The 288,358-nt window shown below is 34.8% G+C and overlaps 2 protein-coding genes and 1 non-coding gene across 5 annotated transcripts; 2 read left to right on the top strand and 1 right to left on the bottom strand.

Annotated features, from left to right (window-relative positions):
- Window positions 1-5,693: 5,693 nt before the first annotated feature.
- Trnaa-cgc (transfer RNA alanine (anticodon CGC)) lies at window positions 5,694-5,763 on the top strand. The gene has a single exon. It is a non-coding gene; the product is annotated as a tRNA-Ala (tRNA).
- A 116,112-nt stretch (window positions 5,764-121,875) lies between these two features.
- Anxa10 (annexin A10) lies at window positions 121,876-181,528 on the top strand. Its single transcript, XM_071609317.1, has 12 exons — window positions 121,876-121,938; window positions 123,853-123,934; window positions 130,309-130,403; window positions 146,538-146,651; window positions 148,399-148,489; window positions 150,081-150,160; window positions 172,861-172,914; window positions 173,008-173,101; window positions 174,462-174,557; window positions 177,093-177,151; window positions 179,142-179,264; window positions 181,460-181,528. The coding sequence occupies exons 1-12, from the start codon at window positions 121,876-121,878 to the stop codon at window positions 181,526-181,528; spliced, it is 1,020 nt and encodes a 339-aa protein (XP_071465418.1).
- A 5,583-nt stretch (window positions 181,529-187,111) lies between these two features.
- Window positions 187,112-287,853, bottom strand: Ddx60 (DExD/H-box helicase 60). 3 transcript variants are annotated; one of them, XM_027927010.3, is made up of 38 exons: window positions 287,647-287,841; window positions 281,557-281,667; window positions 281,345-281,405; window positions 280,713-280,902; window positions 279,222-279,563; window positions 277,462-277,578; window positions 265,797-265,940; window positions 263,610-263,768; window positions 257,712-257,853; window positions 256,457-256,612; window positions 254,272-254,377; window positions 253,430-253,545; window positions 251,996-252,156; window positions 248,646-248,898; window positions 246,162-246,328; window positions 245,495-245,653; window positions 243,655-243,804; window positions 240,246-240,365; window positions 239,072-239,167; window positions 235,961-236,076; window positions 235,049-235,179; window positions 234,844-234,953; window positions 229,625-229,729; window positions 228,958-229,086; window positions 227,807-227,931; window positions 223,695-223,853; window positions 219,625-219,772; window positions 218,468-218,620; window positions 216,391-216,495; window positions 214,164-214,364; window positions 203,185-203,289; window positions 202,807-202,948; window positions 200,891-201,012; window positions 195,826-195,973; window positions 193,480-193,622; window positions 192,010-192,161; window positions 191,001-191,063; window positions 187,112-187,836 (listed from the first exon to the last, which is right to left on the bottom strand). In XM_027927010.3, the coding sequence occupies exons 2-38, from the start codon at window positions 281,573-281,575 to the stop codon at window positions 187,737-187,739; spliced, it is 5,115 nt and encodes a 1,704-aa protein (XP_027782811.3). In that variant the 5' UTR covers window positions 281,576-281,667; window positions 287,647-287,841; the 3' UTR covers window positions 187,112-187,736. The 3 variants fall into 3 exon arrangements, with proteins under 3 accessions (XP_027782811.3, XP_071466642.1, XP_071466641.1); XM_071610541.1 differs by lacking the exons at window positions 187,112-187,836; window positions 191,001-191,063; window positions 192,010-192,161 and adding an exon at window positions 194,939-195,006 and having other exon boundaries at window positions 193,542-193,622; window positions 287,647-287,853; XM_071610540.1 differs by lacking the exons at window positions 187,112-187,836; window positions 191,001-191,063; window positions 192,010-192,161 and adding an exon at window positions 194,952-195,006 and having other exon boundaries at window positions 193,542-193,622; window positions 287,647-287,853.
- Window positions 287,854-288,358: the final 505 nt, after the last annotated feature.

The following is a 288,358-nucleotide window of genomic DNA, read 5'->3' as shown; positions in this document are numbered from 1 at the left end:
AGTGCACCATGATCAAGTGGGGTTCATTCCAGGGATGCAAGGTTGGTTCAACATAGGGAAATCATTAAATATAATTTATCACATCAATAGACTTAAAGATAAAAATCATATGATTATATCAACTGATGTAGAGAAAGCACTGACAAAATATAGCACTCTTTCATGTTCAAAACACTAGAAAAACTAGGGATATAGGAACATAACTCAACACTGGAAAAGCTATATATGCTAAAAGCAAGGCCAACATTCTAAATGGAAAAAAATGGAAGAATTCTCTCTAAAAACTGGAACAAGACAGGGATGCCCTCTTTCATCACTTCTGTTCAACATAGTTCTTGAAACTCTAGCCAGAGCCATTAGACAGATGAAAGAAATTAAAAGGATACAAACAGGAAAAGAAGAAATTAAACTATCATTATTTGCTTATGACATTATTCTATACTTAAAGGACCCAAATACTCCATCAACAAACTTCTAGAACTAATAATAAATTCAAAACAGTAGCAGGATGCAAAATTAATATCCATAAATCAAGTGCATTTCTATACATCAGTGATGAATCCTCTAAAAGAAAAATTAGGAAAATTAGTCCATTTACAGTAGCCTCAAAAAAAAAATACTTGAGAATCAACTTAACAAAAGAGGTGAAAAACTTCTACAATAAAAACTACAGAACACTAAAGAAAGAAATTAAAGAAGATCTTAGAAGATGGAAAGATCTCCCATGCTCTTGCATAGGCAAAAATTAATGTTGTCAAAATGGCCATACTACCCAAAGCACTATACAGATTCAATGCAATTCCAATTTAAATCCCATCATCATTCCTCATAGAAATAGAAAAAGCAATCAAGAAATTCATTTGGAAAAATAAGAGACACAGAATAGCCAAAGCAATCCTTAGCAAGAAAAGCAAAGCAGGAGGTATCACAATACCAGACCTTAAACTATACTACAAAGCTATAGTAACAAAAATGGCATGGAATTGATACCAAAATAGACACATAGACCAATGATACATAATAGAAGACACAGAGACAAATCCACATAAATAGAGTTATCACATACTAGACAAAGGCGCCCAAAACATACACTGGAGAAAAGATAGCCTCTTCAACAAATGGTGCTGGGAGAACTGGAAATCCATATGAAGCTAAATGAAAATAAATACCTATTTTTCACCATGCACAAAACTTAAAGTTGATTAAGAACCTAGGAGTTAATCCAGAGACCCTGTGTCTAATACAGGAAAAAATGGGCCCAAATCTTCATCATGTCGAATGAAGGCCTCAACTTCCTTAAAAAGACTTCTAAAGTGCAAGAAATAAAATCAAGAATTAATAAATGGGATGGACACAAACTAAAAAGTTTCTTCTCAGCAAAAGAAACAATCACTGAGGTGAATAGAGAGCCTATATTTTGGGAGCAAATTTTTGCCCCACACACATCAGATAGAGCACTAATCTCCAGGATATATAAAGAACTCAAAAAACTTAACACCAAAAAATAAAATAAAATAAATCACCCAATCAATAAATGGGCTAAGGAGCTGGACAGACACTTCTCAAAAGAAGATATATATTCAATCAACAAATATATGCAAAAATGTTCAACATCTCTAGTAATTTTAGAGAAATGCAAATTAAAAATACTCTAAGATTTCATCTCATGCCAGTCAGAATGGCAATTATGAAGAATACAGACAACAATAAATGTTGGCAAGGACCTGGGGGAAAAGGCACACTTATACATTGCTTGTGGGATTGCAAATTGTTGCAGCCAATCTGAAAAGTATTATAGAGATTCATTAGAAAACTTAGAATGGAACCACTGTTTGACCCAGGTTTCCCACTCCTCAGTCTATATCCAAAGGACTTAAAAATAACATACTACAGTGATACAGCCACATCAATGTTTATAGCAGCACAATTCACAATAGTTAAACTGTAGAACCAACCTAAATGCCCTTCAATAGATGAATGGATAAAGAAACTGTGGTATATATACACAATGGAATATTACTCAGCATAAAAGAGAATAAAATTAAAGCATTTGCAGGTAATTGGATGGAGTTGGAGAATACCATGCTAAGTGAAGTAAGCCAATCCCCAAAAAAACCAAAGGCCAAATGTTCTATGATATGTGGCGGCTGATGTATCATGGGGGTGGGATGGGAAAAATGGAGGAACTATGATTGGGCAAAGGGGGAAAGGGGAGGGGAGAGGGCATGTGGGCAGAAAACATGGTGAAATTAGATGGGTATCATTATCCTAGGTACATGTCTGACAGCACATATGATGTGAACCTACATCGTGTACAACCAGAGAAATGAAAAGGTGTGCTGCAATTGTGTACAATGAGTCCAAATGCATTCTGCTTTCATATATGCCCAATTTAAATTAATTAATTTTTTAAAACTCTCAATAACAAAATAACAAATAGCCTAATTTTTCCATGAGTAATAACCTAAAAAAAAAAACAGTATTTGAAAGCAGACATGCAAATAGTTACTAAGGATATGAAAAAAATTAACATCCTTCATCATCAGGAAACACAAATCAAAACCACAACAAGAGCCACTTTAGTAAGATGACTCTCATCACAAAAATTAAAGATGACAAGTGTTGTTCTCTCTACTTCTCCAGCCTCTATCGATTCCTCTATCTAAAGTTTATATTATAACAGCTCCTCATCTCAGAAAACAAATTTTACTTCAGTTATCTTTTGCTGGGTAGCAGACTGTTCAAAAAATAGTGATTGAAAGAACTATTTGTTTCTTGCATGATTATATAATAGCTGAATAGTTGTGTTAATCTAGGTCAGACCCGGGTATTCTCAGCTAGAATCTGTCATGTGGTTATGGTCACCAGGCAGGTTGGCTGGGAACTGGTTCACATGTATTTTGAGTAGCTGACTGGAGCTGGGGCAATGGTGGTGATGGTGCCACATTCATAATGTCATTCAGAGGTTATGCATATGATTGCAGCAGTATTTAAAGAAAAGAGGTCAAAGTACAAAGGTCATTTGTTCTAGCCTCAGAGCAGTCACACTGTAAGTTCTATCAGCAAAGAGAGTCACAATGCCAGATCATATTCAAGAGGTAGAGGATTACATTCCAACCACAATTGGTGAGAAGAACTACAAAGTCACACTGCAAAAGTTGCAGATGAATTCAGACTGATATGAAGAATAGGGCCATTTTTGTAATTAGTCTTTATAGGATACTATACGTACCTGAAAATGACTCAGGGAACAGAGTCACCTATTGACAAAACCACCAACATCTGGAAGATGAATTGTTATACATTAATTTGGCAACTATTTATAAATTCAGTTTTCTATTTTGCTGAACTATTATTTAAAATATTTTGTACTCTAAGCCTGTCATTTAAATTTTGAGAATAAAACCTAACATGTTTTAGTTCATGAAGTTAAAAATCATCAAGAGTAATGTTCAAAGTGTGACCTGAAGGTAAAACTGTTTACTGTAATGATCTGAAAAATAATTTTATTTTTTAAATTTTGGTGATCTTGAGGTCAGTGCAAGTTTCAATACCATTTTTTACTGTTGTTCAAAACATAAATGTAGTATCAATAGAACGATGGGCTGGAATTATGGCTCAGTGGTGGAGTGCTCGCCTGGCTTGGGTGAAGCACTGGGTTCAATCCTTGGCATCACATAAAGATAAATAAAATGGAAGTTTTGTATCATATACAATTTAAAATATATAAAAAGGGGCTGAGGTAGTGTGGCTCAGCGGTAGTGCGTTCACTTAGCATGTGAAGGCACTGGGTTGGATCCTCAACACCATATAAAAATAAATAAATAAATAAAGTTATTATGTCCAACTACAACTAAAAAATTTATATATATATAAATTATATATATATATATATATATATATATATATATATATATATATAATGATAATCAAAATTAACTTCAAGAGAATTTTGCGTGATCATTATTGGAACAAACTGATTATGATCAAGAATGAACAGTTCTGATCTAGGAAATGTATGCTCTACTTCTGATTTCATTCCTGGACCAGAGAGAAAGGTAGAAGCATGGAATCTGTCACTTATCTAACGGCATGGTTGGTCCTGTGGCAGAGTGTAAGCAGCAAGAAATTTGGGAAGCTTCCAGAATCCCCTCAACCTGATACTAGGATTTTTTTTTTTCCCCTGGGTTCTGCTCAAGACGAAGAATGGCACTAGAAAGTAGAGTTTCTTTTTCAACTACAGAGAGAAATAATGCAGATTGCCAGCTCTGGCAACATTTTTGCATTAGACAGATTATCTTCTCTGCTCCTCAGAAGCATTTGTATCAGTATCTTGGAAAAAATAAAATGAGAAATCTTTCTTAACATGATGATTTCCAGATCCATCCATTTTTCTTCAAATGATATATTTTTTCTTCTTTATGCTGAATAATGTATACCACCCTTTCTTTATTGATTTATCTTTTGATGGACACCTAGGCTGTTTCTATAACTTGACTACTATGAACGGTGGCATGATGAACATAGGTATGCACATAACTCTAAAGTATGCTCAATTTTATTCCCTCAGATAAATACTAAGGAATGATATAGGTAGGTTATGTGGTAGTTCTATTTTTCGTTTTATGAAGAACTTCTATACTGATTTCCAAAGTTAGTGGCTATCATCATGTTAACTGATATAAGCAGGCTGAAAAAGACAAGTGTTGTGTTGTATTTTCTTTCATTATGGAAGCCAGATGGGAAAGGGAGGGCAGGGAAATGTCATCATGAGGGTAGCAGATAGACCTTTAGTGTAGAGGAAGGGAATCAGAGGGAGAGGCAGCGGGTAAAGGGAATGTTTTAGTCAGCTACTTTGCTGCTATGACTAAAAGACCCAACCAGAACAACTGTAGAGGAGGAAAAGTTTATTTGAGGGATCCAGTTTCAGAAGTCTTAGTACATAGTAAGGCCGGCTCCATTCCTCAGGGCTTGAAGTAAAGCAGAACATCACGGCAGAAGAGTGTGGCAGAGGGAAGCAGCTCACATGATGATCAGAGAGCAGAGAGAGACTCCACTCTCCAGATACAAAATGTATATAGACCATGCTCCCAATGAACCACTTCCTCCAGCTACACCCCACCTGCCCCCACTTACCACCAATTTAATCCCATCAGAGATTAATTCAGTGATTAAGTTAAGGCTCTTGCCCAATCATTTTTCGTACAAACCTTGCATTGTCTCACTTGTGAGCTTTTGGGGGACACCACATCTAAATCATGACAGGGAGATATTAGGGAGTGCAATTGATTCATGGATGAATATTCTACCATAAAACCCACTGTTCTGTATAATCAATATGCATCCATTTTTAAAAGTTACCTTTCTAAATGGGCAACAAGTCAAAAGTGAAAGTCCCTGGCCACTTGAAGAACCTGGGAAGCTCCCCGTCTCCCAACAGGAGATGGCATATTAAAAAAAAAAAAAAATGGAGTAGCTTACCCCTATGTTTTCATTTCTCCTGTCCCTGGTAATTGGTTGAGTGAAAACCAGGGAAAAGAATAGATTTTCTGGAGACTCAGAATCCTATTGAATATATGTGAAAGATGAAAACAGTAGGAACATTTTTTATAGATCCTCAACAAGTGAAATAAGATGTATTAATAAAATACACCAATGCTAAAGCTATTTCCTTGATACAATACTAGGCTGGGGATATAGCTCAGTTGGTAGAGTGCTTGCCTCGCATGCACAAGGACCTGGGTTCAATCCCCAGCAACAACAACAACAAAAAGATATAGCTTGGTAAAATACCATTATTCCTAAATGGCGACATCAAATGGAGAAAGAATGCAGAGAATTATAGACAATAGTCAGAAGGTAGTGAAAGACAATACACAAATACCTAAGTACCTAAATACTTGAGAATACTTTAAAATATGAAAATCTCACCTCATGAAGTTGTATTTATTTAATAGAATAGTTATCATGCATAATTTTTTTAAAATAAGTATTTTATTATTTGCTACCATCTGGAATATAAACAGCAATTCAAAGCAAACATTCTTTCTACTGTCACAACAAGCTGATTGCTGTAGGGTTGAACATCAGAATACAAGTTGATTTTCTCTGCTCAGAAGCAGGATTTGGTCTGAAAACTTTGTTGTCCAAGATTGCTTATACTGTAAAAAGTCCAGCAAGAAAATAGAGTTAAACTCTGTGTGCAGCAATTATTCTTGCTGTCAGCAGGAGCAAAATTTACTACCAAAGGAAAATCTGAAGAGTCAAACGTACCATCATGTAGAAGTCAAACTGCCCTCCTGAGTTCTTTCTTCGACTCCTAATAAAAGTCTTTGGCAAGAACTACCATGGCTCATCGTTTAATGAATGTGGGTGAAAACAGACACAAGCAGCAACTTTTATCTGAACAGGAAGTGCATTATTCTCCATAAAATTCTAGCTGGGGGCGGGAAGCAGCTGTGAGTTAAGAGTGGCTGTTCGCCCAAGGTGTCTACTTCCCTTTCATACACATTTTAAGAGGGTATTTGGCATCTTACTTAATGCCTACATGCTCTTTGTCTGTCCATTTTCCATAGGTATAACCCATATTTGTATCTTCTGGCCAAAGTACTAATAAGGGGACCACCTTTCTTCTGAGAGAAATTGCTCACAAAGCACATTTATTTGGTATATCTACTTATTAACCTCAATTTATGTATCCTCAGTGGCTATCCCACAGGAAACTAGGAAAATGTAAGCATGAAAAGTTACTGATAGACAAAGGGACCAGCTCTTCTGGGACCACTGCCCAAGAGGATGCCCTGGCAGCTCCTGGGTCTTCTGCTCTTCACCTAACATGGCCACCAGACAAGGTGCTCTTTAGCTTTTTATCTCCTTCATACTATGGTTCTCACAGTCAGAAGTCAGAATTGTCTTTTATTTTATTTAAGCAATAACTACCCCGGATTGCCAAGATATCCCTAAACCTTCCAAAAAGTATGAAGGATGTACTTTCTTTAAAAAAAAAAAAAAAAAGTGTTTCATTGTCAATTTTCTTGTTAAGAAGAGGTATTTGCTTTTTTTTCCCGAATTGGAGACTTCATTGGCAAAGCATTTCTTTCTAGTTTAATTTTGCACTTTGTACTTGCTGATCAGGTGTAGCAAGTGCTTAGAGATCTTTGGACACTGACTGTACTTGAATTAAAACATGTCATTATTCAGGGCACAGCTTATCTGGAGACTTTTCTGGTGATTATCTGGAGACTGCCCCAAAAACATTTTAGGAGGCTTAGTGTTTGAGAAAGAAGGTTGCAGTCAGCAGGGGTGGAAAGCAGACAATAAGGAGAGACCTAGAGGAAGGAGCAGCTGTAACAGAAGGGGAGACAGAGCAATAGGCACAGAGTGAGGGGGCTGGGAAAGGCAGCAGCCTCTGCATCCACACTGCCCTGTGAGAGGCAAGACTCCAAGGGTCTGTCAAAGACAGATAAGCATGCATGCATGGAATTCAATTTGTGCTGGCCCAGAAGTCAGCGATGCAGTGAATGACACCCCCCAAGAGCCTCCTTGAATAGTTGAGAAATTAAACCTCCTTTTCAGACCTGATAAGTAGCAGGCAGGGCAGCCCTGCTACAAAAAAGAGAAGGAAGAACAGCTAGTGTGGGCTCTCCAGGGAAACTTCTATTTTGTGAAAAAAAAGTACATTAGTTACATAAAGTGAAGACACTGGATTCAAAGTACTAGAAAGCCTGTCTGAGCAAAGAGGGTGCCCTCAGTGTTCTAGTTACTGCAGTTTGGGAACCTGTGAAGCAAGATTCCCAGAGGGAGAAGCCAAGTACCTGTCTAGATCCAACACGTCTACAGATTAGAAATGCACCCATGTTGTGAGGAGTCCAGATTCCTGCTAGTGAATATTGCTGCAGGTCCCGCAGGCTCCCTGCATGAGCAGAAGCTGCACACCAAGAGGAGTTGTGTTTGGGCCACAGAAAATGCCTTGGCTGCACTCCCTAACTGATGCACACATTGAATATTCAAGAGGCTAGGACAATTACACAGCCTCTACCCAAAGGAATGCATGTTCTTCACAAGAGGACAATGCACTCACCGTGCAATTGCCTCATCTCTTGATCCCCCTACTGAACCCTCTGATCCCTCCAGGCTGGACTAATTTCTGGTTCCTGGCTAAGCCAGGCTCTCTCTGTGTATACTTGATTTTCCTTTGCCTGAATTTTTCCCTCTTCCCACACTGCCCCTACCTTACCATTAACCCTCCTACATTTCAGATCTTACTTCCTGTAGAATCCTTTACTGATTTGTTGGATAAGATGTTCATTCCCCACCCCAACTCGCCTTCCTCCTCATAGACTTGCAAAAATTATGTGCTTGCATATTGTCATGTCTATTATATTCTCCTTTCATAGGTACTCCTCTCTGTAATGCCCCCTATATTACAATTCTCCCACTAATATTTTTGGGACCCAGGTTTGTACTTGGTAAATGGCAGGAATTTAGTAAACAATTTCTGCCTAAATAAATTAAAACATTAGGAAAGAGCTTTAAATGGTTTTATGTTTTTCTAATTTGAGTAATGCCAGCACTGGACTGTTTTTTCAAAAGTCTACTAACTCCTGAGGAATCTCACCAGTTTTCAGAGGAGAGGAATAACGGGCTTTGGTATCAATAAACTGAAACAAAGTAATTTGTCGAGTTTTTTAATTGTCTTTTTGCAGGATTGTTACACTGCATCTAAATGTTCTTGCTTTCTTCCCTTTCAACTTCATATCCCATATGCCCACATAATCCATACTCCATGCTGTAAATTGAGCAGCCTCCTTAAAACAAAATTCTAGACAAATTACTCTGCCTTCATTGCTCACCCCATTTATATTGATAACCCATATCCATAGGATAAATTTTAATCTCCTCAATCTGGAACATGCTGTCTCCAGTTGTTTGAACAGGTTTTATCTCATCAGCACCAAATCTCCCCAATCCATGCTTCAAAATTTATACTCCAACGAGACTGAACCCCTTATTGCTCCTATTCCTATTAGTATATTGCAAACATTAAAATAAAATAAATGATATCAAATATCTCATATACTTACCTGAACTGTAACCTCTACTTTCAAAGCAAAAATATGGGAAATTGTACCAATCCTTCCACATTCTTTTCAGTTTACAGGCAGTCCTGTGGCTGAACTCTTTCTCTTTTTTAATGCTAATTTTATGTCCATTTTAAATAATCTCATCTGTGTGGAACTTTTGGAAAGGAAGGAGCTCAATGTTTAAGCGTCTCATCTACAGCACCTGAGAGATGAGTCCACATCCTCATTTGAGGGATATTGGATCCACATCAGAGTCTTTGTGTACAATGAACTGAGGTTGAGGGTACATGAACAGAATATGGTAATGTCCCCCATGACCAGGAGTTTATTCTTTTAAATGTATGTGATTTACATCCTATATCCCACAAAATACATGGTTATACTAGAACCCTTTACCACCTTGATATCCACACCTACAATAGAGAACAGAATAAAGAACATTGTTTAAAAACAAAACTGCTAAACAGTTTAATCAAAAATGTATTGAAATACAAATGTATCCAGACTTGCTGCTTCTCAATGCATGCTCAGAGAATTGCATACATTTTGTGGAGTGAAGCACAGTGGAAACAAACTAGCCCTTGGTAATGCAGATGTGAATCAAAGGCATGCATAATGTATAAATGCATAACTTTTAACTACGGAATATTGCTGGGATAACGCAGATGTGCCCCAGCTGTATTGCTGGAGGATTTCATCACCTTTCACATAAAAGCTATTTATTTCTAAGAATGGCTTAGTTTGACTTAGGTTGCAGTCATCATGACAATAACAAATATCTTGTTAACTGAGATCCTTATTTTACTTTGAATTTGACCATCACATTTTAAAACATAATACATTATTAATAATCCTAAGAAATGAACGCTCTTCCCTTGTGACAGTCTACCCTCTCTTTAATATATTCAAATATCCCCTTTAAGATTATGTTAAGTAATATTAGAATATATTGCCAATCCTTTACCAACTAATTTATATGAAAAGGAGATCCCCATGCAAGAAGTCATAGAAAAGGGAAAAAAGATTTCCACAAGTTCAAATTTGAGGCTTATATTTTTCCTCCTTTTTATAAGGCAAGCTCAAATGTCAACACATCAGCATATCATTATCTTTTCATTGAGCTGTTTGCCCGGTATTCACAAATCCAATTACTTTTCAGTAGCATCAAACAAGATTCTTACATGATTTTATTCTGCAACTCTGAATTTACTTCCTGCTGCTTTTTGCTTTGCTTGCTTAAAAAGAAAATCTGCCATTTTTGGGTGATGTATCAGCAGGTTTTATCCTCATCATAGGTGAAGCAAACATTCATCCAAGAAGTGAATAGCAGCCTTGCTTCACACTTTGAATCTAGTTAAGATGAGATTTTCTTGAGTAGCTATTTTCATGCCAAGGATAAGCTTTAGCTTATGACAGATCTGAAACACAAGTACTCACTTTACAGTTTATTTTTACTAAAGACCTGATTATGTATTTTCTTACAAATTAAGTCTTCTTAACCTTCAAGCCTCCCTGCTTTGCAACAATATTTTTGTGTTTGCTGTAACAATCACAGTGTGCTTACATGTTAAAAAATTACCATCCTTTTAAAGAAAGTAGATACAGGTCATTGCTTCAACTTGAAAGTGTTATTTGCACTTGTTGCTTGCCATTGGCCAAAAAGCAAACATGATGAGAGAAGAGAAACAGATTAGCTCTACATTTGGAATTGCATGACATCGGAGCTATCTTTGAGTTGTCTCATAGTTATGTCTACCTGTGTAGGCGTTTCCTAGAGTTAGGATCGTTAGAATTTCAAAAAAGGCAAACATTGAAAAGCTTCAAACAAATGAATGCTGTGAGAAAGGTAGACAGTTCACAACATCAATTTCAAGCTATCTCCCTTAGTGTTCCTGCAATAGGAACCAGGTCAATTAAGCCGCACTTTGGCATTAGCAATGTACTCTGTGGCCAAGGAATAATGACAATGTAGGACTAAAGCTATTCTTACTTCTAGATGAAGTTAAAAAATCCTCAATATAACCTATAAAGAAGTTTGCAATCAGGTTCATTGTGTTTTGTTTTGTTGTTTGTTTGTTTGGTTGGTTTATATTATTCTATGTGAAGTTTATTGTCAGAATTTTGAAGGCTTATCAAAATTGTTAACTTGAAACAAAAACCAATAACATGACTAATAGTTTACACTAGGTAAATTCCTCCCGTGAGTATTTTTAAAGTTATTTTCTTAACAACTTTGTAAGATGTAGCTATATCCATTTTGCAACTGTAGAAGTGGGATCAGAAAAAAATGAAAAGAAAAAAAAAACTTTAACTGTCACATGATTAAGTGACAGAATGTTGGACCATCTGATTCTGCGACCACTATCCTCACTGTAAGGAAAATAATGATAAAAGATACAGTCCTTTCCTTTGAGAGAATAGTCCTGCCCTTTATTTTTTTAGTTCTCATAAGTATACTTTGTTATTGGAATAACAATTTGGAAACTGTAGCTGATTTTGATCTTTTTATGCTGATTTACTTTTAATCACATCCTTGCGTACTTTCATAGCATCAACAATTAATTATTTCTATGCCTAACACCACCCTAGCAGGCCACCTAGAAATTATAGTAGTGATCCTTAGATGGCACATTGAAAGGGATATTAGAATCTTTTCTTCTTGTTGTTAATTTCAAGATGATAGCAGTTGAAAAAGTGTTATGTAACTAAGTGCCTTCCTGCCACAGGAATGAGTTTTTGATTTGTCTGAGATAATGGGCAGATTCTTTCTGTGTCTCCTATGGTTACAGAGGTGGAAACAGACTGCACAAACTCTCTCCTCAATCACTCACCGACCACGTGCCTTATGCAAACCTCAGTGGATAATTTCTTTTTACTATCTTGTGTCTTTTTTTATTAAAATGTTTCTTTTTTTTCATTCTTTGATTGGATTATAAACAGAAGCCAGCAATTCTGGTAGATGGCACTATTTATTCTCTCTTGTGGTTTAAAATCAAGTCATCCATTCCCACCTTGCTCCAGGTATATTTCCCCATTTTTTGACTTGACCACATAACTTGTGCTAAGAAGATGCTAGAAGATATGCTTCAAGTGAAGCCTTGAGACACCGTTACTTAGTATGGCTTCCATTTCCAGCACTACTGATACTGTAGGGAAAACATGCTCACTGGTGACAGGAGGAGACAGGAGACATGGGAATCTTGGCTAAAGTCCCATGCTGAGCCTAGACTAGACTGAAAACCCCAGACAGCCCATGGATCTGTGATTAAAATGATTGCTGTTTTAAGATACTGCATTATGGATTTTTTTTTTTTTTTTTTTTTGGTGGCATTTAACTAACTACCTATTGTCTTTCACTTCTTAGGATTTCCTCAAAGCTGAAAAAATGATTTGCCCTCATGTAAGAAAAAAAAAAATGTTGGCTGCATTGAGTTCTGCCCTGGGATATAATATGAGGTCTTGAATGTTATGTAATATTCACTTTAATTGTGATATCTTTGATGAATAAACATAGAAGAATGCCAGTATTTACAAAGCTAGAAAGATACAGAGATGGAATTCTGATCTCAAAACCAAAGTTCTTTCCAATGTGCTATTGTCTCTGATACTGAAGGTAATTTGCCAAAGTTTAGGATCTGTGCCAGACAAAACCTCTCTCATAAATAACGTCACAAAATGTGTAATTGAAACAAATACATTTGAATACTATTCATGCTTTTAGGAATTATATTCTTACCTGAAATTATGGTTTTATAAGTGTAGTAGTCAGAGTTCCCTAGAGAAACAGAACCAATAGGATATTGAGAGATCTATAATGGGTGCAGTAGAATACGGAAGTCCCATCCCAGGAGAGCTTTCCCTCCTTCCTCCTTGTCTTTTTTTCTTCCAGTCCTCAATGTGTCACCATCCTCATTGGTGAGCAGGAGTCTGTGTTATTCAGTCTTCTAAGTCAAATGCTAATTCCATCCAGAAACTCTCAGACACACCCAGAAATAATGTTCCACCAGTTACCTGGGCATTCTTGGCTCACTAAGTTGAGACACAAAATTAGCCATTATAATAAGTTTTTACCATTGGGTGGGTTACTGTTACGTTTTCCACTTCAACTCCCATAAATCATTACAAACCAAAAAATGATTCAGCACCAATGCATACTATTCATCATACATTTAAAAACCAGCTGTGAGACTATCTCTATGCCAGCACTGTTTTCGCCTAGAGGGTTAGCATCATGGTATTTTCTTGGCAATATTTTTAACTTCCAAGTAGAGCTTTGGGTTCAAATTACAATATGGACCTTTTCATTTTACAGTGGTATCTTAACGTGGTAAAGATAACATTGTTCAATTAACTTCACAGAAAGAATAAGGCAAGAAGGAAACATGATGTGCCAAAAACCTAAATACTATCTGATTACAAAATGTATATATGCCATAGTAAGGATTTCAAATGTAATCTGAGACTCATGGGAATCTAAGTTCATTTCCTAAGGCTTTGCTCATATATTATAAAAAAGTAGGTAGCATAAGGTAAATTTATTCTCTTATATCTAGGCTAGTAGTGCAAAATCAAGTTGTCAGCAGGCCATGCTCCTTCCAAAGTATCCAGAGAAATGTCGTCCCTGTCTCTTCTAGCTCTAGTGGTCTTCAGTAGTCCTGACTTTCATGGCTTGTGACAACTTAACTCTAGTGTCTGCCTCCATTTTCACATGGCCATCTTCTCTCCATCTCATTCTGTCTAAATTCGCCTCTTTTTCTATAAAAACATCTGTCCCTGAACTAGGGCCCACATAATCCAGTATGACATCTTCATTTGATAATACCTACAAGTAAACTATGTCCAGTTCACAGATTCTGGTAGACATAGATTTGAGGGGAACACTATTTAGCCCAGTACAGAACCACATATTTGACCATTGATCTGTTATGTGCATATCTTACCGTCATGTAACTAAAAATATTATTATTTGAAGTGTTATGTTTTAAATGTGGAATCTTATTTAATTATAGACTATATATCAAATATCTTGATTATAGTAAAATGTATACTATATAGAAAATCAAAATACGTTTCACTAAATTAGTCTGTACTTTTTAAAAAAAAGAGAGATAACATAACTAATTAAAACAAATAAAAAATTTTAAAATTTTCAATTATACATGATGGTAGAATGCATTTATGCACTTTGATATATCTTACAGAAATGGGATATAATTTCTCATTTTTCTGATGTACGTGTTGTAGAATCATATTGGTCATGCAGTCACATAATACATACAGTAATAATGTCTGTTTCATTCTACTATCTTTCCTATCCCCACGTTCCCTCCCCTCCCCTTCACTTCCCTCTACCTAATCTAAGGTAATGCTGTTCTTCTCTAGTGCCCGCCGCCTTATTGAGAATTAGCACCCACATATTTAGAAAACATTTGGCCTTTGGTTTTTTGGGATTGACTTATTTAATTATTACATTTCTGATTCATCTTTTAAATTGTCACTATAAATTTGTTTCCCCAAATTTCATCATCCTATAATTTACTTGTGTGCACACACAGACATACTTGAGACAGAGATTCATATGTATATTATATATCAATAGCAAGTGAGAATTCAAAAGCTTCAAGGAAAAATTTTAAAAAAACTAAAATGATGATAAAAACAGTTTGTACAATTTGAATTTTATTTGATATTTTCATTGCTAAGTGCATTGCATATGTAATAAAAAAGAATGTACTTCCATCATATCATAAGGTTTCTGGAATGTAAAGTTTATTATCAAAGAGCGTTTAAAAACTCAAATGAATCCCTAGATTATATAATCTTAAATTTGCAGGAAATTCAATGAAGCATCCCGTGAAAATATATTTTTGTTAGAAATTCTGATGCTTCTTTGATAATCCCTGGAATAATTTAAAACCCAACTTTAATTAATTTATACACTTGAACCAAAAGATATATACAAGAATATTTCAGTGGTGTCATTCATAACCCAGGCATCCACCCATGAAATTCAGTATCATACAATGATAAAAGAACAAATTATCCAACTGCATCACTGCATTGATGAATCTCACAGACATGGTGTTGACTCCAAAAGACCCAAACACACTAGTGTATACTTTAAAATTCCCCTTAAAAAACATTCAACAGACAGGAAAAGTAATCTTTCTGTCAGGACTTGTAATAGGGATCCATCTTATCCTTTAGACTAGGATGTTTTAAATTCTTGGATACGTGAGCCATTGGAGACTCCATGGATGGGTGTCTTGAGTCCGTGAACACCCTGAAGTTATTTGTGGTTTGTGTGGGGAGAAATTATTAAAGTCATCATCACATCTTTGGATGAAGTAACATAGGGAAATGTTGCAGAATTTGCCTAATGAAGACTTACAAATATCAAAAAATAATCTCTCACATCATATAGGTAGAAAATTATCTTCTGTAGTTTCAAGTAATCTGTACTTGTATACAAGATTTGATTTCTAATTCCTATGAATTTAAGAACCTAAAAAAAATCTCACCAATACCAGGATGGACTTTTGTACTCATATCTATTCTACTAAATGTATTCTACCAGCTCTAAGTTTTGAACAGAAGTATCTCCAAAGGAGGTCTGCAATGGAATCTACAATTAGCCTACTTACAAGATCATTAATGTCATGCTATAATGAAATATTTGAGTATAATACAGCTATTTTTAAAAAATTCCTAAAATCGTGCTGTTGGAGCAGAAAGAAAAGTAAATTGAAATTCAATTAGTTCCTACTTTTAGAATTCTTTATAATTATCAGGTTGAAAACCTTCACCAATTGAATCCCCATTCATTAGGGGAATGAAGTTTCAGGGTTCTCCTAAATTTAACATACATATAGAACCTTCTGCTATGTGAATCATTTAGAAGAATTGCTCACAAATAGAAAATAACTGGGGTAATGTAAGTCACATTAAACACAGACATTGCTCTAAAACTCTCCCTCAGGACCCAGGATTTCACTTTAACTCCTCACCTACACATCACACAAGCTTCAGCTCTTGGGAGCTGCTGGAGACAGGATTAACAGGCGAAACAGGTTATCAGTAACTATTGGAAAGGCTGCCTGCACAATTTGGCTTTGGGTCTGTGCTGATATGGACAAGTAAGTCAAAAGTCTTCCCCTTCTGTCTCACAGCTTCTTTCTTTCCCTGTTATATTTTCTTCTCTTCCAAACAGAATTGATAAAGGACCATTTCTAAAATACACATGGGAAACCCTACAAATCCATTTTTAAGAAAATGTGTAACCCAGTTTAAGAAGGTAAGCAAAATATTTGAAAAGGCACTGCACAGAGGATAACCAAGTGTGCAGTAAGAAAATAAAATCATCACTGGTAATTGAAAATGCACATTAAAACCACAAGTGGACTCCACTACCTTCTCATCTAAAACACAAGAAAGTAAATTTAAATAAACCAACATTCTGAAAGGATATGGAACAACTAAATTTCTCATAATATATCTAATTTATGTGTGTGTGTATATATATATGTATATATACACATATATGTATGTATAGTATTTGAACCAAAAAACATATGAGAATATTTCTAGCAGTATCATTCACAGCCCATGCATCCATCCATAAAATGCAATAATACAATGATAACTAAGAAGAATTTGTGGAAGTGTCTCACTACATTAATAAATCTCACAGACAGGTACTGATCCCAAAAGGAATCTTCTCTGATTGGTTTCCCAAACGTATTCCTAATAGTAGCTCATGTTCACATAGGGAAGTTGGACGAGTAGATGACTGTAAGACTTTGCTATTCTTTGACAATCTGCCCATCTTCCAGCTCAAATTCTCATAATAACTATGATGAGCATGTCATATAATTTCTCCTATATATGATTTTGTTAATTCTGACATATGACTCAAGTATATTCAGATCAACAATGAATAAGTGTAAAAATTTTTCTTGAACAGCGTACTAACTACAGAAAACAAAGACATGGGTTTGGAAGCTTTTTGAACGAAGTTTACATAAAGGATTCTGTATCGGCCGTTGCCAGTGCCTAGCAGATAAAGATACAATAGGACACGGTGACTAGAGACAGAGTTTTGCGTGCCCAGCACAGCCTCTGGCTTGATGAACATGTTCAGTGGTATTGAAGAGCAAGGTGGTAACTTTGAAGGATTCTGTATCTCAAGTGAGAGGGAAAAAAAAATGTCTGACCTCTGCATATGCAAAAATGTACACCTTCAGGGTCAGTAGACATCAAAGAAGTTTTTAACCTTGTTGACACAATAGTTCTTTATTCATTGGGTTATGATGAAAGAGGCAAAAACAGTTCAGAATCAAGGTAATCATAACAGGGACAAGGAAGATGACATTGTTAACAATGTAGAAAACCATCCCATAATGACATGGTGAAAACATGTGAAGGGCTTAATGACAGCTAGAGCAGTGCAGCATAATAGAACAAGAAATCGTGCTGCTTAATAAAATCAAAGAGAGATTTCTGAGATGAAACCTACAACAAATAAAGCTGAAGACACTGGAGGAAACATTTTTTTAAGGCCATTCAGCAAAATGCCTCTCTATTCCTAAAGATTGCTTCCTGGACCCTCAACTTATGATGTTTCTCCTTACCCCAAAATAATAAAATATAAGTATAGCAACTTTTCAATCAATACAAAGTGTGGTAGGTGGAGACAAGCTATAGCTTGTCACTGCTGGTGGTACTTAGTAGCTGACCCAGGATGCTGGTGATATCTCTGTGCTGTTCACTTACCCTCAACACATGAACTTTTTACTGTATCCATTGTCCATCATGATTTTTCTGTTAAGTCCTTATGTGTGAATAAGCGTAAGAAAATGATTGTTTATAGTAGCATATAAATTCAGAGTCAGGAGTGCCAGTGATATCAGAAGGCCACAGATTTCCCACCAGCAGCAGAGCTAGGAACACCTGTGCTTTCTCATAGTTTAATGTTCTGTAAGTGCTTTACGCACAAAATTATTTAAAATATTGCATAAAATTATCTTCAGACTCATGGTTTCAGAGGTCTCAGTTCATAGATGGCAGACTCCACTGCTCTGGGATCAAGGTGAGGAGGCACAGCAGGGGGAAGGGCCAAGGGGAGGGAAGCTGCTCCTGGCATGGCAGCAAGGGAGCAGAGAGAGGGTGGAAGGGGTGACAGGGAAAATGAACCCTTCCAGAGCAGATCCCTAGTGACACTCTTCCTCCAGCCACAACCCACTTAGATGGCCCATTACCACTAGGATGGATTGATCAGGTCACAGATCTCACAATCCAATCATCTCACCTCCAAATATTCCTGTGTTACACAGGAGCTTTGAGGGGACACCTCACATCCAAACCATAATGGCACCTCATAATTATTCATGCCTACTGAAGTGTCTATATTATATATTCCAAGTATGCAAAGGGCTTTATCAGACATTTATTTTTTGAATTACTGACTTATTTTTCCTTATCCCTGGAAAGTTTCTTGCAGGAAGACCACTGCATAGCCATTGGTTCAACAAGAGATCTCTCTTTGATCCTCACATGATTAAGCTTTTTGTTGCTCTTTTGTCTGCATTTACTTGGATGATGCAGAAGCACTATTTCTTTTAATTTTGGTCTAAATGAATGTATTTTGTGGCTTTGATCAATGTGGCTGACACCCTGTGTCCACTTAGCCACACCGTGTACCTCAGGTATTGTGCAGTCATTAACATGGCTGAGGATATATGGAAATTACATCATAACTGAACAGGAGACTCGTGAGTAGAAAACACGAACAGCAGTCAAGAATACTCAAAGCTATCCCAAAGGTTCACAGTGTCCCTTCACCTATTCTAGACTTGACAGAAGGTTTGATTAAAAGCTTTCTGCATTGTTGTTTTAATTCTCTAACATTAACATGAGAAGAAAGAAAACCTGATTTGGGTGAAGTACAAACATTTACACATGTGCATAGATTCAATGCCAAATATAATTTCATGCTTTGATTTTTACACAATATAGTGTTTTCTAAAATCCACATGTATCATTTCTATTTCTGTATCACAAATTACCATTAATTTAGTAACTTAAACTGTATAGATTTATTATCTGACAGTTCTTGGCTTAGCAGAATTCTCTGGTTGGGTCTCACAGGCTAACAAGTGTTGGGCCAGGTTGCATTTTCCTCTGAAAGTTCAACTAAGGAGGAACCCAATCTCATTTATGTTGCAGGCAGAAATCATTTTCTTGTACCTGTATGCATAATGGCCTTCATACTGGCAACTGACTCGAGGTCACTTTCAGGCCCTAGAAGCCAACCACAATTTTCTGTGATGTGATTCTCTCTCCATAGGCAGTTCACCACATGTGGGTGGCTTCGTGGCCAGAAGGAGGGTCTATTGCTTAGAGTCTGCTCAAATAGAATTTTATATAACATAGTACTATTCCCAGAGTTAGATCCCATTATCTTGTCATATCAGGTAACATACCTAATAAGACGGACATTCATCATTTCACCTTTACTATATTCCATTGATAAGAAGGAAGCCACAGGTGCTATCTGCACTCAAGGGATCCAGGTATACAAAGGCTTGGGTCCCTGGAGGGCAGGCATTAGTGGGTGTCACTCTAGACTCTATCCATCACTCCACAAATATTTACTAAAATATGGTCTGTTACCAAGAATTTGTAGCATTGCTTCAAAGTATTTTTAAAAATTGCCTATTCTAAGCTATCTAAGTACAAGACAAGGCAATTTTATTGAAAACACAATATGTGAAAGTGTTCTTATGCCTCCTTAAATTGATTATTTCTCCATTTATGTTCTTTGGAAGAATATGACAAAGTTATTTGCTTTACTACCCCCGAAAATGTTGATTATAGTAAATGTATTATTACATAACTTATTTAAAACATAATCTTTAAAGAAATGTAATTGAAGGTATGAGTCAAATTTTGACCATCACATTTTCATAAATTATAGAAACAGACCCTTTCCAATAAATAAAATCTAATAACCAGATATAAACACTCCAGGCACATTGGCCTTCTACTCCTTTCAGCATCCCTTATGGAGTTTACTGTATATCTGATAATATCTCATATGGAAACTCAAAGTTTCAAGCAGAGGTGAATCTGCCACACTTATGTGAAGTTGAACGTACTTTTGAATTTCCCTCATCCATCTTACCGGTCCCAGGTCTCCATGATGCTTCTGTTCTAGATGTGATGATATTGCAGAAACAAAGACCATCAGATACGCCACCAGAACACGCCTGTCTTTTTCATGTAGTGTCTCTAGGGGAGTGCTTTCCTTCACACAGAGAAAGAAATGACACTGTGGAAACCAGTGTCCAATTCATCATGCCTATTAAGTAAAATATCAGTTATGGATTAAATGTTGATTTCAGTGGTTTTTATAAATTAAACAACTTGTTGAAATCTCCCTTCCAAGGCTAGAGTAAAACTGCTCTATTGCAGTAGCTAAGCCCATGCCTTCATTGTGAGATGATTTCTGTTTTTTTTCTCTTTGACCAAAACACATTTCTTTACTTTTTTCAAATCTTGGAAAAGAGGGCTGAGAATTGAAATTTGAATATAATATAACAATATGGGTAATTTTCTTCTGGTTTTACTGCATTTGAAATCATAAAATGGGAATAATAATTATACTTCTCTCTGTGGGGGTAATTGTGAGGGTGAAGTGGATCTTTGCATCTGCGACAGCAAGAACAGAGCCAGGTATATTTAAAATACTAGATCAATTGTAGCTAATATTATTGTAAGTTATGAAATCATGGACCAAGCATTTTAAATATCACAAAATTCTAATTACAGAATCCGAAGAAAGAGAATTGAAATAAAAATAAGTTGACTCGTGTTGAGAACAATGAAAAGATTCAATTTACCCATCATTTTTAAATTTCATTCTATTTATTTCTCCATGTGGTTAATGAGTAACAAAAGAAAAAAGAAAAAGAGCCTCAAGACCATTTCAAAAAACAGAATATGTCCCACGCTGTGATCACAGATTGTTGAAACGGAGAGATTCAGGTTCTAGTCAATATAATGCTTGTAAATCGAAAGTATCTTTCAATGCCTGTGCTTTGTCAGGTGAAAACTCAAACTCATCATGGGTAGATGTACTTCCATCTTTCTGATGGTTGTTAAAGGTGACAAGTAAAATGACTTCTGGCAGTTTCACTCAGATCCCCAGAGAACAAGAGTCAAATTCAAGATACAAGCAGTAAAAGAATGTTGTATGAAAGTGATACAGGGCTTGACAGATTGAAACACAGCCTCAGTGGGATTGAGAGGAGAGAATAAAGCAAGTCAAGTCCTGTTAAATTGTCTGTAGGGCTCAAGGTTTATATAATTCAGGTGGCAAAAGTGACAGAGCATTTTGTATTGGTTCTCTATATCAAAAAGTTAGTTATTTATTTTTTTAATGTTGGGCACTTTAGGATCTCAAATCAAGCCCTCGCTATGGCAACTGCTTTGTGGTTGAATGAATAGTGAGCAATGTCAACAAGCTGAGGATAAAATTCCTTAGTTAATGTACCCATCTCTTGTTAGCATGTATGTTCTCATGTGTGTATGCATTTGTGCAAACTTCACCTCCTGAAATCCAGCTTACAGATAAGATTTTTTTTTTTTAATTTGGTATCAAAGATTGAACCCAGGGCCACTTAACCACTAAGCCACATCCCCAGTCCTTTTTTAAAATATTTTATTTAGAGACAGGGTCTTTTTATGCTGCTTTAGGGCCTCACTAAGTTGCCAAGGCTGGCTTTGAGCTTGCAATCCTCCTGCCTCAGCCTCTCAAGCCACTGGGATTATAGGCATGTACCACTGTATCTGGCACAAATAAAAATTTGCTGAGATTGAGAGATAGAAGTTTTTGAATAAAGGGGAGTCCATTTCTTCTATAGTTTCCTTATTATTGTTATTATTATTTAAGCATTGCAAATTAAATTGAGAAAAATACAGTTATTTTATTCTGGAAAGTACTTTAACTACATAGTTATAGGTCTTTTAGTTTCCTTAATGTCAACCCTCTTCACTGCTGAATTTTGGTTTGGTTTGGGGGTGTGGGATCCAAACCACTCATACACTAAGTAAATATTCAGTAGAATTCACTACAGTGATAAATCTGACTTTTGGGGAAATTCTATGAACAGCTTTAGCAGAGGAGCAACATTTTCTCACTTGGAGATCAGCAAGAATGTGCATCGGTGCATATAATGGCCCATTATTATATCACTTCAGAGGAGAAACTGTAGTGCAAGCTTGATATTAGACTGTGTGGTCTAACCCACCTATACATTATATAGGTCTGTTTTTATAGCTATTTTAAAAGTCTTCAGAGAGCAGTAGAGAAGAGTAAACTGCACAACTTGAAGAGGCATTTACCAAAGGTGAACACTTAATTAGTCCCTTGTTCAATAGGGTTGACCTTCATCATGTATCTACTAAAAATTTCCCTGTAGTGAAAACTGGACTTGATGTTGTTCTAACATTTCTTTCAGAGAAGTGTTACAGAATATTCACAGAATAACTTGCAGATCAGAGGGTAACAGTTTACATTGTTATAAATAATTCCTGATACATTGACATTTTATTTTTTACCAATTATAGTTTCCCTGCCTTCAATTTATATGCGAGGCTTACACATTATACTATAGAAGGAGAATTTTTCTGGTTGTGTTTAGTCACTAAGTAAGTCATAACATTTATTGGAAATGATAACATGACAGGATGAGCCTAAATAAAAATTTTAAAATACCACCATAAAGTATATTAGCACCAAGTACTTGACAGATTCTCTTTGACTTCATTATTTCAAACATATATTTTGTTAATCAAAAATAACAATGTTAAAGTTATCCATGTTTAATTAATTATAATCAGCCACATATTTGACAACGCTGGTATTGGAATATGAGAAAGACATCTGAAATCTGAAAACTCTCTGTCATTATATTAGTTTGAGCCCTCTGAGAAGCTTATCTCATGATGGCATTAAATGTGTGAATATGTTAGGTAAAATGACTATGAGAGAGAAAATAGGGAGAATCAGATACAGCATGGGGAAGCCATCAGATGCAGGATAGATCCTGAGAGAGGGAGACTGCTATGTGGTAGGATGTTGTGCAATCTGAGATTATCATGACAAAGCCACTGGGTCCCCATGCCAAAGTTTGCAGAGGAGTCTGGTAACTCCCAGGGATAGTTATACCTGAGCAACTTTGCCACACTCAAGTATTGGAAGAGAATAGTCAACTTAGATGTTCAGATTCCCAAACATAATGTCAATTAGACTTCATTGTCTTTTTCATGAATATTGCGAGAAATAGATAAAATATAGAAAATATCTAAAAGGTTGTCAAACATCTTGGCTCTTTTTATTTTGGACAGGTTTTACTCCTAAGTAGTTAAATAGTTTTACTTTATCATAAAATTTGTATTGTCTTTATAAAGTTAAACTAAAGAAGGACTTAAAACAACATATATGGAGGCTGAACATCCAAATGTTCATGATACTTAAGTTCCAACATTGATGTTACATTAAGTATTATAGATACTCTAGTGATTATATAAAGTGTGCAAGAGACTGCACATAAGTTGTATGCACATACAACATCATTTTAAGGAACTTGAGCATTTGCAGATTTGGTATCCATAGAGTGCCTTGAACCAGTCCCCCATGGATAGTGAAGGAGAAATGTAGATCTTAATTTGTGTAGAGGTAGGGGAGGAGGTGAAGAAAGGTTTGACTCATAGGTCTCCAACAGAACAAAAAAAAAAAAAAATGGAAAGTGTTTCTTTACATTATATAATTCACTAGTTATGCTATTTTAAATATGTTAAATATAATAACAAAGATTCATATTCCAATTGAAGAGCTAGTAAAAAGTCACTCAATGACATAATATTGATAAAAATTGATCAAAATATTTTCTGCAATTCTTAACAGGAAAAGCATTTCATGCTATTTTAACATTAAGCTGAATACTTCATCTTATCTTGTATCTTCAGGATTTTTGTTAATGTCCTTATTGGACATTCATATTCTTCATTGGTATTCTTCACTCATGGAAGTCAATGACCATCTCAGACATGGGCTATAAAAGTTTTTATTGTTCTCCTAATTAGATTATATTGTTCTGATAGCATTTAAATTTTCAGATAGAATATCAAAATGTGGATATACAGAAATATGTAACTTTAATATATGTTATATATAATATAATGATTTTTAAAATTTTCCATAGGGAAGTCTTACAAAAGGTGATGCATTTATGAGTTTGTTATATTGCCCCTTATTTAAGATGTTCATTCATGCAGAAATAAAATTGTGCAGTTTTCAAAATTAAATTTAAGAAAACTGTCCTTATATGAAGTGAGTTGTGCATAATCCTGAGGATGGGTGGTGACAGAACAGACATATTCTGTATTGTTAGTGTGCATAAGGAGAAGCTCTAGAGTTTTCCCTTAGGATGCAGAGCAAAGGAAATCACATTGTAAATGCCAAAACCTGTCAGGGAATGAGCAGTTTGACAGGGAGAAGGTTCGAGCATCCCAGGGAGAAATGCCAACCATGGTGGGGCATGTTCTCCCTGTCCACACAATTCTCATTTGGGAAGAGAACCTGACCACAGCAGGGGAAGTGCCTGCAGCTTTTGATTTTTTTTGTGTGTGTGTTGTGTGTGTGTGTGTGTGTGTGTGTGTGTTTTGTTTTTGGTTTTGCTTTGTTTTGATCTTCTTGCTTTTTTGTCACAATGAAAGAATTGCTTGATGCAGAAGAAAGAATTAAAGGTCTTGAGCTATATTCCCAGCTCCTCCAACAAACTCTACAGTTTTGAGCAAGTCACTGAACATTTCTACCTCTTGGGCATTTCAACTGCAACGTTTGAATGATGAAAACTCAGGGCAATTAATAAGAGAAGACATAAAATTTTGTAATAGTAAAACTCAGAAATTATAATGGGGCCTTCCAGCATTTCATTTCTGTGGGAAACAATGAATAATATAAATTAATATAAGAACAATCAGAGAACCTTGAATTTTCACAACAGAAAAATTATAATATGCAAGTCAATAGCAATAATAATATTTCATTCTTTTTCTTTCTTATAAATATCATTATTATATTTGCAATTTACTAGTGAACATATAAATTCAAGGTTACCATCTCTCTAGTTAGAAAAATAATCAGAACTCTTATTTGTCAACAATTAAAAACCACCACAATGAACTCATTTTCTATGGTGTTTGAGTGTACTTTTTTTTTAAATTTTAAGCTTCTCTACCATTCCTCTTTCAGTGCCCTCGCTTTGCAATTCCACTTGGCATTCTCAAGGTTTAATATAATGTTTTTCATTTGAAAACTGTCATTGACATAACACTGCTCTGCTGCCATCTGCCTTATGTGACAAATCTGAACTAAACAGCTTTATTGAGGTCTCACCTATCCCTGAACATACCATTTATTCTTTTCATCCAGGTGCATTGTAAAATGCCTAAGGTGGAATATAAATATTTCTACTGGTTCATCAAATTATGTGAGTTACATCTTATGCTGAAAACGTGACATAGAAAAGATAGATAATAAAGTGAATAAAAACATCCATGCCCTTGTTATTTATGAAGATCAACAGATTGTCAGTTTAATAATTTCCTATCTCCTTACACATTCCTTTAGTGTAAGTGTGAGATTGTGTGTGTGTGTGTGTGTAGGTGAGTTGTGTCATCTAACAAAGGGGGCTATTTTCTCTTGTGTGGAATAAGTTTAAGTGTATGAGCTTTGTTTATCCTTTCCTCCTTCTGTAGCTAGAGTAAAGGTCCTTTACTGCCATCAACTGGAATAAACAAAATCAACAAAGGAAAACTAACGCAAGGGTATTTTACTTAAATGCCTAATGTGTTCATTCATGAACATTTACCATGTGACCATAGCATTGTCTTAGCTGGTGGAATATAGAAAGATATCAAAAGAGGAAAAGAGGAGAAAATTTAGTCTCCAGGTATAAGAATTTATAATCTCAAATGCATAATATATGAACTCTGATAGAAATAAGCTACTTCTATGATGTTTCACAGTTCACTACTATTTTCCAATTGTACACAATTATTATAATTCCCAAAAACTCACTTAAGTGGCTCACAAATTTAGGATAAAGTTGCAATTTGTTGGGAAGGCAAAAAAAAAAAGCATTACTACAAAGATAATAAAACTTGAGACATGAGGAAAAGTCTCAATTTTGACCAACAACCATTTGTACAGATACTCTGCCAAATAATTTCTTTTTTTTTTTTTTTTAATTTTGAACCTTGGAAACATTGATTTGGAAAACTTGGTTGTAAACAGTCATAGACATCCAAGATGGTTAATTTTTTAGGAGTGTCAACTTGACTGAATTAATGGATGCCTAGAGAATTGCTAAATCATTGCTTCTAGATATGTCTGTGAGGGTGTTTCCAGAGAAGACTGGTAGTTCCCTCCCAGATTAAGGAAAGTCCACCCTCACTGTGGCTGGGCACCATCTATTGTGGAGGGGGTGAGCAGGAAAAGAAAATATTCTCATCCTCTCCCCACCCCCCTCCCCATCCTTTCTCCCTTTCTTCCTGAGCAGGTTTATTTTCTGCTGTCGTGGCATTTGGACATCAAACCCAAGGTTCTGCTGCAGCCTTTGGATTCTGAGACTTGGCCCCGTGGTCCTCCATGGACTCAGGTTTTTGGCCTCAGACCGGGGGGACTGCATCACTACCACCCTACCAAGTCCTAAAACATCTAGCTTCTTGGACCCATGTTCAGGGTTTTCCTGGACCTCTAGCTTGCAAACAGCAATAGTGGAATTTTTCTGTCATGTTACTATTTGAGCCAATCTAATAAATACACACACACATACACACAGAGAAATCTTTTTAAAAAAATCAGTATATTTAAATTTGTATTCATCGTTCATAAAGCAAAACGTAAAATTCTCACTCCATTTTTAAGAAAACTAGCTTGTCCATTTAATGGGAACCATGCTGGAAAAGGGAAGGTCATGAGTGGATTATTAAAATATCCTGAGAAATCTCCATGCTGCTTTCCATATTGGCTGCACCAATTTGTAGTCTCACTAGCAGTGTAGGGGTGTACCCTTTCCTCCACATCCAGGCAGTATGGAGATTTCTTGTAAAATTGGGAATGGAAACACGATTTGACACAGCTATCACTCTCCTCGGTCTATACCCAAAGGAATTAAAAAAAGCCTACTACCGGGACACAGGCACATCAATGTTTATAATAGTGTTACCACTGTTTACTGGTGACAAGTCCTTGCTTCCCCGAATACTGAAGTATAACACCAGAGAAGCACGCCTAGGCAAGTGGAGAGTGGAAATTGGAAGGCTTTATTAAAGGACAGCAGAAAAGACTTCCTCCCCAGAATCCATGGAAGGGCGAGGTCTTCCCTTTTTTTAACTAAGGTCTTCTTTTAGTCCTCCCACATTCCTGTGCTTTATTTCCCTTTATCCTGCAGTGATAGAATGCAGGTGGGAAGCCAAAAGGTGGGAGATAGGTGAGCTGAAGGAGTAATCTGGGCAGGAAGGGCCTGGGGTGCTTTGATTAGCACTTCCCTTTTTGCTGGGAGCTGTTTCATTAACAGTTCCTTAGGATGGGTTCTGGGCCTTGGGGACATTAACATTTCAATTTCCCCAGGTGCTGTTCTAGTTTCCTGGACTCTGTTTGATAATGGTCTCCATTTTCTTTATCTTACTTAATATTAGACCTGATTTACCTAACTACATTAACTACCTATCTTTAAAATTGACTTTAAAGATGACCTTCAATAGATGAATGGATTAAAAAATGTGGCATATATACACAAGGGAATATTACTCAGCAATAAAAGAGAATAAAATCAAGGCATTTGCAGGTAAATGGATAGAGTTAGAGAAGATAATGCTAAGTGAAGTTGGCCAATCCCAAAAAACCAAATGCTGAATGTTTTCTCCGATATAAGGAGGCTGATTCATAGTGGGATAGGGAGAGGGAGCATGGGAGAAATAGATGAACTCTAGATAGGGCAGAGGGGTGGGAGGGGAAGGGAGGGGGCATGGGGTTAGAAATGATGGTGGAATATGATAGTCATTTTTATCCAAAGTACATGTATGAAGACAGGAATTGGATTGAATATACTTTGTATACAACCAGAGATATGAAAGATTGTGCTCTATATGTGTAATAAGAATTTTAATGAATTCCACTGTCATATATAAATAAAAACATTAATTAAATAAAAAATATTCTGAGAAACAGGGACTTGATTATGGTATTAAAAAATAGGAAGACATAGGGAATATTGTAGGCACATAAATAACAATTTAATATTCAATTGGATGTGGTAATAAGTCCAGAAAAACTTAATAATTATAAAGTAAAGGTTTCTAATAATTTAGGGAGTAGAAGAAAATAGAAGTACTGGTATTTAAAAAAAAATATCCTTTAAAAAGTAGATATAAAGAAAAAATTATGTTTAAGATAATAAAAATAAATATTTTGAATGAAAAGATATTAAAAATTGCATAGATCGAAAGAGTCAGCTGGCCTTTACAGATAAACAATTGGAAACTAGGATTCCCGACTGAACTCATGTAATGAAATGTCTACAGACAGGTGATGGTTCAAATCTTGAGCAAGGGTGAGATTTTCCTTAAGAGCCTGTGGGGAAGTGGGGTGAAAGGCTTTAGAAATAAAGTGCTTTTTGAAGTTATAAAATAGTGAGCAAAAGACACATACTATTTATAATCACCCTTATGCCCTGATATAACTTTAAAACACCTCAGCTAAATCCCCACATTGATATTTTTTACTAAATTTGTAAGAATTGATGTTTGCCCAAAGTTAATTTCCTCCTTTATTACCATAGACTGTAAACTTACTCAGCAAATCATTATTAACAAGAAATTGTCTTGGAGATCAGTCATTATTGTTTGGATATTGAAAATTAGTCTCAAAGTTGATTATCTCTGATAATTTTAAAAGCCTGATAAATTTAAGAGATAAGGTAGTAGAGATTATGGAATACATTTACTTGACAGATAGGCCATATCTGACTGTGACCCACAAGCAAATAAATATACAGTGCATCCACAATTCCTCTAACAGAGCAGCTCACTGATTCTAGCTTTAAATGAGTACAGGAAAGCTGAATGGCAGAGAATGAGGAGACCATTGACTTTCAGGGGCTGATCCCATGGGAAATAATTGCAGCTAGAGAATTCCATGGAGACCAAAAAGGATTTTACATTGGTTGGAGCATGCACTAGGACATTTTTTTTCAATTCAGTTAAAGCTCTTATAAATTAATTTTGTATTTGAGCACCAATAAAGTACATGTAAAAGGGACATATTTCATCATCCTTAAGTACCCTTGGGTACAGAAAATATAAGACTTTCTTTGCTACAGAATAAGAAGAGAATGAAGAAATTTTGTATTCCCTAATATTTTACAATGTCTTTCAGCAATTATCAAGAAAACGTGCAAAGAGTATTTTTGAAATTTTTATTACCAAGTGATTACATATTGCTTTTTAAGGTAATAGTACCATGATGTTTTATAATGTAGATTGCTGATGATTTCACTGCAAAAATCACATCAGTTTCACAAAATCACATCCTTTATTTTTTTCCAGAGACCTGTGAATTCGTGGCAAATAAATTGTTTACTGTTATAGGATCTAAAATATCCTGGAGTATCCCATAAGCACAGAAATTTCTTAATGCCAGGCTGCTAAATCATAGATACAATATTTCTGGAAGTTGCCTTCATGTATAATTAAAGGGAGGAAACCAACTAGAATTTTCTATCTGCTTACCCACAACATATTAAATAATCACCTCAAAGACTAAGATCAAACATCCAATTTACGGTTTGAATTATGTAATAAATTGATGACCAAAAAAAAATCTCTAGTCTAATAAGATACCGTAGATTGCTTTCCATGAACAAATATCACTCCATACCTTATGAAGCATATAGAAATTAGTAAGCCTCACACACTAGACACACATCATGGAAGGCCATAAACATTTTGGTTAATAAAGCGAGCTCTGAAATCAAACTACCTGCATTCATATAGTGGCGCACAGAAGGTTCTAATAAATGTTCCTTAATGAATTGCTTAACTAAATTGTTATGCCAAGAGAGAACGTGTACAACAGCTACTGTCTAAAAGTGACTCTAAAATTCAATACATTATTTTATCTGAAAAAAATGTTTAGTTTGCTTATTTTAACAAATAAAGTCTTCTTTCTGACATGACCAAAGAGCTCAATTTCCTCTTATTTGCTTCTCACTTATCTTTCTTTTATACTTTTGATCCTTGAGTGATGAAGAAAGATAATGAAAGTGAGACCAATAACCTTGTGTTTTAGCATACTGTGCAGAATGGTATGGGAAAGTGAAGAAAATGAAATGAGTTTAACCTTAAAAAGATGAAAATCATCCTAGAATCCAGAGAGGGCACTTTAACGTGGACCCTATCATCAAATCTTGGAAATGATGGAAGGGTACAGTAAGTGGAGTCAGAGTGAAACTGGAAAGCTCTGAGTGAATAAATTGTTACTTATGAACAACGTAAAGAGAGTTATTTGTGGGAGACATTTCCATTTCTGTCTGTAAACTACATTTTAGGAGTGCAAGAGTATATTTTATCTATGTTAGCAAGCCTTTTCCTTTCCATTTATGCCATTATTTTGTTGACAACATTTTAGTTGCTTATATTTGATATTCACCAAAGTAAGTTCAGAAATCGTCAGCTAGAATGTTGTCTTTCTCAATTTACATGAATGGCATGCAAACATTTTTTCTTCATATTACAATTTTTTTACCCAAGAATTTACCTTAGTCCCTGGGGATTACCAATGAATATATTTTATCTCATGTAGACAGGGATCATTTATCAGCTTGAAATGTCAAAGAAGTCTGCTCCAGAGAGGACAGGAGATATGAACTCTTCCATATCAATAAGCAGATCACACACATCGTTGAAGTCAGTCAAAAAGAATATAGTAAACACCCTTCAAGGAAGAGAGAGAAGAAGAGATAACCTGCCTCCTCAGAGCACAGGCCTTGGGTCTGTAACTCCACTGAGTAATTTGCAGGTATTATCCATTTTAAATATTGTAACTGTCTCTGAAGGAGATTTTAATCATAATTTCCATTTCACTTCTGAGAAGCTGAAGCTAAACTAAATGGAGATTGATTGGCTCAAGATCTCACATTCTACAAGTAACAAAATCTAATCATTATAATTAAAAATAAAAGCAAAAGCAATAATAATGGGAATTATGTTAGTTACAGCAGACATGCCTACAATTTACGGGACTCTTACAATAAGGCAGCCAATGAGATACCAATTCATGTGCACTAGTTGACCCTTCTACCTTCTAGGTACTTGGAAATTAATGGTTTAAGTAAAGAAGGCATTAGATGCATAAACAGAGACTTACTTTATTGCCTGGCACTGGCCAACACTTGTTATGTAGTGATCAATCACATTATCCTTTCTCTCAAAAATGGTCCCCAAATAAATATGAGGGAAAAACTGTCGTGGAATCATCCAGGTATAGTGCATTATAATAAGGGAAATAACCCAGATGCAGAAAGACACATACTAAATGATATCGCTTATTTAAAACTCTGAGCTCATAGAAGCAGAGAATAATGGTGACTGCCAGGGGTTATAGAAGACAAAAATGCGGACCTATTGGCTAACAGGTACAAACTTTCCTTTATAAGATGAATAAGTTCTAGAGATCCATGCACAGCATTGCAATCATTGTCGACAATAACGCGTATTTGAAATGGACTAAGTAGATTTCACATGTTGCATCACAAAAAAGAACAAATTTTAAAAATAAATTTCAAATAAATATCTAAATTATGATATTGGGTCAGTCTGAGGATCACATTTTGAGAACATCTGATTAGATAATGGTATAACAGTTTCCCTCATAATTATTTGTGTATGAATATTATTTCTTAAACAGGAATAAAAAATGGAACTACAGCTAGTTGTCATACACATAGAAACTTCTAAGGGAAAGTAAATAGAATTGATTATCACCTTTCATATGTGCATGTACATTGAATGCAGGAAGGTAGGGAAGAAGGAAGGAAAGGAAGAAAGATAGGAAGAGAGGGAGGGAGAGAGGGAGGGAGGGAGGAAGGTTCAGAGCTACACAGTTTGGCTACAATCTCAGGTACACCAATTACTAACTTTTATATTCTCCGTAAATTATTTTAATTTTCAGAATTCATTTTGCATTTCTGTAATTTACAGATAATATACCCTAATTCTCAGGGTCACTGTAAAGATTAAATAAAAGTTTATATAAAGTATCTTGATATATAGCCTGTGATTTGGAACACAATAAACTATAAGCATCACTGCCAACAAGCAGCCGGAAAGAGCTGCCAGTCACCATTCAAAATTCCTATTTCTAAGGAAAAAGAGACTTGAGTATAAAGTAATAAGTATATTTCATTTTAAAGCAGATGAATTAATTAATTGATGACAAGTGCATATGAGTATATAGTAAAAGTAAATAAATTTATATGGACAGTAAAAATGTTTTAAATAATAATTATTTGAAAGTTCCAAAGTTTAAGACATTGAAAACAAGTCACAAACTAGGAGAAAATCTAATCACATATATGATGAAGGACTTGTATCCAAAATATACAAAGAGTTCTTGAAACTCAACAGTAAGAAAACAAACGTCACAATTAAAAGGTGGACCAAAGATCTATGCCGATACTTTACCAAAGAAAATATGCAAATAGAAGTGAACATTTGTAAAGATATTCAACATCATATGTTATTAGGTAATTACAAATTAAAACAATGGTAAAGGCACATCTCTGAGAATAGATAAAATCCAAAGCATTGACCAGGTCAAATGCTATCAATTATGTACAGCAACAGGAGTTCTCATTCATTGTTGATGAAATGCCAAATGACACAGTCATTATTGAAGACAATTCACATTTTCTTACAAAGCTACTTTTACCATATGATCTAGCACTTGAGCTCCTGAACACTAATTCAAATGGACTGAGATCCTATTTCCACACAAAAGCCTGCACATCAATGTCTTTATCAGCACTATTCATCACTGTCCAAAATCAAAACCAAGTAAGATGTCCTTCAATAGGTGACTGAATAAACATGGCGGCACACCCATACAGTGAGATATTATTTCATGACAAAAGAAAATTAGCTTTTATCAACACCCCATGCAAAAGGGGCATGAATAAACTTTTAATGCATATTTGTTGAGAGAAAGAAGAATTCATTCTGTAAAGACTACATAATGCAAGATTTTAATGTATGGCATCCTAGAAATGGCAAAATCATAGCAGTGGTCAAAATAGTAGTAAGAAAAAATCAGTGGCTGCTAGGGATTGGGAGGAATGAGGAAGGGATTGGTAGTTTGGCAAAAGAGATTTTTAACTCAGTAAAACATTCTATATGATTTTGTGATAAGAGATACATGACAGTTTTTATTTCTCAAAATTCAGAGAACTATGCAACACAGAAAGAGTGAATAGTAATATAAACTATGGACTTTCATTGATAATGTTGTATCAATATTATCCATATACCTCAAATATTTTATATTAACAAAAGCTGTTAGTAATAGGGAAATCTAGGGGGTGGGAGGAAGGAGGCTATTTGGAAACTCTGTACTTTTTATTAATTTTATTTTGGCAAATCTAATACCATTTTTAAAAATATTCTATGAATTAAAAAAAAAAAACAGGAAAAATCCACAATGAAGATGGTCTCTAACTAGGTAAACCTAGGTGAAATGTTTTAGGAGACCCTATATACCATTTTTCCCCTCTAAGAGATGAAATTGCGTTAGTATATTAAAAGTTGAAAGGACCTGAGTAAATAAATAATTATTTTTAGCTCTATGTTTTCCAAACACTTTTTGAATACTGACCCCCATTTATTCTTAATATCTATTAATGATCTATAAACACACTCTAGGAAACGTTGCCCTGGACCTCTCAAGGTTCCTTTAAAATACCTTCAAAAGAATGTCTCCTGTATCTTGCATTTAAATATATGCTCAAGTAAAGGAAATCGTAATTACACTAGGGGGTTCATTATACAGTGCACACTAATCAAAACCCTACAGTTGTCTTCCGTCACCATCTCTCTTTGAAAAAACTGACTAAAATCAATGTTGCCCTTCATATTGGTGAATGCAAAGGTCATTCCTCCATTCTAATCTGAATAAACAGCTCAGCACCTTTCAACATTATTGACCAGTTTCTCTTTCAATGCTTTACACCTTTGTTTCCGCTAATCTTCCTCCTACCTCTTTGGCAGCTCTTTCTCGGTAATCTTTACCAATCTTCCTGTATTCAACCTCTGAATGTTGAAAATTCTCCCGGGTTCAGGCTGGGTCCTCTCTTCATCTTCTCTCAGCTCTCCTGTCATCTTTAGCTTTCCCCTTCAGAGCTTGGGTCACCATTTCCAGGTGTGCACAACCAGGCCCCTCCAACTCAATGCAGCATCTGCCTCCCATTAGGCATCCTAATAGACTGCATATCCAAATCTGGTTCTCCTGATGGAGGATCTAATTCCCCGAATGAGTTCACCATCTGTCTAGCTACATTATTTAAAAAAATTAAATCACAAAACTGGGAGACACACTTGAAATTTCCCTCTCCTTGGCCCTCACCTGATACCTTGTACTTCTTAATTCTCTTTCCCTTCTACACTGCAGACACAGAGCTCCTGTCTCATCACCACAATCCAAGTAAACATTTTAAACTGGCTTCACAGTAACCTCCTAACCGGTAATTAACAATCCCAAACTTGAATCATTCATCCATACTCCATAAAACAATCTTTTAAAAGTATATACTTGAGTCTCCAGGTCCTCAAGTTTTCTCTGATACACAGATTATAATTCACAATGTGGGCTAGGGAAGAATAGAGTTACTTTAGATTAGGTAGAGGGGCGTGAAGGGAGGGGAGAGGATATGAGGGTAGAAAGGATAGTAGAATAAATCAGACATTATTACCTTATGTATATATATAACTATAAAACTGGTGGGTTCTACATCACGTATAATCAGAAGAATGAGAAATTAGATGTCATTACATATGATTTATCAAATATAATGAAGTTATAGGTATACTATAGTTAGTTATACTGTCATATATAACTAATTAAAACATTTTTAAAATATATATTGAACAAATAAACTCTTTCTTTAAAACACAGGAGTGGTTTCTCTTCTTTTTTAATAACACATTGTTGCAATTATGGATCTAGAATGTTCTCCAAAGGCTCATGTATTGAGGCTTGGTCCCTAACGTGGCAATGTTCAGAGATGGGCTTTGAGTAGTGATTGGATCATGAGGGTACTAACCTTATTGATGGATAAACCCATTGATAGATTCACAATTTGCATTGACTATTGGGAGGTGATGGGAAATATAGGAGGTGGACCTAACTGAAAGGAGTATGTCCTGAGGGCCGGGACTTTGGGTACTATATCTTGTCCCTTCTCCCCACTTCCTCTGCCTCTCTGCTTTCTGGCAGCCATGAGGTGAGCAGTTTTGCTTCATCGTGTCCACCTATCAGTGTTCAGACCTACCCCATCCAGAAACAATGGAGCCAGCCATCCATGGACCGAAACCTCTGAAACCATGAGACACAATAAATCTTTTCTTCCTTTTAAATTGCTCATATTAGATATTTTGTCACTTTGATAAAAAGCTGACTAACAAAAAGGCCAAAGTTTTTAATAAGTCAAAGAGATACTATCTGGCCCCTGCTACCTCTTTGACCTTTCTGTACTATTTTTCTGTCGATGCTATGATTTTAGCACTCAAGACATCATTTCTCCAAAGCTCTGTGAGTCCTCCTGCCCCAACATGTTTGGAAATTTCACTCCCTCTAAATTGAAACATTTTGTTTATTTCTTTTTTTAAAACTATTGTTTTAAGTTTTTAAAATTATTTCTTACATACATCACAATAGAGGAGTGCATTACATTCATAATTTTTTGCATTGCAATTCTTAATACACCTTTATAACACAATTTATCAAATCTCTGTTTGTAATAAGGTTTGTTGACACCAAATTCACATCTTCACACATGAATTTTGTATAATGATGACTGTCTCCTTCCATCATCCTTGCTATTTCCATTCTCCTTCCCTTTCCCTCCCACCCCTATTCCATATCTAGAGCTAAATTACTCTCATTATTTTTTCATTAATGACAATTTTATCACTATACTATAAGCCATTCAAGAAGAATTCATGTAACATTTTATTATTTGTTTACCTTACAGACTACCTGACTCTGAATAAGTTTTCAATAAATATTTATTGAAGTTATTTCTAAATTCTATAGCTTACATTCAGTACATATGTGTCTGCAGATCATATTAACAGGAGAAAAAAATGCTGATTCCATGAAGATCCTACATAGTGTAGTCAATAAGGAGAAAATAATTAGGAACTATCCACTCAAAAAAAAAATGGAAAAAGCTGGCAAGAGTTAGAAATTGTTATGGTTTAGATATGAGGTGTCCAAAAGCTCATGTGTGAGGCAATGCAAGAAAGTTCAGAGTAAAATGATTGAGTTATGAGAGTATTAATCTAATCAGTTTGTCAACCCACTGACCGAAATTAACTGGGTGGTAATTGTAGCCAGTTAGGGTGTGGCTGGAGGAGGTGAGTCATTAGGGGTATAACTTTGGGGCTTATATTTTGTCGGTGGTGAGGGAGTTTCTCTCTGTCTCCCTCCATGCTTCCTGGCGCCATGTTTCTAGATGCTTCCCTCCATCACATCCTTCCGCCATGATGTTCTGCCTCACCTCAGGCACACAGAAATGGAGTTGGCCATCTATAGACTGAGACCTCTGAAACTGTGAGCTCCAAAATAATTTTTTTCTCTTCTAAATTGTTCTTGTCAGGTCTTTTGGTCACAGCAGTGAAAAAGTCAACTATAAAAATTAGTGGTGAAAACCACGGGTACTTAATATAATATATAAGGCAAAAGGACCTTTTTCCTTCACGTATATTCTCAGCTGAGATAACAACTGAGAGTGTGTTGAGGAGAGCAGTGTTAACACAGGGATGGAAATCATAAGGTAGCCATATGTGGCCATCAGGGACTTAAACTTAACACAAAAGGATTGCAAAGATTAAATAAGTAAAGCCCTTAGAATCCCTGGCAAATAGTAAACTCAGTAACTATTAACTATTATCTCTTTAGAAAGAGTCAACTGATAGTACTCCCACTCACCTGGATTTGTTCTACGCTCAGAAAATTGACCTTTAATCTGTTAAAAAGGAGAAGGAGAAGGAGAAAAGGAAGAGGAAAACAAGGAGGAGGAAGAAGAAAAACCATTCTAAGCATGAATATGTGAGTCCGTTTTAGATGTTTTCCTGCAATTAACTGTTAAATAGTTGTAGCTGACCCTATTTTTCAGGCAAGAGAACTAGAGATAAATCAAGAGATTAATGATTTTTCAACAACTCTGAAATGTAATGATAGGGGAACTGAGATCTAATTTAAATGTAATTGACTAAATTTTTTCCAGCTATTTCCATTATATCACAATATTTCTGCATATTTTACCAGCTTCCCAAAGGCATTGATTCCTTAAAACTTAATAATAGCATAATCCAATAAACATTTTAAAGAATTTTCATTGTTACTCAAAAAATTCATAATTTGATATATAATGTTGCCGCAGTCTGGCTGGGCAAAATAACCGGGGGGTGACAAGCAACTTAACCTTGAAACAGTGGGACCACTTTATTGTGGGACAGCAGAGGTATATATACCTAACTGATTATACACAGCTTGTTTCAATTAACATCATCTAGATACAGCAAATCAGCCAATAAGGAATCTTCATCATCTTAATGGTTGGGTGGCGTTAGCTCACAAACCACTCCTCCTGGCAAACTGCCAGGTGCCATCTTGACTTGGTTGTGGCCCTCAACATCTCCCCCCTTTTATTTTTAAACAACAAGTATGTGGTTTAGGGACCGTGGCTGTTTTAGATTGTCCAATACTACGGTCCTTACCTGTCATTGAATGGTCTGACCTCAAATCGTCAGCCTCCTGTCTTAGGTTGGTACCATTGTAATTGGATCTTACCCATCTTTGACTACCAGCCCAACACACTTAGCCATACTTGTGGATAACAACCATAGTGGTTTTTACACAAACATCATAAATAACCTGCTACAAGCAGAAAGAAGGAGGATAAAAAATGCCACGATACCAAGCCAACTGACGGCTCCAAGTAAGAAGCCCTTGGAAAAATTGTACCACTGATGACACTGTCAGCAAAGATATCCCGGTACTACCACAATTCGTTGCATCAACAGATAGTTCACAATGCATATAAGTGATACATAGTCCAGGCAAGTTCTGCAAGCAGTTTAAAGCAGAGGAATCCATTAATATGTCCATTTCCTCTTAAAGTAAATCGACTCCTTGACTGAGCATCACCTGCTGAGCCACACCATTCATTGATGTATCAGTTTGTACAGTTTGTGTGATAGCCACTTTATTGTGGGACAGCTGATTATACACAGCTTGTTTCAATTAACATCATCTAGATACAGCAATCAGCCTATAAGGAATCTTCATCATCTTAATGGCTGGGTGGCGTTAGCTCACAAGCCACTCCTCCTGGCAAACTGCCAGGCACCATCTTGATTTGGTTGTGGCCCTCAACATAATGTGTTAGTTCTGCCCCAAAGTTCAGGTCAGGTTCTACTTCAGGAAAGGAAAGACCTGCCTATCAGAGTTCATGTTCCCATACATGGTGTATTTTATGAACATGTGTTTGACTATAGCCACTATTTAGGTAAATACAGATTTGAAAACCAGTTATTGACTGTGATTTCTGTTTCCTTATTTAAGCATTATGTTACCAATACTTAATCCTAAGGTTCTCTATCCCCATTATTCTTAAAGCAATAAATTAAATATCCTCAGAGTAAAAAGAGGCTAGAATTGTTATATCTCTTAGAATGCAAGATAAATTTATTTTTGTTCCTAGATTCAAAACAAAGACCCTGCATCCAGTCTCCCTGGATTCATATTCCAACCCTGTGACTGTCTAACTTTACAATTCTGAACATCCAGAGCTGGCACATAGCAAGCTCTCAGTAAGCATTAGCAATTATTGCTATTATTTTTTCTCAAATACCAGATTTTTATTCTCAAAAAGTAACAGAATCTGAAGTTTGACACAAAGGCAATAAGTACCACATGGGGTGCATTGAACAATGTAAAATCTAGTGTTAAAATTGGGAAAGCTGTGGGAAGGGTGTTTTACTTTGCCAACATGGCCCTCTTTATTTTCCCAAGTTCTTCACATACTTCCCCCAACTATCAACTAAGATCACATATGCAACAACTTTATCATTTAGTGTACACACACACACATTAGTGAATGCTTTTAAATTACTTTGTGTAAATATTAATTTTCCTCTAAGATATAATTTAACTCAAATCTGGGAAAAGGAATTATAAATGTTGGGCTGACTTCTGAAAACAATGTTCACCCTTTAATCATCTCACATTATAAATTAAGAATGTGCTGGTTCAATTAATATTCCACTGGAATAAAAAAAATGTCCTACTCTGAAATTTGAACTTACCATAAAAATTGGTTCTACAATAATAAAACATTTATGTTAACCATTTAAAAATTCAACATTAATTTTTAATTGTCTGTTTTACCCTACTAGTGCTAATCCTAATGATATAAATTGGAACATGAGTATATCATATGTTTCTTGATAATTTTTTGTAATTACATAATTATAATTAATGCACCATTAAAAATGTGACTGCTATCAATTTAAGATAAATTATCAGATATTATTAATTAATCTAGTACTCATTACACTTAGATTAATCATGTTATTATGGATGTAAAATATTATTTCAGAAATATACATTAGTAACTGAATTAATTGCAACACTTTAATATCTCCACTCTATAAAAGTTTATAATTAATGGTTATTCTTCTGGAATATATGTGCACTTCAATGAATGAACATAAATTTTTTATTACGTTTGTGTCTCTTTAAGTAGACTTCCAGTAAGACTAATGCCATTAGCATTTATTAACTCAGCTGGCTCTTTATAATGGTCCTGCTGAGAATGAACTTCCCATTATACATATACATAGTTTGTTCATTCATTGGAAGATTATGACTACTCCCTAAATTTGTTACTCCCTATAATATCATTTTGATTATGAGTGCAAATAAACTTGAAGCCATGCATAAAATGTGCTAATCTTATTCAAGTTAAAGATTTTTACCTATGTATTTGTTGTTCTTGATTTTCTTCATAAATTTAGTTGAAGGTGACTTTTTTGTGTATCCATAAATTGGGAGGCTAACAGCCTATCATTTCAACTCTATACATCTGTGATATTTTAATTCAAATAGTTTTATATCAAAAACACAATATAAGCTTACATTAAATACGTAAGTATTCTTAAACCAAACCATGTGTATATATTTTTTAATTTAATATATAATTGCACAGCATATTAGTTTCCTAGGGATGCTATAACAAAATACCACAAAATGGTTTGCTTGAAAAATCAGGTATTTATTGTCTTAGTGTTCTGGAGGCTACAGATTTTCTTTGTTTACACATAATAGTTGTACATATTTATGAAATACAGTGTGATGGTTTGATTCATTCAATCATAGAATAATGACCCTAGCAGGATAATTAGCAAATCTATCTCCTTAAACATTCAGGATTTCTTTATGATGAGTGCATTCAAAACCCTCTCCTCTAACTATTTTGAGATAAGCAATGCATTATAGTTAAGCATATTCACCCTACTGTGCCATAGAACACAGAACTCCTGTCTAACTGTAACTTTGTATCTGCTGACCAATTGTTAGCCATGCTTCACCCCTCTACTCTCTAATCTCTGGTAACACCTTTGCTATTCTCAATCTCATAAACATTTTTAGATTCCACATGTGGGTAAAATCATGCAGTATTTGTCATTGTGTGCCTGAGTTATTTCACTTAATGTCTTCAAGGACTATACACATTGTTGCAAATGAAAAGACTTTTTGTTCATTGTGACTGAAGGATATTTCATTGTGGAGAGATGCATCTACCTTTTCTTTATCCTTTCATTGTGGATGGATATATATACACTTACTCCATAGCTTGCCAATATGTATAATGCTCCAATAAACATGGCAGTGCAGATGTACTTTCAACATGTAGAATTCACCTCATTTGAGTATAAACTCAGTAATAAGATTGCTGGATCACATGCTAGTTCCATTTTTAGCTTTGGGAGAAATGGCCATATAATTTTCTATAATAGCTGTACTAATTTACATTCCCATCAACAGTGTAAAAGAGTTCCCTATTCTCCATATCCTCACCAGCATTTAATATTTTTTGTCTTTTTGATTACAGTCATTTTATCTAGGGTGAAGTGGTATCTTATGTGGTTTGATTTACATTTCCCTGATTATTAGTGAAGTTGAACATTTTTTATATTTGTTGACCAGATCCTTTTCTTTTCAGAAAAGTTATGTCTATCAAAGTATTTAGCCCATTTTTAAATCATATTGAGTTTTTGCTTTTTGTGGCTTATTTTGTTTGTTTTTGTTATTGCATCATTTGAATTCCTTATACATTTTGGATATTAACATTTTGCTTGATGTTTAGTATAAAAATATTTTCTCCTATTCTACAAGATATTATTTAGCTCTCCTGCTTGTTTCCTTTGCTGTACAGATTTTTAATTTAATGTAGTCTCTTTTGTTAATGTTTTTGTTACTAATGTCTTTGGGGTCATATCCAAAAAGTATTTACCCAGACCAATGTTCTAAAGCATTTCCACTATATTTTGTTTTTGTAATTTCATAGATAAAGGTCTTACGTGTAAATTGTTAATCCATTTTGAGCTGATCTGTAACTGATGAGAGATGGAAATCTACTTTCACTCTTCTGTATATGGATATCCACTTTCCCAGCACTATTTATTGAAGAGAATGTCCTTTTCTCGTTGTGCAGTTTGGTCTTCTTTGTCAAAAAATGAGTTAGTTGTAATTGTGTAAGGTTGTTCATGGGATTTTTATTGTGTTTTATTAAACACACAAACACATATTACACACATATATTTAATTTTCACCAAATCACGATGTTTGAGTTACCATAGCTTTATGGGATATTTTGAATCTGGACAGTGTGATGATTTCAGCTTTGTTGTTTTTGCTCAAAGTTACCTTATTATTCAGAATCTTTTGTATGATTTTTTTTATTTTTGTGGATAATGAAACTGGTATTTGACAGAATTGCATTAATCTATAGATTTCTTTGGGTAATATGTACATTTTAACAGTATTATTTCTTCTGACCCACAAATATGCTCACTTGTTTTTATCCTCTTCAATTTCTTTCATCAGTGTTTTACAGACGTCACATCTTTCATCTCCTTGATTAAATTTATTTCTAAGATTAAACAATAATAAAGGTGGTCAAATATAAACCATTTCTAAAAGTTGTACAAATGGTTTATTAAGATTAGTGATAAGTTCTCAATAAAGTCTATTAAAAGACATTGATTTGATAAAGTTTTGATGTTAAGAAAAACTTGTAGTAGTTTTTTCACTAGTATCTTTGCTTTCACAGCAAAAAAAAAAAAACCCTTATTGAAGTTTTATAGTCATTCCCACCAACTAACCTTATATAAAGAAGAAATCACATTAGAAGAAATTGAAAGATTTTGTAATAACTTTGGTGACAAAGTTAGATTTGTATTTTCCAATCTTCAAAATATTAGTATTTCTTCATGTGATATTTGTCCTGCCCTGTTTTCTTATGTGTACCTGCTATGATACCCATGCATTCATCTCAGTGGTCTATTGTGTCTTATTCTCTGTGGACAATAATCATCTGAATGCTAACAGAAGCATTTGACAGTACCAAAATGGTTCCAAAATCAACAATGCCTTTTAAACCAAAAAAAAAAATCATTAAAAAAAAAGAACAAAAAGTATTTTAACAGAGGATGTCTTAGAAATTTCTAACATGGATTACTAATAATAAATGATGCTTACTTCCTTACAAATGCCTTTTGGTTACCTTTCAGTTTCTGTACACTATTTTCCATTGCAGAAACAAAACAACTTTCCAGTCTTCATAGGATATGTTCCTGTCTACCTTTCAATCATTTCACTTGCAAGTATACTACCTTCCACTGAAATATTCCACACAGGTCACCTCTAGTGGATTCTTCACCAATTAGACAATGTTAAAGTACCCCCTCCACAAAGGCTCATGTGTTGAAGGCTTGGTCCCCCATGCAGAGGTGAGGCTTTAGGAATCATGAGATCTCTTGACTTTATCCGTGCAGTAAGCCGCTGATGAACTGATAATTTAATGGCATTATGGGAGGGAGTAGAAACTTAGGAGTGGGGCCTACTTGGAGGAAGTAGTTCACTGGGCTCACGCCCTGGAAAAGTGATTCCTGTGCTCAACCCTTTTTTCTTTCTCTGCTTTCCTGGCTGCCTTAAGCTGAGTAGCTTTCCTCTGCCCTACCTTACTGCCATGATGTTCTTTCTCACCTTAGACCCAAAGCAATAGAGCCAGCTGACCATGGATTAAAATCACTGAAACTGTGAGCCATAATAAATCTATTCCCTTCTGGTTGTTTTTCTCAAGTATTTGTCACCGAAACAAAAAGCTAACTCAGCAGTAAATAGGTGCAAGGGATTTCTTTGTCCCGTACACCACTCGAGATGGAAAATTTTTATTCATTTATTTATTCATTTTGCCTGCATGGCAGTGAATAAGTCAGTTCCCAAACCTCATTGCACTGGCTGCTTTCTGAAATCATTCCTGGCACAACTTGTGTTAGTTCAGTTCTTCTAAGGAGAAGCCCACAGTCTGAGATGTACAAGGGATTTATTGAAGAAAATGCTTGTGAGAGAAAATGGAGAGAAAACCAGGGGAGACCAAAGGACCATTGGATGAGAAATGAAGACCTGTACTCTTTGAAGGAGAGAGGAAAGGAAGAAAGCATTCATATGTAGAGCCTTAGATCACTGTGCATTTGTAATAAAGTTTAGACAAGGCCTCTGGAGAGTCCTTGAGCTAGAGTTACTTGTCAGTGAAGTCTCATTCTCAGGGGAATGGACCTGCCTTAGTACCATGGTGATGTTCAGAGTCTCAGAACAGTTTCTTGGAAGTGTGACTACTTCATAAGCTTGGAAGTGAGTTCAAAGTCAATAAAAAAGTTCTAAAAGACCCATATTAATGGTTACCACAACTTAAAAAGAGCTCTTAGTTAAAGAAAAAAAAAAGTAGCTACAGAATAATTTTGTGTCTCTTTTATTCCAAACAAAGAAGCAGTCTGGAGATGTAGGCTTTTCTGTGAGGAATTTTACTCCCAGGTCCTTCAGAGTTATATCCTGGTCCTGCAGCTGCACGAACTGTATCCCTTCTGCTTATCATGAAGCAATATTCCTTTTGAAAAACAGATGTGTCAGAAAGGAATGAAGATGGTTTCCTCTATTCAAAGTTAAATTTGCAAGAGATACATATTCAATGTTATCTTAAGCACCCATCCCTCTTCTATAAAGTTTTTACTTTTAATTATACCATTCCGAGGATAAGGGAAAAGGATTGGCTCATTGAACTACCATTTTCTTTCCACATGTCATCTTTATTTGCCCTCTATTTCCATTAACTGGGTACAATTTCTTTATGCATGTGCAATCATTCAAAGCAGTGGAAGGGTATCAAATAGGATATCATTATGAAATACGTTGTCACAAAGCAGCAATAAATCCTTCCTCTTCCTTCATCGTTTGCCTGTACTGACTGAACAATACTAGAGATCTGGATTTCTGTGCTTCACTAATTTCTGTAACACTTTATTTCCATATTTTCTACCTTCTCTGGATATTCTCCATACTCTTTCTCCCTTGTCTTAGTTGAACTGTTAATAGTAGAATAGAAATGAAAACTTTTGACATTTTTATTTGCAGAAATAGAGATTGAACCCAAGACCTCATACATGCTATACCGTTGAGCTCATCCCCAGTCCTAGGATAAATTTTACCCATTAACTTAAAATATATTTTCACATTGTTGATTGAAGAGTCATCTGAGTATAATTTAGAACATACCATGATTTCTATTCCTGTCAACTATATGCCCACATCTATAACTGGAATTGAAACTGTGAATCAATATTTATTCACTCCTTTCATTATCCCAAATAATCATCGGCCCTCCCTACATCTTGATGCATAGAACAATAAACTAATTTGTTCTTCACAATTTCTCCATTTTCTTATGTAGTCACACTCCACTTACTTGAAACCTCCACTCGCTGGTCTTCAGTACTTATCCACGGAGACCCAGAATGCACCACTACAGGAAACCACTTCAGTTTGCCTCTCCTCTTCCTCACAAGAGCCTCATTCTTACCACTGATGAGGACAGAGCTCTATGTCAAGGTGATCTTTAAGCAAAGCCTTGACGTTAAAGTACTGTATGATTATCTGCTGTGGCAATTTGGCTAAAGATGTTCTTTTTGTATTGCTATGGCAAAATGTCATAGACTGGATAATTTATAAGGAACAACAATTTATTCCTCATAGTTCTAGAAGTGAAAAGCTCAAAATGATGGCAAAATGATGAAAGTTTCCTTGTCTGGTAAAGGTCTAGTCTCTGCTTCCAAGATGACATGGCATCTGGAAGGGAAGAATATTAAGTCCTAACATGACAAAAGGAGGAAGAGTAAAGGGGACAAACTCTCATTATAAAATCCCTCTTTAAGAGCAATTAATCCCATCAAGTCACAATACATTACATTGGGGATTGTTTATTTCAGTAATATTCTGTTTTCTCATATGGTCGTCTAAATTTCTCTATATACTATCTTAACTCACCCCAGAAGTTATGATATACTGTGTTTTCTTCTGAAAAAAAATTATATATTTTAAAAATACATATATGTCTTTCTTTTGTTTTTCTTTGTTGTTTGTTTTGTATTAGGAATTGAACCCAGGGCCTCTTAACCACCGAGCCCCATTTACAGCTCCCCAGCTCGGTTTTATTGTTTTATGTTGAGAAGGTCTCACTAAGTAGCTCAGGGCCTCACTAAGTTGCTGAGGCTGACATTGAACTTACAATGCTCCTACCTCAGCCTCCCAAGCCACTAGGATTACATTGACTTAATGAATTTACACTTTGGTTATTATAAAATGTTTTTCTTCCTCTCTCATAAAACATCTTGACTTCAAGTTCATAGTAGCTGGTATGGATATATAGTCATTCCAGTTCTCTAAATGTTAGTAAACTCGCTGAGAAAACCCTAAACAGTAGTTCACTTCTAATTTAATCTTAGGTAATTCTTTCAGCTTCAGTTTTCTAAAATGTCTTTATTTCACATTAATTTGTAAACAACATTTACACAGCATACAAAATTCTAGTTTGCCACATTTTAGCTTTTGTTTTGTTTTGTTTTTCTGTTTCAGCTCATGGGAGACATTCTTCTGCTGTCATTCAGACTACTTTTTTTGTTTGTTTGTTTAAATTTTTTTAGTTGTTGATACACCTTTATTTATTTATACGCGGTGCTGAGAATCAAACCCAGTGCCTCACACATGCCAGGCAAGTGCGCTACAGCTGAGCCCCAGCCCCAGCTCTGTTATTTGTTTTGGATGAGAAGTCTGAAGTTAACCTTAACTAATTCTCATTTGTCCTATTTCTTTTCTCTGCATAAATTTATATTTGTCATTATCCTTGGAGTTCAGAAAAATTATTAGCATAGTCTTTGCTACAGTAATATCTGTGATTAGGCATGAGGGTCACTGACTATTTTGATTTATAAATACTGGTATCTATTAAAATGTATTCCTTCAAATGTTTCCTCTTCTCCCATTAGAACTGCAACTGTGTTTATGCCCCATGTATGATATTGTACCACAGGTAACTAGGGCTCTCTTCACTTTCTTTCAGTTTTTTTTTTAATATTTGTTTTTTAGTTTTAGGTGGACACAATATCTTTATTTTATTTTATTTTATTTTATTTATGTGGAGCTGAGGATCGAACCCAGTGCCTCGTACATGCTAGGCAAGCACTCTACCACTGAGCCACAACCCCAGCCCCTCAGTTTTTTATTTTTATTTTTTTAAGCTGTGTACCTTGGCTCAAATCACGTCTAGTTCTAATGCCTTTAAGTTCTCTTGTATTGTTCATTGTTTCTTTAGCATCTTACATTGTCTTCTGCTCACTCAGTGAATTTTTCGTTTTAGACATTGCATTTTTCATTTTTAAAAATCCTCTTTGTTCTTTTCCTACATATTTCTCATAATTACAGTATTCCTTCCCTTTAGATCTCTGAGTATGTTGTATTTATAAGCTGGTTTAAATTCTTATTTAAAAATTCCATTATCTCTGTTATCTATAGGTATGTTTCTATTAATCTATTTCCCTCTTTGGTTATGGGTCCCTGTAATCCCTTCTTCAATAATTTTGTATTGCATGCTTGACATTGTATGTTTAACATCTAGTGTTTAAGGCAATCTCCTACCTGGCTGAAGGGCATGAAAATATTTCCCAGCACAATGTGAACAGTATGAATTATTTAATTTATAGGTTCTTGGGAGTTGTTCTTGCTGGGATTCCTGAAAATGTGCAGGCCTAGATCAGTAAATAACCTGAGTCAATCTGCCCAGCAAATTTCAGCTGCTTCAACCTCCCACAACCTCTCAACAGAAGAGAAATTTTCATAGCTCTGCTTGTGTCCTCTTTTCTTTCACTATGGTCAGGGAAAAAAACAATGCATACAATTAAGAAGCCCTGTGCAATTTTAAGACTCATTTGTGTCTTTTCGCTTCATGTTTGAAACCCTGTGTTGCCTGTTGTACCAATGCCTAAAAACAGACATTTCATATATTTTATCTGTTTTTCTTTGCAGACTGTGAGTTCTGTTCTAGGAATATATGAACAGAAGCAGAATTTTAAACATAATATTTTAATTGCAAATGTTATCTACCCAATACTCTTACTTCATTATCAAGATACAAAAGTTTGTTTTAATTGCCTCATGCTATGAGGCAGAATTCTGACCTAAACTGATAGTTAAATCTGTAACAGACAAATTTAACCTATTTAATTTAGTAAAGACCTATTTAATCATCCTGGTTTCCAAACTTACTAATTCTTTTGTATAAATATCTACTAAGTTTATCTCACTCCCTCAATCTTGCCCTTCCTGAATAAAACTTAGTTAACAGTTCAAGTTCATTACTGAATTCATTATCATACAACCTTTGTTTCTAAGTTCGTCAGCTGGGCATGTATCCCTGATCCATAGATTTGTGAGAGAACCCTAAAATATGTCAAGTCCAAATGCTATTTTAGGTTCACTGTACAAGTTTATTAGGAACAACAGTAGCAATGAGAAAGACAATGTATGAACTCTTAAAAAATTTCTTTAGTAAGTGATATCATAGGGATTAATACATTGTCTATAATAAAATATAATAAATCATTCAGGTTCTAGTGGTTGCCACAAAACAATTTAATATCAAAGAAAAATAGCTAACAATATTTCACAAAGACCTGAAGATGTATTTAAAAACACGTAAATAATTTATATTTATTTATAAAATGCCCTTTAATAAGAAAACAGTAATTACTAAAGGGTATCTTTGGAAGAAATATCTTCATATTAGAATTTATTACACCAGCAGCAGATAGTCCTTTAGCTAACAGACTTTGTATGCTTTGGGGAAATTTTCCGTGTATGAAGCATTGCATGTGTTTAAGCAAGTTTGTAGCAAACAGAAGGCTTTCAGAGCACCTCAGAAGGAGCATGTTCCCAGTGTTGGCAACTTAGCTAGCTTGCCATGCATAATTTATTGGAGAAAAAAAAAAGCCTGTTGGAATATGAAGACTACTGTGTTTTTCTTTAGCTGAATATGTATTTTATAAATGAGAAGGGTTTGAAACCATTTGAATTTTAAAGACTGTCTTCATTAGCAAACATTTATGACAATTGTTGAAATATTTTGTCTTCACTTGTATGTTTCCATAAGGATTCACATTCTGGCAATAATTTCACTAAACATCTAAGATAACTTTGTCAGTCTTGCATTGAATTAAAATAAAAGTTGATTTTTAACAGCTAAAATATATGCTCAAGCATAGTGTCTGTGATAATGTTAAGAAAAGAAACTCAAATATGAGTTGCAGCATTCAAAGTAGAGTAAGAAAAAGAAGATTAATACCATAAGATGAAAATCTTTCCAGCACAAACATTTATGAGCATATCTTATCTCTACATTAGCATTGTATTAGCACTTACACTAGGCAGGGTTGGAGAAATGATTAGCTTTCAGTGAAGTAAATATCCTGAGCCATAAGAATAAGATTTGTGCCAGGCACAGTTGCACACATCTGTAATTCCAGCGACTGGGGATGCTGAGGCAGGAGGATCCTGAATTCAAAGACAGTCTTAGCAACAGCGAGGCACTAAGCAACTCAATGAGACCCTGTCTCTAAATAGAATACAAAATAGGACTGGGGATGTGATTCACTGGTTAAATGCACTTGAGTTCAATCCCTGATACCTCGCCTTCAAAAAGAATAAGATTTGTGATATAAAAAAATAAATAAGGAAATAAAAATTGGCAACTTATATACAAGCCACCTTAAAACTTGGGACTAAGTGTATATTAGTTTACACAATGAATGAGTAAATTCAATTTAATGAAAGTGTAAACAAAGCTAGAGACTGTCGAAACCCATAAGTGATTTGTTTTTAATTAGAATATAACTGATTTTGTTTCATGGTGGCACATGAATCAGCATCCAGAGATCCATCTATGAAAATGCATATATGAATTTAAGGGCATAACTGATATATAAGCCAGATAGTTTAATGAATTTCATTTTGCATAATCAGAGCAGAGTAGTGATCACATAACAGCGTATTCTAAACAGAAATAAAAGCAATTTTGAATTTTTTATTTCAGTATAAATTTTAAAATTTTATGTAGTTACAACAAATCTTTTATATGAACAAAATGTTGAATTTCTTATGGCTTCATTGCAAGTAAATATCCAGTTGCTAAGCTAAGTGCAAAGTGTAATAGGTTAGAATCACAAATAATTTATAATTACCACCATTCCCTTTAATCTATGAAAGTAAATTTATTTCTTATAAGTTGAAATTATTTAATAAGCTCTGTTTTTCATTAAAATAAAAACTTGTGACAAAGTTAGTTTAGTGTCCACATTGTTGCACACATGTTTTTAATAGTCATAATAATAATAAATTATCATTAGGGTTTTTTATCTCAGAAACAAATATATTAAATTTAGCAGAAACAATAAGTGTATTTATACTTTAAGACTGTCTAAACAAACAGATAGTTTAAACATATAAACTACTATGTTATAAAATTAACTTCAATAGAGATTCACTAATTTATATATTTGGGGAAAAGAATTTATTTGAAATTTTTGAGCGTTTCTGAGGTATTTCCATATGTTCCTTATTTAAGCTTTTCCAACATCTGGGAACTTATTTCTTTATAATAAAATAATACAAGTTCAACAGTAAGGAATGGATTCATTCTTCCCTGTGGCCCATATGCTGTCTCCATTCAAAGCAATTCTTCCTTTTATTTCAACCAGTCAATCCAAATCAAATAACAAGTGATTCCATTTTCCTGACATTTCTCTTCTTATTAAGAGTTATCATTTCTCCATTGTGTATATATGCTACATTTTTTTTATCCATTCATCTACTGAAGGGCATCTAGGTTGGTTCCACAGTTTAGCTATTGTGAATCCTGCTGCTATAAACATCGATGTGGCTGTGTCCCTATAGTATGCTGTTTTTAAGTCCTTTGGGTATAGACCAAGGAGAGGGATAGCTGGGTCAAATTCTGCTGTCATGTATTTTAAAAATAAAATCAATTAAATCAAAAGAGTTATCATTTCTCCTCTTTGTACAAATTATTCTAAGACTCTAATTTTCCTTTTATAATTCCTGAAAGAGCATGAAAGTTTCTTTTTATACTAGTGTTTTTGTTCTGAATGCACCCCAGTCTGTCTTCTGTTAAGTTGTATCAAGAATTGTTTCATTCCTAAATATGGTACATTAGAGTTCTTCAGAAAAGCAGAACCAATAGAAAACTCTGTCTAACCCAAGAGAGCTACTGTGTAGCATCAATCTGAGTCTGAAGACCTGAGAACCAGGGAGCTAATGGTTTACGTTCCAATCTGAAAACCAACAAGATGAAGAAGAGTGAATGTACTGTCAGACTTTGAGTCTAAGAAGACCAGTGTTCCAGTTTCAATAATCATTCAGGACTTTAATTGATTGGATGAGGCTCCTCCAATTAGGGAAAGCAATCTGTTTTACTTAGCCTATCAATTCAAATGTTAATCTCATCCAGAAACATCTTTACTCACATAACCAATAATATTTGATCAAGTGCCTGGGTACCCATGATCCAGTCAAGTTGACACATAAAATTAACAGTCGAATTCATATGATCTTGAACTTTTATAATAGAATTCAAACTTTTTAGACAAGTTTTAATATCTCAAGTTATTGAATTAATGCCATTCACACATATATGATATACATATATATTTGCAAAATATATTTATTAAAAAATATATTTGCAGAATATATTAGTAATTTTGTAACTGGAAACTGTTTGAATCAATTTTAACTTATACAGAAGGAATTGAAATTGTGATTTAACATTATACCCAAACAATGGAGTGATAATTAATTGTAAAAATATAATATAAAAAAATAACCCTAGAAAACTATATGTTGGAAATTATACAATGTGATTTTTTAAATAATAAATTTTAAATAAAATCAAGGTAAAAAGTATGTGTATGTATATGTGTTTGTGTCAGTGCTTATATATGTGAATACATATACATATGCACACATTTGTACAATCTATACATATACTAAAATGATGCATATATCTATAAATACACTAAAATGATGGAACTTAGCTAAATCTTGAAAATTTACACAAGATTTTCTTTTGCAGGTTTCAAAGTTAGAGTTTATCATGTGTCAGATTTAGAAGGTCTCACTGAAGTAACAGGAATGTTTATGTTCTGAAGGTCACTTCAGGATTCTAGGTATTGTAGTAGTTTGTCAGCATTACTGTTGACCTGTTGGGTTATTAGGTTGGTATGAGGTAGTGCTCACCCCTATGCTCCTCCAGCTTCTGCTTAATAATATCATTCAATTATTCAGATATGTGCAGCTCTGTAGCAAAGGAACCCATCACCTCTGAAGATCACTCAGCATCAAAGCAAAAAACACAGATCCAGTTTGGGTGCCAGTGGGTCAAGTGGGTTCAGTTTGTCCCCATTGATTTGTTTGTTCTTTCAGTTTCTTCTTGTCATTATTCTTTAACACATCCACTCTTCCTTCTTGAATACTGGTGGAACTTGCCTATGGTCCGAGCCTCACCAGTAGACACAGGAAATGCCCACCAGCTCCCATGATTGCATGAGGTCTAATTACTTTAATAAATTCTTGATGACCAAATCCTACCTGACAGCAGTTTGATACTGGGATGTTAAATACTTCCATAACAAAAACTAAAATAGGTGACTTTGAGACTGAAGAGCAGTGTGGAAAGGAGTGAGCTAGAAAGGAACTTAAAAGGCTCTTTTTCAGGAAAAGCTGAAGGATTCCATGAAACATGTTAGTAGAAACCTTAAACAACTTGACAGAGATTCCAGAAAGTCTTAAAGGAAAGGAATGGAAATGTGATTAGGCACTAGAAGAAAGAAGATGGCTAACAGATGGCTTTAGAGAGTTTTTTAAAAAAGTTTCCCATAGCACTATGAAAAATAGAAAAAATACTAATGGACTTAATTAAGAAAATTTTCAGATCATATGTTAAGGGTGCTGTCTGGTTATGTTGTATTGTTTTGTTGCATTGAGTTGTGTTTCAGCTTTCCACATTGAAATGAGAAAAAGAAAGAATGACTATGTTTTTCTTGCAATCCAGAGAAAACATAAAAGATCAAAGCAGTGTTTTAAGCCAGCAAAAAAGGTTCATAATTACTCAAATTAGCACTATTTGCCGATGATATGATTCTATACCTAGAAGACCCAAAAAATTCCATCAGAAAACTTCTAGAACTAGTAAACGAATTCAGCAAAGTATCAAGACACAAAATCAACACCCATAAATCAAAGGCATTTCTATACATCAGTGACAAATCCTCTGAAAGGGAAATGAGGAAAACTACTCCATTTACAATAGCCTTAAAAATAAAAATTAAAATATTTGGGAATCAACCTAATGAAAGAGGTGAAAGACCTCTACAATGAAAACTACAGAATGCTAAAGAAAGAAATTAAAGAAGACCTTAGAAGATGAAAATATTTCCCTTGTTCTTGGATAGGCAGAATTAATAATATGAAAATGACCATACTACTAAAAGCACTATACAGATTTAATGCAATTCCAACCAAAATCCCAAAATGACATTCTTCCTAGAAATAGAAAAAGCAGTCATGAAATTCATCTGGAAAAATAAGAGACCCAGAATAGCTAAAGCAATCTTTATCAAGAAGAGTAAAGCAGCTGGCATTGCTATACCAGAACTTAAACTATAGTACAGAACAATAGTAACAAAAACAGCATGGTATTGGCACCAAAATAGACTGGTAGACCAATGGTACAAAATAGGGAACACAGAGACTAACTCACATAATTGCATTTATCTTATATTAGGCAAAGGCGCCAAAAACATATTGGTGAAAAGATAGCTTCTCCAACAAATGGTGCTGGGAAAACTGGAAATCCATAAGCAATAAAATGAAATTAAACCCCTATCTCACACCATGCACAAAACTCAACTCAAAGTGAATCAAAGATCTAGGAATTAAACAGAGACACTGCACCTATTAGAAGTAAAACTGGATCCAAATCTCCATCATGATAGATTAGGCCCCAACTTCCTTAATAAGTCTCCTATAGCACAAGAATTAATAAATGGGAACCAATAAATGGGATGGATTCAAACTCAAAAGCTTCTTATCAGCAAAAGAAACAATCAGTGAGGTGAATAGAGAGCCTACAGCTTGGGAGCAAATTTTTACCACTCACACATCAGAGCACTAATTTCTAGGATATATAAAGAACTCAAAAAGCAAAAGAGCAAAAAACAAATAGCCCAATCAATAAATTGGCCAAAGAACTGAACAGACACCTCTCGGAAGATGATATACAATCAATCAACAAATATATGAAAAAATGTTCACCATCTCTAGCAATTAAAGAAATGCAAATCAAAACTATTCTATTTCATCTCACTCCAGTCAGAATGGCAGCTATCAAGAATACAAACAACAATTAATGTTTGCGGGGGTATAGGGAAAAGGGCACACTCTTACATTTCTAGTGGGACTGCAAATTGGTGCAACCAAGCTGAAAAGCACTATGAAGATTCCTTGGAAAACTTGGAATGGAACAATCATTTGACCCAGCTATACCACTCCTCGGTCTATACCCAAAGGACTTAAAAACAGCATACTACAGGGACACAGCCACATCAATGTTTATAGCAGAACAATTCACAAGAGCTAAACTATAGAACCAATCTAGATGCCCTTCAGTAGATGAATGGATAAAGAAAATGTGGTATTTATATACAATGGAATATTACTCAGCATTAAAAGGGCATAAAATTATGGCACTTACAGGTAAATGGATGGATTTGGAGAAGATTATGCTAAGTGAAGTTAGCCAATTCCAAAAAAAACAAATGCTTTCTCTGATATAAGGAGGCTGATTCATAATGGGGTTGGGACGGGGAGCATGGGAGGATGAGATGAACTCTAGATAGGGCAAAGGGGTGGGTGGGGAAGCAGGGTCCATGGGGGTAAAAAAAATGGTGGAATGAGATAGATATCTTTACCCTAAGTACTTGTATGAATACAGGAATGGTGTGAATACACTTTGTATACAACCAGAGATATGAAAAATTGTGTTCTGTATGTGTAATAAGAATTATAATGCATTCTGCTGTCAGATAAAACAAATTAGAATTTAAAAAAATGTTAAATGTTCATGATTTATCATGCCTTTCAAAGATCAGACTCAGGGTGAAGCTGAAAGATTCTCATTATGACCTCAAAAATATAATTTTATCTGCCATTTCACTGAAAAAATTTTTGTTAAAGAGTCTTTAAAAATTCTCCCAGATCCACTCTACTCCATTATATATGCAAGTTTTCAGCAAATTCTTTCACAACATAGGACCCCCACCACCACCACCAAAACAACAAATGCCTTTCTCAAAAATATTTTATGGGTCTTTTTGTCTATATTTATTGATAATAAATTACTATTCATATGTTTTAATCCCATAATGTTTTGAAAAAATTATCAGATTTTACTGAAAGAAACAGGAAGACTGAAGATAAAAACACATCTTTGGATCCCCAATTTTTTTTTTCAACTGGCATATTGTTGGCTGGACAGTAACTCACTTGGAAATACAAGCAATTTATTATAGAAAATAATGGATGATTAGGAAAAAAGAATCAAAAGTCCAGGGAATACAGCCACAATCCAGAGAATAAACATCGTCCTAAGAAAGACCAAATCCTAGTAAGGGAATGGAAGACTTGTCCCTCACTGACTTTCAGAACTGCTATGGCCAAATATCTATTGTTTGCCTCCTGTTTCCTCAATTTTTAAAGAAGTATATCCTTGTTCTCCCATTGTATGTTGGGCATGGGCAGATAAGTCTTTTTAGGTTACCAATCTTTAAAAGAGAGTCTTTAAATAAAAAGAGAGATCAAATGGAGAATTCATCTGAGGATCATTATATAAGCCTTGGCCTAATTGAAATGATGATATCCTGGACCACAAGCCTGAGCCTGATTCAGTTAAAACTCATGTGCATTATTGAGAGGAAGAGAATCTACTTTGAATGTGGTAAGATGTGAACTACTATGGCTAGTGAATAGTTCACAACTCAGTTTACTCTTGGGTCTAGTGGGTAGTATATTTATTTTCCATGGATATGTGTAACACTATTTTGCATCCAGTACCCTCTTTTAGAAGCTTGCTATTCTATCATCCAAGAAGTATAATTGCCCTCATCTTAGAATCTGGGCAGGATTGTGATTCACTTGTGGCCAATAAAATGTGGCAGAAGTAATGTTTTATGGCTTTTGAGGTTAGTTCTTAAAAAGTGGTGCACTTTTGTTGTTTCGTGATGGAACTTTCAACTTCAGATGACTGCCCCACCATGTAGGCAGTTTTGGCCAACAACCCCAGTCAATATCCAGAGTCATCAAAATGCAGATTTAAGGAGCCTACGAATTATAATAGGACCAGTCATTATGTATACCATTATTCAAGACTTCCCAAGCCAGAATCCAGACACCATGGAACCTCTCCATGAGCCCTAAATGGATTCTGAATATACAGGGTCTATAGACATAACTAAATGGATTTTTATGCTATTGAGATTTGGATGTTTACTTCAGTTGGCAAAAATAGAAGCTGAAACAATATTGATAACTTTCCATAAGAAAAAAAAAGGCAATCATCATAAAAGAGAATATCAAATAGTAATAAATGAACCAAACCATACTTCAAATAAATACACAACATCCACACTGAAAAGTGAAGAAAGAACTAGTTCAAATAACATATTTTGTCCAAATACAAAACAAAACTGAAAAAAAAAAATACTGACTTCTGGTTAACAGGCATCTTTACCATAGTGCCAGTGGACTTATCTGTTCTGCATATTTCTGCAGAATTAATCAAATGAGGAACCATGTTACAATTATGGAGGTGAAATTTCTTGAAAAAGAAAGTTACTCTTGGAGAAATGCGTTTCAAGTATAGAAAATTTGGAACTAGAATTAACTGTTAAGTATCGGAATTGAAAGTCTCAGAATACATTCATTTGTTTTCTTTTTGTAGATAACACAGATAGATGACAGTCTCCTACCATTGTTTGCAAAGAAAGCTTAGAAACAATGATACCCTAGGAGATATAGTTATTAATATTGGTTCCTAGATACTTTTTCCTCAAAAAGAACCGAGGGCCTTTGAAAAAACGGTTGATTGCCAATCTAAGCACAATTAGTACAAATGAGTATGAAATACTTTGTGACTTAAGGAAGCTATCAAAAAATGATGGAAAGGCTGGGGATATAGCTTGGTTAATCCTATCACCACAAAAAAATAAGATTAAAGAAAGTAAAATGATGGAGAATTATGTAAAGCATAGAGAGCCATCTTCAAGTGGCTTTTACTGATCAAATCTGAGACCAAGGCATCAACCTAAATTAAGTATTAGTAAAATAATCCATAAGTCTATAATCATATAAAGAAATGGAAAGACTCCTAAAATGTCAAGGAAGAGAGAGCTGTGTAGAATTGTCAGGCAAATAAATGTAGAATGAATGAGGGAATTAGAAAATGACAGTTTACCCACAATGTTAATTGCTTTGAGGAAAAATCACCAATGCAGGCTGAATCTAGGAGATCAATGTTGATGAGAAACAGGCGATTTATACTCATATATCTCCACAAATAGCTTATTGATTACAAAGGGAAAATAATAACTTGACAATGAAGAAATTTGGCAAAACCCACCAAGTTATCAAATTTAACAGCACAAGGAACAGGAGAAACTGAAATCATGCACTTCCTGATATGATGCATTGCAAAAAAAAATGTCTGATGAAATGTTGATCTTCTGAAAAAGTATGAACCCTCAAACACATGTCAAAAATATTCAATAAATAATTGGCCTAATGTCAATGTCATAAAACACAAAAGTCTTAAAAACATTTTTAGGTTGAAGTAGAATTAAAAGGATGTTACAACTGAAAACAATCTAGAATTCCAGATCAGTTTCTAAGCAGAGAACAAAAATAGCCATAGATGACATTAGCAGGACAATGAGCAAAATTTCAAGATGAGCCGTGGGTTACATAATAACCTTGCTAAATATTAAATTTCATGATTTATATCATTGGTTCAGAAAGAAATTTTCCTTTGCTTTTAGGAATAAAAGGAAATATTTACGGTTAGAAGTGCATGCTTTGATGCTGCAACTAATTATTTGTGTACTCTCAAATGATAAGCGTGCATGTGTGTATGTGTGTCCATAGAAAAATAAAGAACAGGAGAGGACGAGAGAAAAGAACAAAGAAAGGAAATAAGAGAGTGAGCAAGAGTGAGCAAATGCTAAAATAAAAAGGACAAATGTTAACAAATGATGAGGACAAGCAAAGATCATGTGGAAATTATTTGTACTCTATTATTCTTGTAATTTTTCTCTAAGTTTAAAGTTATACTGAAATAAAATTTTCCCCCACTAAATATGTTAACAACAACTTAGAATTTTCAAGTCTTTCAGGCTAAACACATTGCAAGCTTAAAAGAATAAATTCTGCCTTTATAACTTAATTATTATAGGAAAATAAGCTTCCTCTGCACATCTAAACTATTATAATCATAAGCTTATGTGTCAGCATACAATATAAGCATGTTACCAAAATAGAATTCGTTTTTACTCATATACTGCAAGAGTATAAAATTCCAATTCACAATATACGAAGTCATTACACAGACTTTTTTTGCTTCCAAAATATTTTTTTCTAAAATTTAAGTGCCCACAGTAAATTTTATGTACTCAATAATTTTGAAATGTAAATATATTTTATGCTAAGCTGACAATGAAGTGTTGAAAATTGTTCATTAGACATCACATCATTTGGAAATGGAAGATTTTGAGAATTATGGAATACAAATGTAATGATATACTTTGAAATACAACAGATATATTAATCACTTTATTGAAAATGAATATTGAAATTATTTATAATAAGATACATTTTAATATATTTCATATATTATATATTTTAATATATAATACGATGTATTATATAATACATCGTATTATATATAATACATATTATAATATATTTTTTGTTATATATTATATATATGATAAAAATAGCAGGAGAAACAAAGTGCAATAGGAAATTAATATTAGTGTATTAGATTCATATTATTCATATGGCATTAGCTAGACAACATACTTAAGGTGTTATTTAATAATAATGACTTTCCTTAGAATTTTTAAATAATTATAAAAATTCCCTGGATATTATCAAAATAACATTTAAAACTTAAAAGCACTCTAATAACAAAGTTTTGTTCTTATTTCTTAATAATGGGTAAACTTCATTTTGAAATTTTTCCTTATTGATACTCAAACCTATCCCACAGGAAGAAACACATTAGCTAAATCTTGAAGAATAAACGGATGCTTGTGAACTGAAAAAGAGAGACACATGTCATTTCAAAAGGTCTAGTTCTGAAGGACTTAGCATATTTATTGAAGAGCTCAATGTTTCACAAGACTTAAAGTGGAAAGAAGGAAAGGAAAACTTTGGATTATGATCAAAGACAAGGCAGGCATGATGGGCTAGTTTAGATTATAAGCGGCCTCATAAAATCAAAATAAGGAACTTAGATTGTATCCTACAGGCAAAAGAATTCATTAGCTGTTTTAAGGAAATTGAATTTTTTGGTAGAAAAATTTGGAAAGAAAACTCTAGCAGGAGGATGAAAATGTAATATATTAGCCAAAAACAGAAACTTAGTCATAAGACCAAATAGGAAATTATTTTCATAGATCAAGTAAATGATATCAAAGGCTATAGACTACATGACACTAACAGAAAAATATAATATTTAGTGTTTTGTAATTCATTGGATGTTGTACATATCATACTGGTTTCGGGGCTTGGAGACTGGGTAAATAGCAGAGCCAACACATCTTAATTTGCAATTTGTAGTGTATGGTGTTTTTAATGGTTCTTAAATGCAGTCAGTAATTGGAAATATAAACCATCTTCATACTTCCTCTGAATAACTCAATGAACTATATAGTCCATGTGGACAAAGCCAATTAAGCTTTTAGTTTCTGACCTAGTTTTGTGTACATGTGATCCTATGGAAAATGCTACACAAAGTCTTACACAGCCAATGGGGCTGCTGTACACAGATCTCTACAGCAAACTGCCTCCAGGATTGGAGAACAACATTATTCTCTGAAAATACACAAAGTCAACCTTCCCTGAATGGAGAGTACCTCAAATAGAATTTATGCACCAATTTCACATACAAGAATGTATTTTTGTGAAGTTCTCAGGCAATTAGAATTCAACTTTACAGAGTAATTTTGGACAAAAATATTTAAAGGGGTTTTATTGACACAGCTTGGTGGAAAAAGAAAAAGCCTAAATAATATCCTGATCTTTTTATTTTTTTAGTTTACAAATAAAAATCATACATGTGCATCATGTACAACATGCAGCATATGTATCATAGACAACATGCATACTTTGTGAAGTGGCTGAATCAGGAGTGTGGTGATTTCTTAACTTTGGTTTTCATTTGTATCTCTCTGATGATTAGTCATGTTGAGCCTCTTTTCATGCACCTGTTGGACATAGATGTGTCTTCTTTTGAAAATTGCTTTCACAAGTCTTTTGTCCATTTTACTCAATTGTGTTGTTTTCTCTCTATTAAGCTGAGTTCTTCATACATTTTAAATATTAATCCCTTATCAGATATATCGTTTGTAAATATTCTCTCCCATTCAGGAGGCTGTCCTGCATGATTTCTTTGACTGTGCAGAGCACTTTAATTTGATGTTGTCTCATTTGTCATATTTGCTTTCATTGCTTGAACTTTTGGATTTGTATCTAAAAAGAAAATCATTGCCCACAAATTATTTTTAAAGTATGGAAATAGTCAAAATTTACCTATGATTATTTTTTCCTTTCAAGAATGTATTGACAGAATAGTCAATAAAATAAAGAAAAATAACGTTAGACTAAAATTATAAGTAAACACATCAATAATTTCCCATTATAACTACTAACTCATTACTTCTAAATATTATATCACTTGTATCAGATCCACAAAATATAAATATTACAATGCTCAATACAAGCTCCCATAGGGGTCATTTCTTTCAGGAAAATCTCTTGAATTGTGCGTGTGTGTCAAGAGTGTGTAGGAATGTTTATGTTTTATTAGCCTCTAAAAACCGATTAGTTGGGACCATGGATTAAACAGCAAGGAGATTTCCCAAGATTTTCTCTTTTACTTATTTAAATATTATCTCAGATGTATTCTATTTATTTTTCATAATCCACAAGTAACGTGAAGTTAGTGTTAAGAGTAGAAAAAAGATAATCACTGAAAATATTTTACCAAAGAAAATTTTCCTTTCATTATCTGTGCTTATGAAATGACTTCAGTCTGTTTTTCTGTTTTTAAACTCATATGTTTTTCTGGATTTATACTTTTCTGACTTTTATAATCATGACAAAATGAATCCTAATGTTATGCATAACAAAAAACAATAAAAAATAAATTATTTTCTGGAATGTACAATTATAATGATTCTTAAAATTCTGCAAAATAAAATCGTAATTCTTGGTAGGCTATTCAATGCTCTAAAGCTTTGTTGAAACAAATTAAATTTTATTTCCTTTGAACACAAATAGACTTTCATTAAAAATAATAAATAAATAATATTCAAGCTGTTAAATAGAACCCCCAGAGATCTGCCTATAACATCTTGCCTATCATTAACAATACTCTATTGTACACTCAAAATTTCATTAAGAGGTTAATAGCTCATGTTCAGTGTTCTCATTTTAATATATGTATATATATATATATATATATATATATATATATATATAATATATATATATATATATAAAATATATATATATATAAAAGTAAATTATATATATATATAAAAGTAAAATTTAAAAACCTTTTCATATTGGTTATCTTTAAAAAAAGCCTAAGTACATAATAAAAAAGATAATACCCCAACTATAGATATAAAATAAACATATAATTATAAAATGTATAAAAATAGTTTTTATATAACTATACCATATATAAAAATGCTCTATCTGAAGTGCAGTTTGTTAAGATTTTCTCCCATTCTATAGGCTCTGTCTTCATGATCTTGATTTTTTCCTTTTGGTAGTGCAGCCATTATGACAATATTACTTCTGCCTATCCAAGAACATGGGAGATCTTTCCATCTTCTAAGGTCTTCAAAATCTTTCTTTAGTGTTCTATAACTTTTATTGTAGAGGTCTTTCACCTCTTTTGTTAGATTGATGCCCAAATATTTTTTGGAGGCTATTATGAAATGGGATAGTTTTCCTAATTTCTCTTTCAGTTGTTTCATCATTTATGTATGGAAATGAAATTGATTTATGTGTGTTAATTTTATATCCTGCTACATTGCTGAATTCATTTGTGAGTTCTAGAAGTTTTCTGGAGTATTTTTCAGTTTTCTAAATACCGTTGGCCAATAGTGAGAGCTTGAGTTCTTCTTTTTGTACTCATATTTCTTAATTTCTTTCTTTTGGCCATTTGCTTTGGCCAGAGTTTCAGGATTACGTTTAGTAGATGTGGTGAAAGAGAGCATTCTTGTCTTGGTCCAGTTTTTAGAGGGAATGCTTTCATTTTTTCTCCGTTTAGAATGATGTTGGCCTTGGGTTTAACATATATAACAATGTTGAGGTATATTTCTACTATCCCTTGTTTTTCTAGTGTTTTGAACATAAATGAATACCATATTTTTTCAAATGCTTTTTCTACATCTATTTAGATAATCATATGATTCTTTAAGTCTAGTGATGTGATGCATTAAGTTCATTGATTTCCACATATTGAACCAAACTTTCATCACTAGAATGAACCCCACTTAATCGTACTGCACCAAACTTTTAACATATTTTTATGTGATTTGTTAGTATTTTATTAAGAATTTTTCATCTGTGTTCATCAGGAATATTGGTCTGTAGTTATCTTTCCTTGATGTTTCTTTGTCTGGTTTTGGTATCAGTGTGATACTATCTTCATAGGATGAGTTTGGAAGGGCTCCAAACTTTTCTATTTCATAAATAATTTGAGGAGGAATAGTGTTAGTTTTCTTTGATGATCTAGTAGAACTTGGCTGAGAATCTGTCTGGTCCTGGAATATCTTTTGTTGGTAGGCTTTTGATAGCATTTTTAATTTTATTGCTTGATATTGATCTGTTTAAATTTTCTATGTTCTTCTGATTCAGTTTAAGTAGGTCATATGTCTCTAGTAATTTGTCAGTGTCTTCAAGGTTTTCTATTTTATTAAAGTATAAAATTTCTAAATAGTTTCTGAATACCATCTGTATGTCAATAGTGTCCATCATGATATTTCCTTTTTCATTATGAATTTTAGTAATTTGAGTTTTCTCACTCTTTGTTTTCATTAGCTTGACTAAGAGTTTAGTAATTTTACTTAATTTTTTCAAAGAACCAACTTTTTGTTTCATCAATCAATTTTTTTTAATTTTTGGGGGTTTAATTTCACTGATTTCAGATCTGATTTTAATTATTTCCTGTTTTCTGCTTTTAGTGTTGATTTATTCTTCTTTTTCAAGAGCTTCATTATGTAAATCTATGTTATTTATTTGGTGAATTTCTATTCTTTTAATGACTGAGCTCATTGCAATGAACTTTACTATTCATACCTCTTCATAGTGCCCCAAAGATTTTGATATGTTTGTTGATATTCTCATTCTCTAATGATTCAATATTCTTTCATATTTTTCTATTTCATCCCTGATTTTCTCAGCTATTCATTGGTCATATAATAGCATATATTTCATTGCCAGGTATTAGAGTAGCTTGTATTTTTTATTTTATCATTGATTTCTAATTTCATTCTGTTATAATATGATAGAATGTAGATTATCTCTATTTTTTGTATTTGCTAAGAGTTGATTTGTGGCATAATGTATGGTATATTTTATAGAAGGATCCATGTGCTGCTGAGAAGAAAGCATATCGAGTCATTGATGGATGAAATATTCTATATATTATCTCTATAGTCTAAATTATTAATTGCATTTTTATTCTATAGCTGCTTTATTTTGCTTTGTTTTGAATATCTATTGATGGGTGAGGGAGGTGTGTTGACATTATCTAGTATTATTGTGTTGTGATATATTTAATTCTTGAAATTGAAAAGATTTGTTCAAGGTATGTAGATGCTTCACATTTTGGGACATAAATATTTAGAATTGTTGTATCTTGTTGATATATAATTTCCGTAAGAAGGAAGAAATTACCTTCTTTATCCTTTCTGATTAACTTTGGGTTCAAGTCCACTTTATCTGATATGAGACTAGAAACCCTTGCTTGTTTATGAGATCCATATGTATGAATGATATGTAATTTCCCATCCATTTACTTCAGCCTGTGGATGTTTTTGCCTATGAGGGGAGTCACGTGGAAACAGCATATCGTTGGGTTTTGTTTTTTAATCCAATCTATCAGTCTATGTCTTTTGATTGATAAGTTTAGGCCATGTATATTCAATGTTATTATTGAGAAATGGTTTTTGTTCCCTGTCATTTTTGTATTATTTCTGGTGTTTAATTTGAATTAGTTGCTCTTTTGATTGACTTTTCTTCTAGTGTAGTTTTTTCCTTGCTGGTTTTCAGTTTTATTTTTGATTCCTTCTTCATGAAATATCTTGTTCAGTATGTTTTATAATGCAGGCTATTTAGTTGTAAATTCTTTTAAATTTTGTTTATCATGGAAGGTTTTTATTACTTTGTGAATTCTTGAGCTTAATTTTTCTGGGTATTATTCTTGGCTGGTATCTATTTTATTTCAGGGCTTGGTGTATATTATTCTAAGACTTTCTACCTTTGAGGGTCTGGGTGGAGACAGCTGAGACCTGGATTAATTTCCCTGTAATTGTGACCTGTCATTTTTCTCTGGAAGTCTTTAAAATTCTATCCTTGTTCTTTATGTTAGGCATTTTCATAATAATGTTCTGTGGTTTGGTCCTATTGTAATTTTGTATATTTGGGGTCCTGTAAGTCTCCCATATTTGATTTTTCATTTCATTTTTTGGGGGATTTGTAACATTTTTCTGATGTTTCATTGAAAAAAAATTTGCATTCCTTTGGTTTGTATCTCTGAGCCTACATCTAGCCCAATAAACCTTAAATTTGGTCTTTTCATGCTATCCCATATATCTTGGAAGTTCTGTTGGTCTCTTAACATCTTTTCTCCATGGTCAACTTGTAATGATTAATTTGAATTGTCAACTTGATTGGATTAAGAGATGCTGAGGACTGAGATGCTATTAGTGTGTCAATGAGGGTGTGTATAGGAATGATTGGCATGTGGGATAGCAAAATGAAATGGAGACACTCCCTAAGCATGGAAAGCACTGTCTAATAGGATTATGGCTTGGATAAAATGAAAGTTGAAACAACAAGGAAGCAGCAGCAGATGTAAGCTCAATTCTTCTTGAATGGGTTCTTGATTGTTACTTTGATTGTCTGAGGATATCTGACTCTTGCTTCTTCAATCTTTCAAAGTGGACTCTACCAGTGATTCTCCAGAAGCCTTCAGTCTTGGACTAGGGTAGCATCATTGATACTTCTTGTTCTGGGGCTTCAGCCTCTTGATCTGCTCAGCTACTGGTTCTTCCAGCTCCCCAGCTTCAGACTACTGTTGTGGACTATCCAACTTCTGGTCATGTAAGCCAACCTGATAAATCTCCTTTTTATAATTATGCTTCCTGTTGATTCTGTTCCTCTAGACAACTCTGATTAATACAGTCAAGCTTAATTTTAATATTACATATTTTGTCTCCATTGCCTGAAACTCTGTGTTCCAACAGTTCTAGCCTATTGGTGATGCTTTTCATTGAATTTTTAATTTTGTTTATTGATTCATTTATTTCAATGGTTTCTTCTTCATTTATTTCAGAATTTCTCTTTATTGAAGAGAAATCCATCTTCCATTTCCTGTATTTTCACTCTGATTTTACTCCTTATATCATCCTTTATCTCACTGATCACTTTTACTATGTGTATTCTAAATTTTTTCTCTGATACTTCTTCCACTATGGCTTGAGGAATTCTATTATTGAAATATCTTGGTTTGTTTAAGGTGATTTGTTCTCTGTTTTTTTCATGTTGTTTATAGGTATACTCATCTAACAGTATAGATCTGAGCCAGGAGAATTTCTACCCTGTGGAATTATAGCATCCCTGAAGGTTTCCCCTACCTCATCATTTAAGGGGAGACAAATATTAACAATCATTAAAACAAACATTTCCTGCTATGATGCCTACAGTGTTAATTATCACAATAAACAGAAATTAAGGGAAACTGGTAAGTGAGAAATATATATATGTGAGAAAATAAAATATATAATAAAAATAATAAAATTTAAAATATAATATAATATAAAAATAAAAGAATACAACACAAAACTGAAGTATATTATTCAAATATCCTAGGGCTCAAAATGACTGATCCATGAAAACTAACTGGCTGAAAAAATGCTAGAAATGAGAAAAAAAAACAAATATGAACATGTATAAATGTTCATGAACCACTAAGGTCACAATTAAACAGAGAAAAGAAAAGAATTGATGAAAACTTAAAGAATGTTTTTTCCTGGTGTTCTCAACTTCCCTACTCATCAGTCTTATGTGGGGTTGTCTGGCGTGTGATGCTTGATCCACCTTCAGGGTGGGATTGCTGGAAAGAGGTAATCCTGTAGGTGAAACTCCAGAAGGTGGGGTTGGGGTTGAGGCTTAAGTAGGCTCCAGACTCTTCACTGAATGCCAGATGGTCTGGAAATTTTAAATCCGTGCACCTCCAGGGCCCAGCAATTGCTGGTCCACCCTGGAATACTACATATCAGGCATATCCTCTGTATTCTACTCATGTAGTGGAGGAGCCAATTCTTAGTCCATTTTGTTACCTGCGGACCCTCATTTTTCCTGGTCTTGGGTTCAATCTCCAAACTAAATCTCTCCCACCATCTCCCTTCAAATTCCTGGCCAGGCATGTCTCTCCCAGCCTGTCCAGCAAGCAGCCTAGGTGGAGGGGAAAGGGGATAGCAGCCAGGTGCATTTCCATAACTAGTAGTATCCTGTGTAAACCTCTCTCCACATATGATTTTCTCCTGGTCACTTAGGCACATTCTATGTCATGCAGTGTGGGTTTGCCAGGCTTGTGTTTCAGGCCAAACTACCAGGAATCTGCTACCCCAGCTGCTGCCCCTGCACCTTGGCTGCAAATTGATTTCTCCTCTGTCTTCTCATGCAACTGGAAGAGATGTGGTCTCTTTCCTGAAAAAGGATATTGTGTAGCATATCCTTTCAATTTACTTGGGCAGTTTCGTTGATCTCTAAACTCTCCATACCCAGACATGCCTGAGGCCTCCTAAAAATTCAGGTTCCTTTAATTCTCTTATCTCTCCACTTGGCTCATTGGAAACTCTGATTGGTGCCTTGACCATGGCAGCAGCTATGGCTCTGGGGAGTTCTTCCTTATTTTCTTATATTCAACCTCCTGAGTCCCTTAAGTTTAGTTTAAATGAATTTATAATCATGTCTTTTGCTCAATTATTCATGTTATTAATGCCAGTGACTTTCTTTAAATCTTTATTTGGATGGGATATAGTATTCACTTTTGGTATCTAAATGATTTATATATGAAAATTCATCAACTATATGTCTAGAAATAATCAAGAGGCCCACATACAACATAAGGAGGCATTGAGTTCAATGAATTTTAAGAGCCAAATATAATTTATATCCTTCTCATTTAAATTTCTACTGTAAACAAATAAACATCCTAATTTTTTTAAGATTCAGTTCACCTTCCCCAGTGTTTTTTAAAATAGATATTATACAATATGTTAAATATATTTACATATTAACTAGCTTTATCTATTTAGCATATATAATGATGAGAAATTTCTCAATCTATTTGCTTTCACATTTTAAATACATTCTGCATTTTAAGTAGGTTTCAATGTGTTATGTATGCCTACAGCTCTGTTTAAGTTACATGCCTTTCCTTCATAATTTTAAATTACTTTTATAGTAGTTACACTCTGCTTTGACAGCTGTTTGCTTATGGAACATATTAAGAAAATACCTTTTTTTCCTTAATTTTTACTGTCTCTTTGGCTTTGAATTACATTTCAGACAACACATAATGCATACAATTGCATGCTTTTTAGTAAATTGACACAGTTGTATAACCATCCACAGAATTCACCCTAAATATTTCCATCACTATGAAGAGATCCTATGTGTCCCTTGCAATTGGTAGCCTTTCCACCTCTGTCCTATCCTGCCTTCTCTGCAATCCTACCTCAACACTAAAATTCATCTTCTCTATATACAGAAAATCATACACTATATAATTATTCGAATCAGACTTCTTTCATCTAATCCTTTTGAAGATCATCTATGTCCTACCTTGTCCCAGTAGTTTATTTCATTTTAGTGCTGAATAGTGTTCAACTGAATGGAGAATCTTGTTGTTTGTTTGTTTTTCTATGTACAAGTTGATGGACATTTTAATGTTTTCCCTTTTTGATTACTTGAATATTCTTTCTACAAAAACCCGAGTGTAAGTCTTCGTGTTGATAGATGTTTCCATTACTTAGGAGGTAGAGACCTACTCATGGAATTATTGGAATGTAAAATAAACATATATTTCACAACTTTTAAAAACTGCTAAACTATTTTCCAAGTGGCAGTACCAGTTGACATTTCCATCAGTAAGGTGCAAGGTCTTTATTTACCCACATCATTGCCAACTTTTGTTATTGTTCTTTTCATTACTATTACTATAGCCACCTCAGGGGTTGTAAAGTGATACTTCAGTGTGTTTTTAATTTTCATTTTCCTCATAAATAATGAATATCTTCTCGTGTTTATTAATGTGTATCTTTTTTGTTGAAATGCTACTTAAATATTTTGCTTTTGAAAAAATGGGTTGTGCTGTTATGATTTATTTCTCAGAGTTCGTTTTATGTTCTGTATGCAAGTCTTTTATCAGAAATCTATTTTTCAAATATTTTCTCTGAAAATCTGTATTTTTCATCTTGTTGAAAGCATACGTTGAAGGTCAAATGCTTTTTAATTTTGATGTTTAATTCATTTTTTTCTTTTTTGTTATGGTTTTTATTAGCTTAACCTAGGTCTTAACAGTTATATTTTTTCTGAATTTTATAAGTGTTTATAATTCTAACATTATGCCAATTATTCAGTGAGATTTGGGGGTTTTGTTTTGTTTTGGTGAATGCAGGTAGTATGAAGTACAATCAAAATTACTCTTTGTAAATGTGGGTGTCTAATTGTTCCTGTACTGTCTGTTAAAGGGACTATCCTTTTCCATTGAATTATTTTTGTTTGTGTTGGAAATAAATTGAACATGAACATAAATTTTTATGGATGATTCTGTTCCATAGATCCAAATATTTATGCTTATGTTAGTATCACATTGTCTTGATTAGCATCACTTCATGATAAAAGAAGAAAGTGTAAATCCTCCTATTCTCATCTTTAACTTTTGTAGCTACCCTGGATCCTTTGCATTTCCATAAATGTTAATATTGGTATGCCCATTTCTGCAAAATGGAGTTTTTAAGAGATAGTCATTCTTAACAATACTAAGTATCTTCAAATACATGAATGTGAAATACCCCTTGATTTATTTATATTTTTCTTAATGTCTTTCAACAATATCTGTAATCTTCAGTGACTAGTCTAGCACTTTTTGTTGAATTTACGCCTATGTATTTTACTCTTGATGCCAAGGTAAACTCCCTGGTGATTTTTAGACATTATTCTTGTGTCCTGGGAGCTTGCTGAATTTGTTTATTAGCTCTATAAGAGGTGGTATGGATTTTTCAAGTCTTTCTGCGTATACAGTCAGGCCACCTGTGAGTAAGGACAAGTTTACTTTTTCCTTTGTAGTCTAGATGCCTTTGTTTTCTTTATCTTCCCTTATTACGGTAGTAAAATCTTCAGTTCATTGTTGAATAGGAACAGTGAAAGCAACTTTTCCTTGTCCTGAATTTTATGGGAATAGCTTTCAGTCTTTCATCATCACCAGTAAGTACAGTGTCAGCTGTAGATTTTCATAGCCACCCATTAAAATGGTAAGAGATTTCCTTTATGCTCTTAGTTTGATAGAAGTTTTTGTTGAGGATATGTGTTGGATACTGTTAAATGATGATAGTATAGTTTTGTCCTTTATGTTGTTAATACTATATGCTAGTTGATGTTCTGATGTTAAACCACTCTTGGATTCAGGTGTAAATTCTTCTTGGATAAGGTACAACATTCTTATCATGTGTTGCTGGATTTGATTTGCCTATATTTTTGCTAGCAGATTTTATAACTATATGCATGACTAATATAGACCCCAATTTTTTCTTGTGATATTTTTGGATTGTATATTATCAGCATCATAAAATCAGTTGTGAAGTGGTTTCTGAATCTGTATTTTGCAGGGCATTTTGTGAAGTACAGCTATTACTTCTTCTTTAAAGATTAGATAGAATGGTTTATCTTCTCATTCCTCTCAAATGTTGATGTTCCAAAGAATAGGCACCAATTCTGTTCTAATATTGTTTTTCATATACTTTCTTCCAATAATCTAGCCTATACCCATACTGCCAACTTCCATTATAACCTGAGGATTTCCAAATCTGGATCTGCCTCTTGAATTTTATATTTCTCCCTCCATCTGCCTATTGATTACTTAGTCCTAATTGTTCATTGGCATTTCAAATACCCAAATTATATGCTCTATGCTGATGGCATTAAAGCCATCTAGCTGCTCTCTGAATCATGGACTTTTCCACATATTGTACCACCACATATTCAATAATTATCAAATGTTGCAGATACAACCTCCAACATATCTCCTGAACTTTTTCAACTTTTATCTTCTGACATTGTCAGAATTTCTTGCTTAAAGTATTCACTCAGCAGCATTTTTTGTCCCTGTTTTTCATCTAATTCCAATTAAGTTTTATAAGCAGGAGGCACCATTTGGACTATTAGAGATAGTTACCAAAAATCCTCTAATTAAGGGTGAAATCTTTGATACAATACCTGTATTAATACTGTCTGTATTCCCCAGAGTAACCAGCTCTTACAGTTAGGTTGTTGTCAAGAATATTAAGAGATACTTTACTGGTATATATTTCTCTGAATCTTGATAATGTAAAAGCTTTGCAGAAAATTAATACTGTCATTTCCCATTCAAAAATGCATCCTGTCCTTAATTATGTCCTAGAAGGGGGTTTTAAATTTATATGCTCTTCATCTAAAGACTTATATCCATAAGGAAAGTTATCATGTATATATTAATGGCAGAAACATACGCAATATATAGCCTTTTGTATAATGATTTCTTTAATTTGTTCATTTGAAAGACAGCCTATACCGTTTCCCTAAAATATAATTTGCAAAAAGGAATAGTTTAAAAAGAAAAAAAAATTAAAGCTAAGTATAAATATAGAGAGATGAAAAAGTCAGGAAAAGAAAAATATGAAGAATAGAAAAAAGAAATCTTTATATCCATAACCCTCAGAAAGTTAAATTCAACATATTTATTTGCTTGATGAATGGATATTGTAGTTAAAAATCACAAAAAGCAATTACAATAACACTTTTTAGTCATCTGCATGTACAACGCCAATTGTGCTGAGATGCTCACAATTATATATTTAAAGTAACTGCTGTTAATAAAAGTGCCTGCTTAAAATGAAAATCAGTTCACTTTACAAATGAAACAACAGTTAATACCAATTACCAGTTGTCAAGGTAACGGCTGAATACTAAAAGGCGGGTATTTTGCTCCTTTGGCTTATTCAATCTGCTTCCTAAATGGGGCACAAGGTATAAAGTTAAACATCTATGAGATTACAGTTCTAGGGTCAGATATTTTTCCTTTGGCATTTACACACTACCATTAAAGTTATACTGCAACACTATTAATTATGTCTGATTACCTCCTTGTCTAGATTTGAAAGCAAATAATTGCAGAGCATTTATATCCTGAAGCCTTCCTTTATTGCTAGTTAGAAAAATATTCTTTCCAATATTTTGAGAGTTCTTCTATTTTTAAAAGAAGTCACTTTATTTTACATTAAAAAGGAGGTTCAATGCAGCCATTTCCCTTTTACATAAATCACATACAAAATTTAAAAATCAAAACAAAGTCTATACATGAGACCTTAAAACAATCACTCTGCGGTAATTTTTTTATATTTTATGATTTTTTTTACTTTAAAGATTTGTTTATAAGAAAATAAATTATACAACATAGTTTTTTTGTTTGATGTAAATCCTTTCATATAGTTTTAAATTTTAATTGTGTAAATAATGCATACTTTGTAGCACTGGTATGACAAAAATTAATATTTCAGTTCTAATTTCCTCAAATTTACTTATATTGAATACATTTTATATGTTGGCTTTTAAAATTCTACTTACTAAAAGTCTTACTAAAATCTAACTAAAAGTCTTTAGTAGGTGGCAAATATATTCATTCATTATTCTCATTGTGTCACTATGATTGCTATGATTAATTACAGAATAATCAACATAGCCACAAAATTTGTATGGTAAGAATATTAGAAACTACCTAGGCTATGGTTCTTAAAGCATGGTCCAAAACAAGTAGCATCAGTATCACCTTAGAACACAGTAGGAAATACCAACTCCCAAACCCCAAGCAGACATATGGAAACAGAAATATCATGGGTGGAGCCTAGCAGTCTGTTTGAAATGGTCCTAGTAGTTATGTAAAAGAGTACAAAGTTTGAGAACCACAAGTCTAGGCCATTTGTAGAATGGTAGGTATTCATAGCTAAATTATACCTTTAGCATTAGAGGGGAAATAAGCTAGTAGCAATTGCTAAGAAAACATTAAAGTTTAAGATTAAATCTCATCAAAATTTTCTGGTATCCAATTTTCCACTCTTATGATGGTAATAGTAAGTCTCTTTAAAGTTCTTTTTTAGCAAAATTGCATGTCTGCAACTTTATGTTCATTCTTAGTATTTCATTTGTATTGCATGTGGACAAGAGGGCCACTGGTTTGGTGGTAAGCAAAATATTAGTCGATATAAAACACCTTTATCCCTAAAGTAGGAAACTTACCCACAAGATTAAGGAAACTTCTCTAAGACAAGTAATTACCTATCTGGTAGAGTCACAAAACCCCAAATCTCTCTACCTTGGAATCCAGTGCTATTTTAATGTAGTATATTGTGTCTCTCAGATAATGGCCAAGTTTAAAATTACATAGTTTGACAGGGACTAGAAAAAAATATGTCAAGGTCTGTGGGAAACAGAAGTAACAATACATAAAAGACAGAAGAGATTTGATCAGAAAAAATAATAAAAAGGGTCCTCGTGGATCAAACAAGTCTATGCATCACCAGAAACAAGAATTGCATCACCAGAAATGATCCAACTTCACCTGCACTTAGTATTTCGCCTCCTTTTAGATTCAAATTTATATATGTGTGTGTGTGCGTATACATACACACACATACATAGAGAGAGAGATGCTATTGGTAAATGATAAAAATAAAACAAAATAGACTTCAATTGCAATCAACTCATTTTTTTGGCAAGACATCACAAAATCTTCATACTTATAAACTTATTACTGATAAGGAGAGATTATATATGGGTATAATTACTTCATGCTTAGCAAGATGATGCTATATTTAAAAAGCTATTATTCAGTAAATAGTGCCAACTAATCTATTATACTAATATGATAGATGTATTCAAAACCAAAGCAGCAGAAAGGCTCAGATTTAATTGAGAGGGGAACAAATACATATTGCAGAAAACCAAGTTTCTTGAACTATTGTCCATATGCTTTATGGCTTTATATAGTTTTATTTTCAAACACACACACACACACATATGTGTGTGTGTGTGTATAATGTTGCCATTCAGTGTCTCTACTAAAGTAAAACCAGTAATGAAATCAAACACCTAAAACACATTTTCCCCTAACATCACCAAGAAACCCTTCTGTAAGAATGAAATAGATGACTGCCTACATGTTCTGAATGGAAGAATTCTGGACATGTTACCTCTGCAGATAGTCTTCTTCCATTGATTGAAGAAATTTTGCAAATCATAGGTCATTTCTATGTGTTAGGCATTGCCTCTTCAATATACTCCCAGAAAAATTTTGGTTTGCCCCTGACCTTAACCTATCACCATAGGAAGATTACTAAATGATTTCTTTTCTTGTCCTCTTCCAACATATCCAAGGACAACTCAAGAGCACGTGTCTCTGAATTTAGAAAAGGTAGATAAGTTCACAGAAGAAATACCAATGCTACCAAGCATAGCCCTGGCCTTGCCTTCTACAGCCTTCTTGAGTGTTATGGAGTTTATTATTGACAAGAAGCCTTATGGGGCTTTAGTCCTACAAATGAGGGCCTGTCTTTTCAGTTCACAAAAAGTGCTGGCATCCACGTCAGCAACTACCTTCACCCAAATCGAATGGCTAGACTTAGATCTTTGTAGATCTACTTACAGCATTTAAGGGGGGGGAAAAACCCTCATCATTTACTTGCATCACTTTGCTTGCTTTTCAAGGAAATGCTTCAAGCAACCTGCTTTTATTTTCGCTCACTGAGGACTCGTTTCTTGTTGCCCAGCCCTCTTAAGGCTGTTCATCTCAAGTCAGTCCTTGGTTGACTCCTCTGTACTTGTGCTTTTTGTGAGCTCCTCAAGTCTTGCAGCTTTTAACAAAGTCTGCCTACGCAGAAGCCTGCCTTGCCCTCACACCAGAATTCCAGTCTAGAAAACACATTGCCTATGCTCATCTCTATGTTAAGCTCTACCAGGATCTAAATTACATGTTAAAAATAAATGCACCTCACCTTCCTCCCCAAATCAGCTCCCTCAACTTTTCTCATATCAACTGTGAGAAGTTCAATCTTTCCAGATCCTCAAGCCAAAATCTAGGCAGGTATCTTGGACCCCCTTGGCTCTACATCCCACCTGTATCTGGTGATCAAGTTGACTCTAGCTTTACCTTCTATGTTACTTCCCTGGCTGATTTCATGCTTGTTTTATACTTTTAGCCTCCTAACTACTCTACCTGCTTATTTTTCCCATACTCCACTTGGTCTCTTATCAACCCAATGGTGAAAGTCATATAATTAAAACATAACACAGATCAAGTCACTCTGGCCAACTCCTCTGATCTCTCCTAGGACAATAGCCAAAGCTTTTGTTCTCACTTGCAAGTCCCAAACTGGATTAGCTCTTGCCTTATCTCTCTGACCTTCCCCCACCACTTTGGTAACAGGGATTTAACCCAGGGTTGCTTAACCACCTAGCCACATACCCAGCCTTTAAAATATTTTATTAGAGACAGGGTCTGGCTCAGTTGCTTAGGGCCTTGCTAAATTGCTGAGGCTGAGTTTGAACTCATGATCCTTCTGCCTCAGCCTCCCAAGTCGCCAGGATTAAAGTGTGTGCCACTATGCCTGATTACCTCTCTGATCTTAGTGGCTGCTACTTTATCCTTTCTCCTTCAAGTACAAATACACTAGTTTCAACTATTTTCTTGAACATGCCAGAAACACTTCATATTTGAGGACTTTGGTCATACTCTTTCCTAACCATAAAGCATATTTCCCCCCAAATCTATGGCATGCTCCCTCACTTCACCTCCTATAAGACTTTGCCTAAAAGTTCTTTTCTCAGTGAAACTTCCTTCCCACCGTGTATTCATTGAACCTTCCAAGGCTCAGGTGAGCTTTCCTGGTTGGACATGCTCCACATGTACTGTCTCACAGAAAGGCTGGGAAAGGAATGCTATCCATGACTCTGGAGACAGGACCATTAGAGGCTCCACTTTGGGGTCCTTCCTGCACTCTGCACTGTGTACTTTTCCCTTGACTGACTTCCATCAGCATCTTCAGCTATAATAAACTGAAACTGTGAGTATAAAACTCTTCAGGGAGTCCTATGAGCCCTTCTAATGAACTCTCACATATGCAGGTCATCTAACTTCAAAATGATAGATAAAAAGGGATTAAAGAAACATAAATGAGAAACCTGACAATCAACTGCTAAGGTTCCCAAATTTAGAAAGTAAAAATAAAGGATGCCTTGTTTATTTTAATTCTAGATAAATAATTTTTTACATAAGCATATCTCAAAAAAATTTCAATTTAGTGCCACAACCTTTTATTTATAATTCTGCCTGCAGCATACTTATCCTTAAAAAATGGATTTGTATCTGAATTTTAAATGTAAATCAGTTTCCTATATTGTATATAGCAATTCTAACTACTTTACATCCTTCCTAACAAAATTTAAGAACAAGCCAGAAACAGGCATTTTTAACTGCTTGACAAGTGGAAGCCCAAAGTTCTAAGGAGATATTCAACAACATCATAAATGCAAAGACAGCATCTAATGAAAAGCAGTCATGTCCAAAAATCAGTGGAAAAAAAAAAAACATCAAATTTCATTTATACATTGGATAAAATTCATTGAATTGAAACAGAATAAGAAGTAGTAGAAATACTACAATCAGCAAACAAATTCCTTAAACAGCTATAACAAAAATACTTTAGGATTTGATAGTAATAATGAATCTAAGGAGAAAAATATAGGGAAAAGGTATACAAACTCACACATACACAAACATAATAATGAGTAGAACTTGAAAATTTCAGTGTGAAATGAAAAATATATGGGTTGAGGTTAAAAGCAAATGAAACACCACAGAAGGAAAAAAATCAGTGACATTGAAAATGCAATGACTTCCAACTATACAAATTTAATACACAAAGTATTAAAGGCAGCTACAGAAAAAGTTTGAGTAGTTTATGGGTCAACATTAAGCTGACTAAAGGACATGCAAGTGAGGTTTCAGAAAGAAGAGAAAGAAGATGAGGACCAGTAAAAAAATATTTGAAGAAAAGTGGCCCAAAACTTTCCAAATTAGATGAACACTATAAGCTCACATATTCAAAACTCAACATACCCCCTAGAAAAAATAAACAAGGAAAACAGGATTCCAAAATGAAATTATTGCAGATCAGTGATAGTATATAATATAAAAACATATTGCTATATATAATATTCACTATATATATATATATATATATATATATATATATATATATATATATATATATATATATATATTTAAATATATCAGTACAATGGTATTGAATAAAGAATGAAAATCTGAAAGTCTATATTTCTCAAGAAAATAAAAGAAAAACTACATATGTCAAACAATATTTTCTAATGAAAGCATATCATGACTCAATATGTTGTTCTTCATTATTTGTCTCTTTTCTACTTACGTTCGAACAGTTAGTGTTCAACACAACAAGACTGTCATTTTCAATTTGTGAATTTAATCTATAAGAATTGCAAATCACTAACTGGTAATAATGAAAATGTTATGCATTTTATAATCACAAACCCAATCTTGGTAAGGTCAGGATTCAGAGAAATTCAGGAACAACATCAACACATTTGCATGAGTAGTGTGCTACATTTATCAAGATTGTTTACTTATTTTATTGATGTGCCCATTTAATTTCAATGAAATTAGTGAATACAGATTGCTTAATGCATTTCCCATATTTTATCCAGAGTTCTGAATGTAACCAGATTAAGAGGGTCATTTTCTAATGTTAAAAGTCTATATTTTAACAGATATGATGATGAGGGGGAAAGATTAAATGGATGTGTAAGTCATGAAAACCCATGTGTCTATGGATTTCCCAGAAGCACAGGCAAAACAAGATGCAAATTAATAAGCAAAAATCAATTTCAGTTAACCAATTAGAGCTCAAAGTGGCAGATAGATTATGTTCACATAGAGACTTTTTAAAAAAATTTGATTTCTTCCTTCAAGCAAAGCTGAATTCAAAATATACAAAAAGCCTCTTTTAGTTCTTAAAGATGGTTTTCCTCTTTTTTAGTAGTTATAATGATTTTTAAACCTTTTTGCTTTCTCTTTACAACTACACAGAATAATCAGGAAAGGTCAAGGTCAGCCTCCTGTATTCAACTGGCCTCATACTTTCATCAGTGTAGTTTTGATAATGATGCCTTGTACCTTAAAATATTATTACATTGTGGGCCCAGTGAAAAAGAATATATGTGAACATTTTTTGTACTTAATAATGCTCTATATAAGTAGATGTCAGCAGAGGTGGTAATAAAAAATAAATTACAATCTAGGAACTTTATATTTTAAATAGGCTCTACAATTTACAGCAGATTAAATAAATTAATTAAGCTATATGATTATTTAAATAAGGCTAAAGAACCTACAATAAATCTGCTGGGTAGGTGCACAGTGCTACATTGTAAAAATTTAGATAACTAAAGATGTTGTATCACTTAGACAAAGATAAGCAACCAATAAGTGGCTGTAGAATGGTATAAGCCTCAGTGACAGAGCTGTGATGAATAACACCCTTGGTATTCAGCACTTCATGGACTGGCTGGGATGCTCAGGGGAAGTTGTAAATGACATGAATAACGTGAAGTTAAGCCTCCAGTTCTTTGTTCTCCATTTCAGTAGGTCTTAGCTTGAGAATTGCAGCAATTTCATGAAAACATAGCCAATTTCAGGTCCTTGCTCTCAGTTCATAACAACACATCCATTCCTCACTCAGCCCAGAACAAAATTGCCATTGGCTCAATCTCCACTTCTCCGTGCCATAAAATAACTTCTGCATTAGCTTGCTATGGCCAAGCTCATGCTAAGAAGAATGTGAAGAGAGATCCAACACTGGGAAAATAGTTGAGAAAAAAAAGCAGATCCTCTTGAATTGAATTACAAATTACTACTTCTTCACAGTTATTTGAGGGAAATAAATTAATCCTTTCAAGCCATGGTTCTCAAACTTTTGGTCTATTGGAATCATTTGAATTGGTGGATAACGATCACTAGGCTCTTTTCCCTAGAAACTCTGATCCAGTAGATCTGAGATGAGTAGGAAAGATGGCGGAATGAGAAGGTCATCATTACCCTAAGTATATGTATTGATTGCACAAATGGTATGACTCTACATTGTGCACAACCAGAGAAATGAAAAGTGTTCTGCTCTGTTTGTGTACAATGAATCTAAGTGCATTCTACTGTCACGTATAACTAATTGTAACAAATAAAAATCAAATTTTAAAAAATATTCAATGGAAGAAGCTTACTATAATGGTTAAGCTAATCGATTACAGTTAAACTACACAACTCATATTCCTGTTGTATTATTAACAAATCTCTCAACCTGGAGCAATTTCTTGGTTCTTGGCTTCTTTGTTCTTGAGCAAAATGGAAGAAATAATAATATCCATCTGGCTGGTTTGCATCAGAATTGGCAGACTTTATTTCTGTATCTGTCATATTATACTCTGTTAATCCTTCACTTACACACACAAACACACACACACACACACACACACACACACGTAAATCATATGTTACATTGTAAATTGTCAGATAGTATGTTCCTCAACCATTCAAAATGAGTAGTGAATCTAATATGATAAAAAAGCCTGATAAATATTTATAAAATTACATGTGTCTTTCAAAGTGAATTTTTTTTAACATTTGCAATGTATTTCCTACCAACTTTGGAAATCAATTTAAAATTACAATCCAAACAAACTAACATATATTTGCATTACATTTTTGTATTTGTTCAAAACACTGGAAAAATAGTTTCTACAACTGAATATTAGAAATATTTCTGGAGTCATGGAGATTGCCTGTGCAACAAAGAGTGCCCTTAGGGTTCTACAATAACTAGCTTCTATTTCTCAGAAGAAGCCAATTGAATTATTTCATGATTCAAATGAATGTGAAGACTGGCCCCAGAGCCTAAACTTTTCATATGCTTCCTTTGGTTACTTAAACCAGACTGGAACTCTCTTGTTCTGGATTTACATGATAAACATAAACTGGGAATACAATGAATTTGGTTTTTAATTATTATAACAAATATTAGTTAGCTCTAGTAGGGTAGTCACTTTACTAGTTGAGCATGTGAAGAAAACTAAGTTGTAGTTTTTGTTCATTAGAAGCTGATGATTTAGTGACTTTTTTCGGGTGAAATTCTAGAGGACTCCAGTGGCAATTCTAGCATAACACAGAAATGCTTGCAAAGACCTGGAGCTTAGCATAGGATCTCAGAGAGAATGCTGGGACTTAAGCCCTGCCCTTTAACTGTATAAACTCTACAGATATTTTACAACTTGAGTAAACCACTTCTGTTATCCCAGGGTCAACTGGAAGTCTGGAGCTGACTCTTGATCAAGGGAAGGGAACTAGTAACTTATAAGATACTATTTAAAGTTCAAAACTTCCCCAGGAGTGCCAAGCCAGTATAGTTATTAATGGCTTATACCTGGTGTTTTGAGTGAAGCAACGTTAACTGAGTAAGTGATCAGGAGGATAAAGGATACCTCTGGAAACTTCTAGGGAGATTTCCCTAAACCAAGGTTTAACACAGATATCATGGTTCATCTTAGAGGTGAAGATTGTCCCAGGCAAGTAGGAGAGATTGAGGCACTGTGTCTGGAAAACCTCTGGGGTCTTTTCTGATCTTGCCTTTACTTAGACCTTCCATGCGTACATTCTGTGGAATCTTGTGAGCCCTGTCCACGATGACACCTGATGGAATCTGTGCAGTTTGCACAGTTTACTCTGTCCCAGTTATGGTGAAGGATTTGTTGTGGAATATTAAAAACAAGGAGGAGGTCAGGAGCGATTGTTGACATCAGGACTCTCTGCCCATCCCTAGCATGAAATAGCACAACACTCGGTTGCAACCATGGTTAGCAGGAAATGCCTATCAGTGGATGCTTGAGAAAACTTCCAGCTTGGAGTGAGAATTAAATAGATTGCAAAAGAAATACAAAAGGAGCAGAAGATAACTAAGTATACTATCCTTTGTCTTGCTCCTTTCTATTCCAGGAAAACATGATAGTAATGGAAAAACAGGTGGTGTCTTCCGGGGGTACAGACTTCCAACATGTGATTCAACATGCAATGCCCAAAGGGAAGTCAGGAGCTATATTTTAACCCAAATATGGTCCATGTGTGTACGAAAATCATTAAATGCTTGCCCATGTCAGCTGGGGAGGGAATACAGAGGTGACAGAAATACAAGGACATGGAGTGAAGTGGTTAAACCATTTTGTAGATTATAAGAAATTCACTTCTGAACTTCTACCAAAATCAGTGTTGTACATGGGAAATCAAAGTGCTCTTTCCCTCGGGTCAAATTCTGTCAAAAGGACAAGCATATTAGTGCTTACTCAGGACCCTCACTGACTTCAGCTTTTGCAAAAAAGTGAACAGAGGAGCAAACTTCAAATCTGTTAAGCCCTGTAAAGGTAAAGGTAAATAACATAAGCCTTGAAAAAGAGAACCGTCAAAATTCACACTTCAATTTTAAATATAATATTCCTGAGACCGCGGAAGTGTTGAAAATATAAGCAACTTTTATTAACTGGAGTAATTCTCAAGATCCTCCTAACTATGTACTTGTGGTCAAGATATAGTAAATGCTGTGATGTGTCAACCTGCCTGGACTATGACTTTATTTACTATTGTAGGGACAAGATGAGGTGAAGGACACTATAGTGGGGGAGATTGTCTTTGCCAAGATACCAAAAATGGGAGCTCATGGTAGCAAGTGATTAGGATTTGAAAAGAAAGGAAAAAATAAATGGGGGGGGGGGACTCAGAAAAAATATAATTAAATGTAAATGTGCAAAAGGTTGATTAAAAGTAGCATTTGGCAGGGCATGGTGGTGTATGCCTGTAATCCCAGCAACTTAGGAGTCTGAGGCAGTAGGATTTCGAGTTCAAAGCCAGCCTCAGCAATTTAGCAAGGCCCTAAGCAACTCAGTGAGACCCTGTCTCTAAATAAAATACAAAAAGGGGGTGGGGGGCTGGGGATGTGGCTCAGTGGTCAAGAGCCCCTGAGTTCAATCTCTGGTACCAAAAAAAAATTTTATATATATAATTTTAAAAGAGGAGACAGAAGATATATACTTAAATTCAATTCTCCAAGTTGTAGATTTTGTCAAGTTACCCTAGCATTTACAAATTCTTTAAAATATAATTATTGTACAGAAAGGAATTTATAATCCCTCAAGGTCAAAGTCAATTATAATTGTGCAGTACAAAGAAGTGTGACTTTGGGATGAAAGAAGGACCATGGTCACTTGGCTCAACCCTCAGCAATGGATCCAAAGCCATTTTACTTAGCTTAGGTAGAATGACCAGAGGGTGGGAAAGGAACTATAGTCAGATTATTTGATTCTGGTGCCCAATATAATGTCATGCAAACCTGATATTGAAAAGTTCACATGTAATATAATTAAATTGGATAAGCAATTGCACAGGATATCAGGTAAAAGTACAGCTAAAAATCTAGAAATTTATTAACAATAGTTGTTTACGGTTGCTTTCTCACTCTGCCAAAATGTATGATTGAAATGAATCTGAGATTCAAATGAAGGACTCTTACCTAAATTGTTGGGAAAAGTTGTCCTGCAAATCTGTTTTTCATTCTCTTTTAATGGAGCATGGCAGATGGGACACTTTAGAATTATGTAAGCTCATTCGACTGGCTAATTTAAAACAATTTAAAAACTAGACAAGAATGGAATAAGGTTGGATACCTGAACTGCATAAAGAAATTTTGGTTTCAATTAAAGATTTTTTAGATACATGTGTATCAATACACTCAAATTCCCTGTTTAATGGCCTGTATGAAAAGCTGATGAATCCTGGAGATTCACTGTATATTATAGAAATATTAATAAATAATAACCTAATGCTACAATAGTGCAGAGTATTGTATTAACAGTTCGAGCTGTGCAGCAAATTAAAGGCGACTGTTTTCTGTGACCAATTTGCTTTCTTTTCCATCTCTTCTGAAGAAATGCAAAGCCAATTTGCATTCATGTGATATGGATTAAAAAATATACACTTACTATGCTGTCTGGCTTATTGATCTACCTGATAAGACAGACTTGATTGAATTTAAAGGTACTGATATGCATTAAATTAATGATATAATGTTTATAAATCAGTCTGAACACTAAACTAAAACTGAATTATAAATGCTTATCAGTCATATTATCCCAGAAGATGTCTGATTAACCCAACTAGAGAACAAAGCTAAAAAAAAAAAAAAAAATTATGAGTTTCCTAGTTCTCCCTTGGACAGAGATCCCTCCAACAACTAAAAATAAATTATTTTTCTGCAGATACCAAAAGTCAAAGCAAGGAGCACAAAAATTGACTAGATTATTTGGTTTCAGGGAAAAACGTACAAAAATCATGTATTAGCCTCAATTCACAAAATTACCCAGAAAAACAACTGAAATTGAGTGGGGCTTTAAGCAACAGCAGTTTTCCCCTATTTCATCACTTCAAAGAACCATGCTGTCACTCAATTTTCAAAGAAACCCTTTGTGATCTACTATCCCTATGCTCACCTTGAGACTCCTCAGGCTGAAGTGATTTTGAAAATATCCCATAAGAACAACCGTACTCAGCCATCCTTACAGTTGGCAAAAGCCCATGCCTGACACCTAGTGGTAACTACTGGTATTTTGCACTGGAAACATTGCAATTTCAAGGGAAGCCCAAATTGAAAATAGTTCTGGGCTTGTTATTGTTATTGGTGTTTTAGTTGAAATTGTTTATATTGAAGAAGTACATTAATTTATTTTGAGACACTGTCCTGGGATTCCACTATAAGTGAGATCACATGGTTTTTCTGTGCCTGGCTTATTTCAATTAACATAATGATCCCCAGTTTTATTTGTGTTTCCACTAATGCCAGAATTTTTTTTATTTCTTATGACTAGATAATATACCATTTTGTTTTTATACCACATTTTCTTTACTCATTCATTCCTCACTGGAGACACCTAGTTTGTTTTTATGTCTTCCCTCTTCTAAATAGTTCTGCAATAAATATGCAATAATCTCTAATGGTTTCATGTCCTTTCTGGACCATATGGTAGGGTGTTTGTTTGGTTGTTGTTTGTTTGTTTTGTGGCAGGGATTGAACCCAGGGCACTTAACCACTAAGCCATATCCCCAGCCTTTTAAAAAAATATTTAATTTAGAGAAAGGGTCTCACTAAGTTGCTGAGGGCCTCATTAAATTGCTGAGACTGGCTTTGAAGTTGTGATCAATACTCCTGCCTCAGCCTCCTAAATTGCGGGGATTACAGACATGCTCTACAGCACCTTGTGGTAGTTCTATTTTTAATGGTTTGAAGAACCTGTATACTGCTTGCCACAAGAGTTGCACCAATTATATTCCTACCAAGAGTGTGTAAGGATTCCCTTTTCTCTACAACACCTATCTTTTATCTTTTGAATACTAGACATTCTAACTGGAGTGAGTTGATATCTCATTTTAATTTTCATTTCCATTTCCCTGACTAATGATGTTTATGTTTTATTTTGAGAAATGTCTATGTATATCTATTGCCCATTTTTTTAAATCAGGGGTTTTTTTACCTATTGAATTTTTATGTATTCTAGATATCAAACCATTGATAGGTATAATTCACTAATATTTTCCCCATTGTGTTCTTTTTAAAAATTTTTTAGTTGTAGATGGATACAATACTTTTGTTTTATTTATTTTATTTTTATGTGGTGCCGAGGATTGAATCCAGGGCTCTAGCAAGAGCTCTACCACTGAGCTACAACTCCCACTGTGTTCTTTCTTCATGCTGTTAATTGTTTCCCTTGTGAAGAACCTTTTTAGTTTGATGCAATCCTTTTGTCTATTTTTATTTCTGTTTCCTGTACTTTCTTGGGGGGGGAGGGGGATACAGAAAAAGTCTTGCCCATTCCAACATCCCAAAGCCTTTCCCCTGTTTTCTTCTGGTAGTTACATAGTTTCAGATTTTACCTTTAAGTCTTCAATTGAGTTGAGTTTTGCATCTGGTAAGAGAGACGAGGTCTAGTTTCATTCTTCTGAATATTGGATATCAATTCATAAGCAACATTTATTGAAGAGACTGTACTTTCTTTAGTGAATGTTTGTAGAAACTTGGTTGAACATCATTTGGCTGTAGGAGCTTGAGTTTATTTCTGTTGACTCTATTCTATCCCATTAGTCTGCATGTATTTTATGCTAACACCAAGCTGGGGTTTTTTTGTTTGCCTTTATTGTGGTGCTGGGGATTGAACCCAAAGCCTTCTGCATGTGAGGCAAGCACTCTACCAACTGAGCTTTATCCCCAGCCCAATAAGCTGTTTTGACTACAATATGTTTGAAATATATTTTATAGTCAGATAGTATAATATAATGCTTCCTGCTATGTTCTTTTTACTCAAGTTTACTGTGGCTATCTGGGAGTGTGTGTGTGTGTGTGTGTGTGTGTGTGTGTTTCCAATTTGGATTCTTTTCTAATTTTTTAAATAATATCATTGTTATTTTGAAAGATATTACATTAAATCTGTAAATATATTTTTGGAGTATGAACATTTAAAAAATTTTGATTATTCTAATCCATGAACATGGGATGACTTTCAATTTTTGTATGTATGCTTTAATTTCCTTTATCAATGTTTAATAGTTTGTGTTTTTGTCCTTCATTCTGTTGTTGTATCACATTTTTTATTTACATATCTTGAACCTTCTTGCATACCTAGGCTGAATCACACTTGATCATAGTGAATAATCTTTTGAATGTGCTATTGACTTCAGTTTCCTAGTATCTGTTAAGTATTTTGCATTTGTGTTCTTTAGGGATATTGGCCTGTAGCTTTCTTTTTATGTTGTGTCTCCATCTTGTTTTGGTACCAAGGTAATACTAGCCGAATAGAATCAATTTGGAAATTTTCCTTTCTCTTGAATTTTTTGAAGTAATTTAAGAAGAATGAGTGTTTTTTCTTATTAAAATGTTGGTAGAACTCAGCAGAGAATCCATAAAGTCCTGGGGTTTTCTTTGATGGGGACTTTTTATTACTAATTTAATCTCATTATTCATTATCAATCTGCTCAAGTTTCTATTTCTTCATGATTCAGTCTTGGCAAGGTGTATGTGTCATAAATCTGTCCATTTCATCTAGGATAAAATATTTGTTGACAGTTTGTTCACAATAGTCTTTAATAACCCTTTGCATTTCTGTGGTCAGTTGTAATGTGTCTTTTTTTGGTTTTTGTCTCCAATTTTCTTTACTTTGAATCATCTCTCCTTTCTTCTTAGTTTGGTTTGATAAGGATTTGTCAATTTTATATATCTTTTTTAAAAACACAAGTTTTCATTTCCTTGATACTTTGAAGGTTTTTAAATAACTATTTCATTTGTTTTTGTTTTGATATTTACCTTTTTTTTTCCCCCATCTGCTAATTTGGGGCTTGGCTTTTTCTTGTTTTTCTGCTTCCTTAACAAGCAAAAATAGGTTATTTGAGATCTTTCTGCTTTCTTGATACAAGCACTAATTGTTATAATCTTCCTTCACAGTACTGCTTTTTCTACATCTATTAGGTTTATCTCCACTTTTATTTGTTCCAAGAACTTTTTAAATTTCCTTCTTAATTTCCTTTTTCTTTCTTATTTAGGAGTGGCTTGATTAACTTCCATGTTTTTGTATAGTTTCCAAACTTTTTCTTGTTAATCATTTCCAGCTTTATTGCATTAAATAAAAAGAATGGTTGGAAAAGAGTCTTGCTATTGTTTTAATTTTTTGAAGTTTGTCAAGAGTTATTTTGTGGCTTCCCATCTGATCTATTCTGGAGAATGTCCAATGCACATTAAGTATAATGAATCAAAAATGCATCCTGCTGTCATGTATAGCTAATTAGAACAAATTGTTTTTTAAAAAAGAATAAATGTGTATTCGTGACTGTTGGATGGAATATTCTATAGATGTTTGTGTGGTCCGTTTGGTCTAGGATGCAATTTAACTCTGTTAAAAAAAATGTTGATTTTGTGTTCAGATGATCTATCTGTGACTAAAGTGGGTAGAAAAGACCCCTATAATCATGATATTGGGGCTTCTGTCTCCCTATAGGTCTACTAATATTTGTCTATTGTAATTAGTGCTACAATATTGGTTGTATGTGTATTTTTAAATATTATTTCCTCCTGTTGAATTTAATTTCTTTACCATTGTATAATGATCTTCCTTGTCTGTTTTTAATGCTTTTGACTTAAAGTCTGTTTAATCTGATAAAAGTGTAGCTCTTCTACTTTCCTTTAGATCTCATTTGCATGAGATATCCTACTCTATTCCTTCACTTTTAGTCTGAATGTCCTGAGAAATGAAGTGAGTTCCTTATAAGCAGAGGATAATTGTGTCTTTTTAAAAAAAATTTATTCACTGACTTTATGTCTTTTATTTGAAGAATTTATTGCATTATTGATTAGAACTGCCGTTGTTCTACTTATTTTATAGTTTTATTATAGTTCCTTTCTTTCTCCTTCTACAGGCTTTTTTAATGGTTAAGTGGTTTATTCAAGGGGTACTTTGATATCTTCCTCATTGTGTGTGTGTGTGTGTGTGTACTATAGAATTTTGTTTTGTGGTTCCCATGAAGCTTACAAAAATCATTGATTATAACAAGTTATTTTAAAATTATTAAAGTTATTATTTATGATTTTAATATTCATAAAAATATAAATGTTATATAAAACAAGTTGCTAACACTAGAGAATTCTTAATTTGTTCTCGTATTTACTCTTACCGGTGTGTTTTATATCTTCTGAGGTTTTCTTCTTATTAGTCTTTTTTTCAGTCTGAAGAAATCTTTTTATCATTTTTTATTGGAAAATCTAGTGTAGATATATTCTGCCAGCCCTTCCTTGTCTGGGAATGGTCTTTATCTCCTTCATTTCTAAAAGATAGCTTTACTAAGTACAGTATTCCTGGTCTGCAGGGTTTTCTTTCAGCTCTATGAAAAATCTCTTCCTCCTTCTACCTGGCCCATAAAGTGTCTGCTGTCAGATGAATTGGAGCACACTTATGTGTTCTTTCTTTTCTCTTGCTGCTTTGAGAATCTTCCTTTTTTCTTTAAATTTTAAAACCTTGACTATAATCTCATGAGGTAGACTTGACTGAATAAAATCTGACTGGCAACCTTGAACCTCTCTGAATCTGGCTATTTGTATCCTCCTCTAGATTTTTGCAAAGGGTTCTGTGGATGACTTTCTAGCCCTTTGGCATCTCAAATCACTCTTGAAACAAAAACTATTATGATTTGAATTAGGTGTCTCCAAAAACTCACGTGTGAGAAAATGCAAAAAGTTTAGAGGTTAAATGATTGGGTTATGAGATCTTTAACCTTAGTGCACTAATCCCCTGGTAGGGATTAACTGGGTCAGGACTATAGGAAGGTAGGGTGTGGCTGGAGGAGGTAGGGGCATGCATTAGGGTTTGTATTTTGTCCTGTTGAGGAGAGCTCTCTTGCTGTTTCCTGGTGCTATGTCCTGCACCACTTTCCTCCACCACACCCTTCTACCATGATGTTCTGCCTCACTTTAGGCACCAAAGAATGGAGCCAGCTGTCTTTCAACTGAGACCTCTGAAACCCTGAGCCCCCAAAATAAACTTTTCCTCCTTTCAATTGATTCTTGACTGGTCTTTTGGTCACATTAGTAGAAAAGCTGACTAAAACAATAACCGAAATATTTGCTCTTTTAATAGTGTCCCCAATTTCCCACAAGCTTTTATCCCTCCTTCTTTCTTTTTTTTTTTCTCTCCTCCAACGTGTTTTCAAATAGCCTATCTTCAAGTTCAGTGATTCTTCCATTTGATCTGGTTGGTGTTAATGTCTTCTATCATGATTTTAATTGTGCTCAGTGTACTTTTAAGCTCAAGAAATCCTATTTGATTTTTTTAAATTACTTCAATCTCTTTTTAAGTTTCCCTGATGGAGTACTAAATTGTTAGTCATTCTGTATTATCTTAAACTTCATTGAATTTTCTAAAAACAGCCATTTTGAATTCCAAGAGTTCTTATTTATTGATTGATGCTATGTTGGGTGTCACTAGTCCAGAACCAAATTTCAAGGCAAAGTCCTAGGCTTATTTTCCTGTCCATTTTACTCTGTGGTTGGAATGTTGCTCCAGGCTGTGCTGCTCCACGTTGTGAGAGGGGCTTTCAAGGCAATCCCTTAGTCTAATGAGTCCAGAGGCTTGGTCTGTGAGCACTGACCAGGGAATAGGATCTGTGGGGTTCTTCCTGATACTGGTTTTCACCATTGGAAGGCCTGCTACTAAATCGTAAGTATCAGGCCTGGTTTTAATACCCTCTTTCCATGTTTCATTGCTTGAAGTTGGGGTAGGAGCTAAATGGACAATTCCTTACTTCCTGGCTTTTTCAATGTCTTTTCTTCTTATCATAATATAACCAGATTCTGTGTTATCTCTCACTTGGTTTTCTTAGTTCTGATGAAGATAGTTTGATGCATGAGTAACAGTCCAAATTGAGATTTTTGGAGGGAAAATGATCTCTGGAGGATCTTACTCTACCACCATCTTGTTCCACCTTTTTGTTTTGTCAATTTGGGGGTATTATAATATGGCCCCCAAAACAAGTCTGATACAATAGAAGATGTAGTAACCCCAACATAGGGTTCTACATTCTGAGATTTACTATGGAATTTGAGGTAGAAAAAGGAAGTCTTCCTCAAACAACTCCCAAAGTAACATTGTCAACAATCATTGCTGGCTAGTCACACTGACTTAGCTACATAAGCAGGGAATATTCCACCAGACACTTCTAAACTCTCTCCCAAAACAAGGTTATTTGCATAAACAGTAGTTCAGTCCGTTCAATATGAAGATGAAACATGTCCTGTGTGAATGAAATGGACTTGGTTAGAGAGGCCCCTAATGTTTGCCTGAAGTCTCTTTATCCTACATCCTTTACTGTTAAAAGCCTTACTGCAACAATGCTCTGTGGATTTTTGTAAGTTCTTTCAATTATATGAATCTAATTTTTATTTTGTGCAATCATCATTTATATTCAGAACAATATTTCATAGGGTTATTCAAAGGAATAAAATAAATCATTTAAAGTGTTTAGAAGAGAGCTGGCACATTCAGTGCTTTAAAATTGTATCCTTTATCTCTGGAACAATGGCATCATTATGTATAAACTTGCAGTGTAAGGAACAATACATACTTGGATATATATATATATATATATATATATATATATATATATATATATATATATCTTTTGTTACAGTCACACTTTATGATGGAAACATATTTTACTAAAGACATTTCTTATTTTTAATGAATAAGAGTAACATATATACGAAAATAATAGTTTCATATTATGATATGAACTTCATTTATTGATTTCAAGAAGAGTTCATTCAAATTCAAGGCTGTGCTAATAGAAGATTTGCTCCATAAAAACATAGTCTTTGAAGATGAATAAGACATTTGTATGTAGTTTGTTTCAAAAACAAAAGAAAAAAAGTATTTATGAACCAAAGGGTAAATTTGATCAAGAAACATTTGATACAGCTTTTAAAGATGCTTTGCTTTTAGTCTTAATATCACCTATTAATAATATTCAAAAGAGACCAGCTTCAGAGAACAAATACTTTTCTTTAATAATAATTCTCTTATTTCCAATCTCTATGAAATACATGAAAATTACTATTCTAGGGATGTGAACTTTGTTTCAAATTAATATACATGACTAATATACTAGAATATTAGTCATGTTATTTTTTTCTTCAACTTTTAATTAAATGTATTCTACAAGGATTTGGAGATATGATTTGGACAATAATTAAAATTGGGTTAATTTTATTCATGACTTCTATCACTTCAGAATGGAAAGGGTCAGTGGAAATTTCCAATTAGATTGAAATTTGAACTTGAGAACATCAAGATATGTACACAGTGTAAATGTAAAGATATTTTTTGAAATCATATTTGTGTTATTTATAAAAACATGGATATCTATTGTATATTGTTTGTGAAATTATCTGACAAATTGCTTTACATTTCAACACCAATTCTTCCTGTCAATCCATAAAAAATAATAGTGGTGTTTTGAGTAGGATAATTGTGGTATACATGATAAAAATCTGTTGCTACAAATAACAAACCATATGATTCAAGAAAAATTACTTTTGCTATTTTTCTTGAAAAAGAATCTTAGAGAAGACAAAGAATGATGTTAAACAGGTTTTGGGTAAAGTAACCAATATTACATTTTTTTAAGTTCTTGAAGTAGAAATTCAAGCAAACAATGCAGAGAATCTGCTGACATATATCATTAGTCCTTAAGTTTACACATGCTTTGATGCATACATCAGAGGTTGAGAGAACTAGCAAAGATCATGGTCACCAGGAAAATTTTAATGATATTATAAAGATGATCAATGGTATTACTCTCAACTCCAAATTCTTAGAAAATTAAATTTATTTATGACAGAAAACATTGTTGAAAATTCTTATGTTTTAAACACTATTTTATGTACTATAATTCTAGTAGCAAAGAACAAAAAAATTGTCTATTTTCATAAAGCTTATTCTAGGGGTAAAGACAAATTAAAAATAAAATAAAAATATAATTTCCACGAGTGAACAGATAAAATAAATCAGAATAAGGTAGAGATAAAAATGCATATGGAATTTATAGTAAAGGTGACTGAGAAGAAACAAGTCAAAACAAAGCCAAGAGAATATGGTGTCTCAGAGAAATGTGTATCAAGAAGAGGGAATAAGACAACTGTGTGAAGAAGAAAAGAGAGAACAAGCCATTTGCAAGATGATCATCATTCTTGACAACAGCAGTGTTAATGTAGTGGAGGAAAGATGATTGACATGGTTTGCAGCAAGACTAGTCAGTACAGAGAGAAAGGTAACAGTTTAAAGAAACTTTTCCTGTGAAAAGAAAAAGAAAAATGGAGTTGTAACTGGTAGAGAGGTCAAGGGAATTTGTTTTCTGTTCACTTGCTTTCTGAAAATAAGAGTTAATATAACATGATGGTGCTGAGTAGAAATGGGATGACTTCAGGATGGAAGTCCTTGGGTCAATGAGTGAGAATGCCAAAGTTCAGTGTATGAACATTGGTAGGAAAAGGGGCGAAGTTAAAAGCAATGAGCATGTTATGTATGACAGGAGGGTGGTGAAGAAGAATGCCCATAGTAAGTGGATGGAGAAAACTACTAGTGTTGATGGACATTTTCTCAATGAAACAATAAAGAAGGTATCAAATGAAAATCAAAAGAACACTGGAAGAATGTGGGGGTTTGCAGTTTGATGAAAACAGAGGTGTGTAATAGAGCTTCAGGAGAGTGGAAGGCTGACACTCTTGATATTTGCTGTCACATATTAAATTGTACCCAATCAATATAATGGATTTATCATGTATGTGTTTTCTATATGCATAATCACTTCATCAGACACATTTCTCCACTCACCTGCATTTCAACCTTAGTAGGTCGACTCACTGAACTATGTGAATTTTATAGCAACCAATTCACTTAGTAAAAATGATTAATATAATGTGTAATCCCTGAACTCTTAGTAGCAGAGCAGTTATTAATTTCATTACTGTCAATATCTACAAAGTCAATGAACTAGCATTCTAAGAACATCAACTTATGTATGGATAAGAGACAAAAAATCTTCTACTGTATTCTATGATGTAATATCTAGAATTTTAGAAAACTAGCTTCATTCAATTAGAATTACTCTCTTTCATCTCTTCTCCTTCTCTTCTTCCTCCTCCTCTTCTTCCTCTTCCTCCTCTCTTTATCTCTCTCTCCCTCTCTCCCCCCTCACTTTGTGATGTTAATATGCTTCTCTGTCAATCAAAATTCTTAATTATTTTCAAACATTATATTAAATTACTACATAATATTTCTCCTACTACATAATGTTGCTATAGTGTCCTTTTGTCTGCTAGCCAAGCCTTTTCAAGAAACTTTAGATAATCAAGAAAATTAAATATAGTTATTATTATTTAGACTTTATTACCAGGTGACAGAAGTAGTTAGACTAGTAGGTTTCCTTTTCATAGGGTTACTCTTCTCCATTATGTCTATTTTTAATTCTGACAAGACGATCCTAAAAAAAAAGATAACCACAAAATTAATAGTTAGAGCAGTCTTGCTTTTTGACGTATTTACTAGAAACTGAAATAATTTGTTTCAGCAACTTAATAACAAATTCTTCTGACTGGTTTTAGTAACTTAGCTGTTGTGAATTGCACTGCTATAAATATTGATATGCTTGTAGGGCGTTGACTTAAGTTCTTTAGGATAAATACCAAAGGTGGGATAGCTGGGTCGTACGGCTGTTCCATCCTAGTGTTTTGAGGAATCTTCATATTGCTTTCCAAATTTGCAGTCCCACCAGCAATGTATGAGTACACCTTTTTCCCCCATAATTTTGTCAGCATTTATTATTGAATGTATTCTTGATGATTGTCATTTTAATTGGAGTGAGATGAAAGGTCAATGTAATTTTGATTGACACTTGCCTGATTGCTAGAAATGCTGAACTTTTTTTACATATTTGTTAGCCATTTGTATTTCTTTTTTTTTTAATTTTAATAATTTTTATTTTTTTTAGACAAATGGAGCACAGCTTTTCATTTCTCTGGTTGTACATGATGTAGAGTTATACCATTCATAGGGTTAATAATGTTCATATCATTCTACCACCCCCCCCACTCTCTAACCCCCCTTCCTCTCCCTCCAGTCCTTCCCCTCTGCTCAATCCAAAGTTCCTCCCTTCTTCCCTTCCCCCTCCCATTATGGATCAGCATCCATTTTTTTTTTTTTTATTGTTGGTTGTATTTCTTCTTTCAAAAAGCGTCTGTTTAATTCTTTGATTGGGTTAATTGGTGTTAAGTTTTTGAGTTCTTTATATATTTTGGATATTAATCCCCTATCAGAGGACCAACTGGCAAAGGTCTTCTCCTTTTTGTGGGTTCTCTCGTCACACTCTCTTTTCCTTTGCTATGCAGAAGCTTTTTAATCTGACACCATCCCATTCATTGATTCTTGGTTTTATTTCTTGATCTTTAGTGGTCTTGTTGAGAAAGTCAGTGCCTGTGCCAATATGTTGGAGTGTTGAGTTGCAAACTATAAAGAAATAGAAATAAGACCAGTAGAGAAAGAAGAAGAGAGAAGGGAAGAGAAAAAGGAAAGAGGAAGTACTGGGAACTGAAGTGCAGCAAATGCTATTCCCTGAATGTATGCCAAAATGAACTCCAATGTAATGCATTAATTATTAATTATAGTGCATTAATAAAAACATTGTAAAGAAAATGTGGCACACAAAAAATATAAAACTACTTGGCCATAAAAATCTGAAATCTTGTCACTTGTGATATTATGGGTGGAATTAGAGAGGATTCTGTTAGGTTAAATAAACCAGGCACAGATAGACAAACACTGTATTATCTCACTTATATGTGGAATCTAAGAAAGCTGATCTCATAGAAGTGGAGAGTAGAGTGGTGGGTACCAGGGGCTGGTGACAGTGGAGTGGAGGGAAGGTTGGCAAGAGGTTGATCAATGGGTACTAAGTTATTATTAGATAAAAATAAGAAGTTCTGGTGTGTTATTTCACATAGGGTGACTCTAGATAACAATTAAGTAATGTATATTTGAAAAAGCTAAAGGAAAGGATTTTAAAAGTTTTCCCCATAATGAAATAATAAACATTTGGGAGACGATATGTGTAACATGATTTAAACATCACACAATGTATTTAAAAATTACATTACCCCCTTCATATGTACATTTTTATGATTTATGTCTTAGTTAAAAATAAATTTAATAGATAAACATAAATAAAAATGTATTGATCACATATCTTGTAAAAGGTTTAACCAAAAACTTCTAGAAGCAGCAATATGACTTTGCTGTAGGCAAAAAATTCTCAAAATAAAAAGTATGAAATTAAATTATTAATTGGATTTTATTGAATTCTAATTAAACAAAAGTATATGACACCATTTTAAAACTTAAGAAACAAAGCCACAGACAGAAAGCAAGCATTTGTCAAATCAAAACTAATAAAGAATACACATACTCCACTGGTCTTCTTTCTATTTTCCTGAGATCCACAACTTTTTTTTTCTTATTTTGTTCTGGCTTCTGTCTGAGAGAAACATTTGACCCTTGATTTTCCGAGTCTGTTTTTTTTTTTTCACTTAGCATGATATTCTCCAACTCCATCTATTTATCAGCAAATACCATAACTTCATTATTTTTTTAAAACTCCAAAACTCTAGAATTTTTAGGACTCTGTTACAACCCAACTAAAGCTATCAACTAGGTTGAAAATGAAGAAAAAATGTGAACAATTTACATAAGAACATGTAAAAATGGCCATTTAACATATTAGAAGATTACATTCTTAGTCAAAAGGAATTTCAAATTAGAAGAAAAAATATAACACAATTATGTAACAGTTTAATTACTAAAATTTAAAAGTGATAATGTCAAATGTTAGCATTAAATATTCTTTATTTATAACACTTAAATGGTCTTCAACAGGTAAGTATAAAAATATGTGGTATATCCATATGATACAATATTACTCAGCAAAAGAATGAAAAGACCTCTTCATACTTAAATGACTTTTGAAAATACTATGCTGTAAAAATCCTCAATGTTTACTTCTATTTACGTGAAGTTCTATGTAAAGCAAAGCAAGGTCACCTGTTGCATGGGGGTAGAGGAAACAGAAGGAAATGGAAAACCTTTGTGGGTGATGAAAATGTGAACTTTAATTGTGCTGCTAATTTCACAGATATAGATAGATAGAGATATAGTATATATGGAGAGATATAGTTATATATAGGTATATATACTATAAAGTAGTATACGAGCGCACACACACACACACACTTTCTACATCAATAGCGCAGTCTAAATTTATGGTTTACTTTAGATAATTTATACTTCATTAAAGTTGTTTATGAAAATAACAAAAATTAATAGAACCCATGACTTCCAGATTTAAATGAAAATGGAAATCTCTACAGGCAAGATTAGAGAAATAAATTATAAAAGTGATTTATGTATGATAAGGTAAGACCCCAATAAAATTCAGACAAAAATTACTGTGTGATGAACGTCCATATAAGACAGAATGGAAATCAGAATTCAAAAAGATAGGAGAAAAATACAGCTCATTCAACTGTTACATAAGAACTCATTTTGTATATTTTTAATGAATTGCTATGATTTTTAGATCCCCCTGGATGCTTTTAGAAGAGTAGAAAAAAACTGCAGCTATCTAAACGTGAATGAAAATATTTTATATGACTACTTTTAAAATAACAGGGAGGTACACAATTTTTCAAAATCCTTTGAGTAATATTGACACTAAACAGTTATCTACTTGGAAGACTTAAGTGTCTAATTGGAAGGAAATCTTTTTCCATTTATAGCCGCCTTCTTATAATTAGCTAGTTTAGGTAATTTCCAGTGCTCAAGGAGGCAGTGTTAATTATACATAAATACATATAAATTTAAATTAACTTATGTTAGGTATACTTTTCTCATCTTGTGTGAAATAAATATTCCAAATCATTAGTTAATAAATGCAAATAATGCAAAGCAGGGGTTTTTCTCTGTCTTGTTCAGTGAAGTATCTCAAACATCTATTATACTGTGTAATAAATATTTGCTAATAAATTGCATGAATGATAGAAAATGAGACTCAAAGGACTAGCAAATGCTTGTTAATGTGGTACACTAGACAGGAATTCAAATTCTACCCAGAAGCTGACCATAGCCACAGGACAGAATGGGAAGCTGCTGTGGGTCTTCACACAGACAAGCTGAGTAGACACTGTACCTGCACCAGTTCTCTCCAAGAGAAAGCCAGAGTCTACTTGAAGGACCTCTCCCCAGTGGATACATGGGAAAATATCCATATCCGCATGGATAGGAAAAGCAGAATACTAGCTGCATCCTGAGTCTGAAAATCAGGAAGGTCTCCCAGCTGCATCCTGATGGATACAGGGTCTGGACCACACATGTGACTCTCAGTTATTACAAACTCATCAGAAAGTTTAAGAAGCAGCAGGGATGGGGTGTAGGAGCACAAAGAACAAGTGGGAATTTTAGACTTTGTGGCTGCTCCCAACGATCATAGCCCAGAATCCCTCCAGCTTCCAACTTCCTCCTCCAAGGATTAGGCTGCCCACTTTTCCAGCAGCTCGCAGATGTTCTGGCCTCGGAAAAGCCTGTGTCTGGGAACCTATGTCACAAATAAAAATGAACTTTCTCAAGCCTATACAGGAGGGGCAGCACTGCCACGTGTTTTCTTCAGCTTGTTCCAGGGATCAACCCCGCAGTCTCTCATTGGAAGCAAGATGAAATTGCTCCCTGTGACTGATTGGGAAAGTGGGTACTTCCCTGCTTTCTTCTCTGGTTGCTCTGGCAATAAATGTAAATGTCCCCGACTTGTAAAGTAAGGGACCGGCTTATAAATTATCTAGCACTAGAGGGTGACAGACTCTGAACTTCTGAATCTCCCAGACCAGAGAACAAAAGATGATTTTGAAACTTGCAAACATTCAGTGACTATCTTCAGAATGAGCAATCTGAACCAGAGTGAAAGCATCTGCTATAAACCCTTTCCTTGGTATAGGGGAAAGAAGAATCTGAAACACACATCTAAGACCCCAACCCTTACAGTTCTATCTCATGGGACTAGCTTCTATCCTCTACATCCCTCCCCCCAAAAAAATCTGTTTTACTGATAAATTCAGTGGAGTTGCAGGTTCCAAAAATCAACTTACAAAAACTAGGCCAGCCTTGGTACATGCTTGTAATCCCAGCAGCTAGGAAGGCTGAGGCAGGAGGATCTCAAATTCAATGCTAGCCTCTGCAATTTAGCGAAGCACTAAGTAACTCAGTGAGACCCTGTCTCTAAATAAAACATAAAAAAGGGCTTGGGATGTGGCTCAGTGGTCTGAGTTCAATACCTAGTATCCAAAAAAAGTAACAGTTCTATGCAATAACAATGAACTATCTAAAAAAGAAGTTAAGGAAAAAAAATTATTTACAATAGCATCAAATTTTTTTTTAAATTTAGTAGTAAACTTAAACAACAAGGTGAAAGACTTGTACACTAAAAAAAAAATTTAAAATTGATAAAAGTAACTGAAAACCCCACAAATGAATGAAACATATCCCATATTCATGGATTCAAATTAATACTGTTAAAGTGCCTATACAGCCCAAAGTGATCTACATACTTAATACAAAATGCTGATGACATTTTTAACAGAAACAGAAAAAAAACAACACTCAACTTCTCATGAAATCACAAAAGACCCCAGATAGTAAAATAAATTTTGAATTAGAAAAAACAAAGCTAGACAAATCATATTTTTTGAGTCCAAAATATACTACAAAGATATTTTAATCAAACAGCATGGTACTTTCATAAAAACAGACACACTAATCAATGGAAAAGAACGGAGAGTCCAGAAATAGACATAATTATGGTCAAATGATACTTGACAAAGGTGTCAAGAAAACTTAGTCTCTTCAATGAATGATGGTAGAAAAAATGGATATCCACATGCAGGAGAATGAAATTGGACCATTATCTCACACCATATACAAAGATCAACACAAAATAGATTGAAGGCTTAACATTTGAACTGACCCTATAAAACAGCTAGAATAAGACAGTGGGAAAAGAGCTTCATAACATGATCTGGGCAATGACTTCTTGGGTCAAGAATCCAAAAAGCGCAGACAACAAACATTGAAACTAGATCCAGGGAATTGCATCAAGTGAAAAACCTTCTGCATGAGGAAGAAAACAATCATCAGAATGAAGAGACAACCCACAAATTAGGAAAAAAAAAATATTCGCCAACCATACATCTCTTAGCTATTAGCTCTTAGCTGGACACTCAGAATGCTTGCCCTATTTTTCTATTACTAACTGACTGACCTTCCTTTTCATTTATCCTCATTTGACTTTTAAATAAACTACTAACTTTGAAAGGTTACAATCATGTCTTCCTAGCCCAGAAATCATTCTATCTTTTTAGATTCACTTAGCATATCTCCTCTCTAGTTCAATTTGTGCTGATTTATGCCTAGGGGACAATATTAATTTAAGATATTAGCTGCTGCTATTATTACTCCTTTGTTGAACTTTAACTCCAGGTTGAATTTTAACTCAAATAAATGAAGCAGAAAAAAAAATCATTTTCTTATAGACACATACAACTAACAAAGCCAAATGCAGAATTAAGACAATTGTAATACATACCTCGTGCCTTCTACCTCCCTGATCATCCCTGTGTTGGTTTTTTTTTTTTTTTTTTTTTTGGTTTCTGGACCTGGAAGGTCTTTGCTTCCATTGGAAAGTCACATTTCAAATGCTAATTCATCTGTCTGTGAAGGCTCCTTCATTTACTTACTGCCTAAAGTAACTTGCCTCAGAATTGTCTGTCATGTTTTATGTGAATTGCTCCTGGCATTTACCTTATCTCATCTTGTATTCTATTAATTTTCTCTCCCTATTACACTTGATTCTTTTTGAATCAAGAAACATGCTTTCATTTTTCTTTTTAACAGTTGTTTTATTTTATTGCCTAACCCAGCGCTGCACAGCAGAAGTTGAGGTCATAGGTTCTGACCTTGATTCACCTATGTTCGCAATGCGTTCTACCAAGTCATAGGGTGTGATTTTAGACAAATCTCCTGAATACATAGAACCTTCATTTCCTCTTCTCTAAAATATGGGTCACAGTGCCTAGCCCACAGAGCTATTGTAAGGATTAAATTTATTGACCCAGGAATATTCACTTGAAACAATGCCTAAGATAGACTAAAAGCTCAGTCACTGATAGTATTTATCATTCTGCAAATAGCAGATACTGAAGCCACATTTCAATATGAGTCAGTCAAGCCCAAATGATTAAAAATTTTAATATGAAAAAAATTCAACATACATAAAAATAGAATAATCTAATAAAATATTTTTTTAAGATTTTGCCTTACTGACTCCATGTCTCACTTAACATTTTTCTATGAAGCATCATCATGCAAAACCCATAGCAGTTTCATTTGGGGATATTCTTTTAAAACTAACTTACAAAGTAATAGTAAATAAAAATGAATACTAAGTAACCAGCCATTATTTGGGAGTATTGTCCAAATCTCTTTCCTCTGACTTGTGTAGTAACATTATGAAAAATATTTTGGCCTTAAATATTTTGACAATTTTCATTTCACATTGATATAGTTAGTCTATAATTAAAGCCATAAATCCCACAACTTTTTAAATTAATCATAAAAAAGAAATAATAGTGATTTTAGTTGAAAACACTCTTTGCTTGATTTCTGAGTCTTATATGCTTAATAAGTGTCTGTGATTTAAGAATCACTATATGCTTCTAAATATTCACAGAGAAAGCATGAAACTGCTTCAAAAACAAATACACTTGCACAAAGCATGATTCAATAGATTATAATCTCTCTGCTAGCAGGTAATATGCTTATTTATATCTTTCATAGTATCAAGGATATTAAGTTAATTCAATTATATTATGAATTGAATGCTGGAGAATGTAGATATTGTGTTGTTCTTTGTATAATATATTACATTAAGACATCATGCATAATGATTTTTGTTCATATTTTAATATCAGATTTATTTTGAGCAAAGAGTTCTAGAATTATGGTTGTTGATTAGTTGATATTCATTTCATAATATTCTCTTCTTGCAACCAAGAATTATTTATCTCTAATTCTTCAAAATCTTTTAAATTTTTTACAGAATAAGTGAATTCTGTATTGCTCATTAATTGGCAAGTAGAGGGAAAATAATATAATACAAATAAATTAATTATTTTTAGAATGACATATGAAACTTATGAGGATAGACAGTTCTTGATACTATATTGGACTTTGACAATTTTTTTACACTTGTTTCCATAAGATATAATAAAATATTAAAACAATATCCTTGAAAATGAAGTGTGAAAAATAATGATATGTTTCTCCAAATATTTTTATTGCTGGGCAATCACATCTATCCTAATATATATGGGGGAGGTGGGTGGGCATGGGACAGATTCCCACAGAATCTAGAAATTTGAAATATAAAACTTGAGTTGAAGTACCTGAAAGAGCTAGGATGTTAACAATCATTTAACAGAAAATAAATCATTAACTTTGGAGCTAATTGACTTACCTTTCTATGAGTCATTAGCTTTGCAAAAGTTTATACTTCTTCCATTGTTCAGCTAATTTATTCCTCTTAAATCAACACCCAACCAAGGGTCAGGCTAATGGTTCTATTTATTTTGTGCAATAATTCTGCCTATTTACCTATGATTGATAACTAAGTATAAATTCTGGATCTTGAGTCCTGCTGTGTCCATTATTGGCCCTACTCTCCTGTCTGAGAGACTGAAGTAAACGACTGGACATCTTTCACTTTGATTCAACAGTGAACCTCAATTCTTTCTGGCTTCACAGTATAACTGCTCTATGTAATTGATCACTTACTAGAATCCTGTGATCTACGCTGAAGTTATTCATTATCATCAAAATGTTTTGTGGGAACTATGTAAGTATAATTGTTATTTCCGCAAACATTTCCAGTCTTTTATAATTTAACCCTTATTTTTTTAAAATTTTATGTGTTACTTGACATTTTCAATAGGAAATATTGATGTTTTAGTTTGTTTTCACTAAAGCTTTAATTAGTAGATGCTTAATATCACTATTAAAAGAAGGTAATATCATTAAATCTTAAATGCGTTATCCCATAGAGGCAATCGAGTTGCTTCTACTTTCATAATTAACCTGACTCAGAATTATGACTGAAGTTATAAGATTTTGTTTCCATAAATAGCTCTCTCTAAAAAATTTAAATAATTATTTATTTATTTTTATTCTTAAAATAAACTATTTTTATTTTACAGCCATTATCTGTTCAGATTATCTAGATTATTTTAATTAATTTTATTTTTTTCTTGTCTGAATCATTCTAATCTAACAACTCTTATATTTTACTAAATTTTGAAGAGCTAACATAGAGTTATATAGATTATTTGAAAAGATATATATGTTATATGGCCTTGGAAATTATATATGTGAGTGGGTTGATGATTTTTTTAAAAAATCTATATTATAAAAAAGATCTTTCCAGGAAGATTTTATATAAAAAAAAAAACATAGCATTATTTATTTCATTAAACTTTGGCACAAAAACCTTTCTTGTTTACTCATTCCCAAAGTATTATTTTCTAGAAAATTTTAATTATGTACCTTATTTTTCAAACAAATATTGAATGAAGGATTCAAATATGACTACTTTCCATCACTGTTGGTTTAACAACCTTACTTTCAACTTGAGAGCCAAGATCTCATTTTTCAGTTGAAAGTTATGAGTATCCTTTTACTAATTGTATGGCAACTTTATTTCAGAAAAATAAAAGGTATCAAGTAATTTAGACCAGCATGGTAAATGATTCAATTTGTACAACCTATAGTTTTCTCTCTTTCTATTTATTTGAGCACAATACTTTGGAAATAATCATATGTTATATACTATATACTCTTAATATTTATGTCAATTTATCATTTAAAATATGTAAATTATATTTCAAAGTTTTAAGCTCCCATGTTAGCAAAATTTTTGAGAAATGTAATGATTTGCTATACTTCTAGAACAAAGAAATATGAAAGTTGAAAAGTTAGATTTAAGCACATCTCAAAATTCATTTTAAGTATTTTATATTAAACATATTAGAGATAAATATTATGATTAGAGATAAATATTATTCTTTATATATAATCTCAGCAAGTGTGGATTGTAAAATTGTTTTACATCATCAATGTTGAATTTTAAAGCAATTCTTTCTCTTCCTCTCTCTCTTCCTCTCCCTCTCTCTCTTCCTCTCTCTCTTTCTCTCCACACACACAAATACATTTTACATATATATATATATATATATATATATATATATATATATATATCATATATTATATATATATATGATATATATATGTATGTATATATCTTTAGACTATATTTCCCTAATTCTGCTAAAGAAATTGTTTGCTGATTTGTCCTGTTTTGCTACCAATTGATGCCTCCCTTTTTATACAGTATCATTTTATTTATTATAGATTCCTTTTGACATCTATGTTAACTTTACTCCTGTTCCCTTTTTGATCCTTTTGTACCTTTTCATATTGCTACTGTATTCATTGACTGGCAGAAACATGTTAATCATAGCAATATTAAAAGTAGTATATCATACATCTATAAGCTTCATACATAGATAACATTATGTGTTAGAGAAATTATATATTATTATTTGATATCTATGCAAGAAAGTTTCTGTATTACAATAGGAGCTTTGTATAACTTTTCTAATTTTGTACTCTGCAAATTCTTTTATAAGAATATAATTTACTGTATAAAATTTGGAAATTCTTCTTGGAGGTATTAGATTTCTACTCGAGGATTTGACATATTATTTTTAATCCTCACAACTTTCAAGGAAAGTAGCACTGTCCTCATTTTCCAGATGAAAATATTAAGGCTCAAAGACATGACTATTCTTCTTGGGGAAAAAAGGCCATAAAGTAGCAGATATGAGATATAAACTACCTCCAAAATCTTCCATTTTGACAGATAGAGGGAGAGAGAAAGAGATAGAGAAATGCCTAAATATCATTATCCTATATAATTTCTATCTTTATGTTCAGACTGCAAAACCATCCATTTTTATAGAGAAAGAGAGAAAGGAGGAGAGAGGGAGTGAGAGAGAGATGCCTAATCTTCCTGCATAAGATCAGTCTTCATGTTAAGAGACAAAGAGTAGATTCTTTGTGAAACCAATTTAGAGATGTAAGATTAGATGCTGTTACCTACGTTTGCACCAGAATGACTCAAGAACACCAACATCAGGCAACAGCAACTTAGGCCATGTCTACTTCAGGCCAGGAAAAATTCGGCATATTAACCCAACTAGAATCGAATAGCACTGTTTTTAGCAATGAACTTTGTGGAGTGAAAGAAAAGCACTCACTATCTGAAACAAATTCAGGGCATATTATCCAGGAGTGATTATAGGCTGGGAAGATATCACACGGGAACAGAGGCTGTTGATAAGGCGATATTATTTTCAAAGCTGACTTTTCATATAGAAAGGTGTTCCTGGGAGAAAAACTTGCACTGAAGAAATCCAACTTTGATTGTTTATCTGCAATATGACTTACTGAACAAATATTATTAAAAGGTTATTCATACTTTAGATTGCTTTTCACTATCACAAGACCATATTGTCTGAACTTTACACACTTTGATTCAACAAAAGTTAGGAGTCATGCTGGTTATGGCTTCAACCTTTACCGAAGCTTCTGTGGAACTAATAAGTATTGGACTTCCTTTAAGTTAAAGGGAATAACTTTTACCTTGAAGTGAAATATGAGCACATCATTAATGAAAAAAGAAAAAGTTACAACCACCTTAGGTAGATTTTAATACAGGGGCTGGGCACACATGTGTACAGAACAGTGGGTTCAATAGTTAAAGCCCACCTTGTTGCCTAGATTACAGGATCATGTGAATGAGGACAATTTGCTTATCTTCCTGCGTCTCAATTTTCCTACTTCTTAAGAGGGTGTGATAGTGCCTATCTAATAAGGGTCTCTTGAGAATTAATTGGCACATAAATTACTAAGAATATCTGTAACTTAGAAAGCACTTCCAGAAGGTAATCAGCTAGTACATGAGCTAATATTCATGGTTTCATGAAGTACCAGTGCCAGAGCTTGAATCCAACTCTCTAACTCCAAAACCCAGAATCTGGGTTTAGAGAGGTGGTGCATATCTTCATTAATCAATATCTCAATATAAATGTATATGTATGTATGACTATTCCAAATTTGGGGGGGGCGGTACTGGGTATTGAACTCAGGGGCACTTGACCAATGAACCACATCTGCAGCCCTATTTTGTATTTTATTTAGAGACAGGATCTCACTGAGTTGCTTAGTGCCTCACTTTTATTGAGGCTGGATTTGAATTCACCATCCTCCTGCTTCAACATCCTGAGCCAGTGGGATTACAGGCCTGTGCCACCACACCCTGCTGACTATTTCAAATTATATGAATAAATTTTAGTAACATCAAAAGTACCATGAATGTAAGTATATATTCTGTTCAAGTCAGTATAATCTTTATTTGTAAACAGAGCCTAAATCACAGAAGCAAGGGCATTTTTAAGAAAGCCTTTGGTCCAAGTTTGCAAGCTCTTAGAATATTTACCATAATAACAATAACAATAATAACAATTAAATTTGCATTTCCCCAAGTACTTTCAGTATACATATCAAAGGTCTTACAGAAGATGGGACACCTCTCTAGATGTACTGTTTTTTCTGCAATGCTAGAGAGCTTTCTAGATGATTATTCAACTGTCTGGAAAATTATTTTGAAACTTTAGTTCTACTATTAATATTAAATCATTGTGCTCATTTAAAATATTACTTTAAACCTAGAACCCTCTTTAAATTTGAACATTAGGAGTTTTAAAACCCCCAAAAAACAAAGAAAAGTTGGTAAATGATATTTTTAGTGTATTTATCCTAATGAATCAACCCACCTACAAAACAGTACAGGAAGGAAGTCATCAGATTATCACAAATCACAACCTTTGAAAAACTATTTCTTTCATTAAATCACAAGATAAAAGTCTTAGAAATCATATTTGAGCAATATGAGTCATAGTTTTTTTAATGAGTCATGAATTTCTGTAATTAGGTGGAGTGGAAATGGCAGAAAGAAGTCGTTTCCACAGTATTACTAATGATGTTTTCATTGTAGTTCAGCCTCCAAAGCCAACACCCAACCCTCTATCTGCTGTGGAATTCTTCTCTCAGCAGAAATTCTTTATCATCAGGAATAGCTCAGCCTTACTCAACAAAAACAAAGGGGTCACAAGAATTTTTTTTAAAACTACCTTAGAGTTCACATTGTCCATCGCTTGGCCTAGCCTCTTTTTCCTTACCTTTAATGATTAATAAAGGGTCCCTTATACCTTGTGAACTTGCTATTCTCCTGTAAGGAGAAAGAAGAATTGCTTCTTAGGGCTCGTTTTCTTTTTCAGCCTCACCCATATCACAACACATAATTATGAATATTTTCTTTCTCAATTATACTTTAGTTGATGTCCTTCAGACATTCTTGTTACTATGCTAAAAGAAATCAGAAAAAAAAATAATCAACAGACCATGACAAAATTAAATCATGTATAAACCATAAAATTAATTTGTGTACAGGATTTTGTGTTTTACATATTCCTAGTCTGGATAAAGTAGGAGCCAACTTCACTTACAGGCTGCTTTGCATTGGTTTTCATCTCTATTTTATGGCAATTTACAGTAAAGCAACTGGATACCTTAATGTATTTATCATTTTCTCTCTTAATTGGAACATTTGTGCTATTGTAATTTTAAATAAGCCAGAATTGAAAGTACAGTAGCAATATTGCACATTAGGGAAAAAAAGAAATCACTTTAACCCCAGTAAACACATCACTCTAAGTACTATGTATTAATAATGGTTTGAAAGGAAATGTAAATCATATTGTATTTTATAGCCGGATCCTTCTTTTGTAATTGCTGTCACTTAATAACTATTGTCCCACTCTTTGAATGTGTGTGCACATTCCTCTAGGCATTCATTTAGCTGCCAGTCTCAAAATGTCCTTGTTTTAAAGGGTAAGAGAACAGACAAGGTGCTGAGAGATAGCACACTGGTGCCTAGGGGCACACACACCTTCTGTGTACCTTACATCACCTACTGTGCTGACTGCTGGATGCCTGATCAAGCGTGGCACTCAAATATAGAAAAGTAAATACACTCAGTGACTACAGTAGTCCCTGCGCAGCAAAAGAAGGTTAGATTCAGGAACATTCAGTGAGAGGGGAATTTCCATTTTGAAATGTGTGTGTGTGTGTGTGTGTGTGTGTGTTAAGAAAGGTCACGAATGACTCTCTCAAAACTTAATAGTCAGTAGAAATTATGGGGTATCCCACACCCCTGGAGTTCTGATTGTCATTTATCCCAGAAATTATGAATACCGGCATAGCTGTGTCTTCTTCCTTTAAGACGTTAATGACTTCTAAATTCACCATGTAGCAGTCTTGGCCTTTTTCTTACATCTGATACTGATGGGGTAATCTGAAGCCTTCAGAGATGGAAATGGTTTCTAGAAACCATAATGTCAGCCATTCAATGTTGCTCCTCAGAACCACAGGTTGACATGTCATTGGCACTGGCCTGCCAATAATTACAAAGCAGGCGTGTTCCCTCTCAGCTCTTAGGCTTCATTCCTCTCTCTCAAAAAAATGCAGGGGTGCAGGTATAAGATCTATTTTGATTTCCTTTGTTTGCTTTCACAATTCTTTTTATATATTAAGAAAATATTCAAAGGAAAACTCACATGACCTAAAATTTGATGGGAACTAATTGTTAGGCTAAATGTAGTCAACTCTGTAGTATCATTGAACGGTGTTTGGGACTTAAAAGCATCTGGTTAATTTTGACTGCATTTAGTCATATTTTTAAATTGACATGTTTTTCTCTCTAGTTTCAAAAGACATGTAGACAGGATAAATTTTTTTTTTTTAAATGGTATTATTCTTCTGTCATGCCATTTCAATATGTAAGAAGTGTCTTGCTCCAGAGTGGGATGTAGAATAGATTCACTTCAGAATTGCTTTCAATCTGATCAGTGGGGCAGGACGTTTCTTACAATTATATGATTATTGTCCTTTATCTATTCATAAGCTCTTCCCTCTGTAAGTGCCCCACATAGGTCTCCTCAGCTTTAGCTCTAAGCACTCCACTCTTCCCCCTGCTATAGTTTGCTCTTTGGATAGGACTTACAAGCACTTGGGCCCCTTTACTTCCTGCTACACCCCATTACCATTCTCAGGTTTGAGCTTCCAGCTGCCATAGGTGGGGAATCCTGTCACATTACTATTTGAACCAAAATTCAAACCAATGTAATAATTTCTCATTTAATGGTTTCTCATCTTTGAATTTGTGAGAATAGAATCATACTTAAAAACTATTTTTTAACATCCTATTTGTAGGAATTTTAAGACCGACCGACAAGTTGTAAAAATAATTTGGAATTCCCAATGACCCTTCCCCCAGCTTTCCCTAATGTTTACATTTTACATGAGCATACTGAAGTCACCAAAACTAGGACATGAACATGAGCATTGTGCTTTTAATTAAACCACAGATTTGATTTAGAATTGACCAGGTTTCCTGCTAGTATTCCCTTGTTTGCCTGTTCCAGGAACTAAGAGTTCACATTTAGTGGCCATGTCTCTTAATCTCCTCTCATCTGTGACCGTTCCTCAGTCTTCACTTGATTTTATGATCTTGAGACTTTTAAAAGAGTATTCATCAGTTATATGCAGAATGTCCTTTAATTTGGGATTGTCTGAAATTTCTCTTCATTCAATGGAGGTTGTACATATTTGGGAGAAACAGAATAGATACAGTATACCAAGAGCATAGTGACAGAGGATGCCTGATAGTCACCTGTGGCTCCCAGCAGTGACAACTTAGGTAACATGGTGTCCTGTGGGTCTTCCACTGTGAAGAGTCCACAGTCTCCTCCCACTTCAACTTTTTGTAATTAACAAATATTTGGGGTTAGGTGCTTTCAGTATATCCCATTACTCTCTTCTTCTAAAAGCTCTTTCTCAAGTGATTTTTGCCTCTTTAGAGGATTTTATTTGCAGAATTATTCTTGTAGTATTACAATGGTGTGTGTGTGTGTGTGTGTGTGTGTGTGTGTGTGTGTGAGAGAGAGAGAGAGAGTAGCTTTTTTTCTTAATTGCTCTTACAAGATGTCCCAGCTTCACCTTGTATTTCTTCCTACAGTGGCCCTGGAATTACTCACTTTTCCATTACTGGTTAAATGATCTGTTTGTGGACAATGCAAAGAACTTTATAAGCAAAGCCGTTTATCTACATATATCTATGTTTATATGTATCTATCTACTTTTCATCTATCTTCATTCTCATACTTCTAATGTAATCCACATCATAATCCCAGTCTTCCTGATTATTTGTAAGTTATTTTTCACATAGCAAAAACCATGACTATCCATGTGAGTCCATTTTTTCTGACTCAAAAAATTCAAGAAGGAAAGGTTTATATTGTCTCACTTTTTTGGAAGTTTCAATCTATGGTTGCTGGCTTTATTTTTCTATGCCTAAGATGAGGCAGACCATCAAAACAAGCTTGCCTTTAGCAAAGTACAGCTGCTCAGCTCATGGCAGTGAGGAAGTGTGTGTGTTTATATGGGAGAGAGAGAGAGAGAGAGAGAGAGAGAGAGAGAGAAGGAACCAGGGACAAGAAGATATAGTCCCCAAGAACATGCCCCCAGTGACCTACTTCCTCCAACCATGTCTACAGTCACCACCCAATAGTCCATTCAGATTATTAATTCATCAAATGGATGAATCCACTGATGAGGTTGGAGCCCTCATGATCCAATCACTTCCTGAAAGTCCCACCTCTGGATTTTACTGCAGTGCCTTTGACACATGAGCTTTGAGGTGATGTTCCAGATCCAAACCATAAAACTATCAATATCTGAAACACATTTGTTCATTTATTGAACCATATCGTTCAAAATTTGCTAGCCATTACCCTGTGAAAAGAATTTTAACAAGGAGAATATGCCAGTTGTGTTTTTCCCCCCAATGGATATCAGGCTACAGATAAATATTCACATTCCTGAGTGAGAACACTTCCTGACTCATTGTGTGGAACTGAATCACACTGACACCAAAACCAAATCAATGTTATAAGAAAGGAAAGTTGAAGAATAGGAATCCTGATGAATATAGATACAAATACACACCCAACCCAAAATGAAACTCCAATACAATAATATAAGACAAGAGCATTGTGGAACAAACAAGTGATTTTTATTCCAATGATACAAGGTTGGCTCAACACTCAAAAAATCAATCACTATAATTCACCATAGGAACATATTGAAAAATAAAAGTCATATGGTTAACAAAATATGATACATAAAAAGCATTTCACAAGTATACCACCTTTTGTGTTAAAAACTCTCAGCAAACTTGGAAGAGAAGTCAACTTCTTTAATCTGATAAGATATTTACAAAACCCTATGCCTAACAGAATAGCTAAATATGGAAGACTGAATGCTTTACCTAGCCTTCCCCATCCACCCAGCCTGCCCTACACCAAGCAAGAATGTCCTCTTTCATCACTTCCTCACAATCTTTATTTTTTAAAATAGGAAAACAATTGTTAGCAAAGTGAATAAAAGAAGACTAAGAGATAAAATATATTAAAAAGCATTGGATTTAAAATCAGAACATTCTTATTCTAGGCTTCCAATTAAGCCAGTGGCTGTGTATAAATATTGAGTCATCATTCTTCATATGTAATATAAAAATAGAAACACGTGCCATGCATTTTACAGTCTACCAATAACATCAAATTAGAGAAAGAATATAAAGATGCTGTTTAAATTGCATAGTAATTTAACAAATAATAAGTGTAGTGTTTGCTTCCCCTCTGGAACATCAGGTTTTGCAAAATACATTTACACACTATTCAGGGCACAGATATGTTCATTAGATTTAAATGATTTTTTTCAATTATTTTAAATTAACAAATGATTAATGAAAATAAAGAATGTTATGACATCTTATTAAGAATTAGACTATTCATAAGGAATTTTAAGTAGCAAGCACCATGATAATTATCTTCTAATATAAGAAAATAATACAATAGATTTTGGAAAATATCCTATAGAATAAAAGAGCAGGGAGATTACAAAATATTATGTCAAGGTGATTCCATTTGGAAATAAATATCTTACGACTATGTGTAAGGATATGAAAGGCACAGGAAGAGCACTTGGAAGCTTATTTCTTCTTAAGACAGTGATTAAAATATTTAACAATAATCTGAAAACAAAATCATAAATGGTTTTCCAACTTTTTGTTCAAGAGTTCCTTATTTGCCAAATTGTTTGTATTAAACATATATGAGATAATTATCCAATGGTAAAAAATGTCTCTATTATATTTCTTCGGATGGGGAGTCAGTTCAGTGGTTAAGAGCATGGGCTTTGGAATCATTTAGACATGGGTTTGAACCTGAGGTCCATTACTTATTGACCACATGCCTAGCAACAGAAACTAAACTCTCTACATCTCAGCTTCTTCTGTATAATCTAGGTGGGTCATAAATGTTAGCTAGTAGCAACTCCATTTGTTTGTATGTTTTATTTTCTAATACCTGGGTATTAGAATGTGTTAGTCTATTTCGTACTGCTGTAAGAAAATATCCTAGACTAGGTAATTTTATACAGAACAGGAATTGATTTTCTCATAGTTCTGGGGGCTGAGAAGTCTAAATCAAGGCACCAGCCATTTCCTTGTCTGGTGAAGGTCTGATCTCTGCTTCCTAGATGGCACCTTCAAGAGTATGTTCTCCACAGTGGAGGAAAACTGTGTCCTCACACACAGAAGGTGGAGGGCCAAAAGGGACAAACTGTCCCCTCCAAGACCTTCTATTAGGGCATCTAATTCTATTCATGCGGTCAGTCACCTCCCACCCAGCTTGATGCCATCACTTGGTGATTAGGTTTTGACACAAATTTTGGAGAGGACATCACATTCAAACCATAGTATATGGCAATGTAAATTATTTAGCATAATTCCTGACACATATTGATATCTCACTGAATGTTGACTACTATATTTTCTTATTTTACTTCTACACACTGTGTTCTCTTTTTTCTTATTTATAATGTGATTGAATCAAGAACTTTTTACCACTGAGCTATGTCCCCAGCCCTTTTAATTTTTTTTTTTTTTTTAGACAAGGTCTTGCTAAATTCCTAAAGCTGGTCTCGAATTTGATATCCTCCTGCCTTAGCCTCCCAATTGCTGGGATTACAGACATGTGCCACTGCCCCCTTTCACTTGCTTGGAATTATTCTGGAGTATTATCTATTAGAAATGATTTACAAATGATATTTTCCTTTTACTTTTCTTCCAAATTATAGTTTTGCTGGTTTAAAACTTTTGAGTTCTAGATCTTTTCCTCTTGATTCTGAAAAGGATCAAATGCCTTCTCCCATTTGATTCTTTGAAAGGGAATTCTAATGCCAAAGTATTTCTTTTATAAATAACCTGAATATATATAAATGTAAGGTCATAAATATTAATCTTAGTTTTTTATTCTATAATAGTAGGTGATTTATTTTCATTTAAAGATGTGATTTTTTTCATTGCCTGTAAGTTTTTCTGTATTTTTTATTACTGATTTTCTTTCATTGCCTTGTTATTCCAGATGTATACACATGATTTGATGAAGGTGTTAAGGGGCTTAAGATTGGGCAACTTTGCAGCATAAGAGTTTAGGATTGCAAAGACAAGGAATCCAAAGTGAATGCATTCATTTCCTGTTGCTACTGTAACAAATTATCACAAATTTAGTCTGGCCTCAACTGATAAAATTTATGTGCTGATGGTTCTGGAGATCAGAAATCTAAAGTCAACCTCTCTAGAGTGAAGTCAAGGTATCAACAAGCCTGGTCCTGCTGGAGAGTCTAGGAAAGGAATGGCTTTCTTCTCTTTTTGGAGGCCACGTTCTCTAAACCAGTCTTCTTATCGTCAGCAACATAAAATCTTGCTTTCATTGCTGTGCCTCTTTCTCCTTTGGCAGTTAAATCTCCTTCTCTCCTAGTTAATGTATTTGGAGTAATATTTGTGGCCCATCCAGATAACCCATGATAACCTCCAAATACTTAAGTTAATCGTATCTGCACAGTCCATATGGGTTTGCCATGGAAGTCAACATTCATAGGTTTTAGTTATTAGAAACTGGATATCTTGAGCCTTGGAGAACGAATAGCACTTGATGTTTTCTATTTTACTTTAATTGGGTTATGTGTAGTGGTCTTCTACAAAGATAAAGATATTTTCAATCCCATCTTCCTAGAAATTGTTTCCTAAGGTAGTAAAATCATGTCAGTGAACATGCTTTTTACATGTTAATTGAAAGAGGCTATGTGGATGAAATGAAGTCTCTCTTTCTAAAATTCCTTGACATCTAACTATGAAGTTGTAAGGATTTTATGACAACTAATTTAGAAATTGCTTCAAATTTATAAATATTTCTGCATCAATTTTAAAACTATTATGACTAAACCTATCTTAATCTCACTAGCTGTGCTAGTATTAATGAGCTAGTCATCTGTTCACTAAATTTTATTTTGATTAGATAATATATAGATATATCTTTGGGGGGACTAACACATATATATGCTAAAGTCATACCATCCTTTGAGATTTAAATTAAGCTCATAAAAATCTCATCCCAGTAACTCTGTCTCCCTAAAGATCTTTTTCTAAGGCTACAGGAACACAGAAAATGAAGGTTAGAGTCTCTCTTGTTCACTTGAAGCTCTGTTTCCATTTGCTTATTAGTTTAGAAGGTATGCAGTCAGGCTTCTTAATGCTGGGTAATCCCACCGTGGCACAAACCCCTGATACCTTCACTCCTCCAACATGCCATCAACAAGAGGCTACTCCAACCAACCTCTACTGGGAGTTCATGACAACAGGGGGGTCTGCCTTGGTATTCTGCAAATAACTTTCAATTAAATGTCAGACATTTTGTTCTAAAATGCATTTTGGTGATCCAGCTATGGATTTTTTTTTTTTACTATCTTTCTCAATCCCTCTTCTAACACACCACACACACACACACACACACACCACAGACACAACTTTCTTCTTTCTGTTGCAGCAACACAAAAATGAGGGCTTACGCTTTTAGAATGTTGCTTTTACCTATGGGGTCCTATGCAAGTGAAAATATTTTTTTTTCTCTTGAAAAGGTGAAGAAATAATTGAATAGTACATGTTATTTTATTTTACATCAATTACAACTATAATGGAAAGGGCACTAACCATGAAGTTAAATTTGGATTTGGATTTGAGAGTTGGCCTCATGTCACACTACCTGTGTGGTTTTCAACAACTTACTCAGCCTTACAAGCTCCTCATGTATGAAATAAGATTAATAGTATCAGTCTCACAAGACTGCTGAGATGATTACTGAGGAAATGCAGGTGAAAATGCTTGAAGCATAGCCTGCCTATATGAATAATGAGTTTTTAAAACTACTGGGTAAACTAAAGATGTCACTGTGGGACATGGAATTTTATACTTAATAAAAACTCTTCAAGCCCACAGTATAGCTAAGGCACTTCATTAGATGCTTTGTAAAGCAAGGAAAAACTTACTGGTGCTCTGGAAGTCTAAAATTTAGAGATAAAAACAAATGCAAAATATGGCAGTTCACACGTAATAGGGATGCAACGTGAAAATAACATTTGATTAAATCTGAAAAGATTTCATGTAAGAAATGGAGTTTGAACTCGGTTTGGAATTTGGGGTGGGATATAATCCATATAGATGGAACAGATGCACAAAGAAATCATTTTCTTCTTCAAATCTATGTCTAAAATATCACTATTAAACAGTCTATTGATAAGCATGAATAAAATCCAAAAATTGATTAGAGTTATGACGATCTTAGAGATTTTTCACAGAATCACTGGATTCTAGCTGTCTTTCCCCAAATCGGTCCATTTTTGTACAAATTATATTTTTAGCATCCCTCTGAGCCAATTATATTACATATGGGCCAGAAGTAGGTCAGTGACCATTTACTTTGACAACAGCTAGAGATGTGAAGTTTATTACAGCCGCCTTTATCATCAGGATAATAGAAAAAAATAGTATCCGAAAAATAGCTGGAACTATCAGTGCCTAATCTACTAAATCAGACATATCTGAGAGTTTTTAACATTAAATTAACAAAAGGCACTATATTAAAATATATTTTGTTTGTAATGATTATGGTAATTCAATTTGTATGCAACTATCAAATGTTCTAATAATTAGGAAACATTTTCATTATTGAATTAAGGTGATATTAGAAACTTATGCCATTCTTCATATATAGTGACTAATGTCAGGGTTCAGCAGGGCAGATGCTTTTTAAGAAGCAGGTATCAGTTTACACCAAATCTATCCACAATTGTTAAACACACACTCTTTGTGGAGTTCAGATTATTTAATCCATAAGACATTGAAACATGATACAATTTACAAGCAATTTTCTTCAGTTTTAGAAATTGCCTCTAGATTTACTAATATCATACAGTATCTTTAACACACATATAAAATGGTGTTAAATAGCTCTATTACTCTACATATAATTAGTCCCAACTTTAGCCTTTGTAAATATCAATTTATCATTAACTTATAAATATTCAAATATCCCAAAGGCAACTCTGAAGTAGTTTTCCCAAAATGAGGTTTGAACATTGGAATAATAGTGTGTCCTCCAAAATAACTTCTTTCAAAAATGCACCTAATGATTAACACATAAATACATAATAAAAATAATAAAAACATAAATACATAATACATAAATACATGTTCTACTGTTCTTATTTTTAGCTGAAATAACTCACATCATTTCATCATTTCTTTAAAACCCTCTATCACCAATTACATACCAAACTTCCTGAAGTAGGGACTGAATCCCCATGTGTACCTCCGCCATTGTACACGGATTAGTGACTGGTGTTAAGCTATGAAGACAGAAGGAAAGGCATGTGCCCTTATTCTTATTAACATGGGATACTCATCTACCAAACTCATCAGCCTTTCCACTCTTTCTGCTAAAGCGATTAGACAATCATCTGATGATGGGCCTCACAGCCAGAGATCCCAGGCTTGTATTTCCTGTACTGGGGAGGAAGCCACATTAACTCTGCAGGTTCTTAGTGGTTTATGTGGAACTCTTAGCCCCTGAAAAAATCTTTTTAAACCAATGGAAGGGAGAAGTGACTGTAATGTGAGTACTTTGTGAGAGAGTAGAGATTCTAAGATCTTAACAGTGTTCTGTCTTTTCTAATAAGTCCTACAAATGAATGGTGAATTATTGCCAGAATTTTTTTTGGAGGGGTGCATATGGGGGATTGAACTCATGGGCGCTGGACCACTGAGCCAGACCCCCAGCCTTATTTCGTATTTTCTATTTAGAGACAGAGTCTCACTGAGTTGCTTAGCACCTCGCTTTTGCTGAGGCTGGCTTTGAACTCACAATCCTCCTGCCTCAGCCTCCCAAGCCGCTGAGATTACAGGAGTGTGCCACCAGGCCCAGCTTTGTTGTTAGAATGATTGAGAACCCAACTTGTATGTCCCTCAATGGAGGTGTTTGAAGCTTTACAGAATGTATTCTGCAGTAAAGAGGATTTCTCCTTTTGAGCCATTTCATGATGTAAAAGGAGATTTTTAGAGATTTACTTAAAAGGAAACATACATATATGTATGTGGTCATTTTTAACGGGAAAAGAAATCATTCTCCAAATAATATTAAAAAGTATAAGGAAACATTTATGGCATATTCTTTATTTAAGAATAAGGACTTTCAAGAAATGAAAATTATTATTTATGATTTTCTGTGTTTCTTTATCAGTATATTTTATACTATCAATTCTAGTAACAAAGAACATTTGTACAAAGAATAAAAATGATAGAAATTCTATCAATCAGGAATATTTTCATATTTATAATTTTTAAATTTATCTACTAGTAGCTTTATTTTTATCTAATGTTTTCCTTGATATATTTTTTCCATGATGTGTAAAGTTACTTTCAAAGGTTTTTGTTCTCATCTTCGTTCTAAGCATTTAGTACTTATTGAGATTTGTGAAGAGAAAATAAGGCTGAAAGTAATATGATATAGTAAAAAAGGAGCTATTAGTGTCAGTTCATAAAACTCTCTCAGGAAATGAGGTGGAACCATATAGAGAAACCCTAGTAAAAAGAGTTTAAAAAAAAAGTCCACATTGCACATCGATATAATTGGAAACTGGCTAAAAATAGCAAACTGAGAAAACCTGTTAGCACACGCACCTGCCTCATAAAGTGCTTTCTATTTAGCAGATTCTTCTCATATACAGCTATATTGGAGCAATTGCCACAGAATGATGGAATTTTAGACTTTAAAAGAGAGTCAGTCCATAGTTCTTCCAAAGCATCCAGCCACCCTTCTATGGGACCATGTTTACACTGTATGGTTTACTTCATCTCCAGGTCCAGGTACCTGAATTTAATGGCTTATTCTGAGTTTTGCAGTGCAGATGAATACCTACCAGAAAGTTTAGCAAAGAATAAAAGACTTTAACATGTGTTTTTAGATGAGCTAAATTTGAACTATGTATACACTTCAAATAATCAGTTAGTTACGAACCCAGGCAGAGTACTGTGAATTGTGTTTTGAGAAATAGGAAGTGCTGTATAAATTGTCTTCCCTAATTAAGAGGTGTGTACAATTAGGTTGTGATCCCCAACAAGTTACTGCTGTGATAAGGCATTGCTACACTAAAGTTTATACCACCAAAATAAGTGGTGTGAGAAATTGCAGAGGTATTTAAAAAGTATTTCAGCTTGGCACCCAGGTAGACCGACATTGAAGTTTCCTCTTTGTCACTAAGTATCTGTGCAACCACATCTAGCTCCTTACCTTCTCTCTGCCTACTTTTTCATTTAAAAAATAGGGAAAATATAGCTTTAATATCATAGGCTGGCTCTGAGGATGCAAATACCATACTGTGAAATAGAACTTTGTGCAATGTTTGGTTCTTTGTTAAATGGTAGCTATTGTTGCAATTATTATAGCAATTATTATAGCAATTCATGAAAGAAAATTTTAATTGTGGTAATCAAAAATACTTCAGGGAGATGGGATTTGAGTGGAATATTGAAATATATATACATGAATCTTTAGAGATATGAAATTCATAGGAGGGAAATCAAGTATGAAGCTTTGGTTTTAGAAGTATTTCTAGGTATAACAACTTGTAAACTCAAATTTATTTAAACCCAGTCTCCCAATAGTACGAAATTTCCAAATAGCACTTTTCTACCAGTTGAAGGCTAATCAAACATGAGATTTTCACCGCACAAAAAACACCACCATTCATCTGCACTTCTTGGGGAAAAAATTGTCAGCAAAACACAATTAAGAAAATAATAACCATTCAGGAATAGAAAAGTCTAGGTAAACTGGTTGATTATAAGACTTAACTCCATCAGGGCATTTCTAAACTTACATTGCAACACTTTTGGACAACCTCCAGCATTATGGTAATGATACACACTGTAAATGTCATAACTTTTGATGGTATAATAATAATAATATTAATAACTAACAATAATGAAAGTGGGAGGAGAGGAATTACAAGACATGTATGCAGGAGAATTAAGCCCTTGTCTTTTGTATCACATTTATATTTCAACCCACCCAAAACCAGAACATCATTCGTAAAATATAATGATTCCAATTATATAATGTCTTTTCTTAACCAGACGGTGAGATTTTTAAAATAGTATTTCTAATGCTCTAATGAATTTTTCTAATTCATTATATTGTTCACTATCATTAATCTTTTTCATTGCATTTAAGTAGTATTTATCATAATTGTGCTTCCTAAAATATATGTATTTCTTGCTGGATATCTTCATCTAAGGCATACTACAGGGGAATATACCTATTAAAAATCTGTAGAGCTGTATACTTAAGATTTGGTATTTCATCATATATAGTTATCTTTTCAACATAAACGTTTAATAAAATAACAATTTTATCTTTTAAAATGCCCTTCTATTTGTTTATTCAATTGATGTTTTTTTATGGTTACTTCTGAATAGTGAGATTTAAGGGCTCTTTTTCCTTTTGTGTTTGCAATTCTCTGCACTACTTATATTCTCTATAGCAAATATGTGGTGTTTACACATAAAAACAAGAATAAACACACCTCTTCCCAAAGCCCTTCTTTTGACCATTGTCCTATTTTTCACTTGAGGACTCTCTCCTTCAAATTTTCTGGTATTTTGTTAGACTTTTCTGATATAATTTATCATCTTTCTTTTTTTTTCTTTGTTTCTTTCTTTTTCCCTCGTTCTTTTCAATTAGTGAAACTAGGAAATTGAACTCGGGGTTTTGCAATTGCTTGGCAAGCACACAACCTCTGGCTACATACCTAGCCTCATCACCCTCTTTCTTGAATCAGTTATGTAGATGTATTTCATTTATATTAATAAAATTATTGACAGTAAATAGCTCAACCAATTACATAGATTACCTGTTTATTTTAACAGAATAAACATAATAATGAATAACATGACTGGGGATGTGTTAAGCTATCACACCTAAAACTAGAATCAATATTTAAGTTGTCTTGTTATGTAGTAAATAAATGTATAAAAATAAAGTTATTTAAACTATGAACTGAAGATTACTTATCTAATTATTCAAATCTAGAAAGTTTAAATCCTATAAAATTTTAATAAGTATGAGCCTCAATTTAATCAAAATGCACATATTTTTTTCAAGCTAATTATCTCATTCTCTTTTGATAATACCAAAGTCAATCTCAAAACTGATTAAAATACATTATTAATGTATTAAATGCTTCAAGTAAAAATTTTATTCTACCCACTAACTTTTAATCTTGGGTGTTTGGGAATATAAAATATCAGATTCCCACATTCAAAATGGCACACCAAAAATATTTTTCTTTATTTCCCATAGTGTCTCATTTTTCCCCTTAAATATGCTCTTTAATTCATTGTCTTCAGTTGATCAGATCTCATCCTCTATTTTCATCTTCAACAAATAAAACCCATTCTCTAAAATCCATACCAATTTCTGTCTCTTCAAGTCCATAGCATCTTGATATTATTTCTGAACTTTCTGATATTATTAGAAATAAAAGGGTAAAAAGAGGATGGAAGGGGTGTTTCTTACAGCCATCAAGTGATTAGGAAATAAGTAATTTCACTGGGAATTTCCACACATATTTTAAGTCCATCATAATCTTCTATAATACTAGAACTAAAGTACAGAGAGAGAAGAACTAAACCTGAAGTTAGTATATCATATTTGGCCAAATTTCAAATTGATTTTTGTAAAGGAATCTATGTAATCAAAGTTCTGGGAATTCCATTGAAAACTTGGAAAAGGTGAAATCAACAATCACTTTAATGTCAAATACCATGATATAAAATCCAAACCTTTGAGAATGTATAGTCTAGAAGGCTCAGGTAGAGACTTGTTCCATAGACCTTGTGGAGGTCTACATGTAAGGTGACCTCAAACACGCCAATTAAATGATGTGAAATCCAAGCAGTACAGAAAAAAAAAATTAATCATGATATCACTAGTAAATGAGAATATTTAAAAAGAAGACTTAGTATAGAGACAATCATGGTATAGACTTACTTACTGTCTGTAGATAAGGGACATAAAATATAATTAGAAGTATTAAAAAGTGAAACCATACAACAAGTACATAGTACAGCAATATATAATACTAGATTTGATAAGTTTTAACAACAGGTAATAAATGAGAAAATATAAGGTACTAATTACAAAGAAAAAAATCCCTGAGTGCAAGAGAGAGTGAAAGAAGACTCAGAACAGATTCACCTCCTACAGGACCTGGTTGGTACTGGGTGTTAAGGAATGCACGGGAGGTGGCTAGTCCACGTTGGGGGGTCAGGGGATATGCAAGGGAAAGTCAATGTAACCTCAAAACAAATGGTAGCTCTAGATATGGTAGTTATATAAAAGTTAAGAAGAGACTTTCACATCCCAAAGCAACTAGTAAACTTTCAAATAATTGCTCAACCTAGGGAATAAATAAAGTTAAGACCTGTAATTGACCCTTTCAGTAGATTCAACTGGTCAGTTCAGTCAAAATGATCAGTAAAAGACAGAGTGAATATTCCAACAACAAAATAAGTGAAAATATGTGCTTTCCATGCAATAATGTGGCTGACTTCAACCTTACTGCGGCATAATTGGCATTGAAATGAATTTAATGATATAATATGCTAGATAGATACAAATGTCAAATGTTTACTTAAAAAGTGTGTTTTGTGCACTACTAAATACTTTTTTAATGTTAAATTATTCAAAAAATATTCTAGAGTATTATTTTAAGGAAAATTGGCAAAAAACTAATATTCTTAAATGGCAAAGGAGATAACTGTAGAGAAAAAAAATTCATACATTCTACAGCAAAATTACACTGTACTAGTAACCTGTACAAGGATTTAGGGGAAAAAAACCACAGGAAGAAAAACGTGGAGTACAGATTGTCTGATAAATCACTATAGACATTTCTAACTTTCCTTATCTGTAACTTTCAGAGCTTTTTTTTGCTCCAAAAAGGAATATAGTTTCATTATAGCTATACACCAGTAGAAATTCGAATAAACTCTAGCCAGGCCACTAATGAGATGTTTTCGGGCAGACATTTGTTCAGTCCATGTGAGAAATTGTCTAGATAACTTACACCTACTTAACAATATATCTTATTGTCTTCAAGGACACTTTCTCTTTTAAATCTCAAAAGGTTAATCTGCCTTTGACTGATAGCACTCAATAAGATTAAGGCCATCCAGACAGTAAGTGACAATGTTCACAGAAGTGTTCTATCTCCTAGTAGTAGAAAATAAAGTATGCCTTACTCATTCCTCCAAAAACCTTTAACAGCATGACAGGTGAAGGAAGCCCAGAGATTCCTCAGGGCATTGAAGCTGTTCTGTGTGATATAATGGTAGGTGCATGTCATTATAAGTTTGTTCAGCCTCAAAAAATGTACAGCAACAAGAGTGAGCCCCAATGTAAAATACAGATCGTGGGGGATTATGACATGACAATGTAGTTCATGCACCAAGTGTACCACGCTGGTAGGAGATGTTGATAATGGGACATACTGTGCATGTGTGGGAGTACAGTCCTTGGATAATCTCAATATATCTGTTAATACAAAATAGCCATCTTCTTGATGAAGAACAACATAGATGAAAAGAACTTAGTAAAAGCCAGTAATAAATGCAGACTTTCACCTTTAAAGTTAGATGGCTATTGTTTCAATCTCATGCTCCTCTAGGCTCAAAATACTAAAAAAAAAAAAAAAAAAATGCTTGAGATCAGGAGAATCGAACTACAAATTTACTTTAGAGTCTGTGGTCTGAACTTAATTTAATAAATGAAAGAAGAATCAGTCTATTGTCTTAATAGAGTCTCACCAGATGTGACAGGCTAGTAAATAGAGATAAAACCAAATTTTATTTGTATTTACTCTGTTGTTTCCTGATACCTTTCCTATGTTCTTTCCTGATATTACTATGTTCTTCCCTGAAAAACAGCTTCTAGATTCAGAGATTAGCTCAAGAGAACTTTCTTTCTAGGCCATCTCCAATAAATTTGAGGTCTCATGTAGTTCATGATTTATAGTCTTATTCTCATTAATTAATTAATTTCATAATATTAGTATATATATAATAAACATTATATATACTAATATTATGAAATTAATTATTAATTAATTAATAATTAATTAATAATTAATAAATTAATAATAAACATTATATATATACTATTTCATAGTATTATTTTATCTTCAGCTATGATTGTATTATTAAGAAAAGCTCAGTGAGTGTCTGAGTTTTTCTTAAGGCCTTGTAGGCTCATGCACTCTAAGAAGCTATCTCCCCCCCCTCGATATTTTGGGACATAATGACAACAAATAGGGAGAGTTGTCTTTCTTTTTAATAAATTTTGACTGACAGCTCTCTCGTGCTGTTATGATATTGTACCTGTCCTGGCTGGCTCTGTCTGAAATAATAGACATGTGGCTCCAAAGCCTGCCTTAAATGTTCTGCCATTTTATTCTTGGCAAGAGAGAGAATTTAAATGAAATGTCAGTCAGGTTTTTATGTTTTTCCCTTGCAGCGACAAGTTTCAGCTAAATCATCTCTGCCCTATCTGTATCACCCAGATCTTTATGAATCCTATAACCCCAATTCAAATATTTTAATTTTCTTTCATGTGATTGAGGGCCCCTTAGGTGCAAACGAGCTGTGGCAGGAAGTGCCACTTCTTCCTATGAATGACATGCATTGTCCTAATATAATTCTTTTCAGTTCTGTAAAATGGTCTCCAATTCATAAGAAAATGCTATTGTTTGCTAAGAAGACATACAGGGCTGGGGATGTGGCTCAAGCGGTAGCATGCTCACCTGGTATGCGCGGGGCGCTGGGTTTGATCCTCAGCACCACATAAAAATAAAATAAAAAATAAATAAATAAATTAAATAAAGATGTTGTGTCCACCAAAAATTAAAAAATAAATATTAAAAAATTCTCTCTCTCTCTCTCAAAAAAAAAAAAAAAGACATTCATTGTTTACTTTGATCCTCACATTTTTCTAGCATTGGCTTTAGTATCTCAATTTTTAATTTAAATAATAGACTTCAAAATCATAGAGGCCAATGGATAAAATCAACCCCATCAAATTTGCTCTCTATACTTAGCATATAACTAGGACCTTTGTTTAAGAGACTTGTATACATGTCTTCTAGTATTTAAAATATGTAGAATATATCTTTGTATTCATTTATCTGGAGAAATATTAAAGCATTCATGTGAATTACTATAATCTCTTTCTTATCCACTTTTCTCACCAGGTGCAAGGAACCATCTTTCCTGCTCCCAATTTCAATCCCATAATGGATGCCCAAATGCTAGGGGGAGCACTCCAAGGATTTGGTAAGAACAGAAATTTCTGCTATCTTTTATTGCAATATTGTTTTTGCTTTACCTTAAGTCTATACTATGGGTATAAAATAGCTGATGTTTTACAAAAATCAAATGCAGATTAAACAAAAAACTGGACAAAGATAAAAATTGAGAAGAAAAACAATAGTAAAGGATAATCATGGTGAACACATTTACCTTGCAAAATTGCAAGTCTGATCTTGCTATGTTTGCCTTAAGTCCTTAAATACCTTATCACTAACTACTAAATGAAATTCCAAAGCATAACACCTTAATCCACCATTGAACATTCTTCCTGCCCTTTGCATTTGTTTGCTTTCTGCCTATTTCTGTTGCTATCTTCACTTCCAGCCAAATCAAACTTGCTAGTCTCCCAGATGCCTCTGATTTTTCACATCTCTGTAAATTGGCCCAACAATCTCCCTGCCTGGAGTGTTATTTTCTTCTCTTGACTTTTCATCCAACCTCTCTTCCTTCAAGAATCTATTGCAATCAGCCTTCCTCTTTGCCTTCTTCTCTGAGCACTCCAAAATCAACCAGGTGCGCCATCTCAGGTCCCTTGCTTCCTGGCTCCCATCCCTGGCCTCACCTGTGCTGTGCTTGTGCTAGCCTCACCTGCTGACTGGACTGTGAGCTCTCAGAGTTCCGAGTTTGGCTCATTGGTGCCAAATAGATGTTCACTGAATGACATTGGAGAAAAAGACTACAAAAAGGAGAAAGGAAGAAAATTATTGGATTTTTTTTAAAAAAGATTTGACCTTTACAATACGATGCAAAATAATTAAATATCCACATATTTTCTTTAAAACCCATTTTAGGAAAAATTTCAGTGAGCACAGAGATAAACTCAGACTCAGACAACATTAAAGAAATGTTTGCATAAAACATTCAAAACCTTTCATAAGAAAGCAAGCTCTTGACTAGAAAAACAAGGTCACTTTTACAGGAACTCTGTGTGTATGTGTGTGTGTGTGTGTGTGTGTATACATATACACACATTTGTGTGTTTTAGTCACTAGCAGCATCCCATAGGAAAACAATAAAAACTTTTAAATATGTTCTCTAAAGTTGACTTTAAAATTTCCAATGCTTTCATGCCTTTTAAAATATCAATCATGGCAAAAAAAAATATATAGGGACAAGATAAGGAAAAGTTACAGATTAACTTTTTCTTCCAGAGTATGATTTTTTGCTTTAAAACTATAGGTCAGAGCAATCTATTCACCAAACAACAATATTTTTTCTTTGTTCCAGTTTTGATTCTCCTGTCATTGCAATTTTAGGGTCAGAATATGGATTCATTTTGACCATTGTAATTTTTTGCTTGTCAATGTTCAAGGCTGAAAGATTTCAGAAGCTTCTGGTTTTGATTGCCTAGTGTCCACTGTAGCGTGCCAGAGCAAGAACACAGCTCAACCCGCTGTCCATCCATTTTGATGACTCGGGCGAAGGGCAATTGAAAAGGATGATTACTGATGTTTTCCCTGGAGCTTATTTGATTTAGAAAAAAATCTGAAAGCAAAAATATATTCTTAAGCAAATGAAAATGAATAGTTTTAACAAAAGTTGTATTAAGTTGTGTGAAAACTTAACTAATTTGAATCTAAAAGGAACACTTCTCAGTTAACATTCCCTAACTGTGCAGTTCTGCTTTCTAATTCCCTGCTATTAGAAGCTGTTTTCTCTACCTGAGTTTTTTTATATACTGAACTTTTTAAAATTTATTCTTTTTAGTTGACATGACAGTAGAAGGTATTCTGACATATCATGCATACATGGAGTATAACTTCTCATTTTTGTGGTGTACATGATGATGTGGAGTTACACTGATTATGTATTCATATATGCACACAAGGGAGTTATGTCTGATTCATTCTACTGTCTTGCCCATTCCCTTATCTCTTCCTTTCCTCCCATTGCCCCCTGTCCAATCAGATGAACCTCCATTCCTCCCTCTCCACCCTCCCCGTGTCCTATTGTGAGTCAGCATCCACATATCAGAGAGAATATTTGGTCTTTGGTTTTGGGGAATTGGCTTATTTCACTTAGCATGATATTCTCCAGTTCCATCCACTTACCTGCAAATGCTATAATTTCATTCTTCTTTATGGTCAAGTAATATTCCATTTTGTATATGTACCACATTTTCTGTATCTATTCATCTGTTGAAGGACACCTAGGCTGGTTCCATAACTTAGCTATTGTGAATTGAGTGATGTAAATGCTGATGTTGCTGAGTCACTATAGTATGCAGATTTGAAGTCCTTTGGGTATATTCCAAGTAGTGGGATAACTGGGTCAAATGGTGGTTCCATTCCAACTTTTCTGAAGAATCTCCATATTGTTTCCAAAGTGGTTGCACCAATTTGTAGTTCTACCAGCAATGTATGAGTGTGCCTTCCTCCCGACATCCTCGCCAACATTTCTTGTTACTTGTATTTTTGATAATTGTCATTCTGAGTGAGATGAAATCTCAGTGTAGTCTTAATTTGCATTTCTCTAATTACTAGAGATACTGAACATTTTTTTCATATAATTTTGATTATTTTTAGTTTTTTCTGTGAAATGCCTTTTCAGTTCCTTTGCCCATTTATTGACTGGGTTATTTTGTTGTTGTTGTTGTTAAGTTTTTGAGTTCATTTTATATCATGGAGATTAAATCCCTATTTGATATGCAGGTGGCAAAATTTCTTTCCCATTCTGTAGGCTCTCTCTACATATTCTTGATTGTTTCCTTTGCTGTGAAGAAGCTTTTTACTATGATACTATTCCTTTTATTGATTCTTGATTTTACTTCTCGCTCTTTGGGAGTCTTGTTGAGGAATTCCTACACATGAGTTCTTGAGACAACTGTGTTTATTTTGTGTCTGTCAACATATGCAATTGTCAAGTTATTTCTGTGAGATCTTGGACAACTGGAAACATTTTTAGCCAATTGTCCTAAATCTCTACAAAGGAGAACATAAATCAAAATGAATCTTTTTGAAACACCCAGGACTTTTTGAAACACACAGATGTTTTAAAAAATTTCACTTTGTTCTTGATACTTCTCCCCATTAAGTATGATGCTAGCTGTAAGATTTTAGAGATGTCCTTATCAAGTTGAGGAACTTTCCTTCTATTCCTTGTTTACGGAGCATTTTTACCTTTAATGGGTATTGTATTCTGCACAATGTGTTTTCTGCATCTCTCAATATAATCATACAATTTTTCTTCTTTAGACTATTGATGTGATGGATTACATTGAATGATTTTTAAAAGTTGAACCCACCTTGCATACCTATATATAATTATTTCTACACATTTTTATATTTTCTGGAATATATTATAGAGAATTAATTTTTTTTTCTTTAAACATTTGGTCGAATTTACTAGAGAATACATCTGATCTTGTACTTTTTTTGTTTTGGCAGGCTATTATTGATTCAATTTTTTTCACAGAGAAAGCCTTTACAGATTGTCTATTTTTCCTTGTTTGAGTTTGGGCCAATTGTATCTTTGAAGGAATTGATCCACTTTATCTAGACAATCAAATCTGTGGGCACAGAGGTATTCATGATGTTCATTGATTAGCCTTTCACTGTCCATAAGACCAGTAGCAATGCCCCCCCCCCCCCCAGCTTTTGTTTTGGATATTGCTATTTTATATCTCTCTTTTTCTTAGACTGCCTAGAGGTGTGTAGATTTTACTGATCTTTACAAAGAACCAGATTTTGGTGTTATTGATTCTCTCTATTGATTTCTTTTTTTTTTTCAATTTAATTGATTTTTACACTCATTTTTATGATTTCTTCTGTTCACTTTAGGTATTTTTGTTGTTGTTTGCTGTGTAAGTAGAAGCTTAGTGTATTGATTTCAAATCTTTCTTCTTTTCCCATATATGCAATCTATGTTATAAATTTTCCTCTAAGCATTACATTCACTGTATCTCACACATTTTGATGTGTTTTCTTTTTCATTTTATTTGAATTTTTAACATTCATCATGATTTATTTAGAAGTGTGTTGTTTTTTCTACCCTTTTCTAGCTATATTTCTGTTGGCTTCTAGTTTAATTTCCTTATAATCTCAGAGGAAATTTTGTGTGTTTTATATTTTTTTCTAAATTTGTTAAGTTTATGTCCCAGAATCTGGACTATTTGGTGACTTTTTCATGTGAACTTCAAAAAAATGGGTTTTCTGCTGCTATTGCTTCAATATTATACAGATGTCAGGAAAAGTTAATTTCTTTCTTTCTTCTTTCTTTCTTCCTTTTTTTGGATATAAGATAAACTTAAAAGTACCATATCTTCATTCACCATTAAGTGTGAAAAAAATAAAATTTGACATAAAAATGTGAGCGCAAATATGAATGATTTTAGAGAAATAAAGTTTCCTTTCATTAGCAATAAGTTCTACTAATCTTTACTTAATGTTTTAGAATTTGGTGGATTCATGTTAGTGATGAAAAAAAAACTCTCATAATCAATTCCTAAGTTTCTAGTAATTTTAACTAGATGTTTTAAGAAAAATTATATTAAAATTCAAGTAATTATCATTAAATAATTATTCTGAAATATCTCTGAAAGGTTAAATGAGGAAGAACAGCTATGAAAACTTTAAAAAATGAAGAGTAATTCCAATGGTAGATTGTGGATAATTTCAACAGAACAGAAAGCAGAAAATAATAATAAATATGTAATTAAAACATAATGATTATAAGACTAATACAGTGGATGTAAGTGAGAAAACTTCTATCAATTATTTAAAATATGTACATTTTTGAAAGGAGGTAACAGACTTCACTGTGTCTTATTTTCCTTTGACTCTGTGACTTAACTAGGTTAGCCCCAGACAACACCACATCATACTTCACTCTATTCCTCTTCTCTCAGAAGACACTATTTTCAGTCTTTGGAGCTGAGTCTATGCTTCCCTCCCTCCTTGTACAGCTTCACGACTATTTCACATGAACAAAGTACCCTGATCTTTTCCCTCACGCCCATTGATTCTCAATGGCACAGTCATCTATGTAAATGCTAGTCACCTGTCTCATTCACTGGACATTTCAGGACCAGACTCATAACTTGCCCATGACCCTAAGACCACCCAGGATGGATTTAGTTTTCAAAAAAAAATGACTTGCTCAACATTCTGATATTTTAATTTATTTGTCTCACTATCCATTTCATATATCACCTCTTATCAAAGAATAATTGTACCAAATAGGATTAAACAAGCAAGGAGACTGTATTCAGAGCTGCTGTAATGGAGACCAAGATCATTTCAAGAGAGAAGGGAGCCAGAGCTCAACCCCTCTGATGTATGGAGTGGGAGAATGAAGCCTGGAGTGACCTAGTGCAAAAGCAGGAGGGACTGGAATGGGCTTGGAGCTTGGCCAGTGTGACGAGGCCCTCTGTGATGCTGACCAGCACTCATCCAAGTTTAGGTTCCTATGTCCATACAGCGAATGGGAGGTAGAGGATCCATCTTTCTGGATAACATTTCAAAGATGACCCCCAAATCCTTGAAAAACATTTCTGGGTAGTAAAACCACAAGAGACGGGAGAAGAATTACATCTTGAAGGAGAAGAGAAAGAATCTACAGTTGCTAATTTTCAACAATAAATGCCCTAGGGAAAAAGAAGTCTGGGAGTTTTAGTTAGAAAGAAACCTATCTAAATATTAGTTAAAATCAGGGAAAGGTTAAGGTCATCCTGGTCCACCTACTATGACTATGATTACAGGTAAATGTGTCTAAACTAGTTGTCCATTAAGTTGGTCCATTTCTCTGTGTGACAACATGACATGAGATGGAGGATGCACAGCCCAGATACTGAGCCTAGGTCAGGAGTGAGAGAGACCATGCTTCATGCAAACCATGAGGGTTCCCAGCATCTGTCAGAAATGTGCAGACCATGCCTTGCACTTCATAATTTCCTTCTCTGATACTACTCCTTTCCTGGAGGTCCCAACAAGAGCAGCCATGTCTTCATAAACCATGTTCCTTGTAAGCCATGGCTAACTGTACAGTGGGAAAGATGTGCCCATTACAAGCCATTCATCCACTTGCAAGTCAGGGAAGCCCATTTTTGATGGGATAGGACAAATAACTGAAGAAAAGCTGTATTTTCTTACTCTCTTGAAGGTTTCATCTGTTCTTTATAAAGAAAGGAGAACAATCTGTACTATCCGGACTAAAATGAGAGACAGGAAGAACCCAGGCTTCATAGAGCATTGATGTGTGATTTCCCATTTTTGTTAAAATTGCTGTTTTAATGTACCAAGAGGCATAACATGTGCACATTGGTTTTTATCATGAGATAATGGATTCCTTCTAACTACAAAGTAGTAGCTTCACTAATCTCGGATATGATTTTCTCCCAGACTGTGACAAAGACCTGCTGATTGACATTCTCACGAAACGCTGCAATGCGCAGAGGCTGATGATTGCAGAGGCATACCAGAGCATGTATGGCCGGGTAAGGAGTCTTTACCTTGACCTGTTTCACCTCAAACTCCTGAGAACTAACAACGCTCTTCACAGAACGGGGACCACTGATTTTTTCAGTCTTGCAGATTATAAAGTTTTCAGACCTCACTGCGGGTTAGAACTGTCCATGCCCGTCTCGCATGCTTCCGAAATAAAAGCTGTACATGTACATGATGTGTACGTGTGTGAGAGATGATCACAATCACGGTGACCACCGGTCCTTTCTGAAATCATAGAGCATCCCAAAAAGAAAAGTTTTGATCACCTTCCACTGTCAGCTGGTCCAATTAGGCTTAAAGCCTTGTTCTGGAAACGCCCTGGTATGGAGCTTTAGGGACAGTGGAGAGAGCACTAATGATCACCAAGTCAAAAAAAAAACATCTTTTCTAGGAATTCTCTGCAGGTCCTCACCTAACTCTCAACCAAAGTGAATTCTCTACTAGCTTTTCTTCTCGACAGCATGCAGTTATAGAGACCATTAAAAAAGAATGGCAGTTTAAAAATAGTTGAAGGCAATAAAACTATCCATAATGTTTTAAAGTAATCACCATTCTAATTTCAAAGAAAGTACCATTAAAGATTCCTTGCTTTTGTTATGCATTTAAACCACAGATTCAGAACAAAAGCTCTTCAGGCCAAAAGGGCCTGAAACAGCAATTACTTTGTCAACTGAGTATTATCGATGAAACACTATCATAAAACTTTCTCTATAGTTAGTCCATATAAATTTACTCCATCTCTAAACCTCAGCCTTTGAACAACTATAATGCATGAAATAAAAGATAACCCTCAGTTTTAAAATCTATCAGTAATCCAAAAAAAGCCACGACTAGTATTTGACATTAATTAAATGAAGCCAAAGGAGATCAGGTATACCTTTTTTCTACGTAAAACCAGTGGTCCCTTGACACCAATGCTAGTTTTCTTTTCAAAGAAATATAACACCTATAAAAGTTGTATCATTGTTAATATAATATAGTTTTAATTTGTATCGCACTATAAAGGAATGTTATTTTTCATTAGTTTTTTTTTTAACCTAAAGGTTTACATAGAGTTTTTTTTTTTTTTTTATGTATATCAAGGTAGTCTATGCTAAAGCATTTCTTTACCAAGTTCTACAAAATTATGCTAGGGCAGATTAAAATAATTAAGCAGTGAGGTACTGACACTCAAGGGGTTTAAACTCCATTATAGAACTTAGACTGGAGTGCTTTTTACTCGCTGTATAAGATCTCAGAGTTTGTTAAGCCCTCATTTTTCCTAAATAATCACATATCCTGGGGAAAGCTTGGCTAATCACTGAATTGTACAGACTGGAAAACACAAACCCACACTTGTCCCTTTTCTCTTAAATACCCTTGTCTCTCAATCAATTATCAAGTCCTGTATCTTATTTCTCCTTTTTTTTTTTTTTTTTTTTTTTTGGTGCTGGGGATTGAACCCAAGGCCTTGTGCATGCAAATCAAGCACTCTACCAACTGAGCTATCTCCCCAGCCCGTTATGTCTCTTCTCCAACTCCTCTCTTTTTCTCACGTACACAATCTTGGTTCAGACCTTCATCCTTTTGTGCCCAAATTATGCTGTCATTTATAACTGGTCCCTGCTACCCCCATAGGGTCTGTCCATTCCAGTCCACTATCCAAACTCAAGCCACAGTGACTCGAAATCTAAATGTTCCCATGTGACTTTGCCACTTTACTCCCTGCATGTTTAGCCCATGCCCCTCTCATAAATATCCCTATGTTCAGGGAATAAACCCAGTGCCTCCCCAGGGCATGGAAGGCCTTGCTTACCTCATTTAAATTTCCCATCTTAATTCTTTTTTTGCTTGTCTTTACTTCATCTGTAGCCAAAGGAATTATTTGTAGTTCCCTAAATTAACCCTGCTGGCTCCTTACCTCTCTTCCTGGTGTTTCATCTGTCCCCAGTGACAGGATTCTCCATTCCACCTCCTGCTCACCTGTCATCCTCCCAGACACAGGATTCCAATTCACCCCACCACACCTTACATCTAGTGGAACAGACTCACGCTGCTAATGCCACCTTTCATAGCTTTCTCAAAGTACCTGATGACACATCTGTGAGTTTGCTTCTATCAGTTTCACATTACCAGAGCCTGAAATCTTGAATCTCAGTATGATTTTTTTCATCCCAAATCTTAGTACAAGTGTTTAACACACTGCGGTGGCTTTGTTGATGTTTGTTGAATGACTCTGGGACGGCACAGTTAACTGCAACTCCTCCAATAAGAGGCAATCAGGCTTTAGCTCCTCCTGGAGACCTACCCAGCCTGTTGCTCTCACCTTCTGCCCTGGGTTAGGTGCTTCCTGCTTATTTTCCAGAGGTCTTTGTCCATAATGCTAGAAAGCACTTGCCGTTCTGGGTTTGTTGGTTTAACTTTACATCTTGCAGAGAAAGAACACTCATGGAAAAAAAAAGGGATTAGATATTTGCTCCTATCCCTCCAGAGCTCAGCCCTGATCTAATATAGATGAGACACTTCATTTATATAATAAAATAATCTAAAGAATTATATTCTGCCTTTTAGCTATTTTCTGGCGGAATTTTAAGAAAGGAAACTATACTCTTATTATGAACTCTGGTAAAAAATCAATGGTCATCAATTGCCTAGATATCTCAAAGCCCTCATTCCTGGCTACACCTGCTTCCAGGTTAATGTGCTGACCTTCGGTTAGATCTCCTTGACCTTCCCCACTGTTCACCTTCAGAATTATTTCTTCCATCTTCCTTTTGCGTCATTCCACCTTCTGTCCTGAGAACACTCTGTGACTCCTCTCTGTGTTAATCACTGATACTTTCATTTTTTAATAACATGGATAATCAGGAGTTGACAGAATGATTTCGTTAGCTTCTGAGTTAAGTGCAGTCCCTGGCATGCTCCATAAATACTCCTTACTTGATATTTCACAGTAGTGCAGGGCAGCTGAATTTCATCAACAATTTTGTCTTACCCAAGGCAGAAGCTAATCCTGGAAAGCAGCTGATTGACATACTTGTAAAGATAATTAGTATGGTTACTATTGATCTTTCCCACCAAAGCAAGTGCTGATCTGTTGACAGTGAAATGAAACCAAGGAAATAACAAACAGCCTTTAGAAATAGGGAGAGAGCTGCCCCTACCTGACAAGTTTGATAATCAGACAGTGATTCTTGAAGGAGTTCAAGAGCAGCATTGAAGCAGTTTGTTTTCTCATTTTTCATCTGTAATGGGAGGGAAAATCAGCTCTAAAACATGCTGGTTTCTGTTACTCATTTAATCCACGATGTTGATGGTGCAATCTGGTACAGAGGCTGATTTGCTTGAAGGTAGAACTCCAACCACATTTATCTGCCTCTAAATTGCATCTTCTGTAGCTTCTCAATAATACTCATTGTCCTTAACTGAATAAACACCAGACTTAACAAGGGCAGATATCTATCTATACTCCAAATTGTCTCACATCCTTCAGGGTTTTGCTCAAATGTCAACCACTGGAGGACTTGGTCTATTTTAAAATGTCACCCACCCCAAGGCTATCACTTCATACCCCTCTTACCTGTTCCTATTGTTCATCCATAACAATCGTTATCTGCTAACATACTATACATATACTTTTACCTATTATAGTTACTATTTATTGTGTGTTACCTCCCTCTTAAAAATAAACCCACAAGGGGAGGAACCCCTGTTTTGTTCACTAATGTGTCCCAGGAGCCTACAACAATGGCAGCCACATGGTTGGTATTGTAGACTGAATTGTGTTCCCCAGAATGTTTACCTTAAAGCCCTACCCCCCAATATTATTACATTTAGAGTCAGGCTTTTAAGGTCATAGAAGTTAAGTAAGGTTAAAATCATAATAAGGCCCTTAATCCAGTAAGAATTATGCCATAAGAAGAGGAGACGCCAGGGATATATGTGCACAAAGAGAAGTGACCATTTGTAAGGTAGGAAAAAGGGCCTCACTAGAAACCAAACCTAAAATAAGATGTACTCCATGTTTGTATAAAGACGTCAAATTAGTGGCTAGGGATATAGCTCAGTTGGTAGAATGCTTGCTTCACATGCACAAGGCCCTGGGTTCAATCCCCAGCACCACCAAAAAAAAAAAAAAAAAAAAAAAGTCAAATTATACTCTACTGTCATATATAAAAGAACAAAAAATAAAAATTAAAAAAAAATAGAAACCAAACCTGCAAGATTTAGACCTTGGACTTTCTGCCTCCAGGACTGTGAGAAAATGGCTTTCTGTTGTTTAAGTCATCAGTCCCTGGTATTCTCTTAGGGCAGCTTAAGCTGAGTAATGCAATTGGTACTTAGAAACAACAGAAAATTGTTTAGGAAAAAGCTGTCTAGGAGAGATAGATGTGAATAGATGTTCACATTTTGAACCTACCTTGTTCTCATTACATATTTTCTCCTATCATCTCTCAGATTCATGGCTATAATACTGATACTTAAGATTAACATACCTAGGAAATGACTTGATAGAAAATTATCTTATTTACTTTACAGGTAGAATTAGCACATCACTAGTACCAGTTACAGGTATTGTGCTTTCTCCTCCCTTTGGGTTTGGGAGAGGTAAAGGTACACATAGTTTAGGCCTCAAAAGCTGAAGCTCATTATGCAATTTATCACAGAACAATTTTATAAACATAAATTAAATATAATTTAAAATTATACAATTACTTTATCTTTCAAATACATAATATGTTAAATAAATGCTTTTGTGATGAGCCTCGGATCTTTACCACCAGGAAAAATAATATAATTTTTTAAAGTTTATCCATAAAAGTAAAGTTCTGTAAGTTCAGAAAATTACCTGTGCAAGTTTGGTGTAGCCTAACACCTTACTTCTCTTTGGAATAACATACGCAGTCTCTGCTGAGGCAGGGAAGAGGAATGGGAGGAGAGAGGGATGAAAAGAAAGGAAAAAAAGAGAAAAATAAAATTAGATTTACTGTTTAAACCAGCCTCATTCAGCTTCAAAATACTCTCTACAGCAGTTCTATAAATTTACACCTCCACCTGCAATATATATTGATTCCCTTTTCTCTTAAGTTCTTACCAACATTAGGTAACATAAAATTTCTTTAATTTGATTAATCTGTGACTGATCTACATTATGGGTATAAATGGCATCCCATTGTAATCTTAAATTTCATTTTTTCCCTTGAACATCATTTCATATGTTTGTTGAGCATCATTTCATATGTTTGTTAATGGTTTCTTCTTCTTTTAGCTTAGCTCATCATATTCTTTTTGTATTTCTCATTCAGCAAATTGTCATTTATTGATATATATATGCAATTATTTATAAAAGTTTTACACTAGTAATTTCTTGAATATGTATATTGGAGATATTTTCTTCAAATATATGGATGATTTTTAATATTCTATGTTATACCATCTTGTGACAAGAACTGAGAAAAGAATAAGATTTTAACCTGTCTATAAGGTATCAAGTTAATCAGCCAAGATGGCATGGCTGCTGGTAGAAGATTCCCGGGTCAGAGACAAAAGAAAGTTTGCCACTCATACTAATAGTGGTAGCCAGAGTATTATCACTGTTATAATAGATCCTGGAGCCTCACTTTCTATGCAACAATGTGAATTTGCCAGCTTAGACATCTGCACATGCCGTGGGTTATATTATACAAGAGAAACCATGAGATGAGGAAATTTGAATCTTTTATAATGGACAGAATGCATGCCTATCCTTTACTCATTAGGAAGACACTGTATCTTCCAAAGCTGTTGATTACACAAACATCCTTGGAAAGGTAGCACAGAAAACAAAACACTATCAGTGCCTCAGTTTATATAGCATTCAAAAATATGACACCCACAGAGAATTGCCATTCCTCATTTCAATGCCACCTTTACTACTGACACTTTTTTCTTTGAGTACACTAGACCCTATTCTGACCAACAGAGGCTGAGAACAAATCCATCAATTTGTCTCAAACAGTATTATATTAAAGCTTCTATTGATATGACTCCACACAGTGAAGGAAGATAAACTGGCTGTATTGACCTCAGCCATGCCCCCATGGGGTCCTAAACCCAAGTAGCTAAACAAATTCTACAGATTACTAGGGCCTGCTTGTAGAAAGCTAGGAGGATTTCTCTCTAAGTTCCAATAATGATCCTTCCATTTGGTTGATATATTAATCTGGATATTTCAGCAGGATGTATTAGTTATGGCACAGACATCACCTTAGTCCACAAAAAAGAAGTCTAAAGTAAATCTATCATCCATAATAATCCTAGCTAATGAGTTAAAACTTTTCTGAGTGCCTTCCAGGGTCAAAATGGAATAATTAGACATTCCCTTCCCCAGGCATCAAGGTTGCTGTTTTTGTTCTACAATCGGAAAATTTTCCAGTCCCTTTCCAGACACTAACTTCACCTTTTTGCCTATTATTTCCGATGTATGTCCAGAATTTTTATTTGAAATGATCAGGTTACAGCAGGGGCACAGATGTTTTTACAGAATTTTCATAAAGACATCATGTCACACACATGGGCAGTATACTCAACTGAGAAGGCCTTATCTTTATGATCTAGGACTATGAAAATTTAGTGAGCATCCAGGTGGCTGAACCAGAACTAAGTGTGAATTCCTATGCCCACTTTTGGCACCCATCCATCCAGAGAGTGGACCAACCAGTATGCCCAGAGGTTGGTTAGGAGACATAAAGAAGCATTATGCTCAGGAATGTTTCAGGTAGAATCCTTGATTTTCAAAATAGGCCTGGGTAACCCTATTCCCCCTAAATCATGGGCATTATCCAAAAGGAGACTGCAAGAGGTGATCCTTTTCCAGAAACTACTTCATTCAGTGACTAAACTTCCTACTAAATTGGGTCACTCAGAAGGTGGCTGTTTTAGTCAGTTTTTTCCACCACTCTAACCAAAAGCCTGGGCAAGAACAATTTTGGAAGGCAAAGTTTACTTGGAACTCATGGTTTCAGAGGTCTTAGTTCATAGATGGCCAACTCCATTGCTCTGGACCCAAAATGAAGCAGAACATCAAGGTCAAAAGGTGTGGTGGAGGAAAGAAACTCAGGATACGACAAGCAGGAAGCAGAGAGAGAGTTTCACTAACCAGGGACAAAATATAAACCCCAAAGGCACACCCCCAATGACCTGTTTCCTCCAGCCACACCCTAGTGCCTACAGTTACCACCCAGTTAATCCATATCAGGGGATTAATGTTCTGATAAAGTTAAGGCTCTCCCAACTCAATCATTTCACCTCTCAACTTTCTTGTATTATCTCAAACATGAGCCTTTGCAGGACACCTCATACCTAAACTGTAATAGAGGCAAAAGAGAGAATCAGAAATCTTACCGAATTGATCAGTCAGTGACAATACCAGGAGCCTAGAAGTGGTGGAGAGCATGGAAGGTGGATTAAACACCTGCCTCTTACTCTGTTGTTGAGTGGCTTTTGTCATAAAAATTGCCATGCTATAGCTTGGTCTCAAGGACCAGGAGGGTTTCATTGGAGTCAGCTGGTTGAACAGAAATAGCAGCCATGGGATTTGACCAAACACCAACTGCTGTAGTCGCTCTTCCAGTAGAGAATCAAAGTCTAACACAGTCCATCTGCCAGGACTATTAGGGCACTGCCCTGTGTATTGACTTCCTTCACCATGAAGAAACAAGCCATATTTGACGGGGGTCACAAGATTGGCAAGCAGGGACGGCCTTGGTATCAGATGCATATAATTCTTTGCTACAAACTCAGTTTGTGATGGTTTAGGTGTGGCAATGCCCACTCTGCTGATGGACCCGCGTAGCAGTGGGATAATCCAGACAATGTAGACTTGATCTTCAGCTAGATTCCAGCTTATCTCATCAGAAAACAAGATCTTATTATGAACACCTGCAAACATGAAAGCCATTATGAGAAGTCACAGTTATTTTTCCACATACTAGAAACTCAAAGAAACCCCTTTTGAATATGCAGTTTGTACTTTTCCAAAGAGGTAGACCTAACAATCCAAATTTCAATAAAAAGATCAAATTTATTAAGCAGAGTACTGACCCAAACTATGAGAAGAACCTTGATTTTTGCCTATGGGGCAATAACCATTTACCGTTGCTTCTGCACATCTGAAGCTGGGTAGAGAAGCCAAAGCAGCCCTGTGAACGCTGTCTGGTTTTCAGCTTATCTGAATCAGGGGTGAACCAGGCAGAAGCATTTAAGACAACTGATTGAGGTCCCCATTGATTCAGCAGCTTGCTTCAGGCAAGAGTGAAAGTTTGAACCTCCCCTAAAGGAACAGTTGCCCGTCTTTTTGTGTAAAGCCAGGATGCTGCTAGGTCAGGCCAGTGTGTTTTTCCATATGCCATTTCCCTTTGACAGGTGAGACCCACTGGTCACAGGGTCCCAGTTGACCCACCTGAAAGAGCATCAGGCAGAAGAGCCACAGGGCCTCCTCAGATTAAGCATTCAGTTCCTCCAAGAGTCTAAGAGCAAGCCAAGCCAAAGGCTGTTTTTCAAAAGTGATGCACCTGGAAGTTATGTCAGGAACTTAAGGAGTTTAAAGCATCCAGATGCACCTTTGGGAGAATGCCTTCCCTTGCCAGAGGCTCCAATCAGCAAACCATCTGTCACTGAGACTTGCAGCTGAAAGTGATCACTGGAGTCAGGAGGTCCATAGGTAGCATCACTGCCTTAATTGTGGCTCTTTGACTGCTGAAAGCATTTCCTTCTGGGATGTATAATCATTAGCAAGAAAAAATAAATAAATAAAACCAGGTAAAGTTGACAGTGGAAGTGAAAATAACAGTACACTCAGTCAGCCCAAAAGGTCCCAAAATCACAAGGTCCTTTTGTTCCATTTCTCCACTTCAAATCTTCTTCAAACACATGACTTGCATTTGGGTGTACTTCCACCGGTGTGTGCAGAGAGTGTTGACTTAGTTAACAAGTTTTCTGTATCCAATTAATTCATAAAAACTTGAATTTTTCTGCTTCCCAAGTTCCCCAGCACAATCAAACAAATGTGCATGGGAATAGGAAGACCTGGGTTCTTGGTTATGCACAGATGCTGCAAGTCACTTCTCTCCTGAAAGCAGAACACTTTGGGGTAGAAGAGAGGGAAAGACCAGGGGACCATGGGGAAGCAAATGGTTCTACAGCAGTAAGCAAGAGGCATTTATTTTTGGTGTGAAAGCTGTGCACATCTCAATCAAATAAACTTCCAATGCTTTTGACCTACACAAAGTCCTGGGTCGGGAGACAAGTTCATTATGACAACACCATATTTCAGCTTTGTGGAATATTGACTCAGTCACATTTCTTTCTGGTCACAGCCAAAGGGATTGCTCCCTTCACCTGAATTGGGTTTGATTCACATAAGAAAAAAAATCATAGTAAAAATGGACCCCATGGCGTTAACTGACTGGGGAGGCAGAATGACAAGGACAGACTTCTGTCCCATAGGACTTAGAGAAGGAGAGAAGAAAGACAAGGGCCAGACATGCAGTTCAAATACCTGTTTCTAATCTGAGGATTTTTTTAAAAGATATTTTTTCCAGTTTACTAGTTCCATTTTCGAGTCTTTATTAGCTACTCTTTAAGGTATGTTTTTTAATTCCAGAAGTTTTCGATTTCTAGAATTTCTGGTTCTATTACTTTTTTCATGGTGTTCTTTCAGATCACTATTAATTGTCACAAATTCATGGGGCTTCGATTCTGATGTCTGCAGAGTCCACTGTCTCTCTGAGAAATTGTTTCTAAGTATACATTATGGCATTTTTATTGTGAAAACTCTTAAAATGAGGTTTGATTTTTTTTAAAAGTAAGAATCATTTTCATTCTGGAGAGTCAGAGAATTTCTGAAGATGGTTTTGCATTTGCTTCTTCCTGATGTCCCAGGAGAATCACCCAGCTTAGGATCAACTTTCATGATGATTTATTTTCAGAGGTCTCAGTTCATATCAGTAGAATAAATCTGAACTTCCATCTCAAGGTTAATACAGCTCTATTGCCTCGAATTATTAAGGAAAAAATCTTTCTACTCAAAACTCAGACAATGACAGGTAAGCTTTCTGCTCATTTTTCAACGTTGAATGATAAATTTTTCCCAGTTTTTACTATTACCAAGAGTAGTAATTGACTGAAAGTATAATCATTTGAGGGTTCTAAACTCATATGTAAGATTTCAAAGTTAAAAACCTGTATTATGCCATCCCAATAAATATTCTGCCCTTGTGTAATGCCCTACACTGAGCATTAAAATCCATCAGTCCTCAAAACCAGTCCTTATCTTCCCCAGTAACCCAAAAGATCAACCCCCAAGTCAGCTCATTTGCTTATCTTTTGGTTTTCATCTTCTCCTTAGATTTTTTGTACCCAGAGGTTCCTGTTTCTTCTGAGATGATGTATACTTTTGAAAGAATACTTGGGCTGGAGATGTGGCTCAGTGATAGAGTGCTTGCTTGGCATGCATGAGGCACTGAAAAAGTTTTGTTTTTTTTTTTAAGAAGAAGAAAAAAAGAATGTTTGCTGTAGTTTATCTTTGCGTTTGGAAGAGAGGTTAGCTTTGGTATTAGTCATCTTTCTATCACTATATCAAAATACCTAAGGTAACCAGCGAATAAATAAAAAAGGTTTATTTTGGCTCATAGTTTTGATGGTTTTAGTCCATGATTTATTGGCCCTGTTGCATTTGGGCCTGTGGTGAAACAGCACACCATGGTGGGAGAATGTGGCAGAGCAAAATTGCTCACCTTAAGGATGGGAAGCAAAGAGGAAGAAAGAGATTGGAGTGCCAGTCTTCCTTTTAAGGGCATGTCCACAATAACCTAAACACCTCCGACTAAGCCCCACCTCTCATGGGTTCTACCCCCTCCAATAGCACCACACATTTAATACGTGGGCCTTTAAGGGACATTGCAAATCCAATTGATAGCAGCTTTAATATGCTGTGTTCCTTTACTAACATATTATTATTTTTAGATAAAAATGAACACCCCAACTTTCATGAAAACTTGAATCATTAAATAAACTTGAAAGAATACTCACTTCTGCAAAGTAAAAAGGAAACTTGTACAAATGATTTTATAATATAACATCAAATTTTGCAAGTACTTACCCTGTGATTGCTGGAGTGGGTAGCGTTGAAGACAAATTCTAAGTTCCAGGTTATGTGGGTTTGTATCATTGAGTGTTTAAACAGTAAGTATCATGTTTTATGATAATAGAAAAAGGCATATAGGCATATAAGTTTAAAGCCTATGAAACCGTTCCCCTGAGTATATTCAGACAAGCAAAATATTACTCAGACTTCTGTATCTTTCCACTCTCCTCCACTATTAAGATAAGGAGAATAAGGAATGAGAAACTGCCATGTTATTTTTAATTAAAGTGGAGTGGTCAGAAGAGGTGCAACATGGGTAATCTGCAGTTTCATCAGCCACATGGAACAGCTAGATTTGAAAAGCAAGTACTCATTAGTTTAACGTAAGGTCAAGCTGTGACTCTGGCAGAGTCTGCTTTAGGGCAAGTCTTGGAAAAACAGAAAAGCAGACGCAGTAAGGCTGGGTAGACTTGCACTCCAAAGGTGGCATCTGAATAGTTATTTATATAACTCCAAGTGAGAATTTGAGACCCTAATTAGAAGGCCTATTTCAATTCTCCTCTTTGAACTTGCAAAGCTTAGTTATTTAAACATATTATTCAATATTTATCTTCCCAACTGAAAGTAATATTTCCTTCTCGGTACCCTGATAATATCACACTATTCCCACTACTATATCCCTCACCACATTTTGCATTGTAACATAATTATTATGCCTGTATTTCTACACCATCTGCTCAAGGAAGCTTCTCGAGGATAGGTTTGCAACACATTATTGAACATCTTAGGCGGAAAAAGATTTTTGGAGTACCTGGTATGTGCCAGAAAATATTTTAAGAATTTCACCTAAGTTAAATATGTTAATACTTTTATCAACCCTGTGATGTAGGTATTATTATTTTCTTTCCAAATAAAGAAGCATACACAAAGAAGTTAACTAACATACTGGCAATCTTATAATTTTTCCTTTACAGAGGGCTGAAAACTATATATTTTAATACAGTAGAACAAACTAATACTGTTTCTTTTCATTAAATTGTGATATTTCACTGAAATAACACACACACACACACACACACACACACACACACACTACAAAATATGGATAAATACCGCCATCTAGTGGCAGTACTAATCTCAGTCTATAATGGAATACATACAAATATTCAGTATTTGTATAAAATGGTAAAATTCATAAACTAAAGATATTGTTATAAATGTATAGGATAAATAAATGTAGAGGATAGAGATCAAAGAAATGAAAGTAAAGGTTAAATAAAAGGCTTTTTCAATGCTCAAGTCCTCTTTAAATATTGCCTTTATTCTTTATACAATTGGTTAAGTTTTTCATACCGCATTCCTTTACTCATTTTTTATTCTTTCATCTGTCTATAAAATAATTTATATTGTATATTCTCATTTTATATAACTATAACTACAAGGACTAAATGCTGAATTTAGGAAAATTTCTGTGAAAGTCTGTCACGTCTCATGATTGAATCAGTCAGGGTCATTCCAAGTGAATTTGGGGAATAAATAAAGACACAGACAAAGGAAGTACCTTTTCTTTGGGTTCAGTAACCACTCCTCAGCTGCAGTTCCTACAAAGGGGGCAAGGCAGGCAAGAAAGAGAGTGAGGAACAGGTGCTGAACCCATTTATTGGGGATAAGCCATTCAAATGAGGCAAGGGGTAGAATTACAAAGGAACAGGTGAGTGTAACTCAACCCCTGTGGGTGACACCTACACCTGGAGCCACGCCTTGCTATCCGAGCTGGGGTAACACCCCAAGTTACTGCAAGAGCTGGCACTGTCGTTCCAGACTGAAGGCAATAATTGGTCAGTGTCCTGGGGCATCAGGACTTGAAGGTCTGCATCCAGGACAGCTCCTGACAAAAGTCCATGTCCAGATAGACTTTGGGGGTGGGCGGGGCTGGGGGGGAGGATGCAACTCAAATGTTTATTATACAACATGATTGTTAAAATGTAGTATAGCATATTCAAAGAGAGTGTTGGAAAATAATCAAGGTAGGATTAGAGAGAGACTCATGAAATAGGTGATAATTGTAATGTTTCACCTTCCATCAGTGGCCAACTACCATTATCCTCTTATTATGAATGTATATTGAATTGACCTATTTGCATTCAAACCTTCAGTAGAGTGTCACCAGATCTAAGTGTCCAGAAATGCCGCATCAACCACCTATATGCAAAATTCATCACCTTGCTGATGTATCGTTTATGGTTTCCTATGGCCTACAAAAAATAAGAGAAATTGGAGGGTCAGAATGCCTTGTTTCAAATCCAGGCTCCATCACTCAGATGGAGGTCCATAAGTTATATGGAGCTAGCTAGGTGACCTCTGTGTGCAGATTTCTCATCTACACAGTGTGATGAACACAGCTCCTAATTCATAAGTGGTAGTAGTGAATTATTACAGTTTGTCTAACCCTAAGAATGCCTTCTGGCAAATAGGCAGCAGTCTAAAAACATGTCTAGTTATTATCATCATCACCCTCTTCTACCCACCTGGTCAAACTTCCACTGTGAAGGCCTTTCCTCTTTATACTTACAGGGAGGTTGGAATAAATAACATCTGAACTTAGATTTAAGTAAATCAAAAGAATTTAGATTTCAAATCAATCCAACACTTGTTTAAAACTACCTTGAATATTTCATACACACATTCTACTCTACCCAGAACAGGGCCTTTTCTGTCCTAAAACATTGTCTATTTTGATATCTTCTAAGCCTTTGCCTGACTGAATACCACTTCATCTTTCAAGGATTCACTTATACTACACAATCCACGAAACTCCATTTTACTCATATTATCTCTTTTTAACGAATTCTTACAATTTTCTAAACTGTAATGCTCTACCCTTCAGGGCCTCATTTTGGTCCTTAATTATATTCTAGATTATAGAATTTCTCTAATTGCATATGTCCTGATTTTTTCTATGTCAGTGATTTTCAGCTGGAGCCAACACATCCCACTTCCAAACAGGATACTGTATGAATCTCATATGATTAATTCTAGAGACTTCTCCTGTCCCCTAAAGCATTCTCACATGTCCTCCCTCTCAGCCTTATTAAAGAATCACTGCATTAGCAGGGCATCATGGTGCACATTTGTAATCTCAGCAACTCAAGAGGCCAAGGCAAGAGGATCACAAGTTTAAGGCCAAGATCAGCAGCTTAGCAAAAGCCTTTCTCAAAATTAAAAAAAAAAAATTAAAAATTTACAAAAACAAGGTTTGGGGGTGTCACCTGGTGGTAAAGTGTCCCTGGGTTCAATCTCAGTATCAAAAAAATACATATTCATATATTCTCTGCTTTATGACACCAATCAAGTGATAGGGTTTGTGCTTTTCCTAAAGTACACTAGAATGGAATAATGATAAAAACTGCCAGAACAGGATAAATAACTTGAAGCCAGGGGTTAAGTAGTAAGACATACATACAATAGAGGACCTAGTTTAAAGGTTAAATATGTTGAGGATTTAGAAAACATTCACTTTATATATGTTAAAATTACATTTTATCAATTGAAACTTAAAAACCCATAACAATGAGTATAATCTATATAAAGTAAAATTCATTGATTTTGGTGCAGTGTGATCACAATCTGAATCAAGATACAGAGTATTTCTAATTCTTTCCAGGTTGCTCCTTCACAGGCCATGTGTCCAGGAAACATTATTCAATTAACACCTGAGTTTATTGAGTTCCTTTTGTGTGCACGAGAATTCAATCTCCTCAGGCTTGAACATTCATTCATCTCTGTTCATTGCGATAGCTCCAACATCTGAACAATGTCTGGTTCGGAATGGCCCCTTGAGGACTATTCAGTAAAGGAGTTGGAAATGTACCACAGAAGATTGCAAGGAAATTAAATAGGACAGGAGATATCATGTGCTTCTTACTCTACTCCAACCACCTGGCACAACTTCAGACATTTATTAATTGATCATTAAAGAAACTGCATTGATTGGCCCTAGCAAAAAAAAAAAAAAATCAAAGAGTTTCAATTTTAACAATTAGCACTTTGTGGATGAATGCTTTTATTTGTTAAAATTAAAATCCATAGCATAGAAAAGGTTTTGTTGGATAATACTAAATGAAATTTAAATTATGATCATTTTGTTGTTATTCAATATAATATATGATGCCTTTTTATTATCTTTTATTTAAATTCTATCATTGAGCGACCATGGAACTAAAATACTCTTGTAGATTTTTAAGTAAAATTAGATATTTGCACATTTTAGCAAAAGGCAGTAAGTTTTAAACATCTTTCAGATGTCTTGGTAACTACAGAAAATTAACTTGGCACGTACTTTTCTTAATTTCCTTTCTATACTAGAAAAATAAAAGGCAAAACATTAAAAATATCAATTTCATATTTTTTATGCCTACATTCCAAGAACAATGAACACTGAACATTTTTCTCTGGAAGCATTTAACTTTCAATATCTTGAATAATGCAGCTGTTGATTGAAGAAAGTTCTAAGATTATTTAATCAATTTATGTAAGTTTTTAGCCATAGCATAACTAAAGACACCCTGCTAAAAAAAAAAAAAAAAAAAAAAAAAAAACTATTGTGATGATAAAATACATGTTTTTCTTAAGAATTTATTTACTTTTTTTTAATTCTACAAAGAAAACCAAGAACTCTCAACTAAAATATTTTCAGGTTTCAAGTTCTATGTATTTTCATAGAGAGATCAAAAGGGAAGGTTTGGGATTGGGGAATAGGGAAAGAAAATTCTTCTATGTAGATATGACCACAAGTCTATGTGCTTTATCATGTAGAGACAAGATTAAATCAGTCATTTTCAAACCCTCAAATCAATCCTCTTGGGAAATCCATAGATATATGCATGAATTGAAACAGATTTCTTACTATGTGAAATAACACAGAAAAGTAACTCTTAATAACAGACTTCCTGCAATTATTCCATTCCTCTTGTAAGTTTGGTAACTAATATAATAAAAATATTTACTTTCTCCCCCACAGAACCTGGTTGAGGACCTAAAGGAGCAGCTTTCATCGCATTTCAAAGAGGTTATGGTTGGCCTCATGTACCCTCCACCATCTTTTGATGCTCATGAACTGTGGCATGCCATGAAGGTAGTGATCTATGCAAAAATTATACCTGTAGCAGGCACAACCTGATGTTTAATAGATGGGAAACTCTCCCGTGATGCTCCTACATACTTTTATGATTGGCAAGAGAGGAGAATATATCTAAGCAATGATGTAACAATGGAAATATTGTGGTTGGGGAAAGGAGCCTTGTTAGGAGGAGGAAGTCTCCAGAGTCCTGTGGCTAGAATCAGTCTGTTCTGTAGTTGTAGACACTCAGACTTACCAAGCCAACTCCAAACTCAGCTATGAAAGAAAGAAAGGAAGAAGGGAAGGAAGGAAGGAAGGAAGGAAGGAAGGAAGGAAGGAAGGAAGGAAGGAAGGAAGGAAGGAAGGAAGGAAGGAAGGAAAGCCAGCCAGCCTTCAGGGTTATTCATATTTGTCTCTCTTTGATAGGTATTCATATATTGAAGAAGATATCTTAAAAATTCATGTGAATTTCTAAAATCATTTGTAAAAGTTTGGTTCAGAGTCAAAAAAAGATACTGAATCGGAAACAGAGAACATCTTTATTTTTATGATCTTATAGAGGACAACTTTTTAAATGATATTAAATTAGTCCTTTACAAAAACTATTGCTCAAGTGTATCAAATTTTACTTTTGAAGAATTAGAATGAATTCACCTTACAGAAAGAAATTGTTAAATCATTTCCATGAAATAAATTGACTACAGATTTTGTTGTCTAGGAACATGAGAAAAAGAGAGCTATTTCCTTCTTTCCAAAACTGACATTAAACACCTGCAGAACCAATTATTCCAATATGATGCCTGACAACCACCAGAATACCACAATATGTGAGCGATGTGTGACAGGAAAGAAGCAAGAGACAACATAATTAAAGGAACATAGATTTGGGCCATCATATTTGCTGATCAAAATAGATGTTGTCTGAAAGTCATACAAATTTCAATTGATCACTTTTAAAAAAAAATGTTTCATATCCATTTTTGACAAAATTACATAACTATAATTTGAAATAAAAAGTCTTATGTTGTGGCTGGGATAGTAGCTCAGTGGTGGAGCGCTTGTGTAGCATGTGTGAGGCACTGGGTTCGATTCTCAGCACCACATATAAATAAATAAAAATAAAGTTCTATCGACAACTAAAAATAATTTTTAAAAGTCCTATGTTGCTGATTAGATGAAACTACTATATTTTAATCAATATTTCCTATTAATGGTAATGATTCCTGAGGTTTTCCTGAAAAAAAAAGATGTGGTGTCTTTAAAATCACTATCATAGACTAATATATTTATCTCTGTATAAGAGCCCACAGAAAGCTCCTAACTCAAATGCTAAGGAAAATTGTGCAAAATTACCCATCTAGGGAGAGGCAGAGCTTGATCCCCAAAACGTCCTTGGGAAAGTAGAAGACATGTGTCCTCTTTTCAGCTTGCTTAAGAACTGATTGCCTAACAACACCTGGAATTTCAAATTCCATTCCAGAAACAGATGGAAATGCTCAGTGTCTTTTTCCACATTGGTTAGAAATACCCATGCTGTTTTACTCTCAAGGAAGGAAAAGAATTTCCTTAAATAATATTATCTTCTCAGGATTAAACGTGAGTAAGTGAAAGAGCCTGAACTGAAAATGGGCTATTTATCCCAAATGCTTCCTTTCCCATTTGCCGCCTCTCAGAACACCAGAATGCTGTATGCCTTCACTGAATATCAGGTTTCTTATTATCGCAAATGTAAATTGGCTTATATTTCTCTCTGTCACTCTAGGGAGCCGGCACTGATGAGAATTGCCTCATTGATATATTGGCTTCAAGAACAAATGGGGAAATTTTCCAGATGCGAGAAGCTTATTGTTTACGTAAGAAAATTTCAATATGAGCATATATTGTGCACACAATACAACTTCATGTTTTTCAAATAACATAAAAATATTCCAATTTATATATTTTAAAGAATTTTTAATGACATTCTCCTACATGACGTATGACTCACAGGAGTAGAATAGTGGTTACCAGGGACTGAGGAGAGTGGGTGGGAGGCAGGACTGGGAGAGGCTGGTGAGCTGGTACAGATACCATCAGGAAGAATCAGTTCTGATATTCTGTTGCACAGTAAGGTTGACAATAATGCATTGTATATCTCAAAACAACTAGAATAGAGGACTTTATATGTACTCACCATAAATAAATGATGGAAGTTTGTCGGGTATGGTTGCAATGCCTATAATCCCAGCGGCTCAGGAAGCTGAGGCAGGAGGATCATGAGTTCAAAGTCAGTTAGCAAAGCACTTAGCAACTCAGCAAGACCCTGTCTCTAAATAAAATATAAAAAAGAACTAGGGGGATGTTGCTCAGTGGCTAAGCACCTTTGCATTCAATCTTCAGTACAAAAAAAAAAAAAAAGGAGAGAGAGAGAGAAAGAAAAAGAAATGGAAATTTAGGATGCTGGCTATGCTAATTACCTAGATTTGATTGTTGCACACACAATGTATTCATAAATTGAAACATTATATTGTACCCTATAGATATATACAATTATTGCATGTCAATCAAAAGAAAAAAAATAAGACAAAAATATTTGTTTTTAAAAAAAACAATGACTCAAGACCAACAAACTCATTAAGGAAAAAGGATGATTAGCATATAAAAAATGATAGTTCCCTAGAAAATCAAACCAATTTTCCAGGAAAATAATTACAAGAATCTACGCAGTGAATATTTTACCTATGACAGGAAGGTGTCCAGCATCTTGGTTCAGAGGGCATTGTATCTCTTACTCAAGAGAGAAATGGAACCCCAAAAAAGGAAGCAAAGTACAATCATTGTTGGAGACTTCTAAAAATACATCTGCTTCCACTTTACATAAGTTACATACTCCCTGTAATCTACTTCAGAATCAGATCTTACACATTTCAAATTAATTTTTATTATTTTTTTAGTTTTATTATTATTATTTTCAACAAGTTTTAATGCCTTAAGTTCCATTCCATAATGCATTATGCAATATTGAACATTAAGAAATTGATGTAGACAGTCACCTCTATTGCTTCCTAGCAAAAACAAGACTTTTTCAAGGAGAATGAAGGAAGAATCTTCACTTAAAATATTAAAATGAGACAAAGCACTTGGGAAGGGTACTAGACTGGGAAGCAGTCTATGCAAATAGAGTGCATAATTCTGAATTTTGAGAATTAGAGAATGCGGAATGATTTTCAACTCTTTTCTTCAATGTTGTAATAAAGATAATTTTTAAGACAACAGACCTATGCCAAAGATGCCATTAGTTGACAGATTTCTTGAACAGTTTGTTGACAAAGAAATGTCATGAGATTGATCGTATTTCCTGTACTTTCCATTCACAACTGGGGCAAGTAGCATTGACTTAACCAAAGCATATTTGTCTGTGGTTCCACAACCAATCACCTTTAATGTGCATGGTTTCTTGCCTAGAATACAGCAGTAACCTTCAAGAGGACATTTATTCAGAGACCTCAGGACACTTCAGAGATACTCTTATGAACTTGGTCCAGGTATGCCATTCCAAAATTCATATTATTTTCCAGTATTAAAAAAATAGATATGTCATTTCCAATAAATATAACAGATAACTCCAGTATAGCACAAAGAGTAAGTTTTATATAATAATATTTACTGAATATCATCCATGTCCCAGGAACTCAATTAGAAGTTTGACTTGAGTATAGAAACAAATATGCATACACTGAAACCATATGTAAGTGATTATAAATGTGCCTATATACATAAATAATTATATATGCTAAGAGAGTTAAGAGATTTGAAATGTTACAGATATATTTTTTCAATTTAAATTAAAATTAATCCCATTTTTTAAAAACAGCTAAAGGGGATAAGCACATACTAACTTTCTTGAGTTATTGCTAAGTGCCTGGCACTGTGTGATAAGAGAAGCATACTATTCATTTATCAACAACAAAATACTGTAATATAGAAATTCTTATAATCACTTTTAAAATGAAGAAATAAAAAATCAAAATATATAAGGTTTTTAGCTCTGACTGTTCAGTGAGCTAAAAAGTAGATATTCAGAATTTGTTTGAATCCTGTATACTCTTGAGTGCCAGCATAGGATCTCAGTGCTACCTATAAAAATTCTGTTATGCTATACTTACCAAATAGGATACTATACATTACTTCAAATTAATATTATATGTTGTCACTTATCTTATTTTTCTGTATAGACTAATTGGTATGAGTTAATTTCCATTCAATTAACATTTCCTGAAAACATCCAACTATTAGCATTGTAATAAGAATAATATTTTTAAAGTTATAATTGTCTTTTTAAATGTGTATTCTCAAATGTGTCTGTCATCCTCTTTAGCAAAGCCATTCAGGAAAGCAAAAAGAGTCAGTGTTTCATGCTTAACTACTAAAAGAGAACCTAAAAAATGTCTTAAGAGCCAATAATTCAGTTTGGTTTTGTGTATATATGTGTGTGTGTGTGTGTGTCTGTATGTGTGTGTGTCTCTGTGTGTGTGCATGCACACTTATGTGTGTTTGAAATGAAAGGATTTCTGAATCCATAAAATTTTCCTTTATACATCAAAAAACAACTGAGTTGTGTTTAGCAAAGAATTTCACTAAAAGCCACAGACAGGTGGAATTTTGCACATGAGGATGTGGAATTAAGAAAAGATTCCACAGCCTCTAAATAAAGAAGAATATATGAAAGTCCAATGATAGACAGAAAAGGACCCTGCAGGAGGAAACTGGAGTGACACTCCTTGAAACACCCTCAGGAACCCAGAGACGCAGACCTTCAGTTGAGGAGTTGGGATCACCAGATGAACACGCAAGCTGGGCCATCATGCATTCTTTCTTCTTTTCTCTAAAACACTCCAGTACCCGTTGCTTCTCTGAGTTCTGGATTGTTTTTAACCTGTTGTCACACTGGGAGAGGTTCATGTTTATCCTTCAGCCTTCTTGGCTAAGTCTGAGGTGATGCGCTGGGGTTTATCCTCTTGGAGGGTTCTACCTCTTTCACAGATCAATTTGGCAAGTTGAGAGGTCTATAGGTTTGTTTATGGCTTCAGTGATACACTTTTCTTTCATCCGAGTCTATGAAGTCTTTGAAAATGAGCAAAATCTTGGAAGACTTGATACCTACTTGCTTTCAGTGAGATTCATGTACCACTTAACCACACCCAAAGTTTTTTCCTAGATCTGTTTCTCCAAAATGACCTACTTCTTTTTTGCATCCTTGCATTCCCCTTTTGTCCTCATTGTTTTATAACTTAAAGACTCAGACAGTCAGTAAAATTAGCTGAGTGTTCACTGCAAGGTGAAATCATAAAATGTCCTTGTCTTTCAAAGCCTCTAGAACTCTCACGTTCACACTGAAATAGTTTCTCCTTCTAATTCTTCGAGGCATCAAATTTCTAAACTATCTCTTTTCTCTCTTATTTCTGCTTGCAAACTGACAATTCATTTTCTGAGCTCATCTCTGTCTTGTGATACATGGCTAAAAGCATAAAGTAAATACTATTTCTCAAGCTCACCTGAAGACCAGAACAGATTCTACTGATTAGAGAATAGCTCTCCTTCAAGAAGTGATCCAGGTGCTCAGTCTCTTTCACCTTCCTACCTGGCTTTTAAGCTTATCACAGCTCTCCTCAATCTGCAGAAGCAGGACAATGGAGAATTATTCATGGAAGTTTTTTATGAGCTTCAATGTGCTGCATATAAGTTTTGCTCAAATTCCACTGGCTAACCCTCACATAAATCTACTTAATATCAAAGGTGGTGCCAAAATATAGTCTATCTGTTTGTCTTCACTTTTTAACAATGAGTTATCAGCAAGCACCAAAATTTCCAAGAGAATTGGATGTTGCAATCCAGATAGACAAATAAACAGCAGAAGATGGGAAGAATAAAGATGCGCATGACAAGAAGTTGAAAACTACAAAGATGACTGTCTCAGGCTGAAAGAGAATTTCCAAAAAGGTAGTAAATACAAACCAAAAAAATGCAAAGTTCTGTGCAATCTTTCTTACAAGTAGTTTAAACAGAGAAATGCCTTTGCATTTATTTATTTATTTATTTATTTATTTATTTATTTATTTATCTTTTATTTATTTATTTAAATTAGCTTATTTATTTTAATTAGGTATATATGGCAGCAGAATGCATTTTGATTCATTGTACACAATTGCAGCACAACTTTTCATTTCTCTGGTTCTACACCATATAGCATTACACTCTATATGCAGTCATACTTGTACCTAGAGTAATGATGTCCATCTCATTCCACCATCTTTCCTGCACCCATACACCCTCCCCACCCTCCCTCCCCTTTTCCCAATCACAATTCCTCTATTTTTCTCATGTCTCTCCACTCCCCATTATAGATCAGCATCCACTTATCAGAGAGAACATTCAGCCTTGGTTTTGGGGGATTGGCTTACTTCACTTAGCATGATATTCTCCAACTTCATCCATTTACCTGCAAATGCCATAATTTTATTCTCTTAATGCTGAGTAATATTCTATTGTGTAAATATATCACAGTTTATTTATCCATTCATCTATTGAGGGGCATCTAGGTTGCTTCCACAGTTTAGCTATTGTGGATTGAGCTACTATAAACATTGATGTGACTGCATTACTATAGTAGGTTGATTTTAAGTCCTTTGCATATAAGACTGAGGATTGGAATAGCTGGATCAAATGTTGGTTCCATTCCAAGTTTTTTGAGGAATCTCCATACTGCTTTCTAGATTGGTTGCACCAATTTGCAGTTCCACCAGCAATGTATGAGTGTGCCTTTTCCCCCACATTCTCACCAACATTTATTCTTGTCTGTATTCTTGATAACTGCCATTCCAGCTGGCGTAAGTAGTTTTGATTTACATTTCTCTGATTACTAGAGATGTTGAACATAAAGCACAAGAAATAAAATCAAGAATGGGATGGAGTCAAACTAAAAAGCTGCTTCTCAGCAAAAGAAACAATCAATGAGGTGAAGAGAGAGCCTACATTCTGGGAGCAAATTTTTGTCACATTTCAGATAGAGCACCAATCTCCAGGATATATAAAGAACTCAAAAAACTTAACACATAAAAAACAAACAACCCAATCAATAAATGGGCTAAGGAGCTGAACAGACATTTCTCAGAAGAAGCTATGCATTCAATCAACAAATATATGAAAAAAATGTTCAACATCTCTGGCCTTCGCATTTTTATCTATGCTTATTTTTGGGAACATATTCTTATTATGTCACCATTTCAAATGACCTTTTAAAAGTTCAGTGTATAAAAGTTTATTGGTCCTACCTTTAATCTTATTTGGAGAGTGATGGTGCTTATTTTAGAATCAAAGAGGAAATTAAATATCAAGAGCAAGAATGGACTACTTTAATCTGAATGTATCAGATTTCTACATAATTAATCCTACTGTGAATAATTAGATTCTAGGAGATGAATGAAAATCCAGAGATACTGCTTATTTTCATCTTTCATTTCTTCTGTTTTCTTTTGGACATGAAGTATGTGTAAAAATTTTGGTCCAACATTTGCCTGCATTTTTTTAATCTTGCTGATTTGTTCCAACAAAGAATCAAAAAAGCAAAATATTTAAAATGCTGAAATGGAATTAAGTAACCATTTTCCATCATATGTCTCAAGGAATCTATTATTCATGGCCTTCTTCTACTCCATGAGGACTTCTCTTCTTCAAGAAATTTATGTGCATTTCTGTTAAAAGAATCTTATCCTATGAGAACTACAACCATTCTATCCCATTCAGTTTTGCAATCATAACTAAGCTCTGTACATGGCATATGGTAAGCAATTCATATTCTTTGGAAATAAATAACACAATAAACAAATTATTTAGAAAAAAATCCAAGTGAGCAAAATTCATTGTTAGATAAAGAAGAATGCATCCTGTGTGATGATTCTTTAACAAACCCTGGAAGTTGAGCACCATTTGCATGCAAGCAGGGTAAGGAGAAGATGCCCAGGTCTATGGAAAGGTGATGCATAAGCAGGCTGGCTGTTTTGAAGAGCTCTGTTGAATAGGGAGAGTTGGTCTGATTAGAGTGCTGGCTGAAATGGCATGCAGAAAAGGTTCCTATAAGCAGTAAAGAGCCACCGGAAAATTTCTGAGCAGGATGTGACATGACAGGGATGACTTTAAAATCATACCCATCACAATAATTTACAATGACAATGAAGGAAACTATTAGTGAGAGCCTCACTTGTATCCAAAATTAAGAAAATGTGATTTATTAAAAATAAAAAATATTTTTCCTTCTTAATATCTGTTTAATTTCTGTACTTCTATTCTTCTCCTTAAGATTATACTAATCAAATCAATAGATGTGCTCAGAGTATAAGCTGAAATAATACAAGAAACAATGAGAAAATTCAGTAGGAAGCAAGAGACATACATTTACAGAGGGGAAAAAAGCTATTAAAAAGCATTCCTCTATGTTATTGCTCAAATTTTCTTAATGACCATCTTTTAAAAGTGAAAGTTGTTAGATTCATGCTCTTCCAGTTCAGATTACAGGGAACAAGGAGACACTGAGGTGTGGTGGGGGTGCGGGGAGCAGAGATGCAGAATATTTCCCAGCTAGTCAGCAAGAGAGACCAAAAGCCACCTGTTGAATCCTCACCTGCAAATTGCAGATTTTGAAATCTTACAGAGAATTCTATTTTGTTCTTGTTGTTTTATGAAGATATTTTCAAAATGGACTTTTTTTCTCCTTCTGAAGTAAATTTATGATTTCACACACAAGAGGAATTATTCCTACCTTGTCTAAAATCACCTGTTTATGGAAAATTGTCAAATTGAAAAAATGGCTATTAATGAATAACTAACTGTTCCCATTTACAAGTTTAAGTAACTACCATTTCCTTTCTTTTCCTGTATTATACTGTTTTCTGCCTCATTTGGGATAGATTAACACATCCAAACACAGGAGATGTGGATTTCTTTAATGTGTATTTATTGTGACTAAAAGTTCATGCTGTACTTCACATATAATTTATGTGATTCAATTAACAATGAATAAACATATATGCCAGACTGGAACACAGATTAATGATTCTATTCATTGCCAGGCAACATGGATTTTCTATTATATCCTTTGTGTATGTGTGTATGTTCATGCATCCAAGTTATTGTCAATTATGAACTAAGAATAGGCAATTTTTTTTAAATGCTGAGAAAGCCAAATATTAACTACTCCACACTGAGAAAAAGTCTGGTAACTTGTGCTGGTTGGATTCTGTCAAATTGTTCAGCTTTAAAAAGTGGCATGTTACCAAGAAAATTCATTGACCTTTCAATTAAATTAAAATATTCAGTTTTACACAAAATTATTAGGAAAAAATCAAGAATTTGCTTTATTGTGTTTGGTTTTAGTTCGTATTTTGCTTGGTTTGGTTCTACAGTTCACAAAACTGTCCATATTACCAACCTCAATTTTTCCTATTCTAAGGCTGTTAATGTTGAGGGACATGTCAATGGAAAGAAGATAATTCGGTTTGTCAAATTGAGACCTCTGGGTAAGTTATTATACAAATAAGGTTATGTTAATTTGTAACAGAGGTTTAACCCATTTATAGGAAAACTCATTTTTAACCAGTTACATAGTTTTGATATCTCACTTGGTAATATGCCTGTTGCATATCCTCTTTTACTTTTCATGAGATCGATTTTAATTAAGACATTCTTCTCAATACAGAAGGAAATCATCTTTTTAAAATTTTTGAGTAATGCTGCATCATATAAGTTAAAACAACAGTTTTCACTCAGGGATTCTCCCTGACAAAGTTGTTACTCATAATAGATTCAAGTCAACAGTCTCATTATAAACCCATGAGCTGCTTCCTGATGTCAAACAAGTTTTTTTTTAAATATCCAACTAGAAATTTATTTCAATTAATTGAAGAAAAATGTAAGTTTTCTAGTAGAAAAAAAAATTATTTTCCTTGGGATTACATTTAATTCCATGAGGACAACACCATGGACCCTCTTCTCCCTCTACCAAATCTTGCTTCTTGTGCCTCCCTTTCATTGATGTTCATTCCAAATGCATTCCACAATAAATAGTCTGCAGAAAAAATAAAAAACAAGGAAAAAATAATGAACAGTGCCTCCCCTTGATTTAACAGCACACTCAATCATTAATAATTTCAGTTCCTCATATCTGAGTTCCTTACATCCTTAAACAATGGCGCTTTACAGTGATAGAATATATATGTGTGTGAGTTTGTGTGTCTCTCTATATATATATGTATCATACTTTTACTTGTAAATACCTACACATATTTTAAAATAACCACACAATAATTTATTTTATTACTGGGTTTCATCTAATTTGGATTATAAATTTACAGAACAAAGCATCGCTTCTTAAATTTGATTTCTGAAGTTGTAAAGTACATGCATGTGTATATGTGTGTAAGTTCAGCCTTGAAATCATTTTGATGTTTAGTAAATTTTTTTTCAACATAGAATACTGAAGAGTAAGGGTGAGTTGAGACTGTTTTTATAAAAAAACAAGGAGAAATTTCTTACTTAATTTTCCTTGCTTCTTCTCAGTCTTAATTTTTAATTAAAACTTGCTTATATTTAGTTAAATTTACTCATTTTACTTTCTCCTGCTTAATTTTTAATTTTGCTTCTTTTTTCTTAACATTATATACTTATAAAGTTAAAAGTACATTAGCTTAAAAGGTAAACTATACAAGTATACAATAATACATATCTCATAGAGATTACTTAACTCAGAATATGGAGGTAACAGACTTCTACATGACTTAATATAATCTCATTTAATAGCATTTTGGAAAATCAGAAGTTGCAGATTTGCTTACTAAAATGTAAATGATCTCTCCTCAGTCTATACTCGAAAGATTTTAAATCAGCATACTATAGTAATGCAGCCACATCAATGTTCATATTAGTACAATTCACAATAGCTAAACTGTGGAATCAACCTAAATGCCTCTCAGTAGATGAATGGATAAAGAAACTGTGTTATATATACACAGTGGGATATTACTCAGTATTAAAAGAGAATAAAATTATGGCATTTGCAAGTAAATTGGATGGAGTTGAAGAATATCAGGTTAAGCAAAGTCAGCCAATCCCAAAAACCAAAGGCCAAATGTTTTCTCTGATAAGTGAATGCTGATCCATAATGGGGTGGGGGAGCATGGGGAAAATGGAGGAACTGTGATTGGGCAAAGGAGAAGGAAAAGAGGAAAGGGGCAAGAAAGATAGTGGAATGAGATGGACATCATTACCCTAGGTACCTGTATGACTGCACATAGAGTGCATGGTGTACAACCAGAGAAATAAAAAGTTGTGCTGCAATTGTGTACAGTGAATCAAAATGCATTCTGCTGTCATATATACCTAATTACAATAAATACATGGATAACTTTTTAAAACATAAATAAAAGGTATGATCTCTGTGTATCATGAAATACATGCTATGTTTTTTAAATATTATGAACTTTTTATTGACTTCTTACTTCTACATTAATGGCTGTTCAGGGTGAAACCTCTGATTTAGGACTCAGATCAGTAAATTTAGAAGATGGCGGCAGGGGTGGGGGACCTGTAAAGTAAATTCAGAAAATGAAAAAGTTTATTACTTCTCTTGACCACTCTCTGTCTATGACATACACCATTCCAAAGAGAATCTGTCTCAACATATTATAAAAAGGAAATGGAATTTTTTCCTAAAGGACTATGAAATTCTGAGCTGATGAGTTGTAACCAGTTATCTGTGGGGCACTATAATAGGACCAAATTTTTTCTTAATCTTTCCTACGCTTTTTTTCTCCCACACTCTAGCTTGACTCCTTGTTCCTCCCTCCCAACCTCCTTCTCTCTCTCTCTCTCTCTCTCTCTCTCTCTCTCTCACACACACACACACACACACACACAAACACACACACAACAAGATAGAGATGTATAGATAGATAGACAGACAGACTGGCCCTCTGGACTTCATTATAATTCAGGCTCATATCCGTGTATTTATCATTTAACTTTCTCGAGATTCAGATCTCTGCTCTGTGAACCTGAATGTGAACTAATCCTCCTGTCAGGGTCTTCCTAATACAAACATTCTCTAATTTTTCTGTTGTTATAATCATGTAATCATTTTTCTCTGCTTCCCTGTGCATCTTCACTTTCAGAATCAAAGTCAAGATTATTCCTGGCATTTATCTTTTTAAAATTATTAAAATGCACAGATGCTCTTTTTTGTGTGAATTAATAGAGATTGGAGGAATTGGTGCATATGAGCTTTAAGGTATTCACGAAAGAGAAAGGGTTGAAAATAAATCGTCATATTTTCTGGGAGAATAAGGTGTTTTGCTTAATCTATAAGGGATTTTCTGAGAGGACTATTTCTACTAAGGAAACAGCTGATCTAGAAACATTCTTCTTGAAAACTAGTACCAGTCATTAAATTGACTCCCAACACTTCTTGCATACTTTTATTAACTAGATTTACAGAAGATCTAATTATCTGTCAAATAATGAAATATTAGCCACTTAGAGATTAATTAATCAATATGTGCAAATTACACTGGAGATGATGTTTTTTGCAGAGGGAAAGAATGGAAACTACCCAAGTGGATACTACCTCTTCACCTTAACTTTCAGGGTTCTCCTGAGGAAAGTTTCTCAAACTTGAATAGTGAGGCTTCTGGGCTGTGGTTGCCGTCAGTTCTCCTCCTAATTGTCTGTAGTCAATTTACAGGCTCTTACTCAGTGACTTTTTTTAATCCAACAGTCTTTTTAAAGTGCTCTTGATAATTAACTGCATAAGAAAATAAACAGATGGGCACCATTTCAAGTTAAATGCCCAAGAATATTATCTTTTCACACCAGAATTCAGACACACACACACAGAGAACTGCAGAAAATTCCACAATATTTATCACAAGTTTTGCAAGGGTAGAATTTTACTTAGTTACATAGTTAGGTTGAATATCATTAAGAAAACTTCAATGGTTTAGAAAATCTTCCCCATCTACAAATTAATCTTTGAACTCTGCTGTCTGAGAACTATTTCTTTATCTTTCCAAAAGGGGATTTCCAAAATATGACTTTTAGGCACTTAGGAATTATGGGTGAACAAAAGAGACAAATATCCTACACTTTATGAAACTCAAATCAATCAAGGTAATAGGAACAATTAAATAAGTCTAATAAATAGGTACATAATAGAATTTTTAGGAGGTGATGTAAAATATGTCAGAGAAGGTTTGGGATATAGCAATTACAGGTCTGGGCAGAGGGGCTAGATTGTAATATTATATAGCCTAATCAGGATAGATTTTATTGAGAAGATGAAAAGTAAGCAAAAGTATGAATAAAAAAGTGAATGAACAAATGAATAGATGGGATAGGGAGTTCCAGGTGAGGTGCACAGCTAGAGAAAACGTTGCAGACTAGAAAATCGCTAATGGCTATGGGGAATAGCAAAGAGCCCCACAGAAGCCCATTTGAGCAAAGGAAAGACAACAAGGTAATAGATGTGTAGATGCATAGAGGAACTCAAAGAAGCATCAAATAGGGAAGGATTATGTCAAATTTTATAGTCATTAGGAAAACTTGGTTTTGTTCTTAGCGAAATGGTAGAGAGAGAAGTCTTCACCAGTTTTTGAATAAAGAAATGATGTGATGTTATGCTTTAAGGTATCACAGGGAATGCCGAATTCACGGTAGGGAGACGAGAGTGGAAACAGAAACCAGTGGGGAGGCTGTGCCAGCAGCAAAGCCAAGACATAGTGTTAACTTGGGCCCATTTGAGAGCAATGCAGGGTAGAGTGCCTGGATTCCAGATGGTCCACGTTATTTTCTGAGGAATAAGGTGTGATATATGAAAGAAAATGAAAAGAATCAAGGTGCCTTTCAGATTTTCAGTCTGAGTGACAATAAGAGAAGTGGAAAATTGAGAGAATATAAAAGGTAGAAGGAGATCAAAAGTTGATGTTAAACATGTTGAATTTACACACACACACACACACACACACATATATATATATATATATATATATATATATATATATATATATATGAAAATCAAGAGAAAGTATTAAGTTAGCAACTGGAATATGCTCAGCTGAATTTCAGATAATAGATTTCTTTTTTGTATTTGTTCTTTTTAGATATACATGACAGTAGAGTGTATTTTAGCATATTATACATTCGTGAGTATAACTTACAAAAATAAGGATCCTATTCTTGTGGTTGCACGTGATGGGGAGTTAAACTGGTCATGTATTCAAATAAAAGTATGAGAAAGTTATGTCTGATTAATTCTACTATCCTCCCTATTTCCCTTCCTTTCCCCTTCCCTTCATTCCACTTGGTCTAATCCAATAAACTTCTATTCTTCCCCTCCCCACTCTTCTTCCTTGTTGTGGGTTAGCATCCACACATCAGCCTTTGTTTTTTGGAATTGGCTTATTTCACTTAGGATGATAGTCTCCAGTTCCATCCATTTACATGCGAATGCAATAAATTCATTATTCTTTATGGCTGAGTAATATTCAATTTTGTACATATACTATATCTTCTTTATCTATTCATCTGTTGAAGGGCACCTAGTTTGGTGGAATAGCTTGACTATTGTGAATTGAGATGATATAAACATTGTTGTTGCTGCATCAATATAGTATGCTGATTTTAAGTCCTTTGGGTATAGACCCAGGAATGGGCTAACTGGATCAAATGGTGATTCTATTCTAAGTTTTCTAAGGAATCTCTATTCAGTTTTCTAGAGTGGTTGCACCAATTTGCAGTCCCACTAGCAACGTATGAGTGTACATTTCTCCCCACATCCTCGCCAACATTTATTGTTGCTTGTATTTTTGATAATTGCCATTCTGACTAGAATGAGATGGAATCTCAGTATGGTTTTAATTTTCACTTCTCTAAAGGCTAGCGATGTTAAACATTGTTTCATATATTTGTTGACCATTTATATTTTTTCTTTTCTGAAGTGCCTGTTTATTTCTTTTGCTCATTTATTGATTGGGTTATTTGTGGGGTTTTGTTTGTTTGTTTGTTTGTTTTGGTATTAAGTTTTTTGAGTTCTTTGTATATCCTGGAGATTAATGCTATATCTGAGGTGCAGGTGGTAAAGATTTTCTCCCACTCTGTAGGCTCTCTCTACATTCTTGATTGTTTCCTTTGCTGTGAAGAAGCTTTTTAGTTTGATACCATTTCATTTATTGATTCTTGATTTTACTACTTGCACTTTAGGGGTCTTATTGAGGAAGTCTATTCCTAAGCCTACATGATTAGGCCTACTTTCCTTCTAGTAAGCACAGGGTCTCTGGTCTAATGTCAAGGTTCTTGATCCACTTAGTTGAGTTTTGTTCAGGGTAGAGATGGGGTTCAAATTCTTTGTACTAGATATAGATCCATTTCCCAGAACTATTCGTTGGAAAGGTTATCTGTTCTCCAATATATGTTTATAATGCCTTTGTCTAGTAAGAGATAACTGTATTTATATGGGCTTTTCTCTATTGGGTTTGTCTTCTATTCTGTTCTGTTCCATTGGGCTTCATGTGTGTTTTGGTGACAGTACCATGCCATGTTTGTTTTTTTTTTTTGTTTGTTTGTTTTGTTTTTTACTATGACTCTGTAGCATAATTTAAGATCTGGTATTGTGATGCCTTCTGCTTCACTTTTCTCAGAATGAATTTCTTTGGCTATTCTGGGCCTCTTATTTTTTCCAAACGAATTTCACACTATTTATGTATTTCTATGAAGAATATCATTGGAATTTTAATAGGAATTGCATTATATCTGTATAGCAATTTTCATAGTATGGCCATTTTGACTATATTAATTCTGTCTATCCAAGAACATGGTCTTTCCATTTTCTGAGGTCTTCTTCAATTTTTTTTTTCAGTAGTGTTCTGTAGTTTTCATCTTAGAAGTCTTTTACCTGTCTTGTTAAATTGATTCCCAAGTATTTTTTTTAAAAGCTATTGCTATTGGTATGTATTTCCTGATTTCTAGTTCTACTAATACGTCATTGGTAGATAGGAATGTGATTGATTTATGGGTGTTGATTTTATACCCTGCTACTTTGCTGAATTCACTATGAGTTCTAGAAGCTTGCTGATGGCATTTTTTGAGGGGGTCTCCTAAATATAGAATCATTTCATTGGCAAATAGAGATAGTTTGTGTTCTTCTTTTCCTATTCTTAGCCCTTTATTTTTTTTTCTTTTGTCTAATTGCTCTGGCTAGGGTTTCAAGGAATATGTTGAATAAGAGTGGTAAAAGAATGCATCATTGTCTTATTCCAGTTGTTACAGGGAGTGCTTTCAATTTTTCTCCACTTAAAATGATGTTGGCGGTTCCATTCCCAGCTTTCCAAGAAATCTCCATACTGCTTTCCAAATTGGCCGCACCAATTTGCAGTCCCACCAGCAATGTGCAAGTGTACCCTTTTCCCCACATCCTCGGATAGTAGAGGATAGGAAAGGCAGCAGAATACAACAGACACCAGTATGGCAATAGGTAAATCAATGGATGTGTAACCGATGTGATTCTGCAATCTGTATACGGGGTAAAAATGGGAGTTCATAACCCACTTGAATCAAAGTGTGAAATATGATATATCAAGAACTATGTAATGTTTTGAACAACCAACAATAAAAATTAAAAAAAAAATGATGTTGGCGGGCTGGGGTTGTGGCTCAGCGGTAGAGCACTTGCCCAGCACATGCAGGGTCCTGGGTTTGATCCTCAGCACCACATAAAAATAAATAAATTAAATAAAGGTATTGTGTCCAACTATAACTAAAAAATAAATATTAAAAAAAATAAAATAAAATGATGTTGGCCTTGAGTTTAGGGTATACAACTTTTACAATGTTGAGGTATGTTCCTACTACCCCTAGTTTTTCTAGTGTTTTAAAAATTAATAAATGGTGAATTTTGTCAAATGCTTTTTCTGCATCTATTGAGGTAAACAGGTGATTCTTTAAGTCTATTAATGTGGTGAATTATATTGACTGATTTCTGTATGTTGAATGAACCTTGCATCCCTGGAATTAACTTCACTTCATTATGGTGCACCATCTTTTTAACATGTTTTTGTATGCAACTTGCCAGTATTTTATTGAGAATTTTTGCACCTATATTCATCAGGGATATTGGTCTGAAGTTTTCTTTCCTTGATGTGTCTTTGTCTAGTTTTGGCATCTAGGAGATACTAGCTTCATAGAATGAGTTTGGAAGGATTCCCTCCTTTTCTGTTTCATAGAATGATTTGAGGAGGATTGGTGTTATTTCTTCTTTGAAGGTCTGGTAGAACTCCACTGAGAATGCATCTGGTCCTGGTGTTTTCTTTCTTGGTAGGCTTTTGATGGTGTCTTCTATTTCATTGCTTGAAATTGGTCTGTTTAATATGAATTGTAATACATCTGCTGTCATATATAACAAATTAGAATAAAAAATAAATAACTGTATTTATTAAAAAGAAAGAAGTTGATCTGTTCAAATTTTCTATGTTCTCTTTATTCAATTTGGGTAGGCCATTTGTCTCTAGAAATATGTCATTTTTTTATTTTAATTTGTTATATATGACAACAGAATGCATTACAATTCATATTACACATATAGAGCACAATTTTTCATGTCTCTGGTTGTACACTGATTTTCTATTTTATTAGAGAATAGATTTTCAAAGTAGTTTCTGATTATGGTCTGTATTTCAGTAGTGTTCATGGTGATATTAATTTTATTTACTTATTTAAAGAACCAACTTGTTGTTTTGTCAATTTTTAATTGCTTTTTTGTTGTTGCTTCAATTTCATTAATTTAGGCTCTGATTTTAATATTTCCTGTCTTCTACGGCTTTGGGTGTTGATTTGTTCCTCTTTTTCTAGGGCTTTGAGATGTTAAGTTAGGTTATTTATTTGGTGAATTTGTATTCTTTTTATGAATGATGTCAATGCAATGAACATTCCTATTAGAATTGCCTTCAAAGTGTCCCAGAAATTTTGATATGTTGTGTCACTATTCTCATTTATCTCTAAGTATTTTTTTAGTTCATCCCTGATTTCTTCAGCTATCCATTGGTCATTCAATAGTATACCAGTTAGTTTCCAGGAGTTACAGTAGCTTATTCTTTTATTTTATCATTGATTTCTAAATTTATTTTATTATGATCTGATAAAATGCAAGGTATTAGCTCTATTTTTTTGTATTTGCTTAGAGTTGCTTTTTGGTCTAATATATGGTCTGTTTTAGAGAAGGATTCATGTGCTGCTGAGAAGAAAGTGTATTAAGTCATTGATAAATGAAATATTTTTATATGTCTGTTAAATCTAAATTATATTTTTAGTTCTATACCTTTTTTATTATTTTTTGCTTTGAAGATCTATCAATTGGTGAGAGAGCCATGTTGAAGTCACCCGATATTATTGTGTTGCGAATTATCTGATTCTTGAGATTGTGAAGAGTCTATTTTATATATAGATACTCCATATTTTGTGGCATAAATATTCATAATTGTTATGTCTTCTTGATGTATAGTTCCCTTAAGCAGTATGAAATGGCCTCCTTTTTCCCCTTCTGATTAATTTTGACTTGAAGTGGACTTTATCAGATATAAGGATAGAAACCCTGCTTGTTTATGAGGTCCACATGAATGGTAAGTTTTTTCCCATACTTTTACCTTCAGTCTGTGGATGTCTTTGCCTGTAAGGAAAGTCTCTTGGAGACAACATATTGTTGGGTCATGTTTTTTAATCCAATGTGCTAGTCTATGTCTTTTTATTGATGAGCTTAGGACATTTATATTCAATGTTATTATTGAGATATTATTTTTATTCCCTGTCAATTTGAATTATTTCTGGTTTTTAACTTGAATTAGTTGCTCTTTTCATTAACTGTTCTTCTTGCATAGTTCCTCCCTTTGCTGGTTTTTAGTTTTATTTTGAATTTATTCTTCATGAACTATTTTGTTGAGAATGTTTTGTAGTGCAGAGTTTTTAGTTGTGAATTCTTTTAACTTTTGTTTATCATGGAAGGTTTTTATTTCATCATCAAATGTGAAGCTTAATTTTGCAGGGTCTAGTATTCTTAACTGGAATTAATTTTCTTTCAGAGCTTGGTATAAATTATTCCAAGACCTCCTAGCTTTGAGGGTCTGGGTTGAAAAATCAATTGAGATCTGACTTGGTTTCCCTCTACATGTGACTTGTCTTTTTTTTCCTCCTCTGGCAGCCTTTATAATTCTATCCTTATTCTGTATGTAGGCATAGTTATAATAATATGCCTTGGTGTGAGTCTGTTGTAATTTTGTATAGTTGGGGTCCTGTATGCTTCCTGTATTTGATTTTTTATTTCATTCCTAAGGTTTCAGAAAATTTCAGATATTATTCCATTGAAAATATTATGCATTCTTTTGGGTTGTACCTCTGAGCCTTTGTCTATCCTGATAAATCTTAAATTTGGTCTTTTCAGGTTATCCCATATTTCTTGGAAGTTCTGTTCATAGTCTCTTAACATATTTTCTCTGTGGTCAACTTTATTTTCAAGATTATGTATTTTGTCTTCATTGCCTGAGACTCTTTCTTCTAAGTGGACTAGTCCTCTGGTGATACTTTCCAATGAATGGTTTATTTGGTTTATTGTTTCCTTCATTTTGAGGATTTCTGCTTGTTGTTTTTGTTTTGTTTTGTTTTGTTTTTTCATTGTTTTTGTTTTTTTCAGAATCTCTATTACTTTTTCAAAGTCATCTTTTTCTTCCTGTATTTTCTCCTTTACATCATCCTTTCCCTTGCAGATCAATTTTACTATCAACATTCTAAACTCCTTCTCTGGCATTCCTTTCACTGAGATGTCAATGGATTTTGCTTTTGATGTATTTTGGTTTGTTTCAGGTGATTCATTCCCTTGCTTTTTCATGTTGTTTGTATGTCTACCCATCTAACAGTTGGTTTTGAGGCAGTATAGTTTCTACCTTATGGATTTATGTTCCTAAAAGTTTCCAGTACCTCACTGTTTAGGGAAAGACTGATAATAAAAACCATTGATGCAAATAACTTATAGCATTAAACCAAATATGAAATCTACAATGTCAATTGTCACAATAATCAGAAACAATATGATCAGTTATTGCCCACAGCAAAAACAGTAAGTTTATAAAAGGGTTTACAATTTCAGGTGGTGACCAGGGATAGAACAGAAGTGATATATGAAGTCTATGACAGAGGATAATAAAAAAATAGAAGTAAAATATTTAAAAGAAGAGTGAAAGAGAGAACATAGAGAATGGCTATTAACAGAGGAAAAGAGAGTTGAGGGAAACTGATAAGTGAGAGAATACATGCATAAAAGTCTCACGCAATGAAAACAAAAAAGAAATAAGATTATAAGACCAACATTGATAAATACTAATCAAACACCTTAGTCCTCAAAATGTTGATCCATGAAAAATACCTGTCTTCAAATAAAATGGTAGAAGTGAGAAAAAATAAAGATATATGAATGTATATAAGTGTTCATTTAAAGATAGAGTTTTTAAGAGGAAAGAAGTGATGAGATGGTAGGAAAGGGTTTGTAGATTCAAGAGGTGAATAGAGCAAATGCAGAGGTGACATAGGATGTGTTTATAAGGGGAGGACCAAAAAACAGAAGTAAAAGAAATAAAGGATGAAAGAGAGCAACAGTGTTTGGCTGTTAGCAAGTAAAAAGAGAGAAATTGGAACAAAGGAAAACAGAATTGTGAGAAGACAATAGAAAATCAACCCAAAATATACTAATCAAAAACCCAATCCTCAAAAAAATGAAGCATGAAAAAATAACTACCTTAGAAACGCTAAAACTGAAAGACCAGAAACAAACATGTGCATGTATAAATGTATAAATGTCCATCATGTATCATCAATCAGTACACACACAAAAACAACTAAAACAAAATAACAGAATAGTCAATGAGACCATTTGCCCACTGTCTATGCCAAAGTGCCTTTCTGTTTCTCGACTTCCCTTCTCAGGGGGATGGCGGGAGAAGCTGTGGAAAATGTTCTCAGCCTGACTTCATAGGTATTGTCTTTGGGTTCTGTGAGATGGGTTGCTGTAAGTGAAGCTCCCAGGGGTGGGGATTTGGTCTGGTGTTGCCCCTGGTGTTTTATTATGTGGGGAGTTTTCATTAATGAATCAACATACTTCTAGCACTGTACCCCACTAGCCCCCCCCCCCCCCAAGGCACCACTTGTGGGACTGGGGAGTTGGTCCTTCACTGGTTCTGTTGTTTGGGGATACTGCCCTGTTTTGGCTTCTCAAGACTGTTTCTGAGCACTGAGCTCAGTCATTCTGCCCTATTCAGTTTCTTCCTGCTACTTGTCCTGCTAGCTGCTGGGTTCAATCTGATCTGTATTACCCCCAAGCAAAATGGTCTCTGTGCCAGAGATTCTCTTGATTTGTTAGGTTCATTTAAATCTCGTGGTTGGCATCTGCCCAATTCATGTATTAGTTTCATCCCCAAACTCACAGATCTAAGTTCTGGGTTCTGAGTCCACACCAGTCTCGTGGAGGTATTTCCAACTTGGGCTCCTTGTAGAGGGCTGGCAGATGATGACTTTCCCCCGCCAGTTTGTTGGGACTGATAGCACCTGGGTCAGCCCAGAGGGTGCTGCCCTTTGGTCCCTGGATTCCCCAAGCCAAGATTTTCCCAGCACTTTCAATCATTTCCAACCTGGTGTATTTTTTCCTCTTCCACCTGAATCAGCTCCAATTCTGTTTCTTGGCCTAATCTGATGTTGTACCCTGAATTTTCCAGTCTTCAAGGCTCTCTTGTCCAATATTGAATATCAGTGGAGTGTTTCTGTTTTTGTTTTTTCACTTACCTCTCAAAGAAGTAGTTTCTCTTCTGTTTGAGACCCAAGTTATAGAGCTATGAGAAAAGTCACATCTCACTAATCCACCATCTTGCTTTCCTCCAGATAATAGATTTCATTTAGAGATACAAATGTGGGTATCATTACAATACAGATAGAACTTAAAGCCCCGTCACCAGATAAAATTACCAAGAGAAGGGAGCATAACTACAGGCAAGAAGACAATTAAGGCCTTACCATAAGAATCTCCCAAAATAAGAGATTGAAAAGTAAGATAAACCCATTCTCAAGATTGAGGAGTTTGGGCTGGGGTTGTAGATCAGTGGTAGAGTGCTTGCCTAGCATGTGTGAGGCACTGGGTTCGATTCTCAGCACCGCATATAAATAAAGTTCCATTAGCAAATAAAAAATATTTTTAAAAAAAGAATATGCAGATCTCAAATTAAAAAAAAAAAAGATTGAGGAATTTGCAGTGAAAGAGATAGAAATAAAAAGAGATCCTGGAAGCCAAATAATGAAAGTATAAAAGGAGAACACAGAGCCAATTGCAACCAAGTCTACTGAGAGCTCAAATAACATGAAGACTAAGGATTACCACGATGAGCTATGTTGTTGAATGAATAGTATAAAATCTGAGAAGATAGAGCATATTCATTGTTTTTCGTTATTTGTCATTTGGTATAAATTAAAACCATCAGAGATAATTTGAAAAGAAACCAGAAGAGATTGTCCAAAAAGAATGGGTTCAACCATGGTTAACCAGATCTCACAGCCAGCGATGCCACTGGAATCTAATAACATTCTTCTCTAGGATTCAGACCTTGAACAATTCACTTAATCTCACTAGGTCCATTTATTTTCACTTCCAAAATAAGGAGAGGAATTTATGAGCCCTCACATCCCTGCCCCTCAATATTTTTATGATTTAAACATAACACCCATAATCCTACCTCCCCCACAAATTACTTTTATTATTTAAATATCATCTTCTATTTCTTGTTAAAATACATAAAATGTGTGCATGCATAAAATGTATGGGTGCATAAAATACACATATCATACACAAAAGTGCACCGCTTTTAAAAACAAGAATTACATGTGTGCATTGTTATTCCCTTGGTATGTTAAGTAAGCAAAGAAAACAAGGCAGGAGAAATGTGTCTGACAGGCTCATTTCTTTTGCCTATCATCTGCTCACCTTCAGATGATATACAACTTCTGAATTATGATAAAATATATTAAATTTTCCAGGGCTACAAATTTACTAACAAGAAAATATGGCTTATTTATTTCTCTGTGAATAAATTGAGCTTTCTCAGATGCCTCCAGCTTTGTTAGTAAATAAAGAAAAAATACCTAATATTAGTTTGAAATAGCAAATTTAATCCATACAATACTTTATATAGTCAATGGGGGTTCACATTCAATGTCACTTATAGCTTTTTTTTTTTTTTTTTTGAGTAAAGTATGAATCCTTAGAATCCTTAGTGTTTTGGCAATCCCCAATCCTTCTCTCCAAGAGGGCACTTGGTAGGAAGCTATATGCATGGTTCATGAGATGTCTTGGTAGCAAGAAAGTGATGGTCTCTTCAGATCATCAAGATATTATTTTGCATCTTTGCTGGTGATGAACCTTTTTGCATCCAACCTGAATGCCAGTCTCAAAGCCAGTCCTAGGCAATTCTAAATATGAAACACATGAGTGTTGATGTCCAGGTTATGGACCTTTCTCACTATTAGCTGCCAAAATGTGCAACTAGTTAATCATTAATACTTCCTCTGTCTCTGTTTGGTGGAGCCAAGTAACCCCACATGATGATTTAGCCTCACTTTTACTCTCACTGGAGCTGAAGAGTCCCTCTGAGGTCTAACTGTGTCTCCCACACAGTTCTAGTCAATGTGGTCTACCTGTATCCCTTGATTATTGCAAAACCTTTTCCCTGTCATGATATGAACAACTCCATCTGGCAAGTTATCCCACCAGGTCCTTGGCCAAAGTGTAAGACCCTTGATCAGGATCAGATAGGAAATTTGAGGTCCCATGTATGCTACTTAGGGATTGAGGTTAATTCAAGGGACTTTTATTCAGGACCTCTCTCTGCCTAATCTTGCTGCCTTACTGAACTCTGTAGCTATTTCCAGAGTCCTAAAAAATGATCTGGGGCAGAAGCCATTGTACCCTCTGTCTACTTTCAAAAGGATTTTTAACAAAGTTTTCCTGCCCCATCTTGACCCTAAAGGAAAGTTAAATAAACTCTGATTGCATGATCCCTTTACCTCTTTCTCCTTTCATGTGTGAATTCTCCTTGGGGACCAATGCATCTTGCATTGGTTAGCCCCTCTTCCTTCTGTTTGAAATGGTCGCGTAGACTACGTCTGTTCTTTATATGATAAAAAAGTCAGTAAACAAATTTACAAATACTCTTCTCCACAAAATCTGGATGTCAGGACTATTTTGTTGTTGCATAAATTCTACTTTGTGAGCCAAATGATGACTCTTTCTCTGCATTTTCACTCTAACAGTGTTAAATTCTACCCCTGCCACCCACTGCCAGGCAGTGAATGCTCAGTTTAATGGGGGAGAAAATTCTATGGAGAATTGGAGAAGTGAAAAATACCACAGTGTCTTTCAAAGACTACCACTGTTGCAAAAGAAAAAATATGAATTTTCCTTTATGTTAGTCAGCTTTTTGTCACTGTGACTAAAATTCCCAACAAGAACAACTTAGAGGAGAAAAAGTTTATTCTGAGGCTCAGGATGTCAGAGGTCTCAGTCCACAGACAGCTGACTGCATTGCTTTGGGGCCAAGGTGAGACAGAAGGGCAAGGGCCAGAAAAGATGCTCACCTGATGGCAGCCAGGAAGAGAGAGAATGAGGGAAGAAGTAAGGGGTCACAGGAAAGATGAACCCTTCCAGGGCACACCCCAGTAACCCACCTCTTCTGACACACCCCACCTACTTACCATCGCCACCCAGTCAGTCCATTCAAACTAGGAATGGACTGATTAGGTTACATCTTTTATAGTCCAATCATTTCACTTCTGAACTGTATAAAATCATTTCACTTTTTTTGCCATATAAAACCCAAAGCTTTGGGGAGAAACCCCTCATATCCAAATCATAACACCCTTTTAAAAAAGCCTATATAATATTTCAAAAAGTATTCAAGAAATGGAGACCGTCTTGTTCCAAATAACTTGAGAACTTCCTCAGGAATTACCAAAGAGTTCAGTGGTTCAAGGATTTTTGATTGAATAATACCACATGGGGGAGCTCTATGTTCTTAGACTCAAAGTTTGATAAAGTACCTATTCATGTGGTGACAATGTGTGTTGATTGGCTAGGTTTCTCCCATATGTTTTATACAAAAATGGAATTGATAAACCATTTTTTCACAAAATCATTGTGTCAAAATTGTTCTGTTCATGATGTATTGAAAATATTTTCCTCAGCTTTTGAAATTTTTAAAAAATCATAATCATTATTAGAATAGTCTTAAAGTAGAAATTGGGAATATAGCTTTATCATGATTGATATTCTATGTTATATTGAATGTTAGATGTTATCAATTTGTAATAATGCTCCATTATTTTATGATATACCACTAAGGAAGGAAAAACTCCTTGAATTAATGCCATCAATTATAGGATACATCTAAATTTCAGAGATGTTAGAATATGGAAAAATATGCATTTAAGACCGAAATGGGGTAGTAGATTTGCTGGAATCCTTTACTGAATACTTACCACGTGCCAGGCCCTGTGGTCAGTGCTTTTACTAATCAAGAAATCTTATCCTAATATTATAGACATGGTCCCTGAGGTTTACAGAAATCAAATAATCTGCCAAAAATATATAGAACTAACAGAGCAGAGCTAGAATACACACCTAGATCTTAATGACTCTAGAGCCCACACCCTTACCTAGATTTAATGTTAGATTTATCAAACCTTTCTGCTTTTGGCTTAAAATTCCAACTTTTGGTGGTCTTTTATTGGTATAGTAACAGTAATTTGTACAATCTTTTAAAAATTATTTTTCGTTGTCAGTTTCTAAATAACTTGTTAGAAAATTTAAGTTAATGTACTAATTAATGGTCCATCAGAAAATTCTATTTTTCTGTCTGGAAATCTTCATAAAGAAGGAAACTTTTTGATGTTTTATAGTATAACACTATTAAAACAAAACTCAATTTAAAAAATATTTATTATGGAAATCCTCACAAATACACAAAAATAAAGACAACAGTATGATTAAGCCCTCCCCCCCCAAAAAAAAAAATACCACATGGATTGTTGATTAAGAACATTTAAAAGGAAATCTATGTTTACTTTACAGGGAACCAGGGAGGAGGGATACACAGACCCTGCTATGGCTGCTCAGGATGCAATGGTAACTAGATCCAGCCCTCCAACAGGCTCTAAAGAACCTTTGTTCTGATGGTCTGAGCTGATTCTGATGCTCCTTCCTGACTGTGGGTTTCAGGTCCTGTGGGAAGCGTGTCAGCAGAAAACTGGAGAACATAAAACCATGCTACAGATGATCCTGTGCAACAAGAGCTACCAGCAGCTGTGGCTGGGTAATTAGAAATCAATCTTCTTTCCAGCTACTTAACTGATTATATAATAAAAAGCAAGTAGTTAAGTAGAAAAAAAAGAGAGAGAAAATGTTGCATAGAAATAGAGGAAAATTGGCTATCACAAAGACAATTATTTTGGATTATAAGTTATACATATATGCCTCATTTAATGGCATTACTAAGAAAAAAGTTTTCCCCATAATTTTATTTTTCTAATAAATGAATTTTATAACTTCCAAATATTGAATCTCTTGAAAATTATCACTGTTTTAGAGCTGTATTAGCTATTTGCTACTGGGTATGTTGTCTATATGTTATCTTGAAAAGTGAACATAGTTTAATCAGCGCATCATGAGTCAGGTTCATTACTGATATCATGATTTATGCAAAAGAGGTAGCATCGTATTGGTTTTAGAGGTAATTCATATTCATTTGCACTTTGTTTGAGTTTCTTCAAACTATTGTACTTTTCTTTTTCCCCCTATTAAAAAAAATTTATGTAAAACACAAAAGTCATTAAAAATTTTTAAAAGATGACCTACCCTAATTGAACTCCCATCTTTATATTTTCTAATGTCAATTATATATATAAATACAATAAGACCATACCTCCTTGCTTCTAATTTGCTATAAAAAATGGAGAACTAAAAGTTTCTTGGGATAAAACCACATAAGTAAATTCCTAAATAAGAAGCTTAATTAAGCACAATTTTGCTAATAATGCTTATCAAAAGGTGATTTCATATTTCTCAGAATATTCTTTTTTATGCTTATTTTTTAGTTGTAGTTGGACACAATATCTTTAATTAACTTATTTATTTTTATGTGGTGCTGAGGATGGAACCCAGGGCCTCATGCATGCTAGGTGAGCACTCTACAGCTGAGCCACAACTCTAATATATATATATAATATTCTTTATAGGTCTTATGATCACTGTTTTAATCATCACTCAGGATTTTTACAATAATTTTTCATATTTAAGCTCTAGCAGAAAATTTACTGTTGAAATAAGTCTGATTTATTTCTATGTATGTCCTAAACAAATGGCTCATAAATAATGTCTGGTCTTGTGTTTCCTCTGAATTTAAATCAGCAGTGAGTCAGTGAGTCCTACTAGAGGTGGCAGTTGTTCCCAAGGAGGACAGAGCAAAAGCAAGTCTTTGAAGATTTATACCAACTCCACTAACTTTTAGAGTATTGTATTTATTTCAAAGCATAGAAATCAATACTACTGATGGTAGTATTTTCAATTATTTTAGAGAAAATACCTTCAGTATGTAAAACAATCTAATCAATATCTATATTTAAGTTTGGAATATTTACAAAATTTCCTTTGAATTACATCAATTTTTTTTTAAGTTTTCCAGGAATTTCAAAATATTTCTGGGCAAGATGTGGTAGATGCCATTAATGATTGCTATGATGGATACTTTAAGGAGCTGTTGGTGGCAATTGGTAAGTAATAATTTATTGGGTGCACAGCAGAACTTCTATTTCACAACAAATGCTGACTGGCTCTGACCGAATTGAAGCTCTTTATTGAGTCATTTTCCCCCTGAATGCAACTATTTAAAAGGGTTGTGAACTCTGTAGAAGGAATGTATATCAGTTACTGATACAGGGCACTAAGCTGGAGGCCTAATGGCATTAATAAACTGACATCTTCCCCTAAAGGCTGGTTCAGGTTTCATACCGGGAAGCAGAATTATCTGATGTTTTCTATCAGGAATGACAGTTTTCATACTGTAAAGTTCATTTTGTATTTATTGACTTTCATTCCTTTGTCCAAGAGCAGATAAATTCTAGCAATGTGGCTTCCTTTCCTCCCAGAAGGAAGAGGGGTTTGTTGTTGTTGTTGTTCTTTTGTTTTGGAGGTATTTTTGTTTGTTTGTTTTGGGGGAGCATGAGTGTGTGAGAGAGAAAGAGACTTTCCAGTATATTCACCTTTAGGAGTCAGTCCTACCATAAAAGAGACTTACCAAGTTGTTTCTCAGTGGTGAATTCTACAAGTTACTATGAGAGAGACACACCTCCCAGGCCTTCCTAAGGAATGAGATCTCCATAGAAGAAAAAACAGTGGTAGTCATTTGTAAAGCTACTATGGAATTACTCACGCTTTATCTTGTGCTGCACTTGAACTTGAGAACACCCAATCCCAGACCTATAAATGAAAAGTCATTGTGAAATATTCCCCCAGTAGTTATTTATCTAGTGAGCACTTGGATAATTGTTGAATAAGTGAATATTGAGATTTCCATCCTTGTCTTGGTCCAGTTTTTAGAGGGGATGTTTTCAGTTTTTCTCCATTTAGGATGATATTGGCCTTGGGCTTAGCATAGTTTACAAGGTTGAGATATCCCTGCACCCAGCCATCGCAGTCTAGCAGCCACTCCAGAGTAATCACAAAGGACTATGGGTGTAGCTTAGTGGGACAGTACTTGCGTAGCATGCCTGATACCCTGATGCCATTCCTAGTGCTTTGAGGGAAAAAATGATTATCAGGTTAACTTTTCTTCAAAGTAAAAATAATAAAAGATAAAAGTTATGTTCTCACAATCGAAAACAATTACTTGAATTAATTTGTTATGATGATTTTATTTTGGCTAGAAGTTATAGTCTCATACATTATTCATTTATGTATTAGTCTATTATTCAAATAAATAATACTGAATGGCTAAAATCAACAGTGCACATTCATCAGGCTCTAGGTCTTCCAAAACTATAACCATTTCAATTTGATGACATATAAACTGGCCAGGCCTGTTATCATCCTTACTGTTTCTTCTTAAAAGACTTTGATATACAATCAATCAACAAATATATGAAAAAATATTCAACATCTCTAGTAATTAGAGAAATGAAAATTCAAACTACTCTAAAATTTCATCTCATTCCAGTCAGAATGGAAGTTATCAAGAATACAAGCAATAATAAGTGTTGGTGAGGATGTAGGTAAAAGGCACATTCATACATTGCTGGTAGGACTGTAAATTGAAGCAACCAATTTGGAAAGCAGTATGGAGGTTCCTTAGAAAACTTGGAATGGAACCACCTTTTGACTCAGCTATCCCACTCCTGGGTCTATACCCTAAAGAACTTGGAAACAGCATACTACAGTGACACAGACACTTCAGTGTTTATAGCAGCACAATTCACAATTGTTTAACTGTGGAAGCAACCTAGATGCCCTTCAATCTCAAAAAATCCAGGGGCCGAATGTTTTCTCTGATAAGTTGATGCTAATCCATATGGAGGAGCATGGGATGAGTGGAGGAACTTTGGATGTGGCAAAGGGGAGGGGAAGAGGAGGCAAGGGCTAAGAAAAATGATGGAATGAGATGGATACCATTACCCTAGGTACATGTATGATTGCACAAATAGTGTGACTCTACTTCATGCACAACCAGAGAAGTGAAAAATTCTGTTCCATTTGTGTACAATGAATCAAAGAGCTTTGCACTGTCATGTATAATTGATTAGAACTAATAAATAAATAAATAAATAAAAGAGACTTCAGAGCTTCCCAGGAATCTATAAGGAATATGAATGAAGCCTCTTAATGAGAAATCACGTGGACCTTAACTATAATTTACTTTGAAAAGTCATATAAATGCATAGCCTTCAGAATGAATCACATGTGGTCTTTGTTACATTAAATCCTTTGATAATAAAAAATCAATAATAGTGGTGATAACCTAGGGTTTTTTGAAGCACTGTTTAATTTTCAGTTGAAAAAGATAAAGTTTTCTTCATCAGTTAGAGGAAGAAGCTGACCAAGTTCCAAGAGATAGATGAAATGAAAATCTGAATGGATCATTAGAATATTGTTGCTGTGTATTTTTTTTGATGAGCTATAACATTGCTATTACTCTGTGTGGATACTATAACACAATGTGAAGATTGTAACATGAAAAAACATGTTCATCTTATTTCATGAATTCTTAAGAAATCATGTCTCTTCACTAACATTACTTTTCTAATTTCTCCCAGTTCTCTGCGTTCGAGACAAACCAGCCTATTTTGCTTATAGATTATATAGTGCAATACATGTAAGTAAGACCTGCATATTTTAAAAATTTCTTCAGATATAGTATCTGTTTTTCTTGATTTTTCTTCCATTATTTAAATATTGACTCATATTTCCCTCTTGTATTTAAATACATACATTTCAAAGAAATATGCCCAAGTGAAAATAATGTGCTATACACCAAAAGGAGGACCCATTGTGTAAAAATAATGCTTTCCACATCAAATTTAGATACCTAAGTAATACTGTTCTTTGGAGTCTCTGTCCTTCATGTGCTTTAGAGTTTCTTGGCATTTAAAGAAAGTGGTAAATCCAAATGCTTTTGTATATATCCATAGACCCGCTACCTCATACTTACACGAGTATAAAACATATGACATCATAACAAAATGTTAAACCATTACAAACTCTCAGCAAAAAACAGCTATAATTTTGAAGTTTAAAAACACAAAATAATGTCAGTGATTATCTTAAAGCATGAAGTATTAGCTTTTCAAAAACTATTTAGATAACTAGCAAACAATAAACTCTAAAGTTATTCTTATAATTAAATGGGAATGTTTCATGCTTTAATGTGATATTCAATCACACATCCTTTGTTGCAATCATGTTTGAGGAAAGTAAGTGCATCAGGTAGTGTACATTTTATCCATAATGTGTATGAAGCATATTTTAAAAAAGAAAGGGTCTCATAAATGTCACTCTACTATTTCATAGCCTTGAAAACTTGATGAAAATTATTAAAAAACAAGCTGATATTACAATAAATTTAATAATCAGGGTGTTTTATCTTTGAAGTAATTTTTTACAGGCCAACTTCTTGGAAAAAGCCAGTGCACAGGACAGATATGTTAATACCAAGAATATTTAACTGTATATCTCATGCTTAAAGTTTGTTTTACTGATGCATGAGGAAAATCTATGCCAGCTCAGAATATAGGAGAAAGAACCAACCGCTACAAAAACAAAATAAAGCCTTACTTGTGAATGATCCTGGAAAAATAGAAGCAATTACTCTCAGTCTGACTATATTCAAATTCAGGGACACTTATTTCAGTGATAACTAAAACTATATCTTTGCTCAGTGTGTTACCAGAGATGAAAGAAGGTATCTGTATTCACAAATGGTTTGGAGGTAAAGAGGAAGGGTGTGTATTCTAGTAATCAATTTTTTTTATACATGAGGACCTCAAGTGTCAAAAAACTCTTTTCATCACCCTTTTCCCCCAAGCACTCTGAAGTATCTACAATTTAAAATACGAAATTTTGTTAAACATTCATCTTAGTCACCTCTAATTATTTAAAAAAAAAAAAATCGTTAGATCTACATCTAAAACATTCACATCAAAAAATCAGATTACACTTAGTGGCCACCAGATGTCATCATAACTCCATTTTTTTTAAAAAAAGTCTGACTCCCCCCCCCCCCCCCCAACACACACACCTGCCTTCATGAATATTTCCGGGGACTAGTGCAAATGTGGACTTTGTTTTTCAGTATTTGAATTTTCACCAGCAAATATTTTAAGTACCTAGAATTCTTAGTTTTACAATATTTCAATAGTGAAAACGTAATTGCTGTCTCAGACTGGCCAGTGCTCACGTGAGTGCAGAATGTATCCCCACGGGGAAGCAGGTTTACCTAGGAAGACCTGTGATCAGATGTGCAGTTCACCCTGCAGAGGGAAGGAGACAGTGTGAAGACTGAAGACTGGGAAAGGCCGGAACTACTACAGAGGGCTGGTGGTCAGAGTCAAGGGCATGACCCTGGGGTTTAAGTTAGGAAGACAGATGGAAGAGGATGGCTCAGTGTGAGAGCACGGGGAGGAAAGTGAAGTCACAGGGCAGCTCTCAGGCTCTGACCTGGAGATTGTGGGGACAGTGATGTGTTTACAGTTTGAAGACCACGGGTCAAAGAGCAGATTGTTGCAGAAAGAGATGAGTGGCCATTGGACATGCTGACTTTAAGGCACTGTTTTCTTGTTTTTCCTCCCTTTTCCTGAATCTTTTAGGACTTTGGTTTTCATAATAAAACAGTAATCCGGATACTAATTGCCAGAAGTGAAATAGACCTGATGACCATAAGGAAATGCTACAAAGAGAGATATGGAAAATCCCTATTTCATGATATCAAAGTAAGTCTCCTACTTTTTGAAACTGAGATAAAAGCTTTCATTTAAATAATTTCATTTACAGTCTAAAAAATTAACTCTTCTGATGTGATTAACTGCTTTCACAGTTTAGACAACCTTTAATACATGAAATGAACAGGTTGGAAAGAAAATCCCTTTACCAGACAGAAGATTTTTTGTCTTTATTTTAAGCAAAATCATTGACACCATCATGTAAAATATTCATCCCCTGTAATTATGCTGCAAGAGCTAAATTCTGAGGTATGCTCAGGTCTAGAAAAATGTATCTTGCAGCAAGACCCCATAATCCTGAAGAAGATTCTTATTTCGTTATCATGGAAGGCAGGGCAGCCAGTCAAGTACCATCAACTGTGATCAGGAGGAATTTAACATTACTTGTTATGTGAAAATCTGCACAGCTTTATCCTTTTAACCTTTAGAAAGCAAAGAAACCATGATTCAGAAGTAAACAAGCAATTGCTTCATTCTGATCCTTCTGAACTTTACCCTAGGTTTTTTTGTAAAACCTAGCAAAGAATTACCAGAGTATGTGAGACCCTCTATCTAATTTTCGGAGTGGGGGTGGGGGGCGGTGAAAAATAAAATGCTTGGCCCTTTCTTCAAACAAAAATCACAACGACTTTCAAGATGGTAGAGCAGAGAATTTAGACCTAGGACAGGGTACTGAGAATCTATCTTCATGTATATTTTGCACATAGATAAGCACTGTTATCTGGCTCACGGTGTTTGCCACTGAAATTTCTAATAGTAAGAAACAGCTTTTTAGTTTACTGACAGAGTAAACCAGAAACAACTCAACAACCCAAGATCAAGAAACCACAAAATCCAGAAGATCTTATAAGCCCTTGAGAGCCAAAGTGGTTCTAGAAGTTGATGGAACAATTAAAAGAAATCTTATTCCTCTATCTTTGATAAAACTCTCATTATATCCACCTTCAAAATGCTAAACTCTTTCAGTGATGATGAACATTTCCCACTGAGAAATACATATCACTCATTTTCTAGATGAATAAACTATATCTTATACACTTCTTATAATTAATCACAGCCATCTTGAAGTCTACTAGTATTTATGATAATTAATGTGACTTTACTATGTGCATATAAAGCAGTGAATCTTAAAGACACAATTTTACATAAAAGAACATTAATAGTTGATTTTTAACAAAGTTTAGTTTTATAATATTACTTTTTTTTTTTTTTTGGAAAATTTGGAAACTATGAAAAAAACAAAAAGAAAACAAAAATGCCCTAAATTCTCTACCACAGATAATCTACAATAAAATGTTGTGGCAGGTGCTTCTGTGGTCAGAATTCTTGTGTCTCCTCTATAGTGATGGTGTTAGGAGGTTGAGTATTTGAGAGTTGATTAAATAGTAAGGATAAGCCCAGGGATGGGATTAGTGTCTTTATAAAATAGACACAGGGAGCACCTCTGTCCCTTCTTCCATGGGAGATCAGAAAGAGAAGAAGGCTGTCTATGAGAAGCAGGCAGACACCAAATCTCCTGGCACCTAGACCTTGAATTTCCCAGCCTCCAGGACTGTAAGAAATAAATAGCGATTTGCTACCAAAAGGGGATATTTTTATTGAATCATGGTATCCTGGTGTATAAACTGTAAAATACAAAAACTACCTTGCATATTGTACATATTACTTTTCAGTTTTCACTAGTATATATAATAATATCTTGATTATAGTCTTAAATCTCTGTGTTCATTGATAACTGATAATAGATTCCTAAAGATATATTTCTTAAGTTAAAATTACAGCATTCATGAGTATAAATATTTTTAAATCTTTTGAAACACATTATCCATTTGCTTTCCAGACTCTATACTGATCTATAATAATAACAATATCAGGGCACCTCTTTCTAAAGTTGAAGAAAAGATTTCATTTTAATGTAAGTTTATAGTACTTACAAATACACATTAGGGCTCCACTGTCTTCATATAAGCCACATACTATTGACTATAACAATGTTATAATTTTTCAATACCTTTAACTGAGAATAGTTCTCAGAAAATATTGAATCTTTAGATTAAAACAATAAATAATTTTAGAAAGACTGATGGTCCATGGGTCTCTCATACTGCAATGCAGAAGAATAATGGGTCTTTTTTAGAACAACTATGAGATTTTATTTTATATACATTATGTGTTTTTCTTTACAGAATTTTGCTTCAGGCCACTATGAAAAAGCACTACTTGCTATCTGTGCTGGTGACATGGATGACTACTAAAATAAAGAGAAGGAAGAAAAGGAATCGAAGGGCTATGCATTCCCTTTCATGCGCACATCAAAGGACAGACTTTCTGCTAAATTCATTATTATTAGCACGATAACAAAACTATAGAATCATATTTCTTTTCTATCATCTTTAAAATTATTCCAAGACAAAAAAATCTACTACTGGAAATATATAATCCTGGATATGCATCTGTATCAATCAACAGTTCAGTAAATTATGCATGATGGAATAAGAAAAAACATGCTATTGGAAATTTTTATTTAAGGGTGAACTGTCGACACCCTACAAGAATGTCAGCTCAAGATTGTCTGTGGCATGTTTGGAGAGATTAATGAAAATTCAGTATGTCCTCACTGTCCTTAGAGAAATTTTCTAGAATCTTGTACAAATGCAATAAAGCTAAAATGAGCACCTAAAGCAGGCTGTAAAAGAAAAATAAAGATATAAAACAGTAAAATGCACCAAGATACAAGCTTATCTGGTTTAGATGTACAAGAAACTTATATGTAGACTTACATGCAAATAGTGTGTTGGGGAGGGGGCTGAGTGAGTGTGTGTGTGTGTGTGTGTGTGTGTGTATTTAGTTGTATTTGCAGATACTCTGATAAAGGCAATTTATCTCTAGCTATTTTTTTAAAATTTTTTAATCAGTACTTAATCAACTATTTGCCCAAGCAATGCCAGAAAAGGTGGTTCACTGTCTTTATTCCTTAACATCAAAGACTTTTAGAAATTACTACATGCTCTATGCTATCAATGCAGCCTAATTCCTTTTGTCTCTCATGATACAGTAAATTAGGAGTAAAAAGGAGACAATACTCACTGATATCAGCTACTGGGAGGACCTCACTGATATGGCAGTCTTGCCAAGAATGAAAGCAGAGGCAAGTACATCTACCACAGAGGACTCCCAGTCCAAACAAAGTAAACCCCAAATCCAATACCAGAAAGCAGAGGTAGTGAAGTAGGTGAGGTAATGAATCTAGATGAACCTGTGGGGACAACAGAAGTTATTCCTCTGCATGGAACCATTTTCAATAGCCTATGGCTCAGACCCCGTGGATCGGCTTCTGCTGGTCTCAGGGGGAAGAAGTACCTGGCATCTGATAGGGGATGAATTGAAACATTGAAAAAAAAGGGTACAAACATGAAAAATTTAAGAATAATTAGATTTGTGAGATCACTGTCCAGATTTTAATTTAATACTATGGTAAAAGTATGATGTCATTTTAAATTGGGCTTGATTTCTCTTTTTTAAAAAATCATGATCAGAATTTCAAGCCTCATACAATAATTGTTGAAGGTATTTAGCATACCTACTACTTTTGTCAACTAAAAACCATAAAGAAGAAAATGTTAGAATTCCTTTTTAGAATTTAGATATTTAAAAAAATTGAGGCTGGGGTTGTGGCTCAGAGGTAGAGTTCTCGCCTAGCATGCCTGAGGCACAGGGTTCGATCCTCAGAACCACATAACATAAAATAAAGACATTGTGTCCTCCTATAACTCAAAAATAAATATTTTTAAAATTCCTCACTATGGTATCTTTCTGTAAGTAGTTCAATAGTTATGAAATCTCTATATTGGCTAGATACTACATTTTCTTCCTTAGGTACAACATGCTGTTATCAAATCAAAAGCAAATCCTAAATTGGGTCTCAGAAGGAGACATTATTCATAAAGACTATGGCAATAGGTGTACAGGGGCCTCTGGAATGGAAGAAGGGGGCTAACCGCGATAGAAAAGGGGGCTACTGTGACAGAGAGGAAACTCTGACCAGGAGATGTACAGGGACCTCGAAGATCAGTCAGAAAAGGGATTTTTTTCTGATTATAGGGAGGAATAAATAAAATCAGAAAGAATGAGGTATGAGAGAGTAAGATATATACAAAGTATGATTAAATTGTCTATCTGGGAATGGCTTTGATTGATATTCTTCGTGACAGCTGATCTATACGTGGACAGTTGATCAGGAAAATTGATCAGAGAATGCCACCAGGCAGATTTCAGGAGTCAGAGCTAAGGAGTAGCTGTTCATCAGAGGCTCAGTCTGAAGGTGAGTCAAATTCGGGAAACTCTAGGGAGGGAAGAAGCCTAACTAAAATTTGATGAAGTCCAATTGTCTAGAAGGCTGGGTGGTGTGTGTGGGGGTGTTGATCGGTTAACTTATGAAACAAAGAATGGGAATTTGGAAGGTATATCAAGGATTACCTTTGGAAAATAAAAAAAAAAAGTCTTGAATTTTATCTAAGTCATATGAGAAAGAGTGGGCCTCACAGAGCCCTTCATAAGTCATTTCCCGAAATACAAAAGGACACTACAGTAAAGTTTAATATCGTCAGCATCTTCTGTTTTCCCAAGCATTTGGGTTGAATGCCTCATTTAGTTGTTTAAATGCTGATAGAACATTATTGTTTTCATCATCACATAAATCACTTATTGAAATTCTGTGAAAAATTTAGTGTTTGAATTATCCTCATTGGTATTTATTTATGCTTAAGTGATGCTACATTGGTTATATGATCTTCAAATGCAGAAAAGTTTTCTGGATCTGAAACCGAATAGCAAATATAAAGTCTCTGATTAAGCTAATAGCATCTCCCATATTTAGCTTGGTGAATAATAATAATAATAATAATAATAATAATAATAATAATAATAAAGCAATATTTAAGAGAATAAAATTGTTTCTGCTGTGCACCCAACCTAAAGAAAAGGAAATAGTAAACATCCATTGAAATTCTGGCTGATCCAGAAACACAATGAAACCAAATATAGAAAGAGGAGAAGTGATCATGCCCTTTCCATGCAATATTGCACTATAGTTTAAGTATAAATTGATTAACAGAGAGGCTAATCATTAGACTGAAAAATACAACTTTGAGTACTAGCACATTAATATCATCAGACTTAAATATTCCACACATTAACACATGTGTCACATCATGAAAATAGCAGAGCAGGCAGCTGCAAGATGTTTTGCAGAAACATCCCAAAAAAGTGAAACAAAAACTAATACAATCAACTTGTCAGACTCCCCCCCCCAAAAAAAAGTCAAAGTGTTAACTCTGAGTGAATAGGGTTGGTGTTTTAGTCAGCTTGTTCACTACTATAGCTAAAAGACCAGACAAGAACAATTTTAAGCAGGGAAAGTTTATTTGGGGACTCACAATTTCAGAGGTCTCAGTCTACAGACAGCTGGCTCCATTCCTCAGGGCTTGAGATGAGGTTGAACATCAATCATGGCAGGAGAGTGTGGCAGGGGGAACCAGCTCACATGATGATCAGAAAGCAGAGAGAGATCTCCACTCACCAGATACAAAATATATACCCCAACACCATGCCCCCAATGACCCACCTCCTCTACTCACACCCTGCCCACCTTCAGTTACCACCCAGTTAATCCCATGAGGAGATGATTTCACTGACTGGGTTAAAGCTCTCACACCCCAATCATTTCACTTCTGAATGTTCTTGCTTTTTCTCACATGTGAGCTGTTGGGGGACATCTCCTATCTATCCCATAACAGTAGGAAAACTGTAGCATTATATTTTCCCTTCCCCTACTCTCCCTCCCAGCTCAGTGGCAGTCTTCAAGACAGTAGCCTGTATTTCCAGGATGGGACCTTGGTCCCATTGTTATGGAATGTGTCTAAACAGCATTCCATTGTCTATTATGTATTTTCATTTGTCAATTGACACCTAGCTTGATTTGGTATCTTGGCTCTTATGAATAATGCTGCAGAAAACATGAGTGCAGATGTCTCTTTGATCGAATTACTTCAATCCTTTGAATATACACAATACTGGGATTGCTAGATCATGTTAGTTCTATTTCTAGTTTTTTGAAAATTTTCCAAACTGGTTTCCATACTGGTTGTACTGGTTTACATTTTCACCAACAATGTATGAGAGTTCCCAACTCCCTTCATCCTCTCTAGTACTTGCTATATTTTTTTCAAATTTTTCAATATAGCCACCCTAACTGGCATGAGATAACATCTCATTGTGGATTTGATTTGCATTTCCTTCATTATTAGTGATACTGAGTATTTTTTCATACACCCATTGGCAATTTGTGTATCTCCTTTTGAAAAATGTCTATTCAGATCTTTTTCCAATTTTTTGGAACTCAGATTACTTGGGGATTTTCTTGTTTTGCTTTGTTTAAAGTTCCTTTTATATTGTGGATATTGATCCCTTGTTAGATGAAGAATTTGCAAATATTTTCTCCGATTCTGTTGATTATTTCTTTCTTACACAGAACTTTAGAGTTTGACTTTAATAAAATTTCCTTTGTCACATTTTGCTTTTGTTGTTTTCACAGTCATATCTTAAAAATAAATCTTTGTGCAGACCAATGCAGGCACTTGCAATACTTCCTGTGGGCTTACTGTGAAGAGTCCCAGAATGGTAGAAAAAAGATGTCCACCTCAAACTCACTTATTCCAGCATAGAAACTATTTGAGTTCAGAGAACTATTCCATGTGTAGCACCCACCCACTTGGGAAAGACATGTGTGGTTTAAAGAGATCTGTTTCCCTTACTGTCTGCTCATGAATTTTCTTTTCTGAGATAAAAGAGATCATTACAGCCTCCAATACTGACTTCTATGACAGAAATTCTGAGTGAAAGCATTACTACTGGATAGTTTTTAGTTGGTTTTCTGTAGAGGGAAAATGAATCCAAATAGCTCCTACTTTATCCTTTTGCGAATATCCTACGCCTAACCTCACTCTTTAGAAATCATTTCTGATTAGTCCTTTTGCCTTTTTAAAATTTACTTTTTAATTTGTTGTTTTTAGATATGCATGACAGTAGAATGTATTTTGATTAATTTTTGCTAAAAATCAAAAGGGAAGCTGCCCCATTGGACCCATTTCAAGGAGGTTAGGAATAGTTCCCATCTTTCAAGAAGATTTCAGCTGAAAAAAAATAACATTATTTATTGTCTAAAAAGTAGGAAGCTAGATTGACTTAGTCATATGGGAAAAAAAATCTTCATGTCTCAATTAGCCTCATAACTACAAGTAGGGAGGACAGTGTGACAATATATTAATATTGTACATCACTGTTTTGAATACAGATTAAGAGTCAGCAGAAACCACCTTATTTTCTAAGGGTCTTGGTGCTTAGAAATTGTTGTAGTGCTTCTTTTAAATAATGAAAATGGATTTAGCCCGACGAAAGCAGAACCTTCTAACATGGCACATGAAATGATGTGCCAGATCCAGGGAATCAAGCCTTATTCTGTCTCCAGAAAAATGTGACACAGGTGTTTCCCAAAGCCAGTGTAAAGTATTTATAAATAATGTCATGCAAAAGAGCAGGATTCAGTAAAACATTGAGGTGGCAGGAGACAATAGACTCTTTGTTCTATGTTCAAGTTAACAGTCTAGACTAAATATGAGAACTGTGATCTGAGACTGAAGCTAGGGAGAGAAAATTATTATATATAAACTATTCTATATGTATCATATAAAATACTATATTATGTACATATGTATATGAAATGTATAAGTGCAAAAATGCATAGATGCATATAATTCACACAGTGAATAAATACTAAAAGATTTAGTCCATTTTATTTTATTTTTGGTTTTCCAGACATGTATATACAACTAATATAAAGCAAATCATCAGATGTTTTCTTTTAAAGCATCACAAAATTTATACCAAAACTTTCATTCGTAGTTTTAAAAGTAGTTTGTTTACTAGAATGTACGTTTCAATAGCTACCTATCTAAATCATGTACTACCACTTAGGTTAATTGGTAAAAATATATTTCAGTTTTTGGAAACTGCAGTCATTTCTTCAAGCCTTAGAAACTTTTTACAAATCTTCACAGTAGAGAGAAAAATATTATAAATGTAATATTTTATAGATCTTATAGAATAAAAATTGTTCTTCAGTCACATACAAATTCTTGTACATTCTCAGTCAATCCTCAACATACCTGAGACATAAGCAATTATGCATTACCCAACTACAAAAAGAAACTAAGATTCAGATTTACTAAATGATTTGTCTAAGGGCACTCGTGATAGAACGTGACAGCATCGACTGCTTCTCCTTAACTTGTGCTGTGATTTCCATTTTGTCACATACATTTTTCTGACAAAAAGCACAAGAATAAAACACGACCCATAAAACTTCTATGGGAATATTTTAAAGTGGTTTTTGCATAGACTTTGTTTTCAGACTTTGTTAAATTTCTCGAAAAAGGTTTCACTCAGTTGTTCAAAGGCCAGAACAACATTGTCATCTTCATTTTCACATAGCTCCCGCAAGGAAACACTGCAAATAGAAAAAAAAAATATAGAAAGTACCCATTTTAATAACATTGCATACTATAAGGGCATTCCCTGGGTGGGCAGAAGTCAGCAAATTCCTTCACATGACCCAACAATGTTGGCTAAATATGAGAGATAGTGATAAAGGAATAATATTTATTCAAAAAAACCTTACACATCCATAAATAAATAAATAAATAAATAAAGACAACTCCCATTAGGTTCCTCTACTACTAGGAGTGTTGAAAAGCCACCAAATTCCATGTAAAACTGATCCCTCCTCTCTTTGATAATGCAGCACATTTTCTCTGTAAGTATCTTAGAGTCATATTTTGTTTTTTCTGCTATTATGCCCAAGATATACTGAAACTCACAGACAACTATCCCTATGGAATGAAAAAAATGTTTGTTTCTTTACATATATGTATGAGAAAATAAGAAAAATGATGGCTCTCTAGGTATATCCCCATCCAAATCCCCTTAAACCTATGAACATGTTGTAGTTACACAGCAAAGTAGAATTATGGCAGCAGATGAAAATAAAGTTGCTGATTGTCTGACCTTAAAGGGACTACCATGGATTGCCTAGGAGAGTGCCCAGGACTTCCTAGGAGAATACCCTGGATTGCCTAGGAAGTACCCTGGATTGCCTAGGAGAGTACCCAGGACTACCTAGGAGAGTACCCTGGATTGCCTAGAAGAGTACCCTGGATTTCCTAGGAGAGCACCCTGGATTGCCTAGAAGAATACCCTGGATTGCCTAGGAGAGTACCCAGGATTGCCTAGGAGAGTACCCAGGATTGCCTAGGAAAGTACCCTGGATTGCCTAAGAGAGCACCCAGGATTGCCTAGGAGAGTATCCTGGATTGCCTAGAAGAGTACCCTGGATTGCCTAGGAGAGTACCCAGGAAATGTCTAGGAGAGTACAAGGATCATCTAGGTAGGCCTTATGCAATCCAAAGCTACACAGGGGTGGAAGACCCGAGACAGTGTCAGAGGCACAGTGTGAGACTCTACTGACCACTGCTGGTCTAGAAGATAGAAGGGACCCAGGACCAAAGAATTCCAGCCTTCAAACGTTGGAAAAGGCAACAAGATAGATTGTCTCCTAGAGGCACATCATTTTGAACCCAGTGAGTCACATATTGAACTTCTGGCATCCAGAACGGTAAGAGCAAATTTGTGTTGGTTAACACCATTAAGTTTAAGGTAATCTGATATAGCAGTATTAAGAAAGGAGAGAAGAGATACACAAATGAAAAAATGTAACTGGGTTGACCAAAGGTTGAAAAAATCAGGACATCTTATTAGCTTTTCACTATTCGCATCATCTTATTTCCACTAGGGTTCATTTTTTTTTTTAAATCCTGGTGTCTTCACTGAATTACCACCAAGAATGATCAGACCTGGGGTCTGTAATACTGAATTTGCTCCTGAATTACAGACCTATACTTGTAACTATTGGACATTGTCTCCTGATGGTGTCCCCCAGATATCCCATAATAAGGATAAATTCTAACTCACTATTTTTGGTTCTCATCCCCAAATATTGTCTTCTCTCTCTCTCTGTTTTCTATAGAGTTAACTAAAATAGAAAACTCCAGCAGCTTGAAATTTAAACCAATCTCTTTGAATTCATACAATTTCCCTAATTACTCTTCTGTGTCATTACTTCTATTTCATTAATTCATACCCTCACTTATTCTTGCTTTTTCACAGTTATGAACTTTGAGACAACCATATATAAACATATATAAACCACAGATATGCCACACTCATGCTCATGCACTGCCTAAGCCCAATTTCTATAATATGACAATTAGCATCCTTCCTAATATAGAACCAAATTCCCTGTTGCTTACAGCAGCCCAATATCTTCACAAGTCCCATATTCTATATGTCACCATAGTGAGCTTGAACCCTATCCCTGGAACATCAGAACATTTCTCATTTGTACACTCTGAAAACCCTATCTCCTTTGTCCTATGCTTTTAGACTTGGTTTAAAAAAAAATTCCTTTTAAAGTCCTCTATATCCAAGCAGTGTTTGTTACTCTGTATCTGCCATGATAACTCTTACAATATTTATAACATCTACAAGTCTCCGTCTTTCACTATGCAAGTTTTTTTTTTTTTTTAAATGGGGATATATTTAATGACTCTTTCTATCCCGGATTTTTAAAAGGGCCTTGAACGAATAATACATCAATGCTTGTCACATGAATGCATGAATGGATTATTTCATAAGCCCATTTCTGGAAACAGCTCCAAAATCCCTGGAGTTTCTTAGACCATTTTGGAGATTAAAATAACTTGGGGCCATTTTGAGCTATTCAAGGAATACTCTATCTTGAGTACTCCACATGAACAAAACCTTTCTCTTCTGCTCTAGCATCCTTAAATCTTCACTCTCTGTATTAAAAGTTCATACAGGCCTGATTCAGCTTATATCAAAGAAACAAAAAATGATGACCTGATTAGCAAAAACCCAATAATAAAAAGATTTATAGCAAATTAAATGTATATAACTAACTGACAGAGTGAAGGAACATCCGTAAAGAATTGAAGTACATGCAGATTTGAGGCTTGACAAAGATGGTCATCTAACTGGGCAGCTTTAGATGGCCAATGGACCCTAAAGGTGTGGACCTCCATATAAAGTTTGATATCACTTGGTTCCCCAGTGGATTTTGTTAAAGATGAAAACAGAAATCAACATGAGAGATCCGAGTCAGATGAAGCCTGGAAAAAACACTGGGTAAAGTAAGAGATTCAAGAGTATGCACGTGGATATAAACTAAAGGCCTGATGGAGCCCCAAGGGGCCTTCTGAAGTATGTTGACACACTGCTGGTGCACAATTGAGAATCTTAGGATCTGGGGTCAGGGAGGCTTTGGAATTTCCTGCCTATTGGTGTGTAGTGCCTCAGTACATTAATAATGCAACTTCATCTCAGATGGGCTTTGGAATTAATTCTGTTATAGAAAATATGCAACACGGTGTTGAGGAGACGTTCTAAAGACCCTCTGGGAAATTAAAATGCATAGAATGTGTAAAGAGGCTCAATGGCACCCCCAAGTATCTAGCTCAAAGGAAGACCTCAGTGTATTTTTGAATTGCAGTTAAATTATTGAAAAATATGAATGCAATATTTAAATACACAACATACCTGATAGATCTAATGGTGAGTGCAAAATCTTTCAGCAAATGGTAAGCGTCCCCTTGATGTAACCTAAACAACAACAAAAAATTGAAAATTAATGGCACAAATGTATTATTTACTAATGTAACACCAATGCTTATTCACAGTAAGCAGATCTAAAAATAAAAAATGCTCTACATTTCTGAATGCTCTACATTCTGAAAAATGCTCTAGAATTTCAGAATTTTAAAATATTTTAATAAGGATTACTCAAAATTTTATGTAAAATGCATATTGAGTTCCTACTCTGGTGAACCCATCTCCACATCTATGTACTCAGAACCATGTCAATTTCTCCATTCCCAGGTAAATTTAAAAGTGTATAACCCTGCTTATTACTTTTGATAATGGTATCCCTGACAAAGAGCTAAAGCAACTGTCACATCCTCAGAAGTGTGAATTACATACTCTGTGTATACTCTTCTCAGATATAAAAGAGAGCATAGGATGGTCTTTATTTGTCCTTCAGTTTTAAAATATCTAATAATGGATAAATGGGATTGAAAGAAGTAAAAATATATTTGAGATCTATCTTTATGTCAAGTGAGATGGCCTAAGTGCCAACATGTTATTGGTAAAGCACAATCAATAGTACAGAATTGCAGGGCACGATGGCACACTCCCAGCAGCTGAGGAGGCTCAGGCAGGAAGTTCACAAGTTCAAAGCCAGACCCAGCAACTTAGCAAGGCCCTAAGCAATTTATTGAGACCCTGGCTCAAAATAAAAAAGTAAAAACAGCAGAGAATGTGGCTCAGTGGTTAAGTGCCTGTGGGTTCAAACCCCAGTAATATTTCCTCTCCACCACACACACACATAAAAGGATAGAATTTGTCATTTGTTGCCATTAGTCTGTAAAGCAAAAGTGTTATATGTTTAGCATGACTAACCTCTACCTAAAACTGTAGAGAGAGCTTTCCCCTAAAATCCACTTAATTGATTCATTCAATGGAAGTGGAGGCAAGAGAGAAGACATACCTATTGTCCTGGGATAATCCTACCAGGGAACCATGCTTGTAGAAATCAAGTGCATAAGCATTGAGTGGCATTTTTCTTCCTTGGCAGTCAAAATTTTGTGGCCACAGCACAGGGGCTTGAATGTGATTGACACCAACTGTGTGCAGAACGACCTGAAGAAATATACATATCAATTAGTTACTTATGTGTAAAGAAAATTTAGGATTTATTATAGCAAACCTTGTAGTTACTTCCTTTAATCAATGTTTTTCTAGCACTCTCTTGGTGGGGAAAGAGGAGGTGTCTTTCCCACATCTTAAGCAAGCCTAGAGTACGGATGAGCTCTACCCGCGAAAATCACTGCTTCCACAGTAGACTGATGGCAAGTTCAACCATCCACCACTAGACTGACTGGGAAAGAAAAACTCATTTAAAACTCGACCACTGTCCTCATCAGGACAGGGAATACCTTCGCAAACAGAAGACCAAGGAGCTAGAAGCTTATATGTAACTAGAGAAAAATCAACTGAACAACTTTTATTCTGGGAATCCGGTTCTAAAAGGGGGATAATAAAGAAGGATGAGAAGAAAGACCACAAAGAGAGGAAGAAGGCAAGTAAATGGTTTTCTGTCTGCCCCTTTCTGTGAACTGTACTTTACGGGGTCAATGGGCCTCTAGGATACTGCTAGGGAGACTACAAATGGCAGCAGGCTTTTATAGCAACTCTATTTGTAACAGAAAACAAAAAATTAGAAACAAACCAAACAATCATCAACAGGAGATAGAGCAACAGGTTGTGTTATATTATGAAATATCGTGAAGTAGGAAAAATAAAATAGAGCTTCAAGTCACAACCTGAATGAATCAGGGGCATAACGTGGAATTTTTTTTTTTTAAAAGCCATTTTTAGGAAACTCCAGTTGGGAATTCCTTCACTTTTTGTAAAATTAAAAGCAAGCATATGTTAAAAGTAAATTTGTAATATGACATTTTTAAGAAGAAGAATGAAAAACAAAGTTTAGGAGACTCTGGAGAAGGGAGGAGAAGGGAGACAATGAAATAGAGGAGAAACATATGGGTCCTTAGTTCTAAGGGGTGTTCGTTATAGTTTTATGCTTCATCATTCATCTACACGTTCTTTAAAGAAATGTAAGTTTACATATTTAGTATTAAACTGTAATAAATAATAAATAGGAAGTTTTAAGAGATTATATCTTGCACTTGACTAGTAAACAGTGTAAAGTGAGCTGAGTAAGGCAAAGTGCATTACCATCAAGCAATGCTCTGTAAATATTCACCTGTGCAAGATGCTTCAAAATAGATATGGAATCATTTAAATAAAATATAGGAAACAAAGCTTTCTAGAGTGCAATCTGTAATAATTTGTATGCCAGAATCTGGCACACTTCAAAAGCAGTATCTTTAGGACATCACTGAGAATGGGGTAAAGCCCTGCGGAGGTTTATTAACAAACCCCACTCTTCACTTACACGACTTGAGATTTCTGATTGAAGTAAAGTATCATCAAAATTCCCGGAGAGACAAACAAATGGTGAAATCGCTGTTCTTCCTTCCTTGCAGTTCATCAAGTGAGATACGAGTTGGGAGTCTTCACATTCTTTACCTGTGAATTCTGAGCAACAGGAATTGGGATAGGTTAGTTTTTAGAATTTAGTCATAATGCCAAACATTGTGTACCTGCTCTAGACCATGCTAGAGGGGGGCCACTCAATTTCTCAGGGACTGTCACGGTGTAGACCGAATGAACTGTCCTGCACAAAGTAAGTGGCACAGCTAGGGTTAGGACACATTCAACAAGTGTGAGCTGTTAACATTAGCATTGATGCTTTAAAAATGTGCATTATGTTTTAGTTGCTTGGATCAACAGGTAGTAAGAAACTGAATTTACATTGTTTACTTTTTTTTTTCTTTTTTGATACTAGGGATGGATTGAACCCAAGTGCACTTCACCACTGAGATACAGCCCAAGCCCTGTATGTGTGGTGTGTGTGTGTGTGTGTGTGTGTGTGTTTTAATTAGAGACAGGGTTTCACTGATTTGCTTAGGTCATCACTAAGTTGTTGAGGCTGGCTTTGAACTCACAATCCTCCTGCCTAGGCCTCCTGAGCCACTGGGATTATAGGCATGTACCACTGGCCCAGCTCACATGGTTTACAGAAAATGATCGTTACCTTGGTACTTTAGCTATCTGAATTCAGACTGGACCTAGAGTTTTCTAGACAGGGTATGCCTGTTGAGAGCCACAGCTGAAGGGGCCCCAGCAAACTTCCAGCTGCCAGCAAACTTCCAGCTGCCAGCAAACTTCCAGCTTCTAGCTGATGATTGGCTCACTGCAGCCCCAGCCAACTTCTAGCTGCCAACTGATTGACTCCTCTGAGGTGATGCTCATTGGGCTGTTTCCCCGCCCTTTCAGACCACAGAGCTGCTCATTGGGGGACTTTTTTTTGGCTCCGCCCATGCGACCCAGGCAATTGGCCTCAAGAGCAGGAGGAGTGGGGGAGGTGGAGAGGCTTGTGGGAAGCCAGTCGTGGCAGTTGGGCTCTGAAGGTTTTCCTGAAGAGCTGTGTGGTCTGGCGTGTGTTCTAAAAATAAAGTTCGTTTCTTTTGACAAATGGCTCCTGAATTGTGCCCAGCCAGACTGCGGCATATGCCAATAAGCCACTATGAGTAGGTATGGGGATGGTGAGAAAATGTGCATTTCCATTCACGCTCTTATAAAGCTCCAGGTCATATATTCAAACTAGGCTCTCATATGCAATGGAGGCAGAATATTCACATGCTCCCACTTCCCCTCCCTTGGGACGTTCACTGTCTGCTTTTGTTCATGCTGCTTCCTACCTTAATAGGACGTGGAAAGTCCTAAGCTCCACCTCCCTGAATGTGTCCAATGGAGGATGTTAGGAAATAAGGAAACCAGTATATAACTACCTGAAACACAAACCTTTTCCTTTATCTCTGTCACCTTCTCCTATTTATTTCCTCCAGAATGATTCCATCTATTAGTCATAAAAAAGAAAAATGAGACAAATGCTCATAATGTATACACTGTGCCAAGCACTAAATTTTAAGATATTCATATATATTAATCATTTAAAGCTCACCCAAACTAGTACTATTCTCTCACAAACCTATGGAGAAAACGAAGTCAAGATCATGAGGTCACATGCCCCAAATCTCACTGCTAATAAGTAGCAGAACCAGGGTTTGGACCCAGAAATCTGACCAGAGCCTATGCTCATGAAAAGTAAGTATACTTCTTCTCAAGAAAAAAAGAAACATAACTAATTAGTCTCTAATTTCTCTTTATCCCCCAGATGTCCTTACTTCATTTTCCAGGCTTTACTCAAAGGCAGCCTTTAATCAAGATGATTTACTACTTAGTTTCATTCTCCACTACCCGTTCAACTTCTAATAATCAGTTTCTTTCTTTGGAAAGCAAAAGGAATCCCTTTTTCTAAGGCAGGCTGACCTTTTCAGGGTTCCAGTCCTCCTCTGAGATTAAAAAGTATGTTTTTAATTAAATAATTTTAAAATATTTTGATTATAGATATGTGTATATACATGTATGTATGTAAAATGTATGTGTATGTATAATATAAAATAAAATATATTAAAATATAACCTTTTAATTATATACGTCTCTGTGTGTGTGTATACACTTTTTGTTTTCAAGTGCTAGGGATCAAACCCAGGACCTTGAAGATTCTAGGCAAGTGTCCTTGCAAAAAGCTACAATCAAAACCCTGAGATAAAACAATCTTAGGCAAGACTTTTTATTCTTCAACTATTCCACAATGCAGTTAAAATATACTTACCAATTTTTGACAGTGGGAGTTGATATTCCTGTTTCATATCCGCCAATCTGGACACAATTAGCAAAAAACAGGCAAAGTCCTTTGTAACTTGCATGTTATAGTCATCTAAAGCAGCGCTGAAATCCTCAGGAAGATCATCCAGGAACACCTAGAAGCCAAGCAGATTTCAGAGCAATCCATGTATTTTCCTTAAAAACTGAATTGTTGATATAAAAAAAGGCAAAAAACTGTGCATCATAACATGTTTATTCAACAATCCCATTGATTCATTCCTTCATTAGTGGAATTAAAGTAAAATTTATTTTTTGTTTCTATTTGCATTTTTAAAAACAAATTCTATATTCTTTGCTCTTAAAAGTTTGCTTTGACACAACTCAGTTGAAACTACGTTTTTAAGTAGAAGCATACCTTCAAGTAGACATTAGACTTCTCCAAACATTTCAAAGACTCTGATGACACATTTAGAGAGCGATTAACAAGATAAAGGATACTTGCATGACTGGAATAAACTTCACTTGGTTTTTTAACCCTCACTGGATTCATTGTGTAAATATTTTATTAATTATTTTTCTACCTATATTCATGAAAGATATATGACTCTTTTCTGTACCATTCTTTTTGAGTTTTGGTATTAAGATTAAATTTTGCTCCTACCTAGAAAGTGTAAATATTTCTTCTTTTTGATTTTTGTTTGTTTGGTTGGTTGGTTGGTTTGGTTTGGTGCTGGGATTGAACTCAGGAGCACTTAACCAGTGAGACGCATCCCCAGCACCATTTATTTATTTATTCAAAATTTTATTTTGAAAAAAGATCTCACTAAATTGCTTAGGTCCTCACTAAGTTGCTGAGGCTGACCTCCAACTTGTGACCCTTCTGCCTCAGCCTCAGCCTCCTGAGTTGTTGGGATTATACTCAAAACCCAGTTTATCTGCTTCCTAAGACTGAGGTTTTTCTCTTTTTCCAGTTTTATTGAGACATACTTAATAAATAAAAATTGTACATATTTTAGGTGTACAATCTCATGCCTTGACATACATACACATGTTCTTTAAATATTTGAAGTAAATGACCAGTGAAGCCATCTGAATCTCTGGTATTTTAATAGAATAGTTTGTGTTTGTTTTTTTTTTAATGGTAGATTAAATTTTTCTAATTGATATCAGACACTTAAAATTTTATTATATCCTGCTTAGTAGGTTTTGGAAATATAAATTTTATAGGAATTTGTCTATTTTATCGAGTCAGATTTGTTAGCATAAAGTAATTCATCATGTCCTTTTTCTTTTTGATATCTGAAATAATGTTCCATTTTCTTTCCTGATATTTGCATTTTTGCCTCTCTTTATTCTGAGACTTGCTAGATATTATCAATATTATTATTTTTTTATAAAGACCTGACTTAGGTTTTGTTAATTTCCCTTGTGTACAGTTGTTTTCAGTTTACTTTAATTCTGCTCTTATTTCATTATTTCTTTCCTTCTATATATTCTAGGTTATTATTTTAGTCAATTCTGTGCAGTTGTGACCAAAAGATTTGACAAGAGCAATTTTAGCAGAGGAAAAGTTTATTTGGGGCTCATGGTTTAAGAGGTCTCAGTACTTAGATGGCTCACTCCATTGTTCTGGTCATGAGGTGAGGCAGAACATCATGGCAGAAGGGTGTAGTGAAGGAAAGCAGCTCAGGACATGGAAATCAAGAAGCAGAAAGAGCTCCACTCACCAGGGACAAAATATAAACCTTAAAGATTTTCCCTCAGTGACCTGTTGTCTCCAGCCACACGGCTACCTACCTGCCTACAGTTACCTCCCAGTTAATCTATTAGTGAATTAATGTAATGATTACTTCAAGGATATCATAACCAATCATTTCATCTCTCAACTTTCTGCATTGTCTCCCACCTAAGCTTTTGGGGGACACCTCATGTCTAAACTGTAACAGGTTTTTTTTTCCAGCTCCTTAGGCAGTTTTTTTTTGAGACTGTCTTCTTTTTCTAATATGTGATTTGGATACTCTAAATATTCCTTCAAGCATTGTCTCATTATATTTTATTAGGATTTGTATGTCTCATTCATTCGTTGTTATTAATTTAAAATATTTTATAATTACCACTTTACTTCTTTTTTGTCCTATGTGTATTTGGAAATTAATTTGTTTAATTTCCTGGCAATTAAAGCATTTCTGGTTAGTGTTTAACTGCCACATCCTTTTTCAACATTCTACTTCCAACTTTTCTTGAGATATCATATCAAAAATGCAATATACTTGTGTTGTTTGTAAACACATATTTGTGTATTCAATAAAGTATATGGTTTTATTTTAAAATAAAAATACAATCTGAAAATCATAGGATTTTTACTTGGTATATTTAGTACATTTATATTTAATTTAATTATTTGGGGCTGGGGATATAGCTTAGTCAGTAGAGTCCTTGATTTGCATGCACAAGACCCTGGGTTCAATCCCCAATACCACCAAAAAAAAAAAGTATAATTAAGTTTTCTACTTCATTATTTTTTTATTTTTTCTTATTTGTACCATCTGTTATGTAACATTTTCTCCTCTTTTATTATCTTTCTTAATTCTGTGTTCCTTCTATTACTCTCTATGTGTTCCTCATTCTCTTCTGCATTTTTATGTTTCCAAATTTCATATTTTTTTCCATCTGCCTACAATGTGTGATATTTCTTTTTTGCAAACTTAACAGCAGCAAATTCAGATCTCATGCTGAACACACAGTAATCTCAAGTTACTTTTGAAGAATATATTTAGATTTCAGAATTAAGAATTACTCAGCCCATTAAATATATTATTCCATTGCTTCTAGCTTTCATTAGTTTGACTTAAAAGTCAGGTGTCATTCTAGCTATCACTTCTTTGAAGGAAGCATGCTGCCATTTTGTATCCCTGTGGTTTTCAGCAGTTCTTGAAATTGACGAAGTTTTTGAAACTATGGGTTTTCTGTCTTTCATCAACTTGTAAAATTCCCAGCCGTTAGCCTTTTTTGACTAGTGTCATGTTTATTCCTCTTCTTCTTTTCAGATTCCTGTGTGTGGTCCACTTATCTTTTATGGCACCTGATTTTATTTTAATTTTTTCTCTCTGGGTTATACTTTGGGTACTTTATATTGAGTTATATTAACTTACTGATCCTGATTTCTGCTGCATATATTCAGGGAGTCAAATATTGTATTTTTAGTTTTTAGTATTTTTAGTTTTAATGTCTATTTATCACTTTTAAATATATTGATTATCTAGTGAAACTCTCCATCATTTTTACCAATTTTGTCTGTTTTTCCCTATTGCAACATATTAGTCATACTGAAAGTCCTTGTTTGTATTTTAACTCCAAATATGTGGGTCTCCTACTGTTACCTGCTTTTCTTCCTGCTTATTGGGAATATATTACCGTTTACTCACTTCTTTAGAATTTTTGTTTTGCTTTCAAATCAGAAATAACTTATAAAAGTGTTTTATAGGCTTAAGATGCTCTCTTTTATCAAACTAAGTTTCCCCATCTTTGTATTTGGCCAAAAGAGAAAGCAGCAATGAATTAAGAATTAATTAAGAATTAAGAATTACTTGAATCTCCATTCAAGTAGACTGGAATTTTAATAATACTCAGTTTATATCTGCTTTGTCTCCATTCCTAAGTCATGGTTCACTTGGGATTCTGAGCACAAAACTTGTATGTTACAGAGTGATGAAAACACATTACGTGATTGTAGTCTATAAAATTTTTAATCTGTAACTTGAGCTCTATATAAGCACAAAATTTTATCGGCCTTCTTTATTCTCACTGGAGAGGCCCTCTAAATATGCTAACTTCAATTTCCACCCATGTCCAGGGTTTGCAAGTTCTCTGAGACAAAACCTATCTTGGAAATTTCTATCATATCTGGGAAAGTTCTTTCCACTATGCAATTTCAATACATGTAGTCATCATTTCTTTCATAGCTCTCTGCTGCAGGAAGAATGACAACTATCTACTGAGTATATCTTACCTGGAAGCAGAAGAATTTCCAATCATCATTTTATATATATATATATATATATAGATAGATAGATATAGATATATAGATATAGATATATATATAGAGAGAGAGAGAATGTTTCTATTCAGAATCTACTTTTATTGTATTTATATGATGGCCTTCTTTTTAATAATAGAGACTTAGTTCTAAGTAAATACAAATTTATTTAAATAGAACAATTAAATAGTATTTCAAGAATGTACATGTTGTGGAAAAGTGTGATAATATTTCAATGACTAATGTTGTGTTCACTGATCTAGAGGATATTTAGTAAGGGCACAGATTTCTAATTCAACATTGTAGGATTAGAAGATGTAGACTGAACTCTTCTCTTTTTGTTCCATAGCATCTTTCCACTAAGGCTATCTGGTATAAACTAGCATATCCTACTTTCTCAGATTCTAATGAACTACATCAGTAATAGTATCTGAAATAATATGAAATCATGACCAAAGAAAGTGTTGCAAATAAAATTGGAAAAGAGTTTCTATGATTTTGGTGTCTGTGAGTAAAGTGATGATTTCCTAGATGACTAGTCTAATGCTTTCTCACTGAATGTGCTATACTTCACAACATATAGTACTATATGCAAATAGTACTATATAGTATTATATTCCAAATTGTACCCTCAGTCAACTTTTCCTCAATAATTATAATAGCAATTTTATCTATTATATCAAGGTAAAAAGATCCTAAGAGAACTGTAGATTCGATCATGGGGATGGTTATTTCACTTAAATGTGTAATTACCCATATCGATTATTTTAGTCTCTTAATGCTCTGATTTAATACAAGAAAATGAAAGATATGAGTAAGATTTCAATCTTATTTTTTACTCAAGGCATTTAACTTTTTAATAGATTTACAGAGGACAACTTTTGAATTATATATTAAACATTAAACAAACTACGAAAAGAACAAATTATTCTACAAAACAAATTATGAAAATAAAACCTTACTGCTGCTAAATCATTCTGGGACTATCTATTTAATAACCTTAATGAATAAATTTTATCACCATCATACACTTTACCTTTGATTGATAAAACTTCAAGTTAGCATCTTGGAACTTTGCTGGAAGATATCTTCTTCCAAAGAGGTGTGCCAGAACTAACACTAGTTTTTCCATAACATCTTGAGAAAAACGTTTTGAGCCTATGAGAAACAATGTCTTATTATAAATGTGAAAAGTATCTATTTTTTATGTTTAAATTGATAGTTATATTACATTTCATTTCACAGAAATTAAAAAATTGAGACAGATATAGTACTACAGAATCACTGTACTGATAACTGTTTTCATCTGTGCTTTTATTTCAGTCTTGCTCCTACCTGAGTTCAGATTCGTGTCATCCCAAACATGAATTGCCTTATTTCCTCACTTTGGTCTATTCTAGTAGATGATCAGAATTCTAATCATGTCTCTCTCATCTACTCAAAATTATCTGACTCAATGACTGATAAACAAAATCCAACTTTCTAAGACTTTCTAAAATTTGGCCCCAAAATAGCCACCTGGCTTTATCTGCCTGCCTGACCTAAGTTGTCGTCAACTTGAGTTGCTATAAGTTCATGACACATGAACACTATACTCAAGTGATAAAAAAAAAAACAAACCTGAAATGTCCTGGGTGTGGTAGCTCATGCCTATATTCCCAGCAATTTGGGAGGCTGAGGCAGGATTATTGCAAGTTGGAGGCCAGACTCACCAACTTAATGAAACTCTCAACAACTTAATGAAACTCTCAACAACTTAGTGAGACCCTGTCTCAAAAATAAAAAAATAAAAAGGGATTGGGGATAGACGTCAATGATGAGACACCCCTGGGTTCCATCCCAGTATCCAAAACAAAAAAACAACAAAAAAAGTGATGCTTAATAACATTGGCTCTAGATTCAGATTGCTTATATTTCAATCTTGATTTTGAATTACTAAAACTGTAGGACAGAACCATGCCAATTTGTTTAGCTTCTCTGTATTCTGTGTGCCTTAGTTTCCTAGTTTACAAGACTGATATTGATATCATCTCCCTCATAAAGTTCTCAAATTTTCCATATTCTTGTTTGCAATCATACACACCTATCTCCACATCAATGAATGGAATTGTACATCCCATGGATTGAAGTTATTTCCCTTCTTTCATACATTTTTGAAGAACAGAATTCCCTGAATAACCTTATGTCATATAACAATGTATATTTACAACACACCAACTACGTCTATTGTAAAAATAGAGTGTTCTTATCAATCAATATAGAAGGTAAGGTAATGTAAAAGGCATTGAATTCAGCAGGCATTAGGAAATGTAAAAATTAAACACAAATATTATGAGAGGGTAACATTTATTTTAGGGATACTATGTAAGGGCTTTATTGTTTAAATGAAATCAAAATCTTTTCATAAAAATTGTGTTAAATGGAAATTATTAAAAAATTTACATGATACGGGCAAAATTTCATGTGTTTACTAGTAAAACAAGATTTTAGATTATATAATTAATATAATATCAGTTATTTAATTATTCCATACAATTATATTCGAAGAAAATATTCCCAAATACTAATAGTGATTTTCTATGGATATTAGAATTCTGGATAATTTTCTATTTTCAACATACTACTTTCCTATATCCTTTTTTATGATGAGAATATATTTATTCTAAAAATTGTATATTATTCAATATGTTCTGAATCCTATAGGCAAGGAGTCCCTGAAGTTAATAGTTTCAAGAAGTTGACATTTTACAGTAGATGTCACAAAATATGGTTGCTTCCCATATAGTCGATATTAGTGAGTGTTTTATTTTATCTAATTTGGGGTACTGTAAATTACATACATACTAACTGTATTTTCTTTGTAGAGAAAAACATTCATGAAGTGCTAACTTTCTATAAATCTATTGCTACTTTTTGGAGATATATGGATAGATAGATAGACTCCAAGCTTACCTTTCTCAGTTGGCTGACAAAGCTTATGGAAAAGACCTCTCACAAGAAAATTGACAAAAACAAGATTAGAAGGTTCATGATAATGCAAATGCGATACAAGTCCAGCAAACCCCATAGGATTGCCCTCTTGATCTATATATCCCTAAAGAAAAAGAACAAAAAAAATATTAGTTTAAAATAGTTATTTAATGGCAATATAAGAGAGATTGCTAACAATTACCTGGCCCAACTTTGATAATTATAAGTAATATTAATGATGAATGTAACCTTCTAAAGATTACAATGAGCTTGACATGGTAAAAACTCTAGATGTTAGCAAACCTATTTCATAAAAAAAAGAAAAGAAAAAGAAAGAAATGAAAAAAAGTATAATCATACCTCTTTCACCAGCAACTGCAAAGAAAATAAGAAGTAGAGTTTTAACATCTCCATGGCTTTGGGTCGTTTGAAGGACAGCAATGAGTGCTTTAGTACTGACAGCACCTATTAAAAAGAGCACTTTTCTTTACCCAAATTGATAAGCATGTGAAATAAATACACTCCTAAGTGGATAATATAGAGTAGGTATTGTCCATATCTATTGTACACATGGATATCAGCAATATCCAAGATTCAACTCAATTTCACACAATTGGATTCATCATGTTCCTACACAGATATCCTGCCTATAACAAAACAGAGCACATGGAACAGAACATAAGGAATAAAATGTATTTCTAAGCAATCTGATAACAAAAGTCATTCCAACTTAAGAGCGTATAGGTCTTGATCTGGAAGAGCAAAAAAAGATTTATTATTCAGTATCCTGCAGTATTGTTGCAAAAATAATGGAACTAGGTTGATTAAAATCAAAGAAATAAAAATACTGATTGGTTTCCAGAGTCAAACAGCAGTGAACTTCACATAGCTTTTGAGGCCCCACGAAAACGTCTATATAGTCTCAATAAAAAAAAAAAAAAAAACTTTCTAGCATTACCAAAATTTAAACCTTGCTGCTTTTAGGATGGAGAGTTTATAGAACCAAGAAAGAATTTGTACTTTTGGTAAAGGGAATGGACTAAGTAGAAGGAGGGAAGGGAGAGAGGAAAGCGGGAAGGAAAAAGGGGAGAAGGGTGATACATTTTAAGGGCACTAAAAATGACCTTTTCTACAGTCTTTTTTTGTTTACCCATGTGCCACTTCTACACTAGTCAGAGATTGCAACTATCAAAAAACAGCAGAGTAGTTACGAGGTGATGAACTCATAGTGATTCACTGTGACCTTAAAAGTGTAGACCCCATGATGAGCCTCACCAAGATGAATAGATAAAGAAAATGTGGTATATATATACACAATGGAATACTATTCAGTATTAAAAGAGAATAAAATAAAATCATGGCATTTACAAGTAAATGGATGGAGTTGGAGAATATAAATGCTAAGTGCAGTAAGGCAATCCCAAAAATCCAAAGGCCAAATGTTTTCTGTGATATGAGGATGCCGATCCATAATGGGGATGGGGGGAGCATAGGAGTTATGGAGGAACTTTAGATAGGGTAAAGGGGAGGGAGAGGAAGGAAGGGAGCATAGGGGTAGGAAAGATGGTGGAATGAGATGGACATCATTATTCTAAGTACGGGTATGAAGACACGAATGTGTGACTACTTTGTGTACAACCAGAGACATGAAAAATTGTGTTCTATATGTGTGCTGAATTGAAATGCATTCTGCTGTCATATATAACAAATTAGAATAAATCAATTTTTCTTAAAAAAAAGATGATTTGAATCCTAAAACATTGCACATTGTAGGTTATAGTGATTAACAACATCATATGATCCACACTTTGAACTTATATGCTTAGTTATGCATTGTACTTATATCACATAAAATATCTACCTATGCATATATGTATGTTTATTTATATCTATTTATATTGTGTTTTTATTTTCTCTGACCTAGTACAAGGTAAGTACTCTAAGGCCAGTGATACTTGTTTGCCAGATTTTTTGGTGTAGATTTAATAAATATTTGTAGCATGTAGTACTTGAATAAGAATTGCAATGCAGCCATCAGGGGAAGCATTTGTCACATAAGAGGGGTGGTACGAGTAGACATCACTGACAGTAATGTTAGAACAAACAATGTAATGTGGTAAGGCAATAGGCCAAAGCATGTATCTGAAAAGAAATAGCAGGAACCATTGTTCTCAAACTATTATGTGCCTTACTCTTGATGAAGCAAGTAGTGGGCAAATGGGACAACAAAAGACAAGTTCAACAAGTTAACCAGAGATCAGATTCTAGAGAACCTCACAGACTATGATAAGAACATTGGTTTTTACTCTAATTTTTAGAGTACAGCTATCAACGTTGGTAGGTCTCATCTATGAAATTTGTTTTATACATGCAGCAAAAAAAATCATTTTGGAAAATTATTTGACCTATTTAATGAATATCAAATAATACAGTTCTATGAGAGAAAGTACAATGGCATGTATATAGACAAGATAAATTGATATTTTTAAAAATAAATGCATTATTTTGACATGAAAGAGTGATATATGATATAGTGAAAAATTTTAAGAAAACCAAAAGTCTAGTAGAGGAATTAAAATCCACCTTTGTATTACTAAAGAACAGAATTGACACTTTGAGGAATGCATCAGTGATGTGGAAAGTAAATTTTATGTTCTCTTGTAATGATAGTAATGTTAGAGCAAAGAATTTCATGTGGTCACAGAGTGAAGCCAATCAATAGAGAGTAGGGGAAAAATGGTTTTACTTTTTAAAAATTGCAAATTTTCATGAATAAGAAACTGAATTAAAAAGAAGCAAATAGGATTGGGGTTATAGCTCAGATGGTAGAGTGCTTGCCTTGCATGCACAAGGTCCTGGGTTCAATCCCCAGCATCACCAAAAAACAAAAAAGAAGAAGAAGCAAATAACAAGAATATAATTTAAGTAATACATTTTTTGTTGTTGTTGGAGGAGTTCAATGGCAGAATGGAGAAGGTTGCTTTTCTGGCTGCTCTGTGGTGTTAAACCAAGAAGGCAGACAGGCAGCTTCTCAGCAAGGTGGGTAAACACGGGCACGGGGAGGAGTGAAGGAGGGGGACTCAACTGGAATTTAATACTGCACATTCAAAGACAATTGGATACTCAGAAGGTTGGATACAATAAAGTAAGGGAAAAAATCACCAGGGCCACAGTAAGAGTGATCCCCCTTCAAGCAAAGTGGAGGAATGAAGGAATTAAAGGAATACACATTTTCAGGATGTCTGAGGCATGTCTGGGTTTAGAGACTAAACTGAAAGGCAGACTGCACAATATCCTGTGTGGGACAGAAGCCACCTCTCTCCCAGCTATGAGCAGAAGACAGAGGAAGGAACCATTTTGCAGCTGCAGCATAGGGGCAAGCAGATGGGGGAGTGATTCCTGACAAACCTGAGCTTGGCCTGAAATACAGGCCTGACAAACCCACACTGAATGACACAGGGTGTGTCTAAGTGACCAGGAGAAAATCAAATGTGGACAGAGGTTCACACAGAGGTCTAATGGCTGTGGAAACAAAGGTCTCTCCCTCCCCCTCCAACCCAGCTGCTTACAGGACCAGTGGGGAGAGACACACCTGGCTGGAAATTCAAAAGGTGGGGGCAGGAGAGATTGAGTTTGGAAACTGAACTCAGGAGACCAGGAAACATGGGGTCTGATGGTCACACAGTGACTAAAGATTGGCTCCTCCACCACACAAGTGGGACCCAGGGGAAATCGTTGGGGTGCAGTCTTCCAGCATGGACCAGCAATTGCTGGGCCCTGAAGGTACACTGATTGAAGACCTCCAGACAGATAGGCATTCAGGGAAGAACCTGGAGCATACCTAGGCCTACCCTTCCCCCCCAGGAGTTCTGCCTGTGAGATTACCTCTCTCACTCCAGCAACCCCCCTCTAAGGATGGAACAAGCATCACACTCCACCTAACACTCCTGAGAAGGGAAGTTGAGAATCTTCTGAACTCTAACAGAAACAATTCTTTAACTTTTCATTGAGAACATTTTTTTTTCTTTTCTTTTTTTAATTGTAACCTTAATGGTCATGGACATTTATACATATTCATATGTATTTTTTCTCTTTTCTAGCATGTTTGAAGCTAGTTATTTTTCAAGGATAGGTATTTTGAGGACTAGAATGTTTGATTAGTATATTTCAGTTTGTTTTGTATTATTTTATCTTTATTTATAATGTTTAAAATTTTTACTTTATATATATTTTTCTATAACTTATCCACTTCCCTTGAATCTTTCTCTTTTCTTCTGCTAACAGCCAATCTCTATATTTCTCTTTCACTTTTCCTTTAATTTTTTCCTTCTCTCTTCTCTCCTCCACACTCAAAATCATCACTTCCTACATCACTTCTGTTCTCTGTTCACCAATTGAAATTGAAAACCCTTTTGCATATATACTGTTTTTATTGTAGGCAATAACTGATGGTATCATTTCTCTTTATTGTGACAATTAACATTGTAGACTTCATAGCAGGAATTATTTGGTTTATTGCTGTATATTGTTTGCATTGGATGTTGTTATTATTGGTCTCCCCCTAAATGGTGAGATACTGGAAACCTTAAGGAATATTGTAAGTCCACAGGTTAGAAACTCTACTGCCATACTGTTAAATAGGTAAACAAACAAACTACATAAAAAAATCAAGGGAACAAAATGTCCTAAAGGAACCAAGATACTTCAAAACAGAATTCAACAACACCACAGTGGAAGAAATGTCAGAGAAGGATTTTAGAATGTACATAGTTAAACTGATCCATAAGGTAAAAGATGATTGATGTAAGGAGTGAAATCAGAGAGAAAATACAGGAGGTGAAAGCTTATTTCAATAAAGAGACAGAAATTCTGAAAAAAAAATTAAGCAGAAATCCTTGAAATGAAGGAATCAATAAGCCAAATTAAAAATTCAAAAGAAAACTTCACCAGTAGACTAGACCACTTGGAAAACAGAGTTTCAGGCAATGAAGATAAAACTATAATTTTGAAAATAAAGTTAATCATGAAAAAAAGATTTGAAGAGACCATGAATATAACTTATAAGAAATATGGAACAACCTGAAAAGATCAAATTTAAGATTTATCAGGATAGATGAAAGCTCAGAAATACAAACCAAAGGAATGCACAATCTTTTCAATAAAATAATATCAACAAATTTTTCAAATCTAAAGAATGAAATGGAAAATCAAATACCGGTGGCTTGCAGGGCCCAAAATATACAAAATTACAACAGACCTACAGCAAGGCACATTATTCTGAAAATGCCTAACATAGAGAATAAGGATAGAATTTTAAAAGTTGCCATAGGAAAGTGACAGGTTCCATTTAGAGCAAAACCAAGTTGGATCCAGCTGATTTTCAACTCAGGCTCTTAAAGCTAGAAGTCACTGAATAATATATACCAATTTATGAACAAAATGGATGGCAGCCAAAACTACTACACCCAGCAAAACTAAGCTTCAGAATAGATGATGAAATAAAAACCTTCCATGATAAACAAAAGCTAAAAGAATTCATAACTAGAAAGCCTACACTATAAAACATACTCAATAAAATATTTCATGAAGAAGACATTAAAAATAAAAGTGAAAACCAGTAAAAGGAGAAAATACACTAGAAGAATACTCAAAGAAGAAATTAATTCAAATTTAAATGCCAGAAATAAAGCAAAATGACAAGGAATAAAAATCATTTCTCAATAATAATGTTTGAATGTAAATGGCCTAAACTCAACAATCAAATGACACAGGTTGACAGGCTGGATTAAAAAACAAGACCCAACAATATGTCATCTCCAAAGACACACCTCATCAGCAAAGATGTCTACAGACTGAAGGTAAAAAGATGAGAGAAATAAGTATCATTCACATGGATTTCTTAAACAAGCAGAGGTTTCTATCCTCATATCAAATAAAGTTGACTTCAAGCTGAAGTTAATCAGAAGGGGCAAAGAAGGGTATTTCATATTGCTTAAGGGAATTAGACATCAACAAGACATAACAATCATAAATATTTATGCCCCAAACAATGGAGCATTTATGTATATCAAACAAACCCTTTTCAAGAATCAAAGAGACCATTAAACAGTAATACTGGGTGACTACTTTACCATGATAAAATGGAGTTCATCCCAGGGATGCAAGTTTGGATCAACATACGGAAATCAATAAACATAATTCACCACATCAATACACTTAAAGACAAGAATCACATGATTACCTCAATAGATGAAAGAAAAAGCAATTGACAAAACACAGCATCCATTCATGTTCAAAACACTGGAAAAACTAGGAGCACTAGGAACATACCTCAACATTATAAAAGCTCTATATGTTAAACCCAAGGCCCACATCATTTTAAATGGAGAAAAATTGAAAGCATCACCTCTAACTTCTGGAGTAAGACAGGGATCCCCTCTTTCACCACTTCTATTCAACATAGTCCTTGAAATCCTAACCACAGAAACTAGGCAGAAGAAAGAAATTAAAGGAATATAAATAGGAAAAGAAGAGCTCAAACTATTCCTATTTGTAGATGACATGATTCTATATTTAGAAGACCAAAAAAAAAAAAAAAAAAAACAAACTCCACCAGAAAACTTGTAGAACTCATAAATGAATCCAGCAAATAGCAGGATATAAAAGTAACACTCATAAATTAATTACGTTCCTATACATCAGTGATGAATTAATGGAAAGGGAAATTAGGAAGACTATCCTATTCACAGTAGCCTCAAAAAATAAAATAAAATTTGGGGAATCAAACAAAAGAGTATGAAAGCCTTATGCAATGAAAACTATGGAAAACTAAAGAAAGAAATTGAAGAGGACCTTAGAAGGTGGAAAGATCTCTCATGTTTTAGGACAGGCAGGATTAATATTGTCAAAATGGCCATTCTACCAAAAGCATTATACAGATTTAATGCAATTCCTATTAAAATCCCAATGACGTTCTTCATAGAAATAGAAAAAGCAGTCAGGAAATTCATTTGGAAAAATAAAAGGCCCAGAATAGCCAAAGCAATCCATAGTGAGGAAACTGAAGCAGGATAATAATAATGATCACAAAGGACTCTGGAGTTCCAAGTTTGCGAGTTATTTGAACCTGATCTCATAGACGTAAAAGTCTTCGTAACCTCTGACATTGATAAACTTGATCTGTTTTTCACTGATAGGATTATGAGTTACCGTCTTCATGGTTTCTCAGAGACTGCCTAAAATACGAATTGCTTTTGTGATAATTGTTTACAAGAAAAGTAATGCTTTGCTGTCTTGGTTATTGTTGTCTTAGCATGATCCCTGCCCTATGTGAGCCTTGTCCAGACTCCTGCCATCTACCACTGTGGACCTTTGTACTACTCTGATGTTGAATACCCTTAACTCTTCACACCCAACCTATTAGAGAACAAAGACTTTGGGATACTTCCTCCAACACTGCCCTCTTCCAGCAGGAAGCAGCTTGAGATTTCATTGCCTATTTTTCCATAAAAATGAAATGTAGAATTTAATTGTGTTGAAATGTAACAGTGGTCCACTTTATGCTTTGAATATAGTCCTTGGTGCTTCGCTACCGCAACTTATTTTTAAAGTTGATATGTTTCTTTCTCTTCCTGTTTTCCTGCGTCTCCCTAATCTCTTCCCATCCTTAATCTCAGAGGAAACAGGATAACCTTTCTTCCCCATCCTAGGCAGAGCCATCTGGCCTTGAGTTCACAGCCACCATAGGAGCAAAGTAATCCAGAATTTTGGGGATGGTACCAGAAGATCTCAGAGATGACTATCTCCAAAATTAACAAGTGAATTACAATTCCAACAGAGAACACACAAAATGTAGCCTTTGAATGACCTCTTTTAAAAACCCCTGTTTCTGCTGATGGGCAGAATTATAGCCTCTGAGACAGGAGTCCCCTGTGTTTCTCTTTTGCTAACAAAAACAAACAAACAAAAAGTAAAGCAGAAGGCATTACAATACCAAACTTTAAATTATACTGCACAGCTATAGTAAAAATATGGTATTGGCACCAAAACAGACATGAAGGCTAATGGAACAGAATAGAAGACACAGAAAAACCTGCATAAATACAGTTAGCTCATACAAGACAAAGGTGCCATAAACATACATTGGAGAAAAGATAGCCTCTTCAATAAGTGGTGCTTGGAAAACTGGAAATCCATATGTAGTAGATTAAAATTGAACCCCTATTTCTCCATCTACACAAAACTCAACTCAAAGTGGATTAAGGACTTAAGCATTAGACCAGAGACACTGTACCTACTAGAAGAAATAAGTAAGTAAGCCCAACTCTTCATCATGTCAATTTAGGAACAAAATTCCTCAACAAGAGTCTTATAAGCTCAAGTAGTAAAATTAAAAACAATAAATGGGATGGTATCAAACTAAAAAGCTTCTTTACAACAAAGAAAACAATCAAGAACATGAAGAGAGAGACCCTATAGAATGGGAGAAAGTCTTTGCTATCTGCACCTCAGGTAGAGGATTAACCTCCAGGTTACACAAAGAACTCAAAAACTTAACCCCCCTGAAAAAAAAAAAAACAAATAACCCAATCAATAAATGGGCAAAGAAACTGAACAGACTCTTCACAGAAGAAGAAATGAAATTATTAAAATTATATGAAAAAATGTTCAATATCTCTAGCAATTTGAGAAATGCAAATTAAAACTACACTGAGATTTCATCTCACTCCAGACAGAATGGCAATTATCAAGAATACAAGTGACAAGTTGGTGAAGATGTGGAGGAAAAGGTACATCATACATTGCTGGTGGGAGTACAAATTGGTGCAACCACTCTGGAAAGTAATATGGAGTTTCCTCAGAAAACTGGAAATGGAACTACTACTTGACCCAGTCACCCCACTCTTCAGCATACACCCAAAGGGCTTAATATCAGCATACTATATTAACGTGGCTACATCAGTTCAATTCACAATAGCTAAGTAATGGAACCAAACTAGGTGTCCTTCAACAGATGAATGAATAAAGAAAATGTTATACACACACACACACAATGCAATATTACTCAATCACAAAGAAGAATGAAATTATGGCATTTACTGATATATGGACAGAACTAGAGACTATTATGCTAAATGAAATAAGCCAGTCCCAAAAAAACAAAGACCAAATATTCTCTCTGATGCACAGATGCTAGCACACAATAAGGGGAAAGGGGAGAGAAGTTCATTGGGTTAGACAAAGGGGTATGAAGGGAAGGGAGGGTGGGTGGAAATAGGAAAGACAGTGGAATGAATCAGATATAACTTTCCTATGTTCATATATGAATATATGAACAGTGTAACTTCACATCAGGTACAACCACAAGAATGGGACATTATATTCGATGTATGTATAATATGTAAAAATATACTCTATTGTCATGTATATCTAAAAAGAACAAATTAAAAAAATCTTTTTTTGATTTGGTAATTATATTAAATGGATTCTGCTGTTATGTATAACTATAAAGAACCAATAAATTAAAAAAAGAAAAATACCTCAGCCTTATAAAACTATGTGAATGTATTGAATACTACTAAACTGTAAATTTAGAATGGTTAAAATGGTAAATTTGGCATTATGTGCAATATTTTCCCTACAAAAATAAAAACCCTCACATCAGGACTGAAATATCTCATCATGTAATACCTAAAACATTGATTTTAAAAAGGATTTATAAGTTAGAAAATCCTGGAAAAAAATCATTTGAAAGAGGATAAAGAAAAAGGGTTAGGATAGTTATATCAGCAGAAAAAAAGAAGAAAATTACTGCAAGAGGAAAAAAAATAAACCTGGCTTCTTCAGCTGAGACCCCAAGAGTTTTCTCCTGTAACACTAAATGCCAACAGGCAAAGCAGGAATTAGTATGACATGATGAGCAAAAACAATTTTGAGAATTTTATTCCCAGAAATCAAAGTGGGCATACGTAAAGGTTACAGATAAGTCTTCTCCAATATGCTAAGGCAAAGAAAATGAATCACCCTGACAAACTTCTTGAAAAGAAGAACAAGGATTGCTAGAAGACACACTCCTTTCTACAGGGAGGTAAAATTACCACCTCAAAAATGGGGAAATTTGGGTCTAAAATCACCTGTGCCTGCAATCACCTGGTTGGAATTGGTCAACCCATCACAAGAGTCCTAGAATTCTCAGCTCAGCAAACTGTATCTGGTTTATCTGGGACACTAACTGACATCCAAAAAAGAAACAAAAGGGAAGAGGGGGTCCCACTGTCGTTTGAACATGATCTGTTCTCCAAATTCATACTCATTCCCCATTGTGAGGTATTCAGAGCGTAGAAACTTGATCTGACGGTGGTATCTAGAGGTGGGGCCCTTGGGAAATTATCAGGAATGAAGTCATGGGGGTGGAGTCCCCATGATGGAATCCCGGTGGCTTTATATGAGAGATCAGAGACACACACGCCTGCTCCCTGTCTTTTGCCACATGATATTCTGTGTCACCTTGGGACTCTGACAGAAAGAAGGCCTTCAGCAGATGCCACCCCTCTATATTGTGAAACAAAATAAACCTCTTTTCTCTGTGACTCACACAATTTATGGCATTATGTTAACAACAACAACAACAAACTAAACTAATGCAGATCCTTTCAACAATGCATTTTCATCAATGAAAATCAAGTTAATTATTAATCTTAAGGCTTCCATTGTGTGATTGGACACAAAATATTTATCTCAGTATAAAATATCAGATAAAGTTTACAACCATACTCTGAAGTTCAATTACATTCATCAACATTATAGAAAACCAAATGCATATCCATGCCTTAGAAAAATGATTGAAAAAAATAACAAAATGATAATGTTATATACCCTTTGGGAAGCAGAACTAGGTATGGATATCTAGTTTTTTCCTTCTTTCAACTTTCTATATTTCCTAAATATTCTTTAATGAACTTGAGTTCCTTTTTATGAAAAATCAATTTTATTACAAAATTATGAAAACATACCTCTTGGTTTCTAAATGATAGAAACCAGAATCTAACCCGAATCTTTTCCTATCCCTGGCCAGCACTCTTATCTGCCATCTGATGATGTCTGTCACACATGGAAACTGGAATCCTATTTAAGTGATTCATAATTCCCATCCAGCCCCAAATTTTATGTCAGATAGTAGAAACATGCAAAACTAATCACTATCCCCCTCAGCTTCCCCAATCCTCTCAGGAGGACTTTAGGAAGAACTTAAAGACCATGAAAGTGGTGGTCTTTTGCAGTCTAGATTTTAGCCAGGCCCATGATAAAGGCTGAGCCTCAGGCAGTGCCCAGCACGGTACCTTTGCCTTGCCATCCTCTGGGTCATCCCCCTTGGAAGCCAGCAGCATGAGTCGCAGAATCAGGCTTATGCTGAGAGGGAACTGTCCTCTCAGCTCAGGAACTTTGGATTTGATGAGTTTTCCTATTTTTGGGAATGGAATATTAAAGAAATATACATCTCCAAGCAGATCCTGACCTCGTCTTCCAGCACGACCAGACATCTGGAAACAGAATAGAACCACAATGTGAAATTCCCCTAAGTGCTTTTCCTATCATAGTATAAGTATTGAGTCTTTTACAGTGTTATCAAGTTTGTAAAGTATGCCTATATCCGAACATTAATTAACTGAAATGGTTGTCGAACTATGTAGGGCTTAAGAAATTTACAATGTCTGAAACAGTTGGAAAATGAGACATTTGTCATTCTTATGTCCTTATTCCATGCCATTAATGTATCAGGGATTTGTAAAAATGATCTACAGAACAAAAACGGCCACAATGATGAAAGACTAGACCCTGATTTCAACTTCACTAAAAACTGAAATCTGTGATATAGATTTTCTCTCCCTCCTCATCTCGTCTCATTTCATCTCATTCCATCTCTTTCTCTCATCCCTTTCTCTCCTGCTTTCTCTCACATACAAATATGTTGAGCTGCGAGCCATAAAATAAAAGCTGTGCACAAATCAAGGAAATACATGAGAGAGATAAAATTCACAAACGATACTTGCAAAAGCAAGTTAAGAACAAACTGCAGGGGTTATATTAATTTCATTATTAACTGTATAGCAAGCACTAAGTTCTTCTTTTTTCCCCATATAGAACTGACAACAACATATGAGATAGATATAATACTATCCCCATAGTACATGTAGAAGCTTGGGTATTGGGAATATAAGAAACTGACCCAGCTGGCGCATAGGGGGGGTGGAGGGAGGACACCTGTAATCCCAGTGGCTCAGGAGGCTGAGGCAGAAGGACTGCAACTTCAAATTCAGCCGCAACAACTTAGCGAGGCCCTGAGTAACTTAGTGAGACCCTGTCTCAAAATAAAATAAAAAGGGCTGGGGGCTGTGGCTCAGTGGTTAAGTGCCCCTGGGTTCAATCTCCAGTACTGAAAGAAGGAAGGAAGGAAGGAACTGACCCATTATGAAACGACCTGAAAACAGGAGATCCAGAACTCAAACCCTGGCATTTCAATCCCCAAATCCATCATTTCAAATATCTCAACACCCTGTCTCCAGAGCCTTAAATACGAGATTCCCAAACATGAGACAAGAGGAGTGTTTATGTAGAAGTAAAGAAAGACAGGGACTGGTAAGTTGGTGGGGAATTACAAGCATGTTATATTGGGTAGGAAGAAGCCCTATGAGGAGATTAAGAAGTACTAAGAGGAGCTGGGGTGGTGGCTCAGTGGTCGAGTGCTTGCCTGGCATGTGTGAGGCACTGGGTCCGATTCTCAACACCGCATATAAATAAATGAAAAAAAAATAAAGGCCCGTTTAAAAAACAAAAAAGAAATCTTTTAAAAAGAAAAAAATGGAAGTACTGAGTCGAAAAAAAGGAGGTGCTTTGATAAAAACTTGAATGTTGGGTGACATCTAAGTTTGATGTAGCCAGTAAGAAATCTTAACCAAGTGTCCCTAAACAGGGAAACAATATGAAGATAAACTATGCTGTCTTCAGTAGAATAAGGCAATAGAGAATCAAGGAAATTGATCAAATAATATAAGGCCAAGATCGTATGAAGAAAGATGGTGGATTCAGAGACTGCAAGGCAAAAATCCAATATCACAAAGGAGAGTAATGGAGTAGGCTTTGTTATTAGGCCATGTGCCAGGAGCAAGGAATATAAAAGCATTAAAGATAACTCCAGGGTTCAAACTCTTGTGCACAGTAAATGAACAGTGAATATTTATCAAGCATCTTTGATGGGGATCTTTCTTGCAAGTCACTTCATTTATTGCTTGAAAATGTATAAGACAGCAATCATCACCCATATTCTGAACAAAGGAAAAGAATATCAAGCAGGTTATACGTCCTATCCAAGGTCATACGCCTGATCAGCAGTGGTCATGTAATCCCAAACTCACATGCTATCCACTATACAACAGCTAAAAATGGTAGCCAGGCAGGAATGAACTGCAACATGTTTGTAAACTAATGATCCATGGTGTGGTTTGGATTAGTTTTTCTATTCTATGGCCATATTTTAGCAATATATTGAGAAGTTTATACATAAAGTACCTGTCTGTAATTTAAGGCATCCAGATAGACTGAGTTTTGTGCAAAAACCACAGATTTACAAGGCATGTTGATTCCCAAAGCAAGTGTTCCAGTAGCTGTTACCACCTACAAAGAAGATAAAAACAATTAGCTCCTGAAATAGTGTTTGAATAGAATGAACCTATTTCCTTCCACAAAGGTCCTGAAAACTTTTTCAGTGTCTCTTTAAGCTGGGGATGCTAGACACATTGGCATTCTTTCTACTTCACAAACACACAAAGCACATTCTCAAATCAAGGTCATTATTTTGTGCAGAATATATTTCCCCCAAATACTCATTTGTATGGGTCCTTTAATTGTCTGCTCCAATGGATCTCGGCATCTAAAATAATCATTCTCTATCATCATTATCTACCTCTCTGTCCTGCACTATTTATCTTCCTATTGTCTCTTAGCAGCTACCTCAATAACATGACTATCTGTTCACTTGTCTTATACCAGAATCTAAGTGTCATTCACCACTGTATTCCCTGCACCAAGAACTGTCAATGGAACTTTATTTTTATTTGTTTATATGTGGTGCTAAGAATCAAACCCAGTGCCTCACACACGCTAAGCAAATGCTCTACCATTATGCTACAACCCCAGCCCACCCAACTTGTTCATTTTTTAAACCTAATTTTGGATATTTTAAACAATTTTCTCTTTACTTTGATCATCATACATGCCCTTGTTAGTGTTAAGTTCATTAAGTAACTTTCTCTAATTATTCTGTAATTAAGTCCTATGCATCTATCAAAATGTACCATGTCATTTATAAATTATTTTTAGTTCTTTAATAAGAACAAAAATGAAGAGAAAGCAAGAGCACTGAATTTAGAAAATGAGTAAATGCCTTTTTAAAAATGTGTTATTGTAACAAAATTATCACTATTTCCATAGATACTTTCCTAGAGAGATCTAATTACTCATTTATCAAGCTATTAGTAATGTCACAACTACAATTCATCAGACACTATTTTGGACACAGGATATGCTGATCAAAATAGAGTGTCTCCTTTCCCTCAATTCACAATGCAGAATATTTCTTTCTTGTTATGAGTCTTTAACAAAAATAAATAGTTATTAGTTAAGAGAAAGGCTAAGCAAAGTTGTTAATGATATATTCTATTTTTTCCAGATAACACAATTAATTACCCTTTACCTACAATGTAAGATTCTCTGCAACATGTAAATTTATTATGATTAAAAGATACTAACTACTAACTAGCACAGCAGGATCCGTCTCAATTTCTCCCATCTCTCTCTCTCTTTCTCTCTCTCTCTCCTCCCTCTTCTCTCTCTCTCTCTCACACACACAGTCTATGTCATACAAAATTAAAAACAGATAATTTTTAAGTTGGGGTCTATTTTTAAACATTAGTCAAGATTCAAGCTCAAATTATATAAACCTTTGTGTGAATTTATCCAGACTATCCTCATGTCCTTTCATGGGAAATGCTAAACAAAATAAAACAAGGGTTTGGCTTAAAAGTTATTTCATATATTCCTCCTCTTGTCCACACTCAGTGGTAGGAGAGAGAGCACTGAGTGACATACCAAAACTGCGAGATAAGCAGCAGGCCCTGAGGAATCAAAAGATTCTTGCCCTTATTTCAGCTAATGCATTAGAAAAAGATCTGATCAATAACTCTGCTCTAAATGTCCTCCAAGCCCATATTACTCCATGATTTTGTGGACAAAATCATATAAACAGCTGACAAAATTCCCTAGATCTTACAAACAAAAAAGCAAGGGGTTGTGCTAAGATCAATATAGGTATACTTCATAGCAGAAATATTTAGAAAATTATCAGTTAAGGAAATATTTTTATTCTCATGAAAAGGTATAAACTGAATAGTACACTACAAATCCCCTCTCCCTTTTAAATGAGATGGGGATGCACACACATATCATAAGTTGTAACAAAAAACAATGACAAAAAAGGCCTAATTATATGAGGGAAAAAAAAGAAAAACAACAGCAATATTTTACATTTCATGAACATTCAGCTAGCATAGTTACAACTTCAATTTTTAGAATAAAAACATTTACCTACCCTAATAAATCCTTTCCTAAAGAGAATTTCAACCAACTGTTTTTCTTTGTTACTCATGGACCTGTGGTGATAGCCAATGCCCCTTTCTGCCAAAGCTTTCAGTTCTGATCCTTTTCTTTCGAATCTTACCCGATGAAACACCTTCTGCAATGACTGAAAGAAGCAAAAGATTTAGAGATTTTCATAATGTTTCATCTAACTTTAATTTAAATCATAATAAAAAAGTTTAAGTGAAAATAACAAGCATACTATGTCATGGGGGTCAGGGGTCAGGGGTCAGGGCAGGAGCCTTAGGAGTTCTCCCCAGTGACATAGTCTTCTCAAAGAAAACAGAGCGGGGGCGGGAGGGAGGCGGGGTGGGGGGGTGTTGGGGAGGGTGTCTCTGTCCTAGAAGGTCGGGGAACCCTGAATGGCCAAGAATGGTCTTAAAAAGATCCATCGATGTCCTAAGGCCAAAATCCAGCTATGTCCAGAGTTACATGTACAAAGATAAACACTACTTATGGTGTGTGTGTGGGGGGAGTGGGGGTGGAGATGGGTGCTTACGTTTCCAAAAGCCAAAGGTTGGCTGTTGGTTATTTTAATTATGCAGTTGCCCGTGGAGTGGAATATCAAGGATCCATCAAAATGTGTTGTGAATACGTGGTTATGAAAAGGGAAGAGACCACAAAGTTTACAAAAGAAGGTATACAATAAAATGAATGTGTGTGTGTGTGTGTGTGTGTGTTCTCCAATGCCTTTCTGGCAAAATGTTTTAGGTGTAATATAAAAAGCCTCTAATTTTGAGAAATTCTATGAAGACTATTTGAAGGGTACTAGGCCATGAAGACCCACATTTTCAAAAAAGGCATATGCCATGGAAGTTCAGAACTCAGCTGTGGAAACAAGAACGATCGAAAGAAACAATGAAAGGGCGCATGCTCTCAAGGGTGCACAGTTATTAATCAAGACATAATCTGTAAATCCTTTACCTCTCCTTCTTAGATAGGCACTGGGAAGCCAGTAAGAGTTACATGTAGCCCCAGATTCTATACACAGATTTCTCTTCTGGTAGGAATTACATTTAGTTATTATCCTAAACACTGTTCATAATCAAGATGCTCAAGCTGATGGATGATAACATCTCCAAGAGAAACACCCCCCTCCTAAGCACTGACCTCAGTGTCCATCACTTTTTGATCAGCATATGTGCAGTCCGGAGGGATTTCCAGGTTCTTCTCCAGACTCTTCAGTAGATTATCGTGTTCAGCTTCATGTATGAAGTTTTTATCCAAGTTTCTGTTTTTTTTATGGCTTTTTTCATCTCTGTTTGCAAAAACGAAATTTTAAGAAAGGAAAATTCATGTTCCGCCACCACTGGAAGCCTAGGACTTGCCAAATGGCTGCCATACACATCAGTACTCTCATGACTCGGTCTCCTTCCTCGAAGGCACCTCTGGAGTTTAGATCCTAGTGAGAAAGCTCCACGTGTATGTGTTTTCCTGGGATGTGATGTTGTGGCCTCTCCAAGTCCAGTTCTCCCAGATGACCTTGCTTCCCCTTGCTAAATGGAGACTTTCTCCCTTCCTAGATCTTCACGACACTCAGCTTGGAGTAAGACAGATACTCTCCTTGCCAATTCCTGGTCAATCTCCATCCTAGAGCAGAGGCCATGACTGCCCTGATTTGGTTGCTAAAAGTACCCAACTGCACCCATTCCCTGAAGAACTGCCCCCAACTGACCAGAGGCACCTGAAAATATCCAGCTTCTGTTAAGGGTAAGGACGTGGCCCACACACATGAGTGTAACAGTGGTACCTTCGCCTCCTGAATATAGCCCTCATTGCTCTAAGGCTTATTTTTTTTAAAAAGTTTTTTCTCTCTTCTCCCCTCTCCCCCTCACTAAGAAGATTGGGGAGACGGTTAATTGCCCTTGAACACACCCACTACAGGGAGGCGATGCCTGCTGAGGATCTGGGAAGTGAATATCTCCCAAATTAACAAGTGAATCCTAACATGCAGACAGGGAACCCTGAGACCCCTACCAGAGCGTACCTAGAATGTAACCCTTGAAGTTTATTTAAAAACTCCCTGTCCCTCCTGATCCAGAGAGTCACAGACTTTGGGACAGGAGTCCCCTGTGTTTCTCCTTTGCTAGCAAAGCAATAAACCTTCTTTTTCCTTTTTCTCAAAACCGGGTCCTCATTACTAAATTGGCATTGATTGTCACAGGGGACAAAGACCAAGCTGAACTTTCAGTTACATGAGTTCTGAACGTCAGCCCCCTTGATGCAGGTGGGGATTCTGTGGTATTCCACAGCTTCCAGAAGGGCTAGGCACAGGCTGTTTTCTAGCAGAAAGGACACCCTGATCTTTTCCTCTTCATCTTCCCTTTCCTGCTTGCCTCATTCTCTATGTTACAGTTTCCTCATGAGCACACCCCATCAATGAAGCACTTACACAGATACCCACCCCATCTCATCATGTGCCACTAAGGGCATGTGACCTAAGACACCCCTCCATCAACCCTTAGACTCTTGGGTCTTCACACTGTATTCTCCACTACCACCGCTCAATGTAATAGACTTTTGGTTTGTGTTTTTTTGTGTTTTTTTTTTTTGGTAGCAGGGATTGAACCCAGGAACGCTTAACCACTGAATCACACCCCACCTCTTTTTATTTTTTTATTTTGAGACATGGTCTGGCTAAGTTGTTTAGGGCTTCACTTAAGTCACTAAGGCTGGCTTTGAACTTGCAGTCTCCTGCCTCAGCCTCCACCTCCTGAGTCACTGAGATTACAGGCATACGCCACCATGCAGGCTTATAACAGCCTTTTATATGGACTCAGATCGCTTATTTTCTTTGAGTTATTTAGTTTGTCCTTCAACTGCGCACAAGATATTCTAAATATGAGAAGGTGAGCTTACCTGTATTCCATCAGTCAGTATCCTCACCTCTAGATAATGTTACCTTTAACTCAGGGGAGAGCAGTATGACTATGAAAGGTCCCAGCCCTATGTTTGCACAATATGGGGCAAAGCACTTATGGAGGCCCACATACTGTTGTCTCTAAGTTTTTAACCAAGATAATAAACTATCCAATATAATGCATTCTACCCTTCTACCTTAACAGATATAGCCCCAGAACAACCTAGAATTTAAAAGGGAGACAATGAGCTCTGGGTGGTCATGTCTCCTTAGCTCCACTGGCTCCTCCTTCCATGGAAATGGATGCAGTTGGAGGAGAGTCACAGTGGTACTCTCTAATGTGTAATAAACAAGACAATCCCTCCTTACATTCAGTACAACAATAATGTTGAATAAGACACTGAAACAGCCTTGAATTTTTATAGCTTGACTTGTTGGTCTCTAAATCCATCTTGAAATATGGCTCCTGGAGAGCTAAAGAAAGGTGCTAAGAAAGGCTCCCGCTGTTCCCAGCTAAACTCATCTACTCTCCTCCTGCTAGGGACCCAAAACAGAGGGAATACAACCAGAAGGATCAGCAGCACGTTCTAGCTTGCTCTAGGATATGGAATATCTAAGTCAGAGATGCTCTACAAGTTGTTGCAACTTGAAGGGAAACAGTCACTATTCTCTGAGGAATATTTCTGGAACAATTATCTGCCAAGCTGTGTCAAGCACTAGAGGTACAAAGAGGAAATAGATAGTTTCTGTTGTAAAGAAACTTAAAATTTAGGAAAAGAAATGAAGATCGAGTTACCCATACCCAAAATAGTTGGGACCAGATATTTTTAATATTGGGGGACAAATTAAATCAGTAAATAAGTAAACAAACAAACAAATCAGAGTTCTGCAAATAATGACAAAAATTTTTAGTCCATGTTTAGGCGGCAAACGGGAAGGAAGGCACTGGGGGCAGATAGGTCAGTTTAAGGAAGGAGTGAGATGAAAGAGAATGTCATGTGAAGACAAGGATAAATGTTGAATATTTCTAGAGGGATGTGGTGGGAAGAAGTAAGGACAAAGACTAAAATGTTGAAGCCAGAATTAGGCAAGGGTCGGATCCAGAAAATGGAGGGATTGAAATGTTAATTCCTTCAGAGCCCTTTCTCCATCCTTATCAAGAACCTGCCCCTGCTCCTACCTGTAGCTAAGGTAACCTGTCCCCAGGTATTGTCACTCCCTATAGGGGATCCTGCTAGATCACTCCTCCCCAGCCTTTCAGTCCACCTGTTTCCCAACTTTTGGCCAGCCCAACAAGCATTTCCTAGGCCTAGTCACATATGCAGGAAGGAGAAAGATAAGGGAAAGAGAGCAGTTGAACAAAGGAAGCCTAAGACATATAAAAAGGGCAAAACCCCTCACTTCTTGGGATACCAGGATACCAGCTATGGCCCCTTTTTCTCTCCCGGGAGATGTCTATGTTATCCCTTTTTAAATAAGCTGTGCTTTATATGCTTGCATCCATGTGCTTCTCTAATGTCACACTTCAACAGGTGAGAGAGGAGAACTCGTCACCAGTAACCAGCAGTATCAACATGTCGGCATACCAACAATAGTCAGGGCTTAGACTTCACTGGTGAAGCAAGTAAGAAGGAACAACACTGAGCATGGGGTCCTTTAATCAGTTTGAATGTTTGCAGGAACATTTGTTGGTTAGATTGAAGAATTGTGAACATCAAGATCTGAAATCCGAAAAGTAGATCTGTGCAATCATCCAGAGAAGACATGAGGAACACCTAAACCAGGCAGCGACTAAAGATGGAGAGGACCCACAGGGAGAGCATACACATGCTGGCCCTAGAGGTGACAGAATTGGACACTGAGAGCAAGGAAGAGGGGACAATAGCAAAGCCCTTGAGATAACTGGCATCTCAATCAATCCAGCCCCCAGCTCATACTAAGAATCACACTGTGATGCTTTGTTTTGACCTGAGACAAAATATTCAGGCAACGTTTAAGTCTTCTGAGGACCCACTGAGAGAAAGAATTCACACATGTCTCGGATGTGCTTCTTTTGCGGGATGATTACCTAGGGTTATGTAAGCTATCCAGACTGATGGGTTGTGCTCCTGTCTCTCCCAATCTTGAATAAAACTGATCCGTGCCAGGAATATATGATAATGGTCACTTAACTTTACCCCATTTTCCCTCTCAAATTTGCAAATAAGTCCAAACAGTAAGTAGAACTTCTTTGCAGAGCACCTTCAGAGTCTATTTCCCACTGGGACATGTGAGGTATTTTTAACTCTATGATGACCAACTCATTTAGTGAAATACTTACATGAGCTTTTGTTTCTCCATGGACTTTTTAAGTTTTTGAAGTTTGCTAGCCATGACATGGGCTTCCTTATCAGCTTTGGGGGGCCTTTGCATCTCCTGCTTTTTCTCCAGGAAAGCACTCACACTTTTGGCACTGCCTTCTACAACTCCTAAGTTGAATCTGGAAACAAGAAGAATGCTTGCCTTGAAAATAATATCATAAGTAAAATTCAAATCCTATTTCCATCTACTGCTGCTATCCTAACACATACCTGTTCGGTTTTTAAAGCCCGTGTTTCTGAATTTTATCAAGAATTACACACAAGATGTTGTGGATCCACTAAAGTTTTTTAGTTAACTCCTTTGTTCCCTTCATTCCCCATCACTCAGGGGAATTATTCCCTTAAGAGTCGTCAGACATTCCGGAGGAGAACATTTACATACATAAGAGAGACAGATATTCCATCCTTCACAACCCTGCCTGAAATTAAGGGGGAGAAAATGTTTTTTGGCTATCAAAAGGTTTGTTTTGGGCCGGTTGGAAAGAATCATAGGTTCTCACCCTTGACTTTTGTAACATGATGACTTCTTTCCAGAGATCAGATAAAACCAGGTGTTGTGCCTCTACCATCCAGAAATGCCTCCAAGGTCTAGGGTTTATACTTTTGGAAATGTAAATTTGATCTTTAGCCATTTTTTCAATTAATTGATCAGATACAAGAGAACCAAATGGTTACTAATTGAAAAAATGGCTAAAGATCAAATTCTCATAAGTGAAAAGTAAAATATTAAGTAAAAGTATGTATTCCTGTGTTTACATCACATGCATTTCCCAGCATCTAGAATCTACAGCTTTCTATAGGAATCCTGAAATAAAATTCATGAAAGTTTTTATTTTGCTACTTAAACTTGTTAGAAAATGCTGTAGCCAGAAGTAATCACTAGGCATTATCATTATTCCAGCCAGAGCTTATTATAGCAAATAATAGTCTGGGTCATATAATAAAGTTTTAAAGTCTAAGTTGTGAGGCACAGGGCTTTTCTAGCAAAGTCTTTGTAGAGTTAACATTAAAAGGAAATGTGGTGGACTGGGGTTGTGGCTCAGTGGTGCAGCGTTTGCCTTGCCCATGTGGGGAACTGGTTTCAATCCTCAGCACTACATAAAAATAAATAAATCAAAATAATAGTATTATGTCCATCTACAACTAAAAAAAAATAAAATTAAAAAAAAGAAATGTTGTTAGCTAGTGAAAATTAAATAAACTGGCACACTGGTGAGGTAAGGACTAAGAAAATGACAATCTATGCCATATGGCAAGACATTTAAAACTTCAGACAATAAAATAATAATATGAAATGTTTATATTATACTTACTATTGTCATATACCATTTTAAGTGGCTGAAATTATTTTAAGTGGCTTAAATGTATTAGTTCAGGCACTATTACTGTCTCTATTATGCAAATGCAAAGGGAGATACAAAGAGATTGAGTGACATGCCCAGGAGTACCCCACTTGACAGTGGAAGAGTCTAGTCTCCAAACCCATGTTCTTAACTATCATGTTATGATGCTTCTCTTTTTGCAATAATGTAAGTTACTGGGAACTAAGCATATGTTTTTTTTTTCAAATACTAGATTATTTAGACATCATTTTGTCTTTTTTTTATTTTTTTAATATATTTTTATTTTTTTTAATTTTTATTGTTGGTTGTTCAAAACATTACATAGTTCTTGATATATCATATTTCACACTTTGATTCAAGTGGGTTATGAACTCCCATTTTTACCCCGTATACAGATTGCAGAATCACATCAGTTACACATCCACTGATTTACATATTGCCATACTAGTGTCTGTTGTATTCTGCTGCCTTTCCTGTCCTCTACTATCCCCCCTCCCCTCCCCTCCCCTCCCCTCTTCTCTCTCTACCCCCTCTACTGTAATTCATTTCTCCCCCTTGTATTTTTTTCCCTTTATCTATATAGAATGAATACAACCTAAAGATTGGACCTTAGCCAATAATATTCAGTAGTAGTGTAATAATTGCTTTCATTCTAACCCCAACCCTGTGCATTATGTTTTTTTATCATCTCATCTTGCAAACGAGAAATCTAAGGCTTAAAATCATCATGTATTAACACAGCTAATGAGAAATCTGAGGCTTAAAATCATCATGTATTAACACAGCTAATGAGAAATCTGAGGCTTAAAATCCTCCAGAAGTAACACATCTAATAGGGGGCAGAGGTGGCATTCAAGCTTGGGCTTTGAAGTATATGCCCTTAAGCACACACCGATGTTGCCCAAATAATGGGTTCCACACATTTTTTTTTCAGAGATCAGACTATAGAAAGTTCACAACTACACTACTCTTTGAAAAGCTCTTAGAGGTAGAACTTGAGCCCAGACAATTCTCAGGTCTCTGAGAAATTAGGACTACTTATGACTAAATCACACTGCATAAGACCAAGAATTTTCACAATTTAATTTGTAGAGAACCCAAGATTTCATAGAACGTTACCAAGATTTAACTCCTTGAGCAGAATTAAGCCTTTGATGTTTTTGTGAAATATTCTCTTTTTTTTGAGTACTTTATGTACATCCAGATGTTCAAAGCATGTCACCCCAAACTGTACTATTCTAGCATATTAACTAATTTGAGTTAAAGGCACTTAAAAAGTAGCAGGTGGAAGAACGTGTTCATAAAAGTAGGAGACCAAATGCCCATATGAAAGACATTCTCCTCATACCAGAAAAAAAAAAAAAAAAAAACCTTCTTATCATCATGGATGAGAAGTTGAAGCCAATGAAAATCTCATATAAAATTGGTTGAACTAATCCTTATCCTGCTAGTCAATCTTCCACCCAATTAATCACCCAGACCCAATCCTTTTTGGTCAGGTCACATTTTCACAACTTCTTACTCTTTGTCCATTTCAGCATCAAGTGTGCTGCTCTGTGTCTTTGGATCTTTGTTTCCTTATGAAAGATCCCATGCCACACAAAATTTAAATTAATTTATAGGATTTTCTCCCATTGAACTTTTTTATGTCCATTTCATTCACAAACCTAGCAAGAAAAAAACCTAAGGGGACAGAGGTAAAATGTTGCCTCCCCTGCATTATAAATTTATGAAAACAAACACTTATTTTTTTCTATTTTGTAGAAAGACATTTATAAATATTCCAGAGACACAGAATGATTTTTGTGTCTCACTGACATCCGTGGTGATGCTTGAAAATGAGAGAAGTAAGCTGTATGAATTCTTCATGGTGAAGAAATTGATTTTCCTTGTCCCAATAGTGAAGATAAAAGTAGTGATTTTTATTGTAACCCTTAAAATTTCCAAATACAGCCTTACATTCACCTATCATCACTATTGTGAATGTACACTACCAATAATGATTCATTACTATTTATATGTGAACAAATTACACTAAACGTCAGTACCGGAACAAGATTACGTGTCTTTGTTTATATAAAGATTTCATGGCCTAAGTGTAGTTAGAAAGTATCTAGAGTGAATCAAGTATTCTATGCTGATCCCAAACTGTATTATCAAGGTTTATCCAGAATACAGAATATGATCCACTACATAAATTATATATTGATGCTGGACTAATTGAACTCCTATGTTTAAGTTATGTTATACGATCACATATAAAATTTAGCAAGATATCAATGCCTCTAGGTGATAGTGTTCATTATTATGAATTAAAAATACTAAAACACCCTACCAATAAATAATCTAGAATATTGTAAGATATTTTATGTGAGACAGTAGTGTGCATGTACATTCAATTTGTTTTACAAAAGATCTAGGTATGTATTGAAAGTTAACAAGATCTAAAAATAACAACAACAATAATAATAAAGTAATGAAAAGCTTATAGAAAAAAGAAAAAATATCAAAGCAAATAAAGAAGACCATTTGTAACAGCACAACTAAAATATTTTATAAGAATTGAACTAGAAAGGTGTATTTTTAAATGACATGCATTTGAATAAAAAATGGGCACCAAAAATAATAATAAATACTATATTACAGCATTGAAGTTTGTATAACTCTCCTTTAAAGGAAAGAGTCTAATATAAATTTAAATAAAGAACAAATTAAATTAAATAACTTACAAAAAGAACAATGCAGGCAACTTCCCCATTGTCTTTAGCTTCTCAACAAGAAGTGGAAATAGTTCTAGCATATTTCCTGAATAAGAGCTTGAGTGCGGACTCAGTTTTCTCAGTACCTCTTTGGCCTGTGGAAGGAATAAAACACACTTGTGTTTAGTTCTGCATAGTAAAGAATAAAGTCACTATTTCTGGCAAAAATATTTCCATCGTCATCTTATCCTTTTCCATGGTTCCTTAAAATAGTCGTAAGAGGCTGTTATGAAACTACGCCAAGAACCTCCAAAGAAATATGCAGTCATTAGACTAGAAAACAAAGATTTGTTAGAAACACAAACACACACACACACACACACACACAATGTGTAACTTCTAAGGCAGCTCAATCTGTCAGAAAGAGGAGGATGGCTCAGTGATTAATGCTTGTTCCACTATGGCAGAAGGTTATGGGAAGCCAGTTCCTCCCCCCGCCATATTGGAAAATCACTCTCTAACACATTTTTAAAACTCTTTTGTAGTGAAACAACCAAAAGAAAGTGTGAGTTAATTGTATTCTGCTTCTTCCTGGAAGAAAATCAAATTAGAGTGAGAAAAAAATATCACATGAGCAATTTCCATATACGTCACTCCTAAAACAATCAGAAACCTCCATTTGTGAAAACATTTGACAAATATAAAAACCATCAACTTGTTTAAAATAAATATGTATAAAATAATGATTCCGGGTTGAGTTCTTAACACAGCATTTATTTCTCTAATTTGAAATAAAAATAAAAAATAAAAGAATTACAAGATTAAAAAGGAAAGAAGAATAAAATCTCTCAGCTCGTGTGAGTCAGGTGTCTGCTGTGGAGGCATCAACACCACAAGCACTGAGCATACTGACTCTTCTTCCTCTTCCTGTCCATAAAAACACCCAAGAGGAATCAACAGCCTCTGGGTCATGTTTTAGGGGTCACTGAGAATCAGGCTAACACCAAATTCCTTTCTCTCTTTTTATTCCATCTCTGAATCACTAGATTTCCTGTTCAACATAAAATTCTAAAATGAATATTGAAAATTTTAAAAAAACCACAAACAGTATTAACCGAATACTATAACTCAAGAAAATGATAAAGACTATTGAGTGCTTTCCAAAAACGTGTGAAAATTACCTTTTCTTCATTGCCATTTTTAACCCAACTTGTTAATTCTGCCTTTAAGCTCTCTTCGTATTTTCTAGCGTCCAACTTTTTAATGACTAATTTATTCTTAAAATGAATGAAATTCTCTGGACACAGTTTCTGGAAAACAAATACCACAACATTACATAAAATTATGCCAGAAAATCTAAAGTTTTTTTCAACTTCTGTCTCATTGACAGCAAACCCAAGCTTTTAGGGGTAAGAGAGGCGAAGTTCTTTTTATCTCCCTGTAGCTTCTAAAACATAAAACAAAGAGAATGCAAAAGCTCTTCAAAGGAAACGGTTCGTAACAACAAAATCAAAGAAGGAAACAGCAATTGGGACACAAGGAGGCAAGTGTTGTGAAAGACAACAGCAGACCAGAAATCCAAGGTATAGGAGGGGACCAAACACTGTCATATCCCAGAAGCTGAAAGAAGAAACATTTGCAAGATTTAAAATAAAACACCAATTAAAAACTATTAAAACATAAAGTGTTAGGAAGAGGAATGTATGAGAAGGAGCCATTTTATTTTGGAAAGGGTCCACTAATAATTTTAAAAGGTCAAATACAAGTGACAAAGGGTGAGAGCTTATCATTCTAAACCGCAGTATTACCATCCTCTTTAATGACATTAATTCAATGAATACTATTTACCTGGGCATCTGGCCAGTTGTTCCAGGTTTCAAGCATGGTGTCATAAAGTTGTACGCTTTCTCTAGGTGAAAAGGTTAGATCAGAAGGAAATCCACATCTTTCAATCTATGTTTAAAATAAAATTGAACATTTTAATATTCTTTTTCTATTTTATCTTCTGACTTACTCTTTGCTACAAGACATTGAGAGACACTAAACTAAAATGTTCAATTGTTGAGTGATAGGTATTAAATGCTAATAAAATACTTTCCATCAGTGACCCTGAATTACTAAAATAGAAAAAAAAAGAGTTTACCAGAAAGCTTTTATTTATTTCCTAAAACTTTGCAATTAGGCTGATTTTTTTTTTTTTTTTTTTTTTTTTTTTTTGTAGAATGCTTTTATAGTTCAGATCAGAGTGATGGGAAGCCAAAAGATTTGTGGACTCTGTTTAAACAAGACTACACAAACTCTACCCTGCAATTGAAATTAATTTAACTAAGAATATGAATATTCTTTTTTAAGCGTACTGAGCAAGGCTAAGAAGGGGAAATCTTTGCCTAAGTTCTAAGACAGAAACTAGGTCAGCTTCAAGATAAAAGCTCTCAGACCACCTTCAAGACACTCCAAAACATTTCTTCCATAGACCACTGACGGGTGTGCTTTAAGTCTACTTGGATGTGCCCACCATTCTGTTTTTCCACAAATATTTTAAGTGAAAATAAAAAAAAAATCTGTCCTCAAAAAATTTTATTGTGATATGCTCTACTGATTTCAATGTTACTATTATAAATAAATTTCATGTGAAATCTTGATCCTTGAAATGTTAATAGGTATTTGCTATAAACTGAACATTTGTGTCCTTTCCAAATTCATATGTTGAAACCTAAGCCCTAATGGAGGCAAGCCCTAATGGAGGCTTTTGGAGGTAATATCTTTGGGGGGTAATTCAGTTACGAGGGTGTAACTCTCACAAATAGAATTAATTTTGTTATATAAGAAACCCTAGAGGGCTCCTCGCCCATTATGCCATGTGAAGATATAGCAAGAAGGCAGCCATATAAGAATCAGACAGTGGGCCCTTGCCACACACCAAATCTGCCAGCACCTTGATCTTGGTCTTACCAACTGGTATAATGTGAAAAATAGATATTTGTTTTCTAAGCCATCTAATCTCTGGTATTTTTGTTATAGGAGCCTACTGGATGACCCATGATAATATCCCTCAAACCTCTGCCAAAAAAAGAAAAAATAAAAAAAGAAGGAGGAGAGGAATTTTATGTGTCCTATTCAATAGGATTCCTTAGATTTCTCATTGGGAAAAATGTTAAACCTCAAAAAAGCAATTAGACTATGAAGATTTCTCCAAAAAAAAATCAACAATAATTCACTTGTTTTAGTAAAAACCTGTTTTAAAATCCAGTTTTGGAAGTTCTGGGCAAAGGGAGCCACTACAAATACAACATAACTGAAAAAAAAATGGAGATGATATTTGGTAGAACGGAAAATTCAGAAGAGTTTAATCAGATGGTCTGATTCTAATTCAACCTCTAAATGCTAGTTGCTTACCTTTAATGTAAGAATTAAAATACTTATACTTCCACCACTTACAGACCGGTAAGAGCAAACAAATAAATAAAATCTGCTCACATGTTCTTTAAACTTCTAAAATCAGAGGATGAAAAAATTGCACGGAATAACCAATTAGCATCACTCAATCTGAGCATTTAAAGCAGACTCAATGGTAAAGACTACATTATACCAAAATTCTAAATGAACATAGTATTTTGGAATGTTGCCATTTTGTTCTTTTATCAACTATTACTTGAAAGTGGTTACTTATACTGCCTAACTAATTAAGACGTAAATCCTATTCTTTTATAGAGGCCTGACTTTTCTCATTTCTAAAATGGATAATTCTGCTGAGAGCCACAGCCGAGTCGGAATGGCCCCTGGCATTTTGCCAACAGTATTGGTTGAGAGGCGAGCCATTAAGATGATGCTGGATTGATTCAATTGTATATTACACCTTTACTGTCCACCTCTGCTGCTACTTTGGAGTTCTCGCGGGGATTCCTAGAGAGTTCGCATTGGTTGGGAAAGTGCTGGAGGAGGAATTTCTGGTTGGTGGTTCCTGGAGTGGTGGTGTTTGGGAGAGTTCCCCGGGGAGCATGTGTGGAGTGTGTTGGTGGAGTTCAGAAATAAAGTTTGTTCCTGCTTCAGTGGCTCGTGATTTGTGCCCAGCCAGACTGCGGCATAATTCTGCCTATGCTATTGGTTTGTTGTGAGAATTATTTAGATATTATATGGAACAGGCCTATCAGAATGCCTGGCACATGACTTTAGCTGTTAATATGATCCATTAATTATCAACTTATAATTATTAATTTTAAAAATCCATTTAGCAATTCTGTGGCTAAAAGCTGGGAATTCAGCTTAGTTGTTTTCCACTACATAATAACTAGTGAACTGGGAAACTTGAGGCAGTTTCAGTAGACAATGAAGAGAAATAAATGGTCACACACTTGTACCATCTTTTACTTAGAAGCCCAGTGGTGTTCTACCATAATACTATTTTTGTATCCACATTGCCCAAAATGTCACAGGTACTGGTAAGCATTGATCCACACTGAGCAGGGAGAGATAGCAGTTCTTTCAAGGGCTTCCTGGGCTGCTGGCTCTCCGAAAGTCAGCAGCTGTCCCTGTGTGGCATGACAATTGGTGGCAAAAGCCAGACAAGGCTGTGCTTAGCCAGAAGCAAGTCATATATGGGCTAAGGGTGATCCCTTGCCGCAGCTGGATTAAGGCCAGCTCACTTGTCCTGTCCCATCCCTTCCCTTCTGAAATCACTTTTCTGATATAGCTAAAGAGGAAAGAACCAAGATGGATGGTTCTTCTCTCTATGCTGTCAGAATTTATTATGTTTTCTTCTTACTTCTCAGTTCTTTCATATTAATTTGAAGTATATAACACAAGGTTAGAAACTATTTACCCTTTGGGAGTCCATTAATTTTTTCATCATTGCTACTTTAGGAAATGTCCTACATAAACCCATGTTAGGCACACAGTTGTCAAAACATACCTAATAATACCAAAGCCTTTGTATCTATTCACCCTGCCTTCCTCCTACAAAAGTCTAGGAGTCTTAAGAAGACTCGTACAACAGCATGCCTTTTGCAAAAGTCATATGGGGTGAGAGCACACTGCAGCAGTTCCCTCGCTTTCCAGTTACTCCATTAATAGCTGCTGAGAATAGAGGAAAGGCACTTGGACCAGAATGACCATTTCAGCATGTACTCTGAACCTCAACACTCATTGCTGCTTAAGATAACCCGCCGTGAGTGCTGGGGCTGTAACTCAGTGGTAAAGCACTGGCTCACCTATGTGAGGCACTGGGTTCGATCCTCAGCACCACATAAAAATAAATGAAGACACTGTATGTTCACCTACAACTAAAAACATATTTTTTTAAAAAAGAGATAACCTGGCCTTGTACAATTTTATACAAAATAAGTATTTTTAGAGTACTATACTGTTTTAAAATATCAGGTAATGATGAAAATGTTAGAGAATCTCTGTTCATCAGAAAGACTGCGAGGGAAGAAGGAAGGGAGAAAGAGAGGAGGAGGATAGAAGGGTAGAAAGAAGGAAGGGAAGGATGGAAGGAAGGAGGGAGAGAGGGAGGGAATTATTGTATTATTAAGTCTAGGATTTTTGTCTATGTTCTAGGTTTGGGGTGTGAATTAAGTCACAGGAGTGTTATTTTTATTTTAGCCAGAACATTGTCAAAAATAAAAAGAAGCTCCCCTCATAAAATCCTATTCGAAATTTACCATCATTCCCATGAATTTAGTTACTTTTGGAAGCCATGGTAACATAGCGTGAAGGTTATAAAGTGAATCTCATTCATTCAGGATTTTGTTCAATATATCCTCCAAAGAAGCGTGGTGAAATCCATCTGTCTGAGATTGCATCTTGGCCCCACTTAGCAATTCAATGTCTAGTAAGTTGGTTGAGTTCTCTGTGCCTGACCTTCCTCATTTGTCAAATGAAAATAGTAACAGGACATCTATCATACAATCATGATGGCTAAAAGAGGTGAAATATGTAAAACTCAATTTTCGCCTGTTCATTAGTTATTGTGTACTAGAAAACAACTCAACTGAACTCCTAGCTTTTAGCCATAGAATTGCTTAATGGATCTTTAAAATTAACAATTATAAGCTCATAATTAATTGATCATATTAACAGCTGAAGCACAGTCATGTGCCAGGCATTTTGATAGGCCTGTTACATATAACATCTAATTTAACTCTCACAACAAATCAATGGCATAGGCAGAATTATCCATTTTAGAAATGAGAACATGAAGCAAATGCTCAATTTTGGTTGGCTATCCTTATTTAAAACACACTGAGTAAGTACTTTTAACACACATAGCAGTTTGTTAGGAACCACAGGAACATAAAATGTGTCTTTATCCCGCAAAGATAAGGAAGAAACGAATGTAAATCTACTTTAGCAGCAAGCTGGTTGGTGTCACATAAGAAACACCAACAAGAGGCTGTGGAGAGAAGATGACCTAGCTAAGGGAGTCACTGAAGGATTCTGAGAATATGTCATATTAGAAGAGCCATGAAAGAATGATATCTAGATCACTAGCATTTGGCATCTGGGGTGAAATATTCTAGTAACAATGTACAGCATGAGGGCTTCTGAGTAAGGTACACCTAATAGATGAGTGGAAAAGATACTGAGGTGACGTCATAGAAGACCTGGATTGTGAAGCTACAAACGATGCATTCAAGCCCTCTCCAAAGGAAAACAATTAATGTATTGGAAAGACCAGGATATGCATAAGGAGGCTTAATATGTAGGATATGTTTAACTTTTCATGTTGTGGAAGGCAGACACACTATTGACTAGTTATCACTCAGATAAGAAAATAGGAGTTTAAGTGGACCATTTATGAGAATGGGATGAGAAATATGCAAAAATAAAGTTTAAAAAATCATTCCTGACTCATACCCCAGCACCCTAGCTGAAATCCTTTTAAGGCTCCGCCTTATTGGTTTACTATCAAATCATACCGCAATGTTAGTGAGAACTGTCTTTGTCTCAATTCATAATGATCAGATTCTCACATGTACTGATTAAGTTTAAAATAGGCAGCTTTTCAATTATAATATATGCAAAGAAATTATATCACTCAAAGCAAATATGGCTGAAGTATTACTTACATGATCTGTTGTTAATGCAGCACATGGGTGAAAGTGATCAAAACAAATGTCATCATTTTTTACTGAACATAAGTACTTCTCTAAATCATTGTATCTCTCTCCATAGAGCACTAGAATTAAGAGCAAGAATTTTTGATAATGAAAACACAATGTCTGGAATAATTTAAAGTGAAAGACAAAATTTATGTGAATATATCAAACATACCAAGTCTAACTTTATATGACTGTTTGGCTTGCCAGTGGTCTTTGGGAACAGTGGCATTTTTCTTAGAAGCAATTCCTCTTGCCATTACATCATCTTCTTCTTTCCAGTAATTTTTTACTGATTGTAACCACCTAAAAATTAAATCTACATATTATTTTGGTAGAAAATGGGAACATTTTCCCAAATTAAAAAGTTTAAGTAAAGCAAATTTCCTGGGCCGTTAAGGAAATTGACTCAGGAGCCAGACTCTGTTAGATGGAATCCTAGTCTCACTACTTCTCTTTGTGACTCTCAATTGATCACTTAGTCATTCTGTGCCTCATTTTAAATACATGATTTACATTATTACCTGATAATGATAATAATGAAAATAATAGTAAATCATAGAGGTTGCTTGTTTTTAAAATAAATTAGCAGATGCAAAATACTTAAGAGTAGTACCCACAATAGGAGGTATGGAATACCTTATTATAATTGTTATTAGTTGGCAAAAAACCCCAGTGACAAAATGATCTTTTATTCCAACTAGTAAAGCAATCTTTCTAAACATTTCTACAAATTAGGAAAATAGAACTCAGGGCTAATGGCTGTTAGTATGCCTTTTTGTTTGTTTGTTTGTTTCCTGGTGAAGGACAAAATAGGAAGATATATCTATCATTTCTTCTTAAGATTTTTTGAGGTATGAAGGGGAATCCCCTACTCAATTGCCGATCTGGCTGGGGGAGTCCTTCATATTTCTTTGTACAGGGTGGCTAACACCTGTCAGGAGTGCTATACAGACATCATCTTCAAGATCCAGAGATAAACTATTAGTTGATAACAAAGTCATGAAACTTTTTAGATCCCATAAAGTATGAAATTCAAACATTCAAAATAGGTAAAAATTCTGTCCAGACAGAACCCAGTTCCTACTCAGTGAGATGTTCGGGGTTACTTATGGTAGCCGAAAGAGCCAAAAAAGGACATCGGATCATGACAAGGAGATGCTCCCAGATTTCTGCTCCAATTTCTCCACCAAGACAATGGACCTATTAAAGTAAAAAAAAAAAATCTCAATTGAAAAGTTCATTATAAAAAATAGCAAATGAAAATAAAACATGAAACCTTAAAATCATCATACATATTTTCCATTACCTTTAATCAATATGCCAAATTTAAAGAAGTATTGGAAAATCCACGTAATAGAAAATCTTGTCACCTAAACTTTCCTAAATCCCCATAACCACCCACCAATAATTCCTCTTTAATTTTCTTTCAAAACTATCTTTCCAACTATGCCTTTCTATGTGTACTGCCAAACAAGCTGCAGTTACATTTTAATTGCACAACCACCATATTCTCCTAACCACAGTCTTACCTTCCCTTCTTGCGCCCTACTTCACAGCCAAAATCATACATTTCAAGGACAAATTACATTAGGCCATGTCCCTTTAAATTTCTTCCATATTTTTTTCCATTGAATGTGGAACTAACTAAAATTTTTTTAATAGGATGCATGTTAGGGTTTAAATATGAGGTATCCCACAAAAGCTCATGTGTGACATAGTGCAAGAAGGGTTAGAGGTGAAATGATTGGATTATGAGAGCCTTAACCCAATCAGTGAATTAATTTCCTGATGAGCATTAACTGAATGGTTACTATAGGCAAGTAGGGTGTGGCTGGAGGAGGTGGGTCTCTGGGGGTATGCCTTTGGAGTATATATTTTGTCCTTGTAAAGCAGAGCGTGAGCACATGCATGTTTCTCTCTCTCTCTCTCTCTCTCTCTCTCTCTCTCTCTCTCTCTCTCTCTCTTTTTCTCTCTCTCTCTCCCCCTCCCTCCCTCTCTCTCCTTCCTGGTATTGTTTTGGGCTGTTTTTCTCCACCACACTTCTCCGCCATGATGTTCAGCCTTGAACCCAAAGAATGGAGCTAACCGTCTATGGACTGAGACCTCTGAAAACCTTTCCTCCTCTATATTGTTTTTGTCAGGTCTTTTGGTTACAGCAGTGAAAAAAGCTCAGTAAAACAATATATAAAGCCTGGCATTATTTGGCTACTGCTGCCTCTCTCTACCATGGGTACTATGACTTATTTTCTCTTCTTCAACCTACAGAGTTCAGCCCCACTTCTCTCCTTAAAAATGATTTTTCTGACCCCCATTGTTGAGCCATGCTCCTAACTCACCCTGCCTTTAGATCCCATAAATTATAAAATTGAAACATTCAAAATAGGTAAGCATTCTGTCCAGATAGAGACCAGTTCCTACTCAGTGAGATGTTCAGGGTTATTTATGATAGCTGAAAGAGTCAAAAAAAAAAAAAAAAGACATTGGATCATGACAAGGAGATGCTTCCAGATTTCTGCTCCAATTTCCAGGTGTTAGCCACTCCTCTCTTCAGAGTAGGTACCAATGTGGGTTTTCAGTCACTTGTGTGCTTACATGTTTAATCTCTCTTTCTCATTTAAACTGTAACCTTAGACCTGGGTATTCCTAGCATGGACACAGATGGGGCACTAAAGAGGCACTCCATAACAATTTGCTGAATAAATGAATGGATGTCTTTTGACCTTGACAAATTAAACTAGATTCAAGAAAGATTCTCAAATGTGATCTTAATTAAGCAAATTAAAATTATGTATCTGGCAATCAACTGAAAAGGATTTACTATGAGAGCTAGGTATTTGAAATATATAGATGTAAACATAGGTATGGATATATACACACATACATATTTTGCACTGCCCATTTTTTTTATTCTGGTCAGATGACACACTGCTTTATAAAATACTAATTTATTTGCACTGGTTAGTTAGCACTTTTCCCTGACTACCAGAAGAGATATTAGGTTTCAAAGCCTTTCATTTTTACTATTATATAAAATCGGGAAAACAGAGATATCCAATGTCATATCACTTCAAAGTTTCAAGATAAGACTATAATCTAAGGCTCTCAATGGCATAGACAAAGTTTTTGGATTTTTTTAAACATGAATACTCAAAGCCCTCAGAATAGAATACATACTGATTAACCAAAAATAAATACAGCAAATTGGGATCACACAAATCAAAAGCACAATCTATTTGGTAATTCCAAGTTTATGATAAGGAAAATGGAAGTTCCATATAAACTTGTTATCTTTTCCCCCACTTTAAATCGAAAATACCTTGGAACAAAAGGATAGATCATTTTATAATATTTTAGTCTCTTTAAATATCCTTAATGATGCTGCTCTGGAACTTTGCTAAACATTTTCCATGTGACTTATAAATCTGCACTGTTTTTTATCCTGCTCTCTCTCTAACTCTATGAGGTACCTATATGTTCATGAGGACCCCCGTGTTCTCTGGTTCCATTGGATTTGGCTGACAGAGAGCCTTGGAAGGGGATCAGATTAAGAGAGGAGAAAGAGGCTGAGGTCTTCATTCCATTGGCTGCCTTAGTCCAAGGTTTCCTTGAGCCAGGTGTTTTCCTCAATGGCGTAACTACTCCTGAGATGTGGCTAACATAATTAGAATCTCCTTTTTTTTTTTTTTTTTGAGTTTAATGCTTCCCTACCTTGTCCTCTTCGGCCCAGGGACACATTACTACCTCTGAATCACTACATTAACACTTATAGATTTCATCACATACTACTTTGAAATTTATGCTTCTTGAATTTTGAGTGTGGCATTGGTTTTCCATTGGCACCATGACAGATAAAGTCATTTGGGTCATTGACATCATTGGCAGAGAACCAATTTTATTGCTTTAGAGATCAAAAATTGAACTTTGAAATCTTTCTCCAGGGAAACTTATTCCTGGATGTTTGAATTCTGTTTCTCCTAAAACAAAAGTCTCCAGTGAAAGTTTCCTCTTGCACACAGAACTGCATGGGGTGAATGAACCAATATGCCCAATTGAGAAAAGGGGAGCCAGAAAACTGATTGTGATCTACTAGGGAAATGGTTCAGAAGAAAGTACCTTCCTAATATGAACTTCAGCCAATGGGAAGATACAACGAAGTATGAGAGATATTAACCCAGAGAAATAATATCTCACCTACCTCATCAAATATAACATATCGGATCCTTTTTACCCAGTTTTGGCGATGAGGAGCTAGCAGAAGAATTTCAAAGCAGGCAGGCACTGTAACAAGCACCTAAAAATAATAATATAATGTGAACTAACATTTTGAGCACTTATTATGTGCCAGGATAGTTATAACACTGTATAAGATAGGCTTATGAGTTCTGAATGTGCACACTGATAAGGAGGATATAATATTCCTTCTGAGAACTGTTTTCATTATATTGTGATATTCATTTGAACCATATGAAACTTCAGTTTTTGTATAGTTAAAATATAAGATGTGAAGTTTAAATTCTTTTTTATAAAAAGAGATTAGAAAGAAGAATTATTCATTGTCACAGGCTTGATTCTTTAAAACCTAACCCTGACCTAGTTTGGGCAGAATGATATTAGCTAAGAATCAACAAGGGATGTAGCATGGTGCAGAGGGAGAGGCCAAACTATCAACCAGACTTGAAGGAAGCTCAGCTCACCTGGCTCAGGATTCTAGATGAATATAGCCATCAAGCCAAAGTAGCCCATTTTTTGTCCCCCTCTCTAGCTACATCACAGAATATGGACCATGGAGGCAGAACTGGGGACATTAACAGCTGGTGCTATTTTGACCATACTCCCACATCTGGGCAAAAAGTCCTTCTTGAAAGCCAATCTAGGTAGCGTAATTCCATGTGTACTATACTATGTTCTATGATCACATGTTCATCTTCTGTTGAAGTCTTAATCACTGATCTACAAGCTCAATAGGAGCTTTAATTAACTCCAGGTACACTATCCATAATGCAACATTTAAGAAATTATGTTGAACATACTTAGTAAGTATTTATCAAGAGAAAGTAATTATGATTGAAATTGATTTTTCATAACTTGAGAATTCTCTGGATGGATTTTGAATTTGTTTATAAACCAAGATGATATAATGAACTACAAATGAAATCTGAAATGAAAATGTAATTACCTTAGAGAAAGGTGAGTTCTTTCTCACTCTTTGAAATGTAACAAAATCACATTTTCTCTAAAGCCATTTTTGTCTTTCATAAATTCAAGGAAATTATTTTCAGAAGACCTTGTAAAGGCATTAGGTTTTTCATCAGAGATACTTAAGTACTATCATATAATTTTATATCAAGTTTATTAATTAACAAACCCACCTGACAGTTCAGGGCATCTTGACGATAGTCCCGTGTAAAAACTCCACATAGAACTAAACCACCGGGCAGATTTTTGGTATAGCGATTCTGAACCGTCGCTGCCACTTGATTAACAAGAGCCTGATTGACAAGGAAACAAATCCATAGTCACATGATAAAGTGAAGATAGGTGAAATCTCAGGGGACAATAGGAGATATCCAAAAGTATGTCCAGCCATGACTGCAAAAAGCTTAATAACTTCTTTCGTTTACCCAACTTTCTAAGTAGCATGTGCTCAAGTACTTTCTTTGAGATACTGGACTAGGCATATGCACTTCACTAATAAATTTCAATCTAAAGTAGAACAGAAAAGTCTTCTCCTGAAATAAAAATAAGAAATGCCAGGCTGTGGGTGTAGCTCAGTGGCAGAGCACTTGTCTAGCAATGTGCAAGGCACTGGGTTTGATCCTTAGCATAGTATACAAATAAAATAAAAGCATTCTGTCAAATCTACAACGAAGAAGAAGAAGGAGGAAGAGGAGGAGAAGGAGGAGGAAATAAATGCTGTCCACACAACAGAAAACATAAATGAAAAGCATAATATAGTTGGATGACCAAGACTTAAAAACCATAAGTTTACCGTTGAAAAAAGTCGAGTGAGGACTAGCCAAGGTACCTTGTCCCTCATGTTTGGGAAATCCCCCAGATATCTAAAGTTTGAATGTATAAATGCCACATTTTTTTTATCCATTCATCTATTGAAGGGCATCTGGGTTGGTTCCACAGTCTAGCAATTGTGAATTGTGCTGCTATGAACATTGATGTAGCAGTATCCCTGTAGTACGCTCTTTTAAGGTCTTCAGGGAATAGTCCGAGAAGGGCAATAGCTGGGTCAAATGGTGGTTCCATTCCCAGCTTTCCCAGGAATCTCCATACTGCTTTCCAAATTGGCCACACCAGTTTGCAGTCCCACCAGCAATGTACAAGAGTATCCTTTTCCCCACATCCTCGCCAGCACTTGTTGTTGTTTGACTTCATAATGGCTGCCAATCTTACTGGAGTGAGATGGTATCTTAGGGTGGTTTTGATTTGCATTTCTCTGACTGCTAGTGATGGTGAGCATTTTTTCATGTACTTGTTGATTGATTGTATGTCCTCCTCTGAGAAGTGTCTGTTCAGGTCTTTGGCCCATTTGTTGATTGGGTTATTTGTTTTCTTATTGTTTAATTTTTTGAGTTCTTTGTATACTCTGGATATTAGGGCTCTATCTGAAGTGTGAGGAGTAAAAATTTGTTCCCATGATGTAGGCTCCCTATTTACCTCTCTTATTGTTTCTCTTGCTGAGAAAAAACTTTTCAGTTTAAGTAAGTCCCATTTGTTGATTCTTGTTATTAACTTTTGTGCTATGGGTGTCCTATTGAGGAATTTGGAGCCCGACCCCACAATATGTAGATCGGAGCCAACTTTTTCTTCTATCAGACGCAGAGTCCTGATTTGATATCTAGGTCCTTGATCCACTTTGAGTTAACTTTTGTGCATGGCGAGAGGAGGGGATTTGGTTTCATTTTGTTGCATATGGATTTCCAGTTTTCCCAACACCATTTGTTGAAGATGCTATCCTTCCTCCATTGCATGCTTTTAGCTCCTTTATCAAATATAAGATAGTTGTAGCTTTGTGGATTAGTCTCTGTGTCCTCTATTCTGTACCATTGGTCCACCCGCCTGTTTTGGTACCAGTACCATGCTGTTTTTGTTACTATTGCTCTGTAATATAGTTTTAAATCCGGTATCGCTATACCACCTGATTCACACTTCCTGCTTAGAATTGCTTTTGCTATTCTGGGTCTTTTATTTTTCCATATGAATTTCATGATTGCTTTATCTATTTCTACAAGAAATGCCATTGGGATTTTGATTGGCATTGCATTAAACCTATAGAGAACTTTTGGTAATATCGCCATTTTGATGATGTTAGTTCTGCCTATCCATGAACAGGGTATATTTTTCCATCTTCTAAGATCTTCTTCTACTTCTCTTTTTAGGGTTTTATACAGCACTAAAAAATGACAAAATCATGGAATTTGCAGGGAAATGGATGGCACTAGAGCAGATTATGCTTAGTGAAGCTAGCCAATCCCTAAAAAACAAATACCAAATGTCTTCTTTGATATAATGAGAGCAACTAAGAACAAAGCAGGGAGGAAGAGCAGGAAGAAAAGATTAACATTAAACAGACACATGAGGTGGGAGGGAAAGGGAGAGAAAAGGGAAATTGCATGGTAATGGAGGGAGACCCGCATGGTTATACAAAATTACATATAAGAGGTTGTGAAGGGAATGGGAAAATAAACAAGGAGAGAAATGAATTACAGTAGATGGGGTAGAGAGAGAAGATGGGAGGGAAGGGGAGGGGGAGATAGTAGAGGATAGGAAAGGTAGCAGAATACAACAGTTACTAATAGGACATTATGTAAAAATGTGGATGTGTAACCGACGTGATTCTGCAATCTGTATTTGGGGTAAAATTGGGAGTTCAAAACCCACTTGAATCAAATGTATGAAATATGATATGTCAAGAGCTTTGTAATGTTTTGAACAACCAATAAAAAAAAGAAAAAAAAGAAAGTTTGAATATATACAAGAATGAGTACAAAACCCTCCTCAAGATCAAGTATGTATCTAGGCCAGTGAAATCTACAAACCTGTTAGCATCTATATCACACTTAATGACAAATTTTTAAAATCCATACAGATTAAAATGTAAATTTTATAACATAACCATAAAGATATTAGAAGTAACACTTCATGTATTCTCATATATTTTAACACATAAAAACCTATACAAATATTTAATATTATCATTAAAATAATCATAATTATCATTTATCAGAAAAAAATATAATTTTTTCATTAAATATTAAATATTTCACTAAATATCTAAAATTTTCATTAATGAAAAGATAATACTTTTCATTAACAAGAAAAAGTGGGTAAACTTATCCACAAGTAGTTTATTAATAAAGAAATGTCATTTTCCCCTAAATCATTCATAAAAGTGGCCAAGTCATAAATCACAGAAATGCTAATTTAAATATGAGATGATAGGTTTCACCTATCAGTATGGCAAGCACTTACTAAATGACAATAGGAAGGCTGGAACAAGTAAGAGAAGGTACAATATCATATACTACTAGTGGGAATAAAAATGAATTTAAATTTTAGAAGACTTGTTTGGCAGTATGTAGTATCTTGAACTTATCTAATCAACTTAACTTTTATTTCATAGATTTTTTAATAAAATTAATTACTGCTTTCATAAGCATAAAAGCAAAATAAAATAAAGTGAACTAGATCTACCAGGTGACTGTGTGCAATATTTTTAAAGAGGCTCAGGAAGGAAAGAAAATATTCCATTCTCCTGAGCGCTACCTTTGTTGGTGCTACATACACGACCACCCCTTCATCGCTCTCTTTCAGCACTTTCTCCATGCAGTAGTAGGACACATAGGTTTTGCCCGAGGATGTTGGGGCAACAATCACCGCTGACTCATGTTTATCCACCACGTCCAGGAGCTCTCGCTGTAGGGTTCAGAGCACAATTTGTTCCAATTACATGAACAACATATACCAAAACAGACGTATTAATACATTTCCAATATGATTTTCTGAACCTCTGATGGAATGACTAAGAGTTGTTGACACAAGGAAAAAGGAAAATCTCAAGGGCTCCTGCCATTTTCTCAGAGGGTATGAGTTTTTATGCTCTTGAGCATCTGAAAGGTAAGCTTGATGTGTGAAAACTGGAAAAGTGAATCTGAATGAAATATCTTAGTGGGAAGATTTTTATGGCTTAGTTTTCATTTAGGAAGTGCAGACTAGCTTTGAGAAATAAAGGCCCCTGGAGCAGCCAATATGCATTTTGTAATGACGGAAATGAAAAATGGATGAGGAGGAGAAACATCAAAGACTCTTGACTTTACAGCTTATCTTCTACTTTCTATATTGAAGAATGCCAGGCGTCTACTCGGACGGCAGGTAGACTTCAAAAGAAATGTAAACCTACCTGAAGAGCAGAAGATGGAAGAACACTGGAAATCCCAACATGCTCACTTCTTCAATCTGGGCCACATCCCAGAGTGAAGTGGGCATCCGAATGACAACGCGTATGGAATTAAGAGAACATCTGACTGTCTCATGTCCTGAACTGAAATAAGGAGCTGGTTCTCCTACTCCTGCAAAGGCAGCATGATTTTTTTTAAGGTAACCCACCGCACTCATCAGAAGAAAGGTAAAGTCCAAACTCTGGTTTGGATACAGTTTTAGTGTCCATGAAGCAACCTGGAAGTAGGAGGGGTTAGGACCTCTAAGAGATGGGTCTTAGTAAGAGGTCCTGAGGTCACTGGGGGCATGCCTTCAGAAGATGGTTCTTATGAGACTTCTTAGTAGTTCTCAAAAGAGGTTTATTACAAAACCTTGAGCCTGGCCCCACTAGCTTTCTCTGCTTTTTGTTTTTGAGATGTGATGCTTTCTCACACATTTGCTCCTACTGTGACATGATGCCACCTTGGGCTTTGAAGCTCCAAAACTGTGACCTAAATAAACCTCTTTATAAATTCAGGCCCTCTCAGGTATCTCACTATATTAATGAAAAGCTGACTAACAGTCTGATTCTGAGTGGGACAGTCTATTAGATTTAACCCCTGAAATTGCATTTTTATAGAGAAACATGCTTACTTTATCAGAAATTTTATATGGTTCATTGTATGCAAAAGCAGATAATTTTCTTCCAAATGTTATAGCCATCAAATTTTGCTTTATGTACATTTATAGAAGAATAACTACTATGGTGGCAGATGCAGTGTGAACATAACTAAACAATTGTCTTTACTGTTTAATCTACCCAAATTTTTCTGTGTGCCTTTATATGTTTACATATGAAATCCTGTTGATACAGGGCCAATCTGGAGGCTGTGTCATAGGATTCAGAGGGATGATAGAAACATCTTAAATTTCAAATTGATGTATGTGAATTTGTCAAATACCTTCAAGGAAACTGTCTATATATTAAATGAAAACTTTTCTTTCTTTAAATAATAAAAGGACAGTGTATATTTGTCATTTTAAATAACTAAGTATTTTTAATGGCATGATTCAATATTCAATATTTAAAAGCCTAAACCAAATATAATACATAAAACAATAATGAGCAACTCCAAAGTTCACATATAATAAGAAAATGCAAGAATATTTTTTGCATTCACATCATTACCTGCCATGTGTCAGGAATAAAATCCTGGACCCTTGGATCTGGATCTTTTCTTTCTTCTCTTATCAAATAATGGCCCATGTATTGCAGTTGAAACCGAGCTGGCCCAATGCCAATTGAATATTTATTCTTTTTCTTCTTCTTTATGTCATCCATCACATCCTATATTATTTTAAAAGATTATTTTCAAAGTGATTTTAAATTACAACATTATTTAAATGATTAAAATATTTATTATTGAGTTCCTTCCATGTGAAAAGCATTTAACCCTGTTTTAAATTTCATGGACATGTTACCACTTAAATCATTCTCTTCATTGTGAATTAACTAGTAGACATCAAGACTTCCAAATATCCATCATGGTATTTGTGGCTATGAATCTGATAAATAGTTAAAAACAATTAAACAATCACACTGTAGTTTTGAGATGTTTTGATAGAATTAAGATTAGTTTAAAAGATCTTCAAAATTATCTGGCTTTTAATTTTTATGTCCAGGTAAGCATTTGTTCAAGATTTGTAATTTTAGACTATACTTCAAGATTGGGCAGGTATATTACTAATAATGATAATATTTTCAATAAAAAAATCTAAAAGAGATGACTGTATTACCAAGACACTTTATAACTCATAATTATTCTATTAAAACAAAGTTGCTCTAAAAACATTACCTTGGTTGGATGTAAAGAACATGCCAACTCCTCGAATCCTAAGTACCTAAGGCATCTGGCTATGAGTTGCCGATCAGCTTCTTGTAAATTCTCTGAGTACTTTTCCATCAAGGAGTGGATCCTTTTCATCATTTGAATGGGTATCGCCAAATCTTTTGTGGTTTTACCTTGGTAAAGAATGAAGAAATCAGAGACTGGGATTGTAGTTCAGTGGTAGAGCCCTTGCCCCTCACGCATGAGGCACTGGGTTCCATCCTCAGCACCACATCAAAATAAATAAATAAAACAAAGATAGTGTGTCCATCTACAACTAAAAAAATATTTTAAAAAAGAATTTTTTAAAAAATCAAATTTTTATTAAAGGCATCAAATTAATAAAGTTTCATTATCCAAGAGTAATTATTCTAACCTATCTTATTCAAATTTGTTATCTTACTTGGCATTAATGGAGATTTGGGAGTACAAAGGCCTAAATAAAATAAAATTAAAGTTTAATTATTCACGCTTCATCTGTATGTATTATTGAGAATATCTGTATCAGGGATAAAAAAAGAAAAAGAAAAATCATATAGTTCATGATTGAAAAAAGATCATTAAATGCGAACTTTGTAGAAATTTAATGAGAACAGTGAATATTTTCCTCATTATTTTCATGTTTCTTCTACTATGTTCAAAAAAATATTGGTACAACTTTAAATATTTGGTAAAAACTTAGCAACATTATTGAGCACAAGTGTTGACCATAAGTATTTGGTATAAATATTGGAGCCCTTCAATTCAACTGCCAGACCCAAACTTTGAAATCCCTCTCCATTTCTTATAGCCCCATGTATCCCTTTTATTCTTCCCTTCTGCTAATCTTTTTATTCTTACCATATCAGGGCTCTTTGGACTCCATCTTTCTTTTCATTTTTATCTATTTAATAAATATTACCAAACACCTACTGAGTGCTATAGGAGACTACCCAGGAAATTTAGTAGGGAGTTCTGACTCTTCAGGAAATTCCAGTTCACTTAGAAAGACAATGTGTGTTCCCTGGTTGACCTTGTAGGTATTATGGGAACCTAACTACTGAGGGAGGCTTTATGGAAAGACATTTCATGAAATGGATTCAGGGAATAAGTGGAGTTTCAGTAGATGAAAAATAAGGATGAGGACATTTTTTGTAGCAAATGCTTCTTTAAAATTCTCTACTCAACATTCCTTATTTAATTCTCTGTATTATTGGGAAGTTCGAGATACCCGAGTAAAAGTCTACATTACCAGAACCATTGTGGTTGGGTGTAGTCTTGTGACTAAGTCCTGATTAAGGACTTCTAAGCAGAAGTTGATAGCTAGAAAAGCTTCTGAAAAGAGAGACACAGAGCTGCAGAGAGGAGATTCTGCTTTCTTCCCTTTCTCCTAATATTTGCTAGAATGCTGTCATCTAGGGAAACAAGATAGCTAGAAGAATGTCAACAGGGATAAGGGAATACAAAGACGAAAGAACCTAATGTCACAAAGCAGCCCTGGATTGCCTCATTTAAATGAGTGAAATAAAGTAGGATTTTCTTAAAGCCACTGTGAATTCTGATCTCTCAGTAGCAGACAACTACAAATCCTGATTCAATACCTTAGTTGAAGAGAAAACACGCTAAGCTAAGCCTTTGCCTCTGGCTGGGATAAAATACCCAGTGAGAGGCTGGCTTTGCTAAAGCAGATTGAAGACAGTAGAATGAAAGTCTGGGGCCAGGAGAACCTGGGACTCACGTGAGTGTGGAAATGCTCAACCTGACAGATCCATTAGGCTTACTCAAAAAAAACTGTCATGTCAGAGGTATTATGAAACATGATTATTTCACTGCTATTGATTTGCACATCTCTCTCTACTCAGTTCTATTTCACCTTGTCTTCTTCTTTCTGCCTCTTTTCTTTTCTACTACTTGAAATTTTAGTAGAGCACATGAAATCCACAGAAACTTTGGGAGAACCAAGCATGGTAGACCAACAAGAATTTTTATTTATCCAGGAAGAAAGTATTTGTTTTGGAACCCAAAAGCAAATGACAGATTCTCCCTGGGTGCCTCATTGTCATTTCCCTTAGCACTACTTGGCATATAATGCTTATAAATCTCCTGGGTATTTACTACTGAAACCCTTTCTACAATGTCATTGCTCATTAATAAAATAGCGATCATAGTACCTACATAAAATCAGATAACGTATGTAAGTCTTTTTTTTTTTTTTTTTTTTTTGGTACTGGGAATTGAACCCAGAGGTGCTTAACTACTTAGCAACATCCCCAGTCCTTTTTTTTTTTTTTTTTTGAGACAGGGTCTCACTAAGTTGCTGAGGCTAATCTTGAAGTTGTGGTCTTCCTGAGTCAGTCTCCCATGTACGTTGAGTCCTATAACACAAATTTCCAGCTAATAAATGACAACTGTCATCATTACATTTGTGTTAGTTCTCCAACTCCCCCAAATAAGAAAAACAAAATCACATACCTTCATCTCTCCAATGTTCCTTCCATGCTTTCAAGCAGGCAGTTAACCCTAACATTTCAACTTGAACTTTCACTGAGTTACTTTTACATGATTTCAGAAAATCTTCCAGGTTCTTTATTCCAGAGACTAAATTCTCTTTCAATTTTTTTTCAATAGAACATGACAGAGCATTCCATTTTTGCTCTTCTTTTTGTTCTTCCTTTTCAAATAACCTCTTCCTATTCTCTCTAGTAATTATTTCAGCCTTGGTCTCCTGCCCAAGAAAAAAGAAACAATATTTTGAAAAAAGTTGGAACTATTCCAAGATGACACTTCATGAGTGGGCCGATATTTGTAAGTGCGTATTGATGATTTTGACCATCTTCCCTTCTTGAATGAGCATTAAAGAAGATTCTTTAAAGCTTTTTTCCCACTGTCTTATTCTAGCTGTTTTATAGGGTCAGTTCAAATATTAAGCCTTCAACCTATTTTGCGATGATCTTTGTATACGGTGTAAGATAATGGTCCAATTTAAAGAATCTTCTTTAATGCTCTTAAAATTAAGCCTCTACCAATGAAAAACGTATGACAAATCAAGTTAGTAAGTATAAAGGCTCTCTGTAGGTAACTTCTAATTTTCTAGTTGGTATAGATTATACATAAAAGAGTAAATGTAATGAAATCAAAGTATCATGACACCACTGCTCTTCTGTATGTCTGTGCAGTGGCACATCATACTCTCTCTAGCATGGCCAACCCTCTTCCGTTTCTCCCAAAGCACCTTCCTATCCCTACTGGCTCAAGACATTTCTACCACCAAGCTCTTCCTGACTCTCTCATGTCCAAGTCATGTTATCCTTCTCTGACCAGGCATCTATCAAAGCTCTCATCAGTGTGTACTGCAGATGTAATTCTACTGTCATACTTCACTAGATTGAGATCCTTGATGGGACTATGCCATAGATGTTGCAGATGCCAAGCACAAAGCATTTAGTCCATAATGTTTGATGATTCCATAAAGAAAAAGATGATGGACAGGAGTGAATAGAAGAACCAACATAGAGACAAACGAATTCCCCTACCTAGATAAATGGTTCCAATTGACTTCAACACCACACAGACTCATTTTTACCTGCTTTTAGCAATCTGATCTATTAATCTACAAAGACAAATTGGAGTATTGTATTGGCAAAGGATTCTAACAACCCTTCCACTGTTCTGGTTAGCCATGGAATTAATATGTAAATGTTTGCCAGAGTGGTGGTGCACACTGGTAATCCCAGTGACTCAGGAGGTTGAGGCAGGAGGATCTCAATTTCAAAGCCAGCTTCAGCAATTTAGCAAGGCCCTAAGGAACTTAGTGAGATTCTTAAAAAAAAAAAAAAAAAAAGAGGAATGGGGGGTTTCTGGGGATGTGATTAAATGCCCCTGGGTTCAACCTTTGGTATAAAAAAAAATGAAAGAAACATTTGCTTATAATGAAGTCAATTTTAATTGTCATCTCTCTTTAATTATTTAATTCAAATCAACAATATTTGAGCTTTCCCAATCTTTCACCTTCTAAGTGCTCTGTATTATGAGTCCATTCCACATAGTTCAGTCTCAAAAAAATAAGAGTAAGCCGTAGTTCCTTGACATACACAAATCTCATTTAATCTGAGTACCTAGATTATTGTTGGTAGGAGAGTATATTTATAAAATTATAAAGATGTTTTAATTTCTTTGAAATTATTTAATTTTTAATAACAGGGGAAAGGATGAGATCTTTTTTTAGTCTTCATCTCTTATACTGTGTGATGAGAATATTTGCAAATTTACTGTTTTATAACATATCTCAGAAAAGGAAAAGATGATTCATGGTACCCCTAAATAAAAGTAAAAGTTTAATTGAGTGGTCTCACTGATAATAAATTTTGCTATAAAAATGAGAAGGTCATTATCATGAAAAAGAAATAACCATCACAGGAGGGCTTAGTGAGGCTTCTTTTTGACTATTAAAGCAAAAGCTGAAACATTCTCCATATCTGGTTGCATTTTTGAAGCAGTTCAAGGAGAGGCTTCACAAAAGCACTGAGAACATTCTAGAATAGTTCATGGTATTTTTGGCATTATCTTGAATAGAATATAAAAGAGCTGTTTAGATGAATCCTCAAACTGTGGACTGATGTCTGTTGTCACTCCCAATTTGCAAATTAGAAGCATACTGATATGGAAGTTTCTTGATCTTGCCAAAATTTTCCCAAGTAAGTACTCAGAAGTGAGACTGGGGATTGGAGTTGTGGCTCAGTGGTAGAGTGCTTGCCTGGTATGTGTGAGGCCTTGGGTTCAATTTTCAGCAGCACATAAAAAGATAAATAAAATAAAGGTATTGTGTCCATCTACAACTAAAAAAAAATTTCAAAGTGAGACTAAAGATTTTTGTTGTTGTTTTCTTTCATTATCTTTTCTTTTCTTTTTTGGGTGGGCTGGGTGGGATCTTCATATGCTTCATTTCTGATAACTTCACCATGCTTGCTTCATTCAATAAAGCACACAGGTGACAAATGTCTTTGCTAGGATTGGTGTTGTTTATCAGGCACTCTCTAATATATCGAAACCTTCAATTCTAGAGGATATCTTTAGTAAAATAAACACTTTACCTAATCTTCACAGAAATAGACTAAATTCTAATGAGTTGCTCATTTTAGTAAAAAAAAAGAAGAAAGTAAACCTTTGCCTAAAATCATCAAATCAGTAAATTCAGTTTTAACCAAATTTTCTGTACGTAGATATTATCAAAGATATTGTTAATTTTCACATGATAAGCTATTAGTTTTAAACCAGACATAGGTTTGAATCTTCCTTATTTACTCCATTCTCAGTACGGTCCTCAGTAGAAAAATGACATTCCAAGGAGGAAAACAGTAAGATTGCAGGAATATAATGCACAAAAATGAGGAGATGAATAATTCTAATCTTCCAGCCAAAAAAAGTGGTATATTAACTCATAATTTAACTGCTTTGGAAGAGTGTAGACAGTCTATTAAGCAAAAATGAGCAGACAGTTATTTCTTACCTATTTTACCACTTATGTAAAAAAAAGGTATTGAATGTCATTAACTAATCAACAACTATACTCTTACTGTTACTTCAACAGTTCTAAATCCAAACCTTTAGTCACTTGATGTCTTTTATTCTTTTCCACATAAATATATGTTGTTATGTACAGAGGATTGTATATAACATTTTACATGTGGGTTAGACTTTCTTAGCAAGTAAATAGGACATTAAGTAATCAAATGAAAAAAGTCTCACATAAAAATTAACCACCAAAGGATGAACAAACATCAACTTAAATAAAGTAAAAATCCGTAGAATTTGTCAAAACTTACACGTGTCTTTTTGCTCTTGGGCTCATGACAATCCTTCTTTGGCTTAACACCTTGACTTATGATGAGTTTTGAAGAGACTGATTCTAATGAATTCCCATAAAATCGTTGAAAAAGGTGATACTTTTGCAAGGATCTAAGAACACGAGGATCTCTAGATTTTTCTGAAAAAATGAAAGATGAACATGTAATATTGCTATTTTTTTTCTAGTGGCATTCTTACTAATTCTTCCCACCAGCCCATAGACATGTACTTTTCTTTCTGATATGAGACAGCCTGAATTGAGATTCTCTTAGCAAAAGGAATCAGCTCAAACTACTGTCTCTTCTTCATAGAGTCATTTCCCATCCTACTTACAGAGGTGACAGAGCACTTTTCATGGCCTACTTCCAAAAACAAATATTAGGATACTACCAAAAAATGACACATTTGGGACATTATCTCTCACATGGAGGTTAAAAGAAAGGTAGAAGCAGAATCAAAAAAGAAAACCATGTAAGATAGTCTGACTTCTTGCATCACTCTATGGGAAAAAAAAAATCCTTACTCTGGACCACAGACACAGACCAAGAACTTGGCAGCTAAAGAAAGCTCTCTTCATTCTAAAAACCCAATGTCACAGCAAGGCCCAACAATCAGGGTATGAATTACTCCCATATCTCCTCACCCAAAAAAGAAACTTCAATGTTCAGTTGAATGGAATAACCACGCTGGTTAATTTCTCTATGTCTGAATCTAGGTACATCAAGTCAAACCACTTTGAAAGATGTGAATGGTTCATGTAAAGCCTCTCCTCCTATCTTACAGGAATCTTGGTAGCTATTTCTATAAGCAGGCTGATGAGTATTTCATAGGAGCATACTTACTGGGCAATCCCTTAACGTCTTCTGAAAGTAAGTTTTGTCAACTCTAAGGAGGTGGGGGTAAGCATAGAGGTAGATAAAGGTGAGATGAAGACAAGGAATGAACTGAGGAGACAAGATTCCTAATTCAAGCTCTGCTGATCTACTGGCAGTGGTTCTGTGGCTTCCTTTTGTCGCTTGAACCCCTAAGCACAAAGGCAGGTGGCAATGCTTGTATTTGTTACATGCAGTCCACAGTGAAAGTTGCTGGAAAGACTAGGCCTCACCAGATTTGACTCCACGGAATACACATACCTTTTAAATCACAAACTATCTTTTCTTAAAACCGAGCCCAGGTCTTGAGGAGACAAATGCCATATTTTTGCACCCTCTCCTAAGACACCTACAAACCATCAGGACACAAAATGAGAATTTTTCCATTACCATCCTTCCTGATGTATATCTGAATACTTGTAGACTATTTTAATTTTAACTCATGGCTCATAATGTGAGAATTTTTCACTATAAAATAAAACAACAGAGAGTGAAATCAATTTCAATTTCAATTTATTTCATCCCAGTCCCTGGGCTCACCATCATATTGGCACTTTGTCCTGTCATAATCGTCGCTAAGAGGTCTGTGAGAATGCCAATGCACAAGTTCATCAAATTCCTTTTGTTTCACCAGGGAGGTAACGATGGGATCATCACTGTGAACAAACAGAAATACACACGTGTTTTAATTGCTTGCCTCCAAATATAACAGCACAGATTTCATTTTGTAATAATTTCTGAAAATCATAGGTTTCTTTCTTCTTCCTGTGATATGATACGAGTGGTAGAATCCAAACAGCAGTTTATAAGAGGCTTAAGAACCCAGAACCACTCCATGTTTCTAACAGTCCCATCCACATCCACAAATATTCATTAAATAAAACATGGGGCTAGAGTGGTGTACTCTAAGATTAAAATCGCATACATGTTTACACAGGAGTGATCAAAGGTCTCTTCTCTCTCTGTCTCTCTTTCTTTCTCTCCCCATTTATCTACCTATCTATCTATCTATATAGATATAGGTAGATATAGAGATAGATAGATAGATAGATGTACTGGGGATTGAACCCAGGGGCACTTAACCACTGAGCCACAACCCATCACTTTTATGTTTTATTTTGAGATGTCACTAAGTTGCCTAGGGCCTCCCTAAATTGCTGAGGCTGCTTTGAATTTGGGATCCTCCTGCTTCAGTCTCCCAAGCAGCTGGGATTAGAGATATGTGCCACCATGCCCAGATCATTGAATATTTTGATATTAAATTCATTATACACTACAGCACATATTACATGTAGTGAAATATATTTCAAAGAATCTTTAATAAGTAACTCATCCATTTCATGCAAGTGTTATTTATATAAAGCTCATTTTGGGCCATCTACCTCTTTAGGAAAGGAAAGTCCTTCAAAATGTCGCCAGTAAACTTATCGATCACATTAGATGACACTGGAATAAAACCCAAATTAGGCAGCTTTTCATTAGAGCCATCTGTAAACAAAAATAAATAAATAAAATAAAACAAGGATAGATGTGAAATATTTATACAAGAATATAATATATATTTTCTAAAAACTTCACATTAAAAATATTTGTCATTAATCCTATTTACATTTATCAATTTCAGTCCTGCCTATTAAGCTATTTCTCACATTAAAACATTTTGAAACACAGCAGAACAGACAGAAATTAAGCATATTGGTGAATAGGTAGGTAGATGGATGGATGAACAGAGTAATCTGTAGGTATATATATATATATTTCTTATTTGCAAATATTTTTGCTTTTATTATTCCCCAGTATGAGACAAGGAATCTCAAGATGGAAGTTTCACTCAGATCAAACATGCGCGCGCGTGCGCGCACACACACATACACACACACACACTCTTTTATGAAATGAAATTAAAAAGAAGTAGGAAAAATATAGGTGGTAATGAGATATTTTCTATCATTACAGTATTCTCCTGGGTCCTCCTTGATATTATAACCTAACACACACAGAATAGCTAGACAGATGATTGATAGGTAGGTGGATAGATAGATCGGGAGATATCATAGATATCAGATATATCTGGCATCTATTCTGATATATCTATGATAATGGGCTCATGAATGACTTTTTCTATGGTGCCTAGTTCTTAATTCTAGGTACACCGCCATTGCTCTTCCTCTTGCTGTCCCCTGTTCCTGTGATTGCCCTGATACTTTCCTGTCCTAAGCCCCTGCAACCCTGGCTGAGCACTTTTCTACCTACAGCCCATGTGGAGCAGACCAGAAACACTAAAAACAGCCCTTACCCACAGTCACAACAGGAGTTTATTGATAAATACTTCAATTATCTTGCTCTTCAGTTAAGACACCTCCGGGGTACTTTGTACCTTTCAAGATTTTCAGTGAAATTTACTTGGACTTGCCTTCAATGGAAACCAACTCATGAGCATTTCCTACATTGGTGCTATTCCCTTCTGAATCTTATCTAAGCACTCTCTTACTGGATATTAGTGGGATCAATAAACTACTTGAACTCAATGGTCTTTGTCTGAAGGAACTCATACTGATAGAAGAGTATATTTTTCCCTAAATTATGAAAAATATCCTTCTATCAATATATCCTAAGTATCCTGTGGCTTTCTCTCTCTCTCTCTCTCTCTCTCTCTCTCTCTCTCTCTCTCTCTCTATATATATATATATATATATATATATATATATATATATACTTTTATTTTATTTATTTATTTTTATGTGGTGCTGAGGATCAAACCCAGGGCCTTGCATGTGCTAGGCGAGCGCTCTACCACTGAGCCACAACACCAGCCCTCTCACACTCCTTTTGAATCATTTTCTTTTACCTGAGGTTCATCACAAAGAAACGTCTTCAGTGATGCTGTGATAATGAATAAATCAATTTTTGTTTTTCTGAAATTGTACCTATTTCTCATTCATTCTTAAATTATATTTTAACAACTACATATAATTCCACTGCATTCTGAATTCTATTATTGTTAAAGGAAAATTTATTAATAGATTAATCTTTTTCCTTTGTAGGTATCACTGGTACTTTAAGATTCTTTATTTTTTACGTTCTACAATTTCACCATGTTGTATCTACCATACATATTTCTAAATATAATATTTAATATTATTAACTACATTCCTCATGTAGTACAATAGATATCTAGAAGTGCATCCTACATAAATGCTAATGTATATCCTTTAAACTACATCTTCCTGTCCCCCAACACAGGAATGTTGGGTGTCTCTTAATCCAGATTTCAAGCATTTTAAACTAGGAGATTTTTTTTTTTTAGTTAATCCAAATTTCCATACTGCTGAAAATAGAATTTCACATATATCTGGCTCATTTTTTAAATTGGCAACAACACTAATTGCAAACAAAATATAAATCTTCCAAATTATAGTCATTGCATACCACCCCAAACATATGACAATTATTAAAATGTATAATACCAGAAAAGTATGTATATTTGCAGCATTAAGTCAGTGGTACTTTCAAAACATTTTCAGTGAAACAATGCTTATATTTTGAATTAAATTAGGAATCTGTTACCTTTGATTGGTGATGGAGACTTTCTAAGAAACTGAAGTTTTGTTGTCCTCAAAGGAAATGAATTTCCCACATTAAACTTTCTTACCAACTTTGATACAGTGTTCCAGAGATGTTCATAATCCTTCATAATAGCATTTCCCAAATTCAAATGTAGGCCTATATAACAATGAAAAACACTATAGAAGCATACATTTTGACTAAATTTATGGAGCTCTAACTATATGTCAAATAGTAATGTTTTCAGTGAGATACATATTATACCTAGAAGAAAATGGTCACTGGTGTTGACTAAGAGAGCAGATTTTAAAGTTGTTCTTGTTTTTCTATTTGATAAGTGTTAAAATTATAACTATAGTTACTAAGTATAACAGATGGTGAATATTTAATGTTCTTCATTATTCTTTAATGCTTTTAAGATGTTATAGCATACATAACTTTACAGTCAATAAAAATGCATATAGCTATGATTTTGGAGAGATGAAAAATTAGTAAAAGACCACTGAATTTACAGATAGTCAGTTCATTCCAATGTTAGCAATACAAAGCAACCAAACCCAAGCTGTCAAAAAAGCTTCAGTAGGGCTGGGTTGTAGCTCAGTGGTAGAGCACTTGCCTAACATGCGTGTAGCACTGGGTTCAATCCTTAGCATCACATAAAAATAAATAAATAAACAAAATAAAGGTATTGTCTCCATCCACAACTGAAAATATTTTTTAAAACCTTCAATAAAGCTCAGTTATGGTTCCATGACAATGGTTTTTATTTTTCTTTAACAAAAAAGAAACGTCAGTAGACTTATTCTAAGAAAACTATTTTAAAAAACCAAAGATATAAAAAAATGACACATAACAAATATATAAAAATACTTGTCTTTTAGGAAAAGGGTACTTTTTAAAAAAAATCTACTAGCAGAAATCACATTAATTAGAGTAATTTTATTAAGAAATATTATGCATGAACTTAAAGGAAAAATTTAACTGTTAAAATTATCTGGAAATGCCTTATACATAAATACATATTTTCCCCAAAATACTTTTGGAGTGATATTAAGTGAAATAAATATTTTGAAATTCAATATTCATTCTGATTATCACTAAGTAAAAATTGTTTACATAAATGAACAAAGATTAAAAGAAAGGAAAATAATTGCTTTTATATGCTAGAAGTTCAATAAAATTTCTTTGAAGATTTAAAACCTCTGCAATATTTATCTCCGCATAAAAGCTTAATTATCATTATATAGTAAGGTTATACCTTTTACATCCTCATTTTCATAGTAAAATGCAATATTCTTCAACAAAGGCTCATCACTTAAGTCGGAAAGGTGAACTAAATTCAGATTCCAAGATTCGAAAATGTTTATATTACTTAGGATGGAATATTCACACCACCTTTTCTGAAAATGAAAATAAAACCAATTTATTTACATTTTTAATTTTAGCGATAAAGTATGGAATGACTTTATACATTTCTGTAATTCAACTATAAGGCCCGTGGGCAGGACTGTATCAATTCTTATTTATATATAAGCCCACTCAGGCTGGGTGCTGATGAACGCTTCATTACTTAAAAGATTAAAGCAAAAATTAAATTCAAAACTTCCTTCCAAGTGAATTCAGTACAGTTCTTTATTCCAAATCAAGGAAATCTGTATTCAATTTTCAATATTTTTCCCTTCCTCTGTGATATGTAGATAGAGTCTCAAAGCTATAGAAATACTTCGGCTTTCAAATATGCCTCTATTCTTACTTAGGTTTTAATGTTTTCCAATTTTACTTTCAGGTAGAAAGACCATTTTAAAAAGCTTTTGATTATTCAGGGATCTAAAATATGCTGAATCCTTCAACTCAAAAATTCCCAGGCACCTTGTGCACCCACTGGGTTTAGGCTGGGAGGCTATATTCCCAAAGGGCACAGGCAGAGTGTCTTCACTGATCACACTGAGTTCCTGGTAGAGTGGACCCAAATCAGAACCTAGTAAAGCTTTCAGTGAATGACAATTAGCAGTCATTTTCAGATAAACTGAAAGAGGAGACTGAAGCTTCTCTACCCCCACACCCCTTAAAAGCAAAACACAAGTGCCTTGCAAATGGAGACAATTCAGGAACAATTAATTTATCTGTATTGATGTGAAACTTTAACCTAGTGCTGTCCAATAGAAATGAAATATGGGCAAGTTGTCCTTCAAATTTTCAAGAAATTATATTAAAAACAACCTGAAATAAATTATAGTAATTTATTGGATTTAACACATAGTTTTAAAATATTATCATGTTAGCATGCAATTAATGATGAAAATATTAACCAACAGTTTGCATGTTTTTCACACTAATTTTATGAAATCTTATATTTATTTTATTATTTATTTATTGGTTCTTGTTATACATGACTGCAGACTAGATTTTGATATAATTACAAGCATGAAATATATCTTATTCTATTGAGAGTCCCAATCTTCTGGATGTATGACAGTGGGATTCACTGTGTTGTTTTCTTATACGTACATGGAAAAATTATGTCAGATTCATTCTACTGTCTTTTCTTTTCCTATCCTCCCTATCCTTCCCCGTTCCCTATTGTCCAATCTACTGAACTTTCATTCTTCCCCTCACCCTCAACCCCTGCCTTATTGTGGGTTAGTTTCCACATATCAGAGAAAACATTTGGCCTTTGTTTTTTTTGGAAATGGCTTACTTGGTTTAGCATGATAGCCTCCAGATTTATTCATTTGCTAGCAAATATCATAAAGTCATTCTTTTTATGGCTGAGTAATATTCCATTGTGTATATAAGCCATGTTTTCTTTATCCATTCACCTGATGAAGAGCACCTAGGTTCCATAACTCCGCTATCGTGAATTGAGCTGCTATAAACATTGATGTGGCTACATCACTGTAATATGCTGATTTTAAGTCTTTGGGGTATATACTCTGGACCAGGATAACTGGGTCAAATAGTGGTTCCATTCCACGTTTGCTGAGGAATCTCAATAGAGAAGTGCAAATTAAATACAACAGACACTAGTATGGAAGTATGTAAAAACGTGGATGTGTAACCGATGTGATTCTGCAATCTGTATATGGGGAAAAAAATGGGAGTTCATAACCGTATGGGGGAAAAAATGGGAGTTCATAACCCACTTGAATCAAATGTATGAAATATGATATGTCAAGAGCTATGTAATGCTTTGAACAACTAATAATAAATAAATAAATAGGTGACATTTCAATAACCATTTGTGGAAAAAAAAATTCCTATTAAATTTCAAGTGTTAAGTTAAATGTAAACAATAAAAGTACAAGAGATAAAAAAAAAAAAAAACCTACACTGGGATTCCATCTTACTCCAGCCAGAATAGCAATTATCAAGAATATAAGTAATAATAAATGTTGGCGAGAATATGGAAAAAAGGGCACACTCAATACATTGCTGGTGAGGCTGAGAATTGGTACAACCACTCTGATATTTTTTTTAAATGTACAACACAGCCTGGTTCTAACCACATAAGTCAAGGAGGCTGCCCAAAGTTCATGATGAAGTTAAAAATATCAAGGGAAGCAGGAACCTTTTACCTATAGTTTAGTTATATCTACAAATAAACCACCAAAAAAAGCTGCACACAGCCATAGAACCATGGTTCTCAAAAGTTAGCCTGAGCCTCATCTGGAAGGGTTGTTAAATAAAAACACACATTGCTGGGCATCTGACTCAGTAGGTCTCAGGGGAGGCCTAAGACTCTGCACTTCTAAGAAGTTTCCATGTGCTGCTGACACTATTGTACAGGAACCACACTTTGAGAATGACTGCCATGTAGTTTTTCCCCAGATCTCTTTCCCATGATGCCCTAGAGTGAACCAAAGTATTTGAAAGCATCACAGTAATGGGGCCTCACTTCATCCACTTGATACAAGAAGTGCCTCTAGTGTGGCCTCCACTGCCAAGGTCCACAGTAGACCTCCCTGAGCTATCCCACAGATTTTCCCAGTTACTTTTTCCTGAGTTCTCAAAAACATCCTCTATTGTAAAAATCTCAGGGGGTTCCTGAAATTACATTTTAAGCTACAGGATGCTTCCAACAGCAGGGACTATAGAGTATGGGAAAGAAGAGAAGGGAGACTGACCATGGAAAATCCAGACACTATTGCAGAGGTCGTATGTTCGAAGCTGGACAGGGCAGAAGTCCTATCTCAACGTGGCCATTTATTACTTGTGCTTGTGGGTCACTTTCTTTCAGCCCCAATTTTTCAATTGTAAAATAAAGAAATAAAAGGACTGTTTTCGTATCTAAATGAAGTGATATAAATAAAGGACACACATGTGGAGCAAGTGCAGAATAAATAGCGGTGTTGTTATCACTTCCAGCAATCCAAGTCATCCCAATTAAAGACTGATATTTCTATCACATAAGTTAGAAAGCATGTTCTTCAGGGCCATCTTAAAACCATCCCAAATTTATAGAATTTTACAATTTCATTTTTACCTAATTCTTTCAAATGCATTTTTAAAAAACTACATAGAACATTCTTCATAAAAGACAACTTTAGGTTAAATTTTTTTTATTTACCTGTAAATCAATACCACAAGTATTACATTCATACCCTTTGATAGTTAAGTACGCATAACTTAATCACTATAACTTCAACAAAATAAAGTTAAATATTTCTGAGAAATGGATTTACAACAAAAGCTACAGCATAATAATACTGATGCTATAATGTCTTATTTTACACATAGTATCACCAGGTTTACTATATTAACCTAAAGGGACTTAGGTTAAAATGTCTAAAGTAAATTAAATAGGAGCTAGAAATGGAATCTTCCTAACCCTCTTTTAATGAACCATAGACTACAGCCTCCTGATAGACTATCAAAATACTTAGAGGAAAGTTCTGCAATGGGATTTGGAATATAGGTATGTATTTCCTCATATAAACATCAACAGAAATTGCATGGTGCTATGGTCACACCATCTAATATTTACTGCATCCCAAAACTCTTTAAAAAGTTTTTAATTAAAACAATTATGAGTGTTCAAACACTTAAAATATTCAATAAATGTGTTTTTCCATACTTGACCTTCAATTACTGACCTTATATCCACATGGTGCTAATATAATAAATGCAATCTATGCACTACCCAGAAAAATTAGTCCAAATCAATTCCTTTTTAATCATGGTCAGTTTCCTTCATGAATCTCCTGTATACCTCACATGCCAGTCTTTGATGCAAAGCATTTATGCAAGTGCCATCCTTGTTTCGGTAAGAAAGGGGTGCCCACCACTCAGTCTGGCTGTGCTCAAGTGTACATCACTCTTCAGTGTTCCACACAAGCAACATAACCAGATCCACCAATGGTCAAAGGCCACTTCCTTAGACCCTAACACCATCAATATCTTTACATGACTAAGGTAATAGACACACAATGTCCTCAAATCTGCTGTTTTGCCTCTACAATGTTCTGTCTACACTGCAAGGCAGGGATTTTTTTTTAAATAAAAGTGCCCTTGGTCTGCTTGAAACCAACCCCTTGATTCTCAGTGCTTATGACCAAGTGATATGGCCACTCTCTTATCAGGCCCTACAGGATCCCCTCTGACTTGCCTTTTACCTGCTTCTTCTGCTTCAACCCTCATTCTCTCTATTCCTATTAAAAGAGTTGGATCTTAACTCCCTGATCATATCATCCTCAGGACAATCACACATGCTGCTGATTCTCTCTAAATCCGGTTTTCCTTATTTCCCCATCCTGCTAACTCCTACCCATCCTTCAGGACTTGGTTCACTTTACTTCTTAAGCAAAACCATCCTTTGCAAACTGGGTTGGATCTTCATATTATCAGATTGTAAAACATCCTACAGTTCCTCCTTCATAGCAATTGTTAAAAACTCGTTATCTGTCTTCTTTGCAAAATGTAGTTCTAATAAAGAGTTGGAGTGGGACAGGTAAGTTTTTTTTTTTCTTAACCTATCCCAAGATAAGCATGATACATATGCTCTAGGTAAATGTTTGTGGATTGGCTTCTAATTAATTGATTGGGTATAGAACACTTTTCTTGAACATATTGACTACATGTATCAATATCCTTAAAAATGTCCATATTATTTATTCTACTTAATTTCATTTTGGGTATCAAGCCAAAGTGAATAACCTCAAGTTAAAAGGAAAAAGCTCATACAATAACAGCATTTGTAGCATAAATATCAAAGTCTTTTTAACATTACATAATAGAGAAATGAGTAAGTAGACCATTAAAAGATAACTAGTATTCACAAAAAAAAATAATGCTAACTAGGGGCTGGGGTTGTAGCACAGTGGTTGAGTGCTTACCTAGCACAGGGGAGGCACTGGCTTTGATCCTCAGCACCACATAAAAATAAATAAAATAAAGATATTGTGTCCATCTAAAACTATATATATATATATATATATATATATATATATATATATATATATATATATTATTTATGTATAATAACATACATATGTATATATATATATATATATATATATATATATATATATATATATATAATGCTAACCAGTGATGTGAAAAAATATATATATTTGTATTTATATATAAGGAAAAAATTGTGTGTTTGTGTGCACATGTGTGTGTGGTTCCAATGTAAAAAAACAACAGAAAAATCCATGCATTTGAACTCAAAAAGAATAAACCAAAATATTAACAATTGCCAGCAATGATCTGAGTGGTGGGTCTCTAGGGAAGTTTTCTTTTGCTTTTTCTTTCTATCTTCCTGAAGTCTTTATTTTCTATTTTCCTGAAGCCAGCTATCATCTCTAATGGACCCCAAAGTATTACATTGGTTTCTTCTGTTCCTTTTTAGAGTAGAACGCATGTTCACCAACAATCTCCTACAGTGGATGATATAAAAACCTGATCTTGAAAGATATTTGAAGAAGGAAAGATAGAAAAGACTTTTTACTTTGGATATATATCATGACATTTTGTTATTACTGCCAAATGCAGTTGTTGAAACTATATAAGTGATTGATTTAAGCAATCAAACCTTTAAAGCCCCAAAGGGCCAATACTGTGCACCTATAAATCTGTTTTAAAGATGATTGTGGTTTTTAATCCACCAAACAGGGGGAAACAAAAGAACAATAAACTAATAAAAGAGTATATTTACCATTTTCAAAAAAGGCTGAGCGCCTTTAATCCAATGGGAAGTGATAAATCTGGAACGTGCTCTTTGAGAAAGAGGCAAGTGGAGAAGAAACACCACACTGAGACAATGCAGTTTACACAAATCTTTCGCCTCCTTCAGGGTTAAGCAATGATCTTTCACCTAAATAAAATAGAGATGGTAAACCAGAGAACAGCAGCCTACAAAAAACTGCATCCTAAACATGCAGAACCACAATAGCTAGGAGCCACACTCTTTTGTGCAGGAATTAAAGCATTACTGCATTCTTCACTCTGCATGCCAAGACAGTACTTTCCTTAATGAACTTGACTGCATTTATGCATATTTGAGATAAAGTAAAAAGGAAGTTTCTAGCTTAATAGCTATTGAAGTAAGACATTTTTCAGGATTTTCAGTTAAGCTGGTCTTCACATGAGCTGATCAAGCTATGAAAAAAGTCAAGAACCCACAGGACTCTGTATGGATGGAGCCACATCTTAATTGGTCTAATTGCCCAAAGCATCATAGGTTAAAAGTAATATTGCAAGTTACCAGGGTGAGGACACCACATAGCACCTCAACATGCCCAATGACAACAAGGGTAAGGAAGTGGACACCAAGGGACAATACGTCTTTATTATCCTCAAACGTTTGCATGGTTGAAAGGGAAGCAAGAGTAAGACTCCATCAGGGCACCTCCAGAGGGCCAAATAGGGTCCAATGGTTGGAAGTTCCACAAAGGTCAATTTGACTTACTACTATTTTTTATGAGAATGATTTCAAATAGCATGCTGAATCATGGAGACATGTTTCACTAAGTGCATATTTAAAGAGATATTGAGCCGGGCACTACAGCGCATGCCTGAAATCCCAGCTGCTCAGGATGCTGAGGCAGGAAGATTGCAAGTTCAAAGCCAAGTGCAGCAACTTGGTGAGGCACTAAGCAAATTAGCAAAACCCTGTCTCTAAATAAAAAAAGAAAGGGCTGGGGATGAGGCTCCGGGGTTAAGCGCCTCTGGGTTCAATTCCTGATACTAAAAAAGAGAGAGAGATTGAAAACAAAATAAACACAATGCTGAGGAAAAGATAATGATCGTGGTACACTTCTGAAATTGTGGAAGATAGAGGTAAAACTTCATTTTTTCCTTAACAAGGATTTTTAGTTAAAAACACCCCTGTACTAAGGTTATATCAAAATAGCCAGTGTATATGTGGCTATGTGATGTGTATGCGTATGTGTGTGTGCATAAAAAAGTACATATATGTAGAGATGAATGTTTAGATGTAGAGGAAATCCAGGCTGGACCACAGATTGTTGACCTTACCAGCCATAAATAATTAAAGAACTAGTACCTCTTCAGTTAGAATGACATCAAAACAACACAGGAGGCATGTTCTTTCAGGACTGTGATATTATGGAATTTGCGCAAGACAAGCCTGTATTTAATTCATGTGGCTATTTAACTCCTTTGGCTTGAGGAATGTTATCTGGAATACCTGAAACTCAGTCCGTGTTCCCATATGTGAAATAGGAATAATAATGCCTGCTTTGAAAAGCTGTTGTAAGGATTATTGGCATGATGAATACAGATTCCAAAACATGGCAGCAGAGCAGGATTCCACCATGCGATAACACCCCTTCTTGTTTCCTCCCACTACCTGATTTAGACTAAATATGAACTAGGTAAAACATCTGTACAGTAAAACATTAAATCACAGAGCAACACAGCAGATGTTTCTTTATGGATATAAGTTCTACTGCTGTTCCTCTAGTTGAAGCTTATATAAATAAGGGGAAAACATGAGTAAACATGAGAATCAAATGGAGGAAATGGTGGATGAACATTACAGAACATCAAAGGGGAATGCATTAAAGCTGTCCATGTTCATAGGTAAGAATAATTAATATTGTGCAAATATCCATGCTACACAAAGCAATACATATTCATAGCAATTCCTATCAAAATTCCAACATCATATTTCATTCCTTGTTTTACCAGGAGAGGTAAAACAAGCATACCTTGTGGCTCAGTGGTAGAACGCTTGCCTCGCATGTGTGAGGCTCTGGGTTCGATTCTCAGCACCGCATATAAATAAATAAATTAATTAAATAAAGGTCCATCAACATCTAAAAAATACTAAAAAAAAAAAAAAAAAGAAGAAGAAGCACACCTGTTGGATGTCACTTACCTGACCAGAGGAGGACTTCTTTCTGTTTTCTAAAAAGCAATGATACATTCCTAAAGACAGCGAACATGAAGTAACACAGAGGACACGTCGAATGTCAGATCCTTCGGGCCAGATTTGCTTCAGCAGAGATATAGTCTCACAGGCCTGTCACAGAAGCAAAATGTAACTTGTGATTGCATTTAGATTTCTAAATGAATATGTTTATCCATAAGTGATCTTACTAGGATAAACCATACAGAAAAAAAAAAACAGATAAATAGGACTATAAAACTATAAATGTAAAACTATAATTGTTTCTATTAAAACACTACAAACAAAATTTTAAGTGGGAAAATAATTTCAATGAAATCATTAAAATGCAGATGTAAAGAATGAGGCCCAGCACAGCCCCCCTGACACCTGTAGAGCCCACACTGGGTCTGAGCTGCATCTTTGAACACATCGCCCAATGCCACTGACTGGGCCCCCCAATCCAACCTGACACTCCATCACTGAAAGCAGACGCCTCCATCTTGGGACACCTTCGTTGTTACCTATAGTTGTGGCGAATCCCAGCTTAGAACACCAGCTGGGCAGGTATCCATAGTCCCCAGCTGCTAACCCCGCACAGTGACTGCCCAATACAAAATAACTCTCCAAGACAGGTTTGCAGCCCCTAGAGTACAACCCATAAGACCTCCTGAGAGAAAGGTCCCTGATCAGGAATAGAAAGGGAGTGGGTGAGTGAGATACAGTTTAGAGAATAAATTAGAGACAAGGAACTATGAGGTCTATCGGTGATATAAGGAGATAAGACCAGGTGCCCACATCACACAAGCGGTCCCCAAAGGAGATCCCTGGGATGCAATCTCTTCTCAGGGATCAGCTGGTGCCACACCCCACTTCCAGGTGCTCTGCACCCAAGACCAACCCTCCCAGCCTGGAAACCTTCACATATGTGTTGTGAGATACCAGCTCACAACAGATGACCCCGCCTATTGGATGAAAAGGGAAGCAGGAAACATACTGATCTCCAACTAAAACAATCCTTGTTTCTTCCTTTAAGACTTTTTTTTCCTCCCTCTCTATTCTGCCGCCCTCACATCCCAACATTGGTGAAACCAAGTACTTTGCATGAATTAGGATACTAAGGACTGGGATGTCTGAATAGTATATTACTGTTGTGTTGTATATTCTTTTATTTCCTATTTTTGTACTTTTTGTTTTTCTTAATATTTATCTGTGTTTGTTTGATATACTCTTTTGTCTTCCCACTTACTTGTCTCCCCAAAATCATTTCGTCTCCCTTCCCCTGCTACTAACCATCTTCTTTAGATTCCCTTTTCACACTTTATCGGAAACTATAAACCCTTTTGCAAACCTGCTGTTTAATATTGTAGAAATTAATTGAACTCACCATTTCTGTATATTATAACAAAACTGTAAATGCTTTAATAGAAACAATTTGGTTTAAGGTTTTATATTGCTTGTATTGGTAACATTGTTCTTCCCCTAAAAGAAGAGGTATTGGAATCCGGCAGGAGCACTATAAGCCTAAAGCATAAAAAAAGGGTAATGCTGCAGATCCTCAGTGCTAGAAGGAAAGACACACAAACAACTTGGGAAAAAAAAAAAAAAGAGAAAAAGTGCCCCAAACAAATCAAGATACTACATTATTAGGATCCATGGCCAGCAAAACACAAGAAATGACAAAGTTCAGGATGTACATAATTAAAATGTTCTGTGAATTAAAGGATAATATAAGAGAACAAAAACAGGAAGCAAAATATCATTTTGATAAAGAGTTACATAAGCAAATACAGGAAGCGAAAGATTATTTCAATAAGGAGATGGAGGTTCTGAAAAAAAAAAACAGAAATCCTTGAAATGAAAGAAACAATATACCAAATTAAAAGCTCAATAGAAAGCATCACCAACAGATTAGACCACTTGGAAGACAGGACTTGAAGACAGAATATATAATCTCAAAAAGAATGTAGATCACAGTGAAGATGTTAAGTGGGCAGAACATTCAAGAAATATGACACAAAAAGACAAAATTTAAGAGTTATTGGGATAGAGGAAGACACAGACTTTCAAACCAAACTATTCAATGAAATAATATCAGAATTTTTTCCAAACATGAAGAATGAATTGGAAAACCAAATACAAGAGGCTTACAGGACACCAGATGTACAAAATCACAACAAATCCACACCAAGGCATATTATAATGAAAATGCCTAGCATACAGAATAAGAGAGAAGAAACACATTACATATAGAGGGAAAACAATTAAGATATCTGCAGAATTTTAAACCCAGACCCTGAAAGCTAGAAGATCCTGGAACAACATATACCTAGCTCTGAAAGGAAATGGATGTCAACCAAGAATCTTATATCCAGCAAAATTAAGTTTTAGATTTGATGATGAAATAAAAACTTTCCATGATAAACAAAAGTTAAAAGAATTTATAACTAGACAGCCTGCACTACAGAACATCCTCAGCAAAACATTCCAACAAGAGAAAGTGAAAAACAATGATGAAAATCAGCAGAGGGAGGGATTACACTAAAGGAATAACTAATCAAAGAAGAAACTAAGTCAGTTAAATACCAAAAAATAAACAAGAATGGCTGGAAATAAAAATCAAGTCTCAATAATAACCCTGAATGTTAATGGCCTAAACTCACCAATCAAAAGACATAGACTGGCAGATTGGATTTAAAAAACAATACCCAACAATATGCTGCCTCCAAGAGACTCATACAAAAAGACATCCACAGACTAAAGGCGAAAGATTGGGAAAAAACATACCACTCACTTATACTGCAGAAATAAGCAGGGGTTTCCATCCTCATATCAAATAAAGTAGACTCAAGCCAAAATTTATCAAAAGGGATAAAGAAGGACATTTCATACTGCTCAAGGGAACTATACATCAAAAGACATAACTATTATAAATATATATGCCTCCAAACAATGGAGCATCTACAGTCATCAAAAAAACTCTTGTCAAGTTCAAGAGTCAAATAGACCACAACACAATAATTCTGGGTGACTTTAACACACCTCTTTTACCACTGGATAGATCTTCCAAGCAAAATCCGAACAAAGAACTATAAAACTCAATAAAACAATCAATAACTTAGATTTATCTGAAATATATAGAATATTTCATCTTTCAACAAGCGAATACACTTCTTCTCAGCAGCACATGGATCCTTCTCTAAAATACACCATATATAATGCCACAAAGCAACTCTTAGCAAATACAAAAAAGTAGAGATATTCCCCTACATTCTATCAGGTCATAATGGAATGAAATTAGAAATCAGTGTTAACATAAAAAATAAAAGCTATTCCAACACCTGGAGATTAAATAATATGCCATTGAATGAATGAAAAATGGGTTGCAAAAGACATCAAGGAGGAGATTACAAAAATCTTAGAGGTTAATGAGAACACAGGTACAAGATATCAAAATCTCTGGGACACTATGAAGGATACTAATAGGAAAGTTCTTTGCATGAAGTTCATTCCTTAAAAGAAGAAAAAGTCAACAAATAAATGACCTAACATTACATCTCAAAGCCCTAGAAAAGAAGAACAAATCAACACCAAAAACAGGTGAAGACAGGAAATAATTAAAATTAGAGCTGAAGTCAATGAAATTAAAACAAAAGAAACAATTGAAAAAAAAAGATGACAAAACAAAAGTTTGGTTTTTTGAAAAAAAATAAATAAAATTGATAAACTTTTAACCATGCTAATGAAGAGAAGGAGAGAGAAAACTCAAATTACTAACATCCATCATGAAAAAGGAAATATCATAACAAACACTACAGAAACACAGAAAAAATTAGAAATTATTTTGAAAATTTATACTCCAATAAAATAGAAAATACTGAGGATATCAACAAATTTCTAGCATCACATTATTTGCCAAAACTGAACCTGAATGATATACATGATTTAAACAGATCAGTTTCAAGTAATGAAATAGAAGATGCCATCAGAAGCCTACCAACCAAGAAAAGCCCAGGACTAGATGGATACACAGCTGATTTCTACAAGATTTTTAAAGAAGAACTAATACCAATACTCCTCAAATTATTTCATGAATAGAAAAAGAGGGAACACTTCCAAACTCATTCTATGAGGCCAATATTACCCTGATTCCAAAACTAGGCAAAGACATATTAAAGAAAGAAAACTTCAGACCAATATCTCTAAAGAACATAGAAGCAAAAATTCTCAATAAAATTCTGGTAAATCAAACACAAAAACATATCAAAAAGATAGTGCACCACAATCAAGTGGAGTTTATCCCAGGGATGCAAGTTTGGGTCAACATGTGGAAATCAATAAATGTAATTCATCACGTCAAAAAACTCAGAGATAATGGTAATATGATAATCTCAATAGATGCAGAAAAAAAGCATTTGACAAAACACAGGACCCCTTAATGTTCAAAACACTAGAAAAACTAGAGGTAACAGGTACTTATCTCAACATTATTAAGCTGTCTGTGCTAAGCTCCAGGGCAACATCATTTTAAATGGAGAAAAATTGAAAGCATTCTCTCTAAAAACTGGAACAAGACAGGGATGCCCTCTTTCACCACTTTTATTTAACATAGTTCTTGAAACACTAGCCAGAGCAATTAGATGAAAGAAATTAAAGAGATACAAAAAGGGAAAAAAAGAACACAAATTGGCACTATTTGCTGATGATATGATTCTATACCTAGAAGACCCAAAAAATTCCACCAGAAAACTTCTAGAACTAATAAATGAATTCAGCAAAATAGCAGGACATAAAATCATCACCCATAAATCAAAAGCATTTCTGTATATCAGTGATAAATTACTTGGGAATCAACTTAATGAAAGAAGTGAAAGATCTATATAGTGAACTACAGAGAGAAATTACAGAAGACCTTAGAAGATGAAAAGATCTCCCTTGTTCTTGGACAGACAGAATTAATATTGTCAAACTGACCATACTACCAAAAGCACTATACAGATTTAATGCAATTCCAATCAAAATCCCAATGACATTCCTCATATAAATAGAAAAAGCAGGGCCTGGGGTTGTGACTCAGTGGTACTGTGCTTTCTTTGCATACAGGGGCACTGGGTTCGATCCTCAGCACCATATAAATAAATAAAATAAAGGTAATGTGTCCTACAACTAAAAAATAATTAATAAAAAAAATAAATAGGAAAGGCAGACATGAAATTCATCTGGAAAAATAAGAGACCCAGAATAGTTAAAGCAATCTTTAGCAAGAAGAATAAAGCAGGTGGCTTCATTATATCAGACATTAAACTATACTCCAGAGCTATAGTAACAAAAACAGCATGATATAGGCACCCAAAAAGACTTGTAGACCAATGGTACAGAATAGAGGACACAGAGATAAACCCACAGATATACAGTTATCACACACTAGATAAAGGCACCAAAACATATATTGGAGAAAAGACAGTCTCTTCAACAAATGGTGCTGGAAAACTGGGAATTCATATGCAACAAAATGAAATTACACTCCTATCCCTCACCATGCACAAAACTCAACTCAAGTGGATCAAGGACCTAGAAACTAAACTAGAGACCCTACACCTAATAGAAGAAAAATTAGAACTAAATCTCCATCACATCAGATTAGGCCCCTGAATTCCTTAATAAGACTTCTGTAGCGCAAGAATTAAAATCAAGAATCAATAAATGGGATGGATTCAAACTCAACAGCTTATTCTCAGCAAAAGAAATAATTAGTACAGTAAAGAGAAAGCCTGTAGAATGGGAGCAAATTCTTACCACATCCACATTAGATAGAACACTAAACGCTAGGATATATAAAGAACTCAAAATTTTAACACCAAAAAAGGAAATAACCCAATCAATAAATGGGACAGACATTTCTCAGAAGATGATATACAATCAATCAATAAATATAGAAAAAAAATGTTTAACATCTCTAGCAATTAGATAAATGCAAATCAAAACCACTTTAAGATTTCATCTCACTCCAGTCAGAATGGCAGCTATTAAGAATATAAACAACAGTAAGTGTTGGCGAGGATGTGGGGAAAAGGGCACACTCATACACTGCTGGTGGGACTGCATGAAATTCACTGGAAATGTGGAAATATGCAGCCATTTTGGAAAGGAGTATGGAGATTTCTTTGAAAACTGGGAATGGAACCACCATTTTACCCAGCTACCCCACTCCTTGGTTTATACCCAAAGGACTACTACATACTACAGGGACACAGCCACATCAATGTTTATAACAGCACAATTCACAATAGTTAAACTGTGGAACCAACCCAGATGCTCTTCAGTAGATGAATTCATAAAGAAAATGTGGTATATATACACAATGGAATATTACTCAGCATTAAAAGAGAATAAAATTATGGCATTTGCAAGTAAATGAATGGAGTTGGAGAATATAATGCTAAGTGAAGTTGACTAATACCCCAAAACCAAAGGTTGAATGTCTTCTCTGATATAAGGATGCTGATTCATAATAGGGATGGAGAGGGGAGCGTGGGAGGAATAGATGAACTTTAGACAGGGCAAAGGGAAGGGAGTGGAAGGGAGGAGACATGAGGGTTGGAAAGACGGTGGAATGAGATGGACATTATTACCCTAAGAACATGTATGAAAACACGAATAGTATGAAAACACGAATAGTATGACTCTACTTTGTGTTCAACCAGAGACAGGAAAAATTGTGTTCTATTTGTGTAATATGAATTGAATTGCATTCTGCTGTCATATATAACTAACATAAGAATAATTAAAATAATTTTTTAGAAAGATGTAAAGAGAATCTGTAAATCAATAAGAAAATGTCCAAGCCTTTAATAAGTCTATAATTCTCTAATGAAATATAGATATTATACAAATATAAAAATATTTAGTTTTTTAATAATACAAAAATAATTAGTGTATTTTACTTTCAAGTTAACAAAGTACATTTTAAGGTTAATAGGCAGGAAATCATGTAAGGTATCGTTTCTCTTATACTTTATTAATGAGAGTATGAATAGATACAGGCTTAATGCAAGGGTATTTGGTAATACATATAATTAGCATTAAATTGTTAATACTTTCTGATTGGCTATCCAAGTTCTAGGGATCTAGCCTAATAATCCAAATAATCCAAACTGTGCACCAAGATCTATGCACCAAGATGTTCATCAAAGAGTTATTTGTAAAAATCCAGTTTTCAAATACCTGATGAATGAAAATATCATGAAATCAATATAATGAAAATGGAGTGGAGAACTCTTGCAAAACTCAAAATTCCAACATAAATTAACTGATACAAAATCTGACATAAATTAACTAAGGGAAATGTCATTATCAATACCAAAAAATAACAACCACCATAAAGCACAAGCAATCTAAGTCTATAATCTAAATAAGGTTAACTAAAATAAGTGTTTTATGATATGAAAAATGATCTTGATTCAGCAACTGTCAAATTAGGGACAGAATTGAAAGAGAGAGAAAAATGAACAAATTAAATAGTTTAATTCAGCAAAATAATCTTAGAAAATGTAAAGCTACCCTGAAATAAAGAATGTATTCAACATGCTCAAAGGAGAACAGCCACAATTAAAAATGTAATAAGCAGCACTGATGAAAGTTAAGAAAACAATCAAATGACATAAAGTATGAATTAAAAATTTTTAGAGGAGATTGTGGAAATGACAGATGAAATAATTTCAGACACTAAAAAACAAAACGATTCACAGAGCTATTATTTTCAATGATAATCCAACACAACTCTATCATATGTTTAAGAACCAAATAATTCCAAAGATCTATAAATAATTTCAGACTATTAAAAAAAGGAAAACATTCTTTTTATGATGCATATAAAACACTGACAACATAAAAATAGACAATTACAGAAAAGTATCCCTCAGATATACCAGTGCAAAAATTCTAAACAAAGTATCAGTGAACAGAATCCAATACCACATTAAGAAAGTGATACATCATGACTAAATAGTATTTATACCAGGAATGCCAAGTTGCTTCAATGTAAGGAAATTTATTAATATCACGTAGAGTACTAATAAAGCTAAGAGAAAAAGTTATGATTATATCTGCACTTTCAACACATATTCGTTTATGATAAAAATACTCAAAAATAGAAGCTTAGGGCTAAATTTTTAACATCATAGATCAGATAGATAGATAGATAATCTTAGTCCTGTTTAATGAGAAACACTAAAGACATTTCCACTAAAACCAGGAATAAGACAAAGATGCTCACTATCTCTGCTATTATCCACTATATTCATTAACTAATCCAATCAGACTGAAGAAAGCAATTCGAGGCATAAGAATGGAGAAAGAAAAAACAAAATTATTTCTGTCTTTTCACAGATTATATGATATGGGAAACCCCATAAAATCAATGATAAAAACTAAACAAAAAACAAAATAAAATAATTTCCCACGCATGGTGGCACACATCTGTAATCCCAGTGGCTCAGGAGGCTGACACAGGAGGATCGAGAGTTCAAAGCCAGCCTCAGCAAAAGTAAGGCACTAAGCAACTCAGTGAGACCCTGTCACTAAATAAAATACAAAATAGGCTGGGAATGTGGCTCAGTGGTCGAGTGCTCTTGAATTCAATCCCCAGTACCAAAAAAATAAAAAGTCAAAATAAAGAATTTGATGAAACTTAGAGTAAAATTCACATATAAAAACCAACAGGTTTCATAAGCATAAACAAGAAAAAAAGTAGAGAACATAATGACAGAGAAAATTCCACTTACAATGGCAACAAAAAAGATCACCTACTTAGGAAGAAATTAACAAGAATTATATACAATGTATATGAAGAAATTTTTCAAATTCTGAAAGAGACAAAAGTTGACTTCCAGAAACGTAAATACATTCCTTCTGCTTGCCTGGAACAACTCATCATTATAAAAATGCCAATTCTCTCCCAATTGAATTTATAAATTTAATACCATCCAATAAAAATATCAATAGTTATTTTTTGACATAAACAAGTTGAGAACAAAATTTCGCATGGAGAAATAAACATGCAAGAATAGTTTTGAGACCATTGTAAGAGAAAAACTTACAATGAAAAACTTACATTTAAGTGGAAAACCTAGCCCAATGAGACGTTAAAAATACCACAAAGTCTTTATAATCAAAAGAGCATAGAATGTGCAACTAAATAGTGGAATAGAGTGTAAAGTTCAGTATTATTACAAATACATAAAGAAATTTAGTATACAAACAGGTTTCATCTCAAATAATTTGGAGAAAGACATCTTTTTAACAAAAAGCACAGAGTAGTCATTTGAAAAACTCAAAAATTATATCCACATCTCACACTACACACAAGAATAAACTCCAATGGATCATGAATAAGAATGTGGAAAATATAAATATGAGAAATCTTAGACAACTTTCTCCTTCCTTTGTATAAGGAATTCTATCGATGACTTAAAATCTAAGACAATCTCCCCCAAAAAGATTAATAAAAGTAACATTAAATATTTTTAAGTGCATGACAAATGAAGTCAACTGACGTATCGAGAGAAAATATTCATACGTCTTTTATATGCAAAGAGTTAATATTTGTAACATGTAAAAACAGTTCAGAGTCAAACCCAAAAATGCCTGTAAAAATCAGTTTTCTTATTCCTTCTTCCATTAGGAACTTTGACAATACCTAACTAAACTTTATCTCCACTTATCTTTTCTTTCAGCATGCTATTTCTAGAGTCTAATCTGAAGATAAACCTCCAACAGTACAAAAATACACATGATATGGTTATTCATTAGAGCATAGATTGTAATTTCAAAGTATTAAAAAACAAAGTAAATCCTATTCCTAAGAGAATAACTAAAAAAATATACAGTATGTTCACACCTAGAAGTACTATGCAGCTATATAACATAATGCTGATATGTATAAACTGTTTTAAAATGATTTCCAAAATATTCTATTAAGTGCAAAAAGAGAGGAAAATACTAATTAATACCTATAAGATATTGTAATAGATGGACAAGAAAAATTAACCTAAATAACTTTGAAAAACAGTATATTGACATATTTAAGAGCTACAGATAAAACTATTTATGCAAAAGTTCTTTAATCTGCTTAGGGAATGTTTCCCACAGGATAAAGTTGACAATTCTAAAACTAGTTTATGTGTGTACTAGAATTGAACAAATAAGTACATATATTGCAGACAATGAAAGCTGGATTTCTCACAATTCAAGAAAGAAATTACAGATAAAGGAAGGAATAAAATGAACATATGGAATTGAATTGAAGTGAAAGAAAACAGTATGAACACATGATATTTAATATAGAAAGGTAAGTAGGTAAATACCAAGGTGGAAATTCAGATAATTAAAATATAGACATTTGCACACACAAGGATTAGTATACATACATTTACCAGCGCTGTCTTCTGGGAAGACCTATTAGCAATGATACTTCAGTAGCAATGAACAGAGTTCCCATATCTGGGCTTCTTTTTGCCATTTTCCAATAAAAACAACCAGAACCCATAAGATAAATGATTAATTTCAGGGCTGGGACAGGAAAAATGTAAGACAAGACCAGAACATTTGGGGATTTCAAAAAGTAAGAAAATGTCCCCAAAGATTAGAGTCTTATAGAGGAAGGCAGGTGCCAACCTGGAGGAGCTTCCAATGTTCAAACCTGGAACAATCTGAGCACTAAAATAATTATAATACTGAATTTTAACTTATAAAATAAATACCCATTAGTCTACATTGACATAATTAACCAAATAAACAAACAAATTGCAGAATTAGGACTGCTCTCTTGAAATAGAATTCCAGTTATGGAACATAGCAAAGAGTGAAATAGAAAATCAGCATTAGGCAAAAATATCCAAAATAACTGCACAAAAGTTTCACTGATGGTGGCTAGAATTAGTTAGAAAAAGTGTAAGAAAAAATATAATTTGCATTGTCACAAAGAACATTACTGAAAATATTTATGAACTCTAAAGGGAAAATAATAATTTCTCACCAGGAAAAAGCTCTCAAGGCACCAAGCAACTTAGCCAATATTAAGACACACCAACATCATGAGCTCTGCTATGATGCACTAAGAGCACAGAATTAATTCAGTGACATTCTTGCTAAAAATGCATAACCTCATTCCAAACAGTAAAGGACATCAGGCAAGCCCAAACTGAAGTATATTTTAAACACACCATCAATACTCTTCAAAACTGTCAAGGTCATGAAAGATAAGGAAACTCTGAGAATGATTACAGACTGGAAGGGACCGGGAAGACATAGCAATTAAGTAAATGGGGTATCCTATATACAATTCTAAATCAGAAAAAGTATATTAGTCACAAAAATTAGTGAAACTCAATAAGGTCTGAAACTTAGTTAACAGTACCATCCCAATATTAATTTCCTGGTTTTGATTAATGCACATGGCTACATTAGAAATTAACATCAGGGCAGGGCATGCGCAAGGCCCTGGGTTCAATCCCCAGCACCACAAAAAAAAAAAAAAAAAGAAAGAAAGAAATTAGCATCAGGGAAAGGAGGGGGGGAATTATGAAAAATCTACATATTTTTAAGCTTTTTTATAATTAAAAAATCAGTTCAAATAAAAAATTTAAAGTTTCATTACCTCTTTCATCATCTTTTCCCATTTTAAATTTCCCAAAAGAGGTTCTAAGGCTAAAACTCTGCATTTTTCCAATTGTTTAAGCAGGGTTTTGTAAGTCTTGAAAATGCTTCCTGAATTCTGCAAGACAGAGGAAAGTCAGATAAATTGCCATAAATCAAATATAAAATTATTTTCCAACTACAGAAAATCAGATACTTAAGGTATAATTATGTTATAATATATTTTCAGTAAAAATAGAAACTGTACTAACATAATTGCAGATGGTCAGCAATGTTTTGTAAGCTTGCCAAAGAGTACTATTTTATCTTTCCTAGGAAAATAATGCATTATATTTTTCAATAATTTCATTAAGGTATAAATAAAATAACATAAAACTCATTCATTTTAAATGTCCAATTCAAGGCTTTTAGCAAATTTACCAAATAGTGCAACAGTCATCACAAGCTAATTTTAGAACATTTCCAACACCCCCCAAAAAATCATCATGCGCATTTAATGGAATGTACTTTATTATGACAAAATGTCAAACATAACTACCTATTTAAAACATATATATTGTAATAAAACATGTTGCATTAAATGAATAGCAAATAGCATAACCTCTCCACAGGTACCCATCATCCTCGCAACTGCCATTACTAATATTTCAAGTGCTCCTCAATTGGATTAATAAAATGCATTTTATTGAGTTCCTAATTCTATTTAAGGTGTCCACAATTGATTGATTAAATACCTCTTTAAATTCCAAAAAATTAGGAGATAAATCATTTTACCATGAATAAAATCCTCTAATTAAAAAAGTGTCCTTAAGGAGAGATTGGCCAGAATGTTTGCAGGACACTGTTAAAACAGATTCAGAAATCACTCTAACAGAATACAATGAACTGATTAGCAATACTTCCTCCCTCTCAATATAAAAACAAGTGCCAGGGTTGTTCCTGCTCACAGTAGGCAACCAAAGGTGGAAATAGTTTGATGATAGGAATACTAACTAAAGCAAAATAAACTATTTTAACATTTTATGATAGTCACCTGGGTTTTGACACAATTCTCAAAGAGTGATAAAAAATTAATTGATCAAAAATTATTGTGATCAACTGTAGAATGAACTTCATATTCAGAATTTACTACAAGTAGTGAAAAATAAATAGAAACAAGATTTATTTATAAAGTCACTACACATTTTTTACTCTGAGAATTTCAACGAAGTAACAAACTTATCTCAGTTCCTTTTTTTTTTTCTTATTAGCTCACTCTATTGTGTTCTTATTGAGGTCATCATATTAACTATCATTTTAATAGTATATCTCAGCAATAAAGACAGAACTTTTGCCTCCAATTTAATACAATTTCTACCTTTATTAAACTGGAGTCAGTATGCCTCACAGTAGTTAAGGACATCGGGGCTGGAGTCATACTGTGTCCTTTCAACTCTGTTCTCTTACTCTTTCAATGTTAATAATGAACAGATTACTTATTCAAGTATCTACTTACTCATCTATAAAATATAGATGATACTACCAACTACCTTATGGGACTGTTGAACAAGTTAAATAAAAATCATTCATGAGAAGAGCCAAGCACTATTGAATAACAATATGTATTAATACTATTTATTACTATGATAATGATCATTATTATTAGTTTTCTATACTTCTCTGTTAAGCCCATGATAATTCCCAAGTAGGAAGTGGAAAGAAAATTGAGTCGATTAATTTAGAAATTTTTAATATAAATGTTGCTTTTTTGATATAAATTACCTTCCTAAAAAACACCTGATTCCTATAGTTGCTTGGCATAAGGTAGCCATAAAGTCGGAGAATATCAGATGACTGGCCTGAGAAAAGCACGACGTTGACCTCCATGGACCAGGACTGAATGATGAGAAGGTTGAAAAGATCTGTTTGCAGATGGTTCAGGCCTTCATCTGCGACTACCAGAAAATATGGGCAATTCTCTTCCAAGAAAATTTTCCACTCATTTGATAAGCATCCAGAAATGTTAGTGCAAACATTGACGGTGGTATTTTTCTGAAGATGAAGAATTAAAGCGGTCCTCAAAGAAAGAAGTTCAGGGAAGTTGAAATATGCGTACTCAGCATCCTGTGGAGAAGGTGATGAAGTACATTATTTTAAAATGATCATGTAGTGTTTTTCTACTTTTGTTGGTGAAGACATACCATTAATGACATTACAGGAATCAAATCCAACTGTTTTGTTCTGTCATATAATCTTGAAAATAAACCCTAAAACTTTGACTGCCCTTCATATCAATATGCCATAAATTACAATTCAGATTTAAAAAATGCTTCCCCTGCAAAGCAAAACAATAATACTCAGGGTTTACTCAGGGTTTACCTCAGTCTTTCTTTGCATTATCTAAATCTTTCCCTCTCCAATCTCAATGCAAAAGAGACAAGAGAAATTATATAAAAAGCAGTGATAGATAGAAATTATCTGGAATGGAGAACTGAGATGGATCACATTGCTCTAGAGGACTGTTTTAACCCATTATGACCTCCCTTAGGGAGCAAAAGTTCCTCTCAAAAGACCAAAATTTGCATAGCCAAATAAATTGTATACATTAATCCAGAACCCTAGCTCTTCATTCAAAATATTGCTAGTAGGCAACCAGCAATGTTCAAAAATATAACAACAATGTGGGTTGTGAAATGACTGAACAGACTCACACCAAACTCCTTGGGTAGTTAGCTTTCCTTTAGGAAAAGAATGAGGAAGGGGTGATATGGTTATACATTCAAAATTGTAAAATTTTTATTAATTATATTTTAATCAGAAAAAGATCACTAAATAAGGTTCTCTCAAACGTACTTACTATAGAGCAAACAATAACCAAGAACAGTTGGTGGGTTTTGCTGGGCAAAAACACATATTATTTTGTGCTCAAATAAACTTACTGCTGAGTTTTGAAGACAGAAATAGTTCTCAGAACTGGCGAATTACAACCCAGAGATCAGATGGACTACTGATGAGGAGATTTCTCATCTACCTTCATGAATGTGTGTGTCCTTACAATAAAGTTCCATAATTGAAAATAAAAAATATAAGGTTAAGTGTTGTGATTTGAGAATATTAAGACTGTGGCTAATATTTTTTTTCTTTTCTCCCCTTAAATATTCTAAACTTTTAAAAATACATTTACTTGGTTATAAAAGAAAAAAGTACAAAATAATTTAAAAAATTTTGGATTGGAAACTCAAATCATAGAAAAGAACTCAATTGTCAAATTACCTTGAAGAAAACTATGGAAAATTGCCCTCCTTTACTATTAAGATCCATGAGATAGCGTTCCACCAGGTAGACAAAATGGAGATTCTGTCCTGGCTTTAATGATTTCTCAAATATACATGTGATAAGTAATGAATCTCCATCAATCAGAAAAAATTCAGATTCAACAAAATCATTGAATAAACTGGAATAGCTAAAATGAAAAAAAAACAACACAGAATTAAAACAGAAATCACATATAAATTAAATAATGACTCAAAACTGGGTGGCATTATTATTGAATATTCATAACTGAATTAGCTGAATATGTGTAGTTATATAGCTGTCTATTGATGTATTATAATGCATCTACATTACATACATATGTACATATGTATATATTGAGATACATATAGATAGATAGGTCAGAATAAGCTGAATACAGCTGGGGTTGTGGCTCAGTGGTAGAATGCTCACCTAGCATACATGAGGCACTGGGTTCGATCCTCAGCACCATATAAATGTAAAATAAAGATATTGTGTCCACTTAAAAAAACTAAAAACTAAATATTTTTTTAAAGAATAAGGCCAAATAGATGTATAAGAAGCAGGGAATATATGATTCCACAGCTCTATATAATTACAAAAATACTCACTCAGCTTCTGGCATTTGTTGCAAAATGAACTGTGATATTATCTCTGAGAACACAGTGTCATCTATAAAGACAAAGAGAGTGGATTATTTTCAGTCCAACCTTTTTAAGTCGGTTTTTGAGAAATTAGAAACTGTGATACAGTTACTTTAATTCCATTAAATCTGCATAGCTTATATTTTATAATTCTATAAATATTTTAAGTTAAAAATTACCCATTCTGATTGCTGCCATGTCTCCAATCTGAACTGGCAAATATTAAATATATACCAAATGCTCTTTCCTCTTGTCCCTTTAAAAGGTAATTATTAATGAAAATGGCGGACCTGCAAAGAAAGAAGAAAAATAAGAACATTTTTATTCTATCAACAAATAGGTTCTGAATGACTATTATGTGTCAGGCAAAATACTAGTCGATGGAAATACCAGAATGAACCAAGTCAATGTGCAGTTAGTTCTCCAGGAGCTTAAAAACTATCAGGAAAGATAGTTATTAATCACATAATCTTATAAACGATGGAAAAAATCTCAAAAGTAACAAAGAGGTCCGAGCAAGCTTCCCTAAAGAAGTAATGCTGAAGATGGTTTGCAAAGGATTAAACAAGAACTAACTGAACAAAGAAGGAGAACGTAGCATTCCAAGCAGAGGGAGCACCAAAACACCACGTGTAAAAACTCTGTAGTATGAAGGTACACAGACAGAACTGCTCTTGGAGTTGCCAATGGAAATGGAGTGGGGAAGGTGAAGAAGGGCCCGCTGGGCTAGACAGATCTGGACATATAGAAGGGCATGCAGGGCCTTCGAGGGCATATACAGGATTTTCTCTCCATCCTAGAATATAAGTTTAGCCACTGATATATTTTAAGCAGGTGGCATTCTAATGACTGCATTTTGCAAAGATGACTTTGGTGACAGTACAGGGAATAGATAAGAAGAGTGTAACATTCTTGTTAGTAGAGAAGAGAGAAAGCTACTCTTCAGGACAATAATGATGATAGTTTCACGTAATCGTAGTTTGATGGGGGTTTGTGTTAGTAAAGCTGGAAAGATGTGGATTTCTTCGAAGGTAATTTAGAAGGTGAGTTTGACATAATTTAGTAATGGATGAAGAAGAGAGGAAAAGGGGACCATCAAGGATGAATCAGGATTCTAGCTCATGCAATGAAATGGATGATAGGTCATTTCCTCATCTGGAAACCCTGTAATGAAACCTTGTAACCTTAAAGCAACAATTATGAGTTAATTTGTGGACAACCTGATATTGCAGACTTTCAAGACTTACCAGAGGCCATGTCATGTAAGTAATTAAATATATAGGTCTAGAAGTCAAATTTCAAGGTCTGAGCTAGATCTGAATAATTGAGTCATGAATGGTAAGGGAGCCACTGGCATAGATTAGTTTGCTTGAACAGCAGGAGATATCCTCATGGAACAAGAGAAGGAAGCAAAAATCTAATTTTGAGGATTACTAATATTTAATAATCAGCAGAAGAGAGGTGGAAGAGTCTGAAAAGATAACATAAAGAACTACGAAAGAGGCAGAAGAAAATGCACTTACCCATCTTGTCATGGAAACAAAATAGGCATGTGCCAAACAGTGTGTTAAGGCTGTTAACATTAAATATAGAGAGATGATTGACAGATGAATGTGTAGATGTAGATTTCTTTTTCACAACATGAAGGAAGAAGAACATACAGTCGTGATGCACTCTGATAAACTAAAATAATATTAAAAAATCAAAAAGAAAGAAGGTATAGGACTTTAAAATTGAAACAGTTTGAAGAAAAAAGAAAATTTTTTTCTTTTGTGGGCTGGGACATTGAGGAAACACTTAATGGAAACAGGAATATAAACACTGTCGCCTGATCACCCAGTTACCATCTTTTTCAGTGAGTGATAGATTATCTACTCTTTGCCAGGCATTGTACTCGCTGCAACACAGGCAAGTGGGTATGGAGAGTGGTCCTCACACCCTGGTGGGGATTAAGGAGAATGAAATCAAACAATGCAGTATGATGGACAGATGAAGAATTTTATGGAAGCAAAGATGTTGCAGATAGCAAATCATCACCGGTCTAATACACAGAAATGTGGAGCTGCATGACAAGATTGAGACTCTGCAGGTCACTCTACAAGGCAAAGCACCAACTGGAGGTGAGGCTGGAAAGGCAGGCACAGATCAGACTATTAAGGGTCCTGTGCCCAGGCAAGGACTTCAGACATTTTCCTGAAAACTTGCTAACTTCACATAGCTGTGCTGTCTTCCTTCAATTCTCCAAGTCTTAGGCAGCTCAAAAGGAAAAAGACAAGTCAGTCAGACCTGAACAAGCAAAAGAAAATTAACTCTGAGGATGTCACAGAAGAAAAGAGAGCATCAGAAGGGATAGTGTCTGATTCTGCAAGATGTAATAAGCTAATTTATAAGTTTCCAGACATTCACAGCATCCTTAGTGGCTCCAGAACTTTTTTTTAATGGAACTGCTAGGACAAAATAATGACCTAATTGTTTTATATATTAAATAGTTCACCCCCAACAAACTGAGTATTTTTGTCCTGACAACTCAGAAAATATTTGAAGAAATAACCCACATAAATTGAAAAGACCAGCATAGTTTTCTATAAAAATAATCATAATTTCTAATGAGATGTGGGTATCTTCTGGACACAGCACTATTTTTTAACAGTAACCATGGTGGCAGAATAAAACTCTCTTTACTTTGACAATTAAGGGATTCCAAGGGATTCCACAGCCTGCCTGCCTACACTCCTCTCACATACCCTACCAGAAAGCTTCTGTATTAAACTCTATACTAAACACATACATGCCTTAACATTTGTATAGAATTCATGGTTCTTATCCACACTTCTCCCTCATTTCAGGAAGAGGCATACTATAGAAAAATAGCTGAATGAACACACACACACACACACACACACACACACACACGAATCCCCAAACACCGGAGGCAAAAAGAAAATAAGAAATCAGATGACTAATGTGATTAAGAAACAGAATAGAGCTTTGAAAATTTCTAAGTAGTATTGTCAAAGAATCAAAAAATATATTATCAAATAAAATATTATCACAAAGAGAAACAGAGCAAGTGTTTATAAAAATTAAAAACATAATTTCAAAAAAAATTAATGTTCAGAACAATAAAATGAACCTGCTGGAATCTCAAGTTAGTGATCGGGGGATTAAAGTCCAGGAAGTTTCTTAGAGGAGAGAAATAAAAGACAAAAAGATATAAAAATAATTGAAAAAATACTAAGGAATACAGATGACAGATGAAAAAGTTCTAAGGGCATAGAATGGTAATTCCAGAAAAAAAGACAAAGGAAAAAAAAGGATTCTAAAACAGGTGGACAGAAAAATTAATCAATATTTGCAAAGCAATATAATATTATTAGACTGTAATGAAATAAAAAAAGGCATTTAGGTTGAAAAGTTCCTCCAAGTGTTGAGCAGAAATAATGATAAAAAAGAAAACTACACTTTAGATTCACAGAGCTCTAAAAATAGAGAAACAGAGAGCTGAGAAGAAATGGATTCTAAAACATAGGTGAAGTGAATAAACTCATGAATCCTATTGACAGATGACCTGAGTTTTAATCGTAGTTCTCAAGCACACTCTATAGTTCTATTATTTAGACTAGTTATTTATTTTCTTTTGCATTTAATCATCTGTAAAATGACAATAATATTATTTCCCTCTGATTGTTTTCAAGTTATTTAAATGTATGAACTAATGTATTCAAATGGCTTACCATAAGTGCCTGACATACAGTTAGAACAAATTAAAATAAGCAATATGCTGGATATTTTGATAAAAGAAAACAATGTTTTCAAATTTCTAATGGGGGAATAATTTGAAGCTAGAATTCTTCATCCAAATCGTGATTCAATTCATTGAAAAGGCAAAATGACATTAACTAGACTTTAAGTCAGAAGTTTCACCAACCATATATCTTAATGATAATTTTATGTAAAGGAAGTACAGAAAATGGGGAGGGACATGAGGATAATCAAGAAACAGTAAAACAAAAATTAATTAAGCTATAAAGCAAAGGGAGTCCACAATACTTTGAATTCAGTCTATTTCAATTGTCATGGTCTATTTCAAATAGTAGTCTCAATAATCAAGAACTACATTTCCTAGCCAGATATATAGACTGTTTTGACAGGGAATAATGTGTTCATAAACATAATTTTGTAACTGTCTCTTTATTGGTTTTCCACTTATGACTCAACATAGAAACAAATTGCAAGAATTGGATTCACAGTACAAAGTCTGGAAAACATAATAAACCTTTATAATATAATAATAATAATAATAATAATAATAATAATAATAATAAAATGAATCAGAGGTCTAGGAAAAAGAAGAATAGATGAATGCATGCTAAGTTCCTCATCTTTCACAACAGGAAGTCCAGAGATAGAAATTAAGGCTAATATGTGAAAAAAAAATGACTTCTAGAATCAAGAAGTTCTGCCTTTCTTATAAGTACTGTATCATTGGATTACTAAGCAGTAGCACAGGGAGAGGTAATCCAGCTAATAAACAGAAGAGGAACTGTAGAATCTCACCATTTTACAGCTTCTAGTGCAGTAACAGGTCTTAGTATTTTTAGGTGAAAGTAGGACAAAAATAAAAGTGTCTTCAACATCCCTGAAAAACTCTGGCCCAATACCCCCACCCCAATCAAACCTGAATCTGATCAAGTCTATAGCAGTGACTACGAATTTACAAGACATTTAGAGGACAGAGAACCATGTTAAGTGACATCAAAAAGACTGGGGAAATCTCTACAGGACACACATCCAAACAAATAAATTATAAGGAAATTAAAGAAACGTTAAAAGTATATCATCTAATTACAGTATTGTCAGAATCGTATTCGCATTCTGATTCAAAAAAATCTTACAAAGGAAGCGGAAAAGAGGAAGAAATGGGAGTGGAAGGCAAGAGAATGGAAGAAGAAGGGAAGAGTAGGAAACCGTGGGTCATGTATTAGAGCAAAATGGTGAAGTGGCTGATAGAAACCCCGCCCCGGGAAGCTGATCTGAGGTGGCTGGCAGAAAGTGTAGATGGTCTCCAGGGGTCCACGGCCTTAGCATACAAGCCTTGTATAATCTCCTCCCCTGGAGAGTGGCAGGCCTGTGAACTTAATGGAACAGCCTCTCCCATGACTAGGTTACATTATGTAATAGACCCTTTGGTGGCAGACAAGGGAGAAAGTGTCTTGCAGGCTTGGAAGGCATAGCCACTTGGTGAGGGCCAAGTGGCAGGGACCTGAGTGAGGGTGGGAGCTAAAGGTTCAGAGTAAGCCCAACCAACCGCCAGCAAGGAAACAACAAAATTATGTTAATAATCCAGGGCCTGGGAGGAGAGGACAGCCCTTGAGTTCCCCTTGAGTGAGATACTGGGCAAGAGGACTCCATTAACCTTTGCCTGGACTTCAGATCCACAGAAACAATTAATTCTTATTGTTTTAAGGCACTAAATGTGGTAATTCATTATGCAACAATAGAAAAGTAATGCGTGCCTCTTGGCTCCTAAAGGGATTGAACCTGGGGTGCCTTATCACTAAAGTACATCCCCAGTCCTTCCTTTTTTTTTTTTTTTTTTTTTTAACATAGGGTTTCACTAAATTGCCCAGGAGGACCTCAAACATGGCGATCCTCTTGCCTGCCTCAGCCAACAGAGATGCTGGGACCATGCCCAGCAGTACACAATACCTTTAACCCTTAAGAGGTAAGCCATAAATTGTCTCAAGCCACTGAAATTTAAGGGTGCATAGGCATCATTTAGGATACCTTATTAAAGTGCAGGTTGAGATTCTGAAAGCCTGGAGCAGGCCCTGGGTTCTGCGTGGAGGAAACATACTTGTTGCTGTCAATACCCAAGGTCATCACATTGGACTTCCCTTAGTTGTACCTCAAGAGCCCAGATTCCCCTTGAAGAGGGCCCCTCAAATGCCTGTACTCGCTTCCTTCTCCAAACCTCCGCGCTCACCTCTCCAAACCTCCGCGCTCACCTCCACTATCCCAACCCTTCCCTCTGCCTCTCCCCATGCCCGGCCTCTGGGACCCAGCAGTCAGTGCAATGCAGCCTCTGCAAGTCCAGCGGGTGTCCTACTTCTGCAACTCCGGAGCCACTATCCCGACCAATCCATTCAGAAGTGGAAGAGACCTCGACCCTCCGCGGAACAGCTTGGCTCCAGCCCTTCCCTGGGGACATCCTTCACTTTGACACTCCCCATCTCCTAGCTGGCGCTGAAGCACCTCTCTCTCCTCACCTCCGACAGGGATCCCCGGACCCCAGACTCGGGACCCGAATCCCAGGTCCTGAACATGTAGCGTCCACAGAGCAACTGAACTGCACGCAGCCTAACCGAGGGAAAGTGGAGGAGAGAGGACCTGGCGCCGAGCTCCAGTGGAAACTTCAGGACCTGGCGCCGCTGAACCTCTAAGTCCCGACTGGGCGCACCTCTGCACTGCAGCCTGTCTTTATTCCTAGGGCATAGGTTTCAGTTTCCTTTCTCCTCTCAGCCTCACTTAGTTTCAGTTTCCTTTCCTCAAGAACTGGCTGATGCTGATTTGGAAAATATGGCTTTTAACATCGTTCTCTTCCATCTGAATTTTAAGATAGAAAAAAGCAAAGGTAATATTAAAGGACATTGGAATTGGGGCATAAATATAGAGGAAACTGAAGCAGAGAAATCTGGGGACATCTCAATGCGACAAAATCAAAAAGGTGGTTGACTTAGACTATAACATGGTGGAATCTGAAATGCCAGGCGAGATATGGGGAATGTCTGGTCCCCAAACTGATGATTACTGTTCTATGTGAATTTGGAATTATTGTTGAAACCTCCGTTGCAAGCATCAACAGGTAAAAATAAATAGATAGATAGATAGATATCAGCCTGGATGCTACTTTCATCTACTTATTTCAACAATAGGAACCTCCTTTCTTTTTAGTGACCTGATGTGCTTCATTTCATGAAT

Source organism: Marmota flaviventris, chromosome 3 (genome assembly GCF_047511675.1).
Source record: "Marmota flaviventris isolate mMarFla1 chromosome 3, mMarFla1.hap1, whole genome shotgun sequence".
NCBI classification, from domain to species: Eukaryota; Metazoa; Chordata; class Mammalia; order Rodentia; family Sciuridae; genus Marmota; species Marmota flaviventris.
This window is presented reverse-complemented; position numbering and strand designations above follow the sequence as displayed.

What these genes read in the sequence shown, in the direction of transcription:
- Anxa10 (XM_071609317.1), top strand. Translation starts at nt 121,876, where the DNA reads ATGACAGGTGAAGGAAGCCCAGAGATTCCTCAGGGCATTGAAGCTGTT. An exon ending in ACCAGAGCATGTATGGCCGG is followed by an intron (nt 130,404 to 146,537) that starts GTAAGGAGTCTT and finishes TCTCCCCCACAG; the next exon opens with AACCTGGTTGAGGACCTAAA. An exon ending in CTACCAGCAGCTGTGGCTGG is followed by an intron (nt 173,102 to 174,461) that starts GTAATTAGAAAT and finishes TTTTTTTTTAAG; the next exon opens with TTTTCCAGGAATTTCAAAAT.
- Ddx60 (XM_027927010.3), bottom strand. An exon ending in CAACAAATGCCAGAAGCTGA is followed by an intron (nt 280,903 to 281,344) that starts GTGAGTATTTTT and finishes TTTTCATTTTAG; the next exon opens with CTATTCCAGTTTATTCAATG. An exon ending in TTGCCTGCATTGTTCTTTTT is followed by an intron (nt 223,854 to 227,806) that starts GTAAGTTATTTA and finishes TCTTGTTTCCAG; the next exon opens with ATTCAACTTAGGAGTTGTAG.